The 207,687-nt window shown below is 44.9% G+C and overlaps 2 protein-coding genes and 1 long non-coding RNA gene across 6 annotated transcripts; 2 read left to right on the top strand and 1 right to left on the bottom strand.

Annotated features, from left to right (window-relative positions):
- Positions 1-4,657: 4,657 nt before the first annotated feature.
- On the top strand, positions 4,658-143,157 carry B4GALNT3 (beta-1,4-N-acetyl-galactosaminyltransferase 3). Of its 2 annotated transcripts, none has more exons than XM_027073995.2 (20): positions 4,658-5,173; positions 78,522-78,625; positions 79,622-79,699; positions 87,361-87,456; positions 87,961-88,051; positions 88,432-88,532; positions 89,077-89,144; positions 90,783-90,861; positions 90,988-91,054; positions 92,946-93,089; positions 93,894-94,003; positions 94,944-95,044; positions 95,334-95,395; positions 96,066-96,861; positions 98,809-99,128; positions 99,788-99,941; positions 100,201-100,273; positions 100,686-100,839; positions 101,443-101,569; positions 142,897-143,157. In XM_027073995.2, exons 1-20 carry the CDS (start codon positions 5,005-5,007, stop codon positions 143,129-143,131), a joined length of 3,129 nt encoding a protein of 1,042 aa, XP_026929796.1. In that variant the 5' UTR covers positions 4,658-5,004; the 3' UTR covers positions 143,132-143,157. The 2 variants fall into 2 exon arrangements, with proteins under 2 accessions (XP_026929796.1, XP_026929797.1); XM_027073996.2 differs by lacking the exon at positions 142,897-143,157 and adding an exon at positions 103,877-106,059 and having other exon boundaries at positions 4,659-5,173.
- Positions 5,180-46,174, top strand: LOC128316332 (uncharacterized). The gene is made up of 2 exons (XR_008300040.1): positions 5,180-10,080; positions 41,615-46,174. It is a non-coding gene; the product is annotated as an uncharacterized LOC128316332 (long non-coding RNA).
- On the bottom strand, positions 106,937-185,058 carry NINJ2 (ninjurin 2). 3 transcript variants are annotated; one of them, XM_027073997.2, is made up of 4 exons: positions 184,723-185,058; positions 108,554-108,785; positions 107,844-108,028; positions 106,937-107,327 (listed from the first exon to the last, which is right to left on the bottom strand). In XM_027073997.2, exons 1-3 carry the CDS (start codon positions 184,894-184,896, stop codon positions 107,862-107,864), a joined length of 573 nt encoding a protein of 190 aa, XP_026929798.1. In that variant the 5' UTR covers positions 184,897-185,058; the 3' UTR covers positions 106,937-107,327; positions 107,844-107,861. The 3 variants fall into 3 exon arrangements, with proteins under 3 accessions (XP_026929798.1, XP_026929799.1, XP_014916957.1); XM_027073998.2 differs by lacking the exon at positions 184,723-185,058 and adding an exon at positions 176,860-177,054; XM_015061471.3 differs by lacking the exon at positions 184,723-185,058 and adding an exon at positions 116,218-116,421.
- Positions 185,059-207,687: the final 22,629 nt, after the last annotated feature.

Below are 207,687 nucleotides of genomic sequence, written 5' to 3'. Positions count from 1 at the left end.
TCATAGCTCTCAGTATGTGAATCGCCTGGGATCTTTCCTGAAAGCCAAGGAGCTTTGTTCTGGTACTTCAGCATAACATCTCTGCCCTCTGTTCATCTTTTCTTTGACTCTCTTCATCTGGTTCATTTGACTCTCTATGATGCGATCTTGTACATATTCTTCTATAAAGATGGTATAAATGTTCATCTGTTTCCCAATCCAGTATGCAAAATTATTTAGGACCACAAATGTAGAGAAACTAAGGCTTGGGGCTTAGTTCATACAATTCTTTCTATCATCCAGAGAGAAGGGCCCAACTGCACTGGAAATCCAGAGGAATATCCAATAAGAAGCATTCAGTGAGGGTTTCCACTTTCTCCCGGGACTAGCCTCCAAAGCAGCAAACTGCAGAAGGTCTTGTAAAAGATGGGACTCATGGAAGGAAGAGAGAGGAAAAAGTGACTTCTTCTGTAAAGAGAAGAGCAGGAAGCATTGGTGAGGGTTGGGAAGGGGGAGAATGAGAAGAATTATCATGTGGCTCGGTGAGTTATGGATGTGCTGAGAGTGAGCTCAGAGTTTCCAGGGTGAATATATTGCTCCAGGGGAACTTCCAGGGAAATATGTGCAAAGGGGAAAAAAAAAAAAAAGGCATTGGCTCTGAAGTTAGAAAGCCTGAGTTTGAGTCCCATTTAAGACACAGGTCACCTACATCACCTTGAACCAGATATTAAACATCTCTGAGCCCATTTCCTTATCTGTAAAATGGAACTAGTGAAACCTATAAACACAGATGTTTTACATGAGTTGAAAGAAATAAATAAATGCTTGCCGAGAGGGCCATGGCACTGGGAGATAGATAGCTTCAGCACTGTTCTCTCTTAGGAATTCTCTCAAAGTGAAGGAACTCATTCCTCCCCACTTCACAGCCTAAGACATTGACTTAGTGATGGTCCAGAAACCCTCACTGATTTATCATCAGAATTTCCACTACCAAGATATCTCCATGAAATACTTTTGAATAGCAGAGAAGCTCCAGAAGTGAAAAACAAGAGTGAGGGTCTGTATGGGCAGAAGGAAGTATGGAAGGTCAGGCCAGAGAAGGAGTGCTCTGGATACAAGGGAGAGAGAACCAGAGGCTAACAATCTGGTTCTAGTTCTGATTCCATCACTTACTGTTTATGTGAACTTGGTGCAGATCACCTTGAAGAAACTGAGGCTTGTGCAGTTCATAAATAGAGGAAAATACTTTTCCTACTACTCTAATGTGGTTGTGAGAAATAAAACACATATGATAAAGACATAAAATTGTTCTCTAAGCTCAAGTTGCCACATTATCCTGTAGGTGTCAGGTTTGAGGAAATGGAAAGGGTGGCCCCAGGATCATGGGATTCACTCAGTATATGCTACCTCCCTATGACTAGAATAAGAATTGCTTCGGACACAAGAGTTCTGCCACCACACCTACTCGTCACTGCACACAATTCCCTTTTGAGTTCTCTACAAACCAGAATTTTCTGGTCCCTGTGCTAACCTTGGCCTATTTTAGAAAGTTTAGACTGACCTCTCTCACAAAGCTTCTGTAATTTGGGAGAAGAAATTTGGGGTTTGACCTGATGCTGACATCCTAGCCAAGCCGGAGACCAGAGCCCACCCCATCAGAGGGTGAGCATGATGGAAATGATTTTCCTTTTCAGGTGTGGTTTTGCAATGTGACCCTGGGGCATTCTAGACAGGTGCCAGGGCTGAAGTGAGAGAGCAAAAGGACAGTGAAAACCATCAGAAGAACGAGTGAGCATCCAGTTAAATTGACATGACAATGAACAGACATTGGCGGCAATATTGTGCCACTAAAATTATACCTCAACCTATATACTTAGCTCTGGACCTCAGGGAGAATGACAGCCAGCTCAATTGATCGAAAAAAGAATTTGGGTCTCAAAGTCTGGCTGCTGCCTTGCTGTGATATCATTAGGAGTCAAAAGGGATTTGGAGCAAGCAGTCTGAAAGCAGACTCTGGGGGTGAGGGATATCTCTGTGCCGGGGAGGTAACCACAGCAGGAAAGAGACAGAAGAGGGAGAGAGAGCCACAAGGTTTCCCACCCTCCTTATCCCTGCCTACCCCTGCACCTTCTCACCATAAGTAGAGAAAGAAATGATCTATTCATTTTTTTGTAAGTAATCTCTACACCCAATGTGGGTCTTGAACTCATGACCCCAAGATCAAGAGCTGCATGCTCTTCCAACTGAGCCAGCTAGATGCCCCAGAAATGATCTCTTTAAGGTATAAGAACATAGAGTGGGAAGAGGAGGGCAAAGAACTGAGGTACGCAAAGTGATCTCTTTCCTTTTCTGAATTTCTTTGGAATTCACTGTTTGGACCAGAAAATCAGCCTTTATGTTGTTAGATCTCTTTTTCTATGGAATATCTTTTCTCCTAGACTAAATGGCATGCTCTCTGTGTTATATCTCTCCCAGTTCCCACATAATAGATAGTTCAAGAGTTTGGTTGATGGAAATGGTTGTATGTGTTCTCCCAGGAGGGCTAGTCTTGAAGAGAAGATTGTGGCAGGGATGCCACCTGTTTCCATCACAAAGTCCTGAAAGTGACTCAGCCTAACAGCCAGTCTGGTTGCTCCCAATAAGAGAGAAAAAGAGAGAGAGAGAAACAGAGAAAGGCTCTATTTACCGACACCCTGATCACCTCCCACCTGCCTCAGCCAAGCTTGTCCACACTGGCTGCTCCTGTCTCTCAGTCTTTTGGAGAGAGAAAAGAGCACGGGAAATGTCACATCTATGGTTTGGAACTTTGCAGACATTTTCTTGGGGCTACTGTGAGAGAATTGTTCTTCAGATCCACCTTTTTTAAACGAAGTATACCGAAAGTTCTGAGGGATGTTTGCTCCTCAAACATTAATGAATGCTAAAATGGATTTTGTGGTCCATATTGAGAAGGCAAATTTCCCACTTTTGGAGCCTCACAGTGAGGTTGGGGAGTCTGTACATATCAGTGGGTGGGGCAGGCTGTCAGTTCTACTAAAGCTCCAAGCAGGATGGGGTTGTTCAAGACTGGGCTGGTCCAAGAAAACTTCATAGAGCCTGAAATAGACCTTGAAGCAAAGGCCAAACTTGAACAACTAAAAAACAAAATGTATTGGAGCGTGGTGAATGAATTCATTTTAGCTAAAGCATGTTTCATTGGTCATATAAAGTTGGAAAAGGTTTTGGAAAGCCTTGAATTCCAGATTTACAGTTTGCATTTTAATCAGTAAGCACTAAGAAGCCATTAAATATTTTTGAGCAACAGTATGAATATGTAAAAGAATTTTATAAAGACTATCTGGTGGTAGTGGAGAGTATGTTGGGGGTTTGGGGCTAATTGGGAAAAGTACAACAGTCCCTAAAGATTAGTGGACTATTGAGCGTCCAACTAAAATGTTAGCAGTGAGAAGATGAAACACAGTACTCAATTCTGTGAACTTCTGTCTTGGAACACTATTTGCATGTTGTCGGTCTGATTTAAAAATATCTGGGAAAAGGGGCACCTGGGTGGCTCTGTTGGTTAAGCATCTGACTCTTGAATTCAGCTCAGGTCATGATCTCATGGTCCGAGTCCCTCTCTCTACCCCATCCCACCTTCCTCCACCTCCTCTATCTCTCTCTCAAAATAAATAAATAAACAAACAAACAAACAAACAAACTTAAAAAATATCCGGGAATGCTTCTGATCCTTCATTTCTTTCATAGTCTCCTGACCATTTCCCCCAGGAGAGTGGAAAAGAAAACTGTTACCTGTTGACTGTCCTTAGGCAACTCTGCTCCCCTGGACCTCAATTATCTACCTTAAATCAGATAATAATTATTTTACCTGCTGGAAGGCAGAGAACTGGAACACAGAATATCTTGATGATCTTTTCAATTCTGAGTCCCTTTCTGTTTTATTTTTAATTCTTCTTTAGAACGCTCCATCTACTCTCCCCTAACAGCTACTTCATCCCAGTCTGGGAGAAACCATTTGGGGGTTCAGTCTGGGATACATACAACTTCCCCAGCATCTCTTGTTGATGTGGTTGAGTCTGGGACAGAAGGGTGTTCAGATCCAACCTGGAGGAAGAAACTGACGGAGTTCAGTGGTCATTGCCTTCCAACTAATATCATGCCTACTCTTGATACCTAAAGTAGGAAGTAGGGTCGTCACGGGCCACGAAAGGCCCTGGAGCCAAGCCTCAGGCGGTACCCCCAACTCTTCCCCAGCATGACCTCTCCCCCACTCCCCCACCCCGCTTCTACCCAGTTTCTACTTCACTTCGGCTTGGGGCGCACCACCACCAAATGCCTGGGCGGTACCTCAGTTGCCCTCGATCACACCAGTTTCGGATCAGAACTGGCCCCCTCCTGCACCCCAAACGTCCCGAGTTGGCGGTGGCGCCAATCTCTGGCCGCATCTCTCGCCACCCAGAGGGGCTCTCCCCTCTTCCTGGGGCTTCTCAGGGGCGGAGTCCACCTGTGCTCCGGGGGCGGGGCCTGGGCGGGGGCGGGACAGGTGGGAGTGCGGTCGCGCCCAGAGCTGGGAGAAAGAGCCGGAGCGGGAGGCGGCGGCGGAGGAGAGGCGGGCCGGCGCGCACCTAGGGGAAGCCTGCCTGTGGGCAGAGTGTGAGAGCCGGCGAGCGGGCGAGGAGGCGGGAGGGAGGGCGGACGGCTGCGAGCCTGCGACGAGGAGAGGAGAGGAGTGGAGAGGAGAGCCGGGCGCGGAGGACACTCGGGGGAGGAGGCGCCGGCTCGGCTCGCCGAGAGAGACCTGAGAGGCGGCGCGCGGCGCCCGCGCAGCCGGAGGGATTCCTCGCGCGCGGAGCATGAGCCGGCGCCCGGCTGGAGAGCGGCCGGGGGACACGGCCTCCGCGCAGCCCTGAGACGCTGGGCAGGGGCTGGGGCTGGGCCGCCGTGCGCCGGGGGCGCTGGGCCCGGCCGGGGGGCGGGGGCTGGGTGCGGAGCAGCCCGCGCTGGCGGCGGCCGCCGGGGCGCCGCGCCATGGGGAGCCCCCGGGCCGCGCTTCTCCTGCTGCTCCTGCGCCCGGTCAAGCTGCTGCGGAGGCGCTTCCGGCTGCTGCTGGCGCTCGCCCTGGTGTCCGTGGGGCTCTGGACTCTCTATCTGGAGCTGGTGGCGTCGGCCCAGGTCGGCGGGAACCCCCTGAATCGGAGTAAGTAGCGCCGGGGGGAACGGGGAGGGCGCGGAGGTGGGGGGAGACACGAACGTGGCCCCCGCTTTGGGGAGACCCGCCTCTCATGCTCAGACCTGGTTTCCAACTCATTTTCGTGTCCAGGTGCCCGGCGCCGCCCGGCTGCCTACTCCGGGAGAGAAGGGGGGCGTGGGGGGGGCCGGTCGCCGAGTTCCGAGCCCAGGCCTGCCCGCCGGGGACATCCTTGGGGCTGCTCGCTGCTCCCCTAGGAGGACGGCGGGGAGAGAGGCTCTCGCCCGCCCCGCGGGGATGCCGGCCGAGACGCCGGGCACCTCCATCCAGAGCGCTCGGCTTGCAGCCCCCCAGCGAGACAAACGCGCGGTCCACGCGCGGGCTGGGGATTTGTGCCCTGGGTGTCCTCGGCCGGTGTCCGCCGAGGCGGCGCGCTCCGGTTAGCGCGGCCCAAACTTTGCTCAGCGCCTTCTCTGTGGCTTGCTCCGTTTCCAGTCCTGCTGCGCTTTCTGGGGTTCTTTATTTTAACCATACCTCCAAGACCCCCCTCAGCTCCCCCTTCCCCTATGCCGCCCCCTCCCAGGCCCTTCCTCTTCCTTACTGAGCCGACCCCTCTCCTCGTTCTGGCAATCCCTCCAACTAGTTATGAGAAGCTCTCCTTGGAACGCTGCGGAACCTACTAAACTCACCAGACCCTGCTCTTGGAGACAATGCACGACACGGTGGACCAGGCAGTAGTTAGATTCCTACTCCTCTTTTTAACTTAGACAAAGCCAGTTAATTTTTCTGTGCCTCAGTTTCCTCCTAGGGAAATGGGAGGGAAAGACCTCTTCCTCGTTTTAATTCAACAGCCTGGCCATCCGAAGTTATTTTCAATGTACTGTTGATGGAGCTAACAAAGTAAAACTCTGAAAGTGTCAGGGACTGTAAAAGGACAGTAATGGCAGGAAAAAGGAGTGGAGAAACTCCCAGATGAGGCGGTTCCCTGCCCAAGCCTGAGGAGTTCTAGCACATTGTCTTCCATACCTTCACTTCCCACTTTCAGGAAGTTGTGAAGGTGTGGTGATGACATTGCGGTGAGAAGGTGCTTGGACAGGTCCTTGTGTCAACTGCTCTGCCAGAGTTGGGTGTGGTGCTTTGCCTCCTCCAGTGGCCAAAGAGAGGGAATTACTGAGGTCAGTAATTGAGCTGGTTCAGGGTAGAGACATATATTTACAGCAGAACCTCTCTGTTGAAGTAATTCTGGCTGTGAGTTAAGAGACTGGGGTTCCTGGTTCTGCCACTAGCTAGTTGGAGGATCATGGGGAAAATGACAGCTTCTCAGGTAGGAGAAAGTTGGACTAAATGATCTCCAGGGTCCCTTGGAGTCTGGATGCTTAGATTGTGTGATCTTTCCTGCTTGAGCCTTGTGCTTCAGCACATCATGAAGACAGCTCTGCTTAGCCTCAGCCCCACAGCTCCAAATTGGAGAGTTCTTCTGATGGCCAAAATTTGCTTTCCCATAGCTTGTTCTTCCCTCCCCTGAGCCTTGTTCTTTCCTCTGAAACACAGAGTGAGCCTACTCTTCTATACTGTGGCCACTCAGTCCCAAGTGGGCATGCCCAGTTGTAGTGTGTGCAGGTGGGAGGCCCTGGGAAAGGATCTCCCTTCTCTCCTTGGGACACCCCTTCTCAATGTGGCTACCATTTTGTTAATGTGGTAACCAGGGGGATCCTCTGCACAGATTAAAAACAGAGGAAAGCAGTTGCTTTGTGACCCTGAAGTTAATGATGTCCCTTCTTTCCTCCCACCCCCCAATACACTTTTCCCTTACCTCAAGTGTGCTTTCTCCTTGGAGACCAGAACTAGTTTGCCATCATGGTAATCTCACATGCTGGCTCCTGATTTCTAACTCCTGTTGTCTTTCTCATCCTTGGCTATCAATTCTTTGGGTCTGTTTGGTTTCCCTTCTAGATGAATCTTAACTCTCTGACTGAGTTTCCTTTTTTTTTTTTTTTTTTAAATTTTTTTTTAAGTAAGCTCTACACCCAGTGTGGGGCTCAAACTCACAACCCTGAAAGCAAGAATCATGTGCTCTACAGACTGAGCTAGCCAGGCACCCCCCCCCCCCAACTGGGTTTCCTTAATCTTTGTTTCCTTTCCCAAACTGACCCTTCCCCAGAAAAATGTTCCTAGCTTCCAATTCACCAATGTCTTTATTTCTCTAACCATCATTTAAAAATATATATATTTATTTATTTTTGGGAGCGCACAAGCAGGGGAAGGGCACAGACAGGGGGACAAAGGATCCGAAGCGGGCTCTGCACTGACAGTCTGACAGCAGTGAGCCCGATATGGGGCTCCAACTCACCACGAGATCATGACCTGAGCTGAAGTCAGACATTCAACCGACTGAGCCAACCAGGTACCACCCCAACTATCATTTTTAAAGAGAGCCCAAGCCTGGGTACTGATGGGTCATTTGTTTCCTCTTCTCAGCCTCTTAGAACCCCGAAACCTATCTGCTGTGCAGGGTGTTTTCATGCTGGGCTGTCCCATTGTATTCTACTTTTTCCTGAATTTCCTTTTGGAATGAGATTTAAACAGTGGCTGTGGTTTCTGGCTCCTTGTTTCCCATCCTTCTTTGTTTTAAAGAAGCCCAGACATCTTTCATCAAAGTCCTCTCTTGTCCTATAGGTCTTACTCCCAGCTCAGAACTCTTCCCCTGGAGGGACAGCAGGGGAGGAGGAATTTAAAAATAGAGGTAAGGAAAGTCTTGCTAGCATTCCCTCCTTTACACCCTGGCATACCAACAGCAACCAGGGCAATAAAACTTCCCTCCCAGGACTGCATCCGTGGCCTTGACCACAGCAACCAGAGTCCCATCTTGGCTCTGCTTCCCAACAAGCCACCCTGCCTCCTTTCTCTAGCAGTCCCTGCCAACTCACTCTACCATCAGCCTTCCTGTCATCTGTTAAGGCCAGCCTCCTTTACCAAGAACCTTTCATTTGCCTGTCCCCATGTGACGGGTACATTGATCTGATGCTGGAAGAAGTGTATGGAGAAATGGCAGTCACAAACTCCAGGGTGGCAAAGTAATGACAGGGGAGCATGCTTCCTGCTTCATCTTCATGGAATAACCCAGTAGTTTAAGATATGGATGATGTGCAATTTGGGCTCCATATGTAGAAAGAGATACAACCACAATTGGAGTAACTTTAGAGAAAAACAACCCAAATCTTTAACAGATAGAAAATGGGTCCCTTGGACAAAAGAATTAGAGCTGTTCACTCACTCATTTAAACAAATATTTATTTAGCACATACCTCGAGCAAGGCATTGTGCTAGGTCGCTTAGATATAATGATGACTAGATTATGGTTTCTGCCCTCTCAACAGCTGTCTCTCTAGGGAGAGTTCAGGTGCATATATAAAAATAATCGTAATATGAAACAATCATTAAGTTTTACAAATATAGAATCTAGATGTTACTGTGACACTTCTGGAAATGGGATGTGGCGCTTTCAGCTAATACTTCATGCAAGTGGTGACATTGCAGGAGATCTTGAGGAGTTGGTAAGATTTTAATGGATATGGAAAGAGAAGGCCATTCCAGGCAGAAAGCAGGGTAAACAAAGACCAAGGAAAAGTTAATGTTCGGGAATGTTGAGCATCTGGGTTTGATGAAGCAGAGAGTAGGAGGGAGAATATAGGATGGTGCTATATTATGAAAGACTTTGAATAACAACCTCAAAGACTGGTATTTTTTTCAGTAGATAAGAAAAAGCAGTTGAAAGTTTTAGAATAGGGTAGGTAGCATTATAGGATGGAACCGGCAAGGGTAAAACAGTGTTATGATACTTTAGTATGGATGATGCGTGAACAAACAGGGTACTGAAGGTCCCTTGCTGTGGCTGGCATTAACCCTTTAGCTGCTGAGTCATGAAGCTCTCCTGGGGACAGGTTAGGGTGGTAGTGGGACATTCAGAGGGCTTGGGGCACTCACTGTATACCAACATGTTCATAAGTATTTCTGAATTTTGGGGCACCTGGGTGGCTCAGTGGGTTGGGTGTCCGACGTCAGCTCAGGTCATGATCTCACCGCTCGTGGGTTTGAGCCCCGCGTCGGGGTCTGTGCTGATAGCTCGGAGCCTGGAGCCTGCTTCGGATTCCATGTCTCCCCCTCTCTCTGCCCGTCCCATGCTTATGCTCTGTCTCTCTCTGTCTCTCAATAAAGAATAAATGTTAAAAAAAAATTAAAAAAAAAGTATTTCTGAATTTTAATAACTGGTACAGCTGTACTGGTGTGTACCAGCTGAAAAGCAGCCCTGGGAACAGACTATTATTGGAAGTTAAAGACTCTCCATTCTGGCAGGTTTTAACAAGTTATACCCATTTGTTCAGATTGGATTAGCTAAATCCTGCCTGAGGGCAGAGGTCTGGACTAAAATGGTTTCTAGGTTCTTTGCTCTATAATTGACCTACTGCTGGGACTAACTTGTTGCTGGAGCCAAGAGATTGCATTTGGGCACAGAGCCAGGGCAGAATGATAGCATGCACCAGCCTCTTTCTAGATCTCACAAGGCTGGGTCTGGTATGTCTCCGTTTTAGTGCCAGGTTTACCTGCTGAACCCCAAAGTATTCTCAAGCCCAGGAATTAATCGGCTTTTGCTGCCTTAAATCTGCAACACATCTCTCTGGTTGGCCCTTGTGATTTCTGATTGACTTTGAATGGGCTGAAGCAGGCACACCCACAGATGTCAGCTCCTGGGGTCAGGGTTACCACAGCCATTCTGACCTGGAAAGGATACAGACCCTCTAGTAACTCAGGGCTGAACAGTAACCTGAGATGCAGGCAGACAGAGAAGGAGAAGCAAATGAGACCGATGTGTGGGCACAGCGGGGATGGTGTGGCTGAGGGTTGACACTCAGGCAGAGGTAAGTGTTGAAGGGAAGCACAACTGCTTCCTGTCCTCTGGGTGGCCTGGGACTGTGTTTCATGCTGTGCTGGCCGGACTGCCCTTCATTCCCATGGCACCTCTGATTCCTATTCCTGCGTCCTACTTATGTCTCTTTATGCTGCCATCCTGGCCACCTGGCTGTTGTGTGCATCTTGAAATCACTATCCAATTCTGGGCACACACTAGGCACTTGAATAAATACCTCCTGGTTATGGATGGTAAGCTCCGAATTTCCAAGCACCTGATATTTTCCACTGGCAGATACTTTGTTTATCAGTGACCAGTCCAAGAATAGAACCTAGGAATTCTTGTTCCTTGTACCATAATACATATAAACAACAATAGCCTTTCAACACATATGCAAAGGGTAAGAATTAAGCCATCGATGCTTTTTTACATAAGTGTGTTTTCTTTGGACCCAGTGCGGTCTGTACTTGGAACGCCATATGTGGCAGTAGGAGACCTTACCCAGACTTGGCCTCTCCTTTCCCTGGTCTCTTCCATTCTCCTTCTGACATGACCAGGCGAATTGCAGCAAAACACCTCGCCACCTCTCCTGCCCACGCCAGCCAGGGACCCTCAGTCCAAGTTGAAGCGCCATTCACCTGCTCAGGGGTGCTAAGGCTACTTACCACTCCCTGTCCTGGGAGTTGTTCAGATGCCCTGCATGGTTATAACTGCTTTGCAGCATGAGGTCTTCTGAAGCAACCACTTCTGTGCTGGTTTTAGGAGCTGCTGGTAGTTGCACTGCAGTAATTTTCCAGGCCACAGAGCCTGGTCTTGCCCTCTAGTGCTGAGCTTTATGAAGCAGAGCAGAGCAGCCGCCATAGCAGAGTTTGCTTTGGAAGGGGGCCTAGAGGCTGTTCTTGGAGTCTCGTTCTGTACCAAGTTCCACCAGTCTCAAAACCTACCCTTTTATTTTCCACGAACACTTTTACTTATATCCAAGGATGGTGAGGTCTAAACCAGGCCAACTGTATAGCTGAGCTTTCAGACCCCTTTAATCGTGTGATCCACAATTAATAGATTTATATGTTACCCAATATAAAAAAAATACTACTGGAAAAGGTGAGAACAGTTTGGATGTTGTATATAAAGGGCGTTGGGCTGAACATGTTATATATTCTGAGCAAACCATGATGGATAGCTCTTGAAATTTTTGCAGACTTTTAGGTTCTAACAAGTGCTGCTTTCAATGTTAGAAGTATCCATGAGACAAGCAAGAATGAATATTATTTTTATCCTTGTGATATTTTTGTATGTAATTTATTTTTTATGCTAAATTTTTAAAAATTTCTTAACTACTAACCAACTTAAAAAATTTTTTTTAAGTTTGAGAGAGAGAGCATGCATGTGAGCACGTGCGGGTGGGGCAGGAGCAGAGAGAGAGAGGGAGGGAGAGAATCCCAAGCAGGCTTTGTCCACACTGTCAGCACAGAGCCTGATTTGGGGCTCAATCTCATGAACAGCGAGATCACAACCTGAGCCGAAATCAAGAGTTGGACGCTTAACAGACTGAGCCACCCAGGTGCCCTTAAACCAATTTTTTTTAGACAATAAGGATACAAATCGTCCTTGTGGTCCCTGGCTCTGTGTGTGTGTGGGTGTGTGTATGTGTGTGTGTTTTGTTTTGTTTTGTTTGTAACTTTTCACTGAAGTATCTTATATGTTCAGGAAAGTGCACATATAAAGAAAGTACACATGTAAGTGTACAGCTTGAATTTTCACAAACTGAACATACCTGTGTAATGAGCACCCTGATGAAGAAATGGAATATTACCAGTACTTCAGAAGCACTCCTTGAATTCCCTTTCAGTCACTATCACAAGGACAGACTGATTAACTTAGCTTATTTTTATGCTTTGTGTAGAAAAATATGTGCTTTATTTTAAAGTTAATATTTATGATTACAAAAATAATGCATGTTCATCATACCAGATGACAGCTGTGTATCTAGAACACATTAACTCCTGTAAAATTACTTTCTTGTGCTGTAGGTACCCCAGTACAACTGATATAATAACTTAAGGAGTGGCCAATGAAGACCAAGAGCCTAAATGCTATGCGATCTAGCCCTATGAAACTGTCCATTAGGGGGCAGCCGGGTGGCTCAGTCAGTGGAGTATGTGACCCTTGATCTAGGGGTTGTGGGTTCGAGCCCCAGGTTGGGTGGAGAAATTACTTAAAAGTAAAAAATATACATTTTTAAGTTTATTTATTTATTTATTTTGAGAACGAGAGAAAGGGTGTCAGTGGGGGAGGGATATAGAGAGAGGGAGAGAGAGAGTATCCCAAGCAGGCTCTTTACTGTCAGTGTAGAGGCTGATGCAGGGCTTGAACTCACGAAACATGAGATTATGACCTGAGCTAAAGTCGGACGCTTAACTGACTGAGCACTCAGTCTCCCCAACTCTTTTTTTTTAAATGTTTATTTATCTTTGAGAGAGAGAGCGTGCATGCACTGGTAGGGCAGGGGCAGAGAGCAGAGACAGAGGGTCTGAAGCAGGCTCTGCCACTAACAATAGAGAGCCCCATGTGGGGCTCAAACTTGAGAACCGCGGCCAGATCATGACCTGAGCTGAAGTCAGGTGGGGAACTGACTGAGCCACCCAGATGCCCAAAAAATAAAATCTTAAAAAAAGAGAGAGAGAAATAGCTATGTTTCTTTTGAGCAATTTTTTTTATTGTCCATATAAATTGTATAACCGCCAGGTATTTTCCTTTGTGTTGGTTACTAGAAGACTTTAGAATTCAATTTTTAGTTCACCTGAAAAAAGTGTAAAAGGCTTTGTGACCTGCCTTTTAGTATCAATTTTATGCCTATACCTTTATTTTTTCTTTTCACCCCACAATGACTTCTAGTTTATGTCATCTTATATTCTATGATCCTTGTAAACCACTTTAACTTTTTCTGAAGCAAAGGCATAAAACAAATCAATATAAGTGCTGTGGTATATATAAAAACATGAAGAAGAAATTAAAAATCACCTGTAATCCCACTACTTTGATCTAGAGATTGTTGAAAAGAAAAAAATAAAGTATAATAAGCTGTGATAACCAGATGCTGGATTCTGGAATACCTTAAACAAGAATTCTAGATAAAAAAGCCAAAAAATAATTTTCCTGATCTTTTTTTATTTTTGTCTTTAGCTTATTTAGGTGCTGAAAAGTTGAATGACATTCAGAAATAAATTCTCACCTCTTTATGAGTGTCGTTAAAAGCTTAGAATATACTGACAGATGTTGGGGCCTTAGCCAGTGTCAGTGAAAAATAGTGACAGAAATACAAGGAAAATTCAATAAAGCTTGGGGCACCCTATCACTACTGTTAAAGCAACTGAGGAGACTGGTCAACAAGGCCAGGAACCTCAAGCTTGTATGCCCACCCTGCTGGACCAATGGTGAGACCATACACATGAAGACCTGTGGCCACTGCCCAGACAGGTGGCTTATGGATGCATAAAGTCACAACCATCAGAGATCCAGCCCCTTTACTAACAGATGAGAAAACACGCTCAGGGAAGAGATGTTATCTGCCTCCTCTACCAGTTTCATTCATTCATTCATTCATTCATTCATTCATTTATGTTTATTTTTGAGAAAGAGTGCGTGCATGCGTGAGCAGGGAAGGGGCAGAGAGAGAGGGAGACACAGAATTTGAAGCAGGCTCCAGGCTCTGTGCTGTTAGCGCAAAGCCTGACATGGGGTTCAAACACGAACTGTGAGATCATGACCTGAGCCAAAGTCGGATGCTCAACCAACTGAGCCACCCAGGTGCCCCTAATTTCTTCTTTTAAACTGTGTTCTTGTGGTGCTTAGCAGAGGCTATACATGCCTCCTACTCCATAGCAGGTTGAATTGTGCTTTGTGGTATCAAGACCTGGGAAGAGGGCCCAAGGAAGGGAAAAAGAGACAGAAAGGTGGGGTGGTTACAGAGAAATGACATTCCAAACAGACCAAGGATTTGATACGTAAATAACCAGAAATCGAGTGATGTGTATTTTTCAATTTTTTGTGTATTTTTCAATTTTTATTTATTTTCCCAATGTTGAATGGCTGCAGCGGTGATTCATTTTAAAACCTAAAATGTTTATGGAGCATTTACTTTCTTGTAGGGGACTGAGTGGGGAAGAAAGCATTGATAGTTCCTGGAAAAAATTATGGACTTTGAAGACGAGGCAGGGCTCAAATCCAAGCTCTGTTACTCACTAGTTGCAGGACTTTGCATAAGGTACTTAGTCCTTTTCAAGCCCCAGATGCTTCATCTGGGCAACGGGGGCAATAATGCCTTCCCTGTAGAGATTTTCTTATGACTAAATAAGATTTAGTGAGCCCAGCACATATTAGGTGCCCAGTTGGATTTAACATAAGCCTTGTACATATTAAGAGCTCAATGAATGTTTGGTCCCATCACTTCCCCTGAGTGTTTACAGTCAGGTAGGAATTAGAAAATGGCTGGGCAGGCAGGAATGGATAGATACATTCCTCAACTAGCCCTTTGCCAGTGTTTCTTCAGCATCTCAGTCCATGTCCCAGCTGTGCCCAGTCCTCATCAGTCCCCAGGCCATCCATGTTCAGCACCTGCCAGCAAATACATATTTTTTAGTCACCCTTATTTTTCTTCGGCACTGCCTCCATCTTTCTATCCCCATCCCTGGCAAAGATTTGCATTAGGGGGTGGGAGGGGTGGGCTAGAAGTCAAGGATTTTGCTGAGAATGAGAGATCTGTCGGGGATGGTCACGGCACACAAGCTCTGCAGTTGGCAGTAGTAGCCTGTCACTCTGCTGCATGCCCCTGAGTAGCACTCAGGATTTCTAGGACTGGAAGGCAGGAACATTGGGCAGTTATCATAGTTTAAATCCTGGCTCTGTAACTGACTTATCGAGGGTCCTTGGCCAAGTGCCTTTTCTTTTAGAGGGCTTCAGTTTCAAAGTCTTTGGAAGGAGATGCCTCTTTCAGGAGTAGGTTTGGAACCTCTCTGGTGTCACCAAGGGGTCAAAGGGACATTCTGACCCTGACCTTCCATGACTCAGTTGCCTGAACTAAGAGGTGGCAGCTATCCCAGTGCTACTGGCTACTTGGTCTCCAAGGTCATTTCTGACAACATGGTCTCCACACAAGCAGTTGCCTCAAAGATTAAAGGCCTCTCTGCTGAGATCTTCTTACAAATCCTCTGATCCACTCCTTTCCACCCTGCCTGCCAACCCTGGGTTCAAATGGATGCATGCAGGCATGTGCACATGCACACCCTCCCCTCACCAAACAGCTGGTCTCCTAACTCCACTCACCACCACCTCTGAGTCAAAGATTGGCAGGAAGAATGAGGACATTGAGGATTCCCTCATGAACCAGGGACAAAGTGTTAATGGAGCGTCTCAATTCTTGGTTGTCTTTTTTTGTTTTGGCTGAGTTGAGGGGCTGGAAAAAGGGAGAGGATGATGGGGAGATCTCAGGTGAACAACTTCCAGGGGAAGGCAGGGGAAACCGCACAGGCCCAATGAAGGGTAGAAAATTTGGAAGAGAAATCGAGAGGGAGGCATTACCCCATTTTCTCAGTTGATTCAATGACTATATTTTTCAAAGCTGTAAGTTTTATTTGGTTCTATTTCAAGTTCCTTTTAAAATGCTATTTAAATACTATATTCTTCCAGTTTTAATAACCTAAAACAAAATTGTTTTTAATGTTTATTTATTTTTGACAGAGAGAGAGAGAGAGATAGCAGAGCATGAGCGGGGGAGGGGCAGAGAGAGAGGGAGACACAGAATCGGAAGCAGGCTCCAGGCTCTGAGCTGTCAGCACAGAGCCCGACGCAGGGCTCGAACTCACAGACTGCGAGATCATGACCTGAGCCGAAGTCAGACACTCAACTGACTGAGCCACCCAGGCGCCCCAAAACAAATTTATTTTTTATAATCTATTATCTAAAGTTGTTGGTTGCCCCAAACTAAGAAGCTGCCAGAGTGTTAGTATCTGCTTGCTGCTCTGATGTTCAGTTCATTTTTTTTTTTTTTTTTTTTTTTTTTTTTTAAGTAAACTCTATGCCCAACGTGGGGCTTGAACTCACGACCCGAAGATCAAGAGTCAGATGCTCTACTGACCGGACCAGCCAGGCACCCCTCAGTTCTTCATTTTTTGGCCCCTGGAGATTTCTCTTACTTTATGGGATGCTTCACTATGTAAATAAAAAGAAGTTTGTCATATTTTGTCCACCATTTCTTAGTATTTCACTGTATTTCCCAAAGAGGAGTCCTTTGGCTTGAATTTTTAAGACCATTTCCAGCCCCAATGGCCTGTAATTATTGGGAGTTGTATGTACAAGAAAAGGTAATCCTGTAGCACAGAGGCTCACACGGTAAAAGGAGATGAGGTGGGTACAGTGGTTGTGACATGACTGGAGTCTCATGTGCCAGGCTGCTGAGTTTGGACTTGATGGGGAGCAACATAGATTTTTTTAATTTAATTTTTTTAATGTTTATTTTGAGAGACAGAGCATGAGTAGGGGAAGGGCAGAGAGAGAGAGAGAGATACAGAATCTGAAGCAGGCTCCAGGCTCTGAGCTGTCAGCACAGGGCACAACGCGGGGCTTGAACTCACAAACTGTGAGATCATGACCTGAGCCGAAGTCGGACGCTCAACTGACTGAACCACCCAAGCGCCCCTAGATTTTTTAAAGCAGGGATTTGATGTGATGAACACAGTGTTTTATTATTTTCATCCACTGATTTTACTTTGATCCTTCAGACATTTGTTGAATACCTTTTATGTCCTGGGAACTGTGATTATAGGTAGATTAAACTGTTGGAAGTTTGCAGGATGCCTTAGAAATAGAGGGACCACTCAGGTAGTTATCACAGCGACCTAAAGTATGGGCAGTGAGTGTCTAGTTGAGAAGGGTGACAGAGAATAGTTGAGACCTGTCAAAGAAGTGACGGAATTTGGTGGTAAAATTGATGTAGAAGGTGACAGAATGTTGGGTTGTAGGTTTCACATGAGGTTCTCTGGCTACACTGCCTTGATCATTTTAAGGGTGGCTCTGCACAATCAGCACCTCAAAAGATGTTCTCATGAGTAAAAAGTACTTTCGTTTCTCCGTACATTCTCCTCTCTGGGGCTATGATATTGTGCTGGTCCTGCAGGAGAATACAGTGGAACAGGAGACATTCATTCCACAGATATTTATTGCACCCTTCATATGTGCCAGACAATGTTCTAGATATTAGAATATCGAAGGGAACCAGAAATTCAAAGCCTTTGCTGTCATCGAGCTTACATTTCATGAAAAAAAGACAGATAATAAACACATAAATCAACAAAAGAATTTCAGATGGTGATTAGTTCTTGGAAGAAAATGAAACATGGTAATGGCACAACATTTCTGGGCACAGAGGTGAGAGAAAAGACGAGCTTGGAGAATGAGGGAGTGCTCTGAGAAATGACTTACCTAAAATAGACAACTAGGGGTAGAGGACATGCTTGAGCACAAAATGAGTGAGTACCTCAGGAATTTAGAGAATGGGAACTGGGTTAAAGAGGGAAAAATGTAGAAGGGAGTCATTGCTCATTCTCAGGTTGAGCATCTTCTTCCTACTGCCTCCCATTGTCCTGAAAACAATGTTCTTCTTTCACCTCCCTGGCAGGAATAGAGTCAGCCTTAGACTCAGTTTTCCACTGGGAGTACCTGAGAAAGAGGGGCTAGTCAAAGGCTCTGTCTGGGCCTGAGGAGAAGTAGTAGTGGTTGGTTTTCCTCAGGACAAACTTGGATCCCAAAACCAGGATCTGGGAGAGGATGTCCTATCCACAGTGCAATTGGAATCAACCTCTGTTCCCCTCCTGTTCCCCTTCCCTCATGGCTTTTTTTTTTTTTTTTTTTTAACCTCCATTAGTGCACTTATCAAAATCTGGCTTGCATCAGAGTTATTTATGTCTGTGTTTGTCTTCCCCCATGGGATAGTGAATTTCTAGAGTGCTGGACCTGGGCATTTTCCCCCGTTGTCTCCCTAGTGCAGAGTTTTTTAACCTTTTGTGGCTCGCATACCTTGTAGAATCTGATGAAGAAAGTGTGGATCCTCTCCCCAGAAATTTGCCTGCCCCCTCGTATGTTTTGCATGCTATTTTGGGGAGGTACACAGGCCCCTGACACCTATCCATAGGTCCCTAGCCAAGAATTCTGCTTGAGTGCTTTGTCCACTACCTGGTACATGGTAACTTCCCAGAGTTTGATTGATTTGGGGATGTCCTTCCAATTAAATCCCTTCACTGTAGTTACAGGGGACAGATGTTAGATGGGAGAAAGAGAGTCAGGAAGCAGTCCCACTGGTAAGAGATAGAGAACAGCGTGTATAAACTCTGGAAGTAACCGTCCAGAGAGCAATAGCTTCACTGTCACTTCTTGTCCTTGGAGAACCAGAGTTGGTGTCTCCTCCGTCTTGAGCTGGTCTTCTTCCAGACTCTTGAATGCTGCTGTCCAGTCTCATGATATTCCTTATGCTTGCTTTTTCAAAGCTCTACCCGTGCTTTTAACCCATCTATTCCCTGAAGGCTTTCTTACTTCCGTGCCAGTTGACCTTAACCATTTTTGGAACTTCTCTTGCACTTAAGTTGTCTGAAACTCAAAGTTGATATTTTCTTTGGTTCTTTTAAATATTTTCTTTTATTTCTACTTTATCTGGGTTGGTCTTATGTACTCCCACTAGGGTTGTTAGAGAAGCCAATGATGGCTCCAAAGAATCTGGTCATGGCCATCTGCTTCATCCTGCTCGCAAGCATTAGTGGAGTGCTTGGAAGAGGCAGGTAGCGAACTTGTATTGACTTGGCACAGGCTTCATTGTGCCCATGTTTCCTCCATATGGACACAGCCATCCTTTCTACCTTAACTTTTGAGGTTGCTGTTGTGTCTTCCATGCATCTGCCAGCGTCTTTATTCCTCCTTTTCTTCCTTCACCATAGCATAGTGGTGAAGAGCAACTCTCTGAAGTCAGTCTACTGGAATTTGAATCCTAGCTCCAATTCTCAGTAAACTGTGCTTTAGTAAACAGGTTACTGAGCCTCAATATGCCCCAGTTACTTATCTGTAAAATGGGAATATTAATTGTTCTACCTCATTGGGATTTTGTTGTGGCAGTTTAGTGAAATAATGCATAGAAAGTACTTAGAACAGTTCTGGATACATAATGTTTAATAAATGTTAGCTTCTAGTGGCACCTGGGTGGCTTACTCTGTTAAGCTTCCAACTCTTGATTTCTGCTCAGGTCGTGATCTCATGGTTCAAGGGTTTGAGCCCTGTGTTGGGCTCTGCGCTGACAGTGTGGAGCCTACATGGGATTCTCTGTGCTCCTCTCTCTCTGCCCCTCCCCAGCTCATGCTCTCTCTCTCTCTCTCTAAATACATACATAAATTTAAAATAATTTTTTATTGTCACTATTTTTTAAATTATTACTTTTAAATCATTTTTATTGTCATTATTTTTTAAATGACTATTTTTAAATCATTTTTTATTGTCATTTTTTAAATTACTATTTTTTAAAATCATTTTGTCAGTTTTATTTTTTTTTAACGTTTATTTATTTTTGGGACAGAGAGAGACAGAGCATGAATGGGGGAGGGGCAGAGAGAGAGGGAGACACAGAATCGGAAACAGGCTCCAGACTCTGAGCCATCAGCCCGGAGCCTGACGCGGGGCTCGAACTCACGGACCGCGAGACCGTAACCTGGCTGAAGTCGGACGCTTAACCGACTGTGCCACCCAGGTGCCCCTGATTTTGTCAGTTTTAAAGCCCCTTTGTTTCTCATTTGATTGGTTTTTAGGAGCTATCTTTCACATATCCTAGAGGATTCCAGGACAGGAATGGATCTTGGAGATTTTTAAATTCTGAGATGAAAAATACCTGCATTTCTTTCTTTCTTTCTTTTTTTTAATGTTTTTATTTATCTTTGAGACAGAGAGAGACAGAGCATGAGCAGGGGAGGGGCAGAGAGAGAGGGGACATAGAATCTGAAGCAGGCTCTGGGATCTGAACTGTCAGCACAGAGCCTGACGCGGGGCTTGAACTCACAGAGTGTGAGATCATGACCTGAGCTGACGTCAGACACTCAACCCACTGAGCCACCCAGGCGCCCCCTGCATTTCTTATTCCAGGCCAATGGCAGACATTTTGAAGAGAGCATGTAATTCTTCCACTGAGCCAAAATAAGGTCTCAAGATCTTTCTCAACACAGCTCAACAGACAGTCACTATAAAGTGATTTGAGTTGCCTCTTAAAGTGTAACCTGTTTGCCCGACCTCCTTATTTCACCGATGCAGAATTTAAGGCCTGGAGAGTTTTAAGCAACCTGCCTGGAGAGTAGTGCCGGGCCCAGAACCCCTGATGCCCGAGCAGTGCTCTTTACAGCACACACGCCATTACTCATTCCCTTTTTGTTTAAGGAAAGTGCTTTTTGTAATGTTTGAGTTTCATGAGGTCTTTTTTCCTACCTATCCAAGCGATCTGACAGTGTACAAAGCAGGCATATAACTCATTCTCAAGTCTGCTTTAGCTTTTCTTGCCAGTGAATGAGCTGAAGTTATTGTCACCTGGCTGGGGGTGGAGCATGTGCCCAACTCAGCTGCTGTTGGGGGTGACTTGTGGGCTTTCTGAAATTTCTCCAGTGACACCCTGTATCAAGATTGATACCTGAGCGAAGCCTGCAAAGAAGCTCTTGTTGGTGTTGAATTCTCATATTGCAAAGGGCAGGCCAAGATGCAGCATTTCTTAGTCCAGCAGGTTCCTTTGTTCCCCATACCCTCTCATCCTCAGATCAGCCCATTCTAGTAAAGAAGTGGAAAGCCTCTTTAAAAAAAAAAAAAAAAAAAGCAAGCAGGTGGAGGCACCTGGGTGGCTCAGTCGGTTAAGTGCCTGACTCTGGCTCAGGTCGTGATCTCATGGTTCCTGAGTTTGAGCCCCACATCAGCTCTTTGCTGTTGGTGCAGAACCCACTTCAAATCCTCTGTCCCCCTCTCTCTCTGCCCCTCTGTTGCTCACATGCTTTTTCTCAAAAGTAAATAAACATTAAAATAAATTTAAAAAAAGCAAGTGGAGTTATGATTTCCTATCTTACCCCCTGGAGTTGAGAAGGGATGGAGAATAGGAATAGATGAAGTTGATTTTAAATCAGAAGAGTCTTGAAACACATAAATCGTGAGATCTTTTGTTAGCAAAGTACATATTTTTTAAAAATGTCATCTCCTTTATTCTCATCTCTGGAGAAAGATACAAGCTGATGAGGGCTGATGTTTTCATAATCCTAGTTTTAGTTAGCAGATGGAAGTCCACTACTGCAATTCTATGTGGGGGTAAAAGATGAAATGGATGACAAATTGAAGAAAAATTGCAGAGGTAGTAATAAGTGGGTTCAGAACATGTTTGGAAGCCTACAGAGAGGAGGTGAAAAATTAATATTCAAGCTTGATTTAACATGTTGTTTAAGAATTCCATCTTTGCTCTGATGCCTGAAAGTTAGAAAAATATTTGCATAAGGGACATTCTACAATAGTGAAGCTTTAATTACATTTCTCAGGAAATACCACCTGTCTGTCATGGGAAAACACTTGTCAAAGTAAGAGGTATTAAGGTGGAAGTCGGTATTTACCACTTTGAGAGATAGAAATGAGCATAAAGTGCCTAAAGGGACTTGATACAAAAAATAGGGAGGTTCAATTTCTGGGAAATGGCAATATATTGTAATATTTTTAGGGAAACAATTATAAAAAATTGTAGTTCCCTTTACAAATCTGAAGTCGTTTTCTGTTAGTTTAATGAGATAAACATATATTGCCCATAACTTGGTTTGCTCAAAATGATTATGCTTGGTATATTTAGAAATTGGAAAGTCTGAGAGGCAGGAGAAAAAAACTCCAAAGTAGTTTCTTCTAAAACCAAAAAAAAAAAGTCCTCAAGAAAGGGTTGTTTTTTTCTATATTTTTCTGCCCCTTTATATCTCTAATAAGGTTTGGAAAGTTCCAGAGTAGTGAACACTTTCCCCAGCTGGCAGGGTTTTCGTGATCCAGTCATGTAAGGGAAGGAGCAGAAGGCGAAGGGAGAACAATAGTACCTTGTTTTCACAAGGAACTTTTCGCCTGAGAACTTGGAGAAACTTTGGTTGCAGCCACATTTTAGATCAGAGGTTGTTTGCTTCTCCTTGAAGGAAGATTGCTCTTTTTCCAAACTGTCTGGGAAGGTGTCCTCTGCCACAGCCTAAGGATGCATATGGAGTGACGGGGGTGGCAAACTGACACGCACCCAGCATGATGAGTCCTCGAGTTCACTCAGAACACAGAAGGTAGAGCCTGCTACCTACTTTGTATGGGGAGAAACAAAGGCAAGAGGTGGCAAGAAGTACACACAAACCTACTAAGTCCACTGAAGAAGGAAGCTCACTCAGGTGTGCGGGCTCTTGGTTCTAAGTCATGGCTTCGGGATGGCCCAGAAGCTCAGCAGGCCTCGGTATGCAGTCTAGAATCTCTCTTTTAGTAACTTAACTCTTGCAGGGGGTATTTTGTTTCATGGCTATGGCTTTGCCGGTGTCACTGTTCTACCTTGCCCAAGAGCCCTCCCCTGGACCAGCAAGCTGATGTTCCTTGCACTGCCAAAGCTGGGGTAGGGAGAGCAGCCCTGGGGATCTGTCATTAGCAGTGCAAGGAGAGGGGGACAGTTGGCTGCCTACAACTAGTGAGTGAGGGAGAGAAAATGAACAATTAGGGAAATGTGGAGGAGGGGCTCTTTCTTCTAAGGAGTCTTGATAAGGAAAAAGGTGAGCAAATGTGTCAGGTGTAGATAAAAGGTCCAGAAGAATGAAACCTGAGAGGAAACTAGCATGTTTGGCTAAGGAGCAGGGAGAGTCACTGGTGAGTTGCACGATCAGTTGAGATCTGTTATAACAGAAGGGGGAAAGTAGAAGCCAGGTTATAGAATCATAGAGTGTTTGGGCCAGAAGAGAACTTGGAGGTCTTTTTCTTTTAGGCATATGGTTAGGGCTAAGAGCCCTGGGCTGGGAGTCTGGGGATCTGGATTTCCATCTTGGTTCTGATATGAACTGGTTCTGTGACTTTGAACAAGTCAATTCTGCCCTCTGGGCCATGGTTTTCTCATTTGTAAATGAGAAGGCTTGGTCACTTTGTGCTTGAGGTCCCCTCCGGCTCCAACATTATTTCCAAAGAAAGGTATTTGCACCAGTACTGAGGATTCTGTGCTGGAAGTGGCTAGAGAAAGATTGGAAAAAAGAGATTCAGAGAGATGCCTGGATTTAAATCCTGGCTCCAGTCTCTTACTAGTTGTGGGACCTTGCCTTCTCATTCAAACAGGACTGGGAGTTGGGCCCTGGGCCCAGCTCTTATCCCAGAGACTGCTGCCCTCTGCCACTTTCCCCCTCCAGCATTCTCTCCTCCCCCACTCACTTGAGAAGGACAGGTTCCATCAATGGGGACAGTGAAGGACAGGTTGAGGTATGAGCCCTGAGTAATGATCATTCTGGGATAATGATCGTTAGGGTCTCAGGGACGGCTTTGATTGGAGAGGCTTAGTGACTTTGGGGGGCATTTCCACAGGCCCTATTGACCATGAACCAATTCCACAGGCCCTATTGACCTATCCTTCCCATAGCCCTCCTACCCACTCTTCCTGTGTACTTCTGAGCTGCTGACCCCCTGCCTCCCCACCTCAGCCCAGGGGTGGGAGGAACTTGTGCCCAGGAATTGGCCAAAGAGTTGGCTGCTTATTTTGGCAGCTCCAACCACAGGTTTCCTGACCAGACCATCAGAAGCTGAGGAACTACAGATGGGGGTCAGTGAGTCATGGGCTCAGGCTCTGCCTCAGGGAGGCAGCTCTCCCTGGAGGTGCCCCTCTAGGAAGCAGACTTCCCCTCTAAAAGAAGAGAGCTGATACTTCTAGATTCTTCCTCACAGGGTCACTGACTTAGGTCAACTAATTTGATGAGCATCCTTGTGTTCCATATAGTGGGAATAATGATCCTGACCTTACAAGGTTGTTGTGACAAATTGAAAACCTGACATATCTTAAACTCTCAGGAAGTTTGCTTTCCTTTCCTTGGTGCACCTTGAGTTAAGAGTGTACCCCTTAGGTCCAGACATGGAAGAAAAGCAGAAGCAAAGCAAAAAGTCAAGTCCCACATACACAGATGCCCTTGCTTCCCCCATTTTCCCAATTCTAGCCAGAGGCTGACCATGATGGGAAAGCGGGACTTTGCTCTGTGCTGCCTTCCCCTAACCCCTCGTTGTCCTGGGGCAGACAGGCTCCCAGTCATTACCTCACCGCAGGGCCTCGTCTGCCAGAGTGAGTGGTGGAACTGCCTGGGTGGAGAGCTGGAGGCTAATTTTAGACCTGGAGACTCCCTGCCAGCAGCTGTGGCTGGGCAGAGGCAGCTGGGCCTGGCCGCCTGCGGGGAGTTCTAAGTCTCCTTGCAGGGAGCCGTGGGCACAGCCCTCCAGGTCTGCTCCCGGGTACATTCCTGCCTCTGCCTCAGCTGCTGGGAAGGCCTAGGATGAGGCTTTCTCTGCACAGAGGGCGGGGCCTTGAGGCTGCCACTTTCTCCAAGGCCTGTTGTGTTAAGATATTTCTATCTTTTATCCCTTTCCAGATGGCTTTGTAGGCCAGAAACTACTGAGAAAGCACCAATCCAGTGGGTCTGTGGTGTCTGAAAGGGGGCAGCTGGGGGCAACAAGGAGAAGAGAGTATCCCCAACCTGTCCTGGGTTTAGGGACTAAGTCCAGCCTCCCACTCAACACCAAATGAGTAATTGGGTTTAGTGCTTCTCAACCTTTTTCCTATTGACACATGTAGAAAATGACAGGAAAAGATATTTGTATCCCATATGGGGATAGAGAGATAAAGGTATTTGTGGTTGAATGCAGCCAGCCCTGGAGTTCTATTGCCCCAGGAACCCAAGGGGTTGATACTCAGCACATCTGTTACCCATCTGAAGCCCACTAGTGGGCCATGGGACATCAGTTGAGAAGCTGACATTCTTCAGCACCGTGCTATAGAATGCCAAGTCCCAGTCCCAGGACACATCTCCTGGGTTAATCATAGACTTATACTGAAAGGAAACCCAGAAAGCATGGAATCTAACCCTCTTTTTGCAGATAAGGAAACTGAAATTCAGAGGTTCCCTACCCTGTTGCAGATTTTGTGGTGAATAATCTTTGCAGTCAAGTTTGAGCACTCACATCTTAGCCATTACATGCTATGATGCAGTGAGTTGACTTGCACAGAAAGCTGGCCTGTGGGGGTGGGGTAGGGGATGGAAAGGCAGGGAAGTTATGTAATCTCTCTAAACTGCTATTTCCCATCTTTAAAATGGAACTAATTTTACTGCTCCTTCTTGTGTAAATAGTTTGAATAAAAACACTATATCACCATAAAAACCGACATTTATTGAGAGTTAATCCTATGCCAGCTACTTTTCAGGTACTGCCTCTTCTCCTCTTCCCTTGGCCCCATCAAGACAACATGATTCCTGTTTTACAGGGCAGTCTGCCTCCTTGCTCTGAGCATTCATCTATTAACAAATTTCTCTTCTCCCTGCCTTCCCTAGGGTGCTGGCTTAACTTTGTCAGTGGCAGTCATTCCGGAGCTGAGATGCTAGAGATATGAAGCATCTGTCCTTACCCCACCCCTAGTGCAAGCAGTGCCACTGTTGGCACATGCTAAGTTCCATGGTTATCTCCGGGGGCCATCACCTTCATCTGAGAAGGTGGAGGCTTTGAAATCCTTAATCTGTCCTGGTGGTTCTCAGTCTGGCTGCACATTTGAATCGCCTGGGGAGCTTTAAGACCTAGTCATACCAAGACCTCACCTCAAGTCAATCAACTAGATATAAGAAGAGGGGGAACTAAGCATCAGCTTTTCAGGTGATTCTCATGGGTAGCCAAGGTAAAAACCCTTAGGTCTCCACTTTCTCTCCAGATGGGATGAGCTAAGAAATAAAGGATGATGAAAAGATAAGGGAGTACATAGCTAAGCAATGACCAGAATACCCTGGGCCCCAGGCTGGTCCAGGGTTAGGCCAGCAAAGACTGGAAATGAGACAAGTAACAGAGAAGGAAGGAGACAATGAAGTGGAAAGGAAAGAGGAGAAAATGGAGAAAAAAAAATGTGTGGTGTTGGAGGATGCTAAATTGCCCCCTATAATGACCCCATACCTTCCCAATGATACCTGTCTCATGAGTTTGGTTTCATCCAGTAAATATTTGATCATATGGTATATGTGAACTGCAGGAGATACTCAGAAGTGTGAACTCCCCCCAGTTGGTATTCCAAAAGCTATGGTGTTCTTGCAGAGATGGATGTGTATATCAGAAATAACTAATTCCCTTGACAGTGTTTTCCCCAACAACCAGAAGCCCTGTTACCTTGAGTGGAGCTTGTTACACTTGTTTAGAGTGTGTTATATAAGGGCAAGAAACATATCTGTTTTGTGTCTTAGTTACCACTCTATTGCCCAGAACCTAGCATTATGTCCACTTCAAAGAAAGCTATCAGCTGATTCCATATTTAAGTGAATTTGATTATTCAAAACAACTAAAGCAAGGTGAGCTCTGAGGGTATTGGGAGCATGACTATGTCCTCAAGTGCCTGGTAGAAGTAAGAGAAATAAAATCTAGCTAGGGGAGGAAGGCTTTGTGGTGGAGGTAGGATTTGAATTAGGACTTAAATGGTGCAAAGGGCCATTGGAGATAAGGGAGCTTGAAGACAGGTAACAAGCACGGATGTGCCAAGGGCATGATAAAGAGCCTGGCCTGATAGGAGAAGAGGCTACTACCTTCCTTACAGAGAGAGGAAAGAGGTCCTTACAGTCCAAGGGCAGCTAAAGTTGAGAGAAAGGGAGGAACCAGCTATGGGAAATGATACAGGCTGAATAGATATAGGAAGGATAGATAAATTACTTGATTAATTAAATAAAGTTTCTGTCTCCATTTTGAGCCCAATTTTATGACATGAGCAGTCAGCAAATTGAGACCCCTGTGGTAGAGTGGTGTTTACAGGTATTCCATTTAGGAACAAAAGATGTGAAGAAACTATGACACAGAAACAATGGAATAAACTAATTGAGGCAAGGGGTGCCTGGGTGGCTCAGTCAGTGAAGCGTCCAGCTCTTGATTTTGGCTCAGGTCATGATCTTGCGGTTGTGAGATTGAGCCCCGTGTCACACTCTGTGCTGAGCATGCAGCCTGCTTAAGATTCTCTCTCTCTCTCTCTCTGTCTCTCTCTCTCTCTCTCTCTCTCTCTCTCTCCCTCTTTCTCTCTCACTCTTTCAAAATAGCAAAACAAAACAAAACAATAATAACTGAGGCAAAATGGTGGAGGTTATACCAGTGTATATATTTGTCAACACTCATGGGACTGTTCACTTAAAATGGGTACATTATGTTGTATACGAATTACACTTAAGTATGGTTAATTTTAAAACAAAACATACTGGAGCAGAAACTTCCATAGGAACCAGTGCCAGCATAGGATAACCTAAACTGTAATTGAGGCTCAATGTGAACAAGTCTGAGACTTAAAAACTTCAGCGGGAGACATAATGCACGATGTAGTGATTATAGCTAACAATACTGTATTATAAACTTCAAAGTTGCTAAGGAGACTAGATCTTAATTGTTATCACCACACACACAAAAAATGATAATTATGTGACATAGTAGAGGTGTTAGCTAACTCTATGGTGGTAATCAGATTGCAGCATATAAATATATCAAATCGACAATATTGTAAGTCAATTGTATCTCAATAAAACAAAACAAAAACTTCAGGGGACTCACTTGTAAAGGAGCCCTCCCACATTTGTGTTTTACCTCTAGGAGCTCTACCAAGTCCTCACAGTGAATACTGGAGGAAAATCCCCTTGTGCTTTCATCGAGGGGAAGAGAAGGGAACCACTGTGAAAAATTCCAGAGCAGTCTATTCTTCTTAACAAGGCCTGCCCTAAGGAGAAACTATTTTACCAGGGCCTAACCTCCCTGGAGGAAGGAAGATACCCAACTCCAGCCAGCTCTAGTCATACTGTCCTACCTAAGGGCAGGGAATGGGAATTGAGAAGCACCAGTGAGGGTCATAGACCAGATAGACAAGCTCACCAAAAGATTGAGACCTAATCATAGGACTGTGGAATACTTCTCCCACACCTTACTGTCACATCCCCAAAGACCTATTTACTGCAGTCCCCTAACCCAGTATATTGTGTCTACCTTTCAATTAAAAATAACAAGGCATACTAAATGGCAAAAACACAGTTTGAAGAGATTAAACAAACATCAAAACCAGAGTCAGATATGTGGAGATGTCAAAAATATCAGATCAGGACTTTTAAAAATCTATGTTTGGGGTACCTGGGTGGCTGTCAGCACAGAGCCCGATGTGGGGCTTGACCCCACAAACCATGAGGTCATGACCTGAAGTTGGTTGCTTGACTGAGCAACCCAGGCACCTGAAAAGAAATTTTTTTTAAATAAATAAAAAATCTATAATTAATATGCTAAGGGCTTTAGTGGAAAAAGTAGACAACATGCAAAAACAGATGGATAATGTAGGCAAAGAAATGGAAATTCTAAGACAAAATGAAAAAGAAATTATAGAGCTCAAAAACACCATAGCAGAAATGAAGAGTGCCTTTGATGGGCCAATTAGTTGACTGGACATGGCCAAAGAAAGAATCTCTGAGCTTGTGGACATGACGAAAGAAACTTACAAAACTGAAAAGCAAACAAACAAAAAGAGTGAAAAAAAAATAGAACAGATTATCAAGAACTGAGACAACTATAGAAGGTGCAACATATGCATAATGTTCACCATATGTTCTTCATAACAAATGAGAGAAAGGAACAGAAGAGATATTTCAAATAATAATGAGTGATAATTTCCCCAAATTAATCAAACTACAGATGCAGGAAGCTCAGAGAATCATACTCAAATTTCAGAAAATCAAAGATAAAGAAAAAAAAAACAAAAACAAAAACACCATGAAAGAAGCGAGAGGAAAGAAGTTTCACCTATAGAGGAGCAAAGATAAAAATGATATTCGTCATCTTGGAAACCATGCAAGCAAGAAGAGAGTGAAGTATTTAAATTATTAAGGGAAAAAACCTACCAACCTAAAATTCTATACCCTGTGAAATCATCCTTCGAAAAGTGAAGGAGACATACTTTTTCAGACACACAAAAATTGAGGGAATTTATTGCCAGTAGACCTGCCTTGCAAGAAATGTTTTTAAAAAGTTCTCCAGACAGGGTCTCCTAGCTGGCTCAGTCGGTATAGCATGTGACTCTTGATCTTGGAGTTGTAGGTTTGAGCCCCACGTTGGGTGTAGAGATTATTTAAAAATAAAATCTTTTAAAAAAAAGTTCTCAAGAGAGAAGGAAAATGATATAGGTCAGAAACTCAGATTTATATAAAGAAAGGAAGAGCACTGAAGAATGAGTATGTGAAGGTAAAATTACTTTTATCTTATTTTTCATATTCATTAATTTAACAACAGTTCAAAATAATAGCAGCAATGTATTTGATTATGTATGCTTATCTATTTCTTATGTATGCTTTATGGTCTATGTATGTCAATGGTCTAAGTACATCAATTAGAAGACAGATTATCAGATGGACTGAAAAACAAGACCCAACTATATGTTGTCTATAGAAAACCCACTTTAAGTATAAAGATACATATAGATTAAAAGTAGGGGTGCCTGAGTAGCTCAGTCAGTTAAGCATCTGACTCTTGATTTTGCTTCAGGTCATGATCTCATGGTTGTGCTAGGCATGGAGCCTTCTTAAGATTCTCTCTCTCCCTCTCCTTCTGACCCACCTCCCACCCACTAGCCCACATACTCTCTCTCAAAAAAACAAAACAAAACAAAAGTAAAGGAATGGAGGACAATAGACCATGCTAACATTAATCAAAAGAAAGGAGGAGTAGCTCTGTTAATTTCAGACAGAGTGGATTTCAGAGCAAAGAAAGTTATCAGGGATAAAGAGGGGGCATTATGCACTGATAAAATACACTAAGAGGATATAACAATCCTTAATGTGTAATAGAGCATCAAATATTTGAGGCAAAAAATGATGGAATTGCAAGAAGAAATAGATGAATCCACTATGATAGTTGAAGACTATAATACCCCTCTATCAGAAATAGATCCAGCAGGCAGAAAATCAGTAAGGACATAGTTAAACTTAACAGCACCATTAATCAACTGGATGTAATTGACATTTATAGATTATTTCACCCAACAACAGCATATTACACATTCTTCTCAAGCTCACATGGAACATTCAGCAAGATAGAGCACATTCTCGGCCATAAAGCACCCTTTGGCTAATTTAAAAGAGTAGAAATCATACAGTGTCTGTTTTCAGAACACAATATAATTGAACTACAAATTAATGACAAAGATAGCTGGGAAAATCTCAAAATATGTGAGAGGTTAAACAACACACTTATAAATAACACACGAATCAAAGAAATTTCAAGAGAAATTTAAAAATGTTTTGAACTAAATGAAAATGAAAAAACAACTTACCAAAACTTGTGGGATGCAGTGAAAGCAGTCCTTAGAGGGAAATTTATTGCATTAATTGAGTGCATTTATTAGAAAAGAAGAGAGATATGAAATCATTAAGCTTCCACCTTAGTATACTAGAAAAAGAGCAAATTAAGTCCAAAGTAAGCAAGAAAAGAAATAATAAAAATTTCATTAGAAATCAATGCCATTGAATGGGGCACCTGGGTGGCTCAGTTGGTTAAGTGTCCGACTTCAGCTCAGGTCATAATGTCACGGTTCATGAGTTCAAGCCCAGCATTGGGCTCTGTGCTGACAGTTCAGAGCTTGGAGTCGCTTTGGATTCTGTGTCTCCCTCTCTCTCTGCCCTTTCCCTGCTCACACTGTCTCTCTCTCTCTCAAAATAAATAAACATTAAAAAAAATTTTTAAAAAGAAGAAATCAATGTCATTGAAAATAAGAAATCAGTAGAGAAAATGCAGTAAACCAAAAGCTAGTTGATCTTTGGAAAGATCAATAAAGTTGATAAGCCTCTAGTCAGACTAAGAAAAAAAAACAGAAGACACAAATTACTATTGTCAGAAATGTAAGGGAATATCATTATGAAATCACTAGATTTCATAGACATTAAGAAGATATTAAGGAACAGCATAATTCTGCCTGCAAATTTCATAATCTAGGTGAAATAAACCAATTCTTTGAGAGATACAATCCGATAGAATTTATATAAGAAGAAATGAACAATCTGAATAAGTCTACATCTATTAAAGAAATTGAATCAATAATTAATAACCTTCCAAAACAGAAAGCACCAGACCCAGATGGCTTTACTGGCAAATTCTACTAAATATTTAAGGACGAAAGCATACCAATTTTCAACAGTCTCTTTTAGAGGATAGAAGCAAGGAGACTACTTCTAATTCATTCTATAAGGCCAGCGTTACCCTAATACCAAAACCAGACAAAAAAAAATTTACAAGAAAACTGCAGATCATTGTCTCATGAACATAGGTACAAAAATCCTTAACAAAATATTAGCAAATCAAATCCAACAATGAATAAAAATAATTACATAACAGCCATTGGGATTTATTTCAAGTCTGCAAGGCTGGTTCAACATTAAAAAATCAATTAATTGGGGCGCCTGGGTGACTCAGTTGGTTAAGCATCTGACTTTGGCTCAGGTCATGATCTTGCAGTTTGTGAGTTCGAGCCCCATGTCGGGCTCTATGCTGACAGCCCAGAGCCTGGAGCCTGCTTCAGATTCTGTGTCTCCCTCTCTCTCTGCCCCTCCCTGCTCATGCTCTGTCTCTCCCTGTCTTTCAAAAATGAATAAACATTAAACAAAATTTTTTAAATCAATTAATTTAATCTACTGTGTCAACTGACTAATGAAGAAAAATCACATGATTATATCAATACATACAGGAAAAGCATTTCATAAAATCCAACATCTATTCATGATAAAAACTCAGCAAACTAGGAATAGTTGTGAACTTCCTCAACTTGATAAAGGACATCTACAAACACTTATAGCTAACATTTTTTTTTTTAGTCTATTTATTTTGAGAGAGAGAGAGAGAGAGGGAAGGAGGGAGGGGTAGAGAGAGGGAGAGAGAGAGAGAATTCCAAGTGCTCTGCACTGTCAGCACAAAGCCTGATGTGGAGCTCAAACCCATGAACCATGAGATCATGACCTGAGCCAAAGTCTGATGCTTAACCACTGCCCCATCTGTAGGTAACATTCTATTTAATGGTGAGAAGCTGAAAGGTTTTTTTTGCCAAGTTCAGGAAGAAGGCAAGGATGTCTCACCACTACTAAGTCCTAGCTAATGCAATAAGACAAGAAAGGGAAATAAAAGGTATACAGATTGTAAAGGAAAGAACATCTTTTTATATACTACACCAAAGACACAATCCATGAAAGAAACAATTGATAAAACAGACTCTATTACAATTAAAAACTTCTGCTCTGAAAAACTCAATGTCAAGACAATGGGAAGACAAGCCACAGACTGGAAGAAAATATTCCCAAGAGACACATCTGATACTGGATTGTTACCCAGAATATTCAAGAACTCTTAAATTCAACATGAAAAAGAATGGCCTGATTAAAAAATATACAAAAGTCATGAATAGATAACTCACTAAAGATATCCAGATGACAAGTAAGCATCTGAAAAACATTTTCAACATCATATGCTATTAGGGAATTGCAAGTTAAAACAGCAATGAGATATCATTGCACACTTGTAAGAATACCCCAAATCCAAAATGTGGAAAACACCAAGTGCTGACAAGGATATGGAGCAGCAGAAACTCATTCATTGCTGGTGGAAATGCAAAATGGTATAGTCACTTTGGAAGACAGTTTGGCTGTTCCTTTCAAACCTAGACATACTCTTACCATATGATCCAGCAATCATGCCCCTTGGTATTTAATCAAAAGAGTTTAAGAATTATGCCCCCACAAAAACCTGCACACAGATGTTTATAGCAGCTTTATTCATAGTTACCAACACTTGGAAGCAATCAAGATGTCCTTCCATAGGTGAATGGCTCAATAAACTGGTCCATTCAGACAATATACTAAAAAGAAATGAGCCATCAAGCTCTATAAAGACATGGAAAAACCTTAAATGCACATTACTAAGTGAAAGAAGCCAATCTGAAAAGGCCACATGTTGTATGATAACATTCTCGGGAAAAGAATGGAGACAGTAAAACTATGGAGACAGTAAAAAACTATGTAAAAAAAAAAAAGTGATTGCCAGGGGGTGGGGCTGCATGAATAGGCAGAGCAAAGAAGAGTTTTAGAGCAATAATACTATATTCTGTATGATACTACGGTGGATACATGTGATTAAATGTTTGTCAAAACTCATAGAATGTATAACTCCGAGAGTGACACTAGTAACGCTAACAAACTATGGGCTTTGGGTGACAGTGATGTGTCAATGTTAAGTTCATTGATTGCAACTAATGTACCGTTCTCATCAGAAGGTTGATAGTTGGGAAGTTGGTGGGTTTTTTGGACAGGGTGTATATAGGAACTCTGTACTTTTTGCTCAGTTTTGCTGTGAACCTAAAATTGCTCTTAAAAATTAAGTTTATTAATTTAAAAAACTGTGGGAGGGGTCTGTGGGGCATGTGCCCCTGAGTCTAGAGTTATGAGCAAACAACAAAAGGGGCGCCTGGGTGGCTCCGTTGGTTGAGCATCCAACTTCGGCTCAGGTCACGATCTCGCGGTTTGTGAGTTCAAGCCCCGAGTTGAGCTCTGTGCTGACAGCTCAGAGCCTGGAGCCTGCTTCAGATTCTGTGTCTCCTTCTCTCTCTGCCCCTTCCCCACTCGTGCTCTGTCTCTCTCTTTCTTTCTCTCTCAAAAATAAATAAACATTAAAAATTTTTTTTTAAATTTTTTTTTAACGTTTATTTATTTTTGAGAAAGAGAGAGACAGAGCGTGAACGGGGGAGGGTCAGAGAGAGGGAGACACAGAATCTGAAACAGGCTCCAGTCTCTGAGCTGTCAGCACAGAAGCCCCACGTGGGGCTTGAACTCACGGACTGCGAGATCATGACCTGAGCCGAAGTTGGACGCTTAACCAACTGAGCCACCCAGGCGCCCCCAAAAATTTTTTTTAAAAAGAAACAAAAAATTGATGCTTACCACTCCTCATCCTCCAGATACTTTGATTTATTTAGTCTGGGCAGGACCTGGGCATTGGCATTTTCCAAAAGTTTCCTGGATAATTGTTATCTGCAGACAGGGTTTCCACTTGTAGGTTAAAAATTTTGGAGCAGAAAGAATCTGAAAGATAATCTGGCCGAGTGTACTCATTTTACAAATGTGTAAATGAACTGGCAATGAAGCTTCCTCATGACCAGACCTAATGAGCCATTATCCTCAGCCTCCTTAACTTATTCTCTTATAGGTTTCCTAGGCTGCACCATACCTGAGTTCTCAGATTCTTAGACTAACCTCATCTAAATTCTATTCTCTAAATATGGTAGCTCTTTCTGAAAAAGAGAAGACAAATTCAGTGGTAAGGAATTCAGTCCCATCATGATTTGAAGATTCATGGTACCCTGATCTGATTTACGTATATCTTATGGCCTCATTTTCTTCACAAGGCCTCCACAAAGGTTGTGTGTGTGTTTGTATCTTGTGTTTCCAATAAATTCCTACCCATCAAAAGACCCATTTGTATTTGGTCTCTTGACTCTTCCTGTATATATTTTATGTTTTTTCTTTATTGAGGAATAATTTAAGTGCAGCAATGTGCATATAAATTGCATCTTAATTGCATGCACAGTTCAGTGTATATACCCATGCTACCATTACCCAAATCATAGAGTATTATCAGCCACCTCAGAATATTCCTCAAAATCCCTTTTTAATCAATTCCTTCCTGAGGCAACACTGTTCTGATTTTGTAATAGGTTTGCTTTGCCTGTTTTTGAACTTCATATATGAATAGAGTCATACAGTATGTACTTTTTCATCTAGGACTTTCACTAGAAGTGGTTTTGAGATTTATCTATGTTGTTGTTTATATCAGTAGTTCTTTTTTTTTAATTTTTTTTTTTTTTTACATTTATTTATTTTTGAGAGACAGAGAGAGACAGAGCTTAAGTAGGGGAGGGGCAGAGAGAGAAGGAGACACAGAATCTGAAGCAGGCTCCAGGCCCCGAGCTGACAGCACAGAGCCTGACGCGGGGCTCAAACTCATAGACCTTGAGATCATGACCTGAGCTGAAGTCGGATGCTTAACCGACTGAGCCACCCAGGAGCCCCTATTCTTTTTTTTTTTTTTTAATTGATGAATAGTACTCCATATTTTGGCTAAACCACAATTTGTTTATCCATTGTTCTCTTAATAGGAATTTGAGTTTTTTTTCCAGTATGGCTATTATGAATGAAACTGCTGTAAACTTTCTTATACAAGGTTTGTGTAGACATATGCTTTTTTTTTTTTTTTTTTAACATTTATTTATTTTTGAGACAGAGAGAGAGCATGAACAGGGGAGGGTCAGAGAAAGAGGGAGACACAGAATCTGAAACAGGCTCCAGGCTCTGAGCTGTCAGCACAGAGCCTGACGCGGGGCTCAAACCCACGGACCGTGAGATCATGACCTGAGCCGAAGTCAGACGCTTAACCCACTGAGCCACCCAGGCGCCCCAGACATATGTTTTTTAAAGTAGCCTGTATTAGGGGTGGCTGGCTGGCTCAGTTGGTGGAGCATGTGACTCTTGGTCTCAGGGTTGTGAGTTTGATCCCCACGTTGAGTGTGAAGATTACTTACAGAAAAATAGTCGGTTTTAATTTATTAAAATTTATCATGCATACAAAGAATTTATAAAATATGTACACTGTAAAGAACAATAATAAGATAATTACCAAAATATTCACCAACCAGGTTAAGAATTACATCAATATTAGACTTTAGAAGCTGTCTGTGGGCCACTTTTTTGATTGTATCTCGTCCCTTGACCCCACAGATAATCGGCATCATTAGTTGTGTCAATGATGCCCTTGTCTTTCTGTATTGTTATACTATTTATATGTGCATTCCTAAAAAATATATACAGCTTGGTTGTGCCTGATTTTGAATTTAATATAATGGAATATTGTACACTTTCTTTTTTGACTAAATACTGTGCTTTTGAGATTCATTTATGTTGATGCCTTTAGTTATGGTTTATTTTCAGTGCTCTGTGGTATATACTTGTATGAAGCTACCAGTTTATCCATTCTATTGTTTCCAGTTTTTAAAAATTATATAAAATGCTGCTATAAGCATATTTTTAACACGTCTCCTGTTGCATATGTGAAAGAGTTTCTCTATTAAACATAGGAAAGTGGAATTGTTGGAGCACATGGGTATGTGCTTGGTAAATTTTATAAATACTATAAACTGTACTCAGGAGTTGTGCCAATTTAAATCTTAACCAGCAGTGGATGACAGAGAACTTTGTACTATAACCTATCCAGTCTTTATTTTTTTAATTTATTTATTTTTAGTATTTGCTAGTAGACATATGCCTTTATTTCCCTTGGATATATGAGTAGAATTGCTGAGTCATAGGGTAGGTATATGTTTAATTTTTGTAAGAAACTGCCAAACTTTTTTTTTTTTTACAGTATTTATATTATTTTATACTCTCACTACCAAGGTATAAGCATTCCAGTTGGTCCACATCCTTGGCAACATTCGGCATCATCAGTCTTTTAAATTTAGTAATTCAGGGCACCTGGGTGGCTCAGTGGGTTAAGTGTCCAACTTCGGCTCAGATCATGATCTCGAGGTTCATGAGTTCGAGCCCTGTGTCGGAACAGCTCAGAGCCTAGAACCTGCTTCAAGTTTCTGTGTCTCCCTTTCTCTCTGCCCGTCCTTCACTCTCTTTGTCTCTCAAGAATAAATAAACGTTGGAAAATTAAAAAAATAAATAAACAAATGTTAGTAATTCAAGTGGGTGTGAAGTGGTATCTGGTATGGTTTTACTTCGCATTTCCTAAATGGCCAATAAGGTTGAGGACCTTGCCATTTGTTTGTTTGTTGGCCATTACTGTATCTTTCATGAAGTATTAAATCTTTAGTTCATGTCTTTTTATTGGATTGTCTTCTTATTGATTTGTAGGAGTTCTTTTTATATTCCGATATAACTCTTTCATCAGATATGTTTTATACATTTTCCCCACTTTGAAGCCTTTTCATTTTCTTTGTCTTTTAGTGAGCAGTTTTTAGTTTTGATGTGCTCCAATTACTTTTTTTGCTTTTATCATTAGTGCCTTTTATAGCCTGTCTAATATTCATTACCTATACCAAGATTACTAAGATATTCTTTTCCCGAAATATTTTCTTTGAGAAACATTATAGTTTTACCTTTTGTGTTTAGGTTTGTGATCTATTTTGAATTGAATTTTGTGTGGGGTGTGAGGTATGGATCAAGGTTAATTTTTTCCATACAAATATTGAGATGTTCCAACTCTGTTAGAAAGATTTTCCTATTTTTCTTTTTACATTTAATCGTATTGAAATTCTTTCTTTTTAATTTATTTTTTAAATTTACATCCAAGTTAGTTAGCATATAGTGCAACAATGATTTCAGGAGTAGATTCCTTAGTGCCCCTTACCCATTTAGCCCATCCCCCCCTCCCACAACCCCTCCAGTAACCCTCTGTTTGTTCTCCATATTTAAGAGTCTCTTATGTTTTGTCCCCCTCCCTGTTTTTATATTATTTTTGCTTCCCTTCCCTTATGGTCATCTGTGTTGTATCTTAAAGTCCTCATATGAGTGAAGTCCTATGATATTTGTCTTTCTCTGACTAATTTCGCTTAGCATAATACCCTGTAGTTCCATCCACGTAATTGCAAATGGCAAGATTTCATTCTTTTTGATTGCCAAGTAATACTCCATTGTGTATATGTATACCACATCTTCTTTATCCATTCATCCACCAATGGACATTTGGGCTCTTTCCGTACTTTGGCTATTGTTGATAGTACTACTATCAACATTGAGGTCCATGTGTGCCTTTGAAACAGCACACCTGTATCCCTTGGATAAATACCTAGTAGTGCAGTTGCTGGGTTGTAGGGTAGTTGTATTTTTAATTTTTTGAGGAACCTCCATACTGTTTTCCAGAGTGGCTGCACCATCTTGCATTGCCTCCAACAATGCAAAAGAGATCCTCTTTCTCTGCATCCTCGCCAACATTTGTTGTTGCCTGAGTTGTTAATGTTAGCCATTCTGATAGGTGTGAGGTGGTATCTCATTGTGGTTTTGATTTGTATTTCCCTGGTGATGAGTGATGTTGAGCATTTTTTCATGTGTCAGTTGGCCATCTGGATGTCTTCTTTGGAGAAGTGTCTATTCATGTCTTTTTCCCATTTCTTCACTGCGTTGTTTGTTTTTTGGGTGTTGTGTTTGATAAGTTCTTTATAGATTTTGGACACTAACCCTTTATCTGCTATGTTGTTTGCAAATATCTTCTCCCATTCCGTTGGTTGCCTCTTAGTTTTGCTGATTGTTTCCTTCGCTGTGCAGAAGCTTTTTATTTTGATGAGGTCCCAATAGTTCATTTCTGCTTTTGTTTCCCTTGCCTCTGGAGATGTGTTGAATAAGATGTTGCTGCGGCCAAGATCAAAGAGGTTTTTTCCTGTTTTCTTCTTGAGGATTTTGATGGCTTCCTGTCTTACATTTAGGTCTTTCATCCATTTTTAGTTTATTTTTGTGTATGGTGTAAGAAAGTGGCCCAGGTTCATTTTTCTGCATGTCGCTGTCCAGTTTTCCCAGCACCACTTACTGAAGAGACTGTCTTTATTCCACTGAATATTCTTTCCTGCTTTGTCAAAGATTAGTTGGCCATGTGTTTGTGGGTAATTATATTGAAATTCTTATTGAAAATCATTTGTGTGTGTGTGTGTGTGTGTGTATTTGGACTCTCTATTGGGCTATTGAAACAGTCCAGATTTGGCACCAGTATCACACTGTCTTAATTGCTATTGCTTAATTGTAAGTTATGAAATCTTGTAGTGTAAGTCTTCAAACTTTATTCTTTTTCTTTATGATTGTCAGGGTTATTTATGGACCTTTAGCTTTCCGTTACATTTTATAAGTTCTAGAAAAAGTCTGCTGGGATTTTGAATGGAATGAAATTGGGGGAGAATGAATATCTTAGTAAAACTGAGTCTTCCAATCCATAAAAATGGAATATTTCTCTACTTATGTAGGTTTTCTTTCTTTCTTTCTTTCTTTCTTTCTTTTTTCATGTTTATTTAGTTTTGAGAGAGAGAGAGACAGAGAGACAGAGCACGAGTTTGGGAGGGGCAGAGAGGGAGGGAGACACAGAATCCAAAGCAGACTCCAGGCTGTCAGCACAGAGCCCGATGTGGGACTCAAACTCACGAGATGTGAGACCATGACCTGAGCTGAAGTCAGATGTGCAACCCACTGAGCCACCCAGGTGCCTCATGTAGATTTTCTTTAATTTCTCTCAGCAGTAGTTTATAGTTTTCAATATCAAGGTTTTATACATCTTCCACTAAATGTATTCCAATATATTTAATGCTTTATGATACTACTATAAATTATATTATTTTAAATACATTTTCAGTTGTTTTTAGTAGCATATAAAAAATATAATTGAATTTTGTGTATTGATTCTGTATCTTGCAATCCTCCTAAGTAACTCATTAATTCAAATAGTTTCTCAATTTCTTTGGGTTTTCAAGGTACATAATCTTTAAATCAAGAATAAATGAGTTTTATTCTTTCTTTTCCAGTCATTGTGCCTTTTATTTTTCTTGTCTTATTGTGATGGCTAAGACCTTCAGTACAATGTTGAAACACTATATTGTTTGATCTTAAACAGGGAAAGCATTCAATAGTTCACCATTATTTCTAGTAAGACTTTAAAAGCTATTTCAGTATCTCAGCCACTTTCCTTAGCAGTTCCCGCCTTTACCCACTTGCTTTTTACTTAGTCTTGGGTATATTTTCCATCTGATTTAAACATGAATCATCAAATAATAGTTTAGAAAAATAATAGTTTAAAAAATAATACAAAGTAACAGTAATCATTGAGGGTGGTAGGTTGTCTGTATATCCTGGAACTGATGGCTCAACATCAGTTGAGTCCTCATAGGTCATAGGTCACTCATCTGGAGGCCTTTGAGTTTCCTCATTCTATCCTGAATTCTTGGGACTTTCTCTCTCCCCTTAGTCACTTTGACTTTCATTGTAAACCTTAATTAAGTTGATCAATGCACCCTTCCCCAGATACATTATCTGAAATAAGAAGCTAAAGAGTCACATAGACCTGAAAAATCTCATAGATGAGAAGTGATTACCTCCAAGATTGCTTCCTATTTTTAGCACTTGGGAGTACCTACTGTATCTCCAGGCCTGTGCTCAGGGCTATTGTGTACAGTTGTGCAGGTTGTATGCTGCATAGGTATTCCTCTACCAGGGTGTGAGTGGGGACCAAAATCTAGCATGAGCTGCACTTACGAAGCTGCATGCTTGGGGGAAAGACACAAAGGCACTAAACAGGCTAATGGTGGCGCTGGCTGTGCTAGAGTGGTTCAGAATTAAGTCTTGCCCTTGGATAGCTATCTTATCTTTACTTAGAATTTTATCCCCATGAAATAATGGAAGCAGGGGCCACTTGGTTTTTAAGAATTACAAGAATATCAATGTTCATGAATGATTTAAAATTTAAAAGTATGCATTTATTATTTAGCATCAGTAAAATGCTAATAGTATATATTTTGTGTTTGTATGTGTATCTATAAATGTAAAAGCAGTTTTACATCCTTGTCTCTCATATGTATTCCAATACCCTCTCTTGAGGGGTAGAGAAAAGGTTGGAATTTGTTGAGTTCTTGAGAGTTGGGAAGAACTCTAAATATGCACATCGATAGGTCATGCCATGTCACCTGTCAAGGATCATGGCAGGAAAAGGATTGAGAGCTGTGGAGCTAGAGAACAAATGGTAGTATCTCTGTCCCTTGCCCATCTCTGGTCCCTACTTTTCTATTTTTATATCTTTAAACCTTGTTCCCTAGAACTCCCTTGCTGCCTTCATTCATTCATTCATCCACTCATTTGTTCATTCATTTTTAAAAAATTTAGGTGAGGGTTGTCTGGGTGGCTTAGTTGGCTAAGCAGCTGACTCTTGGTTTTGGCTCAGATCATGATTTCACATTCATGGGATGGAGCTGTGCATCAGGCTCTGCACTAACAGCACAGAGCCTTCTTGGGATTCTCTGTCTCCCTTTCTCTGCCCCTGCCCCTGCCCCTCTCAAAAATAAATAAATAAACACTTAAAAATTGAGGTGGAAGTATACAACTCAGTGACATGTATTACATTGACAGTTTTGTGCAACCGTCACTTCTATTTATTTATTTATTTATTTATTTATTTTATTTATTTATTTATGTTTATTTATTATTTAGAGACAGAGGGAGACAGAGCATGAGCAGGGGAGGAAGACACAGAATGTGAAGCAGGCTCCAGGCTCCGAGCTGTCAGCACAGAGCCCGACTCAGGGCCAGAACTCACAAACCGCGATATCATGACCTGAGCCGAAGTCGGAGGCTCAACTGACTGAGGCACCCAGGCGCGCCCCCCCACCCCGCCCCCGCCATCACTTCTATTTAGTTCCAACACATTTTCATCATCCCCAAAGGAGACTCTGTACCCATGAAGCAGTCATTCTGCATTCCTTTATCCCCAGCCCCTGACAACCTCTAATCTGCTTTCTGTTTCTATGGATTTACTTATTCTGGATATTTTGTATAAATGAGTTCGTATAATATGTGACTTTTGTGTCTGGCTTCTTTCACTTAACATAATGTTTTCAAGATTCATCCATATCATAGCATGTTATTAGTACTTCATTCCTTTCTATGGATGAATAATATTCCATCGTTTGGGATATATCACATTTTGTTTATCCATCCATCTGTTGATGGACATCTGGGTTGTTTCCACCTTGGCTATTGCAAGTAGTGCTGCTATGAACATTGATGTGCAAATATTTGTTTGAATACCCATTTTCAAACATCTAGTCCAGATGATTAGATGATAAATCTATGTTTAGCTTTCTGAGGAACTGCCTTCATTCACTCTTGTTGCACGAACCAGGTAGTAGCTTCTTCCCTGTCATGCTTGTTCTCCCCCTCTCCATTCTTAAACCTCACCTCATCTTCAAGTCAGGATGTAGGCATTTTATTTTTCTTGTTTTTGTCACCAACAGCCCCAAACCCAGCGTTCCTAAGCTGTTCTTGCCATCTTCTTGTTGTGCCTCTTGTTCAGTAGCACAGCCATCTTCAGAGTGTTTTGATTTGCTACCCTAAGTGCTTCCTAGCTTGTTTCCAGCCACTGTGATCCTTCAATCCTTGCCTGGGTGCAATGCACAGTGGGTTTCTTAGTCTCTTCCCATCCTCACTCCTCCTCTTCCACACCCACCCTAGATTTCCTGTGCAGTGGCTAAACAATAAACAGACCTGTCTCTACTCTTCTAGCTTTATGCCCTCCTCACCCCCACTGTCCTGGCCATTTGCCAAGTCCTCTGTGCTTTCTCCTGGGCTTATTAATAAATACCTTAGCAATGCCCTACAGTTGACCTGAAGAGAGATTGTTTTTCCCTCTTCCTATTTGATGCTGCTTCTGATTGGGTATCATGAAGCCAGCCTTTATGTTTCTTAGAGCTGAGAAGTGGTTTTGAATGAGATGCTAAACTCCCCAGCTCTCACACCACAATTTCCACCCAGGTCCAACTGCCACCCGAAGAATAGACACTTCAGACTGCAGGTCACTACAAGGCTAACCTATGCTGGCTTTGGATGCTCCAAACCATTGCTTCCTACCACACATCAGAATGATGCTCTCTGACCCATGTTGAATTTGAATAGCTATATCCATGGCCCCATTTAATGTTGACTTCCTGATTTTATTTTGTTCTTTATATGTTCCTTGTATGTTTATATATACCCATGTAGTTAATTTCAGTTAGTTCTCAGGAAGCAAGGATTCTTACATGTATAAGATAATAGGCTTGGGGTAGGTGAGAGAAGCAGGTATGGAGGATGGTAGCTACAGAAAAAGAAAAATTTCAGATTGGAATAACAAGCCGAGGAAAGCAGATATGTGGGGCTAGGTTAGAAGACCCAGAACAGCAAAGTAGAGGAATTTATATTGATAAGGCAGCATTTATAACTTTGTCTTCGTGGATATTCTCAAGTCCATCCTTAAAGAGGCTTCCTCAGCAAGCTAGACAGCAAGCTTCCTAGCCAAGCTAGAGCATTGCCCTGCCCTGAAAAGAATCTTAGTGATGGTGTCACCTGGATAGTGGAATTAGAAAATCCAATGATAAATGGCAAGTTGGTGAACTAGGGGCACAGCAATGGAGCTTTGGTGTGAAGAGAAGACCCAAAATCTAGTAGCGGTCTGGGTCAGAGCCCAGAGCCCCCAACAATGTAAAACCTGAGGACAGGACTCTTTTAGGGGACTGGAGAGGCTTCTAGGGACTGATAGTCTCCCTTCAGGAAGCCTGAGCTGGTGCAGGGATAACATCATGAGAGTTGCCTTCCTGGCTTTGGCCATTTTGACCTTTGTATGTTTAGCTCAGAGGGGCAGGGGTCAAAAACTTAAGGTATAAGCAGATGACTTAAGTAAATGAAGCAGGCCATATGTAAGTATAAACACACACTTTGTGTGAATTATATGCACCATAGTGCAATGGAGAACCTATGCTCTCAATACCTAGAATAGGGCCTTGCCTGTGGCAGGCACTCAAAAATTCATTTGTTAAATGGATGAAAAAAGGGATGGCCACTTCTTGGCTCCAACCCTTTATTTCCATTTGGTTATGGGCCCTGTTTTGGCAGTTACCCTACTTTTCAAGAGAAACTAGAAATGTGGAGTTTTTGTGAAATCTCCCAAGTTTTAAGTGTTGACTCAAATTTATTTAAAGCACCCGAAGGAGTGAACCCGAAGGAGTTTGCAACTCCTAACTTACGGCTTTGATCTCTAGCAAATGCATAGGTTATAAGAAGTAAGTCTTTAAAATGTTATCTTGCACCTATCAAGCTGAATCAAGGTTCTTAGAGCAAGTTTCCATGAGGAGACTCATGGGAGGAGGCAAATCTAAGATTCTGACTAAGTTGTACTTGTGGCTTAATTCCTATCATGTCTAAAACTCCAATGGTAGGTGGAGGGGGACAGGATAACTGAACTGGGCAGAATGGTGTAGTGGAAGAAGCCTGGGATTTGGAGCCTGTCCAGCTGGTATACACCAATCCACTTGTGCTGAAATATTGAAATAATTCTGTATTGGGAGGTGAACACATGCTGCCCTGAATCTTCTGGGTGCCCCTCCCCCCCCAAACCCCCACTGCAACCCTCCAGACCTCCATACCATCTAGCAGTCAAAGAGGCAGTGCCTGGCCATTATTAAGTCCTCAGTACTGTGCTCTGTTGCCAGGGCTGACATCTATTCTCAGTAGTCAGTGCTGGTGCTGTAGCACTGGTCAAGTATTTTGAACTCACCCCTGGGTAAACCTGAGTTTGAATCCTAGCTCAACTTCTTACTTAGCTGAGTATTCCTTGACAAATTACTTAACCTCTTTCGGCTTAAACTTTCTTTATCCTTAAAATGGGGATACTACTACTACTACTGCCCTATTGGTAGGATTGTTGTAAAAATTAACAGAGATCAGGCTACTAATATTATTGTTTTCCATGTTCTAAGCAGGAAACATCATCCTTTCTAACCTTATCTTTACACACAACTTGGAGAAGAAGAGGTCAGAGACGGGCTGGGGTTTGCAAAGTGGAGTGACCAGTTGGGTCTCCAAAGTTGGTGATGCTAATGAATCACCAAGAGGTTGTTAAATATGGATCCCTCATGAAATTCTAATTCTGTAGGTATGGGCGGCAAAGTGGGGGGGGGGGTCCAGGAATCATTATTTTTATCAAGTATCCTTAGATCCTGATTGACAGCCAAATCCAGGAATTATCTTATTCTCTCATCTAGGTGAGGAACAGTGTCGTCTCCTGCCTCTCCATCTTCACACAGAACCCAGTGCATCACTCTACCTGCATCAGGTGCTCAGTGTACAGGATGGACTGATGAGCCAATGTGAACTGACTAGTGCTCCTTAACCAGTTGGGTTGCAGGCCTTTTCCCCACCCTTTGTTGCTGCGTCTGTCATAGACCTTGTCCCATCCCCCAGGTGTCCTTAGGTGTCCCCTAAGGCAAAGAACAAGGGGAGAAGAAGCCTAGGCATCTTGTTGGGCTTTAAGACTAACTAGACACACAGGGTGAGGATCGGATTTCCTTCCCAGGAGGGGAGATCCGGTCTAGGCAGATTAGCTTGTTTATGAGTGTTTTCTCCATCACATCCCCTTAGGGCATGGACCCAGTTGGCTGACCTTGGTCAAGCCACCTGTTAACAGGCTTCCTGTGCCCTGAACTGGGCCTCCAGCACCCTCCTGCCCCCTTGTCTTCGTCAGACACTCTGACTTGTAGCAGCTGTCATTGTTGAGTGCCTCTTCTGGCAGCTGCACTCAGTGCCTCATAATTATATCCCTGGGGGGCCTTCCTTGGAGGTAGAAGATTATAGCACCGCCTTGAGGGTTCTGCTCCCAGTGTTGTATTAGTTCCAAATGATAAGGACATGGAAAGCAGCATAGGGATAGAAGGCTGAGAGACAGATGCAATGAGATCAGAAGGAGAAACCAGAGACAGGAAAAAGAGGAAGTGACAGGGGGAAAAAATCTCAGGAAGAGAGGCCAAGAAAGACCTGAGGAAAGAGAGGTTAAAATCTGGGAAGCCAGGGGGCACCTGGGTGGCTCAGTCAGTTAAGTGTGGACTCTTGATTTCGGCTCAGGTCATGTTCTCACAGTTCCTGGGTTTGAGGCCCATATCGGGCTCTGTCACAGTGTAGAGCCTCTTTGGGATTTTCTCTCTCCTCTCTTTGTTCCTCCTCCACTTGTAATCTCTCTCTCTCTCTCAAAAAAAATCTGGGATTTGCAAAGTAGAGTGACCTGTTGGGTCTCCAAAGTTGGTAGTGCTAACCCTTCACCAGTGAAGAGGTGAGTGGTATTCTTAGCACACATGTGGAGAGTGTGAAAATCGTTGCCATTATTTCAGGAGGAGTGACATCCACAGGCACTATTTTCTTTTTGTTTAAACAAGTTCCTAAGTAGGAACACCTAGACAGATGCAGTGACAGCAGAGGCAATAGGTAGCATGTTTTGGGTTTGCAACCACTGACTAATGTTTCCCAGCATGAGATCCTGGCAATTGTAGGGAGTGTGTGCCGTGACTCATGTGACCACAGGGCCCCCCTGTTTTGGCCTTTGCTCTCTCACCTACACACCTACCACCACCGACTCAGCGGCCACACCCCTCTATCTCAGATGTCTTCGGCCATGCTTCCTCCACCAGCAGGGCCATGACTGCACTCACAACACGGTCCTCTTCCCTCCAACTGCCGTCTCCCACAAAGTCAGGAAACTCAGGGCACCTGGGTGGCTCACTGGGTCAAACAAGATCATGACCATGGCTCAGGTCATGATCTTAAGGTTCATGAGTTCAAGCCCCACATGGGGTAGGGGTTCTTCTGTCAGCACAGAGCTCGCCTCGGATCCTGTCCCCCTTTTTCCCCCTGCCCCGCTTGTGCGCTCACGCTCTCTCTCTCTCAAAAATAAACAAACATTAAAAAAAAAAAAGGCAAGAAACTTTGAGTTTCCTGGGAGCTATGACTTCTCTTCTATCAGCTGTCAAATCCTTTGCAGGCTCTTGCACCAGCATTCTTCCTGTCTGTGTCTCAGATTTCTGACCCGTGAAATGAGCCTCAGGCTCACTGCTAACTCCTCCTTGCGGTGTGGAGCAGTGACTTAATGTCTTTAAGGAGCTTGGAGCTTGTCTGATGAAAGATGCTACAGTCAGCTTCTACTCCTCTCCCTCCCCCACCCCATCTGCACCCCCTGACAACCAAATCCCGCTCTTCCCTTTCTTAGTGTTTACCATACAGGTGAGCTCTTGATTACCAAAGCAAGTCACCTGAGGTCTGTGAACCTTGGTAGACCCCAATTCTCCAACCTCATCCCACTCACCTCCACAGCACTTGACACTGTTGACCACCTACTTCCTTTTTTTAAGATTACAAAAATAGTGCATGCTCGTCATTTAAAAAAGAGAGAAAAAGAAAATCCAACCCTTACAGACTTGAATTTGAGTAAAATATAAAAACTCCTAGTCCTCTCACCTGCCCCATATTGTCATAAAATGTGTCTCCAATTCAGCCCCCTCTCTTCATGCCCTCCTTTTTTTATGTACTTTATTTTTTTAATTTAATTTTTTATTTTTTTAAATTTATGTCCAAATTAGTTATCATATAGTGCAACAACGATTTCAGGAGTAGATTCCTTAATGTCCCTTACCCATTTAGCCCATCCCCCCTCCCACAACCCCTCCAGTAACCCTCAGTTTGTTCTCCATATTTATGAGTCTCTTCCATTTTGTCCCCCTCCCTGTTTTTATATTATTCCCTTATGGTCATCTGTTTATATTCCCTTCCCTTATGGTCATCTGTTTTGTCTCTTAAAGTCCTCATATGAGTGAAGTCATATGATATTTGTCTTTCTCTGACTAATTTCACTTAGCATAATACCCTCCAGTTCCACCCACGTAGTTGCAAATGGCAAGATTTCATTCTTTTTGATTGCCGAGTAATACTCCATTGTATGTATATACCACATCTTCTTTATCCATTCATCCCTCGATGGACATTCGGGCTCTTTCCATACTTTGGCTATTGTTGATAGTGCTGCTATAAACATGGGGGTGCGTGTGTCCCTTCGAAACAGCACACCTGTATCCCGTGGATAAATGCCTAGTACTGCGATTGCTAGGTCGTAGGGTAGTTCTATTTTTAGTTTTTTGAGGAAACTCCAACTCTGAGTTTTCCAGAGTGGCTGCACCAGCTTGCATTCCCACCATCCTTTTTTTTTTAATGTTTATTTATTTTTGAGAGAGAGCGAGCGGGGGAGGGGCAAGTTGGGGACCGAAGATCAGAAGTGAGGTCTGTGTGCTGATAGCAGTAAGCTTGATGCAGGGCTTGAACTCATGAATCGGAACTATGATACCATAACCTGAGCTGAAATCAGATGCTGAACTGACTGAGCCACCCAGGTGCCCCCCTTCATCCCCCTTTTTAAGCATTTACCAAATTCACGTGTTAAATGCCTGTTACCTCTTACTTGAGGTCAGTGACTATTCATCGGTATGTCTTCATTGTTGGGCACAATGCCTCCCACATAGTAGGCATTCATTAAGTGTCTGTTGAAAGAATAAATGAAGGAATGAATGAGTTAATAAGAAGAAGATTGGACTAGCATTCAAATCTCTGCTGTTTCCTTGTTGGGTGGACCTCAGTTTCTTCACCCTTAAAACTGGAATAACCCCATGGTTCTTTTGAAATTAAATATGATGTCAGAAATAGCACCAGCACAGTGCCTGTTGAGTCAGATTCTGAAGGGCCCCAGTTGCCCTTCTCCCTGAGTGAAGCTGGGCCCACCCCCTGGCTATTGAACACTCCCACTGTGTCGAGCCTGTACTGCCAGCTATTGAGAAAGGATGAGAAGAGCCATGCCCCACCCAGTGGAACTGCGGTACAGCTGCGGAGCCAAAGGCCTAGTGTTTGGGGAGGGAAAGGGAGGAAGACACAGGAAGAGACCTTCTGGGAGTACGTGTGGGGATGGGAGCTGGGTCGTTAGTTGGAGAAGAATGGATGATTTATAAGGTTCAGACAGGTCACCGGCTACCTCTTGCCCGGATCTCTGCTGATCCTTCCATGTCAGGAACTCAAACTTTTTTACCATGATCCACCGAAAAAGTACACTTTACATTGCCAGTACAAACATACACACTTACACATTATAGTTATAACTGGAACAAAAATTTAATAATACTTACTCCAACTATGGGTGATACTGTGATATTTTTCATTTTTCATTTTATTTTTATTTATTTACTTTTTTAAAAGTAGGCTTCACGCCCAGCCATGGAGCCCAATGCAAGGCTTGAACTCATAATCCTGAGATCAAGACCTGAGCTGGGGATTGAGAGTCTGACACTTAACTGACTGAGCCACTCAGGTGCCCTGTGTTTTTCATTTTTTAAAGATACTGTTTGCGACCCAGTAAACTGATTTCGTGGACCACTGATGGGTTGTGATCTTCAATTAAAAAAAAAAAAAACTTTCTGGGGGCACCTGGATGGCTCACTCGGTTGAGTGTCCAACTTTGGCTCAGGTCATGATCTCGTGGTTCAGTTCGTGAGTTCGAACCCCGCATTCGGCTCCCTATTGTCAGCGTGAGCAGCTTCAGATTCTCTGTCCCCTTCTCTGTCTGCCCCTCCCCTGCTTGTGTGCTCACTCTCTCTCAAAAATAAATGAAATATCTAAAAAACTAGTGTCTGGTTCAATGATTCCACTTGAGGTTTTCTTTCAGTTCCATTCTGCTGTATCTTAACTCCAGTTTTCAGTTGAACAAACGAAAGCTTCTTGAGGTAAGAATCTGTCTGAGGATGTATACCTGTAAGTGGCAAAGCTGAGAGTCAAATGCAGATCTGTATGACTCTGAAGCCCATTCACTGAGTCCTGTCCCTTTCTCTGGCACTTTCCTGGAGGGTCTATCTGCCCATCACTGGGTCACTAATCAAGGATCGTTGAATGTGGCCCATTTCTTTGTACCCCAGGATTTTGGCCAAGGTGACCAAAGCTAAGCCTGCCTTGCATTATCAAGTGCTACTAGCCTAAAGCCAAGCAGGCAGCCCTTAGACAAGGAGATTTTATTGCCCTCCTACCAAGCTGCAGAGTTAGTCATATAGAAAAGATACAGTAAGATTAACTTGTTGCACAGTGGCTAAAGATAAGAAGACAAAACCATGTCTCTGCTGCTTACAGCACTGTCCTCTTCCCCCTCCTTCTCTCCTTTGGGCCTCTTTAGTCAGAAATTGGGGGAGTCTCTTATACCACCCCAGGGAAAGAAGGAAGCTGAGGAAAATCAGGAGTACAGACAGAAAAGGATTTCCAGAGAGGGCTGTTCCTACAGCCAAAGGACTCTAATATCTTTGAAATTCGAAAGCTGCCGGAAGGCAATAGGTTTTATGGGAAGGAGGCAATTAAAAGGTTTACCCAGACGCAGTTGTAAAATTATTGGCAACGATTGAGTGGGAGAGGGGAGGGTTTTCAGGTGTTCTGTTGAGATAAGGGAGAAGCTAGTTGAGACAGCAGAACTGGTGTCTTGCCAAGCTGGTCTTTCCCCATCTTTGTACCAAGTGGTAGGTCATTGGTAGTTCACTATTTTTGTTTTAAGTTTATTTATTTTGAGAGAGAGAGTGAGCACAAGCAGGAGAGATAGAATCCCAAGCAGGCTCTGCAACATAAGTGCAGAGCCCGATGTGGGGCTTGAACCCACAAACAGTGAGATCATGACCTGAGCTGAGATTAAGAGTTGGACGCTTAACCGACTGCACCACCCAGGTGCCCCGATAGATAATTACTGTATTTGCTGACGTGTGTATGCCGTATGCACAGGCTAGAGTGCAGCATAGGCTGCATAACACAGACCACCATTCAGTTTGGTTTGCTCTTGAAATCTCTTTTACTTTATATTGGAAACGAATAAGCAGAACTGGTTTGAATTGATCTTAGCACTTTCTTCCCTCCGTGGACCTCCGCACAAATTCTATGTAATAGTTTGGGGTTTTATGGTGGTTGTTGTCGGGTTTTTTTTGTTTTTTGTTTTTTTTGTTTGTTTCATTGATTCTTGTAGCCTCCTGGAAAGGGCAATAGTTGTTATTTTACAACATGAAACCAAAGCAGAAAATGGGCCACCACTCACCAGAGGTGGCAGCATGGGTGAGTGGCAGAACCAGGAAGAAAGTGTAGGTCTGATTTACAGACTCCAAGTTCTGTCTGCCTTGAATGCCAGAATTCCCATTGACCTCAGGGAGGACGCCTGTAAAAATTTACAACTTTCAAGTCGCCTCAAACTAACTCAGTTCAACACTAATCACTCCATTATTCCATGCATAACGTTTACTTACTAGTCTGCACTATATTAACTTATATTTGTTGGTGCTTTTGTAAAAAATTGGTTTCTTTTCCTTTTTAATAGTCTAATATTCTCAAATTTGAGGATAAACTCTTTAAAGTTAGGATAATTCCTAAATCTTCTATTTCTTTCTTTACACATCTGCCCACCCCACACCTCCTCTGCCACTTGCATATATGCACATCCCACTGGTCTTACGAAGACTTCGTCATAGGTTTGAACAGATATTCTATACTTTGTCACCAGTGAGTTCACTAGTCATTTGGTAGCTGTGCTTTGAGACAACGCACGGTTTGTTGTCTTTGTAGAATAAATTAATACCAAGTAAAAGAATAGAGGGACGGGTGACCACCATGCTGACTTCACCCAAAGAGACGGCAGCAGTGCCAATGGCTCTCACAATAGCTTTCTTCTCTGTTGATTCCCACGGTAGCCTCTAACCTTGGACTCCTAAGAGTCCAGTCAGGGAAAGGAGGGCACATCCACACTGCCCCCTGCACCCCCTTCCTTCTTGGATTGGAGAATTGCTTTGGATAAACCCCAAATCAGGAGTTGGCTCTTGCTGAAATTTGCCTGGGGGAGAAATTTGCCCCCATCCTTAGGTTTGGCTTTTGTGATTCCTGGCCTTTCTCATGCTTTCTCGTCCCGTTTTCAGAATGTTCCCACTGGATGAGATATTGTCTCCCTGGCACACTTCCTTGTCATGGGGGATGGTGTCCTGAAGACCCTTGTTTCACATCACCAGGTCCAGGATTGCTATCTTCAGAGAGAAAGGGGTCTGAATAGGTCTGCCTCTCACATTGTCCTGCATCTGGAGTGACAGGAGTTGGGGGAGGTGAATGGGGAGCTGGAAACAAAGCTCTGTGGAACCCGCCAAGGATTTTCAACCCTCTCCCATGATGAGCCCCAGATCGGTGACAAGTGGGAGCATTGCCATTTGCAACTCCATCCATCTTTTTTTGTCTTTCTTCATTTGCATAGATTCGAGCCAGTTAAGCATCAGCCAATACTCTTCTTAAAAATCAGTCTGTAACCCAATTTGTCTCTCTCATTTTTTTTAACTTCTGAAACTACAGCGTACCTACAGATATATCCCTGAACAATTCTATGTGGTTCAGATTTTTTTAGGGGCTGAAATGTTTTGAATGCATGAGGGGAGGCTTATTATTTAAAGGAGAAACCATGATGGCTCTGCTAGCAACTTGAGGCTCTTATTTGTGCTTATCATCAAATCACAGAAGGTAACATTTGGAGTGCCCCTGAATATCATCATTTTAGAGGTAAGAAAATGGAGGTTCTGAGAGGGTCACTGGGATCACAAAGCTAGCAGGAGAACGAGGACCCACATCCTGGGCTCCTGACACCTAGCCCAGTGCTCTTCCTGTCACAGGAACAATGGAGTAGGGCAGAATTTTCCAATTTTGATTCTCCTATATTTTCATTCCTATCTCTACTATTTAAATACATTTTTTAAAAATCCAAAAGCGTGTAATATAAACAGTGTCTTCCCAGAGGTAACCACCATAAAAAATTTAACATACCTTCCTCTAAGTTTCCTCTATGCCTATATGATACATGTACACATACAAACCCCTGTATTTGTAGGCATAAGTACATTTTTAAATAAACCTTTTATTTTAGAATAGCTTTATATTCACAAAAAGTTACAAAAATAGTACGGGGAGTTCTTATTTACCTTATACCCGGTTTCCTCTATTAAGGCCTTACATTAGTATGGTACATTTGTTACAATTAATAAACTACTATTGATGCATTATTATTAACAAATGTACATACTTTATTCTGATTCCCTTTCAGATGCCCTTTTCCTGTTCCAGGATCCACATCACCACATTATACTCACTGGTCATGTCTCCTTAAGCTCTTGGCTGTGGCAGTTTTAAAAACCTTTATTTTTTAGATCACTTCACTTTTGTAACATTATATAGCAACTTTTTCCCCCATAGCTATATTTTTGAACATGTTTCAGGGTGAGTGAGCGAGGCCCTGCCCACCTTTTAATATTGCCGTGGAATGGCTCCCCCGCATCGTTGTCCACTGCCCATGGCAGAGAACACCTGTCTGACAGTGTCACTGAGCCTAGGTGCTGTCTAGAGAATTAGACAGACCCTTCTGCTGTCTCTGAGTTCTGACACTATCAGAGGCAGAGACCTCAGGTGTAAATGGACTGACAGAGCTCGACAACAAACCATGTTACCTGCCCTGTGGTCCTGCTGGCACCCCTCCCCCCCCCCCACCTCTGCCTCTCCCTCCACACGTGTCTCTGCAGGTGTGAGAGCTGATGCTTCTGGTTGAAGCACTTTCCCACGAGGGTCTTGTTCTCGGAGGCCCTGCACAAAACAAGAATTTGGTTAACAGTGTGAACCAACAGTGGGGCAGAGCATTCCCTGTCACTAGCTATTTCTAGCAGTTTCTGCCTTTTCTCTCCCCCTGCAGTGCAGGCTGGACATCCCATTAATATTAGCTGATGAAGACAGAGCTTACAGATCCTTCACAGATTGTTTCTGTCACCTCAGAAGGGCTAATATGTATTTTGAAACAACTTTTTTTTATGTTAACATTTTGCCTCAGGTTTAGTTTTCTGCAGACACCCCTGCGAACATCATCCTCTGATCTGCCTTAAACCTTCCAACTCACAATTAAGCGTCAGACCTCGGCTCAGGTCACGATCTAGCGGTTTGTGTGCTCGAGCTCCACATCTGGCTCTGTGCTGCCCCCACAGAGCCCACTTTGGATCCTCTGTCTCCCTCTCTTTGCCCCTCTCCTGCTTCCTGTCTGTCTCTCTGTCTCTCTCAAAAAGCAAAACAAGAACAAAAGCAGAAAAGACCCCTCCGACTTAAACATTCATCCCTGCCCAGGCCCTGTGCTCTCCACCTCAGCCCTGGCCTCCTCCATTTTGACCCCTCATTTACAGGAGAGCTCCAGGGCTGCCCTGCCCTGCCCTGCCCCAGCCTTACAAATGCACTCCTAGGACTGGCCTTCTCTGACTTGAGACTTAAACCAGAGGAAGGGAAGAAACAGACACTCCCCTTTGTCTTGTTCCGCAAAGCCCCCCAGTGGGCTTCCCACACTGCAAAATAGAATAAATCCTTCCTCAGAAAGGAGCCTGGGAGCCGGAGTTCTTTCCTCCCATGCAGCCTGGGGAGGCCGACAGGAGAGTGTGTGACCCAAGCTTGGGCAGAGGTGCCAGGCTCTGAATGCCTCGTAAGGGAGTCATTCCACTTGGGAAAGTCGTTCCACACACACTCGGCTGGTTTTTCTCACCCAGCACAGAATCTCTGCCAGGTCCCAGCAGGTATTTGAGACACACTTCAAAGGCCCTGCTTTCTCCGTCGCTGCCTCCTTTCCAACATCTCAGAGATGATGGACAACTTGTCCTGAGGTCGATGGTCTGGGACACCTGCACCTGCAGACCTTCGGCTGTCCCTTCTTGCCCCCTCCTTAATGGAGCTCAGAGCCCATTTAGGAGTGGGTGGATGGGCTTGCTGAGCAAAAGGGCTGACAGCTGACAAGTACTTTGCAAAATGTAATTGCCTAATAATAAGTGAGCATTAGAAGGAGGCCTGGGGCCACAGTGTTTTTAGGAAACTCATCTGCACTTGGAGGACAGGAGACATGGAGGTTTCCAGGGCAGGAGAAACTCGGGAAGCCACGCTGGATGGGAGGACCGGGAGGCTTCTCGGGGGATTTGGATGATACTGAAACCCAGATATGGGATAGGAGAAAAAATAGCAACTTTGCTCTCAGGAGGGCGTCTTTACTCTCCCAAATGCTGATTTCATCGACCCAAATCAGGTCTCTGCTCCTGTTTGCTGGGACCTATTTTAAGAGAGTCTTATAAATATACAAAGGCGGAAATGCCTGGGTGGGGGGTGGCAAGAGGATGTGGTTCCACTCTGGGACAGGATCTGACTCAAATCACACCTCTTGCCTGGATTCCAGGCTGTCAGGAGGGAAGCCTCCGAAGTGGTGTTTTGGAAGGAGGTGTGAGAGCAGAACTGGATTGTTCTAACTGTGGCCTAGAGAAGCCCTTGACGGGCTGGATAGCTGGGGTGTCCCGCCAATGCCTGAGGGTGCAGGGCAGAGGGGGCGCTGGGGGTGGGGTGGTGAGAGCAGGGAGGAAAGGACACCAGGAAACCTTTCCTCCACACTCCTGGCGAGACTCATACTCGGCCCTATTTCATCCCTTGCTGCAGGATACCTGCAAAATGACTACTTATGTGTCAGTCCTCCCTTATCTGCTAGGTCCCCGAGTCTTCTCTGAAGATAAGACACCTTGTTGGAACATACCTTTGTTTCCCTCAGGGACCTAAAGAGTTAATCTGTTTGTTGGACTGAAAATTCACACATCTTAGAGCTTGGGGGAAATAGCTTAGGCCCTTACCCGGATTTTTCACCCAAGATGACTGAGGAGTCCAGGGTACTTCAGGCCCTTACCCTGACTTTTCACCCAAGATGACTGAGGGGTCCAGGGTACTTCAGGAGTTTGCTGTATGTCATCTCCAAGGCATTCAACGCAAGCAAGTTTGGGCAGGGATGGAGCACCCAAAGTGGGGCGCCACCGTTTGAGGCTGAGACGAGGCAGCAAAGGGCAGGGCTCCAGATACCCTCCTGGCAAGTCTCTGAAGAACCAGGAGCTCTGCAAACATTTGCCCAGATGCTGACCTGGTTGCCTGCTGGCCTTGTAAGCAATGGAAATGAGAGGACTATTGTGTCAGCTCTTTGAGAGCTTGGTGTGGCCTTTCTGGGGGCTGGGGGAGGTGAGAGATGGGGGGGTAGCAACCATCCCTGATCCTCCTCAGGTTTCTTCCAGCAGTCAGGAAAGCCGCCTGGTCCTAGGTGGTGGGCAGAGGGTGGGACAGGTAAAGAGAGATAAGCAGGCCCTTTCAAGTGCACGGCAGACTCTTTTGTGAGCCATTTATCCCGCCTCCTGCCCTAGGGTGCAACGTGAGTCATTTAATCTAATTGGTTTAATAAGTAAATGATCTGGGTACAAAGAACAGGGGGTTGGGTCTGCGAGGGAGGGGCAGTGCTAGCTACAAACCCTACCTAGGCAGCTTTGAAAAGAAACCTGTTGCCTGCTCTCTAGGGATCAAGATAATTAAACGGGGTGGAGATGCTTGGGGGGAAAAGGGAGACTAGAGAGACCCAGGTGTTGGGGTAGAAGGAGAAGTCTGAGGCCTTGAGGGTGTTATTCATTAAAGTATAAAACTCAGTGGTTTTTCAACTGTCCTCATCCTCTAATCTAGAACACTTTTATCATTCCCAAAAGGAACCCAGGACCCATTTAACAGTCACTCCCTATTTCCCTCACCCCCAGCATTGGCAATCTCTAATCTGCTCTGTGGATTTGCCTAGGGTGAACATTTCCTAGAAATAGGATCACACAATATGTGACCGTTTGTGTCTGGCTTCTTTTACTTAGCACAGTGCTTTCGAGGCTCACCCATGTATTGGAACTTCAGTTTTTAAAATCGCTGAATAGGATTCCATAGTGTGAATAGACTATGTTTTGTTTATCCATTCATCATCTGATGGATGTTTGGGTTGTTTTCACTTTTTGACTATTATGAATAATGCTGCTATGATATTTTCTTTTCTCTTATGCATATACCAAGGGGTAGAAATATGGTTAAGTCTTTGTTTAACATTCTGAGGAACTGCCAGACCGCTTTCCAAAGAGGTCACGCTATTTACATTCTCACCATCAGTGTAAGTGGGTTCCAGTTTCTTTCACATCCTTGCCACTTGTTATTGTCTGTCTTTTTGATGATAGCTCTCCTGGTGGGTATGAAGTGATTCTGTATTTGTTTTGAAATAATTTCTACCTTCTCTTGCCAATTCAGGAAGGTCAGCATTGTCATCCCCATTTCATTTAAAGATCAACTGTTCCAGGGAGGAAAGAAATGTGCTCCAGGTCACAGAGGTGAATTATAAGACGTAAACAGCATACTTTTAAAACTATTGAAGAGATGTCCATGATATTATTGTTGAGGGGAAAAAAGCAAGTTACAGGATAAGATGTGTAGTATAAGCCCATCTATGTTTTAAAAAGACAGGGGTGCCTGGGTGGCTCAGTCGGTTAAGGCTCCGACTTTGGCTCAGGTCATGATCTCATGGTTTGTGAGTTCCAGCCCCACGTCCGGCTCTGTGCTGACAGCTCAGAGCCTGGAACCTGCTTCTGATTCTGTGCCTCCCTCTCTCTCTGCCCCTCCCCTGCTCACGCTCTGTCTTTCTCTCAAAACTAAGTAAGCATAAAAAAATTATTTAAAAATGTACATGCCCATCAGATTGGCAAAAATTTTTAAAGATTAATTGTGTTGCTAATGAAGTTGCTTGGAAACAAAGTTTTAAATAATGTTGGTGACCATGTGAAATTGTTTTCAAACCTTTTTAGAAAGTAATACTCAATTACTGACATTTTAAAAATGCACATTACTGGGGCGCCTGGGTGGCTCAGTCGGTTAAGTGTCCAGCTTCAGCTCAGATCACGATCTCGCAGTTCATGGGTTAGAGCCCCACTTTGGGCCCTGTGCTGACAGCTCAGAGCTTGCAGCTTGCTTCAGATTTTCTCTCTCTCTCTCTCTCTCTCTCTTTCTCTGCCCCCCCCTCAAAAATAAATAAACGTTAAAAAATGTAAAAAAATGCACTTTACTTTGGCATCTCACTTTGGAACTTGATCTGTAGAAATCAGAGCAGCCATACATGCTTAAAACATTGTTTGGTAACAGTTGGATGTCTAGCAGGAGGAAACTAGTTTGCTAAATTATGCTATAGCCACACTGTGGAATACTTTTGCAGCTGTTTTAAAAAAAAAAATGAATTATGTTTTGACCCAGAGAAATGTCCATGGTACCAGTGAGAAGAGCAGTTCCAGAGTAATATGTATGTAACAAGAACCTATTTTTAATTTTTTTAATTTTTTTAATTTTTTAAAATTTTTCCAATATATGAAATTTATTGTCAAATTGGTTTCCATACAAGAACCTATTTTTTAAAACAAAAAACTAATAAATTCTATTAGTGTGTGAGCTAGTAGAGAGATATGGAAGTTTACTTAACTGTTAACATTAGTTATGGTGGGAAGGGGTAGAAGAAGATGAGATACTTTTTAAAAAATATGCTTCTATAGTTCATTTGTGTGAACACTTGGAATTTGTAGGAAACAAAAGGAACTCTGCAATAGAGTTTGTAATCAAAGCAGAATAGTGAATAGTAACGGACACTGGAACCAGAGACCTTGGGTTCAGATCCTGGCTCTGCCACTTTCAGCTATGTGTCCTTGGGCAAATTACTTAACCTCTCTGAATTTCAATTTCCTCAACTGTAAAAGGGAGATAAAAGATAAAAGGTACCTATCTCAAAGGGTTTTTATAAGAATTAAGAGAGATAATATTTGTAAAATGTTTAACATGTGCTAACACATAGTGTTATTTAGACACATAGTGCTAAATATATTCGCTCTTTGTATTGTTATCTCCAGTATTGATTAAGCGTTATTATCTCCAGTATTTATTAAGGAGATATGCTATTCTCCTTTGATCTTTAGAATAACCCCAATAAGGTAAATCCTACTAATATCACTGTTTTAGAGAAGGAAACCAAGGTTTAGAGATTAAGGTTACATAGCTAGATACCATTGCATCTGCCTGTAGAGGTCGTGCTTTTTAACCTTTGTGTGAAAGTATATGGATACTATTAACAGTGACAGCATTTATTCTATAAGTGTCTACCCTGTGCTCGGCATAATGGACAAAATACACGTGGGAAGAAGATAGATTTTATACATATGCAGGCATAATATGTCAAGTGGTAGTAAATGCTATTAAGAAAGATAATGCAGGGTAAGAGAGAAAGACTAATGGGCTTGCAGTACACAGCATCTGTTGTAGGTAGGATGATCAGGAAGGCCTGATATTTGAGCAGAGACTGGAGTGAAGAGAGCTAGCAGGCTATGTAAATACCTGAGGGAGTGTATTTCAGGTAGAGGAAGTGCAAAGACCCTGAGGTACAATGTACCTGGCATGTGGGACAAGCATTTGGAGCAGAATGGTGGTAAAGAGATAGATGAGACCAGGGCAAGGATTTAATCTGTAAGGCATCCTTAGCCAGGTGGCTGTGTCATTTGTTGTCCAAACTGGGACACTTTTGATAGGAAAAGTGGGTGCTGTTAAGAACACTGCAAGGACAACCAGTGTGAACTTGGTCTGTCCCCAGCAAACTTTACTCATAGGTGATCCAAAGGATCTTGGATTATAATGTGAGTTGGGAAGACACTGCAGGATTTTGAGCAGGGAATTGACATGGCCTGACTTAACATTTTAGTGGGGTCACTCCTGCTCTAGACTGTAGGGTATGAGGGTGTGAGCTCAGACACTAGACGAGACCCGATGGTAGGACAGGGGCAGTACAAGTAGAGGAGTCAGAAGTAGGCAGATTTGGGGTTGTTTTTGAAGGTTTGCTGTTTGATTGGGATACGGGGAGAGGAATTGAGAATGGTTCAGATTTCCGACCTGGGCAGTTGGAAGGCTGGAGATGCCATTCACTAAGATGAGAACGATAGGGAGGAGCAGGTTTGGCAGAAAAAGTCAAGACCTGTTAAATTTGAAATGCCTCTCAGATCTCCAAGTGGGGAACGGGAGGAAGTAAATCATATACACAAATGTAGAGTTCAGGGAGCTAAAGCTAAGGTGTGGTCCAGTTTAGATGGTATTCAAAAGGACCTGAGGAGATTAGCAAGGGTGGGAATGTAGACAGAAAAAAAGAAGTAGTCCACAGACTGAGCCCTGAGGTAAGTTCTGCCCTGTGTGGACGTAGGGCAAATGAGAATGCATCTAGCAAAAGGATGGAGGGGTGGCCTGTAGGGAGGGAAGTGGGGAGCACTGGGGGTCATAACTTTCTGCTCCATAAATGTCTGTACTGTGATATTGGGGGAGGGTGGTGTTCATATGCTACTTTTATTTCAGTATAAAGCTGCTGGGTTCCAGTCAGGGAACTGGGTGGGGCTTGGAGAGGGCAAATGGAGACAATCCAGGTTGCCCTGTAAAATCGAGGTCTCCTAGGGGCAATGACTTACTTCCATTCCCAGACCCAGCAACTCCACCTGCTTCCCAGAACACTTACTCTGGACCTGACCTCCAGGGTCCTCTTCTCTAAATTCTGGGAGCCTTATTTGGTGCTTCATTTTGGACCATGTCATGTTACCAAACCCACCCTGCATGTGTCAAGCAGAGTTGTGTCACAGAAAAGGTGCAGGAGGGATACAGGCCTGGGTGTGTGAAAGTCCTGCTCAGCCTGCATTAGCAGCGATGGCAGTGCTGTTGGCCGGGACTCCTTGCTCCTGACCTGGGTTCGCTCCTTTGTTTCCATTTCCTCACTGTAAATGGGTCTCCATAACATTCGTTTTTGTAGAGTTGCAGTGAGGATTAACTGGGACTAAGACTGTGGACTAAGGAACCAAAAAGAACCAATTTGAATCCCAGTCCAGCCATTTACAGAATCTTGAGCAAATCATGTAAACTATTAAATAAATTTTTTTAACGTTTTATTGATTTTTGAGAGAGAGAGAGTGCAAGTGGGGGAAGGGCAGAGGGGGGGGGGGGACAGAGGATCCTAAGTGGGCTCTGTGCTGACAGCAGTGAGCCCGATGTGAGGCTTGAACTCCCGAACCGTGAGATTATGACCTGAGCCGGAGTCAGACACTCAACCGACTGAGCCACCCAGGCGCCCCTCATGTACTCTTTAAACATCAGTTTTATTATTAGGAGAATGGGGAACGTAATACCTTACAGGATATTGTCCCTTGGAAATGAACCCATATAAAATGCCTGGCAGAGTCAGTAGTTAGTCCATCGATAACTACTGAGTACCACAAATACTAAAGTTGCCATCTGTTACCCCATCTACATGGAGCAAATGTTTAATTCATTCATGCACTGAAGTAATCTTTCTAACTGAATGATGGGGGGCAGGGAGATGAGACAACTGAACCTCTGAGAGATTAAGGAACTTGCCCAAGGTCACACAGATAGAAGGTGGCGGGGCTGGGATCCAGTTCTAGATCGTTCTGACTCTGAAAATGGTTATTTTTAATTTATTTAGAGAGGGCACAAGGGGTGGGTGGTGGTGCAGAGAGAGGGAGAGAATCTCAAGCAGGCTTTACACTGCCAGCTAAATCTCATGAACCACAGGATCATGACCTGAGCTGAAATCAAGAGTCAGATGCTTAACTGAGCCACCCAGGCACCCCAACTCTGAAAATGGTTATTAATGCAATACTCGATCACCCTCCCAGAGTCAGGCAAAGCAGCGATGTCAGCATACTAGCTGCTCAGTAAATCTAGTTAACTGACTTCTCATGCAGCTTCCTCTTTCATTTCCCAGGTCTCTCTTTAAAAAAAAAAAAAAAATTTTTTTTTAATCTTTATTTGTGTGTGAGAGAGAGAGAGATAGAGTGTGAGCAGGGGAGGAACAGAGAGAGAGGGAGACACAATCCAAAGCAGGCTGCACGCTGTGGGCTGTCAGCACAACAGCCCGTTGCGGGGCTGGAACTCGTGAACCAGGAGTTCGTGACCTGAGTCGAAGTCAGATGCTTAACTGACTGAGCCACCCAGGTGCCCCTCCCAGGTGTCTCTTTTAAAGCTTCCTTCCCAATATGAGCTATTTAGTGCACCCATCACAACTCTGATAAACTGATCCAAGAAGCCAATTCAAAATAAATAGCAGACTGTGCAGTCTTTGTGCAAAGCCTGTATCTGTTTTTGTGTGGTGGTGAACTCCAGGGAAACCTAGCTCTTGCCTCAGCCCACTCAAGGGAATATTTGCATCTTACTCTACAACAGACTCTTTGAAAGATGGAAAACATATTCCCCTAAGACCTGGGAATGCTAAACAGTTAATAGATTCCCAAGGGTTTTATGTATTACCGGGATACTGACTGCTATCACAGGTCATTAAATATCAAAGTTTATGCTTAGGAAGCCAAAAAATACTCTAAGTTCTCTGTGTCTCACGTGTCTTGGCCAGTACTCCAAGTAAGCGAAAGTTCCTGAAACCATTTGGTATCACACAGGTAAAATGAGAGTCACACAGATCCGAAAGGTTGAAATATTAAACTGTTAGCGGCACGCGGCTCAGTGGTAATAAGTCTCCTACTTGCTTTTCATCTTTGTAGCTTTCTTATAGCATTGGCTTCTTTTCCAAAGTGCTCTGTTACTTTCTCCTTTATTTGGTAAAGGATTGGAGTAGACTGTCCAATTCCTGGGCAGTTTTAATCAGCTGTCTCTTTAGCTATCCTTGAGTGCCTCTTTGGTTCCCACTAGACCTTGTTGATTTGTTTTTTCATCGAGGGACTTTGAGCCAAATCAGGCACACAAATTCAGGTTGAGTGACTGTTGCTTCTCAGCACAGTCTACTCAGCAAAAAGTGGGTAAGTTGAGCTGCTCACTCAACTTTCAGTAGTGCTCGTGATAATTCTAGGAATGTTTACCCTGTGAGTTTTCTTTGATTTGCCAGGGTGGTCACTTTCAAATTCTTGGCTTCCTCCCGCATCTCCATATGTCCTCTGGGGGGGGTGGGATTTCAAAATATTTGGCCTAGCAGTGATTCCGTCCCCACTTCTAGGTATGGTTTGGGCAGTCACTTCTGTCCAGACATGGTGGTAGGCCTGGATTGGCCTGCTGGCTCAGGCAATGAGTGGTGGAAGAAATTGTTGGGGTGTAGGGGCTGAAGGCAGGCAGGGCGTGAGACAGAGGTCCTTGGAATGAATTTTTATCCTCTGTGCATCTTTAGCCAGCCCTCTTGTTAATCTGGCTACAAATGGGCTAGATAGCATTGTATAGATTACTCATGTTTGGTCATTTCACTAGTGAATGTAGCAAAATTGGTGAGGTTAAGGACAATAGAGATCTGTGAAACTGATAATTTAGTGTCGAATAAACAATGTGACTATTTGGCCTGAGCTTCCAGGAAAGATTAACTGTTTCAAATATTCTGTTGCCTTGGTTACACCACATAGCCTGTTTGGGGGTTCAGGAAATTTGGTCACTGACACATCAAATAACCAGTCGACTTAATCAAGTGTTCACTTTCTTATTTATTACACTTTTACCTTTAGACATAGAGCTGGTGCTTTGATTGTGTGGGATATAAAAACCGTATACTGAATAGTTTAATCAGCCATCCTAAGACTCAATGTTTTCTTGCATTTGTGAAGTTACGAGCAGACTGGTAGAGATTGTATGGTATTGATGGTATGATCATATGGTGTTATGACCAATAGTGTCTAAGCTAAAGTATAAATTTTAGTAATTACACTGCAGTCCAGGGAGCAGATTCTTATTTTGAAGGTAGAAAACAAATATCAACTCAGCTATTGGTGCTCCTACTTAGCCTTTTTTTTTTTTTTTTACCAAGTCTAAATTTCTTTCTATTCCCAAATATACTTGTACTTGTCCATTTACTTTAATTTTTTAAGTTTATTTATTTTGAGAGAGAGAGGGAACGTGTGCAAGTGCACGTACACGAGTGGAGGAGGGGCAGAGAAAGCGGGAGAGAGACAATCCCAAGCAGGCTTCTTGCTGTCAGTGCACAGAGCCCAATGTGGGGCTCGATCTCATGAACCATGAGATCATGACTGGAACTGAAACCAAGTGTAGGACACTTAACTGACTGAGCCACCCAGGCTCCCGTTGTCCATTTATTTAAAAAAGTTTTTTTTTAATGTTTATTTACTTTGAGAGAGAGAGAGAGAGAGAGACAGAGTGTGAGTGGGTGAGGGGCAGAGAGAGGGAGACCTAGAATCCGAAGCAGGCTCCAGGCTCTGAGCTGTCAGCACAAATCCTGACGTGGGGCTCAAACTCACAAACTGCAATATCATAACCTGAGCCAGAGTCAGACACCCAACTGACTGAGCCATCTAGGCGCCCCTCCATTATTTTAAAAAGTAGTTGTTAATCTAGAGAAAAGAGCATTTTTTCCTTCTATGTAGAGTGTTAATAGATAGCATGGCAAAGTAGTAGTTAATGTGCTTGTGGATATATCTACATATTTAGGTTAAGTATTTTTCGTAATTAGAGAACAGAATATAATAAAAACAATAAAAAATATTTCATTAAGGGGCACCTGGGTGGCTCAGTTGGTTAAGCGTCCAACTTTAGCTCAGGTCATGATCTCATGGTCCATGAGTTTGAGCCCCACATCAGGCTCTGCACTGGTGGTGATAACCTGCTTGGGATTCTGTCTCTCTCTCTCTCCCTCTCTCTGTCTGTCCCTTCCCCACTTGTGTGCTCTCTCTCTCTCTCTCTCTCAAGGAAAAAAAAAAGATATTTCAATGAAATCCATTAGTCATTTATTGAACATCTTCCATGTTTAAGCCTGTGCCTACAGGACGGTCAAAGGTGTGACACAGCCTCTGCTTCCAAAGAGCTCAGAAAGCCTTCCTTTATACAATCAGATTCTAGATTTAGAACAGCCTGGACCCAAACTAAACTAGCAGGCTCTCAGATACTCAGAGAAACTTGTTCCCCAGGTTGTCTCTTTAGACCACAACCCTGTTTCCACAAGAGGGGCTATGCTCAGTCCTAGGATTCCAAATGACAAAATGCTACATTCCACCTCCTTCCCCCACCCAGTACTGCTTGTGTGTCCGTTCATCAGGTTCATAGCCTGGGGACAGTCTCACACTTTAGCAGGTTAGTTATGTGGTCTGAACTGAAGACTCCTGATCCAGAAGAGAGGAGACCTGGGTTCCAGTCCTGGTTCTGTCTCTAGCTTGGTTTGCGACCTCTGGCAGTGAACCCAGTCTTTCAAGCCTTCAATGCTCTAAAATGCAGAATGTTGGGACACCTGGGTGGCTCAGTAGGTTAAGTGTCCGATTCTTGATTTCAGCTCGGATCATGATCTCACAGTTTGTGGCTTTGAGCCCTTCATCAGGCTCTGTGCTGACAGTGCAGAGCCTGCTTGGGATTCTGTCTCTCCGTCTCTCTCTGCCCCTCTGTCTCTCTCTCTCTTTCCTCTCTCTGCTCCTCCCCCTCCCCTGCTCCTGCAAGCCCACACACTCTCTCTCTTTCTCTCAAAATAAATAAACTTAAAAAAATGTAGAATGTTGGGGCTCGCAGTGATGATTTCTAAGCTTTCCCACGCTATAACACTTCTTACATTCATTCTCTTTTTTTTTAAACTGAGGTTAAAATGAATTTGATGGAGTATTGCTTTCAAAGTCTCTGACGAATGATTGCTTTACCTCTCATTCCAAGAAATGTGTTTTCAACATTGTCTCTCTGTATGAGTCTGGAACTTTTCCTGAGGATATTCTAAATAATCAACTCTCCCATCTTTTACATATTCTGTAAAGTCTCTTAAGTATTGGAACTAACTCCATGTGTCTGTGTCTCTAATACTTTCAGCTATATCTGCATTTTATGTGCCCCTCCTTTAAAAATATAATGACTCTCAGACAAGTTCCATTTTTGTTTTAGGAATAACAGAGGCGTCTGGCTGGCTCCATCCATATAGAGCATGCGGCTCTTGATCTCAGGGTAGTGAGTTCAAGCCCCACGTTGGGCATGGAGCCAACTTAAAAAAAATTTTTTTTTAAAGGAATAATAGTCAATTGTTCAGAGTTCAGCTCTTTTCACATGGAAAGTTTGGAAAATCCCCATTATAAGTCTGCCCCCTTCGTCCCACCCTTCCACTACCACGACACCCCTGCCCAAGCTAAAACCACTCAGATTCTCTTTCCTGGGAATTTGAAATCTGAGCAGAGACACAGAGAACTATTTGGAGCAGTCATGGGTTGGTTACTGAGATTCCAATCACTACGCTGGTTCTTGGCCTTTCTGGGGGCTGGTGGTGTAGTTCTCTCTGATTCTGTGAGCTATTCTCCAGTCATTTCCAGAATTACTTTTGGCCTAAGTTAGGAAAGAAGAGAGGCAAGGAAGGAAGATAGGCAGGTCCATGATGCTAACTAGAACAAGGTATAGTGAAGGACCAGTTTTTCCAGTTTTTGTTTTTAGTTCCCAGTCTGTCACTGACTGACGTGGTCATACTACATATTGCCAGGATGCAGCATTCAGAACACCCAAAAATGATCTATACCATGTTCAGTGAGATGACTCCACTATCCTATATTGATGTTCCAGCAATGTCAGATTGCACTAAAAGGTTCTAACTGCTTACTCAAAGTTTCTGTACCTATGTCATCGAGGATTAGCATTGGTACTGAACTGGAGTTTCTAAGAGACCAGGGAACTTAACCTCTGTCTGAAGCCAGGAGGTGTTGAAATTGCCCATTTCCACATAGGCAAGTGAACTAGGACAGTTGCTGGGTAAAGCCCTACTGTGGGCCCACTCAGAAGTTCTGCTTTTGACCCTAACTTGTTGGCTGGGATTGCTCCAACCTGATTCCACCCACCCACCCACCCACCCACCCTTCCTCCTCCTTCCACTCACTGTCCGCAGACTTCTTGTATTCTCTGTCAAACAAGAAGTTTGCTACCATGTTTCTACTGAGAGGATAGCAGCCTGCCCCCCACCCCCTCCTTGGCCTGTCTCTGGAAGAATGGACAAAGGTTTTAGCAGTTTAAAAAAGAGTGCCCTGGAGTGCCTGGGTGGCTCAGTCAGTTAAACGTCTGACTTCAACTCAGGTCGTGATTCCACGGTCGGTGGGTTTGAGCCCTGCGTTAGGCTCTGTACTGACAGCTCAGCCCAGAGCTTGCTTCAGATTCTATGTCTCTCTCTCTCTCTCTCTCTCTCTGCCCCTCCCCCACTCACACTCTGTCTCTCAAAAATGAATAAATGTTAAAAAAAATAAAAAATAAATAAAAGAGAGTGCCATATGAAAAGAAAAGAAAAGAAAGCAGGGACTCAGATACGTGTACATCCATTTTCATTGCAGTATTAGTCACAATAGCCAAAAGGTGGAAACAACCCAAATGTCCATTGACAAATGAATGGAAAAACAAAATGTCTGTACATTCAATGGAATATGGTTCACCCATAAAAAGGCCGGAAATTCTGTCATGTGTTGCAACATGGATGAACCTTGAAAACATTATGCTAAGTAAGCCAGACACAAAAGGCCAAATATATGATTCACTTACATGAGGTATCTAGCATAGTCAAATTCACAGAGACAGAAAGTAGAATGATGGTTGCCAGAGACTTGGGGGAGAGAGGAATGGGGAGTTAGTGTTTAAGGGGTACAGCGTTTCAGCCTGGAAAGAGCAAAAAATTTTGGAGTTGATGGTAGTGGTGGTGGTGGTGGTTGCATAACAATGTGAATGCACTTAATGCCCCTAAGCTATACACTTGAACATGGTTAAGATGGTAAATTTTATGTTAATTATGTTTTACCATACACACATGGAGATTTGGAAATTACATTTTTGAAAGAGAGAAAGAGGGCCTAGGAGAGAGCTTTCTTAGAGGTAGCTTTGGGTTCTTGACACATACGACGTTGTGAGTGCCCACAGGTGTTGAGACAGCCTTCGGCTGGTTCGCTTCTTGGAACATCAGGGCCAGTGTCTGTCAGTTCATTCAAGCCCTAGTCCAGAGTTGTCGCCAGAAGACACCTAATTAGTTCTGTGATGATCAACAGGCCAGGCCCCTCCTGTAGCCCTCCTTGTCATTCATTCATTCATTCGTTCGTTCGTTCGTTCGTTCATTCCACAGGCATCAAGTGCCTGATCTCTACAATGGGAATATAAAATCAGGCCCAGGTAGTGTAACCCCTCTCTGAAGCTGGGAAACAGCTAATTTCAACTGATTTATACGGAGGGAGTATAATAATGAACAAGACCTAGTTCCTGCCAGCACAGTGCTAATTTTCAGCCCTTTCCTCAACTGGGCTCAGTCAGAGTGCTCCCTGTAGGCCACTGAATGCCAAGCAGCCACAGATGAGCACTGTGCTGTGATGCACAGCCTTGAACAAGAATCAGAGGCCTAGGCTCTAGCCTGGCCTTAGCACTGGCTTCTGTTTGACATTAAACAAATCTGTTAATCTGTCTGTGGTCTCTGTGGCCCCTCAGCAACATGGAGATGCCTCACGGGGTTGGGATAAAAGTAAGAACGAGACCAAGAGTGTGAAAGAGCTCTGATATATAACATTAGATGGGTTGGTTGGGGGTGGGGGATGGGGGGGGGAATGAATAGCTGACGCAGGGGTGGGGCAAACACACAACTCAGGCCTCTGCCGTTGGTCGGTCTAACCTGTGAGGTTCCTTGACAATGATGTTTTGTGGAAAGGAGGAAAGTAGGGTCCCCACATTCTTTTCTGGGAGAGCAGAGTTACCGTCACCCATGCCCTCTGTGTCCTATTCTTTGCCTCTTTTTCCCCCAAACAGGTTACAACCAACCTCAGCTTGGCTTTAGTAAGTCACCTTCATCAGCCCTCCCAAATCCAGCAGCTGGCAGCCCTTCAGATCAGATAATGTATCTGATGCATTTTCAGGCCTGGTGCAGAAAAGAGAAGGGGCTCAACAAGGTACATAAAAGAGTGTTGTTATTATTATTATTATTATTATTATTATTTTAGGTTTATTTATTTATTTGAGAAAGACAGAGACAGTGCAAATGGGGGAAGGGCAGAGAGAGAGGGAGACAGAGAATCCCAAGCAGGCTCCAAGCTGCCAGCACAGAGCCTGATGCGGGGCTCAAATTCACGAAAACTGTGATATCATGACCTGAGCCGAAACCAAGAGTCAGACGCTTAACCCACTGAGCCTCCTAACTGCCCACGGCCTCAACCTTCTTATCTGTAAAATGGGAATAATTAATACCTACCTCAAAGGATTGTTACGAAGGTGAAATAATGCATTTCAAGTGCTTAGCACACAGACTGGCCTGAACAAATGCATGGATGTTAGCTATTGTGGTTATCCTCTGTTAAATGCACAGGGTGTACTAACCTGTTCAGTGGGTTGAGTGGGTTAAGGCATGGAGGAGCGCTCTGTAAACAGTGTTATTCCCCTCCCAGCTCCCTTTTGGCATTTATGCAGCAATCTTCATAATTAATATCATTATTATCAAATATTCCCACTTCTCCCCTCTTGTCTCATTAGCTGGCTGGATGGGGCTTGCTCTTCTCTTTTTCAAAGCTCTTCTTCCCTCCCAGTCTTTCTTCCAGGCTTTGTTTTTTTCCTTCTGGTTTCTACTTTTTCTTTCTATAACACTTTCTGTGTGCCGGAAGGTCCTCCAAGACCTTTAACTACGGAAACCACCCCTCCCCTCAAGTAGGGATGGGGCCACCTCCACCCATTCAGGAAAGAGATCTTGGGATCTGGGATCTTAGGCCTCTACTGCTCCCCCCTCCCACCTGAAAAGAAGTAGAAGGAAGAGCTCGGCCTTTTGACTAGCTCCTGGGCTGTTGTTCTCACTGTTGGGGCTTCCATAGGCAATATCAGATCTTCAGGTGCGTCGTGGGGATATTTCTGCTGAAACTACTCCATTGTCTTTTTACAGAACTGGGGTTTTCCTATACCTGTTCTGCTTCTCTTGAACTATTTGGGACCCTGACGGCCATTTCCCTTATCCCAGAATAGTTTGCAGAGCGTTTCACCTAAGGTTTCTACAAGCCTGGAAAATCATCAAGCAACGTCATCTCATTCACATCCAGTTAGCCTAGCTGTCTAGTGTGGGTCTGTTTGCATAAAGCAAAACTGGCTTGTGCACGCCCTGCCTGTGCACACAGGTGTGAGCGCCAGGACACAGACATGTTGGTCCTCATGTCTCAGTTTGTACTTTTCTTTTTTTTTCCTCTCTTTTTTAAAAAAATATTTTATTTATTTTTTCCCCAGCCCCTAAAGATTTTATTAAAAAAAATTTTAAGTTTATTTATTTATTTAGAGAGAGAGCAGGGGAGGGGTAGAGAGAAAGAGAATCCAAAGCAGGTTTGTGTTGTCATTGTGGAGCTCAACACCGAGCTCAGTCTCACAAACTGAGATCACGACCTGAGCTGAAATCAAGAATCAGAGGCTTAACCCACTGAGCCACCCAGGTGCTCCTATAGATTTTATTTTTAAGTAATCTCTACACCCATCATAGGGCTGAAACTTACAACCCCAAGATCAAGAGTCACACGCTCCACCAACCAAGCCAGCCAGGTGCCCCTCAGTTTGTACCTCTCTATGTATTGCAGTAGTTAGCAGAGTTCTGAGTATATAACAAGTGCTCAATACATGCCTGGTGATTTGTTTGTTCACTGATTCATTTATTCACTCTTTCCCAGCCTGCTAATTGCTTACTCTTGAGCACTGCGAACTTCTGTGAAATGCAAGCTGGTGCAGCTACTCTGGAAAACAGTATGGAGGTTCCTCAAAAAACTAAAAATAGAACTACCCTATGACCCAGCAATTGTACTACTAGGCATTTATCCACGGGATACAGGTGTGCTGTTTCGAAGGAACACATGCACCCCCATGTTTATAGCAGCACTATCAACAATAGCCAAAATATGGAAAGAGCCCAAATATCCATCGATGAATGAATGGATAAAGAAGATGTGGTATATAGACATACAATGGAGTATTACTCGGCAATCAAAAAGAATGAAATCTTGCCATTTGCAATTGCGTGGATGGAACTGGAGGGTATTATGCTAAATGAAATTAGAGCAAGACAAAAATCATATGACTTCACTCATGTGAGGACTTTAAGAGACAAAACAGATGACCATAAGGGAAGGGAAACAAAAATAATATAAAAACAGGGAGGGGGACAAAACAGAAGAGACTCATAAATATGGAGAACAAACTGAGGGTTACGGGAGGGGTTGTGGGAGGGGGGATGGGCTAAATGGGTAAGGGGCACTAAGGAAATCATTGTTGCACTATATGCTAATTTAGATGTAAATTTTAAAAAATAAAAAATAAAATTAAAAAAACAAAGTACAGAATCAGAAAAAAAATTAAAAGTTAAAAAAACAAAAATATAACATCAAAATTTTAAAAAATAAATAAATTGAAAAGAAAGGTTAAAAAGAAAGAAAGAAAGAACAAAAGAAAGAAAGAAAGAAAAGAACCCAGGAAGGGAAAGGATTGTCCCACATTTTCCTCCACGTTCAGAAGCTTGTCTGTGTCCTCATCCAGAAAGACTGGAAATGACAAGCCTAGTAGCTTCTGTTGTGATCTGAGGGATCCTAAGACTACCTAAGTGGCCCTTGTGTAGGTACACCAGAGGGTGAAAACACCTCTTGAGTTGGCTTGGGCCAGTCTTAGAAGTCCTGGACCCTGTTACCTCTAGGTTTTCCTGAAACCATCCCATTTCATCAAGGGTCTTCAGTCAAAATTCCTCCTGGACAGAAATGTGTTTGTGGCTGTAATTGTCCTGTCGACACTGACTAGCAAATGGGGGCTTAAATGTTGTGGGGGTTTTTGTTTTTGTTTTGTAATAATGATGATGACGGTATCCTAGAGGTGCCTTGGGACCTGGCCAAACCTTCTGGGGCCTCTACTGATCAAACCCATAGCTTGGGGAACGGAAAGTTACGGGCTGGGCTGTGTACAGACAGACTCTACATTCCCAGAGCAGCAGCAGCATAATAGAAAGGGCATTTGCCCTCTCTATCTCCTCTCCTCATCTACCCCCTTAGAGTTTTATGCTTGAATCTGGATGTTTGAGTGAACAGGAAGTACTGGCAGCAGAGCTGAAATATACAAGTACATATTTGGCACAGCTCTGATGCCTTCTTTTGCCCCCCCCACTTTAGGTGGCACCCAACAGGGCAGTAGGTACAGTCCCTTGCATCTTGCTGGCAAGCCTCGACCTGCCAGCAGCCAAAACCATTACAGCAGCTCAGGTGCTAGCTTGGCTGGAAGCTTGGGAGCAGCTGGCTGTTCTGGTTCCTGAGCTCGGCTCTAAGCAGCAGCAGCTTGGCAGTGGGGGTACAGGGCAGTGGGGGAAGAGGCTCATCAGGCCCTACCTGTATCTATCTGCTCACCAAAGAGGAGCTAGGGAGACACTGGGACCCCACCTCTCTCCTCTCCTCATTACCTGCCCCTCCCCAGCCCCACCACACACCTGTGCTGTGAGGGAGACTGAGACAGACTGAGCAAACCACTTGTAATCTTCCTCTGGGCCAACCCCTGCTTGCCGACACAAAGCTGGATTGTTTTTCCTCATGTTGGGAAGGAAGAAGCTCAGAAAACAGGAAGAGGGGAGCAGGCTTATGTACAGATACATCTATGTCCAATTCTCAGGTGTTTGGGGATATTTGGGTCTCCACACTCCCTCTTGCTTTTCTTTGGCTTATATGGAGAGGTGTTAGTGGCCAGGTTAGAAAGAGAAAGGAAATAGTCTGGGGAGTGGGGCTTGGCAGGTGGGGGTGGTGAGGCAGAGATAATTAGGGAGGGGATAGTTTGGTGATTAAATGGGTGTCTGACACCAGGTGATAATGATGGTGGTGGAGGTGGATGGAAATTCTCAAGTGTATTCAATAGAGACTAGTGGAATTAAGGACACAGCCTTTTGTCCTCAGTTCAAATACTGGTCTCTTTCACTACCTCTGACTTTCAGCAAGATTTTTAACCTCTAAGCCTTGTTTTCCTGTAGGCTTGTATTAAATGCAATTTTCTATATTTCACTTAATATAAGTATATATATGTATATATGCCTCCCACACAAATGTTGACTGATAAGGTTACATTAATAAGAAGTTCTCTTGCATCATGGTGTCATGGGCTGGAAAGGAAAGATTAAGCCTCACAGCTCTGTCTCTGCCACTGGAGCTTTGTGTTGGCCTTAGAGACTCCCTCCCAGGTGACAGTCCCTGGTTTCATCCCTGATTGTGCTACTGCAAGTTTCTGGTAGGGTCCAAGCCCTGCTGGCTTCTAGCCATAGCAGCTTTGTTCTGCTGAGGACATGTGACTGGCTCTCAAGTGCACTCCAAGGTCAGAGCTACAGTCTTGCTTTTTTTGTCCTAGGACTCAGTGCTGGTTGCTGGCATTTATGGAACTGTGCCCTGGGTGTCATGACCTCTTATTCCCTTGGCAACCTCTTGTTCTCTGGATTTCATCACCTTTTCTCTGCACAGACGCTGGGCATGTAAGCAAAGTTGCTGCACTCACCCTGGACCTTTGGGTCCTTTACATCTGGTGGAGCCTGTGGGACCAGCCCTCCTGGCTCTTCCTTCAGTCCCACCTTCCCACTGGCCTAGAGGGGGGGTCAGTCTTCCCCTCTTAAAAAAGTGTTTTAGGGGCACCTGAGTGGCTCAGTCGGTTAAGCGTCGACTTCGCTCAGATCATGGTCTCACAGTTTGTGGATTCGAACCCCGCGTCGGGCTCTGTGCTGACAGCTCAGAGCCTGGAGCCTGCTTCGGATTCTGTGTCTCCCTCTCTCTCTACCCTCCTCCACTCACACTCTGTCTCTCTCTCTCAAAAATAAATAAACAAAAAAAAAGTGTTTTAGTTCAGCAAACATGCTAGCCCTTTTCGGCGGAGCCCTGCCCAAGGCTGGAAATGGAGCTTCAGAAATCCTATTTCCATTGGCCCTGCCTCTTTTAGACATTTACTCTCAGCTCCGCCTTTCCTGTTGACACCCAGCCTACGCTCTCCATCTTAGTAAACAGCAACTCCGGCCTTCTAACTGTCCAGGTCCAAAAGCTTCAAGTCATTCTTGATTCCTCACCTCATATCCAATCCATGAGCAAGGCCTGTCAGCTAGACTTTCAAAGTCTTTCCAAAATCTGCCTGAGCAGCGAGGGACTTCCTTTCTTCCTGGTGTAAATGTCCCTGTTGACCATATGACATATTGCCAAGAGAGGCCAGAGGTCAGGAGAAATGAATGCAAGTTTCAGATCTGCAACATCGTGATGGGTAGTAAAATAATAGGCTGCAACCTGTTCATTGCTTATTATGTTCCAAGTACTAAGTCCTTAAGGTGGATTATCTTATTCACTGTGTGACCATGGACTGATGACTTCACCTCTGTTTCTGTTGTTCCATCTCTAAAATGGAGAGGACAGCAGTCCATGGGGAGGCTGTGAGGATGCAGTGAAATAACATACGTGACAGTCTTTGAAAAAAGCAGCAAGGGATATATGTATCCCATATTTTTCTCAAAGAGCCAACATGATCATCTTCAGGCCTTTGAAGAGTTCACATTGCATAGAAGAGGGATGTTGGCAAAATTCCAGCTGATGGTGAATTTGATAGCCCAGCTTTGTGAGGGCAGAATGTGAGGCCCATGGTGGTGCTTTATCTGTCACCTGAGATCGGGGTGTCTGTCTCCTGGCACAAATGTGACACCTGCTGCAGGGGAAACAGGCCCTGGCAGCTGGCACTCTGGGAGGAGAGGTCTGGCCAGGAGCAGGAGGAGTTCACTTATCAGAAGGCAAGTGACAAGTGTCAATAGTTAAATCAGCACATTCTTTAGATCCAAGTTCCCCCCCAGGGGGCAAATCAATGCCTGGGTATCCACTAGCAGGGTTAATACAGAGGCAAAGGCACGGGAAAAGGGGTTGCCAAATGGCCAGCACACAGCCCAATGCCTGCTATGCCCTTGGTGGATATTAATGGAGGGAAGGATGGGCAGTGGGCGGGGAACAGAAGGTAATACCCAGGAAACAGATGCAGTATTATCCGTTGTTCCACTGCCACTGAGTTCCTGCTGGCCCACAGCCTGCTTGCTTCTCTTACAAAATTGTCCAGGGCCTTGAACTTGTATCTGACTTCCAGGTCCCAAACCCCAAACTCATTGAGGAAGGAATGCTTGTTGAGTACTTACAGTGTGTCAGATTACTTGCTCAAGCAGTCAGTCACCATTTATAAGCAGTAGATAGACAATTGGGTCTGACCCCGAAGACTTGCTTCTCTTTCTCCTATACTCTGAAGTCAGCAAAGGGAATTTTCTATTCCTGAGCTTACTAAAGCTTGGGCTGTTGACTGCCCCATCTCTAAGTATCTCAAAGCCATCCCAACACCTGTGACCAGGGGCAGGGCCTGGTTGGGTTTAACCTTACTGATCCATCCCCTTTCCCACAGTTGATTTGTCCTTGCTCACTCAGAGAACCACCTCTTACCTTCTTTTACAGAGACATAGAGCCAGACACTAAAGGTGATAAAGACAGATTTTATTCAGTACATCACGATATAGGAAAGAGACCTCAGGAGAGAACTGAACTCAATTCCCAATACAGCAAAGGCAGCGGGGGGTTTATAGCCAGCATGCAGAGTGAGGGCGGCAGGAGATGGAAAATTACTAAGGGGGAGACATCAGGGTAGGGGGGTTCTTGCTAAAGGCAGGCTGAGAACTTATATATCAGGGATCGGAGATGAGGAATTGATCAGTTATCAAGGATAATCAGATATCAAAGGTGGGGGAACTCCCGATAAAAAGACTTAATGGGATTCTTGGGGCGCCTGGGTGGCTCAGTCGGTTAAGCGTCTGACTCGATTTCGGCTCAGGTCATGATCTCACGGTCATGAGAGTGAGCCCCGAGTTCAGCTCTGAGCTGGGCATGGAGCCTGCTTGGGATTCTCTCTTTCTCTCTGCCCCTCCCCCGCTCTTGTGTACCCTCTCTTTCTCTCTCTCTCTCAAAAACAACAACAAAAGACTTCACAGGATTCTTCCTAAACACTGGACTGGGCCAGCAAGGACAGGGCCCAAGGAAGAGGCCTACTCAAAAGGAGGGCTCAGAGGAGCCTATCCAAAATTTGGTCAAGGAATCTTCATTGCTTCCCAGCAAATGCCAGGACAGGGCATTCTGAAGACCCACAATGATAGTTCACTGATTTCAGGTTAAGTTGTCTCACCTTTGGTGTGACTTCCAAGAGTCAGAGAATTTTTCTGGAACTGAAAACTAGTCTGAGAAAGGATGTGCATTTGAGACATACTGTAACTCACATCACTAGGGGAAGTACTGTTTTTATTAGTATTTCCTCACAACTTTGTCCAGAGGTAGATGGCTTTTCATTCTAAGAACAAAGTCAAGGAAGAGATGACCCAATCATTCAAAGGCAGAAGCAAGGACTGCCCACCCCTCCCCACAGTGTGACTCACTCCCTACCCAGGCACTGAAGCTCCCCAGCCACCAGCCAGCCACTCCTTGGGCTTGGCAAGGGATCGGGCTCTTAGATTAGTTGTGTCTGAGTTGGTATTAACAGATGAACAAACAGCTCTCTCCTGAGCTCATCCAGAAATCTAGGGTGTAGGTCTGGGAGCATTCTTTCTCTTCCTCCCTCCCATAGCCTCACCTCACTTCACTGGCCCCAGAATCCTGCTTCCTCAGAACATCCCCCTGCACTGAACTAGTCTGACCTGTTCCTGACTGCCAGCTGGCCAACCATGGAAACAGGAGAGACCTTGATGGCAGAGGGATAAACCTGCAGAAGTCCCCATAAACATAACATGAGCAGAGGTTTAACGTCTGTGCAGAAACCCCGAGACACAGATCCCCAGCTGAGGCCTCTGCCCCTGGGACTCTTTCAATGTCTGTGCCAAAAATGCCCACAGGAGAAAATGCTGGCTTTTGAGACAGGGAGGCTCTGTGTTCTGATCCTGGCTTCGAAACAACTCAGTCGGTTAAGCGTCTGACTTTAGTTAAGGTCATGTCATGATCTCATGGTTTTGTGGGTTTGAGCCCCGCATTAGGCTCTGCACTGACAGTACAAAGTCTGCTTGGGATTCTCTCTCTCTCTCTGCCGGTTCCCAACTCTCGGTGTCTGTCTTCTTCAAAATTAACTAATTAAAAACAAAAACTAACTCTGTGACTTTAAGCTCTGAGCTGCTCTTCCCCATCTGTAAAATGGAGGTAATCAGATCTGGCATATCTCACAAGATCCCAAAGGGCCGCACCAAACATAACTATAAGAAAAGCATCCCCCCACCCACCGCAATCTCCCTGCTAGAGTCAATTACATAAACACTTATGCAAAATGTTGATGTCCACCTTCTGCCGGCGCCACATTCATAGACTCTGCTCTTTTCTCTCTGTCTGGTTTGCTGTATCTCTACTGGTGCTCACATAGGGGTTCCTATGACACTTCTGCTTTGGGCCAGCTATTGGCTCCCAGTGGTCAGGGACCGTGAGTCTAACTTCTTTTGTGCAGCACCCACTGCAGTGTCTGGGAGCATCTTGATAGAGCTGTTCGAGAGAGAGTAGTAGCCCACTGGGAATCTGAACGCTTGAGTTCCAGGCTTAGCCTTGTTGCTATTTGGTGAGTGAGCCTAGAGAAGTCATTTGACCAGCTGGGGTCCCATTTTCCTCATCTGAAATGATGACCAGATGATCTTGAAAGCCTCTGCTAGCTCTTAATAGTCTATGATTTGGGTTCATGGCCAGCAGTGATTTGGTTTCACATATTCAGAGTCTGATAGTCATGCTCAAGTGGTCTCTGTGTCACATGGGGAGGCTCTGACCCCCCCAGTGCTGATCCATTGAACCCTGATTCTTCTACACCCTCTCCCTCAGCACAGCTCTTTGCTCCTTGACTCCTTGCTTGCACCCCCAAAAGTGTCCTGTTCCCCCTCATTCTCACCCAGTTTGGCTTTTAGCCTTCCCAGATGTGTGTTAGCCAACCCGTTGCAGATTCTTCGGGGTGTAGACATCAGCTTCCAGATAAACACAGGAGTAGTGAGGCCTCTAATCTTCTCTCTCCAGCATTTTATAAATTCGTTTGACATGTACCAAGTCCTGGCCCACCCTTTCCTGCCTTCCCACCTCTGGTTCCATCTAGCAGCTCATTGATAATGATGGGCCAGGGGGAGGGCCTCCCCACCAACTAGACAGCACTGCTGTCTCCCTGGCCTTAGAGGAAAGAAAGGGACTGAGCTAGAAAGGGAACCCATGCAGGAGCAAGCTTATTTCCACTACCTTTCACAACCATTTTCCCACAGCGGCCTTTGGGAGAAATCGGCCTCAAGAGGCAACTGGGGAAGAGGCAACCTGTAGCGCTGGACAAACTGCATGGACAAATGGACAGTGTTCCTTTTCACCTGGCCTGGCTCCTTCTCTGATTATGGAAGACAGCAAATTTTAATGCAGTAGGAGCTCATTTCCTCTCCCTCTGCCCTATTGACCTTAGCCAAGGTTGTAACTCTCTCCTGACCCCTGACCCCCATCCCCTGCCGCAGCCTCCACTTCATGCCCACCACATGAAGAAGTGTGAGGACCAGCAGAAGGGAAGAAGCTTACCTCTTTTATTCCCCCAAATCTTACATACCTATGAGGTCTTCAAGTTATGTTGACCTTGCTTCTCTTTTCTTTCCCTTCCATAGGATACGGCAGCTGGAGAGAACTGGCCAAGGCTCTGGCCAACAGGAACATTCCAGCTGTGGATCCAAATCTCCAGTTTTATCATCCCCAGAGGCTGGGCTTCAAGGTATGTGGTGGGGCAGCCCATTTTCCCCGCTAGTACATTAACATGAGTTCTCAGCTGTCCCTGCCCTTATAGCCTTAAGGGAAACCTCCACTTTTTGGTGATAAGAGGCCAAGGAGAGGAGTTCCTGGAATTGTAGTCTCACATCACAGGATCGTGTTAGCTGGGTGGGTAGAGATGTCCATCCTACCCTCCTCAGAGCCTTCCTCTCCCGGCTCAAGATACCCAGAATTGAACCGCTCCAGGCATGTGGCCTTTGTCTCCAATAGTGGCAGAGGGCTTAAGGCAGAACCAGCATGTCCTGCCACTCACTGGCATGAGGACTAGGCTGGGGCCTTAGTGACCTCCCAGACACTCACTGCTAAGAGTCAGAGATGGTGAGGTAGACATATACAGCTGCAAATGTCCAGGGGACAGATGTGTAATGGAGTATTTTTTCTATAGTGTTTCTCAGGGCAGTAATCCTTAGGGAGGCAGGAGTAGCTCTGGGTGGAATTAGGGAAACTGGGGTCTAATTCAGTCTGGAATTCTAAGGTTAGACCTCTGAGCCTAGAAAAGACATGGATCTCCAAGGCTGGACCAGTACCAGACTGAAACCGTGCACCTGCACAGTGGGTAGGGAAGGGCTGGGTTACCCCCAACAGACTTCTACTTGTTAGGACAAATGAGTGACAGACCTGGGCAGAGTCCTGGGGGTGTGGAGAGGAAGACAGAAGTAAGTTCCTGCCCTCAAGAGACTGATCTAGTTAGAAATTTTTTATTCCATATGGGAAGACAGAACATTCAAGAAAATAAAAGAACCTTAGGAGACCAAAGAAGTCTATTTCTGAGAGATATAGTGTGAATAATAAATGGGAGTGTCCCTTATGTTGATAAGCTTCCTAGGAACAGAGACTGTGTCTCCTGGCCCTCTGTTTCCCCCTACGCACTTTCAAGGGGCCCCAAATCCCGTTCTTGCCCTACTATTCCCACCAAATTCATTCTTCACTCTTCTGCCAGGACCAAGACTCTGAGCGAGGTGGGAGCGCTAACAGCAGCTACCTGAAGTGGAATAAGCCCGTCCCCTGGCTCTCAGAGGTAAGGGACTCTTTACTGTTCCTGCTCTTGGAGATGGTCAAAAAGTAGTTTTCAATAGGTAATTCCAGCAGAGACCATAGAAAATTTTCTTCTAGTGCTTATTATGAACAATTTTCCTCTAATTTGGACAAAAAAGGGGGAAGAAGCTCCAGTCTCTTTAGTGTTCTTCCTTTAGAGAAGAACATTTGCTTTGAGCCTACTACGTGCTGGTTTTTGCATATCATCGCACATCAGCTTTATAACCCTGTAAGTAGTATCACTATCCTCACTTTACAGGTGAGAAAAACAAGCCTCAGGAAAGCTACATGGCTTTCACACCCACATCAGTCTTAAAGATAGGCTCTCAAACTGTCTTTCTTAGACTAGTAAGTCCTATTAGATATTCCAGGAAGGAGGGAGTCCATTGTTATAAATAAGGCTCAAAAACTATATGCTACATCCACTTCTTGGAAATCACATTAGCACATGAAAGGTTCTGAGAAGTTCCCAGTGATCTGTTTAACTTGGTTTAGCTCTGCAGGTACCAAACTTATTTGTCTCCTGACTTGTTTTTTCCCATGAAGCATGTCTTAATATTCTATGAAACTAGTGTTCTAAGGATCATACTCTAGAAAACTCTGCTTCAGAAAACTTTTTTTTTTATTGAGAGAGAGAGAGAGAAAGCACGAGAGGGAGAGGGGCAGAGAGAGAATCTTAAGGAGGTAGGATTCAATCTCAACACTGAGATCATGAGCTGAGCTGAATCCAAGAGTTGGACGCTTAACCAACGGAGGCACCCAGGTGCCCCTAGAAAACTTCTAGCAAGCAGTTAAATGTGTAAATGAATTGTCAGGATAACTTACACTTATATAGGATCTGACAGGGTTGGTTTTTTTTTTTTTGTAAATAAACTGAGGCTTAGTGAAGTTAATTAACATGCTCAAGACTACCTTAAGAAAATGCTTATGCCAAGACTCCATGGTAACATGGTGCTTTGGGGCTTCGTATTTTGCAACTTGCCCATAACCCAGTACCTTTTAGTCCTGAGACCCACGGACATGGGTTACTTTTCTTAGCTGGGTGGTATTGGCCAGCCCATTGTCTTTATCCATACCTATCACAGATTGATCTCTTCAGTCTGGGTGATTTTATTTACAATCCACCTATTTGCTGTGGGGCAGGAGTGAAGGAGGCAGTATCATGCTAAATGTGATGTTAGGTTTTCCATGCCGTGAAATCACCTCTGTTTAAAGCCCTGAGAGAGGATGGATTACAAAACTGGCACACCTATACTGGGTGACGTCATCAGGTGATTATGCCCTGCCCCACTTGGAGATAGTACTTTGAAAAGAGAGGCCCTTAAAGAGCATTGATCCAATGATCCAGCCTTCAATCCTTTGAGGACAGTTAGGATCATTTTTCTTAATGAACCAATTATTTTTTTTTAATTTTCTAAAAGTGTTTATTTATTTTTTGAGAGAGAGAGAAAGAGAGAGCACGAGTGGGAGAGGAGCAGAGAGAGAAGACACAGAAACTGAAGCAGACTCCAGGCTCTGAGCTGTCAGCACAGAGCCTGACACGGGGCTCAAACTCATGAACCATGAGACCGTGACCTGAGCCAAAGTTGGACACTTAACTGACTGAGCCACCCAGGCACCCCAATGAACCAATTATTTTGAAAGATTATGACTATATAACATTCTGCATTTTGTTTTACATGTTTGTTTGTTTGTTTGTTTGTTTATTTGAGAGAGACAGAGCAGGCAAGTGGGGGGAGGGGCAGAGAGAGAGAACCCCAAGCAGGCTCCATGCTGTCAGTGCAGAGCATGACTCGGGTTTGATCCCACAAACCATGAGACCATGACGTGAGCCAAAATCAAGAGTCAGAGGCTTAACCAACGGAGCCACCCAAGCACCCCAACATAGATTCTGCATATTTTTTAATTTTCTTTTTTTTTTAAGCTTTTTTTTTTTTTTTTTTGAGAGCGACAAAAAAGCAGGGAGAGGTAGAGAGAGAGGTAGAGAGAACCCCAAGCAGGCTTCTTGCTGCCAACACAGCTCAACACAGGCTTGAACCCATGAAGCCATGAGATCATGATCTGCACTGAAACCAAGAGTTGGACACTTAACCAAGTGAGCCATCCAGGTGCCCCACATTCTGCATTTATGAATTATTAATGTCCCCAGTTTTTTTGGCCAATCAAGGATGGAGATATACATATATATGTGTGTATATATATATATATATATATATATATATATATATGTGAAATTAAAACAGTGAACAAATAGTAAATAGTGATTAAAATAGGATTAACTTTTTATTTAATTTTTAAAATTTATTTATTCTTATTTTATTTTATTTTATTTTTTTTAAATTTTTTTTTCAATGGTTTTTATTTATTTTTGGGACAGAGAGAGACAAAGCATGAACATGAACGGGGGAGGGGCAGAGAGAGAGGGAGACACAGAATCGGAAACAGGCTCCAGGCTCGGAGCCATCAGCCCAGAGCCTGACGCGGGGCTCGAACTCACGGACCACGAGATCGTGACCTGGCTGAAGTCGGACGCTCAACCGACTGTGCCACCCAGGCGCCCCTATTCTTATTTTATTTTTTCAACGTTTATTTTTATTTTTGGGACAGAGAGAGACAGTGAATCTCAAGCAGGCTCCACACTCAGTGCAGAGCCTGATGTGGGGCTTGATCCCATGACCCTGGGACCATGACCTGAGCCAAAATCAAAAGCTAGACGCCCAACTGACTAAGCCACCCAGGTGCCCCTAGGATTAACTTTTTAAAGAAACAGTGGATCTTTTACTAAGTGTATGGCCTTTTGGTGGTAAATGCCAGAGGTCCATGGACTTTTTTTTTTTTTTTTAATATTAAAAGTAGCTTTACCAAAACAAAAAATTACCTTGCAAAATCCTCATTACAGTTTTCATGAATTTTCAGGGAATCACTGATCCAATCATCTTATTTTACCAACGAGGAAAACAAGGCCTTTGTTAAAAGGTTAAACAACTAGGACGCCTGGGTAGCTCAGTTAGTTAAGCATCCAACTCTTGATTTGCACTTAGGCCATGATCTTACGGTTCATGGGTTCGAGCCCCACTTTGGGCTCTGTGCTGGCAGTGTGGAGCCTGCTGGGGATTCTCTCTCTCCCTCTCTCTCTGCCCCTCCCCCGCTCACACTCACATGTGTGCTTGTGTGTTCTCTCTCTCTGTCAAAATAAATAAACTTTAAAAAGAATCCTCAAAAAAAAAAAAAAGGGTTAAGTAACTGGGGCACCTGGGTAAATCAGTTGGTTAAGCCATCCAACTCTTGATTTCTGCTCAGGGCATGATCTCACAGTTGTGGGATCGAGCCCCACATCAGGTTCCATGCTGAGCTTGGAGCATGCTTAATATTCCCTCTCACTCTCCCTCTGCCCCTACCCCCAGCTCACACTTGCTCTTGCTTTCTCTCAAAAAAAGAAAAGGTTCAACAACTAACATCTGCAGTTAGTCACACAGCTGCACGGTGGTTCCAGCTCTTTTCCAGTTCACCACAGGGACTTCTTTGTTACCATCTCCTTTCCTGTCACCTGCCTTTTGACATACGGTTTCAGCAGGAAATGCTCAGGTTAATGATAATATATGTCATAGCTGTCATGAGCTGTCAGGTTGTACTATTATCCGCCTTTTGCAAGTAATGACTCAGAGAGGGGTTAACTCACTCACTTACTCAACGTGGCATCGCTAGGACACAGCCCTGCTCGGAAGGTGAGCAAGGACAGAGTGTAACAAGGCTGACGGTGGTCTCTTTGTCTCCCCACCCCAGTCTTTAGCCAGCAGCACAGGGTCTCTGAGGCCAGAAGTCACTTTTGAAAGCAAAGCAGCCTTAGACATTCTATTTGGTGTGTGTCAGAGAGAACGTCAGAGTGGCCGGTGTGGGGCTGGGCTTCACGGGGTAACTGCCCTCAAAAACTTATTCATGTCAACCTGAATCCTAAGACTAGTTAACAAACCCCGCTAATGAACAAACCTCAATGCCAATTTATTCATTTACATCAGTAGATAGTTCCATTGATCAAAACACTGTCTGATACTTAAGATGCTCCATCTGGTAAACCAAAATAGTTACAAGAAAGAAATTTGGTGAATACAAAATAAGATCAAAGGAAGTCAGTGTTTTTCCTGGGGTCATGCCATGCTGGCTTTGGTGAGGTGGTGTCTCTTGAGGAGAGGGCAGAGACCCAGAATCCTCTTCTCAGGCTTACTTTTTTTGTTTTTGTAAGTTTTATTGACATACAAATTAAATACCATGTAATTCACCCATTTGAAGTGTGTAATTCAATAGATTTTAGTATATTCATAGAGCGCATCACTATGCATCGTCCATCACTATCAATTTAGAGCATTTTCATTACCACAGAAAGAAACTCCATACCCATTAACCATCACCCCTCACCACCCTCACCCCATCCAGAACTAGGTGAACAAGAATTTACTTTCTGTCTCTCTCTACGTTTGCCTGTTCTGGACATTTCATATACATGGAATCATGTGATGTGACCATTTATGTCTGGCTTCTTTTACTTGGCGTGACATTTTCAAGCTCATCTGTGCTGTAGCATGTATCAGTACTTCATTTCTTTTTATTGCTGAATATTATTGCATTGTGTCTGTATCACATTTTATTTCTCCATTTCGAGTGTACATCCATGATCAGCTCCTGCCTCGCCTGGCGGTAGAGGTGACCACTCCTGCCTTCGTGCCATGTGCCTCTGACACCTCTGTAATAGCCCCTGACACAGGTGACACCATTTGTTAACACATCTCTCTCCTTGGAGGACCACATCTCTTTTCATCTCTAACTGCTGCAAAGCAGCCATTCACTGCTTACAGAATAAATGAGGGAGCATATGGTTCTGGGCTTAGCTTCTCCAACCAGTTGTTCATTCAAATAGTTAAGATGTTCTGGGAACACTCAGGAGGGAAGCTATTAACTCTGCCTCAAAAAGTCAGAGAAGGATGAGCCAGAGTTTGCCAGGTGGGGGAGATAGGAAAAGGCCTTCCAACCAGGAAATAGTATTTGTAAAGACATGGAGAGGTGAAGGGGCATGGCAGAGACGGGGATTTGGGTGTGGGTGGAAGTAGGTGTGTGACAGGGAGTGGCATGAGGTGAGGCTGGGAAGATAGGTCAGTGGGAAAGATCTCGCATGCCAGGGTGAGGTTCTGTTCTGGAGCCTTTTGGGAACCTTCTGAGGTTTGAAGCACTGGAGTGACATGATCAGATCTGTGCTCTAGAAAGACAGTCATGCAGGCAGTGTGCAGAATCAGAGGGAGAGAAGCTTCCATCCCATTAGGAGGCTCTGCTGCAGGCCTGGCAAGCCCAGTGAGGCCTGGCAGAGGCAGTGTTGTGGGAACAGAAGACAGCAGACGTGTCTGTGGGAGGGCCCAGCAGGCTGGCCTTACCCTCCTGCATCCATACCCCCAGACGCCCTCCCTGCTTCCACAGGGCTAATTGCTGTGTGTTTGGGGGGAGTCAGTTTACCTCGTGTGGCCTCAATATTCTCACCTCTAAAACAAGAAGGTTCCAACAAATATTTTCTTCAACTGCTTGTAACTGGAAGTTCTGAATCCGTCATTAGCTGTGGACACACTGTGGTGATCGAGGGTAACCAGTGTCCTTCCCTGGGCCTAAGCCCCTGCTGGAGAGTGGAGAGAGTGGGCAAAGGGCAGTGCTGATGAGCTGGAGTCCCTCATCCCTGCCAGATACAAAGTCTCCAAAACTCAGAGAGACACAAATCCTGGTGGGGTTGCCAGGCTGGGCCCGGGGAGAAAGATGGTGCCCACTGGTCCCTCAGAGGCCCCCACCTACAGCCTGAGAGTGGGTGAAGCAGGGCTTGAGGGCTGCCTTCATGCCGAGTGAGGGCCTAGACCTCAGGGAGAGGTCCAGTCCTCTTCCTACACCCCCACCTGCCCCACCTTCCATTGCCTGCAGCATCCCAGGCTACTTTGCTGTACTGCAAGCCAAGGCCCTGGGGGAGGGTGGCGGTGGCCAGCCCAAATCCTTCCTTTTCCCCTCCTTCCCTCCTTCCCCTGCCCAATCCTCCTGTGGCCTCTGGCCCCTGGCTGAGCACAACAGATTACTCTGGTGGCATGCCCTCCCTCTGCAGTTTGCTGTGGGTCTGAGCACGCTGCCCTGAAAGTCTCCCGGGGAGGGGCCGAGAGGTCATTGGTAGGAGACAACTGAGTCTTGTAAACTGGACTTAAGGAATTTCCCCAGAAGTAGCACAATGTCCTCATTCTTTCCTTCCAAGAAGCCTTAACCCGCCCCCCACCTACCCAGCCCACATTCTCTCTCCCACCCATCCCAGCCCCCCACTCCTATTCCCCGGAGTGATGGCTGCTTCCCAAGGCCCTGCACTCCTAGCTTTGACCAGGCCAGTGTGCCCAGGGAAGGGCCAGGCTGCTGACCGGACAGGGAGCTCTCTTGGGTCCCTTCTGGGTCTGGCTGTGGAGTAGCGTTTCCTCAGAGCCCGCACCTCAGATCTTTGGCATTGGCATGCAGGAGTTCCCCCCCCCACCATCCCTCCCTCCAGATCGCTTGCCGAAGACCATGTGCCACTTCCTTTTATCTGGCTTCCAGTCTGGGTGTCCCTTCCTCCTCTGTTTTCCTAAGGGCAGCTCAGATTTTGATATCTGATGGGCCACAGTGGGGAGGGAAGGGCAGGGCCTGTTTGTGTAGAGTAATTGAGGCCCCACCTCCCACAACCTGGAGATTAAGTTCTGGGGGAGGGGGAGGAGAAAATTGCTGAGATGAGGTAATCTGAAACTCTTTGTCAGGATAAATTGGGACATGATCCCCATGCTTCCCCTCCCCACTCAAACTCCCAGCCCTTCTTCCACCCACTCAGAGCACTGGCTCTAAGGCCCTCTCTTCTGAAGGGGGCCCTCTGCTGCTGGCCTCCAGGCCCAATCTCTACCCCTCCACCGATGCCACTGCCAAGGAGGAGAGAGCATACATCCTCTGCTCCTACCTTTCCAGGGCTGCCCAGGTCCGGGCACCCGGGTAGTTATGCCAGGAGAGGCTGGGCAGGGCGAGAGGCTTCCAGCTCCTGAGGGAGCAGTTGGAGGCAGAGGCGTCCTGCCGGATGGGGCCCCCAAAGACCTCCTGCAGCGTTTTCCCAGCTGCTTCCCCACAAGGGGAGCCAGAAGCGTGAAGACTACTGGGTAGATAAGGTTTCACCGGCAGACAGCTGTGGAGCTTACTATTAGGCAGAAGGGAAAGGGGAGGGGAGGAGAGCAAGTCTTTAGCTGAAACCCCAGCTTGGCGCCTCCTTCCAGTTCTTTCTGTCATCTATGCCTTTCTGTCATGGCTATTACTCCCCCTTGCCTGGGGAATGCAAACCAGCCCCCTTCCTGCATGGAAAGAGCTGAGACTGTGTGTGTGTGTGTGTGTGGCCACAAGCATGGCCAGAAAAACAGACCCAGGCCTCAGGGCTAGGCAATGGGGATGGAGGTTCGAGAAAGAAGCTGCAGGGTCGAGGATGGGATGGAACTGAAATGGACCGTGACCTTCAGTAGTGAGAGGAAAACAGGCTGGGGCTGTGGTGGCTAGTGCCTCCTCAAACTGCAGAGCCGGACGGGTTTGGGGGTGCTCACACTCACCCACTTGCTTCTCTGCCCCATACAGTTCCAGGGCCGCGCCAACCTGCATGTGTTTGAAGACTGGTGTGGCAGTTCTATTCAGCAGCTCAGGAGGAACCTTCACTTCCCACTGTACCCCCATGTGAGTGTTTGCTGGATGTGCCTCTTTTCCCTCCCTCCACACCCTTCTCCTCTCCCCTCCCTCTGCCCTGCTTCTGTCTCTCATCTCCCCCTACCTTCTGTCTCCATCTTTCCTGGCTTCTTTTCTGGTTCACTTTCTTTCCTTTATATCTTGGGTCCTCTTTTCTCCTGTCCAGTTATTACCCTTGCTCTCATCCCACGGATTCCTTTGATTTCTCTCTGCCCTCTTCTGCATCTTTTCAGCTTTAGGCTCTCGTTATGGCTGTGATGTGGTTTAGCCAGAGCTACCGCATACAGTTGGGCTGGTTGTGCACTGTACAAGGTCACATGCTCAAAGAAGCAAGTAGGAGTGGAAATCTTGCCTATACTCTACTCACCAAGTCACACTCCAGTACCTCCTGTCTCCTTCCCTTCTGGTCTTCCCACCAACCCTGAGTGGCCCGATTTCTTCAGTTTCCTCTTCTCTCATCTAAGTAACAGTCCCCCCCCCCCTTTCTTGGTATAGATTCGCACAACCCTGAGGAAGCTGGCTGTGTCCCCCAAATGGACCAACTATGGCCTTCGCATCTTTGGCTACCTGCACCCCTTCACCGATGGTGAGGCCAGCCCCAAAGTCCCCTCCTCCTGCTCCCTGCCCCAGGTTCTTTATGGTACCCAGAGAACATAAGTCTGTAGCTGAGAAGTAAGTCCACACTAGGCTGCCTGGACCCTGTTAGTCTATCACTGGGGAGAGGGGGGGAATTTAGTCCCCATGAGGTATCATCCAGTTGCCACTTGTCTCCCTAATTTGTAGAGTCTAGAATAGCTTGTCTCTCCCTGTGAGTCTTCTCCATCCTCATGGGGTCTCCTAGGATGAGGAACCCCCACTTCAAGTCCCCTGAAGAGAATGTAATCGCTAAGACATAAAATAGGCTTTCAGGCCTTTATGCCAATGCCCTTCTTGCTCTCATCTGGAACTCTCTCCCCCACTGCCCAGGGAAGATCCAGTTTGCCATTGCTGCAGATGACAACGCAGAGTTCTGGCTCAGCCGTGATGACCAGGTGTCAGGCCTTCAGCTGCTGGCCAGTGTGGGCAAGGTAGGGTCAGCCCAGCCCCAGAGCTCTCCCATTGGGCCCAGGAGCCAGGTCATGGAAGAGACACCTGCCTGCATCAGGAAACCCTCATTACCATTAGTCTTTCTGGTGTGACAGCCAGGGAAGAAGGTGTGGGAAGGAAGCCTCTTCCCTCTCACCACTGCCCCATTTTACAAAGGGATAAACTGAGGTGTAAACTGGAGAGGAGTAAGGAGTTAGTCTGGGGCCACAGAAAGTCCTCAGGAAGATTCATCTCTCGGCAGGGACTAGGCTACCCCCTGCTGGGTTCCAGCATCCTTAGCATGGTGACAAGGAGGCACACCTGGGGCCTGATTGCTCTGGACCCTCTAGGAAGGGTGGAGGTGCTTTTGCCCGTGTCATCTGTCACTTCCCTTACCTCTCCTGTTTTCTCTCCCCTCGCCCCCCTTCTTTCCTCTCCTGTCTACTTTCTCCCCATTCCTTCCTTGTCTCTTCACTCACTGCCTCCCTTTCTTCATATTTTTTGTCTTCTTCCTTCCTTCTCTTTCCACTCTCCCCACACCTCTAGACTGGAAAAGAGTGGACTGCCCCTGGAGAGTTTGGGAAATTTCGGAGTCAAATTTCCAAGCCAGTGAGGTGAGTAGGGAGTCTCATGACGTTCCTGTGAGCAGGAGAAAAAAAACCCAGCCTACCTCAAGCGCTGAGGCCAAATCAGAGTCAAGGAGCCCAGTCACCCCCTCCCACTATCCAGCCTTCCTTATTCCAGAGTTCAGTGTGCCCAGGCACTCCTGCATTCTGATAGATGAAGTCTTTGACTGAGAAGCCGTTTGGTCCATCCTTCCTCATTTTACAGATGGGGAAACTGAAGCTCTGAGAGGGGTGTCACTTAATGAAAGTCACACAGCTATCTAGTGACACTCAGGACTAGAAAACAAAATAGGTCTCTCTTCTCCCAGTCCTTGACCTTCCTTTTTGCTCCATCCCTGGGAATGTCCGCAGCGGTACAGCCTGGACACCAGCTGCTCTGCCTGTGCTGCAGAAAGTTCCTCGTCACAGTGATCCCTTGATAGACTGGAGGGAAACAAGGCCTTTCCCAGCTGTAGTGGCTGGAATTGCTTTAACATGCCGGCAGGGGGACTTAGCCCAACTTCACAGTGCCACCTGGTGGCCTGCCCACACAGGCGAGAACACGAATGGGCTTGACGGTGATAATAGCGAGGCTGATAACAGTAAGACAGTCTAGCTTGCCAAGAGCGCTTGCTATGTGCCAGTCTCTGTGGTGAGCACTTTACATGTAACTGAGTAAAGCAGCTAGCATCATGGACCCCAAAGCAAGGCTGCCTGGGTCCAAATCCCAGCTCCACCACTTACCACCTCAGTGACTTTTGGCAATTACCCAACATTTCTGTGCCTCAGTGTTCTCATCTGTAAACAAGAATTAAGCGAGTTAGTATACATGAAGCACTTAGAACATGTCTAGCACACAGTATCAACTCTATTATTACAGATGGCCAGACCTACGTTTGTTCAACTTTACGATGTTGCAGAAGTGATATGTGTTCAGTGGACACGGTACTACAGATTTTGAATTTGGGTCTTTATTCGGGCTAGTGATACAGGGCACAGCAGTGTCTTGTGATGCTGGGCAGTGGCTGTGAGCCTCAGCTCCCAGTCAGCCATGTGTTCGCAGGGTCAACAACAAATACACGCATAACCTGAACCCTTACAGCCATGCTGTTTTTTACTTCCATTCAGTAACTTACATGGGATATTCAGCACTTCATTATAAATAGGCTTTGTGTCAGATGATCTTGCCCAACTGTAGGCTAATGCAAGTGTTCTGAGTGCGTTCAAGGTGGGCTATATTGTTCGGTAGGTTAGGTGTATTAAATTCATTTTTGACTTCCAATATTTTCAACTTACAATGGGTTTATTAGGATGTAACCCTATCATAAGTTGAGGGAGATGTCTATGTCCTTTGATTCTCATGATTATCCTGTGAAGTATGTACTGTGTTTACCGCCATCTTAAAGAAGAGAAAAGTAAGGTCACACTGTGGGTAAGCAGTAGGGTGGGGACTCCAGGCCAGCATTAAAAGCAAAGCTCCTGGGATTCTGTGAACAAAGAGAAGACAAGGAGAAGATATGGGGGGGGGGGGGGGGCGGGGGCGGGAGCAAGGTGGGAGCTGGTGTTGGTACAGCAGAAGAGTGGGTCAGAGGGGTGACAACACGGCCCGAGAAGATAGCCTTTTGTTTCTCTGCTCTCTCCTGCCAGCCTGGCAGCCTCCCAGAGGTACTACTTCGAGGTGCTGCACAAGCAGAATGACGAGGGCACCGATCATGTGGAAGTTGCGGTGAGGGCTCCGCCGCTCCTGCCCTCCTAGCTCAGCTCTGAGCCACTCCTCGCCCCTTGTCCCTTGAACCCTTTCCGAAATCCAGCTACCTCCAGCCCTCTGCATCTGCCCTCTCTCCTCTTCCAGTGGCGACGGAATGACCCTGGAGCCAAGTTCAGCATTATTGACTCCCCTTCCCTGTCCCTCTTCACAAGTGAGTAGGCTCTGCTCCTCGCCTGGACACAGAGGCGAGCTGGCACCAACACGTGGGGCTCAGTCCACAGGGGGCTTCGGTCAGGGGAGGGGTGCAGACTAAAGCTCAAGATGCTTGGAATGTGGGTGTGAAGGGGGCTCAGAACAAGGAACAGAGCTTAAAGGGACCCTAAGGTCAGAGGTCCTTAACTCTCAGGGGTCAGGGAATCTGAGAACCTGCTGGAAGCTCTCTACGACCTCACCCCAGAAAAATGCCCTTACCCATCCATGCACAATATTTTGTGTATGATTTCAAGGGCATCCAGAGACCATGAGGCTCACTCCAGATGAGAAACCTCTGAGACAGTTTCCTATTTCACAGATGAGGGAACCATGGTTCTTTGCAAAGCCATGACCAGAGCTAAAGAAACTTTCTCACCTGCTTTAAATTCACAGTAAATGAACTCTTCAGTTGTACTGTGAATTGTTCATGATTTCCTCAGCAAGACTCCTATCTGCAGGCCCCACTGAGAAATCACTGGGCCTGGGTGTAGGAAGAGCAGGCAGGGCCAGAACCCTAAGGGGAGAAGGACAAGCCAAGTGCTGGGAGGAGACTGGGAAGGCAGTGGGAAGTGTGTGAGAGAGAAGGAGGGCAGGATGGGGACAGGCCGGGGAGGCCTGGGTTCCCAGACGGTGATGGGCGGGGGAGGGGAGGCAGTATGGAATGGGCAAGGCAGGTGGGAGGAGGTTGCTGGTGAGTAAAGCAGGAGGCCACAAGGTCAAGGTCAAGGCAGAGGGGCAGGTTGTGAGCTGCTGAATTGGTGCAAGAGGAAGAAGGGAGAGCTAGAATCCATAGATGCAATGTGAAATGAGAAGAAAGAGGCCCATACCAAAGTTTAGGGGAGAAACTAGTGAGATGAGCCAGAGGCACCCAGCCTTGGGTACAGAAGGAGAGCTCTACCTGGGGCTGTAGACAAATGAGTCCAGGAGGCAGGGAGCAAGGACAAGCAACCCGTCCCCAGGGCAGTGAGAAAAGGGAAGGAGTAAGCCTGGCCCACTTGGAGATGAGAATACCAGGAGGATGGACCGCCTGGGTGGCTCAGTCGTTTAAGCGTCTGACTCTTGGTTTCGGCTCAGGTCGTGATCTCATGGTTTTGTGAGTTCAAGCCCCTAGTCGGGCTCTGTGCTGACAGCATGGAACCTCCTTGGGATTGTCTCTCTCTCCCTCATTTTCTGCCCCTCCTGTGTGTATTCTCTGTCTGTCTCTTTCTCTCAAAATTAAAACAAAAGAGAGAAAATACCAGGAGATGATGAGCGAGTTGTGCAGAATGCCGGGGGCGGGGGTGGGGGGGCGCCCTGCCCGTGGGGGGCATGGCTGACCTGTCTGCGGCAGGGACGACATAGCCTAAGTTCAAATTCAGCTTTGCCACTTAATCAGTTGTGTGATCTCTGGCAAATGCTTTAGATTCTCTTTCCCAAAGTTCTTTGTCTATAAAATAGGAATAATTAAGAAGTACATAAGTCTTATGGTGCTTATAAAGATTGAATGGTTTGATATTTATAAGATGCTTAGAACAGTGCCTGTTTTGTTATTTAGTAAATGCTATAGATGATTTGTTAAATAAATGAGGCATACTTATAGTGACAAATTTCCAGCAGAAAGCTGTCTTTTTCCCATATACACTGTGGTATGTGCTAGCCATGGGGCTGGTGGGGTGGCTCTAAGGGAGATCAGTAGCTGAACCCACAACTTGTGAGGGAGCAGGGCTAACAAGGGAGAGGGATCGCGCACACCCCATACTATCCCTGGGGGATACAGAAGCCTGCACTCAGCCCCTCAGAGGGGCAGGGGCCTGGCTTTGGTTTGCCCCAGGACTCACAGCTGCTTTCTGTTCTTTTCTCCCTGGGCCCAGACGAGACAGTCCTAAGGATGGATGACGTGGGCCACATCCCTCAGACAGCAGCCAGCCATGTAGGGTCCCCAGACTCTCTTCCTAGAGATGAGCAGCCCCTTGCAGACATGCTGCGACCAGACCCTCGGGACACCCTCTATCGAGGTAAGGCCTCGGCCGCATTCTTGTTATCCAGTCTGGGGACGGTACTCTGCCAGGTTTAGTGGGAGGCAACTTGGGAGACTTGTCACTTCTAGCGCAGTGTCCCAAAAGTCAAAGAGTCATTTTTTCCCCTTATGTAGTGTAAAATATAACATGGGTACAGAGAAGCACAAAAAATATATATGTACAATTTTATAATTATACAAATCATTATAGAACCGACATTGTGTAACCACCTCCCAGGACAGGAAATAGAACCAGAGCCCAGAAATCCCCTGTGCATGCCTCCACAATTCCATACGTCATAGTTTCTTAGGGGATCACAGCTCTTTGAATCCAGTGAGAGAAATCTGTTCCCACTGAGGTGCTGGAGTTGTCAACTCTTGGGAGAATTTACATTTTTAAAGATGACCAAGTCCCATAACAACTGGGAGGAAATTCAGTTATTGGCACTACACTAGGGTGAGACTTTGTGGCCTCTTGGATGTTTCTAAACCTTTAGTGAGGTTAGCCCAGTATAGCAGTCCCAGTACTGTGCTGTACCTTGAACCAGGGACTGTGTCTGAATCCTTGGCCTCCAAGGTGTTCCTTGAATGCACCCACCCCAGAAAGTGGTGCCAGCCTTGGTTTGGCAACCTCAGCTGATGGACGTGGTCTCTGCCCACTGCTGCCACGAGCAAATACAAAAAGGTGTTTTCTCAGAGCAGAGGCCTTCGGCCCTCCTCAGCCGAGTGCCTTCCTGGCTCTAAGCCAGCCCATTCCAGGCTCCCGTCCCCACCCTCACCCCTCTTCCCTTACTGTCCTCAGTGCCTCTGATTCCCAAGGCTCATCTCCGCCATGTCCTGCCTGATTGTCCCTACAAACCCAGCTACCTGGTGGATGGGCTCCCCCTGCAGCGCTACCAGGGACTCCGCTTTGTAAGTCTTGGGGCTGGCCAGTGGGGGCAGGATCCAGAGGGCTTGCTGCCTGTGGCTGAGATGGAGGGGTGCCGGGGCTGACTCTTCCTCCTCCCTATGCCACATAGCAGCAGACGGGATGTCCTCACAGGTCCCTGGGCTGGGAGTGCTTGTGTTCCCGGTTGCCTCTCTCACCCACAGGACCACCCTGTAAGGCTCTGCCTTGGGAAGCCCCCACACCAACTCGGCAACAGTGATGATGACATGAGGTGGGGTGGCCCGATGCCTCCTATATTCTCTGCTCCTTGGGCCATACAGTCCTGCCCGGGTCTGACCTACTGGGTTATGAACCAGCAGTAGTTAATAAACTCATAGACAAGGCACTGGGGGAAAGTGAACTGTGGATGGGAGGTTAGCTCTAGAGAGCCTGTAGCCCTAGTAGAAACTGTAGAGGCAGAATGCACACTACTTATCCAGATCTAGAGATGATTAGAAGTCCTCCCCAAGGTCAGAGAATGAGTGGGGTTGAACTGAGATGTTTGTGGGTGACATTGCCTTAAGCTATTTAAGAGGGCTGAAAGCAATGGAATGAATGACAAAAAGGGGATGTTGCAGGTAAAGGTTAGAGGTTGTAGGAGAGGATAAGATGGCAGAAGGAGGAGAGGATGGTCCTGGCTATAGCTGGGGAGAAGGAGCTGAGATAGGAGATGAGGTATGTGTGCACCAGGAAGCTTGAATTGGGGCTTATGCTTGGTCCAGAGAGCCCAGGAGAGGAGGCCTAAAGAGTGGAATGGAATCCCGGTCTGCATAACAAATTCAGAGCTCAGAGCAGCCCGTCTTCCCCTCGCCAGTCCCTAGGAGCCCTAGGTGGTCCTGGCCAGGGGCAGGCTTAACCCTGGTTAGCTGATTTCTTACCAGGATCCTGGGCTCTTATTCCTGCTGCTTCTTTCTCTGCCTCCAGGTTCATCTGTCCTTCGTTTACCCCAATGACTACACCCGCTTGAGCCACATGGAGACCCACAATAAATGCTTCTACCAGGAAAACTCATACTACCAGGACAGGTGAGTGACACTGAATGGAGTAAGGAAATGACCTTATGGATGGGTTCTGCAAAAGCCAGTAGAGCTTCATGGACCAGAGGGGACACAAATGTTCTTCCAGGCCAAGGAGACTTGGCCCTTCCTGGGCGCGCCACACACTCACACACACACACACACTCTCTTGCCCAGCCTCCTTCCTGCACCCTAGTCCCCGGCATGACTCCATATTGCTGTGGGGGCTTCAGGCAGAGCCTCACTCATGAGCCTGCAGGGCACCGGGGGCCAGTCTACCTCTGCCTTCCTCCTACAGGTTCAGCTTTCAGGAGTACATCAAGATGGACCAGCCTGAGAAGCAGAAGCCGGAGCAGCCAGGTACAGAGTGACAGCTGAGGCTTCCAGGTCAGGTCGGGAGGGGTGACCATGGTCTGTTTCTAGGGGAAGTTCAGACCATGCCAGCCCTGCCCCTGAGGAGCTTAAAATCCAAACCACACAGCCCCTCCTCCAACCCAAAGGAGTAGAGAGTGGTACTCCTACCTTCTCCATACCGGTAGAAAATGACACTGTTTTTAACAGCATGCTGCAGTCAGCTGGAGGAGATTTAGAGCCCTGGAGGAGATTCCTTGGACTGCTTGAGGGCATCGCTGTCCCTGGCACCTCACTGGAGAAGTCTGCTATAGAAAAGCACTATCTCTCTGTGGCCCTCCTTCCTGAGGGATTAGGGCACATCCAGGGCCATTTGTTGGGTCCTACAAGTGTCAGGCACCTGCTAGGCACTTTGTGTATTTTATGTCACTCCATCTTCATAACAGCCCTATGGAAGATGGGCTATTATTCCCTTTACACGAAGGAAGAAATGAGTTAGTTGAGGTTAGTAACTCACCCCAGATCACACAATAAATAAGTGAGTGAATAGCAGAGCCCAGATGCCGTCCCCATCTGAAACTCCTTGGTGTGTTATACAGATGATCAATAGCTATCTTGTATATCTCGTTTGGGAAAGGTTAGCAACTCCAATGTGAGGAACGGTTGTTATTAACGACAGGTTTCAAGGAAGGCCTTCTAGAAGAATCCCAATATGGAGAAGCAGTGGAGGAGACCCTTGACTCCAATGACCAGAATGCCAGGATGCCAGAGGGAAAACCAGTGCCCACCTTTACCCCTGGGCAGGATGTCACTGACTACCGCCTCCGAAGCCTGCGGAAACTCCTGGCTCAGCCCTGGGAGGGTCCACTGACACCCTTTTCCAAGAGGAACTCCACAGCTCCCTTCCCTGTGAGGACCAGTGATGTCCCAGTCCAGCCCCCAGAGAAGCAGGGGAGAAGACCCAGCCCTGGGCCCAGCCAAGATCCCCCTCCCTCTGAGAAGTGGCCTCCGGGGCATCTGGCAGGGAACCTGCCTCAAGTCAAGGGGCCCAGGCCCACTGGTGACAGCCCCAGGAAGACGCTAGGGCAATCCCAGTGGCTGAATCAAGTTGAGACATACATTGCAGAGCAGAGAAGGGGGGACAGGATGGAGCTTCCAGCCCCCAGGAGGGATTGGCCCGGGGAGGGAGAGGTGGTGGTAGCTGCAGGCCAGGAAGGACAGGCGGAGGGAGAAGAAGAGGGGGAGGAAGAGGAAGAGGAAGAGGATGTGAGTGAGGTGTTCGAATACATGCCCATGTTTGACCCCGTGGTAAGCTGGGACCAGACCTTCAGTGCTCGGAACCTGGACTTCCAAGCCCTGCGGACTGACTGGATCGATCTGAACTGTAACACATCTGGCAACTTGCTGCTTCCAGAGCAGGAGGCTCTCGAGGTCACACGCGTCTTCCTGAAGAAGCTCAACCAGAGGAGCCGGGGGTAAGGTAAAGGGCTCTTCTGGGACCGGGGCTGGGGCTCGCGCAGCCAGCTGGCCTGGGGGCAGGGACCTGGGGGCTGTAGTATGGTCCCCTGCGGCAGGCTCCGTGGAAGATCAAGCACCTGGGACCCCCCGTCCCTGAGAATGAGGTGTACCCGTCAGGTCTTTGTCCCACCATCAGGCAAAACTGAGGCTAAAAGAGACAAGACCCCAGGTATGGGCTACAAGGGCTAGGGCAGCAAGCATGGCCTTACTTCTTTGTTTGTTCATTCGTTCATTTAACCAATCAGCATTCTTTTAACTGAGATAGAATTCACGTACTATTTAATGTACCGTTTTACAGTGTAGTTTTAGAGTGTACAATTTGGTGGTTTTTAGGTATGTTCATAATGCTATGCAACCATCACCACTATGATTCCTATCATTTTCATCTCTTGTAAAAGACACTCTGTACCTGTTAGCATGACTTCCGTTTCTCCCTCCTCTCAGTCCCTGGCAACCACTACTCGACTCTCTTCTGCTACAGATTTACCTATAATAGTCATTTCATGTAAATGGAACTGTGTAATATGTGGCCTTTTGTTTCTGGTTTCTTGCACTTAGCTTATTCATATTGTAGAATGTATCGAGTACTTCATTCTTTTGTACAGCTGCATAATATTCTGCTGCATGACTATGCCATGGATTGTGTGTCCATTTGTCAGTTGATTGACATTTGGGTTGCTTCCACTGTGGGACTATTATGAATACATTGGTGGGCAAATTTTTGTGTCAGCATGTTTTCAGTTCTCTTGGGGATATACCTAGGAGTAGAACTGCTCTCTTTTACAGTAACTCTGTTTAACATTTTGAGAAACTGCCAATCTCTTTTCCAAATCAGCTGCACCATTTTGCATTCCCATCAGTGGTTTCAATTTCTCTACATCTTTGTCAACGCTTGTTATCTTCCTTTCTTTAAAATAGCCATTGAGGTGGGGGGCGCCTGGGTAGCTCAGTCGGTTGAGTCACCGACTCTTGATCTTGGCTCATGTGTTGGTCTCACGGTTTGTGGGATTGAGCCACGCATTAGGCTTTGCCATTCTCTCTCTCTCTCTCTCTCTCTCTCTCTCTCTCTCTCCTTCTCTCTCTGTCCCTCCCCTGCTTGTGTGCTCTCTCTCTCTCAAAATAAATAAATAGGGGCGACTGTGTGGCTCAGTCGGTTAAGTATCCAACTTTGGCCCAGGTCATAATCTCACAGTTTGTGAGTTTGAACCCCGCCTCAGGCTCTATGCTGACAGCTCAGAGCCTGTAGCCTGATTTGGATTCTGCGTCTCCGTCTCTCTCTGCCCCTCCCCTGCTCACTCTCTGTCTCTCTCACTCTCTTTCAAAACTAAACATTTTAATTAAGAAATTAATTCATTAACAATCCTAAAGTGTGTGAAATGGTATCGCTTTATGGTTTGGATTTGCATTTCCCTAGTGACTAATGATATTGAGCCAACCAATCAACATTTATCTGATAATCCATGTGTCTTATGTACTCTGAGCAGAGTATTTTATTAATGAGGGTCAGTTTCTGAAGGACACACATTCACCTTACATACTTAGGATCTTAGAGGTATAATAGACTTTAGAGATCATCCAAGGTCAATTAGGTACATTTTTAAAGATGGAGGCAGTGAACACTAGAGATTAAGCATCTGGTGTAAGTTTGTTCTTTCTTTCTCTCTGTCCCTCTCTTTCTTTCTTTTCTTATTTCTTAAGTTCTACACCAAGCCTGGGCCTTGAACTCATGACCCTGAGATCAAGTTGCATGCTCTACTGGCACCCCCTGGTATAAGCATCTCAGCCAAAGGCATCGCCAGGACAAAAACCAGGGTCTCCTGACCTCCTTACAGGCTTCTACCACACCATGTTACCCCCACAGTAGGGGAAGGAATTACTCAAGCTGCCCGCCCTTTCTGCCACAGGAAGTACCAGCTGCAGCGAATTGTGAACGTGGAGAAGCGCCAGGACCAGCTACGTGGAGGTCGCTACCTCCTGGAGCTTGAGCTGCTGGAACAAGGCCAGCGCCCAGTGCGGCTCTCCGAGTATGTGTCTACACGAGGCTGGCAGGGCATCGATCCAGCTGGTGGGGAAGAGGTCGAGGCCCGGAACCTGCAGGGCCTGGTTTGGGGCTCACACAACCGCCGGAGACATGTCTTGAATGTCCGGGCCCCAGAGCCCAAGCTGTGTTGGCCCCAGGGCTTCTCCTGGAATCACCGAGCCGTGGTCCACTTCGTTGTGCCTGGTGAGCCTCAAGCTGAGCCCGGCCATTATCAGCAGAGTGGGGATCCTAAAAGTAACCGTGAGCCACCCAGGTCTCTGCTCACTGATTTGATCTCATAAGAACCTGTGGGAGAGGCCACCTTACAGTTGAGGACCCAAGATCACATGACTGAGTGTTGGCGTTGGAAAAGATGCTGACTCTCGGGCCAGTTGCTCTCCTATTATAACAGGTTTCGGGGTTGGGTGCAGTCATGGCCAGATTGTTGTACTGGGGGTGCAACTACTCTGGGGAATAAGACATAGAGGGGGTTACCTGGTTTTTATAGTGGAAAAGGGGAGCACGTAACAGACATGTGCAACTGTGGGCTAGGGTGATAATAGGATGGGCAGATAACAGTGAGACAGCATGATCGGGTGACTAGGAGAGCTGAGGACAAGCCCCGTCCAAGGCTTTCCCATGGGGCCCTGCCTGGAGGCTCTGTAGGCAGCAGGGTATAGAGCCCCCTTTCACCGGTGAGCTCTCCCTCCGCCTTCCGCCTCCCTGCAGCATTGCTGGTGGTTTCCATAGTTGTATTACCCCTAAGCGGAGGTCTGATAGGGTCCTGACTCATGTAGGAGTTGGCAGTGGGGATGCCTTTCTTTGCATTATCACTTCTTTCTCTCTGTTGCCCACCATGGCAGTAAAGAACCAGGCGCGCTGGGTACAGCAATTCATTGGAGACATGGAAAAGCTGTTCCAGGTCACCGGTGACCCACACTTCAATATCATCATCACGGACTATAGCAGTGAGGACATGGACGTCGAGATGGCCCTAAAGAGGTCCAAGCTGCGGAGGTGAGGAGGTTCCCTGGCCAGCACACGGCCTTAGCCACCTGCTTTCTGAAGTCTCAGGACTGCTGGGTCCTAGGCAGAGCCCAAAGTCCCACCTGGCTTTCCTGAGTCCCAGTCTCTGGCTTTCTCCAGAGGACTCACCTGCCCATAATCCCATCCCAGGAGCACGCATCATCCCTCCTCCATGCCTGCTGGCTTCCTCCAGGGACCATTGCTGCTGAGCCCTGATACTCTGCCCTTCCCTCCTCTCTTCTCCCTGCAGCTACCAGTACATGAAGCTAAGTGGAAACTTTGAGCGTTCAGCTGGGCTTCAGGCTGGCATAGACCTGGTGAAGGTAATAACCTGGGAGGGGCTCTGGAGACGTGGTTACAGATTGGTTAAGAGGAGGAGACATTTGGGATATGTGCGGTGGTCAGCTCCTCACAGCGGGAGGGAATGAGGACACGGACGTTCCACTCTGCTATGGGGCAGGGCCAGTGCCAGGGTGGGACTGAACAAATGACACTGGAGCATTTGTCCTGAGTCCTTGCAGTTCATACATTGTGTAGGGAAGGCATCAGAACTCATTCTCTGACTCTGAGAATTGCACTCTGGTGCCCAGTACTATGGAAATCTGCCCAACAGTTTGTATTATGGAAGTTTGTCCATTATTCAAATGGGAAGGACCTAAGGATCATTCTAGGGAGTGGCCTGACCTCTGAGCCCTGGTCCGCAGGGTCTACTGACCCTCCCCAATTTGTCCCCAGGACCCACACAGCATCATCTTCCTATGTGACCTCCACATCCACTTCCCAGCTGGAATCATCGATACCATCCGGAAGCACTGTGTAGAGGGCAAGATGGCCTTTGCCCCCATGGTGATGAGGCTGCACTGCGGGGCCACCCCCCAGTGGCCTGAGGGTGAGCTCTGCCCTGGGTTGGGGAGGGTAGGAAAGTCCTCTCTGGCCTTGGTTCTTCATCCCAGAGCTGGAAACAACCACGTCTGCCATGACAGCATCCCCACCCCCTGTCTGCTGCTTCTGCCCATTGGATGGTCCACCAGAGAGGTGCCTGAGGGCTGTGCTCATGGCCACAGCAGCGGCAACGATGAACATTTCCTCCCCATCTTCCTTTCTCCCTTCACCAGACGTTTACTGTGTGCCAGACTCTATGCCCTGTGCAGATGGAAAAAAAATGGAAAGACAGGCTCCCTGCCTCTGGAGAGGGAAACAAATAAGGAAGGTGCACTGGGCTGTGCCTCCAGTGACTGCTGCTGTCAGATCCTGTTGTAGAGCCCATGGTCCTTCCCTTTTAGGACCGCTGCTTCCATTGGCCCCTGAACGTTAGCGTCAGGGGGCTTCCCCCCAGAACAGGCAAGGGACTTGTTCAAACGAGACAGCTTTCAGCCTCAGGCACCCCATCCTCTGTCTTTCAGAGAAGGCTCTGGGAATGCAGCCCAGAAGCCTTCATTGCTTCCTCCTGGCCCCTGGCTCATCTCACCGGGGGATTCTCGTCTGTCCACAGGCTACTGGGAGGTGAATGGGTTTGGACTGCTCGGCATCTACAAGTCAGACCTGGACAGAATCGGGGGCATGAACACCAAGGAGTTCCGAGATCGCTGGGGTGGGGAAGACTGGGAGCTGCTGGACAGGTGACTGGGAAAGGAGGGCATCTGAGGGACGTGCTGGGATCTCATCCCATCAGGTGCTCTGGGGAGGGAACAGGGCTAGATGGATGGTGTCCCGGCTCCCTGGGCTGCAGACTCCTGATATGCAGGTAAAGAGCACTGTACTCAAAGGAAGCCCCACCACTTACTGGGGGTCACATTACCTGCCTGGCCGAGACTCAGTTCTGTATGTATTAGAAGGGGGATGATACCACCTCTGCCTGTGTCACAGGGTTGGCATGGAAATTAAAGCACATGGTATGCTGTCAGGGTAAAGCACAGCAAGGTGCTGTGGGAGAATATGGCTGCATTCTCCCGAATTGGAGCTCTCTTCCCCTCTGCCATTGCCTGGCTGGGAAGGCTGAGGCTGTGGGAATCGATAAGAGAGACAGGTGAAGGGGCAGGAAAGACTTGGGGGCTGACAAAAGAGGCAGTGTGGATCATTAAAGGGCAGCAAGATATCCAGGAGGTCCTGGTCCCTGGAAGCCCTGGGAGAAGGGAGTTTCAGGGAGGAGGAAAGAGTGGAAAGAAGGAGAAAGAAGAACCCCAGACAAGCTGCAGCCTTGGCAAGCAGGCGAGAAGAGGGTGCTGAAGCAGGAGCAGGCAGGCCGGGACCCCAAGTTGCAGGGGATCGTGGAGCGTGCTGGTGGTGAGGGAGTGGAGGCTGTATCAGTATGAGATTCCTCTGTCAAGAAATTTGCTTTAAAAAGAAAGAAAGAAAGAAAGAAAGAAAGAAAGAAAGAAAGAAAGAAAAATTTGTTGCCAAGAGAGGCTACTAGCCCAGTAGCTTAGTAGAGCATGCGGCTCTCGATCTCAGGGTTGTGAGTTCAGTCCCCATGTTGGGGGTAGAGATTATTTAATAAGTAAAAGTTTAAAAAGGAAAGAAAGAAATTTGTTGCCAAGGGAAGGGGAGGGAAAGAGGATGATACCTTGAGGTTTGGGCTGAAGGGGCAGGGGGCAGAGGAGGGAAAGGGGAGACAGCAAAGAAAGAAGGGACCAGTGTCTAGAGGATGTCACAGACAAAGTCAGGAGCCCTGGAAGGGTGGGGACACTTCTAAGAGACAGCCAGCCATCACTGGAGGCCTGTATTTGGCAGGTGATTTACATCAGTCCCTTGTTTGTTTGTCCCCAAACTTCTGTGAGGGGGTGTGGTTATCTCCATTTTCCAAACAAGAAAACAGCTTGAGGAGAAGTTAGTACCTGTCCTAAATCCCACAGCTAGGGAGTATCCGAGGCTTAAAACTGGGTCTGTGTATGTTTTTTTTCCCTCGAGGGAGAAAAGAAAAGGGAGATATGCTGTATATACAGAAGTTGCAAAGGAGGTAGTTTGAGGGAGCTCATATTAGATAACCCAGCTCTCACAAAACTAGGCCAAAGCAGATCCCAAAGTGGATGGAAGACTAGTCTAGCGGTTACCTCCACCCTTGATCTCCCTGCCGGGCTGGGCAGATGCAGACTTCAGTACAGCCTTGCTGGAAGGACAGTCTCTCTGTGAGAGGGACCCCATGGGCTAAGCATATAGAAAAGCAATGGGGGAATCTGCTCCCTCTGCCTCCATCACATACGTAATGTGTCCCCTGTAGGCTGAGCTCCTGGTGGTGGGCACAGGGTGTGTGCCAGGAGCTGTACTGAGCCCTTCTTCCCATCAGCTCTAGCCTTTACCACCAGCCTCCAATATATGTGTGTGTGTGTGTGTGTGTGTGTATGTGTGTATATATGTATTGTATTTATCACAAAAAAACTTGCACAATATGAAATTGTGTTGTTCAAGAGTTGAGTGTATATTCTCCTCTTTTTTTTTTCTCTAATGTTTATTAATTTATTTTTGAGAGAGAGAAAGAGCGCAAGCAGGGGAGGGGCAGAGAGAAAGAATGAGAGAGAGGGAGACAGAATCCAAAGCAGGCTCCAGGCTCTGAGTTGTCAGCTCAGAGCCCAACGTGGGGCTCGAACTCACAAACCATGAGATCATGACCTGAGCCGAGGTTGGAAGCTAACGGATTGAGCCACCTAGGTGCCTCATCATCCTCCTCTTTCTAGAGATTGGCAAACTGGGACTCTGGAAGGTGACGGGTTTTACGGGCTTTCCGTAGTAAGGAGCTGGAATTCAAACCCAGGCTGTCTAGCTCCAAAGCCCATGCTGTGTGCATGCCCTGTGGGGAGTAAACAGAGAGAGACAGAGACAGGGTCTGACATAGATGTATAGATGTGGGAGGGCGGGATCTTCAGGGGCCTGGGCCTCTCCCCAGCTGCCTCTTGCGCTTCTGTTGCTCACCCTGCCCCTCCCCTACTCAGGATCCTCCAAGCAGGCCTGGAAGTGGAACGTCTCTCCCTCAGGAATTTCTTCCATCACTTCCATTCCAAGCGAGGCATGTGGAACCGCCGCCAGATGAAGATGCCGTGATCCCGAAGGGTGGCCCACTGGACTGCCTGCTTCCTGCTCCTTGACTTGTGCTCGCTCCCCAATGCCCCTACTCACTGTTGAGAAGGAGAGGGAAGGGGAGCAGAAGCCATGGCCGGGCCCCAAGAGGCCTCAGAGCTAACACCCTCACTCCCCCGAGAGCTGTCGCCTCACACAGACAGCTGCTGAGGCCCGTCTCTCTACCCTCGGGGCCTCTGAAGGGAGGACCTTGAGAGAGGGACCAGGAGGGGCCGTGCACTCAGTTGACAGAGATGGACCGGCTCCCGGGGAAGGCAGCACAGTTAAGGAAGGAAAGACCTGTTGGAGCAATGCCAACCTATCTGTGAGGTGCATTCCAGCATCCACCCACACTCCTCCCAGGGAGTAGTGACCGTGCCCTGGAAACTCTTCTCTTGGACATACTTCATTGGGGTTTTTATTTTTCTAACAGAAAACCAAAACTAACTGTCCAGACCCAGCACTGACTGTGAGAGAGGGATGGAGTCGTGCATTTAGGGTACATTCCCCACTTGCATACCTCAGACCCACTCCTGTGTAGCGATGTGTCCCTTGGTCCTTGACCCGGCAGCTGATTTATAACCAGAGGAGTTCTCAGCTCTACCCCAGGCTCGTGCCTTCCAGAGACACGCACATCTCTCCCAGGTAGCCACTGAACAGCTGGCCACTGATTAGGGCATTAACCTTACCCCCCAGGCGGTGCTAACTTCAGACTGACAAGAACACAGAAGTGGCATCATCCTCGCGGTGCCCCAGTGGGGTTGGGATTCTGAGAACAGGTGGACAGCGGGCTCTCATTCCTCAGCATCTGCCATACAGGCCGTGCAGGACGGGCAAGGTGGGTGGAGAAGGCAGGAAGAGAAGCCCCTTTCCCGACCCGCCTGTAAGCATAAGCCTTGGGGAGACCATGAGCAGAGAGGAAAGAGGATGGGAATGTAAGCCGTGGACTCAGATGCGAAGAGGAGGTGGGCATCCAGCAGGATGGGAGGAAAAGGAAGTGGAAATCCTGAGTCCCCACAGCTCTGCTCCCCCACAGCCTTGCCCTCCTGCAGGGGGATCCCCAGCCCTGGCCTTGCTTGGAAGAAGAGGAAGGGGTGTGGGCAAGACAGAGGAACAGGGATCAGGGTAGTAAGGGGCAAGGCCACGGGTTGGGGGAGGTAAGGGCATCGCCCTGTGATCTCTTCCCCAGTTGGAGGGGAGTGGGGCCCAGAGGAACCGAAAAGTGAAGCGACCCTTTCTGGCACCTGATGATCACACACTTCTCTTGCACTAAAAATCCCCTGGGGCCTTTCGGGCTGGGTTTTTTTTTTTGCCGCCGCCGCTGCTGCCTCTGCCGCTGCTGCTGAATTGATGAACGGTGTGTGGGTGTGTCGGACACTTGCTGTGGAACTTCAGTGTCTGCTTAGGGAGGGGAACGCAGAGCTTGCCGCTGCTGGGAGGAAGCACTCCTAGCTGGTGCAACAGGGCCCAGGATGCCAGTCAGCGGAGCCCCACAGAGCTGTGCTGTGATAGAGTCCAAGTCACAGCATTTGGAGTTGCAGGGTCTACCCGGTGGGCCTTGCATTCACCAAGGGCACATGCTTGGCATCTAGGAGATTGGGGCCCGTTGAGAACCTTCTGGAGGTTGAAGAGAATTCCCTGCCCCTCTCTAAGAAATCAGGAAGAACAAAGAGTTTCCAATTAATAGGCTGTGGCTGTTGGATGCCATAGCTGCCCCCTGGGCTATGGGTTTTCTCAGAGCCCGCTCAGGCTTACTGCCTTTGGGAAAGGACTTCAGGGAGTCGGTGAGAGCTGTGGTTGGCTGGCTGGGGTGCCAGCTTTCTCTCTGGGGCCAGGGTCACCCTTGGGCATGGCACTGGAAGGCCTGAGCCAACCCAAAGAGCTCTCCAACTTCCATTCTTTTGATGACGGGAGCGAGCCTAGCCTCCTAGGCCCTGCTCGCACGCACACCTCTCTGACCCTGGCCAGTGCCTTGTGTTTGACTTTGTTACCTCCACACCATCTGCCTTAAGGGGGAGGGCCTGGTAGGCCCCTGCTCTGTAGGGAAATGTGTCGGGTGGGGGGAGGGAGTGGGATGGGGGGAAGGAAATTGTTAAATACAGCATCTTCTTAGAAAATGAAGTGGCTCGTGTGTTTTTCCCCTTGCCCATCAAGATGGGAGAGGGGTGGGCTAAGAGGCCCGGGGTTCACGTCTCTGTCCCTTAGTAGTCAGGCCTCTGATGGATGTGCCAAGGACCCTCCACACCACCCTCCATCCTTTACCATTAGTTGGGTGCCTGCTGTGTGGGGAACTGCATGGTTTACTCTGGAAGGGGCCGGCACTCTTCCTGCCTGCAGAGTTCACGGTCTGATAGCAGACTGGGCATTTTCTGCTCAGCAGATTTGTGGAGATTGTGGTTTCAGTGGGGAAACGCTGATGGACACCCTGGGTGAAGAAGGCTAGACATAGAGCCAGAATGGTTTGGTCAGCAGCAGAGAGAAGCCAAGATGTGACTTATTTTAAAGTAGCAGACAATCTAAAAATCATTTCTGTTTGAGCTACGGATGCCCTGTTGGCATTTTATGGGTGCAAATTTACCTTTCTAGTTCTGTTTTGCATAGGCAAAGATCAAAATGAGTTTGTATGCCTTAAGTACATGCCTAAGAGAAAGTGCTAATTTGAAAGCTATGATAGGTTTATAACAAGTTCCCAAAAAGGATTGCGCATACATGGATCAATCCAGAATTGACTAATCTGCCACTGATGTAGCAGGTGGTAATTAGCCCAAGGCAGGCGGGGCCAGGAAAGTTGACTCAGCAGAACCCAGAGAAGAGGGAGTGATTTAAAAGATTTTTCTCCCTCCGGACTTAGGTTTGCTCCTTCAAGCTCTTTCCAGTTGCTGGAGAGGGCATCCAGAGACCAGCCCAATGCATAAAGACTGACTCATAGTGGATTTGCAGAAAACTTTATAGATAGAAATCATTCCATTTTACAGAAAGGGAAAACTGAGGCCTGGAGCAGAGGAAATGGATGGGGCAGAGGGGAAGGAATGAGGTGGAGTAAGAACCAGAGTCCTGAAGCTGGGCGGGCTTGACCTTAGATAGACATGTCTTAGATTCTGGAGATGCTACTAGAAAGACTGGCAGTACCCCAGTCTGAGTTCAGGACTCCAGACCAAGATGGGATTCACTTAGACCAGTAAAATAGTACATCTTATTTCAGATGCTGTGGGTAGGGATCAAGGGCATCTACACAGCCCTTTTTGGAGCTCTCCCAGGGGCTGTGGAAAGTGCCCATCAGCCTAACAGATCAGGGAGGAAAGGTGGAAGCAGTTCCAGACCCAGGACCTGTAGGGGAAGCAGAGAAGAGGCAGTGAGGAGGGCAGGCCAGACCAATGGCCCTCAGACTTTAATGCACACACAATTCCCCTGGCAGCCTTTTGAAAATGTAGATGCCCATTCAGTAGATCTGGAGTGGGGCCGGACAGTCTACATTTCCTGCAAGCTTCGGTGTTTTTGCTGCTGGTCCAGGGACTACAGTTTGAGTAGCAAGGACTGCTGGGCAGCGCCAAGGAGGAATCCCTACTGCATCTTCCCTCTTGCCAGAGGGGCAGAGCCAAGCACTAACCACACTGGCTATAGAAAAACCCATCCCAGGCTATAGAAAAGCTCAAGCTTAATTGCCGAGGAAGAGTCACCTGTTTAACAGCACGTGGGGACTTTCTGGGCCCAGATGCAAGCTCTTCTCTAAGATCCCCTCCTTGCCTCAGATCTCTTTCCCCTTTTGCTTGCAAAGACGTCACTTTACCCCAAACGCCCAGAGCTGAGAAAAGGGTCATTTGGTGACCTTCCATCCTCCCTCACCTGGGTCCCAGGCTGTGTTCAGAGGGGATTCCTTGAGGTCCTGGCGGCCAGGAAGCCTGTCTTCTGTGCCCCGAAGGCTGTAATGAAGACGTTGATGATGACAGTGATGAAGACCAGGGTGGTGGCGGCGTTGTTGAGCTGGTTGAGCTGCCATTGCTTTTCTACTTCATTGAGGTTCAGCCGCGCTGTGGACAAGGGTGGGGGGAGTGGGAAGGGAGGGTCAGGGTGGGGCCACAGCCCCAAACTTCCCTCACCGCATCCACTAGAGGTCAGAGAAAGTCTGGCACCTCAGAGACCTGCGTGGCAGAAAGCAAGGGAGGTGGTAGTCATTGCATTAAGCTGCCTTCTCCCTCACTGCCCAGTGCATGGGGCATCCACACGGTACTTAATGGAATAGGGATTTGGGAAATTATCCTGGGTCATAAGAGTGGGGATGGGTGCTCACACAAAAGGCAGTAGGGACCTCTGCTACAAGGAAGTGAAGGTATTGTGGAGTGACCCCTATGTGTGATACCAGGAGGTAGGATAGGGAGCCTGCTCTCACTGTGGAGGAGTTGTTACTTGGGCGGTTGTCATGCGGAGGGCTACCACCAGGTTAGCATAAGGCTGAGAAACTGGCGCGTGCAAATGCGGTGGTGGCGCCGGAAGCCGGTGAGGCTTTTCTTTCCACTAGGGGGCGCCAAGGCCGAGTCCAGGCCTGGGCTCCTCACCGATGACCACAAGCAGGATGCCAATGACCACGAGCAGGAGCAGAGAGATGCTGATGAGGGTGACGAGGGTGGTGTAGTAGTGGGCGGACGGCCCCTGCTCCAGCACCGCTTTCAGCCGCGTGGCGTTGGACACGAAGAGGGCCACGTCCAGCATGCTCTCAGCCACGCTCTTCTTGGTGGCATAGTGGTTCAGGTTGATGGGCTGGCTGCCCCTGGGGTTGGGGTTCCCAGGCTGTAAGGGAGAAAGCACAGGCTTACCTTGAAGGCTCCCGAAAGGGAAGCAGTTGAGAGACTGGAAAGAGGTTTTAAAGCTCTCCTGTAACCTGGTGGTAAACCGAGAGCAAGCAGCACCCTTCTCAGTTTTATGGCCTGAAAGAATAAAGAGTTGGACTAGAAAGCCCTTACGGACCTTTGAACTTGGAAATGATGGAATGTTGTCATTTATGTTTCCCCAGGGTCACGTTCCCTCACACAGCAGGGGGAGGGGAGGGCCTCAGCCCCTTGTGAGATGCACCAACCTCATTTCATTCTCTGTGTTGCCTGGGCCCAGCCTGGCCTTGGGCCGCTCTCTTTTCCTCTGAAAGGAAAGCATCTCAGAACACAATAGGAGGAGCTCTGAGACTTGGAGGGAATAGGAAGGGCACCTCATCTCCCAGAATGATGTGGCCCTGAGGCGGGGTGCACAGCTTAGCAAATGTGTCAGGAGCCGTGTTTGGATCCCACTCAACAGAGTGGCCAAGAGCCCTGAGGCCACAGCCATGCACATCAGAATGCATGTCTGTATGCACACAGCGATGCATGCTAGTGTTTTGGGTTTTTTGGCTAGGATTTATTGACATATAATTTACATTTGATTTGCTTTTGAAATATAAAACAAAGCTCTTATTCTCAGGAAGTCACTAACTCCGAAAGACGGAGTGACAACATAGGGCTTAGGGAGCAGGCCTCTGGTTTGGGCCCAGAAATTCAGACTGGATGCTGCAGGCAGAGTCCGCAATCACTCAGGAGAACTTGGGTGTGTTTTAGGGAGATAAATTTAGGAGCAGTGTTTGGAATGCATGGGCTCAGGCGGGTCCAGAAGCAGGGAGATCCACTGAAAGACTATGGTCTGATTTAGGATCAGGGTGACAAGGAACTGTGGGAGAGTATGTGAGAAATGAGAGGAAGGCATAACTTTGAAAGATGTGACAGCCTGGAAGGAGGGTGGACCTAACCCTGCAGATGACCACAGAGGTTTTCTATTGAGTGGGTGGGTGGGCAGATGGAAGGATGGATGGGGCAGGTCTCAGAGGGCTCTGGATGCTCCTTCTGGATGTTGGGCTTATCCAGAGCCAGCTGGCCTGGTTGGTTGGGGCTAGGGATGCCAAGGCCAGTGCCCCACAAAGGCCTCAAAGCTACAGCCCATGGTTCTAGCCCATTTGGTAAAGGTTTGTCCTGGGTACAATGGACACTTATTAAATGACAGAGTCTATGGAGCAGCCCCCAGGCCTCTCCATGGTTGGAAGGGCTCTGACTAGGGAACAACTGTGAGCAGGGCTTCCCTGCCCATGGAGTTTCCTGTTGGTCATCCCCACTCCTCCTGTCCTTGTCCCTCCCTCCAGTTTCCCCCATAGCTTGACACTTTCTACTCCCTCCAAACCCAGCTCTCAGTTCAAGATCTGATAAACCCTGAAATTACTGTGAAAGCATCTAAGGAGACCCCTCTCTTAAAATTTGCATATTAACAGTGGACAAAACCTTAAACCCAAAGCTCTAGAGTTGTGTTCAGAGCATTGCCCAAATACTGTGTGAGGGGCTGGGGGACAGAAGGGGCTGTTTGCTTGGGGACACAAAGATCTTCCCAAGCTTTAACAAAAAATATTGCTATCTATAAGTTTTAATAGAGCCAGCTGGCTTCTGTTGTTCAATGGCTCTAAGAAAGCCATTGTTGGGGCACCTGGGTGGCTCAGCTGGTTAAGTGTTGGACTTTGTCTCAGGTCATAATCTCGAAGTTCGTGGGTTTGAGCCCCTACACTGGGCTCTGTAATGACAGCTCAGAGCCTGGAGCTTGCTTCAGATTCTGTGTCTCCTTCTCTCTCTGCCCTTCCCCTGCTCACGCTCTGTCTCTGTCTCTCTTTTTCTTTCTCAAAAATAAACATTAAAAGATATATATTTACAAAAAAAGGAAGAAAAAAACCATTGTTTCACAGAGGGTACAGTCCTATCTTTCCCTCTTTGATTTAGGGCCTGCCTCTATTTTGGTTTGTGCTGATTCAGGGCTACTTTCTAGCTAAGGATGTTTTTTCAGTGTCTGGTTTGGTGGCTGTGGGAATGTCTGCAGAGTGCCCCCTCTGAGCCCCAGAAGGCTCCAGATCTCCAGAATGTCCACATGGTGGCACACAAGGTCCAAAGAAATGACTGGGGCAGCCCGGCTGCACGGGCGCCAGGATGGTGTTTCTCCCCCGAGGGATCCATGGGCAGGACAGGATAGGACTGGCCTGAAACCTGGACCCCTCAGAGGCCCAGCACAGGGAGCCGGGTTCACAATCCAACCTAAAACCCACCAAACACGTGTCAAATGAGAGCCAAGAAAAAAACAATACTGACGGGGCCCAGGGTGGAGTGGGGAGAAAATAGAGGGAGGGGCCCTGGGAGAGGGGCCTCAGCCCAGCCTGCAGCCTGGGGGATGGTGTTAGAAGGGAGATGGTTTGAGACTCTGCAAGAAGTTGCTTTGAAAGGGGTCCCCTCACAGAAGCATCTTTAAAAAGCAGGGCAAAGGTTTTCTTAATCCTTCTTGGACAGTTTAGGTGCAGAGGCAGAGGGATGGATGAAACGACCTGAGAGCCCTCCCTTACAGCTTGAAGATTCAATCGGATGGACCCCTAAATCCTGCAGGATGCCACCCTTTTTACCCACAGCCCAGAGACTAGGAGCAACCCAAGGAAGGGCCAGGATTAAAGAGGAGGGTGGGGGTGGGGTGGAGCGGCCCACGCTCAGGCCCTAGGAGCTGGCCCTTTAAGGCCAGGCCCAGGCTGGCTGGGAACAAAGGCCCGGGAATGTGGGCTGGGCTGGCGTGCAGAGCCACCCAGCATGAGTCATTTATATTTCTTGGGACTTGGGAATCACTGGATCTGGTCGGCTCCCTCTGCTGGCCTTGGCGCTAGCCCCCTCCCAGGGCTGCCCCTGCCCCCTGCTGCAGCCTGCAAGGCCAGTCTGCCAGAGCCTCCCCTCTCCTCAAACCCACATGCTCTCACTCCAGCTCCTGGCCCCTTTCATCTGGCTCCTCAGAGCAGGGGCTGCAGGGTTAGGACTCTCAGCCTTTGGGCCCACCTCTGTCTCTGGGCTTGGCACTTTAGGCCTCAGTTTCCAAATCTATGAAAGAGAAGGAAAATCCCATCTCTGGAGGGGTGGAGGCTATGGAGAGACAGAATGAGACTTTGTTTCTCCCCAGAGAAAGAGAACTACTCCAAGCTCTTCTCCTGTTTCCCCTCAGTCAGATCTTTCAGTGACACTGTCTCCCAGTGGCATCTGTCTTATTCCATCCTACCCCCCTCAACCCCTCCACTTTTACTTGAAGAAAGCAGGAAGCCGAACCAGAGATTCCAGAATCCCTATTTAAAATGCATATACCCTGAGCTCCTGGGTGGCTCAGTTTGTTAAAATGCATATACCCATGGGAAAGGTAACCCGTCAAAATCATGCCAGCCAATGGCCCCTGAAACCCAGAAGGGGAATTTGACTGTTAGGAAGTTGGAGCAGGGGGGCATCAGGGCAGATGGGAATATATCCAGAGTCCCATTATGGGGTGTCATGGGGGTTCTGGACAACAAGAGGGGCATGATTGTGTTGGCTGGGGTGGGGTGATGCAGGGGGGTTGGAGATCCATTCCTTGTTTCCCCAGCTTGCCCCACTCCTGGGCCTGCCCCAGTACAATAATTTCCTCTCTCTTCCTTGTCCTTTCCCCTTGTTCCAACTCAGACTTCCCTGTCACCCTGTTTGTCTTGCCAGGTCCCAGCTCCCCAGGCTCTGTGGATTCCATCCCTGGAAGTCATGGATTGCTCCATTGTTCTGCCAGGCAATTATGTATCCCTTCATCCTTGTTGGCGTATATTTTTGTTTCTTTACAAAACTTGAGTTGGATAGGAAAGGAATGCCTCTTTTAACAGAAAAGTAAACACATTTTTACGTTGCTAATTGATATTATGGTCAGTGGGGACCACAAGGCTCCAAGAGATCATTCTGTCCTTTCATGGAAACCAGATTTCAAAGGGGTAAGTAACTGTCCTACCACAAAGCCATGGAATCTGCCACTCAGAATGTTTAGGACCTGGAGCCTGAGGCAGGGAGTGAGTACCCTGTGGAGAAGGAGCGGCTGAGGGGTAGGGGTTTGTGGCAGCCAGGACAGGATCACAGAAGGCACCCTGGACCTGGGTTCAAATCCTGGGTCTGCTACAAGCTCTAGAGGTATGAGCAAGACTGTAGCCACCACTGGGCTGCTTTTCTTATCTGTGAGATGAGGAGGGTTAGAAAAAATGATTTCTTGGGTCCCTCTGAACACAGAGTGATACAGGTGTGGGGAAGCCCCTGTGTCTAAATAGAGAGTCTCAGGGGTTGAGGACATTCGTCTGAGAGAAGCAGAGGTCAGGCAGCTGTGGAGCAAGGCCCAGAAGCAGATCCAGTGAGCCACTTTGCCCAAGACAGTTCAAGGGCATTGGTGACCCTGCAGTGAGTCATTACTGTCAGCCCTGAGAAAAGCCATATGGCAGTCTCCCCGTGTATAAACTCAGGCTCAAGGTTACAGACAAAATAGGCCCATGCCTTGTTGGCCTTTCTGTTGGTCTCAAAATGACTGACTATCCAGAAAATCCAGGCCTCTCCCAAAAAGAAAATGGGGATGAGCCAGGCTGTTGGGAGACTCCTTTGGGAAAAAGGGTGGATCCCAGCTCAGGAAGAATGATTTGCTCAAACATATGGATTTGGGTGACCTACTATGCCAATTTGCCCTTAATTAGGTGCCTGAGATCCCCAATCCTGTCAGAATTAAGTTTGAATGGATGCTTGGGTCTGACTTACTGTGCACAAACTCAGTACCCTGGGAATCATAGGTCCCACTTACAGAGTGCATACTTTGTGCCTGGCCCAGGGTTAAACATGGGACCTGAGTCATCTCAGTGAGTCTTCACAAGAACCCTGTGAAATTGGTAAGGGCATGATCATTGTAGTTGGAAAAGTGGAGGCTCAGAGAACCTAAGTAACTTGTACAAGCTCACACAGCACAGGTTTTTATCTTCTTTCTCTTTTTTATTAAAAAAATTTTTTTAACGTTTATTTATTATTGAGAGACAGAACATGAGCATGAGCATGGGAGGGGCAGAGCGAGGAGGAGACACAGAATCCGAAGCAGGATCCAGGCTCTGAGCTGTTAGCACAGAGCCTGATGCGGGGCTCAAACCCACAAATCGTGAGATCGTGACCTGAGCCGAAGTCGGACACTTAACCGACTGAGCCACCCAGGCGCCCCACCCAATTTTCTATATGCCTGAGCCTACAAGGTTAATCCCTACTCTACCACCTCCCAGAAATTGAAGGCATACTCCCTGCCTCCAAGGAGTTTAGGATGGAAAGATAAACGTATGTGGACTAAGATTAAAGAAGACAATTAGTCCCCAAGGATACATATGCATAACTGCTAAGAGGAGGTAAAACACCTGTAGCAGTGAAACTTGCCTCAGGCTTTCCTGAATCTACAGTGTCCCTGAGCCCCTGCACCAGGTGGCAGAAAGGGCACTAGTCCTAAAGTCAAAAGGCTTGGGTTCCAACTGGCAAGAGGTGACCCAGGCGGCTGTGAAGATAAGGTTGACAGAGACTTTTATCCATACCTTTTGAATTTTGAACCATTTGAATGTTTGAACTATCTAAATAATAATAATACTAAATTTAAAACAAAAGCAAACACTCACTATAACAAGGCCAATGGCTAAAACAAAGTAGAATATATAACTTCATCATACCCAGGCCTTAGCTTCTCCATCTGTGGAATGGGAGGAGTACCTGCCCCGGTTAGCACAAAACTGCTGTTAAACAGATCGATGAGATAAAGCAGGTGAATGGGCTTTGAAAACTATAAAGTATTCAAACAGATATGAGAGAAGCATCTCTCCCACTCAGGATTAGACTTGGCACCTGTGGGCCTAGGGCATGTTTTAAATAATATGCTGTGACTCAGGGCCTGTCCCAGCCCAGATTTCAAAGGCACCATTAGTCTTTCCAGCAAACCCTGTGGTCATCGAAATACTTCTCTGTCCATTTCGACAACACCTGTTCTCACCCCTGCGAGTCTCACCTTCCAGCTGCACCAGGCCCATCTGCCAGGAAGAGACATTCTTGGGGTACCTGGGTGGCTCTGTCAGCTCAGAGCCTGGGGCCTGCTTAGGATTCTGTGTCTCCCTCTCTCTCTGCCCCTCCTCCACTTGTGCGCACGCTCTCTTGCTCTCTCTCTCAAAAATAAATAAACATTAAAAAAAAAAAAAAAGAAGGGAAATTCTCAGACAAGCCCCCCTACACCGGGCCTGGGGTCTCTGCCAGGCCTCAGTGCTACAGGTGCTCAGCTGGCCTGCATGTACCCCTCTCTCTAGCCTGGTGCACTGCTCCTCCTTTCACCCCTGGGAGGGGGCAGAGAGCTAACCCTTACTTATTACCGCTCGGCCTGTGCCAGGCACAGTGATGCTCAGCAGCCCTGGGCCACACCAGATTACTCACTGTTCCCTGAACACACCCCGCCCTTCTCGGCCTGCTCCTGCTCAGCTCCAGGACTTAAGGCCTTTCTTTCGCATGCCCTCCCCACCCTCCCAAGCCTCTCATCCCTTCTAGAACCTGTCCCTAGGCACGCTCTGCCCAGACTCTGTGCAAAGGCTGCTGTGCTCCATACTGGCCTCAGGCTTTGCTTAGACCTCTCTAGACGGCTCCTCTGGCTGCCCGTTTTAAGGCAAGGATTGCATCTTCAGTATACCTGGGTCCCCTCGGTACCTGGGTCCCCTGGGTGCCTAGCTTGGTGACTTGCCCATGTTACATGTGCAATAAGCGATGATAACATTGAATTTTTTATTTGAGTTTTTTTCCAAAAAGGCAAAACAAAGCATCTTTGAGGGTGGGATTCATACACAATGACTTCTGGGTGAGGGGAGTAGTGTTTGGACAGTGAATCTGCCTTTAAAATAAAAGTCCCTGGGGACACCTGGGTGGCTCGGTCGGTTAAGGGTCCGACCCTTGATCTTGGCTCAGGTCATAATCTTGTGGTTTGTGAGATCGAGCCCTGTGTTGGGCTGATAGCACAGAGCCTGCTAGGGATTCTCTCTCCCTATCTCTCTGCGCACTGCCCCCCCTCATCCGGTTCAAAATAAATAAACTTTAAAAAAAAAAAAAGCCCCTTATCCAAGGATAGCCCTTTCCCCACTGGTATCCCGCCTCAGGGAGTGAATGACTCAGATTGGAAACTGCCACTGATATTCAGGCCAAAACTTGCAAAGGCCCAGACCCCTGAGGCCCGGTCTGGGGCTAGCTAGCACTCTGACTGCCTGCTTCCCGGTGCCAAGAGCAGTGGATCTCTTAAAAATCAACAGTCTCTAAACCACCTCGGGTGGGGTGTATTTTGCGTGCTATTCCGGTAATAGTAATACCCAACTGACCCAGAAATCTTCTCCAAGCCTTGGGCGCAGTCTTGCTGAGAAGCTCCAGCCCTTGGCCCAGGCTGCAGACCCGGGCTTTAGAGCTGGAACACTGGACACGTGGGGAGAAACCTCCCCCTGGGAAGGTCTGCAATGTCACTGTTCTCCACCAGGGGGCCGCTCCGGGAAACAGCAAGGCAAGCCCGCCTTAGCTCCACCTGCCACGGGTCAGGAACCCAAGTGGTTTTGATCCCATTGTGAGGCAGGAGGTGACAGGGTTGCTTTCTAACAAAAAGGGGCTATATAAAAAAGGAAGAGAGTGTGCAGGGAGGGACAGGAAGATATAGGGGTTGCAATAGGAACCCCATGGGGCCTGTTTGCTTTTTCTTAGGAAGCGTTTTCCACCTCCCCTGCAAGAGGTCACCTTGTCAATGGCTTTCAGGAAACACTGTCATCTCAGGTCCAAAGTTAATCATGGATTGGCTACATAGAAATTTCCAAAGAATTTTTCTGCTGTCTCCCAATACCCTAAGCAAGAGTACTTTCTAAATGAGCACTTTGCTCTGAGGCTCCCAGACCCATCTGGCATTTGCTCCATGCCCCACTTTGACCTTGGGGTTCTCAGCAGCATTCCCCAGGCTCATCCCACCCATCTCTACTCATTGTGATCCTCCTCATCTTGCAAAGGCCAACAGATTTGGCTAAAATCGGAACAATAACACTTAATGGTAATACTGTATGCCAGATACAACCCCCACGAAGTGGCTACCAACAGTCCCATTTTACAAGTGAAGTCATTGAGGCTCAAAGAGACCATCTGCCCAAAGTCACCTGATACCACGGGATGGTCTCAATGTCAGAATCCTAAACTATATTCTTCCTTCTATACTGGTGGTTCTTAAAAGGTGGTCCCTGAGGAAGCTGTAGCAGCAATAGAACTTGTTAGAAATGCAAGTTGTCAGAGTCCACCCCACACCTAATGAATCAGAAACTCAGGGTAGAAACCAGCGATCTTTGTTTTCAAGTGATTTTCATGCAAGCTCAAGTGTGAGGCCCATTGGTCTACACCGTGCTGCCGAATGGCAACGGCTAGTGTTTACTGTCTTCTAGGCTCAGGGCCTGACATTTTCATGTTGATTTTGTCGCTGAATTCTTTTAACAACACCTGTTTTATAGATGAGAACATTGGGATTCAGGACAATTCAGTAATTTTGCCCAGGACCACCCAGCTGTTAAATATCAGAGCTGGGATTTGAACCCAGGTAGGCTCTGGAGCCTGTGCACTTGACCACTACACCATACAATCCCTAGAAGCATAGGGCATTGCAACCCTCTCAAAAGTGGACACTAGTCTAAAGTATGTATAAGTAGCACGTTTAAATCTTTCCTCTGAATATGAATAAATCAAAATCTGTATTTCACACCAGCAGCCAGCATACTCCACCAGTTCCTTCCTGCCCAGTGTCCAGAGCTGCCTCGCACTACTGATCACGTGCCTGTTTACAGGGCTCTGATACATTTACCCTTAGATTCTCTTTATGGCTTGACTCAGGAACCTTTACTGAGCCTTTCTTGGTCTTGTAGAACCTTCGATTTTGTGGTGGAAACTAAATCCGGATAGGAGGCCTGCACACAGGTAGGTGAAAATGACTTTCAGAACAATTAATCATAAGGTAAAATATCAACATTCCACATGACGGTGCATATGAGTTTTGTATGTCCCCACTAGATCGCACGCTTCCAAAAGGCGGGGATGGTTTCCTTGGGATTTCAGGCAATTAGACTAAGAAGCAGTGAGAGCTGTGCCCACAGTGTCTGGCGACAGTCCAGGTGAAAAGACCTCATGAAGCAGATCATATCTGACAGTGAGGTGGGAAAAGGGAAGCTGGTGCATTTCCCACCCCACCCAGGCCTATGGAGGGAGCCTGCCAAGATTCCTACTTGATTCAGTTCAACAAACATGTTTTCAGCCCCTACCCTGTGCTAGGTATCTAGGATACAACAGAGATCCCTGCCTTCCCCATAGCCCTGTTCTCCGAATCCCCTGAAATGACAAGGTTTAGCAGAGAATACAGTGTATCAAGGGGGAAGCCAGGAGATAAAAAGACTTTTTCAATTCCACCCCAGCAGATAAACGTCATGGGAACAAGGACTTTATCTGTCTTGTTCACTGCTGTGTCCCAGAGCCTGGCACCTAGCCCGGCATGCTGAATGAGCTAATGATGCATTTGTCACCCTGTATTCATTTGGATGGGGCTTAAGAGGCAGAACCATGGTGAGCTGTGCTCCACAGGTCTCTTATATAGATAGAGCTCCTTACATGGGCATGTGACTTCTGACCCCCTCAATCCTCCCTACAGATTTAGTGTGCACGTGTGTGTGTGTGTGTGTGTGTGTACTGTCCCTGTGGTCGCAGTGTCTGGGTCCTGGCATACATGAAACAGGCTGCAGGTGAGGAAGCAATGCTCTTATGCTCACTGCAGCTCCAGAGGCATGTAGGATGGAGATAGAGAGGAGTTCCCGGAGCAGAGTCTCAGGGACCACAGCCAGGGTGGAAACTGCCATCAAGGGTCGGCCAGCCCTGAGTCCCTGCCCCAGTGGCTTCAGCCAATCCAAAGAGGTCTCAGTCTTCTGCCAGCCAGCCTGCCAGGATAGCTGCAAGCTGAGCCCTAAGAGTCCCTCTCTGCCCGGCAGTCCCCACCTGGCTTCTCACACCTGCTCTCTCTTCCTTCTTCAGGATTCAAATGTGGAAGTAAGGTGCACAATCACACATTCTCCCAGGCCAGCTCCTGCACTCTGAGCAACAGATCCGATGCCATGGCCAGGGTCTGGGGAGATGAAGGTTGAGTGAATGGTCGGCATTGTGCTGGGATCTGAACTGAGCCTGGCTGCCATTTCTTCTCTCGGGCAGGTGGTGCAAACTCACTGCTTCTCAGCTTCCTCCTTTGTAAAAGGAGAGGGTACCACCCCTCCCCCTCACAGTGGGGAACTAGTGTATGGTCCAGGCCACATACATGAAAGGGATGACCGTCTGCCAAACCCTGCCAAACCATTGGCAAAAATGTCCAGTGGGTGCAGGCCAGTTCTCACCCAGCCCCCAGGTTTTCTCTAGAACTAGATCCACCGTGGGTGCTGAACATGTTAAATAGCCCAAACTCTAAATTCTTCCACATGTACAGCTTCTCTTTTAGTAGCTGCATTTATTCAGAACTCGCCCTGTTCTGGGCACTCTTCTAAGTGTTTTCATGAATTTTCTCACTTCTTATAGATACCTTCCAGGAGAAGCACAGGTTCAGAGGGGTTAAGTAACACGTGTGACGTCACACAGCTAGAGATGGGCAAGTCAAAATTTGAACCCAGCTTTGTCTGAGGCCAGAGCTCAAACTCTTAACAACTGTGTTGTTCTGTAAGCCTCTGTTTAGCTTTTGAAGGCCAGATCTCTGAGGACATCTTTCTTCTAGTGCCTGACACAGTATCTGACCAGTAGTGTGTGCTCAGGAAAGAAAGAAGGAGAGAGGGAGGAGGGAGGGATTGGAGGAGGAAAGAAGGCAGGAAGGCCAGGTAGTCCTGCCCTGAGCCTGGCTGGAAGGACCCTTTCTACAGCTTGGGCCAATGCCCCAGGGCAGCGAGGCAGTTGCTGGGTCACTGCTGTGTCCTCACTCCCTTTCTAAAAACACAAAAAACGCAGCCCTTCAAGGCTACTCAACAGATATCTAGTTGCTCTCTGGGGTCAGTCGTATACAGCTCAATCCCGCCACCTGGCACAGGCTCCCTCTGGGCCCCCCTGCCCGACAGCCGACCCCTGGCATCCCTGTGACTGTTTACTGCAAGGCAAAGTCCAGTTTTACAGAGGTAGGAGCTCTGGAGCAGCAGCCAGGCCCAACCCAGCCTGGCCTCACCCATGTTGGACTATGGGGCACCCAGGAGAATTTTGGGGTCTTTTCCCCTAAGCCCAATCCGAGCAAACAATTCCTACCGCCATCAAATAGAAGCAACCAATCTCTCTGGCCCCTGAGGAGTTTAAGCAGCAGCCTGGTTCCAGATATAGACACTGGCCTAAGAGGACACCTGGAGTCAAGCTTTAGCACTACCCACTGTGACCTGGGACCTCTGTTAGCCACCTATTAAAAATGGGAATCACATGATTATGAAACAGTGCTGGAATTATCCTATTTTTTTTAAGTTTATTTATTTTTGAGACAGAGAGAGACAGAGTATGAACGGGGAGGGGCAGAGAAAGAGGGAGACACAGAATCGGAAGCAGGCTCCAGGCTTTGAGCCATCAGCCCAGAGCCCGACATGGGGTTCAAACTCACAGACCGCGAGATCGTGACCTGAGCTGAAGTCGGACGCCCAACCGACTGAGCCACCCAGGCACCCCTGGAATTATCTTATTTTAAAAAATATATGCTTATACGTGTAGATACATCTGAGGGGCTATGGACTAAAATATTAACGGTATCATCTCTAGGTACTAGAATCTGAGGTATTCTTTTCCTTTTTGCTCAATCTGTATTTTCTTATTTTTCCTCAATGAGCATAACACAGTAAAAGGAAAAATGTTAAAACAAATACATAATTGGTATTTAAGTATTTTTCCTGACTTACAGGACAGTTTGAGAATAATATGTGTAAAAGTGGCTTGCAAACTTTGAGGTGCTTTGCAAGTGTCAGGGGTTCTTAATATAATTGCACCTGAGGGCATTTGAAACTGCGGGGATGGTGGGTAAGGAGTAATTCCTTTCCACCTCCACGCCAGGAAACCCTGTAACTGAGCAGTACCATGCTGGACCTCGTTGGTTCTATGGTTGTACCCTCACGGAGTAGGAAAAGGAGACTGTGATCATCCATGTGACTCCTTAGCTGGGGCAAGGGAAGGCCCATATGGTGCAACTGCCTGGCCTGCTCCCTGAATGAGTCAGCAGCATTGATTGAACACCCACTGTGTGCACTGCCCTGTACTCTGAACTGAGAAGATAGTTCTATTTGCTTTCCAGTCAGTCAACAAACATTTATTGAGCATCTATCTATCTTGGGCAAGTCAAAGCACAGAGGGCATAGTGTGGAGATGAATCCTTCAGACAGGGAATTTGTGATGAATTATAGAAAGTGATGGATGCCATGTGATAAAGTGGGAAAATAAGAGAGCATCCATTGTGGAGGTCAGAGGAGACTTCATGGTTTCCGTGTCATCTCATCTGGACCTTGAAGGACAAGAAGAATCCTTCAGAATGTTCTTTCTCTGGTAATCACAGAGCCTGTCTTAGGAACCAGTACTCTAAGGGGACAGACTGCTAGAACACATGATAAAAGGTTTCCAAATGGGTATAATGTAACCTCCAGTAATTTGCAGGGCCCACCCAGTACAGAATGGATACGTGGAGTCCCCAGTTCAAAATTATTGAGAATTTCAAGATGGCGATAGCAGAGCATTAGACCAAGTGGAGACCCTCCATGGTGCTGGGTCCTCTGAGCAGGTCCTGTGAAGCCAGACCAATCTCCTAGTAAGCATAGGAGAAAAGGATGAGAGATTTCTTGTTGCCATGAGGACCACAGGCCTTGGGAAACCCAGTGACTTCTTCACCGTTTGCATCTTAGGTCAAGGTTGGCTCCTAGAAAGTGAGAGAACCTAGCCTGATCTGGTTCTGTTCTTACCTCTTCCCTTTGGTGGCCTCTTAAATAATGGTGCCAAAAAGGCCAAGAACTGTTGGCTCCTTTCCCAAGGGCCAGGACTGGGGAGCAGCAAAGAACACAAATTCAGATGCCTTCAGTGGTAGAAGTGGTGGGAGAGGCTTCTCACTGGGAAGTGCCAGCCCCACCTAAAGGCATTCACCTTCAAACCATGTACATGTCTGTCTGCCAACAGGACATCAGTTCAGCCCTATGGCCAGCCCTCTCATTTTACAAATGGGGAAACCGAGGACCGGAGCAGGCCAGGGATTTGTCCAAGGCCACACAACGAGACAGTGCTGAAAGCAGAACGCAGGTTTCTAAAACTCCCACCAAATGCTCTTTGCCTAACAGGTGCCTTTCAGTGCCCTGTGCACAGGACTGTAAGATTGTAGGGTGCTGCCCTCTGCAGTGGTCTTCAGACTTCCAGGACCCTGCTGTCTTGAGAGAACCACTACCACCCAGGGGAAGACACAGTTTCCAGTGGTTTCCAAATGGGCTCTAGTGGTGTGCAGAGGAGCTGAGGTCTGGCTGGAAGATGCTCACCTGCCCCATCTCTAAGCCATTAACTCTTACCCATGGGCAGATGGCAGAATTGCCAGAGATGGAGAGGGGCCTATACTCATGCCTGGGGAAAACAAGGCCAAAGGGACACAGTAGGTACCCAGGGGGCAAATTCTAATCCTGCTACAAACAACCTGTCAGGGGAGGAGGCTCAGACCTGCCTGTGGAGTATCTTTGCCAGGGTTAAAGGGCATTAGAGTAGAGTCCTGATCTGGGTCAACACAAAGACTAGGAGAGGCAGGAATCAAGACTCAGGAAAGCAGGGCAGGCTGTGAACATGGAGGTTGGGATCCAGCTGGAAGCTGTCCCCTCTGCAGGAAGCAGGCGCAAGAGCCCCAGGGAACACAGACAGGCTGAACCCACAGTGAAGCCCCTAAGGCAGGAACAACTCCCATTATTAATTAGCAGCACAAAGTACCCTGAGGGTGTCAAATATGTACACTGTACAGGACAAAATGTTTACACATGTGTGATCTTATAGAATTTCCATAGCTGCCTAAGGGCATAAGCTGAGGCTGTACATTAAGGACAAGGAAAATGAGCCCCAGAGGAGTAAAGCCACTTTCTTAAAGCTATCTGATTAGGAAAGTTCTAGAACTGGGACAGGAAGTCTTAGTCGGATGCTCTGTGATCCGGCCTCTGGCTACTCTCCATCTCGCCACCTCTTTCCAATGCTAGAGGATGTCCTCCCTGCCTCTGTGCCTTTGTACAGAGGTAGCAAGAGGATCTGATGCATTGGATATGGGAACATATTCGTAGAGCAGTGACTGAATGTCTTGTCCCCACTGTTTGGAATGTCCTCGGTTCCCCTCCTTGCTATCCACCCAGTAACATCCATCGGGGATGTTATTTCTACCAGGAGGCCTTTAATGACACCTTCCATCTGATGACTAGTCTGTTCTCTCATTGGACTGTGAACTCCTCCAGGGTAGGGACCTCAGCATGAAGCTGGCACTTCTGACAAGTGGAAGTTATTTAGTTTATGAAGGGGGCAGGGTATGACCTGCCAGGCCCACTCTTTAGACATAAAGCTGCAAGCTAACACAGTCTGTTCCCCAAACCAAGACACCATAAAGGCAACCTGACCTATTCATTGTACACACTCTATTTTATTGATTTTTTTAAAGTTTATTTATTTATTTTGAAATAGGGAGAGTGAGAGAGAGAGCAGGGTAGAGGAAAAAAGAGAGAAGGAGAAAGAATCCCAAGCAGGCTTCACACTGTCAGCACAGAGCCTGATGCGGGGCTCGAAATCACGAGTTGTGACATCATGACCTGAGCTGAAACCAAAAGTCAGACGTTTAACCAACGGAGCCACCCGGGTGCCCCTGCACACACTCTAAATGCAGTAGGTTTCCCCTTTAAAATAATTCCTGAGGGGCACCCGGGTGGCTCAGTCGGTTAAGTGTCCGACTTCAGCTCAGGTCACGATCTCGCCGTCCGTGAGTTCGAGCCCCGCATCAGGCTCTGTGCTGACAGCTCGGAGCCTGGAGCCTGCTTCCGATTCTGTGTCTCCCTCTCTCTCTGCCCCTCCCCTGTTCATGCTCTGTCTCTCTCTGTCTCGAAAATAAATAAACGTTAAAAAAAAAAATTAAAATAATTCCTGAGGAGTGACCTCACCAAGATGGCGATATAGGTTGTTACTGACTTCACTCCCCCTCACAAGAAAAACAACTAACAACTATTCAAGAACAAGACACCACTGAGAGAATTCTAGAACATGGGGTAAGACGGAAGCACCCTGCTATACCACAGAGACCAAGACAGACTGCATTCGTAGGATGGATGTTAGCTGACCCTATTGTGGTAATCGTCTCACAACGTACGTAAATCAAACCGTCATGCCGCACGCCTTGAACTTACACAGTGGTGTATGTCTCAGTAAAAGTGGTTTATTTCTCAATAAAACTGGGTGGGGGGGGGGTAGAAGGAAAAACAGGGGCTTAGACACACAGAGGGAGGATGACCATGCAAAGACAGAAGCAGAGACTGAACTTATGCCATCACAGACCAAAAATGCCAAAGACTGCTGGTGTCCACTAGACCGGTAGAAGAAATAAGGAAGGATTCTTCTCTAGAGCTTTTGGGCAGGAGCGGGCCCTGCTGACACCTTGATTTTGGACTTTTAGCCTCCAGAACTGTAAGAGAATAAATTTCTCTTATTTTAAGCAAACTTAAATTAAATTAAATTAAGTAATCTTCCTGGAAGAAAAAAATCCTGATATGCAAACAGCCAAATTATGGGGGAGAGGGGGTGGGGGATTCATATTAACATGGATTCCCACAGACCCCTTTCCATAACACCCTTGGTGAATATTTTTCCAGTCTTAGATGGAAGAATGCCTTTCTAAGCATGACAGGAAATCCAGAAGCCATAGATGATCAATAAATTTGTATAAAATTAAAACTATTTGAATGCATAATAATAATAATAATAATAGCATATACCCCATAGTGCTTATTTCATACAAGGACTACGCCGAGCATTTGATATGCCTCCACTCATTTCATTCCCATTACACTCTCCTGAGCTAAGCACTGTTCTGATTCCTCAGTTTACAGATGGGGAGCCAGAAGCTAAGTAATGAAACTATGGTTATTCAGGTGGTGAATTGGAGACAAAGCCAGAGTCTGCCTTCAAACCCTGTGCTCTCACCACACCATAAATGTCAGAAGAGGAAGACAAATGAGAAAAAAGATTGCAACACATAGGACAAAGGACTGATTTCTCTGATATACATGGAGGTCTTTGAAGTGAACCCAATAGAAAAATAGAGAATAAGAACAAACAAGACACTGAAGAAGCAAGGCTGTAGAGTGCGTGTGCGTCCCCTATTACACTGGCGCCAAAAATTTGATTGACTGATAATATCCAATGTTGGTGACAATGTGGATAAACAAGCATTTTCATACACTTGGTAGGAAAGTAAATGTAAGTTACTACCAAATGTACCAAAATCACTGCAATCTTTTCTGAAGGACAATTTGGCAATTATTTATTAAGAGTTAAAATATCGTCATCCGTTTACCTAATAAGTGCACTTCTGAGAATTTCTCTCACAGAAAATGTTCTCCAGAGTACATTTCATCCACACAATGAAATACTATGTATGTCTTGAAAAGGAATGAGTTAGATCTTTATGCACAGATATGGCAAGATTTAGTGGAGGAAAAAGTCATTATGAGTATGATTATGATCCTATGTTGATAAAAATTAAAAAATTCAGAGGTCTATTTTAGATTACTACACATTTGTATAAGCATAGGAAAAAATATGTGGAAGGAATTTATATCATGATAAGGACTTTTCCTTTCTAAGTTATCTATTTTCCCAATTTGAATTAAAAAAAATAAAACTTTTTTAAAGTAGTCTCTACACCTAACGTGAGGCTCAAACTCACAAGCCCAAGATCAAGGGTCAGATGCTCTACCGACCAAGCCAGCCAGGCAACCCCCTCAGTTTGGACTTTTGACAACCAAAATGTCATTTTTTTATAATAAAAAAACATAATTAAAGATAAAATTAAATATAGATAATATATTTAGATATATAGGGGCACCTGACTGGCTCAGTTGGTAGAGTGCACAACTCAGGGTTGTGAGTTCGAGCACCACGTTGGGTGTAGAGATTACTTAAAAATAAAATTTTACAAAAGTATTTAGATATAAAAAGATAAAATTAATTAAAGGAGGCATTCTCTGTTTTTGGTGGAGTAGCAACCCCTGTGCATTCATAGTGTGGAATATCTTGCTCTCAGTAGAGCTGCCCCAATAGGATTCAGTCTGAGGACAACTTTCCAGGAACCCAGCTCCTGTGTAAAGTGAGGGCACCATTGGCAATCTGCTACACGGATCTATTTGCCCATTACAACAGTCTACCGGGGCCACTGCAACAGGGCATTTGGAAGCCTGTCAGGGGCCACAGTCCTCTCTGACTGATGCTCACTGCTGAGCATAACCTGGGACAATACCTCTTCCAAGCAGGTGGCGAATAGTGCATTAGGATAAAGATTACAGGGAAGCGGTGAGAAAAAAAGGTCATCGTGAGTGATGCCTCTTTTCAAAATAGTGTGATGAGCTCCAGTCATTAGGGTCCCTCACCTTCCTGGGTTTTTGTGAACCAACAGTGAAGGCGGTTTCAGGTTCTGCAGGCTGGTGGAGCCCCAGCTCTCAGCAAGGCTCCAGCGGCACTGTGCCCAGCTCTCAACCCCAGCAGCGGCAGCGTGACCCCTCACCTCCTACCTGCTGACAGCACTGTCCTGGGGCAAAAATAGTCCTGTCACACTCACAGTGCCCAGCCCCGCACGCGTCAGCAGTCTGGGGCTGCTGACTCTGGGGAGGCAAGAACCTTTCTTGCTGTCAGTCATCACTGCTGAGGAAGACCCCCCTCCACACTTGGTCAGAAGGCTGGGGGCAATTCTGATTGCAGAAGGTTCTGGAAAGGCAGCATTATTGGAGCTCCATAGAGCTGGTCTTAAACCAGAGGCCTCTTGGCTGAGCCTGGAGTCCCTGGAGGGACGGTGTCTGCTGTGGACAGACGTCACCAAGGGAGCAGCTGGGTGTCACCAGGCTGGCTTCTTTCCCCAGTCCCTCGGGCGTCTTATCTTATCATCGAGCAGCAGGGCTGGGGGCGCTGCGGGGCTTTGTGAGAGCCGCCTCTGGAGGCCAAGGCTATTTCTCCAGAGGTATTTCTCTGGGATGAGAGCGCAGGGTCTGGGCCTCATGGTAACAGAAGAGCCTTCCAAAAGACTGAAATGGCCGGCGGCAGGTGTAGTATGTGACATAACTTGTCAATTTAGAGCAAAGAGACCCTCTTTCTTGTCAAGTCTTCCCCTTGCCCCTCCTGCTCTGCCATCGCTCCGACTGTTGCTTAAATCTAAAGGCCAGGCCATAGTCAAACATGTGTCTTGTCTACATTCTTGGTGAACTTTCCATTCATCTGCAACGGATACAAATGTGGACTTTGAAATCAGAGAGGGGTCAAATCTGGTTTTCGTACATGCTAGCCGGGGGACCTCGGACAAACTAAGTTCTCTGAGCCTTGGTTTCCTCAAGCACAGAATAGATAGTCCTTACCTCACTGTGTCACTGGGAAGATGAAAAGAGGTCATACATATGAAATAACGCAGTGCCTGTAAATAACACAAGGGGATACTATCACCCCTGGAGGTATTCAGAGGTGAGTTTTTAATGTTTCCCCCCTCCACATTTCTAGAAACCCTATCTTGTTATTTTGTTCATCTTTCAACTTTACTTTGATAGTCTCTGTTCCTTTTTCATTCTTTTGATCTTTTAAGCACATCAAGAATTCTAAGTCTTTGGAATTCAGAGTATATTTTACTCTTACTGCACATCTCAATTCATGTATTAAATTTTCAAAGGTTAAAGAGAAATGTAGTCTCCCCAATGCAATAAAGTCATGCTTGAAGGTAAACTATCTTACCTGCTTTAGTATTTAAAGATTTTTTAAGTTTATTTATTTATTTTGAGAGAGAGAGTATGGGAGGGGCAGAGAAAGACAGAGAGAGAGAATCCCAAGCAGGCTCTGCACCATCAGCACAGATCCTGATGTGGGGCTTGAAACACGAACTGTGAGATCATGACCTGAGCCGAAACCAAGTCAGACACTTAACCATCTGAGCTACCCAGGCGCTGCTACCTGCTTTAGTATTTAAACTTAAATTCATTAAAATCACGTAAAATTAGGGGCACCTGGGTGGCTTAGTCTGTTGAGCGTCCGATTTTGGCTCAGGTTATAATCTCACAGTATGTGAGTTCGAGTCCTGTGTCGTGTTCTGTGCTGACAGCTCAGAGCCTGGAGCCGGCTCCAGATTCTGTGTTGTCCTCTCTCTCTGCCCCTCCCCTGCTAGCGCTCTGTCTCTTTCTCAAAAATACAATAAAAACATTTAAAAAATTAAAAAATAAAAAAAATTATGTAAAATTGAAACAATCCACTGCCCATCAACTGGTAAATGGATAAATACAATGTGGTGTATCCCTTCAATGAAATACTACTCAAAAATAAAAAGGAGTGAAGTATTGACACACTACAGCATGAATGAACCTCAAAAACGTTATGTTAAGTGAAAGAAACCAGATACAAAAGACTGTAGGTTGTGTGATTCTATTTATATGAAATGTTCAGAATAGGCAAATCTATTAAGACAGAAAGATTGCCTGACATGGGTGGTAATGGAAATTGATTGCAATTGGGCATGAGGAAATTCTTGAGGGTGATGAAAATGTTAAATAAAATTTTAAAATTCAGTTCCTCAGTTACATTAGCCACATTGTGAGTTGCTTAACAGTCACATGTGGCTAGTGGTTACCATATTAGATAAGGCAGTTCTAAATATTATAATTCATAAGCCTAATGATTACATACTGAGCTCTGTACCTTATGAAACTCTTATCTTTATTTTTTAATCAAAGTGCAATAAAACTGAATTTTTTTAAATTTTATTTTATTTTTTTTTACTTTTGAGAGAGAGAGAGAGAGAGAGAGGAGAGAGGAAGACACAGAATCCAAAGCAGGCTCCAAGCTCTGACCTGTCAGCACAAAGGCCAGTGCAGGGCTCAAACCCATGGACTGTGAGATCATGACCTGAGCCAAAGTCAGATGCTTAACTGATTGAGCCAGCCAGGCACCCCTAAAACTGAATATTAAAGCTTAAAGGTCTAAAAACTTGAATGTTTAAAAATATACTTTCAATACACTTTTTTAAAAAAGAGAGAAAAAGAGAGAGAGGGCATGTGAGAGGGGGAGGGGCAGGGAGAAGAAAAGAGAGAATCCTAAGTAGGCTATGCACCACCAGCAAAGAGCCTGACACAAGGCTCAATCCCATGAACCATGAGATCATGACTTAGGCTGAAATCAAGAGTCAGACACCCTACTGACTGAGCCATCCAGGTACCCCCCCCAATACATTTTTATATTCCAAATAATAAATTAAAAATTCAAGTAGGGGTGCCTGGATGGCTCAGTTGGTTAAGCGTCCGACTTTGGCTCAGGTCATGATCTCACGGTTTGTGAGTTCAAGCCCCACGTCAGGCTCTGTGCTGACAGCGCAGAGTCTGGAACCTGCTTCAAATTCTGTGTCTCCTTCTCTCTCTGTCCCTCCCCTGCTTTTGTTCTGTCTCTTTCTGTCTCTCAAAAATAAATAAATGTAAAAAAATTTTTTTTAATTCAAGTATACAATAATCAAGATTGCATAGTACTTGCATAAGGATAGACAATTTTCTTCAATAGAAAAGTGTTGAGAATCCAGAAATAAATGCTCATATGTATGATCAATAGATTTTTAACAAGGATGCCAAGATAATTCAATGAGGAAAGAATAATCTTTTCAGCAAATAACACAGGGACAGCTGGATATTTATATGTAAAAGGATGAAGTTGGATCCTGATTTTACACCATATACAAAAATTAACTCAAAATGGGAAACAAAGGGGATCCTGGCTGGCTCAGTAGGTAGAGTGTGCAACACATTTTTTTTTTTTTTTAGAGTGTGCAACTCTTGATCTTGGGGTCATGAGTTTGAGTCTCACATTGGTATAGAGATTACTAAAATAAATAAAAACATAATAAATAAATGTTAAATAAATAAATAAATTTAAACAAAAACAAACAAACGCCTCAATATGTATCATACACCTAAACTAAGAAACTAAAACTGTAAAACACTTAGAAGAAAGTATAGGAGTAAATCTTCATGACCTTGGGTTAGGCAATGGATTTTTAGATACAACACCAAAAACATAAGTGATAAAAGAAAAAATAAATTAACTTCATCAACATTAAAAACTTTTGTGTTTCAGTATATCTGGGTGGTTCAGTCAGTTAAGCATCTGACTTTGTCTTAGGTCATGAACTTAAGTTCATGAGTTTGATCTTGAGTTCATGAGTTTGAGCCCCGTGTCAAGCTCTGTGACAACAGCTCAGAGCCTGGAGTCTGCTTTGGATTCTGTGTGCGTGTCTCTCTCTCTCTGCCCCTTCCTGCTTGTGCTCTGTCTCTCTCTCAAAAATAAACATTTAGAGGAAAAAAAAATTTTTGTGTTTCAAATAACACCATCAAGAAAGTGAGAAAAAAAAAACTCATAGAATGAGAGAACATGATTTGCAAATCATGTATCTCATAAGCAGTTAGTATCTACAACATATAAAGGACTCATACAAGTCAATAAGGCCAACTAATCCAATTAAAAATGGCCATTTTCTGAAAGAGCTACATGAATGGCCAAAGTACACATGAGAACACGCTCAACATAATCGTCATCATTAGTTATCATTGCAAATAAATGACATATGATTTCACATCTGCTAGAATGGCTACATCAAAAACAAATAAAAAAGCAACTATTGATGAGGATATGAAGAAACTAGAACTCTCATTGCTGGTGGGGATGTAAAATGGTGCAGCCACTTTAGAAAACAGCTTGGCCGTTCTTCAAAAGGTTACACATAGAGTTACCATATGATCTAACAATTCCATTCCCAAATACTACCCAAGAGAAAGGAAAACATATGTCCACACAAAAAGTTGTACATGAATGTTCATAGCAGCATTGTATTCATAATAACCATGGCAGAAATAACCCAAATGTCCATCAGTCAAGGAACATATAAATCAACTGTAGTATGTCCATACAATGGAATGTTATTCAGCCATTAAAAGGAATGGAGTACTGATACATGGGTAACATGGTGAACCTTGAAAACATTTGCTAAGTGGAAGAAGCCAGATACAAAAGGCCACCTATTATATAATTCCATTTATATGAAGTGTCTAGAATAAGTAAATCTATGGCAGTAGAAAGTTGAGTAGTAGTTGCCAGGGACTAGAAGAAGGGAGAAATGAGACGTATTGTTAATAGGTACAGGGTTTCTTTTTCTTTCTCTTTTTTTAAGTTTGTTTATTTAAGTAATGTCTACACCCAAGTGGGGCTGGAATCATGACCTTGAGATCAAGAGTCACATGCTCTTTCATTTGAGCCAATCAGTTGCCCCCAGGGTTTCTTCAAAAAGTGATGAAAATGTTCTGAAGTCAGATGGTGGTGATGCTTGTACAATTCTCTAAATATATTAAAATTTAACTGAACTGTACACTTTTTTCTTTCTCTCTCCCTTTCTCTCTCTTTCTCTCTCTCCCTTTCTCTCTCTCTTTCTTTCTTTCTTTTCTTCTTATAATGAATTCTGGTTTAATAAGTGGCTATTTTCAGAAAATTCCTAAGAACATAAAACAAGCATCCATAAGTATGAATATCTGGGGATTACAGAAGATCTTATTGATCTATACACATTAAACAGGTGAATATGATGGTAGGTATATATTCCAAAAAATCTGTTTTTTAAAAAATCATTTACAGACTTCATAGTTCATGATGGGAATCAAAACATATTATAGAAGGTAGTCAAAGCTGTGTTAAAGGTAAATGCTGTCACTATAAAACATGATGAAAATAAACAAACTCAGATTTATCTCAGAAAAGTTATGAAAAGAACAATAAAACACTTCTAAGGAAAATAGAAAGAACAAAATTAAGATGATTCCAGAAATTTGTGAGTCACAAAGCCAAATAGCAGTAGACTTAGTAAATAAGTCTCTGGGATTTTTTTTTTAATTTTTAAAATTTTAAAAAAATGTTTATTTATTTATTTTGAGAGAGATTGAGTTCAAAGAAGGGACTGGAAGAGAGAGAGGGAGAGAGAGAATCCCAAGCAGGTTCCATTCTGTAAGCACAGAGACTGACTCTGGGTTTGATCTCACGAACCATCATATCATGACCTGAGCCGAAATCAAGAATCAGGAGCCCCAATTTTTTTAAAAAAGGAAAGTATAATAAACCACTCTCTGTAAATGTAATCCAGAAAAAAACAAAAAGTAGCAGGGGAGGAGATTTTTAAAATGGAAAAAATTAGAAATCTGAACATCTTAAATATATCAACTCTTCTTGAATTTACTTGTTAGGTTAACCAACTTGATGCAATAATTCTATTGTTTATTTGACAAAATGTTAAGGCACGATTGCTAATAAAACAAGAACAAATTGGGAAGACTTACCCTACAAAACAACATCTATTAAATAAACAGATCAGTCAACTTTGAAACAGACCTTAGAACAATTAAGAATGTAATGTTAAGGAATATTAAGGAAATATCACAAATTTGTCAGGGAAAAGGAAACATTATTTATCAAATAAATTTCAAATAACATAAATAATTAAAGATAAAAAAGAAACAATAAAGCCAGAAGACAAGATAGTGATCCTGTAATGGGGAAGGATTTTCCAAACATAAAAACAGTGACAGAAATTACAAAGGAAAAGATTAACAGAAATCACAATGTTAAACTTCAGCCGTGTGAAAAACTTCTTAAAATTAAAAGGTACATCACAGAAATTACAAATTTATATCCTGAGCAAAGACACACACTTAACGCCTAGTAAGTATATTTATGACCTCAGTTTTCTAAAGTAAAACAAAATGCCTTTAAATACACATGGAAAAAACCAGAATGCTAAACACCAAAATGTTAGTGTTACAGGTTGTCAGCTTATGAATCCTGTTTGGTTCTACTCCTTGTGTGACTTTGGGCAAGTCAGTTAATCTCTCTGTGCCTCAAGTCCCTCACACATAAAATGAAAATAACAATAGTGTCTTCCTGACAGAGTTGTTGTGAGGACAGAATGAGTTGATACGTGCAAAGTGCATACGACAGGGACTGGCGTGCAGCCAGCACTCAATAAATATTAGTATTGCTCTTATTATCATATGCTTTCTTACATACAGTTGGGTTTTTGGAGCTTCCATTTTGTTGATCCAGGATGTTAAGGATTGTAACACATTGTCTGCCACTGACAGACTTAAAGGTTATAAGGAATGGACAAGTGAAAATAGGTCCAACAACTCAAAGAATAAAGATAATGCAGGGGCACCAGGGTGGCTTGGTTGGTTAAACGTCTGACTTCAGCTCAAGTCATAATCTCATGGTTCACAGGTTTGAGTCCCAAGTTGGGCTCTGTACTGACAGCTCAGAGCCTGGAGCCTTCTTCGGATTCTGTGTCTCCCTCTCTCTCTGCCCCTCCCCCACTCATACTTTGTCTCTCTCTCTCAAAAATAAATTAAAAATTTTTTTAAATAGAGATAATGCATATTATTCACATTACATAAAGCCAAGGAGATATTACACACATGTGATGAAGAAGTCGCAAAAAGAATGTACCTTGAGATAAAATAGGCCAAGTAAAATTCTTACTTCTCTTGCCATTGACCAAAAGATTTCATGGAGGAGATAGGATCTTAGCAGCCACAGAAGAGAATTTATTAGTTATAATTACCATTAACAGCATTAAGAAATGTCATGGGAACCTGTATCTCTAAAAGTAGAGCTAACTCTGAATGGAAGGTGTGGATGGGTTGGGGTGTCATCAGTTTGGGAGGAATGTTGGACTGTTAAGGGCCATAGTGCCCAAAGACCTTTGCTTTGTTATACCCCTCTAGTATACCGTTGAGCCTTTCTAGTATAAGGGACCTTCTGTTACCACCAATAGGGTTTTTCTTTCTAACTCTGAGCTCTTGTGTAGGTGAGAGGTCCCCTCCAGAGATAAATTATATATATATATATGTGTGTGCGTGTGTGTGTGTGTGTGTGTGTGTGTGTGTGTTTATGCATATAAAGACATTTCACAAACGTCTGCAGGTAAGCTTTCCGCAGAGAACTGAGCTTGTTAAAGGATGTGGAGATAGCTGCTGGCATATAGAATCTAGGCACTGACATTATGTATGAGCCCATAGCTGTTTGTTCCGGGTGTGTGTAGATATGTACCGGTAGTACATATGACCTGTTTCTAGAATGCCCAGGGATGATTCCAGACTTGGCTACATTACGGTGCTTTCACTCATTTTCCCCCAGGCATCCAGGGGGTGAGTGCCAGGACCTACATTTACAACTGCATTCTGGTGCCCCCTTCCTACTCTTCCTCTCCACGGAGAGGAAACCAGTAGTGGATTCCAGAGAGAAGCTGAGATGGCTGCCTGAGCTTGCCCGTGATAACCAGACAAGGCTGTACTGAGAGTGTGAATGGTGTAGACCTGGCCACAGGCCACCTTCAAAGAAGGAGCTCACTAATGACTCAGTCTGGGCTTGTAAGAAATGAAGGAAAAGGGAGGAAGATGTTTAAAATATGGTAATCTTAACAAATCTAAAAGGCAACTGACAGAATGGGAAAAGATATTTGCAAATGACATACCAGATAAAGGGTTAGTATCCAAAATCTATAAAGAACTTATCAAACTCAACACCCAAAAAACAAGTACTCCAGTGAAGAAATGGGCAGAAGACATGAACAGACACTTTTCAAAAGAAGACATCCTAATGGTGTTAACCATGAAAAGATGAAAAGATGCTTAACATCACTCATCAGCAGGGAAATACAAATTAAAAACCACAATGAGATACTATCTCATACCTGTCAGTATGGCTAAAATTAACAGATGTTGGTGAGGATCAGAGAAAGGAGAACACTTTTGCATTGATGGTGGGATGCAAAATGGTATAGCCACTCTGGAAAACAGTATGGAGGTTCCTCAAAAAATTAAAAATAGAACTACCCTATGACCTAGCAATTGCACTACTAAGAATTTATCCAAAGGATAAAAAAATGCTGATTTAAAGGGGCACATGCACCCCAATGTTTATAGCAGTGCTATTGACAATAGCCAAATTATGGCAAGAGCCCAAATGTCCATCAACTGATGAATGGATAAAGAAGATGTGGTTTACATACACAATGGAATACTACTTGGCAAGGTAAAAGAATGAAATCTTGCCATTTGCAGCAACATGGATGAAACTGGAGGGTATTATGCTAAGCGAAATAAGTAAGTCAGTCAGAAAAAGACAGATATCATAATTTCACTCACATGTGGAATTTGAGAAACTCAACAGATGAATGTAGGGAAAGGGAAAGAAAAATAAGATAAAAAAAGATAGGGAGGAAAACCATAAGAAACTCTTAAATACAGAGAACAAACTGAGGATTCCTGGAGGGGTATTGGGTGGGGGGATGGGCTTAATGGGTGATGGGCATTAGGACGGCAATTGCTGGGTGTTATATGTAAGTGATGAATCACTAAATTCTATTCCTGAAATCATTATTACACTGTATGCTAAGTAACTTGGATTTAAATAAAATTGGGAAAAAAATAAAAAATAAAATCTGGTAATCAACTAAATCTAAGTATCTAATTGGAGTCATTCAAGGTACTCCTAATGTACACCAAATTGTTATTAGCAATTATCTCTGGACAATAAAATTAAGGGAAATTTAAAAACTTTTTAAATATATATTTCTACAATGTTTGTTTTGACAAGAATGTATTCCTTTTATAAGTAGAAAAAGAGAAATATTAAAATAAATAGATAAAACCCAAATTTAAAAATTATTTCCTTTCTAGGTAATTTGTCAGCAGGTCTCAAAAACCTTAAAAATTTGCTTACTATTTGAAGTAGTGTTTCCATTTTAGAAATTTATTTTAGGAAAATAATCAGAAATGTGTGCAAAGATTTAGCTTTAATAATATTGATGGGGGTGAGGTGCCTGGGTGGCTCAGTCAATTAAGACACCAACTTTTGATTTCAGCTCAGGTCACAATCTCACAGTTTGTGAGTTTGAGCCCCTCATCAGGCTCTGTGCTGACACACACAGAGCCTGCTTGGGATTCTCTCTCTCCCTCTCTCTTTGCCCCTCCTCTACTCATGTACTCTCTCTCTCTCAAAGAAAATAAAAGCACTAAAAATAAAAGAATATTCATGGGGGCGCCTAGGTGGCTCAATTGATTAAGTGCCTGACTCTTGATTTGGGCTCAGTCATGATCTGTTTGTGGATCAAGCCCTGAATTGGACTCCATGCTGACAGCACAGAACCTATTTGGGATTCTGTCTCTCTCCTCTCTCTCTCTGCCCCTCCCCTGCTCACATGCGCATGCAAGCTCTCTTTCTCTCACTCTCAAAACAAATAAACTGAAAAAAAAAAAAGAATTGGCTTAAAAAATAGTATTCATGATGATATTCACTTGATAATTAAAAAATAAAAAAAAGAATATTCACGACGGTACTATTTATAATAGTGAGAACCAGATACAACTAACAATAGAGGGTTGGTTGAAGACTTATGGTATAATTATACTGTGGGATGTTATTTTAGTTTAGTTTAGTTTTAGTTTAATTAATTAATTAATTAATTTTTTAAATGTTTATTTATTTTTGAGAGAGAGAGAGAGAGAGAGAGCATGAGCAGTTGAGGAACAAACAGGGGAAAAGAGAGAATCCCAAGCAGGATCTACACCGTCAGTTCAAGAGCCTAACTCAGGGCTTGATCCCACAAGCCATGAGATCATGACCTGAACTGAAATCAAGAGTTGGATGTTTAATCGACTGAGCCACCTAGGTGCCCCTTATTTATTTGTTTTTAAGTAATCTCTACACCCAATGGGGCGCTCGAACTTAGGACCCCGAGATCAAGAGTCACATGCTCCCTCTGACTGAGCCAGCCAGGTACCCCAATATTTTAAATGCTAGGTACTTTACAAAAGATAAAAAATAAATAAATGCTAGTTACTTTAAGTGCTATTATAAAAGTGTTATGATGAAAGATACTTAGAGTAGAATACAAAGTAGGAACTAAATGTGTATATTCCATGATAACTACATACATAAAACAAAAGACTGGGAGACTCTACATGAAAATGTTAACTGTGGTTATTTATGAAGGGTCAGATTACAGGCTTATTTTGATTTTGTGTTGCCTTTATGATATGTTCAAAGATGCTATAATAAACATATATTACATTGTAGTCATATTGTTAAATAAAACTTTTTTTTTTAAGTTTATTTATTTTGAGAGAGAGAGAGGCAGAAAAAGAGAGAGATGTGGGGCTTGATCTTACGAATTGTGAGATCATGACCTGAGCTGAAATCAAGAGTTGCAAGTTTAACCAACTGAGCTGCCCGGGCACCTGGTAAAATAAACCTTTTAATATTTAAAAAATTCTGGCAGCTCTTCCTGCTCACAGGTCCTGTCCCCGTGCTGTAATAAGATCACCTTTTTTGCACACACACACACACACACACACACACTCACACACACACAATTCTATTCAGTGAGAGATGAGAATAACAAAGCTGAATCCTAGAAATTTAAGGGGGCTCATAGCCCACAAGAATAAGTAGGTGTCCCAGACATAATGGCAAACTATTCACTGAGAAGCAGGGCTAGGATTCTTGAGATCTCTAACCCTCACAAGGTTCAGTTCCACAAAGTGAGGATTATTAGCCCCATTTACAGATGAATAAACGGGCTCAGAGAGGTGAAGAGACACATCAAGATCCTACAGCATGTTCTTCACTTTGCTGGCATTTGGGCTGGACTTGCCTCAGCAGGGTTGGGCACTAGGAGTGCTCAGTACCCTCAGAGAGTGGAAACTCAGAGGCCCTCATGGCCCTGCCCGTGGGCTTGCCTGCTGCCTCTCGTCAGCGAGGTCAACAGGGTCAGACTTGCACCCCAGCACACCTGAGTGGGGACTCACATTCCTCCCTAGATGTCCCCCACTGACTTGCTGGTGACAGTGATCGCATTGCCGGTCTCTGAACACAGGATACCTCCAATGCCAAGGCTTGCACACCTCAGGCATTGGCCTCCCTCTTCTGCCCTGATGTTCAGCAGTCCTCTTCTGCCTGGCTTCTGAATCTGGGGGAATGTGCCCAGAAGCAAACTGGTCCTGAGATTTACATCCACTTCTTTGCTCCCCCAACCTCCTCAGCAGCTGGGAGGGGGGTGGGGATTTTGGCTGCCACCAAGCTCCAACACCTCAGGTCTGAATTTCTCAGAGTGAGTCTTGGGAGGTCCTTTTGAACTGGGTCCTCTAAGAGACATGCAATGGAGGTCGCCAAAGCTAGGGGGAAATGGAGCTAGAATCTTCAAAAATGGGTCAAGTGGAGAAATGGTTTGAAATTGGATCGATGCAGCAGCACTGTTGTTTGGCGTCTTTTCTTTTTTTCCCCCATTTCTGCTAGTGTTGTTCTACTATTTAAGTAATTCAAGAAACCCAACTGCGACTGCTCAAAGAAGAAAAAAGATAACGTAGACATTTCCCTGAATCCCTCAACAGTGAAACATCCCCAATTCCTCTGTCATTGGAGATTTAGGACGGACTACTTTGAGTCCACACTGACCTAAAGGCTTGTTTATTCAGCTCTCTCCTCTCTGCTATTTGTTCACCATTGATTGCATTTGCAGAATCTGGCAGAGTAGCACGTAGTGAGTACTCTGGAAATATTTGTTGAATAAATGAACCAACTGGGTTTATATCCTCATTCAGAACACATGCTGAGGCTTTCAAAAAGGGAGGAGCTTTTTGTATTATTTGCTGTTAATAAAAGGAGATAGCTTTTTAAAAATAAAAGAAACTTTTCTGTGGAGTAAGAGTGTCAAGTTAAGCACAGTTGATTAATTTGTCTGACTCAATAAACACCATTTTTAGGCACATCCCCTAAGGAAGCCAATAGCAAGCCCTTAAATCACCATTAGTTTGAGAACAAATGTGTCACCTCAGATTTGAGCTCATGTGTTAATAATTGAGGAGCACTGTACATAAGATAAGCTGAAGACCCTCCACATTCAAGAGTGGTGGCACTGGGACTTGCAGTTAGACCAGGTGGGTTGATCCCAGAAATTCCTTTATAACAGTTTTATTGAGAAATAACTCACATACCATACAATTCACCTATCTAAAGTGTCTAATTCAGAGGCTTTTAGTATATTCACAGAGTTGTGCAGCCATCACCATAATCAATTTTATTTTATTTTTTTAATGTTTATTTATTTGTTTTGAGACAGAGAGAGCACATGCGTGCATGCAAGCAGGGGAGGGGCAGAGAGAGAGAGGGAGAGAGAGAATCCAAAGCAGGCTCTGCACTGTCAGCACAGAGCCCAATGCAGGGCTTGATCTCATGAACCATGAGATCTCACGGACCATGGGATCGTGACCTGAGCTGAAATCAAGACTCATAGGCTTAACCAACTGAGCCACCCAGGTGTCCCATCACAATCAATTTTAGAATAGTTTTATCACCCTGAAAAAAACCTCCTTCCCCATTTCCTCCCTATCCCCTGGACTCCATCCTAGGCAACCACTGATCTATTTTCTCTCTGTGTAGATTTCCTTATTCTTGACATTTTATGTAAATGGAAGCATTTGTGACTTTGTGACGTTGTGACTTTTGCTAAGCATAACGTTTTCAAAATTCATTCATGTTGTAGCATGTATCAGTACTTCATTTATTTTTATCATTAAATAAAATTCCATTGTATGGATATACCACATTTTATTTATCCATCTTCAGCAGATGACCATTTGAATTGTTTCTGCTTTTTGACTATCATGAATGATGTTGCTTTTGAACATTCACTCATTATGTGAATATATACACCTAAGAGTGGAATTGCTGGATCATGTGGTCTATGTTTAACTTTTTTTTTAATTATTAAGAATTTTTGTTTTTTATTTTTGAGAGAGAGAGGTAATGCGAGCAGGGGAGGGAGGTGGAGAGAGAGAGATTGAGACAGAGAGAATCTCAAGCAGGCTCCATGTCCAGTTGCAAAGTCCCATGTAGGGTTCAATCCCTTTACCTCAAGATCACAACCTGAGCCAAAACAAACCTGATAACATGTTACTGTAGCTTGGCAGTAAGTTTTAAAATTGGGATATATAAGCCCTCTAAACTTGTTCTTTTTCAAGATTGTTTTGGCTATATGGGTGCCTTGAAATTCCATACTTTTTGAATCAATTCTGTGAAGAAGTCAGGATTTTGAAAGGGATTTTTTAAAGTATAAACTGCAAGGACAAAGAGAATGGGAGAAGAAAGTAGAATAAGGAGGGGTAAATGATTTGGCCAAGTAGTAGAAGCTGTGGCCTGATGCCTGCAGAAAGGAACCAATCATGGGACATGAGCAATTCAGGAAAGCACTGAGTTTGGAAACCCAGGGTACCAAGGAATGTGGGAATGAAGGGCAGAGCTGAGATGGGGAATGAGCTGAAAGTCTATTTGCAGAGCAGTCCAGCCCTCCAGATTTTCCCCAACACCTTCTCAAAGCCTAGTGACAGCTCCTCCTCAAGGCAAGAGATTAGACTGTTTTTTTCTAGAGCAGTGCTGTTAAATTTGGTTCATGAACTGGTTTAGGCCCATAAACTTTGTTACTGGCCCTAATATGATAAGTACAGAAAGTAAGAGTGTTTAGAATTTTTATAGAAATTTGAAATTGCCTCAACCTTCAAGTGTGTTCTCAGTGGATTCTTCTTTCTGAACAAGATGTAGACCAGTTTGGATGTTTGAACTCCTATTGTGAGTCATGTGTGGTAAGAGATATGTACTAGCCATGTGCGTTAGAACTACATGTGGGTCCCTGACAGATAAGAAATTTAAAAACTGGTCCTTCACCACAGACAGCTTGAGAAGCTTACTCCAGAGGCTGACAGACTCAGTTGTATGTATAGTTAGGAGAGGGTTGAGGTACCTGTTTAAAAAGCTACATTCTCAACAGTGGAATATCCGGCCTTCCTCCCACACTCATTCAACAAAATTGGCAGTTAGGCTTATACCCTCCCCCAACACCTATCCTCAGACAGGAGTCTCGAAGATTCTTATCAGAAAAGACTTAATGGCCCAGAGAGACTTTTAAACACTGACATTTAGAAGTCCCCTCAGAGAAAAAGCTGCTTGACACCTTATCTCAATATCTCTACAGTAAAATTCCTCAATGGACAAGCCATTCCTGTGCACATAAAGCTTAAAATAAATTCTAAAAGGTTTGTTTTGTTTTTTTTTTGAGCAGGCTTTATACTAATGTGGCTCAGAATTTAAAAGACTCAAAAGGTACAATGAAGAGGGCTTCATTAGTTTCTTCTTAGTTCCTCTTCCGGTAAGCTGTTTAGTGCCTCCCTCTTTAAAGTGTTTTTTGTTTTGTTTTTTTTTTGTTTTTTTTTGTTTTTTTGTTTTTTTTAGAGTGAGAGCATGAGCAGGGGAGAGAGGCAGAGGAAGAGAGAGAGAATCTCAAGCAGTCTCCATGCTCAGTGTGGAGCCTGACACAGGGCTCACTTCCATGACCCCGGGAACATGACCTGAGTTGAAATCAAGGGTCAACTGACTGAGCCATCCAGGCGCCCCTGCCTCACTCTTTAATAGAAACAGAAAGTCTACATGAAAGACAGAGACCAAAATAAAGAAATAAGAAAAGAGAAAGAAAAGAGAAAAGAATGTAGAGAGAAGAAAAGTTCAAAAAAGGACAAGAATAATGTTCCTGGAGACAGAAGAGAGGCTACTACACCCATGAAATAAGAATAGTAGCCTATTAGAAAAAGGAATATTCAGAGAACAGCAAAAGAGAACTCTGAGAAATTAAAAATAGAAATATTTAAAATTCAACTAGCAAAGTTAGAAAAAGTAGTTTATAAAATCTTACAGAAAGTAAAGCAAAGAGATAAAGAGATGGAAAATTAGATACAGAAGATAAGAAGATCAAGAGATCAGGTCAGAAGATTCAACATCCTAATAACAGGAGCTCCAGATGGACTGAACAAAAAAAGAGAGGGGAAGAAATAAGTGAATAACCAGAAGAATTTTTTTTTTTTTTCTACAACAGAAGGATGTAAGTTTCCAGGTCAAAAAGACTCATTAAGTGCCCAGTATAATGAATGAGGAAAGAACCATCCCAAGGCACATCACTGTGAACTTTCAGAATGCTAGGGGTCAGAGAGAAGAACCTAAAACCTTTCAGAATGAGGGGCTTCTGGGTGGCTCAGTCAGTTAAGCATCCGACTTCAGCTCAGGTCATGATCTCATGGCTTGTGGGTTCGAGCCCTGCCTCCGGCTAGTCAGCTCAGATCCTGCTTCGGATTCTGTGTGTCCCTCTCTCTCTGCCCTTCCCCCACTTGCACTCCATCTCTCTCTCTCTCTCTCTGTCTCTCTCTCTCTCTCAAAAATAAATGAACAAAAATCTATTTTTAATAAACAAAAATTTTTAACTTTCAGAATGAGATACAAAGGATAGAAAATTGAAATGGTATTGGATATTATAACAGCTACTCTGGAAGCTAGAATTCTATACTTTATACTATTGAGTATAGAGACATTTTCAGGTTTTTTTTTCTAATTTTTTAAAAAGTTTGTTTTTGAGAGAGAAGGAGAAAGTGACGGGCGGGGAGCGGCAGAGAGAGAGAGGGAGACACAGAATCTGAAGCAGGCTCCAGGCTCTGAGCTGTCAGCACAGAGTCCGACGCGGGGCTCAAAGTCACGAACCTTGAGATCATGACCTGAGCTGAAGTTGGACGCTGAGCCGACTGAGCCACCCAGGCTCCCCTCAGTTATGTTAGTAAGTAAAATTTTATTTCTGTTGCTCACTTTCATAGGAAGTTACTGGAAGATATGCTCCACCATACCAAAGCAGTAAATCAAGGAAGCAGAGGACATGGAATCCACAGGACTATGGGTAGAGTTACCTTGGTCCTAACCAGAATGGAGGAGAAAGGAAGGAAGGAAGGGTGGAGGAAGAATGGAGCAATGAAATGCATGCAAGGAGAAAGAAGAGTCAAGAACCCAAGAGGGTCCTCTTTGGCTCCCACTCCTCTTGGGGTGCGTTTTTAATCCTGTACTCGGCTTTGTGAGACACCAATATCCTTGTAATAAATTCCTCTTGCTTAACTAGTTCACATTGGATTTCAGTCACTTGCAACCAAAAGACTCTTCCTGATATCTTTGCCACTCAAGGAATTAGAACCAGCAGCATCAATATCGCATGGGAGCTTGTGAGAAATGCAGAATCTCAGGTATCTCCCAGACCTACTCGACAGAATCGCCTTTGAACAGGATTCCCTATGCACATTAAAGTCTGAGAAGCACTGTCCTTGTAGATCTACCTCACAAAGTTGAGTACTGGGTATATTAAAGGGAATATGTATAGTAGGTACTCTGGAAGGTACTGATTATGAAGAAGAGGGAGAAGGAGAAAAGGAAGAAGGAGGAACTAGGAACACTTGAAAATGGCAATCTGAGTTCCCGGGTCCATGGTAAATGGTGGTTCTGAACCAAATTACAAAAACAGGCACATAACAGAAAAGGCAAAGCACATTTATACCAGGAAACAGGTTTCAACTCTACCCCAGGAACCTGTCAGGTTCGTCAGTCCAGGTGTCGATGTGGGGAAACCATGAAGAAAAGCTCCTTCTCAGGTGTGGCCGTTGGCTGTGAGTGAGTGACAGACGACTCAGCATCTGGAGGCCGCGGCGGGGGGGAATGCTGAGCGGCGGCTGCCCTTTCTCAGCAGGGCAAGTGTTCTGCCTGAAGTAGGTCAGAAGGAAACATCCCCAGTGTACAGCGCTGAATTGCTTTTTCAGGCAGAAATCCGTGGCCCATAGGACTGGGGGTGGATGGGGAATGGGAAGGACAGGAGGTTGGGGGCCCACTGCGGGGGTAGGGGTAGGAAATCGCATCCCATTCTTGGCAGGAGCGAGATTGCCTCTCACACGGTTTTCCTGGCTCTGGTCCTTTGGCATTCAGCCACCGTCTTTGTGCTGGGGGTTCCAGTGACTTTCTAATGCTGAGCAAATCTGAATAAAGGTTGGGCTTTGGAAGATTTTAAGGGAAGGAGATGTGTTTGTAGAAAGCCAGTGTCCCATCTCAGCTGTCAATGTGCTGTGCATAGGAGATAATTATCCCAGGCTCAGACTGCCCCAGGAGTTATTGGTCATCGCTTTCCAATTGCCCACCAATTGTATGACACTGAACTCAGCCCTGGAGAGTCTTTACCAGAGAAGCACCTCAGCCCTCAAAGAACTTATACAGTAGAGTCTCCAGTCCTTTAAAACATCTATGGGAATCTTACCTATTCAGGAAGAAAAAAACTCCACCATCATCAAATGGCTGTCTTTGTGAAGGCTGATTGTAGCCACCACCATAACAGTAAAAGCCTAACTTACTTGAGAAGAGCAGTAAACAATAATGTACTTATTATGTGCCAGGCACTTTTCTAAGCTCTTCATGTATTTTTTTTAAGTCTACTTATTTATTTTGCGAGAGAGAGAGAGCGAGCATGCACGAGCAGGGGAGGGACAAAGAGAAAGGGAGAGAGAGAATCCTCTCTCCCCTCCTCTCCCCTCCTCTCACAGGAGCCTGTGTGCAGGCTCCACACTCAGCACAGATCCCAGCCCGAAGTGGGGCTTTATCTGAGCAGAAACGAAGAGTCAACCGCTTAACTGACTGAGCCACCCAGGCACCCTTCCTTACATATTTTAACTCATTTAATCCTCACAACAACCTTGGGAGGTGAAATGCAATTTCAGTCCCCTTTGTACAGATGAGAAAGCTGAGGGATAAAGAGATTAAATGAGATCACATAGTCAATGGCAGAATTGGGATTCAAACCCAGGCATCCTGGCTCCAGAGACCCTGTTTTTTAACCATTCGTTATATTTAAACTCCAGGCAGAGGGGGTCTGTAATAGCTCTCCTGTAAAGGAATCCCATCTCAGTCGTAAACAAGCTCTCTGATTTTAGCCAAATAACTCAGAGGCAATATGGTAGGGGGCAAGAGCAGAGGTGTCAGAGTTCAAAGATCTGGATTCTACTCCCAGTGCTGCCACTTCACAAGAAGGATACTTTGGTTGATTGAATGTACAACACAAGACGTAACTGGCGCCTTCCGTGTTTGCTCTTTCCATCACTGTCCCTCACTGCGTTTCCTTACATGTAAGGTGGAACAGGTGGTTTCAGTGACTCGGTCTAGACAATATTCACTGAAGAGTTACTACACGCACAAAGCGCTATGCCAGATGCTGAAAGGCACAGAGACAAATGAAGTAGAGACCTGGCCTTTGCAAGGCTCACAGTCCAATTCTCTTTCATTTAATAAATCCTTTGGAGTTGAGCAAGGCCATTACCCCTGTTTTTAAAATGGTGGAGGGGCACCTGGGTGGCTCAGTGGGTTAAACATCCGACTCTTGATCTCAGTTCAGGTCATGATCTCTTGGTTCATGGGATCGAGGCCCACGTGGGGCTCTGCACTGACAGCATGGAACCTGCTTGGGATTCTCTCTCTCCCTCTCTCTGCCCCTCCCCTGCTTACATGTGCATGCTCTCTCTCTCTCCAGATAAATAAATAAAATTAAAAAAAAAAATAAAATGGGGAAAGTCATATTTAAACACTCAGTTCAGTTGTAGACAGAATGTGACCCTAGGTTGATTTTTAGCTCGGGGCTCTTTCTGCTTCCAACCCTCCCACTCCATCTTGACATCACTGTGACTAAAAGCTACAAAGTCCACTTTGAGTTCCTAACTTCCCACAGTCATTTTTGCACCTCCCTCCTGCCTTCCCGTCCTGACAAGTGTACACACACACACACACACACACGCAGTGCTGGATCCTTGAAAAATGCAAGATCAATACTGTTGAGCAGCTAAAAATCAGCCCCCTCTGGCAGCCCTTCTTTCTCTTCTGGAGCCCAAAGTGCAGTGCTGAGAGGGTGAATGCACAGTCAGCAAAGCCACAGCTACCATATGCATCATGACTCATTAGCCTATCCGCTGACTTGGAACTGAAGCCTCTTGCCCCGTCAAGTAATTACGGGTGCACAGGAAGTCCTCAGCTAGAGATAAGGTCAGTCTGGTGGCTGAAAGGAAGGGGTCAGTGAGCACAACCTTCTGTTAGACACATTCTCTACTGCCATGGGCTCTTCTACAGCAGCCAGAACGGTGCCTTTCAAACAGTAGGTGCCCAACACAGCTTTCTTGGTGGATTAGCTGCTCTGAACTACTCCACCCAGCACAGCTGCAGGATGAGGTTGCTAGGCAGGAACATAATATGTGGGTCTAGTGCCTAAAGGAAATGATTTCAACTCCCTCTTGTTTAGCAGAGTTGAGTTATGCCCAGGAGAACCACAGCTCTGAAGATGTGTATTCTTTAAAGAACTCTGTGTTATACAATTCACTTCTGCAATCTGTCCCAAGAACTTCCTTTTCTATCCCCTAAGTTAGGATAGGGGAAGAGGCACATCATCCCCATGCTTTCTCGAAGTGGTGTAAGAGCGTAGAGAACTTTAGACATTACTTAGGCTAAACTTGTTCTGGTCGCATCTTCCTTAGCATTTCCACATCCATGTTTCCACGCTTGCCATATCATTTCTTTAACAATAACCTCTTCCCAAGGCTAGAGTCAGAGAGATGAAAACTTCTGTGAGCTTCCAGGAACCAATGTCCCTATTGACTGCTATAGGAGGTCATCCCCCAATAGCTATTTGACCTTCTTACAGAGTGGTAGGATTTTTTTTGTTTTATTTTTTTAATGTTTGTTTACTTTTGAGAGACAGAAAGAGAGACAGCACACACTGGGGAGGGGCAGAGAGAGAGGGAGACACAGAATCCAAAGCAGGCTCCAGGCTGTGAGCTGTCAGCACAGAGCCCAATGTGGGGCTTGAAGTCATGAACCATGAAACCGTGATCTGAGCCAAGTTGGACCTTTAATCAACTGAGCCACCCAGGCACCCTAGAGTGGTAGGGTTGTTTTTTTTTTTAAATGTTTGTTTGTTTGTTTGTTTGTTTATAGAGAGAGAGAGTGTGTGTGTGTGTCTGTGTGTGTGTGTGTGTGTGTGTGTGAGAGAGACAGAGAGAGAGACAGAGAGAGAGACAGAGACAGAGAGAAAGAGAGAGAGAGGGCAGGGGAGGGGCAGAGAGAGAGGGAGAGAGAGAATCCCAAGTAGGCTCTGTGCTCTCAGCACAGAGCCCCATGTGGGGCTCGATTCCATGAACCGTGAGATCATGATCTGGGCCAAAATCAAGAATTGGATGCTTAACTGACTGAGCCACCCAGGCACCCCCAGAGTGGTAGGATTTTTGACTGGGTACATGACCACCTAACTAAAGTCAATATTTCTCAGTCTCTCTTACAGTATGTCCACATGATCAAGTTCTGGATAATAAGAAGTTAGAAGGAATAATAATGCACTTAAAAGGAAGGCCCATGCCTTCCCTATTCTCTTTTTCCCTAGTTGGACTGTGGACGCTGCAGTGAGCCATCTTTAACCATGTGCATTGAACAAATATTCTAAGAGTATAGTAACAAGTTAGAGGGGCCTGGGCCTCTAATATTGAGGAGCCACCATAGTATGCCTGTACTGTATGCACTCAGACTGTTACCCAAAGGACAGAAATAAACTTCCCTCTTGTCTAAGCCCTTATTACTTTGGGTCTTGACAGAGCTACCAAACTTGTATTTTAACTAACACAACCCCCGTTGGGGTGCAACCCCTGTTGGGTGCTGAGATTCCCCAACTCTATTTACTTAGGAGTAGCCTAGCGAGTTTTATTTATGAGAGATTATCATGGTGGTCTATGAATGCGTGGCTCATCTGGCTGTGGCTGAGTGGACCAGGGGTAGGTATCCCATCCAAGCAGGGCCAATCAGATTCTCTCTCTCATAAATCTGCAAATGAGATTCACTATTGCTATCCAACCACCAATGATTACATGAACCAAGATACACAGGGAGAAAAAGAAATGAAAGGCCAGTCATCTCTGGAGAGGCAGAGCTGCCTGGATTGATATTGGTTTCCTGGTTTCTGATTCCAGGCCTTTGTAGGGACTCCCTGATTATTCTTCCCATGGTTCCTAGAAGAGTCCCTGGCATCTTATAATAAATTCTCCCTTTTTGTCTTAGATACTTTAGGCTGATTTCTGTTACCTCTAGCCAAAAGTATCTAAGTGTCTTCTGAATCTCGTAAAGACCTGTGTATCCTTGCAAGCCAGGGGGCCCATGCCTCTGGGCCCACCCCCTGGCACACTGGATCCTTTCATCATTACAATAGAACAATCTAAGGTGAAGTAAATGGATGGATAGACTGATTGGTTGACTGGCTAGCAGGTCAATCCATGGATTTTCCAAGAGATGCTATGTAGGCCTCATGGAATCACAGAATTAGGGGTAAAAGGGGCCAAAACCATCAAGCAAAGTGTGGCTACCTCCCAGGCCATCAGGCTGGTGTGATTTGGGGGGTGCTCTGACACACCAGGAATAGCTCCCACCTGCTGATGACCAAACTCCTCAGGACACCTATGTCAAACCTGTTGTTTCTGTGGCTCCTAAGAGGAAAAATGCGAAATCATCCTTTTCTCCTTTTTTCTGGGTCATTCATTCTAATTCTGAATCTCATTGTGGATTTTAAGGAATAAACCACTTTTCTTCCATGAAAGGAGTAACGAGTATACCTCTACCGTGTACCAGGTGGCACTTTCCAGCTGTTATTTCATTTAAACCCTACAAGAACCCATTTTCCAGGAGAGGAGAGTGAGGTTGAGAAAGAACAGTCAACTTGCCCATGACACACAGCTAGTAGGAATGGTAATGGGAAAGGAAGCTTGGCTGATCTGGCTTGAAACCCTGTGTCTTTTACGCAATATCATACTGCCTCCTGAAGTTCCATCTTTTTCTATCCTTTTGGCCGTAACTTTCCAGCTTTCTCCATGGGCACCTGCTCAGCAAGGCTTGATTTCAGTCAGTCGGTGCTGGGCTGTGAGCCCCAGGACCCAGTCGGGGAGGGGCGGTGTGCCAGGTGAGGCCCATGGGGGGCCATGGGAGGCTCTGCAGGTGGTACTGCTCTCACAGTGTGCTCTCTCATTTCCCTCTAGGGCCTGTCCTCCCTCATTTTTGGCCTCCATCTGTTTTCCACTTGCCTCAGGCTGTGTTTCCCTCCTTCATCCCCAGGCATCCTTCAGTGCCTGGGCACTGACATGATTCCAACCTCCCTCCTATTCTCAACAAAGGAGGTCTTGGTTACTCCTGCTTGCTATCTTCTTCAGAGAATTCATCTAGCTAGCTCATTTTTCCCTCAGAGAAGGAAACAAAGGCCTCACACCTTAGAGCTCAGCCTGCCTGCTTTTCAAGCTGTGTTTGCACCCAGAGCTGAGTATATAGCTCAGGTTCCCAGAGGCCTGAGGGCAGGACTATGTCTTCACATGCTGGGTTGCATGCATTGTCAGCACCCAATGAAAAACAAACAGCTGTCATGTAAAGACAAGGAAGCTGCCAGGCTTGTGGAGGCTGTGGAAGACGTAAGCCTAAGGTCTTGACCTCTTCCATTTAGCACACAAGCTCACGTCCCTGACACTACCCACAGAAGCCATGCAGGGACTCCAGGAAGATTCCACACTTCCATGATCTCTCTGAAGAATCAAGGGTGAGCAGTTATGTGAATGCATAAAAGGGTGTGTGTAGGGAACCCTACTCTAATTTACTGTGGGTTATAGAAACAATAGTCTATAGTTATCTGTCACTTCTGAGACATGTGTGATTCTCAAAGGAGAAGTGCAAGCCCCACTAGGAAGTTTCATCAGATTTCGGGGACCAGAGGAATAAATGGGAACATTTTATATTTATCCAAAGAAGCATGATGTTTTGAAAGGACAGACTCTGCCCATACAAAAGATGTACTGCTTCCCATTCTTTTCTCTACTTGGAGAAATTCTACTTACTCTTTTTTACATTTTTTAAATCTTCATTTATTTTTGAGAGAGACAGAGAGTGAGCAGGGGAGGGGCAGAGAGAGAGGGAGACAGAGAATCCCAAGCAGGTTCCACTCTCTCAGCGCAGAGCCTGACACAGGGCTTGAACCCATGAACGGTGAAATCATGACCAGAGCTATCAAGAATTGGAGGCTTAACTGACTGAGCCACCCAAGTGCCCCTCTACTTACTCTTTAAAGCTCAACTCAGCTGGGAAGTCTTGCTCATCCCCATGGTCTAAATTTATCCCTCTTTCTCAGTTCTCCCAAAGCATTTGGTTCATCCCTCTAGTACAGCATGTACCATGGGGTATTACAGAGGGCTACGTGAGAGACTGTCACCTCATGGCTGCCTGCTCCCAGAGCACAGGAAATGTGTCTCACATGACTTCCTGTATCCATTTCAGGGTCGACTGACAGGCAAAAGAAGATCCTGTTGATTGACAGAGAGGTGGTGTTGATGGAGGAAGTGTGTGGGAAGAAAGGACGGAAGTAAAAAGTGAGGAATAGTCCCCAGGAGATAGGATGTACATTACAGGGGATTTTATCTACTGTGAAGGGCTTCAGAAAGGAGTACTTTTAGTGAACTAATGGCCAGTTGGTTAGAAAAGCTAATAAGAATTTGCTGGGAGCAGAGGAGGTTCCCAGGAAGGACAGTTTCAAGGAAATTTCTGAGTGTGGAAAACCAGGACCTCGCTGCTATTCTGATTGGTTACCTGGCCTAGACTGAAGACAAAGTCTTACAGACAGAAAGATTGCAAGAGCAGACTGGCCTTCACCAGGAATGGAAGCGAAGAGGAAAGGAAACAAAGGAAATGTAATAACCTGGTCATTGGAATTAACTGTGTCAACATGCACTGAGTAATCAGCCTGTGTGCTTATAAGTTACTAATCTCTCTATGGTTTATACCTCAAGACTTTTAGCGTTGTGTTGGCCGGTTACTGATTGCATTAAGGAGAAAAAGAATGTATGTAGGCTCAGGGGCTTGATCTTGGGAGGACAAATGTCTGGATCCTTGGGTGATAGAAGCACAAAGTGTTCAAGGGATGGAATGCCAGAAAATCATCTGTGTGGTGCTCTTTTCATTATAGTGGAGAAAGTGACAGGGCAATGACAAGGACAGTGTTACAGGTGTCACCAAGAAACCCACCCCACCCCCTCTCCCAATAGGAAGGAGGCGAAGATGCCAAGAACAGGGATTTCTTGACTATGAAATGGGGCTATCTACCAACTTCTAAATTAGAAGCCAGACTTCTGAGTGGTATAAGGAAACTGCATAGTGATCTCATTTCTCATACCTTTCAGCTTTGCCCAAAATGGAGCACCCTTCCATACATCAGCCCTTATGTGACCTGATTCTGGGGCTAGAGTCCTTAGTTATGCCAGTAAAAGATTACAAATCCCTTACTTTACCTTCCAAAATAAATGCTGCAAGTCTCTGGCACATATGATGCTAAAATTGCCCGCATTTCGTTAAAAGAGTGGAGGAATGAAAGCCTAGGGGCACCTGGATGGCTCAGTTGGTTAAGCACCTACTCTCAGTTTCTGCTCAGATCGTGATCTCAAGGTTTCTTGAGTTTGAGCCCCACATCAGGCTGTGTGCTGATGGTGCAGAGCTTGCTTGGGATTCTCTCTCTCTCTCCCCCTCTCTCTCTGCTCATGCTGTCTCTGTCTCTCTCAAAATAGATAAATAAACCTAAAAAAAAAAAAAGAGTGGAGTCACCCACTGTTGTTGTCCTGGGTCCCCTGCCCTGACACAAGCAAGGTTGTTGTAGTGGAGGCTGGTACATACTAAGAGGACCTCAGCAGAAAGATACTGGGGAAGAGAACGTAGCAGTCAGAGCACAGTGTCCCAGAGCAGGCTTCTTCCCTCACAATTAAAGCCCTGGCCCTGTGTTGAGAAACACTCCTGCTAATGCCTACCTCTCTGTATCCTTCTCCCCAGCATTCTTTCTGCCTCCCAGACCTGTCTTCACAATAGCTGATGAGGCAAGTGTCCTGGCCAAAGCACAGTTTACCTACCTTTATTCCTGGGCTTGTAATTAAGGGGTATCTGTGAAGCTGTCAAGCTCCTTAGGATAAAAGGACCAGTCTGGCCCCTGTGCTTTTTCTCACGGTTCCCTGAGCTCTCCGAGGTGGTTATTGCCAGTGGAGGCTCACATAGCCAAGGGAGGCGGCTCCCATCAGGGCCCTCAGCCAGGCTTACAGGGTGCCCTTGCCTCTGGGCCCCAGGCCCCGTGGCAATAGCGTGTTTTCCGTTCTCTACTCGTTCCCCAGGATGTTCTGATTTCCTCACCTCAGCCCTCTTTGTTCAGCCACAGAGGTTAGGCAATGACTGTGGGGAAGCTGGGCCAGGGCCCAGCTTCCCGGGAAAAGGCTTCTCCTTCACAAGTTGATCTGGGGTCACCTGTTCTCCAGAGGCCTTGGTCACCCTGAAGCCTGGGCCTTCACTTCTCTGAGACTCTGGTCACTCTTTCTCACGAGACCTTGTTCAAAGGTCTCACGTACCTTCATCCACCTCTGGCTCCCGTATAAAGACAGTGTTGTGCTCTGGTCAGGAGTGCAGTCTCTGGGGTCACCCTCCCTGTCCATGAATCTGCTATCTGTGTGGCCACCTGCTAGCTGTGTGGCCTTGACCTTTATTTCCCCCCGAATGAGGTTCAGAATAGTTTCTCTCCTACAGAGACATTGTGAGGATCAAATGAGATAATTTGTTTAAACTGCCTTGGCTTTGGGACACCTGGGTGGCTCAGTTGGTGAAGCATCTGACTCCTGGTTTCAGCTCAGGTCATGATATCACAGTTTGTGGGTTTGAGCCCCGCGTCAGGCTCTGTGCTGATGGCACAGAGACTGCTTGGGATTCTCTCTCTCTCCCTCTCTCTCTGCCCCTCCCCTGCTCACTCTCTCTCAAAAGAAAGAAAGAAAGGGAGAAAGAAAGAAAGAAAGAAAGAAGGAAAGAAAGAAAGAAAGAAAGAAAGAAAAACATTTATAAAGTGCCTTGGCTTTGGTAAGTACAGACAGAATGGTTTCCTTTTCTAAGAAACATGTTGACTATGGTCTGGTATGGATTCTGGTCTGTAAGTCTTCCTTGAATAGCCAAAAATGAGTGGCTTTTCCTGCCTAACCCACTGCCTTTTCTGCCTCAGAGTAGCTGCATTTTCTGACCGGGACTAGGGGACAGTATATAAAGTTACAGAAGTGGTGCCTGAGGTTCACCTGACTGAACTATCCAGATAGGACCATGCTGTTGGTATGAACCTCTTCCTTCTCCTCCTCAAGGATTAGCTAGATTTCCTTTGCCCAGTGGAAGGGTGATTATACAGTTGGACTTGGGTACCATTTGCCAAGTGTCTTTCTTTCTAGAATGAAGAATTACACTCCGCCACTTTGTATGAGGAGCCTCAGACCATGGCAGTGCATGACCTACATGAATCAGAGACCTGGGACGTGTGGGAGAGATTACAGCCTGAGTCTTTCATAGCTGCCGTTCCCAAGCGGGAGGCCCTAAGGCTTCGTGAAGGAAGCTTGGGTCTCAAGAGGCTCTGAGCAAGAGCAGTGGTGTGAAAAGGGAAGGGAATGGGGCGAACCACAGGGAGCTCTTTTCTCCTTTCCCTACCTCCTTCTCCACCTGCTCTGGTTCCCACAAAAATTGTCAGGAGAAAGTACAAAGCAGGCTGGTAATAGCCCAATATCCTCTGCCCTCACACTCTGCTCTGTTTTCTCCGGCTCTGGCTTGTGGAAAGGAACCGAATGTGTGCTGTTGTGTTCTTTTGCAAAACACCAAGCAAGCTCTTAGTTCAAAAACTTCAGAGGCAGATTTACATATTATTTGCATATAATTTATACATTACAGAGAGCGCTCCTTCAAATGTTCACACTGAGTCCTATCACGGTAAGGTAAAATCCTTAAACAGATAAGCATTTGCTCCTGGCTTCTATGTCCCTGCAGTTTCTATTTAGGACACGGTACATTCATTCTCAGCTTTATCATTCTGGTTGGATAATTTACGCAAATCATTCCATTTACGTTGTCTGCAAAAAGGGAAGAATAATCCCTGCCTTTTGCATGGGGTTGTTATGAGGATTTAACAATGAGATTGTAGGGGGGCTCCTGGCTGGCTCAGTCCATGGAGCATGCAACTCTCGATCTCGGGGTTGGGAATTCAAGCCCTATGTTGGGTGTAAAGATTGCTTAAAAATAAAATCGTAAAAAAATGAGATTGTCGATGTAAAACCATTTCATAAACTGTAAAGAACAGGAACAAATTTCAGATACTATTATTGTTATTAAAGTCATTCAGTGAAAAAAAGGATCCTGGTATTCCAAAAGGGATAAAGCATTTCCAAGGGAAAGTAGGAGAAAATATGGTTTATTGATTTAATGTCAAACTGCATAAAAGACCCTTCTGTCCCCTTCTGCAGTTTTCCAGGGTGGTAGCACTCCTGTTTTGTCGATAAGACTATCCTAACCTATAGGATCTCCTAGCTGGACAGGCCGAGGTTCATCCCTGACCACAGTATGGATAAAATTCTGTGGGAAGTCAGTGGTGAGGTGGGGGTAGACGTGGTGAAAATGATGAGAAGCCCATGCTATTTTAGAACTCTTTAACATTAGTGCAGGAAAGAATTTAGTGATCAATGCCCAGCCCCTCCATTTTACAGATGAAAAAACTGAGGTTCAGAGAAGTGTATAGCTTGCTCAAGACTCCCAGCAGGCTTCAGTGAGCAGTCCTGGTTGACCCAGTGAAGGTCCACACCAGAGCACTGGGCTCCAGGGAGATGGTGGTGTTGGGTCAGGAGCTGAAGTGCCTCTAGCTCCAGACATTCTGTCTCAGTCTGCAGAGAGAAAGAGGCTCTCGGCCTCCTGGAATAGCAAAAGACAAACACACTTGGTTAAGAAGAACCCTTGAGTGAGAGACAAGAGTGGAGAAGAAAACTCACACACCTTTCTCCAAATCTTGCATTTAACCCACTGTCTGGAGTCAGGTGGTTTTAAAAGTGAAAGCTGCCAAAGCCTTGAATGGCGTCTCAGAGCTCTAGGAGAGCCCTGCTCAGGTGCAGAAAAATTGGTCTCAAGACTTCCAGGCAGAGCCATGTGGGCCCCACAGACAAAAGATTCTCAGAAAGGTCAGGCTTCTTTCTGACGAGGCAGCAAAAACAAATCCCAGCACTTTCAAGATCATGAACCTCAGGGAATTAGGTAGGGGGTGGGGGACCAATAATTTCTTTGGAGGAGAGCACTGGCTAGAATGAATGGTCCAAGAGGGAGGAGGACCTTGTTCTCAATTCAGTCCTGTAAGTACCACTTAGCAGTCTTTGGTGTGCTGGATGCATGGGCTAGGGGATGCAGAATACATTTGGCCTCTGCTTTCAAGAAGCTTGCTGGGCCAGGGCGCCTGGGTGGCTCAATTGGTTAAGCGTCCGACTTCAGCTCAGGTCATGATCTCCCAGTTTGTGAGTTCAAGCCCCGTGTGCTGACAGCTCGGAGCCTGGAGCCTGGTTCGGATTCTGTGTCTCCCTCTCTCTCTGTGCCTCCCTCTCTCTCTCTTGCTCACGTTCTGTCTCTCAAAAATAAATAAACGTTACAAAAAAATTGCTGGGGGAGTAAGGCTCTCACATGAGTCAAAACAGACAAAAGGCAGAAGCTGTGTTTAGGCCAGAGAGAAAATGATCCAGAAGAAAGGAAAAAATCAGTGTGGGTTTATATGGTTCTGAAGGACTTCCTGGAGTAGGGAAACCTTTGCATAAGCCTATATATTCTTTTGCTGCTGAGTGGACTGGGGAGGGAGCATTTTAGGATTGGAAGAGAGCGGGGGCAGACGTGGGAATGAGCATAGGAACAACCTCCTCTGAACATGAGCTCTGAACTAGAATCGGAATTGCAAAGAATAGGGGCACCTGGGTGGCTCAGTTGGTTAAGCCTCAGACTCTTGGTTTTGGCTTAGGTCATGATCTCACAGTTGCATGGATTCAAGCCCCACATCGGTCTCCACACTGTCAGTGCTTGAATTCTCCATCTCCCTCTCTCTCTGCCCCTCCCCTACTCGCACAGTCTCTATCTCTAAATAAATAAATAAATAAATAAATAAATAGCAAAAAATAACTGTCTCTGCCCTCATGGGATGCGTATTGTTTGTGGAGTCCATCTGCGTCCCTGAAAGATTTGGCAAAGAGGTTTCCAGTCTCTTGGAAGAGAAGGGCTTCCACATTACTGCTTAACTATGGCTGGGTTTAGAATGATTCCTTGAGTAAAGGAGTAACAAAATAATTCAGTCCCAAGGAGGACCCAAGAATCCGGAGCCCAGTCAGCCTCACATAACATAGTATTTCATCATGGTCGTCACTGCAGGCTCTGGATTCAGGCTTGGCTTCGAATCCCATCTCTGAAGCCTTTAATAACTCCGTGACATTGCCACTAACCTCTCTAAGCTTCAGTCTCCTCATCTGTAAAATGAAGATGAGAATAACACTACTTAACTCACAGGGGTTTTGTAAGGACTAAATGAGGCGGGGCTGAACCCAAGGCCAGCACCCTTAGCCCATGGCAGCCATTGGGTTCCAGTTTGTTACCAAGGCTGGGTGCCGCATAACCCACACCCTCGTCTGATTGTTTCCCAGGTCTGGTCATATGAAAGGGACAAAGTGTTTTCCAAAGGTAAGTGGGGGGAAATCTGATTTATTGATTTAAAACCAAACTGTATAAAAGGCCCCTCTGGCCCATTTTGCAGCTTTCTAGGGTGCTGGATGGCAGCACACTGTCCTGTCAAAGATCCAGAGTCCTTTCTCCCCTCGAGTACCCTTTGGAGACCTCTCAGTGAGGGGAGGGTGTGGCAGTGTGGCTGTTGAAGGGAGGCAGTTCCGGAGGCCAGTGGGAGATCAGATGCTCTAAGAGCATTCTATGGCTACACAGGCATCCTGCAAAGAAGCCAGAAGATAGTAGGGAGGCCTGGGTTCTGGAATGGGCTCCACACCACCTCGCTAGGAGATTGGTTTTACTAGACCGCAGTTTCCTCATCTATAGAGTGGAGAGCTTAAATTAGACAGTGATTCCCACTTTGTGGAAAGAGGAGAAGGTCCTCAGTTACAGTAAAGGGTCCTTGAATCAGTGGCACAACAGCCATTGCATATAGACACAATAAATAATTGATCTCACACGTAGGTGTGGAGCTGGTTTTGAAACACACAGGGATGTTGCTGTAATTTTTAAAAATGGGTATTTAAAGGATTAGTGAATACACGGTTGCTTTTTAAATTTTTTTTAACGTTTATTCATTTTTGAGACAGGGAGAGACAGAGCATGAATGGGGCAAGGTCAGAGAGAGAGGGAGACACAGAATCTGAAACAGGCTCCAGGCTCTGAGCTGTCAGCACAGAGCCCGATGCGGGGCTCGAACTCACAGACTGCGAGATCATGACCTGAGCCGAACTTGGACGCCCAACTGACTGAGCCACCCAGGCGCCCCACACGGTTGCTTTTTATCAGCATGGAGTTTTTCATTTATGGATACGAAAAATACAATTACAAATACTTGCAGTAATCCAAAAGTGTTTTAGAGGTTTTAAAGATGTACAAGGTCAAGAAGTTTGGCTCCTACTGGATCAGATGGACACACTGAACCTCTCCTGACTGTGGCTCTTCTTTCCAGCCTGACACATGAGACCTCCCCTACTAGCCTTAATCCCCTTCTGGAACAAATAGCAGGTACTAGAACAGGTGCTCCTGTGGCAGCGAAGACAAAAGGGAAGAAAGAGGGATAGGTAAGAAAGTCGTGTCACTTAAGAAGAGAAAGACAACCTTTATAAGAAAATCTGGGAAGTCCTCAGATTTTATTCTGTCGGTTCTATCAAATTCTATCGGTTTGAAGGTCTTTTTTAAAAAAACTGACCTGTCACTTCCCTGTATTTGTCATTGTTTCCCACTGCACATATGTTTGCAGCACATGGGAAGTGGGAGGAGTTGGAATGTCCTCCAAATTCCCCTGACACCCAGTTCCCACCTTTATCCTCTAGAAAAATGCGTTGTTTTGTTTTGTTTAACTTCAGGAGGTCACAGACCCTTTAAGAATCTGATAAAGGTTATGGACCCTCATTCCAGAAAAAAAATGTAGCCACACCTACACAAGCATATCTAATTTTTACACACAATTTCAGCAGGTTCACTACCCCCTGAATTCACCACAGACTGCCTTGGGGATTTATAGACTTCAGGTTAGGAAATCCTGCTCTTCTGTGGGTGGCTTTCAATAAGTTTAATTTTACCTTCTCTTAGTTTTCTATAGATCTAAGCTCTATGAGTCTCACAGGACTTTTAATGGGACCTCTCCATGTTCCCTTTCCCAGCTGCTATTACAGGTTCTCTTGGATTTGGGAAGACTGGCTCAGAAAAGGGCTGCATGCTCTAAGGCACATCACACAAGTAGACCTCATCTCAACGCTAGCTTCCCTAGGGATCTGGGATAAAGTGAATGGAACCACAAAAGGGGCTTAGGAACAGAGACCACCTAAGAGTCAAGAATCCCTCCTGACACTACCATTTTACAAGTTTCTATCCTAGGAACTCTGGACCCGCAGATCTGTAGTCCTGGAAACGGAAAGCTGCTCTCAACTCTGGGAAGGATTTCCCAGTTTCTTCTCCTCCTGCCCCACTCCCCACACCCGTGTGGCTCTCTTTCCACCTTCAAATTCTGTGTGCAGACACCTTGCCTGCCTCGTCTGAAGGCTCATCCTCCTGCTGAGGCAGCCTGCCCAGCCTGTGCAGTCCTGTGAGTCCCTAAACGAACAAGCCAAAATCAAGGAAGATTTTTCCACCCACGTAAAATGCCATTCTGATTCCGAAAGTCCAGTGGTTTTTAACCAATTTGAGTCCAAGCTCAGTTGGCCCAAGAACATCCATCCTTAGACTTCGTTTGCATCCATCACTTGCTCTGGGTTGACTGAGAGGGCAATAGGTCTGGAGGGCCTCAGGGGAAAAGCAACAGGTCCACCAGTGAGAGTCTAGGCTGGCAGGCTTGACTAGGATACCATAATTTGCACCAACCAAGGGAGGTAAATTTCCCAAATACCAGGATGTTGGGCAATATTTCAAAGAATGAAATTCATTGCTATTACAGCCCTTCCTCTACCCACCACCCTGAACTCTGTGTCCTGTCCTTTCCCTCTACAACGTACTATGCAAATGATCCATTGTTCCCTATAGTCTTACCCTGCTGGATTCAATTCAATCTCAGTGTTCTAGGACTATAGCTGTCTAAATGTCTTTACAGCTTGTATAAGTGTATGAGCACTTTGAAGGAAGATCAGCAGGGCAAGGCTCTACACATTCAAATCCCTCCACTTAATTATTTTACCCTTTGATTTAAAATATTAAGTTATCCAGTATTTATGGACCTCTAATTAGGTTAGGACATAAAGGATACTGGGGAACATAAAGATGTTCCATGTACATAAAGAAGTACTAGGATAGGGGCGCCTGGGTGGCTCATTTAAGCATCTGACTTTGGCTCGGGTCATGATTTCACGGTTCGTGGGTTTGAGCCCTGCATCAGGCTCTGTACTGACAGCTGGGAGCCTGGAGCCTGGAGCCTGCTTCAGATTCTGTGTCTCCCTCTCTCTTTGCCCCTCCCATGCTTGTGGTCTGTCTCTCAAAAATGGATAAATATTAAAAACAAAACAAAACTTCAGAGAATCTGTCCTCTTGTATGGGGATGGACACTTTTTTTGCCCCAAGCGCTCCTGCTCTTAGACATACGATTACTCTAACTCAGCAGATGTGGTAAGAAATCCTAAGGTATGCTGAAGGCTTGTAGGTTGGAAGATGAGAAGAGTCTGTTCTCAAGGCAGGACATTCTTAGTTTTAGGCAATGTGTGGGATTCCCTGGTCTTGGTAAGCACTAACCTTCTGGGCCTGTTCCTAATGGGCCTACACCCACACTGTAAAAGCTCTCCCAGGGGCGCCTGGGTGGCTCAGTCAGTTAAGTGTCTGACTTCAGCTCAGGTCATGATCTCGTGGCTTGTGAATTTAAACCCTGCATTGGGCTCTGTGCTGACAGCTCAGAGCCTGAGACCTGCTTCAGATTCTTTGTCTCCCCAGTCTCTCTGTCCCTCCCCGACTCGCACTCTGTCTCCCTCCCTCTCTCTCTCAAAAACAAATAAACATTAAAAAAAAAAAAAGGCCCTCCTAGTACCTAGCTGCATGCGTCCTTGGTAGCCTTGGTCCAGTCCTGGAGGCAGTGAAAGCAAAGAGTTAGTACATAACAGTATGTGGACCCTGGACTCCCCTTTCTTTTCCTGGCTCTCTTGCTCAGAAGTAAGAAACCTTGAGCAACCCCTTCTCCCCTCTGCAGTAGGACCTGTTAACCAAGGCATCCCTGAATCCCGACTGAGTACTCACTACCTGGGCACGTATGCTGCCTACCTACAAAGGCAACAATGCACTAAGTGTTGCAAGGGCTGTGAGTAAGGATGAGGCAGGTGCCTGGCTTCGAAGAGTCTCACTCTAGCTGAGCAGAAAAGGTAAAACACAGGAAAAATATGACACAGTAGTTAGGAGTATAATAATGGAGTCAGGCTGCCTGGTTGAAATACTGGCTTTCTTATCAGCTGACATGGGGCAATTACTTAACCTTTCTGCATCTTGGTTTCCTTGTCTGTAATGTAGGAATAACAATAGCATTTACCTTATAGGAGTACTATTAAGGCTCAGATGGTTTGTGTAAACTTCTTGGCACAGTATTGGCATATAGCAAGTATTCCCCAAATGGTTTATTATTATTATTATTATGTTAAATAATAATACCAGACCTGAAGAACAAGATGGCAATAGGGGATTTTCCAGGCCATTCTCTTAGAGTTTAAACTTCTTGGTATTTTTTTAAATTAAAAAAAATTTTTTTAAGAGAGAGAGGGCATGCATATGGGAGGGGCAGAGGGGGAAAGGCAGGGGGAAAGAGAGAAAGAGAGAGAGAGAGAGAGAGAGAGAGAGAGAGAATCCCAAGCAGGCTCCATGCCAAGTGCAGAGCACAAAGCAGGACTCCATCTTACGACCCTGGGATCATGACCTGAGCTGAAATCAAGAGTCAGATGCTCAACCAACTGAGCCACCCAGGCACCCTCAAGCTTCTTGATAGAAGGTCCTGTCCTTTACTTTTATAGATTCCCCCAATACCCACCCCAGTGCCTTGCACTCAAACATTTGGGGGGAATATAATTAACTACATGTCTACTCTCCAAATGGATGGAATAGGTAACGAGGAAACAGGACAGTGAGACTGCTGGTGCGAGCTGGGAGGTGAGGGAAGGCTTCATGGAGGAGGTGAGATTGAAGTGGACCTTCACAGATGGGGTGGGCTTTGGCTGGACAAAGCAGAGCAAAGATGACTCTGATTATAAAAGCCTAGAAAGGGCCGGGGGTTCAAGAGAGGCATGGGAAGACTTGGAGGGCATGGCCCTTAGCATGACATGCATGCTAAGAGTGGCACCGTGTGCCCAGAGCCTGGGCCCCGAGTGTGGGGCTAGGCCCTGAGGTGGAGCCAGAATCTGCTAGGGCAGACTTGGAGCCCGGTGGCTGCAGCTCGTCACTGCTCGAGGGATCCTGGCCAAAATCCAAGTCCTGTCTGCCCTCCCGGCGCCTCTTTCACACTCTGTGCCAGACAGGAGGACTCAGGGCGTGAAGATGTCTACAGAGACAGGCCAGTCACTAAGGGAGCTGCAGTCCAAAGATCGAGGCTGAGCGTGTCAGATGCCTGCACGATCCCTCCACAGCTTTCTTCCATCCCCAGGCTTAGCTAATAAACTGCTCTGTGTGGAGAAATGACCCAGGTCCCCGAGCCTCTGACAGGCTGAAGGCTGAAGGCATCTTCCACAAGGGAAAGCAGGGTACAGGTTTTTTCCCTTGTCACACATTCTCTGAGAAACCCACTGAGAAGTCTCTTCCCCTCCCAGAGCAGGTCTTTCCTTTCCTCTATGTCTCCTCATAACGACATTTACGGTGAGTGTTCACACACAGTGGACGTCTTCCTGTCCAGAAGGCAGAATGACCAACACAGCAGTTATGAGCATTTCCTCATTTTACAGCCAAGGAGAGGAAAAAACTCATAATCACAGTAATGCTTATTCGATGTATGCCAGTCCCTATCCTACACACTTCCCATGTAATCCTCACAATAATCCTGTGAGGGAAATAGTGTTATTGAGGAACTTGCCCAGGTTCACATAACGAGTAAACAGGTCACACAACTAGTAACGTGGGATTTGAACCTCATTGGCCACTATGCTGGATGGACGTAGGATAGGTCTGCTGAAGGGGAAGGGAGGAACACACCCCCAGAATCCTGTCTTCTAAATCCGTCCACCAACATCTAGGTGATGAAAACGGGAAACTTCAGTCTCTGCTGTCCTGAAAGCCTCACCTTGGTTCCTATCTTCAGGTAACTCTAAGATAGAGTGGAATTTTACCAAACTGCTGCCCACTCCTTCCTCTGGAGACTTGAGAATGCACTGGGGGCTACATGCCTGTAAGGCAACATTTTTTTTTCCATTTTACAGAAAACAGTAAACACCTATAAATCGAGCTTTTGAAAGAAAGTGACTCTTCAGTCATACTTATAGACAGAGCTGGCCACTGCTTTCTACAAGCAGGAAACTGCTTCTAAATATAGCCTGCAAAGTGACTCTTGCATTCGAGCCCCACAGTGGGGGTAGCGTTTACTTAAAAATAAAATTAAAAGCCTGTAAAATGCAGATCCCCAAGGGGCACAGCCCTCCTGCCCCATTCCCTTTCCTCACTCAAAGGCTGGTGTGTGCACCTTAGGCCACAGGCTCCCTTCTGAGAGGCCCCAGCTCACCCATATCCCCTCCCAGGGAAGACAGGACAACCATATCACTGACCCGAGTGAGTGAGAAGGAAGAGGGTCAGCTTTCTGCCAAATGTTCTGGAGGGGGAACAGCTTTTTCTTAAATATGTGCAAGGATCAGGGGTGTATTTGAAAACATTATAAAATGGGAGCACCTGGGTGGCTTAGTCAGTTAAGCATCCCATTCTTGATTTTGGCTCAGGTCGGGATCTCACAGTTCGTGAGTTCAAGCCCCAAGTCAGCCTCTGTGCTGACAGCCCCAAGCCTGCTTGAGGTTGCCTCTCTCCCTCTCTCTCTCTGCCCCTCCCCTATGCTCTCTCTCTCAAAATAAACATTTTTTTTTTAAAGAAAATATTGTAAAGTGCCTTCAACTGCTGAGTGAGGAAGAGGTTGTGCTCTTGGGATCTGGAGGGGAAGACAGAAAGGCAAATGGACAGAGGGCTGGTCAGAAAGAACTCAGCAACAACCCATCCTAGGGTTGGCACCAGCTCATTGGGTTGGTCTTGTAGCTCATTGTCTGTGTATAACCCAATGCCAGGCACTTGAGCATTGTTGTACTCAACCTAGCAATTTGGAGATGGCAGTGGGTATGTATGTAACAGAACAGGATGCTCTCTGGACAGAAGTTTTGAAAGAAAACCAAAACGGAAGACTAGCCCCCACTGGACAGTCTCTAATGACCCTTGAGGAATGTTCCGGACATGCATGGGCATCTGCAAATTTACTCACCTGAGAGTTGCCTCTACGTCCTGATCCCTGAGATTAGAAATGGGAAGTGCAAAGACGCTCCTTGGTTGTCCACATGTTTTGTTTTTTTAATCACACTGATTCACAATGCCTTCTCCTGCTCCTCACCCCATTTTCAGTTAGGGGAAAAAAGAAGGTGAGAAACAAAACACCAAAGGTTTTGAGAGATCCTGTATTGAAACTCCTGGAAGGCTGGAATTATGTATGAATAGGGTAGAACTCCAGATTTCTTCATCAGCCCTTAGGGGGCTGAGCTTACTATGAAGACTTTAAGATGAGGGGAGATTTTTCACCACTTGGAAATACCAGCAAGACGTGCAGCTGAGATAGATTGTGAGATAGCCCAAAATATTTGGTGAGGGGTGCTCCAGTTTGAGGAAGTTCAGCTGAAATTAGCAATTTGTGGGTGGAATATTGGCTGAGAATTTGCTGCAGAATTACTCAGATTGAAGGGACACTGGGGGTGAGGAAGACGAAGTTTGTATTCAGGCTCAGGATGTGGAAGAGGGGTCAGCAAAGCTAGGAGTCCTGTGTGCTCAGGGTTTAAAGCCCTAAACAGCCCCAGGGGTGTCCAAGGCACGACCAGTAAGTAGAATCAGAGATTCCATTGAGCAAAAGCTGACGGGAAAACAAATCTCCCCCTTTTCTTTTTTTTTTTTTTTTTGTTTGTCCTGGTTGAAAACCAAACACGGTAGCCATCTGAAGAAATTCCAGTGTCGGGAGTGTTCAGGCAGAGAAGGGAGGGTAAAAACGCAGCCAACCTCCAACCACAGGGGAAATCAGCCTAATGGTTCTGCACATGCCATTGTCTAGCACTGAGCTCTGGAATGTTCATGGGGTGTCCTTGCATATTCCCTGATTCAAGCCCACGAAACACTTCCTGCTTATCCTCTCTTTCCCTGTGACCCCCAAAATGTCAACTGGCAAGGTTCGACATCCCTGTCTGGCACTGAGCAGCTTGAATGGCTTGTGTGCATCCTAGGCAATGTTCAGCTGTTTTGGGAGAGCACTGAGTGAAGAGAAAGTGCTAGGTCCTGATGAGGCTGAGCATCTAGGGGAATGGAGGTGGGGAGGGTGCAGGGAGAAATGGGGAGAAAGCTCTGAAGGTCAGCTGCAATGACCCCCTGAAGGTCAGCTGCAAGAATTTTGTGCACTTTCTCAACACAAATTCAAGTTGATCCACCAATTTAGAAAACTTGACCTTTTGTAAAAATGAGGAAACTAAACTTGCAGCCCTGCCTGTAGCTTGGTAGCTTTGGAAGCTCGGCACCACAGTGAGGCAATCTGGGGAGAGTGCCAAACCAAGCCAGAACCAAGAGTGGAAATTTTATGCCATTAACACAAAAGATTAGTGGATCTGGTTGAATTTGGGCAAGATCTTATAAGATTTTAGATCCAGTGCATTTTTCTAACAGTGGGTTTCGATTAGCAAGGGTTCTGAAACATACCTCAATCTGACCTTGGACTTGGGGCAAAGACCTACTACTTTTCTTTTCAGGGAAGTCCTCTGATAACTGAATCAATTCCTCTTCTCTGAAAGCCTATCCCATATCCCCTCCTGGAACAAATCTACCTAAACCAGTACCACCATCCTTTATTTACCATGCCATTTAAGAACTTTTAAGGGTATCCTACTGTCCTACTAAATCAAGTGCACACCCCTCTGCCTGGTTATTTAAAAATCCTACATAATTTAGCCCCACCCCACCTATCCACTAGGGTTCTCCCCCACGCACTGTTCCATCTATTCAGGCTGGCCTTCTCACTGTCCCCAGATAGCTTATTCATTCCTGCCTTTGTTTTAATACCCACTATTCTTCCCCTTCAACCCTGAATCCGAGTTTATTCTTCCTCTTTAGCAATCCCCAAAAGACCCCACATCTGGAGATTTTGCCAACTATTTCAATTCTCATTTCTCCCTTCTCTAGGCAATTATCCATTTATATATACACTTTGTCTCCCCAATTACAGTGGAAGCCACCATGAATATAAATTTTATGTTACAGCGCCGCACATAAAGCATGGTCAGTAAATAACTGTTGATTAATAGCAATTCTTCTTCCATGAGTTAAAGGCTAAACACACACAGGAATCAGTCTCATTTCCATCATGTGGGATTTCAAGACAGCATAACTTGCAAGCACATTTGGGTCCTCTAAGTTTGGTAACACAGGGAAAAACGTGTAAAGAATGGTTGTGCCTAAGATAGTAAGGGGATTCAAAATAGAATAAAGTGCTTGCTCACCACTGACAATTTGAATGCTAGTCTGAAAATTGGGCACCTCCAGAATGTTGCATTCTCCCTAGCATTCAAATCCAGGGCACCATAACATTAATTAATTAATTCTTTTGCATTTAAGACTTTTCCTCCTTATTCCCTCCTTCAGGGAGTGGGTGCAAGGATGAGAAAGAGTTTGGAAGAAATCATATACTTCTTAAAATGGAATAGAACAGATATACAGACCAATGGACTAGAAAGCCAGAAATAATAAGCCAGAAATAACTGATTTTTGACAAGGGTACCAAGACTATTCAATGGGAAATGCCCAGTCTTTTCAACAAATGGTGCTAGAAAAATAGGATATTACCACATGCAAAAGAATGAAATTGGACTGTTATCTACATCATATACAAAAATTAACTCAGAAAAAGGGCGCCTGGGTGGCTTAGTTGATTGGGTGACCGAGTCCAGCTCAGGTCATGGTCTCATGGTTGGTGAGTTCTAGCCCTGCATTGGGCTCTGTGCTGACAGCTTGGGGCCTGGAGCCTACTTCAGATTCTGTGTCTCCCCCTCTCTCTGCCCCTCCCCTGCTCATGCTCTGTGTCTCTCTGTCTCTCAATAATAAATAAACATTAAAAAAATTTTTTTTAATTAACTCAGAATGGATCAAAGACCCAAACTTAAGAGCTAAAACTATTTACATCTTAGAAGAAAACATAAGGGAAAATCTTCATGACATTGAACTTGGCAGTGACTTCTAGGATATGACACACAAAACACAGACAATAAAAGAAAAATATGCAATTTGGACATCATCAAAATTAAAATTCTGTGCAAAGGACACTATCAAGAGAGTGAAAAAACAGCCCACAGACTGGGAGAAACTATTTGCAAATCATACATCTAATAAGAAATTAATGTCCAAAATATGAAAAGAACTTCTGTAACTTAAAGAAGAAGAAGAACAACAACAAAAAATTCAAAAGTGTACATTTTTTTTAAAGTGGGGGGCGCCTGGGTGGTTCAGTTGGTTAAGTATCAGGCTCTTGATTTCAGCTCAGGCGATGACCTCACATTCATGAGCTCCATCCACACCTCGGGCTCCTGCTTACGATTCTCTCTTTCTCTCTCTCTCTCTCTCTCTCTCTCTGCCCTGACCCTGCTGGTGTGTGTGCACACATGCATGGGCCCGCACTTACTCTCTCTCTCAAAACAAATGAATAAACTTAAAAAAAAAACAACAAACCAAAAGCATGCAAAAAAAAAAAACAAAAAACAAAAAACAAAAACCAAAAGTGGACAACTTGAATAGACATTTCTCCAAATAAGATATACAAATGGCCAAGAAGCACATAAATACTCAACATTATTAGTCATTAACAAAATGCAAATCAAAATCACATTGAGATACTACTTCTCACCCATTAGGATGACTATTATTAAAAAAAAAAAGAAAAAAAACATTGGTGAGGATGTGGAGAGACTGAAGAGAACTGTGAAAACTGGAGGCTTGTAAGAACATACAATGATGCAACCACTATAGAAAACAGTATGGTGGTTCTTCAAAAAGTTAAAAATAGAGTCACCATATGATCTGGCATATAGGTATATACCCAAAATAATGTTTTTTAATGTTTATTTATTTTTGAGAGAGAGAGAGAGAGAGAGAGAGAGTGTGCGTGAGCAAGTGGGGGAGGGGCAGAGAGAGAGCGCAGGACAGAGCATCTGAAGCGAGCTCCATGCTGACAGCAGCCAGCCCAATGTGGGGCTCAAACTCACCAACCTGAGCTGAAGTCAGATGCTAAACTAACTGAGCCACTCAGGCATCCCTATACCCAAAATAATTGAAAGCAGGGACTTGAAAAGATAACTGTACACCAATGTTCATAGCAACCATATTCATGATAACCAAAGGTTAGAGACAACCCATGTGTCTGTCAACGGATGAATGGATAAACAAAATGTGGTATACCCATACAAAGGAATATCATACAGCCCTAATAAGGAAGGAAATTCTGACACATGCTACAAAATGGATGAACTTGAAGACATTAAGTGAAATAAGACAGTGGCCAAAGGAGAAATGTTGTATGATTCTACTTACATAAGGTACCTAGAATAGGGAAATTCATAGAGACAGGAAGTAGAATGATGATTGCCAGGAGCCGGGGGTAGGGGAGATGGGGAGTTATTGTTTAATGGGTATGGAATTTCTGTTTGGGATGACGAAAACATTCTGGAAACAGCAGTGATGGTTGTACAATATTATGAATGTACACAATGCCACTGGATTGTACACTTAAACATGGTTAGCATGGTAACTTTCGTGGTACAGATATTTTACCACAATAATCTTTAAAAAGAAATAACAGCTGAATTCAACCATGAGGGAATAATCAGGCGAATCCAAATCATGGGTCATTCTCCAGAACAAGTCAGCTGCACTCCTCAAAAATGTCAAGATGATGAGAGGCCAAAAAAAAAGGGAATAGGGTTACAGATTAAAGGAGATTTAGGAGACAAGACACCCAATGCAATGACTAATCCGTGATTATATTATATAAGAGCTATGGAGGGCATTGTTGTATGGCAATTGGGAAAAGTGAATATAAACTGTATATGAATGATAATTATATTGTGGTTAGGTAGGAGAGTACCCTTCTTGGAAGATATATGCTGAAGTCTTCACGGATGATGTCTGGCACTTTCTTTCTTTCTTTTTTTTTTTTTAAATTTTTTTTTAACGTTTATTTATTTATTTTTTTAATTTATTTTTTAATTTTTTTTCAACGTTTATTTATTTTTAAGACAGAGAGAGACAGAGCATGAACGGGGGAGGGGCAGAGAGAGAGGGAGACACAGAATCCGAAGCAGCTCCAGGCTCTGAGCCGTCAGCCCAGAGCCCGACGCGGGGCTCGAACTCACAGACCGCGAGATCGTGACCGGAGTTGAAGTCGGAAGCTTAACCGACTGAACCACCCAGGTGCCCCTGGCACTTTCTTTCTAAGGGGGGAGGGGATGCATTCTATAGAAAGAGATAAAGTAAATATAGCAAAATTGATGAATGTAGGGAAGAGTTTACAAATATTCATTGTTGCGGTCTTTCTACTTTTCTTTATTGGAAAATAAAATGTTCCAGGAAAAATACAGTCTAGTCATTTTGGTTCCCAAATGATCAGGGAAACACTGACTTTCTGTGAATCTGTGAGCAAAATGTTGGTCTATTTGCCACATTGATCATCCTGTTTTACTGAACTCACTCCCCAGGGCTGCCAGAAGAGGCTGACATGGAGTATTTGGGAGGTGAGAATAGATGCTCCTTACAACAGTCGCCCTTTACAGGGACTCCATTCCCTTCTAGGGGCACTTCTCTGCTCTCCCACAGCACATATGGTCTATGCTGTCTACCTTGACCGTTTCAGGATCTAACGTGTTGTGTTCTTATGTCTGTCAGGGTTTTAAGCCCCCCAAAGCAGGGCTATGTCTCATTTTTCTTATAACCCTCCCTCTGCCAGTATCCCCAACCCCATGCTTTGTACAGAGCTAAATATATAGTGAGTGCCTAATAATATTTTTCTTTTCATTGACTATTGACTCTCCCATCAATACAAATAGAAAGGCATACCTGAAAATACATGCGGTCAAGGATAGAATCGAAAGGTTTATCCTAACCCAGGTATTAGAACGATGCTGGGTAGGGCCTTGCAGAAGGAATACCAAGTGTGGGCTTTGACACAATCTAATTCTTTGGCAACCAGGTGTTACTGATTTAGGTAGCGATTAGTACATAAGGGTGGGGTAAAAGAAATCTGGTCTTGGCAGAAATTTATGAATACCTAAGCACAGAATGTCCCTAACTGGGCCCTATGGGGTAACTGCTCTCACAACCCTGCGAATTCTTCCCAAGGAAGCAGAACCAAACAAAGGACCGGAGATCTCAAGAAAGGGAGTTCTCATTTGGGGTCCTTGAGCAGATTCGCTGTGCCTTTTAAAGGACTTATCTGTGCCACTTGGGATTCAAGGAGAACAACACAAACCTCTGTCAGAGGCTGGAGGTGAGAACAAATCCCTGCACTGCTTTAGGAAGGTCCTGCCCATGTGCCCAACAAGTTGCAAGAGAACACGTAGGCTTGCTGCATTCCACCTCTACGTGAGACACCAGTGTGCTGCTGTGTTGTAGCTTGTTAAGGGAGTGTAGACTTGTCTTTCTTGTCTTGAGTAATTTTTCAGTGAGGCTGGAAGAACTAATGGGTAAATTTCCTCTCTAGCCCAGCCAGAGCTTCTAGGAGGCAGGCCTTTGGCTCCATGGTTTTACACAATGTATTGCTATTTCCTATTAAATCACAAACACTGACACTTAGTTTTGAATTCCATTTAATATTTTATTACATACCTTCTTGCCGTCTATGATTATTTCATTTAAGTCCCAAATTTCCCCACCAGCTTCTTGGAGAACCATGTTCTACGCTACTTTACCAGCTATGCGTCCTCCCCACATCTTGTACTGTACACAGTAAACATTAGATACACAATAAATATAAGAGAATGTGCCAATAATCTATTATATTTCCATATTACGTAATACTATACGGCAGTTAAAAACAATGGTGTGGATCTACATATTCTGACATGGAGAGATTTCCAATTCATATTAATGCGTCAAAAAAAAAGCTATCAGGTACAGTATGAAATCCTTTATGCTAGAAGAGACTAGTAGAAGAAACAAGGGTTTGATCCACATATCTGTTTATTTCCTTCCTGATATATACCCCTGGTCACAGACATTATTATAACTAGCGTAGCAGAACTCAGTAATTTCCTTTTCAAAAAAATTGTTAAGTAATAAGGCAGTTAACATAGGACTTGCTGCAGTAATGTCATATTTATGTGGCACTCATATGGAGCAGGCATTGTTCTTAGTGTTCTACACAAATTAATAGTCCTATAAGAAACTGAGGCACAAAGAGGTTAAGTAATTTGTCCTACGTTAGACAGCACACCAAGGAAATGGAAGACCCAGGATTCAAACCCAAGTAGTCCAGCTTCAGAGCCTGTATTCTTAACCACTATGCTAACCACTATTTAATAAATGTGCCCCTTTCTCCATCCCTTTCCTACCTTCTTGGTGTTTCTACATCTTTTTGTATGCCTCAACGATTGCACTCGTAACACTGTGTGAGAATTAAGTGGAAAGAAAAAAAAAAATCCCGTTCCCCACCTTAACCTATGGCCAAATCCATGGATTTGAAGTTTTGAGGTACCTATAAGGAGCTACTGATGCCTTCTGGAAACTATGTGTGGGTTGTTACTGCGAGACCATGGCCATTTGCCTTGACTGTATTTAGTCACCCGATATACATAGATTTCCCCCTGAGGGCAGTGGTAACCTCAACTATGGATCATATCAAGTGGAACCTCAGCTTAATAGGCAAGGCTGACGATGGTCCAGGTGTACTGACTCTCACCTGATGGAAGGTGGGGCATGGACTGGATGACTTTTTGAGGATTGTAGGTAGGCATGTTTTACCTTCTCAAAGCCCTGAGGCATTACGACTGATGCCACCTGAAAGCAAATTAGGAGGCTTTGCCCCAGGCCCAGGTCCCCAACGGTGTGTTGGAGTTTAGTGCTGTTTCAGATTAAATCAGCATGTTTCAAATTTGCCAGACTTGTTATCACGGCAATATGTATCCCCAGTTCACACATGGAATGTTTGCTCTCTGGCAGCCAAATGCACTTGGAACTGGCAGTGATGATCTCATAAAGCAGGAAAGCTGAGCAGTTAGTCAGATGATTAACCTGTTACGGAGATGGAGGAGTTGAGCATCACTTAATGAAAATATCTGGGTATTGCATAAGTAGGAGTTTCCAGACTTGGGGGGCAGCTTGGGAACCCTCACATCCAAAGTCCTAATTTTACAAATGTGGAAACTAAAGCTTTATAAAAGGGTAGATATCAGGGCTTCTGGCCCGAGAAAAGTTAGAGTGTATTTCTAATACATGACACCCCAGAGGAAACAGCACTGCTGGCTGCTCAGACCTCCCTTTTAAGGGCTCCAGGACCTTCTGTGGTCAGCTTCAGTGTTTAACTCATCCTCCCCTTTTAAAGGTATTTCTTATTTTTAAATGACCTGTTGGTATTATGTTTACTCATATGTAAAAAAAAGGAATCATCCTCACCCATCCCCCTGTGATTCCAATGCTGCAGACTTGTTCTAATTTCAGTACCAGAGAAATGGAAGGCTGTAGGTTGGAAATGGGGGTAAGAAATGATCTTCATAAATTGTTTTCATGCCCTTTGTCTGGGCATCTTCAGGTATAGGCCCTCCAGGTGGTTTTCAGGCTTCTGTCTTATGTAATTATGTTTACGAGGTGGAATCATTTGACAATTTGCTTGTACTATTTATTTTTATTATTTATTATTATTTTTAAATGTTTTACTTATTTTTGAGACAGAGAGAGAGAGAGAAAGAGAGAGAGAAAAATGTATGAGTGGGGGAGGGGTGCAGAGAGAGAGGGAGACACAGGAAGCAGGCTCCAGCTTCGAGCTACCAGCACAGAGCCTGAAGCTTGGGCTCTTAACTCCTGAACCTGGAGATCATGACCTTAGCTGAAGTCTGATGCTTAATTGACTGAGCCACCCAGGCACCCCTGCTTGTACTATCTTAGAATAATAAACACCAGCCGCTGCTTTACTGATGTCTCATCAGAAGAAAAATCCTGTCTTCTATGTATAATGCTTTCTGGTTTTCACAGCTACCTCCTCCACCTTCTCAAACAGTCCTACCCTCTCACTGAGAAGAGGTCATAGGATATGTCTATTCTGCGGGGACAAGTAGGATAGGACCTGGGAGATTGTCCTTCTCAAGCACTCTGAGCACCAGAAAATGATCCAATTGAGTTGTCCCATCCCCCCACCCCCACCCCAGTGCCTCAGTGCCTCACTTTCCCCTTCTCAAGACTGGTTTTGTTTATGCTTGATTTACAGGCCTAGTTCAAATTGGAGAGGTTTCGGACAAATGCAATAGTTTGTTCTTTCTTGGGAGGATGAAGGGCAGAGGAAGGGGTATGCGCAAGGGAGGAGGAATGTGCCTCAAGCCAGGATGCCTCTCAAGGAAGTCATGAAAGAATTCCAGATACTAGCTTTGATTAGCTCTCTGTGCCAAACAAACAGGTTCTAGGGGAATCTTTTCTAATATTGCCCCAGAGCTAGGTTATTTCCTAGTCTGGCCCCCAAAAAGTCTTAACGACAGTGTGGCTTTAGGGTAAAATTTAGCTGACAATCATCAGTCTTCAACATGGCCCTGGCAAAGGCCTCACCGGGAAAGCATGGCAGGGGGGAGAGTGCACAGCATTGGAGTCAGACAGCCTAGGATGTGAATCCCCATTGAACTACTTGCTAGCTGTGACATTCAGCAAATTAACTCCCCTGAGCTTCACGTGTTTTCATCTATAAGCTGGGGTTGATATCTACACAGTTGCTCTGAAATATAAAAATAAAAATATGTCAAGTGCCTCCTTGATATAAAGTAAGTGCTCAGAAAAATGGTAGCTATTATTATTAATAACCTAAGGGAAGCCTAGGGGAAACTCAGCAGGAAACCAAGCACTCCAGGCCAAGAAGGAACCGAAATAGCCCCGACCCGGCTCCACCCACCGCGATCAGGATCAGCCAGAGCGTGTTGTGCCAGAGCTGGAGAAGCAAAAAGGGGCCACCCTGCCCTCCCCGGACCCGAAGCCAGTGGGACTGTCAGTACCAGAGCCGGAGACTGGGCCGAGCTGAGGTGGGGAGGGGGTTGTTTTGCTTCAGCAAAGGGTGAGGACTGCCCTCGGCCTTCAGCAGGGGAAGGGACAGCCACGTAACAAAAGCTCAAGGCCAACCCCCAGTAGGCCCCGGGGCCGGACGGGGAAGTGAGCCCTTCGGCCGGCTCCGCGGGAGTCAGCTGACCTGCGGTCGCGGCCGCGCGCCCTCCCCGCCCCGGCCCGGCCGACCCCCCACCCCTGCGACCCCGCGCGCAGCTTGCCCGGGGCTGGGGGTGTGAGGGTCTGCGCGGCACGAGCCTCCCCCGCAGCCAATCAGCGGCCTCTTCCGCTCGGCCTCCCCCGGAGGGTTTGGGCAGCGGGGCCGCGAGCTCTCCCGAGGCGGCCTTCGCGCACGCGGTGTGCCCCTTGTGAAAGGAATATTCACATTTCCAGCGCGGCCTCTGCCAGGGAGCGCACCTCTTAAAGACAGGCCGGCTGCCCGAGGCTCGCCGTGGCCACACTGTGCCGGCTCTGTTCTGGAGTTTTCAGAGCATCCACCAAGGCTGCCCCGGGCGCCGGAAAAACAGTGCGCCTTTTCTTCCCTCCAAAACCAGCCCACCTGCGACCCTAGGCGACCTCGTCCCCTCCAGCTGCTCGCGGACTGCACACACCCGCCCCGTACTTCAGCGTCCCGGCCCAGGTGGGAGGAGGGGAAGGGAAGGCGGTATTTGCAAGTACTCAGAAGTGTTTACAGTTTCCGAAGCTCTGGCCCTCGGGCCTAAATCCACCCAGTTCCTTTTCACAGAAAAGGAACATTGATCCCGCCCCTACTAGGTGCCTGGAACCTGACTTGTCCTGTCCCTTAAGCCTCGCGATCCGACCCCCTGTAGAGGGAGTATCGTTATCCTGGTTCTGGAAACAAGGAAACCAAGTTTCTGAGAGATTGAGAATTGTAAAACTACCGAAGGCCCAGTTTGCAACGAGGCCAAAATTTTTTTCTAAGTGACTGGGCTTCATACCAGGACACCAGTTTGTGTCTAGACTCACGCCCCCTTGGGTTCCCTTGTTTGCTTGGGAGAGCAAACAGCAAGGGCCGTAGAGCAAAGCCTTAACAGGCCCTTTTACCCTGTAGGAGCAGTCAGTCCGCTGTAGAGACAACCTGCCAACTCCCCTTTCAGGTCTTAGATTGGAGAGCACCTTCCTCGACCCCACAAGCCTGGGTCAGCTGCCACTTCTAGCACCTCTCTATCCCTCTTTTGGTGGTCCTTATGACCACCTGTTGCAATTTCCTCAGCTAGCTCCCTCCGTAGATGGAGGGAAGCTACCTGAGTGTCTTGACTGTAAGCCCAGCATTTAGCTGGAATTGCCATGCATGGTCCAGCTCCCAGGATGCAAGTGTGCTGCGGGAACAACATTTGAAAAGCACTGAACTAGGGGCGCCTGGGTGGCTCAGTCGGTTAAGCGTCAGTCTTGGGCTCCCGTCCTGATCTCACAGTTTGTGAGTCCGAGCCCCGCATCTGGCCTTGTGCTGACAGCTCAGAGATTAGAGCCTGCTTTGGATTCTGTGTCTCCCTCTCTCTCTCTGTCCCTTCCCTGCTCTCACTGTGTCTCTCTCTGTCTCTCTCTCTCTCTCTCTCTCTCAAAAATAAGTAAACATTAAAAAAAGAGGAAGAAGAAAAGCACTGGAGTTCAGAAGTTATAAGGTAAGAAGGGAAACTGGAGACAACTATAAAAAATTGGCTTTTAGTAATCACAACAATAACAATAGCGATGACTATCATTTACTACTACAATGTAGCAGACATTGTTCTGGGTGCTGTAGTGCAGGACTCCTCAAAACTCAAATGTGATTTCTGGGGATCTTGTTAACTGGGAGATTCTGATCAGTCATCTGGGGTGGGGCCTGAAACTCTGCATTTCTAACAAGCTCCCCTGTGATGGTGCATGAATCATACTTTGTATAGAAATGCTTTGGTATATCAACTTATTTTATCCTCTCTAAAGCGTTATGAAGTAGGTATCACTATTTCTGTTTTACACACAAGGAAGCTGAGAGGCTAAGCACCTATGAAGGTCAAAGAAAGAAACTGCAGGGCAATGAGGGAGGGGGGAATGGTACGAGCAGGTGCACTTACAGAAGAAACAGAATTCTAGGCCCAGGAAACTGTATTTACAAAAGCCTGGCATGCAGGGAACGTGGACGGGGGCTGCAGCAACAGCTGTGTCACCCATTAGGCACCGTGTGTGTGCATAGTACTTAGGAGCTTTCCAAAGGCCCCAAATGTTTGAGACCCGCAAAAACCATATTGGCACCTACATACGAAAACTGAATGCTTAAATTAATCATTTCAACATTCAAATCATTAAAAAGCCTTTCAAAATTTTTACATTAAAAAAAAGTCATGTTTAGTGAAGGATACGGGTGTATTTTAATACATTTGATAAAAATGGAGTAGGGCCTCCCAAGCCTGGGGCCTGCTAGGGACAAGATGAGCGCTGGCCACATTGGGTTTGGATGTAATGCTGAGGGCAGCTGGGAACCACTCTGATAGAAGGAGGAAAATGTTCTCTGTGGCTACAGTGAAGAGAATGGATTGGAGGGAGGCCAGACTGGAGGCCCAGTGGCTGGAGACCAGATAGGCGTTTATAGACTTCCAGTCTGCAAGACAATCTCTCCTCAGTGCCAAGATTAGCGTAAAATGATAGCATTATACAACCCAATTATTGTTTGATTTCTCCAGCCCCTATCTGACTCAGCATTCCAGATTTACTTAAGACGTGGGGACAAGGGTTTTGCCAAATCCTTTCTCATTAAGGCTGGTGATGTTATAGTCTAGGGGAGGTATGTTTAAGAGCACACACTCGAGTCAGACAGCTGTGAGTGGGAACCTCAGCCCTGCTACTTGCTAGCTGTGTGACTTTGCATAAGTGATTTAACTTCTCAGAGCCTCAGATTCCTTATTGGGCATAATTCATTCCTCATGGAATTTAAACTACATGTACAGTGCCTCCCACAGGATAGGTACTTATAAACAAATGGTAGCTGTTATCACATATGTGCCATTATTCTGAGACCTCGCTGGGTTTTCTTCAGGACGGAACAGAGGGTGGGGTAAATAACTTAATCTTTTCATCCATTTTCTGAGGTAGAATTTATTATTCCCATTTTGCAGATAAGGCAACAGGGGCTCAGAGATTAGATAGCTCAGTGAACTAGGGGCAGAAAGTGGGAAAGTGGAAGAGCTGGAATGTTGTTTGATTTTTACCTCGTTTCGTGCAGTCTCTCCAGCAGTCAACATCTGCTGCTTCCACCGCCCTTTGACCGGTCCAGAACCTGTTTCCCTTAGTCATGGCATGAATCTGTCATGCTGGCCAAAGCCACACCACTGAACACTCTTCTCGGGCTCCACCAACCTCCATTTCCCTTCTTCCCCAACCTTACCTAACCTCCTTACTACCTCCCCCTACCCCCTCGTACCACCCCACCCCCAATTTTACAGCTTCTGGATTTCCCTTATTAAAGAGACAGCTTGTCTCTCTGAGAATCACAGACAGAACCGCCCTAGACTGGGATGCCTTCCAGAGTACCTCCCTTTAAAGGGAGTAGATAAGTAGGTCACATCAGGATGGTAGGGGAGGAGGCGTACTTCTAATGGGAAGGAGGAAAAATACTGCAGATCACATGGAGAATGGAAAACAAAATAACAGGGCTCCTCTGTCTCTCTGATTCTATCTCACAATCTCAGTGGCAGCCCCCTGCTGGCCGCTATTACTGTGAAAAGCATGTGGAGACCCCGCAGGCCATACTGAACTCTTGGGGTTTGGGAGGCCACTGGAAATTGCAGTGAGCAGAAGGCGGTCTCCCCTTGGTTCCTCTCCATCCCACCCTGCCTCCTCTTGAAGCTACCCCACAACCACCGGGGTATGGAGAGGAGATGGCTCAGCTTTGACAGAGGATTTGGAACTTCTGCCCAATTCCGGCTCCTCAAGGGCCTGAAAGCACAGAGCTCTGCAGCTTGGAGGTTCCGCGGGACTGGGATGGCACTGGCTTTGCCGTGGTTGCTGGGAGTAGCCCAGGATCTGGTTCACAGAGATTCTGCTGCAACCAGGACAAGTCACAGGCCTTGCGAGATTTCTGCTCCCCACTCCCAACCCAAACTCTGTCAGAGGCAGTTCGCAACAAGGGAGGTGGATGAACATTAAATGACATAGATTGCTGTGAAAACCAGAGAGAGAGAGACAGGGCGAGGCATTAAAGGTCCAACACTGCCAGCCCCACCCTGCCCAGCTATCCCTGGGGACTGAGCCATGCTTGAATCCTAACACTGGGCGGTCACATTTCTAGGAAACTGCGGGTGAAGGTGGGGGGTGTGGCAGGGAAAGTCCCGGCTGCATGAATGACACCGGCCCCACTGTGTACAGATACGGACTGAAAATGTGTTTTCAGGCAGAAGATGGGTCCCTGGACTCTGTGCCTAGGGCACAAGGCAAGCACACAAAACCAAAGAGCAAAGCCTGATTCTTGGACCTGGGGGTAAACAGCCCCAGTTCCCTGGATGGGGCTTTGGAAACAGAATTCACCTCTGGAGAGGCCGAGGGTTTTCCATTCTCTTGGCGTGGAGCCTGGTGGACTTCCAGCTCCGAGGCTCACTGCTTTAGGACACTGGTTAGGCTTTGTGTAGACATGCTCTGGATTGCAGGATGCAACTCCCACCTGGCTGGTGCGCCCTGCCCTCCTTACTCCCATCCCTAAGGTCCCGGACAGACTATTCGGGAGTGCTATATTCCTGTGCTCTTTTCCCTCCACCCCTATAGACACAGAGTACCTCCCTCCCCCCACTCCAGGTATCTGTGCCCTGTGGGAAAGTCCCACCCTTGCCTACGATTGCTCTTCTCGTGAAACAGGGCTGGGTGACAGGATGGAGACATCCATCTTCACCTGTGCCCTTCATTATGCTTAACCTCCCTAGGCTTGTCTAACACCCTCTTTCCCAGGCTGGGGTAATCCCAAACCATCTCTCATCAGAGTGGGTATAAATCCCTACAGGTATGTGGCAGGCAAGTAGCAGCAGTGACAGTGTGGTTGGTGGTGCCCGTACTGAAACAGGAAGTTTGGACTTGTGAGACTTAGGTTCTTTGTGCTCTCACAAAGTGACTGGCAGCTCCTCATCCCCGACATCTGATCCAGCTGGGGTCTCTTGCTTTGCCAGAATTCCTGCCTTACTCCAGGTCCAGCTTGAGTGCTACTCCTTGGCTTCTCTAGGATCATGTGGGAGAAAGGAGGTCAGGCTTGGAGCCTCCATACCAACCCCCCACGTCAGTCAGCAATGTACCTGGGCAGTGGGCAGTGGTTTTGAAACTTCAGAGTACATCAAAATTATCAAGGGACTGGTTAAAATACAGATGGCTGGGCCCCTCCCCAGGGTTTCTGATTTAGTATGTCTGGAGTAGGAACTGAGAATTTGCATTTCTAAAAGGTTCCCAAGTGACGGGATACTGTTGCTCCAGCGGCCACATTTGAAAACCACTGAGCTAGAGTATAGCAAAAAGAAAACCTACGTCTGAGTCCTAGCCCTGCCACTTTCGTGCTCTGTGATGGTGTACTTGACCTTTCTGAGCTTCATTTCCTTTTCCAATGAAGGTGGAGTAAGGACCACAGCATGGTTGGGAGGATTAGAACATTTGGAAGGGCCTTTCACTGTGATGGCAAATTGAATTATGAATTAGTCAACAAATACATTTTGAGTATTGTGTTGTCCATTGGATACTCTGCCCAATATCATGGCTGACTTTGGGCAGATCATACGTGAGGATTCTAAGACCTACTTAAACATCACACAACTCTGTGACTCCGTTTTCTCTTCTATGAAACAAGGCCTGTGGTCTGCTAGACTAAAGGCCCCTCCAAGTCCCATTTGGAAGTTCAGCTCTGGGAGGGGCCTTAGGTCTTGGGAGGCACAGCCACGTTTCTTTTCCTTGCTCACCCCTTTCCAGGACATCCACTTGAGAGCTCAGGTGCTTCTGCAAAGAACATCGATCACTAGAGTTACTGGTCAGTTCCTCTTCGAGGGGAATAACGTGGTCTTCACTGTCCATCATGATCTGGTTCCAACTCACTTTTATAATCATATTCCCCACTGTTATTCTTCTATTCACTTTATAGCCTAGACAAATTGGACTACTCATCCTTCCCCAGATACGCCCTGTGATGTCCTGCTTGCAGCTTCTGTTCACACTAGAATATCCTCCACTTGTCAGAGTCCTATTCCTTCTTCAAAGTTTACCCAATGACTACCTCCTCCAACAAGTTGTCCCAAATCCTTCCACCATCTGTCTGTCTGTCTCTTTAGCTATCATCTATATATCTGTCTCTCTACTTAATACAAATGATTTTATATTTTTCTTTAGGTGATAGAGGACAAGTTACTGAAGTTGTCAGGTACAAGATCTGACTAAATCAGGATGCAACCACCTCACCCCTTCCTACTTGCCTCTGATGTTTTTCCTCGGAAGGGGCTGTGTAGAAACTCGGAGGTCTGTGGGTGTGTCCTTGGATTTCACATTCCTGAAGTCTGTTCTTGGAGCATACTGAGATATAAAAAACCAGAGTTGCTACTATGTAGAACTTTTAAAAAGTGGAACGGCCACTTAAAAGGAGATGCCTACTTACACAAAGATAAGTCAGCTGTTTATTTTCTATGGCAATCAGAGTCGGGAATAAATATATATGTGTGTATAAATCTGCTGTGGTTCATATTCACAGATCTACTCATTTGCATATAGCCACATCTGCTTCTCTAATTTTCTTTTTTAAACTACAGGGTTTTTTTTTTCTATTCTAAATATAATATATGCGTCGGTAAAAATGCTTAAAGGAAATAAAAAGTAAAAATAAAGTAAAAGAAGAAAGTAAGTCATTCATAACCCATAAATAACCGGTATTAACATTTTGATGTATTTCTTGGGAATGGTTTTCTTGCACATATTTACTCTATATGATTTTTAAAGGAAGTTGGGATAAAATGTTTATACTCTTCTGTATCCTACTTTTTTGATTTATATGATTAGCATTTTGGTATTCCTTTAAATATTCTTCCCTAACATTGAAAAAAATTATTTCATGATATCCACTAACAGATGTACCAAAATTTATTTAACCATTCTTTCATTGTTGGATACTCCTTTTTGCTATAAACAGTATTTCAGTGAACATCCTTACATATCTGATTATTTTCTTAGGCTGATTCTAGAAGTGGGATTACTGGGTCATTTTTTTTTTTTTTAAGATTTTATTTTTTTAAGTAATCTCTACACCCAACATGGGGCTCGAACTCACAACCTGGAAATCGAGAGCCACACACTCCACCCACTGAGCCAGCCAGGTGCCCCATACTGGGTCATTTTTAAGTCTCTTGATATATACTACCAAACTGTTGTCTGGAATTTAAATTTGAAAATACTCCAGAATACTTTACCTATAGTCCCCCCCTTCTATTCATAAGTAATTTTTACCTCCACTCCCAGTGCATTCTATCCCTTGTTGTACTTAACCCTTACTACACTGAATTTGCATTCAGTGTGTACCAGTCTTCATTCCCTTACAAAGAGACCATCTTTGACCATTTTTGACCATCTTTGTATCTCCCTCAACATCCCGCACAGGTGGAAGAAAGAGGCCAGAGGACTGAATCTCCTTAGGTGAATCTATAAGCAGAAGAAGAGCTCCATTTTAGGAAGGAGCAAGGAGAGTGGCTTGAACTCCATACTCAGCGGTGGGTTGCAACACTGGTTGAAGGAGAAGAAAAGGGATTGTCTTCCACCCTTTATTCATCCAGATCTCAGAGGAGGGGGTAAAAGATGGGAAATTAGTCCAGTCTAGAGCCTGGAAAAGGAGTCACCTTAGCTGTCTGGCAGGGCTGCTACTAAGGGCTGGGAGAAGGGCAGAAGCTTGGAGGCCACAGCTTCAGGTTGTGGAAGGAGAGGCACCAGTACCAGCCATCCCACTCTCAAGGTGTTGACCTTGGGGACACACCTGCAACACTGATGATAGAGGCTTAATGTTTTTTAGATTGGAGTTTCCCAAATTTCAGTTGTACCTTGTTTGCTATCTCAATCTTTTAGTGACAAGAAAGAAGCAATATACACAGACACACACACACTTGTGTTTCATTTCATCCAGAGCAGCCACACTTCTGAACAGTGAAGACAGGTACAATTATTAAAATATTCAGGGTGTGCCCATGACACTTATAAAGTCTGAATAAGAACTTAAAACGTATCATGCCACTTACTTTAGCCTCATCCTGAGCAATAAAAATTTAGAAATCACAGATTTGATGGATTAGTTACCCTTTTTTTGTAATACTATAACTATAAAGATAGCCATTACAATAAAAAACTGTTAGCCATTGGTATTCCCTTTACTAACCATTGGTGGTAACTGTACCACATTTTGGGGACATACTATTTTAATTGAACATTTTCTTTATATTATAGTCATCTGTTTTTCTTCCACTTAAGCTTTCTAAGGCCAGGTATCATGTTTTTGTTTTTGTTTTTGGTGCTTCATACAGTGTTGAAGCTCAATAAATATTTGTTCTTCCTTTGGTTTGTTTTGGTAATGGGATAGTGATGAATAGGAATTAATTTATATACTTAGCACAAATGAAGTCTCCAAGATCAGGATTATAAAGGGGAGATCAATATTTATATGGTAAAGAGAGTTGTCCTGGTTTGAATACTGTGGCATTATTATTTGGACTTGGGCTTTAACGTGTTCAGGGTAGAACACAGTACATCATACACATACTATCTAGCTGTCTTTCCAGGGGTAAATAATACATTTGCAAGTTTAAGAATTAGTCTTGGAGCTATAAAACAGAATAACTCTATTTAGCTCATGCAGGAATTCAACCCACTATAATAACCTCATGAAATAAGAAACCTTTCCCATACCTAGCAAGCACAGAGTGAAATATATAGTTATTGATTAGTAAATATTTGTTAAATGAAGAGATGAAATGTCTTAGCTATAGTCAATATGTCTTTACCACCCCTGGAAAACCATTCTCAGAAACAGAGGAACTAATAGTATTCAGTACATAATATTCTAGGGTCTTTATATATGTCTTTCCTCTGGATTTCATGTGGCAACACCATGTGAGGAGAGGGTAAAATCATGCTACTAGGGGACAGACATTTCCACCTGTCATGAACCAAGACTTGCCTTCTCAGAAGACCACAGTGACTATTTCCTCATTGGATCCAGAGGGCTAGACAGGAAGATGTAGAAACTCAATGGATGACCTTCTGGCCAACCAAATAAATAAACTACCAAGGGAAAGTGTGAATAAGATGCCAGAATAAAAGACTATATTGGGAGAGAGAGAGAATAACTCTAATAAAGAAGAGAAGGGTACTCTAACACTTTAGTCCATAGTTCTGCCTACCTCTTTCTTTCTGAACCTTTCTTCCAAATGTAGTGTCCTTAGCCTATAACTCAGGCTTATTTAACTCATCAGCACATAAGAAACTTGTTCTTCAGGGACTGGAAATGAGCAGTACCATTTCCTTAGCTACTAAATATCCAATGGAGGCAAGAACTAGAGGAAGAAAAAAGAAAATACACTGTAGGGTCAGAAGACCTGGGTTGTCCAGAAGTCCTGACTCTGCCATGGTCTGGTAGAGTGACCCTCTGCCTATTAGTGATCCCCTTTAATTCATGGCTCCCTTAAGTTATTCACTTACAACTATTTTCCATGCAATTACTGTTTATCAAGCACCGCCCTGGGCACTAGGGATAGAGCAATGAAAGAAACAGACTCTAATGGAGTTTATGTTCTAATGAGATTGATTAGATTGGATAAGTAATCAAATGAACAATGTAACTTCAAATAGTGAGCAGTGCTATGGAAGAAAGAAAACAAATGATGAAGACAAAATGAAAGGAGGGTTCCTCTACAGAGGGCAAAGATCTCCCTGAGTCAGTAACATTTGAGCTGAGATCTGAATGTACTAGAAGGAGCCAGCCCAGGGAAAGAATATTCCAGGCAGAAGGACCATCAAGCCCTGAGTTGGGACCATGTTTGGGGCTGTATGACAATCAAGGAAAACGACACTATTTTGCAGTTCTAGTAGACCAATGGTTTTGACACACTACCCCAAGTGATTCTACAACTTCCTTGGTTGTGTCTCAGGGGTGGAGGGACAGAGGGCAGAAGTTCTGCCAAGCCCCCATCATGCTGCCCAACACACATAGCAGCTCCTTTTTCATCTGAAGCATACACTGGGGTGTTGAAGATTTGCTTGAAGAACAGATACCATGATCAAAAATCCTTGGTCTCAAAAGTCCTTCTCCACCCTGTAATTGTCCAGCTCTAGGAAAATTTATCATGCAACCTCTGTGATCCCTACAGAAAGGCTGGCTTTATTCAATAAAGTTGGAGAGTGCCAGTTCCAGCGACCTGGCTCTCCTCTTACCAGAACATCCCATTCCCTTTCCCTGCAATGGTGGATTAGAGCCTCTGGTGCCCTCCAAGCCTGTCCCAGGTAGGGAGGGACACCAGTCTCTGCCTCCTGCTAGCAGATTTTACTGGCTTCCTTTTCTTGCCCTGTCCGAATAAGACACTCTGTCCTCCACAGGAGAGCTTTGTGGAGAAAGCCACGGAGTGGCTCCAGTTTTTTCCAACCTGTAAAATGCAAAGTTGGCCAGCTGCCTCTCTTCTTAACTCTAAAACCCATATCTTTCCTTGCCTCCAGAGAACTGCCAGCAGCTCTCAAATAAGTCTCTACTGTCCTGGGGTTTGGAGGAAAGCGCTGTGCAGAATGTGAAATCATCTTCTGGTAACGCGAATCTAATTAGCTCTTTGACTGACAAGAGGAAGCACAGGCCAAGAGGGATTTAAACAATCCCTTTCTCACATATTTCAAAACAAGCAAAGAACCAGACAGGGAAACAGAAAGAGAAAAAAAGAGATAAAGCCTAGGGAACATTTGGAGAAGGGGGTAAGAGAGAAAGGGGGGTGAGAGGGAGAATATCAAGTGACCAGAATATTAATCCTTCCTTCCCCCAGCTTTACCTCTGCTCCCCCCATCTCCACCCTCCTTCCTCTCTCCCGGAGAGAACTTACTTGGAGGTCGATGATTTCTCTCTCTGATTCCATCTTGCTGCCCTCAAGTGCCTTCACACACTCTGGTGCTGGTAACAGACTGCGTGGGCAACTCCAGGCTTTGCTGTCTGAGTCTCTACTGCTTTCTTTGGGTGGGAGAGAGCACACAGCTGGCAGGACAGACCTGCTATTCATCCATCTGATGTGGGATGCTTGTCCTGGGCTCAGCCCCTGGGGGAAGTGTACACATGCATACACTTGCGTGCGTGCGTGTGTGCGTGCACACGCATGTGCACTTCAGGGGGTGGCATGTGACACATTGATAGGTGGCCTTTTGGGTTAGTAGTGACAGCATCATTTTCTTTCGTGGCGCCAGTGCCCCTCCAGCCCCAGAGGGGCCATCCGAGGTCAAACTCAGCCTGCTTTGAGTTAGTAGCTTTTCTACCGGCATAGAAACCCTGTGGATTTATCAAGGAAATGGAAAAACAGCCTCAGCATGCTGTCTGACTTCACATTGGTGGAGCTGAATAGGGTCCTCAGTCATCAAGGGTGGGTGGACTCTAGCATATTCCTAAGACTGAGGCTTAGAGACTTCTTTCTCTTGTTCCCTGTAGCGCTAAAAGTTTAAAAAAAAAAAAATGTAGTTTACTTAATAGGCCCCGAAGCATAAGCCTTACTCTATAAAGTGATTAACAATAAGCTTTTATTGACAGGTTGTTTGATGTCCTCATTTTCTCCCTTGATTAGACAGAAAGAGAGCAGGAAAAAGTTATACCTTCAAATTCTGTTTACGCAAGTAGTTGCTTTTTCCCTACTTTTAAAATAAAGCTACCAGGAGTGAGTCTTTTTTTGGAAAAGCTTTCTTTCTCTTGTTTACCTTAGAGCCTAAAACTCTTCTGGTTTGTTCCTGAAGCTAGTTTTAGACACCAGCTTGTGTATGTGTGGGTGTGGGTATGTCTGTGAGTGTGCATGGTAGGGGCAGTGTTAAATTGGAGTAATCCAGTTCAAGTTTAAAGGGAGTGAGGAGAGTAGCAGAGTCAGAAATTTACTCTCACCACACTTAAATGTGCTGCCAAAGGGGTGGAAGGGGGCAATTCTTTATTTCTATTTTTTTTTTAATGTTTACTTATTTTTGAGACAGAGAGAGACAGAGCATGAATGGGGGAGGGGCGGAAAAAGAGGGAGACAGAGTCCGAAGCAGGCTCCAGGCTCTGAGCTGTCAGCACAGAGCCCAACGCGGGGCTCAAACTCACAGACTGTGAGATCATGACCTGAGCTGAAGTCGGGCGCTCAACCTACTGAGCCACCCAGGCGCCCGTCTTTATTTCTATTAATGATGTAATGTCTTTATAAGTCCCCATCCTGCTAGACATGAGGTGAGTGGTCAATGGAATGAGGATCATATATCCATCTAATCTGATAAGTGCAGTGGGATTTAATTTAAATGGTAAATGGTCCAGTTTAGATAGAATGTTTAGCCTTTCCAATTTCCACCCATCCCCCAGAGATGACATCTAGGTGCGTGGGAGAGGGGCATGGTTTATTATTTATTTATTTAATTTTATAAGATGTCTTATTTATTTCTGAGAGAGTGCAAGCAGGGGAGGGGAAGAGAGAGAGGGAGACAGAGGTCCCAAGTGGGCTCTGCGCTGATAGCAGTGAGCCCAATGTGGGGCTCGAACTCACAAACTGCGAGATCATGACCTGAGCCGAAGTCAGACACTCACGACTGAGCCATCCAGGCGCCCTGGGGCACAGTTTATAAATACTTGGAAGTAGAAGAGTGATGGTTCTTCGACGTACCCTGGAGCCTCTGCTACTTTCTGCTATGGTGGGGCTGGGCTGCCCTCTGAGTTGGTGACTACAGAAGAGGGACGGCCTATTTCTGGGCCTCCTGCTGGTGTTGGTGGCTAATGTCTGTGACGAGGATAACTCATGGTCCATCCTCTCTCTGCTCTTAAAGACCCAGTGGGCTCCCTTGTTGACTTTGCCCTCTCTCAGCTCTCGTGGTGACGTGGACCATCCTGAGACCTGCCATGACTCACATGTGCTCCCGTCCCAGTGGTACCAGCTCAGTGGTCCACCCCTCCAAGATGATCTCCCAACGCTCCTCCTACCAGACACTTGGCTACCACTCCACTTCTCCCTTGGGTACATGGGAACTGAGAGCTGCTGTCTGTCACTGGAGAGAGGCAAGCTCAGCCCCTTTCTGGTAAAGACTTTGTTTTGATGTGGCTGCTCCAGCTGGTGCCGGAATAGCTTTTAAGGTAATCTCTTTCTAGACTCCAAACCAGGAGTGAGAGATGGAGCCAACTCCTCAGCATTCCTTCAAAGATCTGCTGTGATATCCATCACTCCCATCCCCCATAAGTACACAGTGTGACCACTGCTATTCCGAGCACTTTAACACATCCTCACTTACTTACTTCCAATAACAATTCCGCAAGGTTGAGTTGTAACACATTATCCGTGTGTCACAGGTGAGGAAACAGAAGCACAAAGAATTTGCCCAAGGTTGAACCAAGATTCAACCCCGAGACTCAAATCCTAATTAGCGTTCCGAGTCCGTGTTTTTATCTGTGATTTTGGCTCAGGGAAGAGAAATTGAAACATGTCCGAGTACCTGCTTTCTCTTTCTCTGCTTCAGTTCTTCCCACAATTCCCATAATCTAGGATCCAAAAAGGTTGGCTTTGTCCTCTTTCTCTTTCTGTTTGGTTGGGATGTGCCTTATGTGGAACTCAATGATAATAATTCTAAGAGGAAATAAAGAAATTGAGAAAATTCCCATTCTCAGCAAAACCCAACAAAATTCTCATTCTCAACAAAACACAACAAAATGATCATCTTGCTGGAAAACCTTATTTTGGATGTCAAAATCAAAATATCAACTATTTCTCTTTGCATTCCTGTGTGACGATTCTAATCATCCTTTACATAATATGGATACATCTGGCTAAATAGAGAAAATAATCAGAATGAGAAAATGCCAAACAGAAAAGCACCTGAATATATTCCTACTCCCCACCCCCCAATTTCCTGTTGATTTTAAAAGGAAACAGCTATAGTTAGCTATAATAACGCTTTTGGTTTGGTAAGACCTTTCCAAATTTGGACAACCTCATAAGCATCATTTGGAAGTATATTTGGATTTGGAAAGTGGTTTATCTACTGTGACTCTGGACCAGGGGTGAGTAAACTTTTTCTGTAACGGGCCAGAGAGCAAATATATTTTAGCCTTGGAGGCCAAATGGTTTCTGTTGCAATTACTCCACTCTGGTATTGTAGCATGAGAGCAGCCATAGACACTGTCTATAAACAAATGAGTATGGCTGTGTTCCAATAAAACTTTATTTACAAAAACAGATAGTGGAGCAGATTTGGCCCCACAGGTCATAGTCTGCTGACTTCTGTTCTAGAATATAAATAGAAAGAGAATCGGGTGTTCTAATTACCACAACCATGTCCAGTCTTCCAGACCACGTCTTTTAAACATAATTCCCACTTGAGAGGTAACAGCTAGACTGATGCTGTAAGAATAATACGTTAAACTCTATGGGGATATAAAATCACAAAACACATGCCCTTGCGAGACACAGGGATGGAAAGTTAAGCTTTAGTGAAGTGTGCTCTGACATTTGGCTCTGATACTGAAACTATACCTACATGGAGGCTATCCAATCTAGATGGGAAAGGTTTCTATTTCTCTTTACCTCTAGGGTGACTTTTGCAGTGTGAAGCCCAAGGGGCATTTTTAGGGAAATTGCCTCTTGGGAAGTAGATTTTTTAGAATATGCTTGAACTTACAGATACATAAACACTCAGAGCGACTCAGAAAGTGCACATGGAATGGGTGGCTGACAATGAGATCCTAGGGATGTCTTGCTAGGTAGGAGAAACAAAGAGTTGTGCCAGCCAAAGAAGATCCCTTAATGGTTAATCGTAAGGAAAAGCCTAGAGTGAAAACCAGGTGACCTAGGTTTCTCTGTGTGTGCTGAGTCACTGTGTGTTCTTAGGCAAGTCACTTAACTTCTCTGGGTCTTATATTCTCCTTTGTGAAAAGTGAAGCGTCATAAAAGAAGATTTCTAAGATGACTTCAGCTCTTAAAGTCTGTTTGGTCATGTGTGTTTATATTAAATACTTCATGTGTATAACAGAATAACATCTCAGAATCAGGTCTGAATTTTAGTATGTAAAAGCTAAGGATCCCTGATGGAGTATTTATGTAATTAGAAAATTTTTAGGAAAAATCATCCCTATGTGTTACCTCTGCTTGTGAGACTGGGAAGGGCAGACACAAAACAAACAGGATACACAAGTGAGAATGAAGGCACACTTCAGAACAGGCTTACCAACTCATTTATGCTCATTTACACATCCATTTACGCACTTCTAGACTCACTGCTCCAGGAATCCTAAGGCCAGGATGGATGGAAAGGGAAATTTTTGGAGCGTCTATGGAGGGACCTATCTGGGGACTGATGAGGGGCCCAAGTTGGCCAAATGGTAATTAAGAATTAGATCAGGTGACTTTAGCCTTGTCTACTAGAACTTTCTGCAATGATGGAAGTGTTAAAGAACATTTTCATTTTCACTGTTCAGCATAGCAGTGCTTAACCGTTTGTAGGTCTGTAGCACATAAAATGTGGTAGTGTGACTGAAGATCTAAATTTTAACTTTCATTTAGGGGTGCCTGGGGTGGCTCAGTTGGTTAAGCGTCTGACTCGGTTTCGGCTCAGGTCATGATGTTGTGGTTTCATGGGTTTGAGCCCCGCACTGGGCTCTGTGCTGGCAGTGCAAAGACTGCTTGGGATTCTCGCGCGCTCTCTCTCTCTCTCTCTCTCTCTCTCTCACTGCCCCTCCCCCACTCATGCTGACTCTGTCTCTCTCAAAATAAATAAACTTAAAAATAAATAAATTTTAATTTTCATTTGATTTTAGTAGATTTACATTTAAATAGCTAGCAGCTACCGTATTGGACAATGGAGCTCTAGACCAAAATTCAGTACATTTAGAACATTGCTTAGCAATGGCTATCACATTTTAACATTCCCATTCTGGCCACTCATCTCTTGCTAGCTGTTCATTAGGTAAAAGCTTAATTTGACATAAATAGGAACTCGGGGCACATAGCTCTCGTGGGAATGCCCCCATGAGGCCTGGGGATGCTCTTGGTTGTGGTGAGTAAAATTCCCCTTCGTTCTTTTGCATTCAGGGTAGGGGGATTTTAACTGTGACTCACTGAATGATTAATAACAGAGCTTCTTCATGTTGATCTGAACACTTGCCACCTCTCACCTCTGCGATGAAGTTAAAAGGTGCCTGGCACTCTCTCGGTGGCTTGAGGGAGGGTACCAGCTGATCTCTTCTTAGTAGTAGGAGACAGACATCAGTGGTTTTCAAACTTTTTAAAGCAAAGGAACCCCTTTTTAAAATAAACTCTTATGCAGAAGTTCATATAAAGCAGGTTAAAGTGAAGCTGCTTGGATCCTGGAGTCCTATCCACTTCTGTCCCACCTGCTGTTCCTCAAGTTATCCCTTAAGGGACCTCTTGGGAACCACCAGTATTCTGGGGCGTGTGGCATAGTTTATAAGCCTCTAAAGGCGTTTGGGTGTGTTAGGGCTAGGCGATCACAAGCCACACGAAATTGCGTGGAGATTTTCAAGTCTTGAAATGACGTGTTAAAAAAAATAAAAGAATAGGAGGTCAAAGATTTAAAAAAACACAGTCAAAATCATAGCCACTTATCCCACTGGCAGATGGGATGCTGGCCACAGGGCCTTTTCAGTGGACAAAGTTTCCTCAGTGACGTCTGAGAGTCACTGCTGCACCATTTCCCAAACGGCACAAAGGACTTTGGGGTAGGGTGGGTGGGGAGGATGAAAGCTGGAAGGTGCCATAGGGGACGGGGCATGAGGACAACACACATCTCTTTTAAGACTAGGAGAGGGGGTGGGGGCAGGAGGCTCTGACAGCACAGTGGTGGGTTCTGAGTAGTGTGAAAATCAGAGCTCAGAGAGGGAACAAACGCTCTGAGATGGTATCAGTCAAACCACTTCAGCTTACAGATGACAGAAGCAGCTTAGGTGAAACTAGAGAAATAGAAACTGAGTTTCCTGGTCACCCCTTTAATCACAACAGTGGGTACGTGTGAGTATGTGCATGTGTGTGTGACAACTAATATAGGAATAGTTGCTTATAATTTCAAAGTACTCCGTACATATTTTATTTCATTTAACCCTCACAATGACCCAGTTGCAATTTACAGTTGAGGAAACTAAAACCAAAGTGACTTGCCCAAGATCATGCAGGTGATGGAGCTAAGACTCAAATCAAGATTTCTTCTTGCCAATTCTTTCTTTTTCCTCCTCATGCTACTTCTTAACATACACCGCAACCCCTGCCACACACACAGACACATCAGTGCAATCTACAATAGATGTCACACACACACACGCTTTTATTTATTTTTGAAATAAATTTTTAATGTTTATTTTTGAGAGAGAGAGAGAGAGAAGGAGAGCGCAAGTGGGGGAGGGGCAGAGAGAGAAGGGGACAGAGGATCTGAAGCAGGCTCTGTGCTGAGAGCAGCAAGCCTGATGTGGGGCTTGAACTCATGAGATCGTAACTTAAGCTGAAATCTGACGCTTAACGGACTTGAGTCACCCAGGCGCCCCTCACACACACCTTATCTTTATTGCTGCCAGTGCAATAGAGCCGAATAGGTGGTTGATGACAGTAACTCACCATCACCCAAGTAGAGAGACCTGGATTTCACCCCTAGCCCTGCTATACTAGTTGTGTATGTTTTAAAATACAGACTTTATTTTATGGAGGAGTTTGAGGTTCATAGCAAAATTGAGCACACTATACAGAGAGTTCCCATATACCCCAGGCCCGACACATGCACAGCTTCCCCCACTATCAACCTGAAGCCCCAGAACGATACATTTGTTACAGTCAATGAATCCACATTGATACATCATGATCAGCAGTATCATTACTGCTGTAATACACTGTAGTATACATTAGAATTCACCCTTGGTGTTGTACATTCTATGGGTTTTGATGAGCTGTGTTTTTGAGCAAGTCACTTGGCTTCCTTTTCCCCTGTAAAAATGGGGATCATAGTATCTAATTTATAAAGACCATTATAAGGATTAAACTAAACCAGATTACAGATGTAAAGCAAATTGCCTGCCTGGCAGAGTGAGAAGATTTCATTAAATTAAACTAATGTTGGAGTGCCTGGCTGGCTCCGTCAGTAGAGCATGTAACTGTTCGTCTTGGAGTTGTGAGTTCGAGCCCTATGTTGGATGTAGAGATTACTTAAAAATAAAAATCTTTTGAAAATGGAGATAATAGGGGCGCCTGGGTGGCTCAGTCGGTTGAGCGTCCGACTTCGCTCAGGTCACGATCTCATGGTCCGTGAGTTCGAGCCCCGCATCAGGCTCTGTGCTGACAGCTCAGAGCCTGGAGCCTGCTTCAGATTCTGTGTCTCCCTCTCTCTCTGGCCCTCCCCCCATTCATGCTCTGTCTCTCTCTGTCTCAAAAATAAATAAATGTTAAAAAAAAAATTAAAAAAAAAAGAAAATGGAGATAATATTAAATTTCATTTGAATATCATTAAAAGCCTGGATGTATAGACTTTTTAAGTCTTTCTCTTGTGCTTTCAGCTCAGAGCCTCTAGTCTGGGCCTTCATAATTCCGCCAGAGATAAGTTCTAGACGTTGGTAAAAGGTATTCATCTGTGAAGATTTTCTGTGCCACTGAGAGGAACTCAAATTATAAGTATGGTTCTTAGAGGAGGAAGGGTTAGGTGAAACAGGGATAAAATGCATGGATATTCACAGAAAGCTCAAGGTGGGCCACAGAACAAAAAGGTTCTGATTTGGAGAAACAATAGAGGAAGAGAAAGTGCAGAAGGGAAAAATCAAAGTGTAAGGCAAGCTGTCGCTTGAGCTACTGTGAATATGATATAAAGAAACCTTTTCAGTGGGAGTTTGTCAAAGAGACCTTTAATACTGTGAACTCTGAAATATGCAAACTGAATTATCCTGTGCATTTAAGTCCTTTTCTTCACACTGCTTACCTTTGGATGCCTCCACAGAGGGTAACAGGGGGCAATTAAAAGGAGCAGAACTCCAGCATCCCTCATTGTTTCTTTGTACACAAACGGCCCTACTGAAAAGATCTGGGGCTAAATGCTCTCAGTTGCTCCTCTGACAACCAGTTCCTACCCCCTCCCACTGCTTACATTTGGAGTCTGCACAACAGTATTGGTATCACTATTTCATATACAACTAGTCTGCAAGCCCTTTGAGAACACGGATGGTGCCTTGTACTTCTGAACCTCCCATAGCTGTCAGCCCATGCAGGTGAGCACAGAGTGCATGACCCCAGGCTTCTGAGGGGGCCCTTTCTGCATAGTGTAGTGCTGGGTTCCCCAAACCAAGTCAGATGCCCGAAGAGATTCTTGTTAGAAAAACAGTGGGTAACTCAGACTCAAGGTAGTGGGGCGCACAACTGGAAGTGCAATTTCCTGGGCACTTGTCATAATGCGACATCGACTGTTTTGTGATCTTCAGTGACTCATTTCCTATCTGTAAGCTTGGTTTCCCTCATCTGTAAAATGGGGAGAACAATTTTTGTAAAGGAACATGTATTCATTTTTTCTCATTGAAGAAATAATGTATGTTCACTATGAAACATGTAGAATATACAGAAGAATAAGGGATAAAATAAAAAGAACCCGTAAAACCACCCAAAGATAAAACACTTGTTACCATTTTGCTGATTGATTTTCAATCCCTTGTGTGTGTGTGTGTGTGTGTGTGTGTGTTCTCAGAACCAGCTACGTAATTTGCAGGGCCCGTTGCAAAATGAAAATGTAGATCCTTTCGTTCAAAAATTATTACAAATTTTAAGGTGGCAACAGCAGAGCATTAAACCAAGTACAGAGCCCTTCCAAGGCTCTGTGTGACTACACAGTCATAGCCATGAAGCTGGCTCTTTATACTCCCTCCTCAAAATAGTAATTAAGTCATTTATGGAGTGCTTTCTATCTATCAGGTATTTTACTTGAATTACTTCTAATTTAATTCAGCTTGCCTAAAATAAATGTAATTCTTTCTCCACCCTCTCCATTTTGTAGGTAAGACAACCGGGGATCAGAGAGTTGAGTAACTTCCTGAGTTTATACAGCTAGTAAGTAGCAGAGACCATACCCACACCTTAGTCTTTTTGATCACAAGCCCATGCTTTCTCCAACTACAGTGCGTGGCTCTCATACTAACTTATAAATTCATAAAAGAAATTTAATACAATTGAGATTATAATATATATACAATCTTATACTGCATTATTTTCCATTTTATGTCATGAGTGCTTTTTTCCCTACATGTTAGTCTATTTGGGCTGCTATAAGAAAAAACCACAGACTGGGTAGCTTATGAATAACAGAAATTTATTGCTCACAGTTCTAGAGGCAGGAAGTCTGAGATCAGGATGCCATCAGGGTTGGGTGATGGCCTTTCTTCTGGGTCACAGACTTCTCTTTGTATCCTCACATGGCAGAAGGGGCTAGGGGCCTTTGTGCTTTTATAAGAGCACTAATGCCATTCATAAGGGCTCCGTCCTCATGAACCAGTCACCTCCCAAAGTCTCCATCTACTAATACCATCACTTTTGCGGGTTAGGATTTCAACATATGAATTTGGTGGGGGACATAAACATGCAAATCATAGACTGTGTTATTAAATATAGAAGAAAAATAGTGGTTATTTGTGAGAAATAGTGAAGTTCCAGATGACAAAGCGCTGAGAATAATTCCATTGCAAGATTATATTAAATATAAAGCACTAGTGAGCCAAAGCAGGAACATGTGGCCATACTTAACCTATATCTTCCATCTGATAAATAGACTATAAACCCCTCACTGTCTCTGCTCTGACTGTCCTCCACTTTAAAGAAGATATCTTTGCATATCCCCAACAGCCAAGAAGATTGTTGTCAAATTTTACTTTCTACAATTTGCCAAATGAAAACAATAGAGTTTGTTTTCCAAGCACAAATAATATTATTATATAGAATATAATTTCAGCCTTCTCCTTAGACACATACAACCTCACACACACACACACACACACACACACACACACACTCAAATATCCCTATAGGGAGTGTGCATTCACCCTCTCCCCCTTGACAATCACTGAGCTACACGTAAAAAGAGCCAGTTCTGAACTTAATCTTAACAACCTTACTTATATACCACTCCATATTCTGGGAAATTTACTTAATCTCACTAAGCCTCAGTCACCACATCTGTAACATGGAGCTCAAGAGCTACTTCAAACAGTGTAATGAGGAAAGGGCCTAATAGGTAGGTTTTTCTCAGAGCCAGGAATTTCTAAGCCAAGAGCCAACTTCAGCTCACTGCAAATTAGATTTCTTTGGAGGCCTTGATTCCTCAATGAAAACTTCAAAGGTGTGTGGTCCCTGGGATCAAGAACTGGGGAAGGAGTAAGGGCTATCACTGTCCACACTTCCTCCTACATGTCACTTTTTTTTTCAGGTGAACTGTGGTTAAGAGGAAGACCATGTGCAGCCGCCCCCCTGAACTTGTCTGAGCCACCATTTTCCTTCCTCACTCCATTCCATTCCCCACTCCATCACCAGTACTATTTCTCTACATTTCTCAGCCAAAGTATTTGGCCACTTCCTCCCCCATCCTAGGTAAGCCTGCAGTTTTCTAGCACTTTCAAATTTACTCTGAAAACCTTGCAAATAGGAAAGACCCTTATACTTTTCTGCCTTTGATTTCTCCCCCTATTTGAGGTGAACGCCTACTTGAGAAACTGAGAATCCTTGTAATCACAGTGGGTTACATTTCAGTTTTGGTTCTCAATATGATTTTTGAATTATTAACACAGTATAATTTTATTGTAGAGTATTTAGAAACTAGAGACAATGAAGGAAATACCATCAATAACTTCATGATCTTAACACATTCCTGCATGTAGGCTATTTTAACAATGATGATGTTTTAGGACATCTTTGAGTTTCCATTTACTCGTATAAATACTACACTCTTTTTGCACTTAGAATGTCTTTTAAGCTAATGTTCCCTTTTCAGGACACTACTGCTAATTCATGAGCACAGAGTACCATTGACTGCTCTGCCATAGTCTGTCAGAGAGTAACCTCAAATCAGTTTCATTGAAAGAACTGGCCTGCTTATTTTAAACAGTTCTGTTGCCCACTAGGTCCAAGAAGGCCTCTATGAGGAAACTATTTGGACTGGCTGATCTTTGGATAACAATAACTGTGCTTACCCAAATACAGCCTTTCCAGATCTCACCTTTCAAAAGTTCTTTGCAATTTAGGCAAATTCAGAATTATGTCGTTTGTTCAGGGAGGAGGTTACTTAGGGATAAATACATAAAATGCATCTATATATTTAGTAGAACTCTTTGTAGCTTGGTTTAAAATTTCCTGGGCTTGGATATATATTTATATTTGTGTTGAGTCATGACATGGATATGTAAAATGTTAGAGACAGAAATGACTTTAGTGGTGGGGAGGGGGATATGTAGGTGGAAGTTATATCAGAATCGCCTGGAGATAGGCTACATGTGTAACACACAGATCATTAGGTTCAAAATGTATAAAGAACTACTATAAATCAACAGGAAGAACACAAACAACCCAGAAAGTAAATGGGCAAAGAATTTCAACAGATGACGCATAGAAAAAAGAAAGTCAGTTGCTATCTATGGGAAAAACAGTCCACTTCGTGATAATCAGGACCATGCAACTGAAAACAAAAATGAGATACTATTTCACACACACTGGATTGGCCAAAAGTAAAATGTTTGGCAATAGCAAGTGCTAGTAAAAGATGTAGGAAAAAGAGAACTCTCATACACACCTGATGGAAATTACAAGGTATGTTTTGGAAAATAATTTGGCAATATCTAGAAAAGTTGAAAAGTTGAAAATGTGGACATTTTAAAACCTTGCATTCTACTTCTAGGTTACACTCCAACCATCCTTTCTTAAACGAGAGCCTTCATCTGAACCACAGAACACAGATAATTACTTGAGTAACAATTTTATCAACTCTCCCAAGAACGGTAGGTAGTATCATTCTGGATGCAAGGAGAGAAGTAAATAGTTACATGCAGTGGTTGCAGTATGACATCGGAATTTGCCTTGTTAAATCCAACTGAGAAAGATTGCCAGGGAATCTCTCAGACATATTTACAATACCACACTACCAGTAATAATAAAAGATTGGAAATGGCTTGTTCATGTGTAAAGGGATGGTAAATAAATAACAGCATACTTACCAGTATGGAGCTCTATGCAGCAGTTCAGATAAATGAACCAGGTGTATATAGTTCGCATAGATAAATCTTGGAAACAAAAATTTAAAAAAATTGTAGGACATTATAGGGGCGCCTGGGTGGCTGAGTTGGTTGAGTGTCTGACTCATGATTTTGGCTCAGGTCATGATCCCAGGGTTGTGGGACCAAGCCTCACATTGAGCCCTACATCTGGCTCCACACTCAGCATGGAGCTTCCTTAAGATTCTCTCTCCCTCCCTCTGCCCCTCTCCCCCACTCACACTCTTTCTCCTCTCTCTCTCTCTCTCTAAAAAATGTATATTATAAACGTATAATTTCATTAACAAATATTTTATAAAATAAACAAATATTATATATAATATATATTATTTATAAGTGCTATTTTGTAGCAAAAATACAAAGTAGGCTCCAGGTATGTACCAAATTCCTGATAGTGGCCACCTCTAAGTAGAGAGGAAATAAGTCTGCGGAGAGAAACATAGGGGACTACAATAGTCATTGTGTCTATTCATGAATGTTCTGGCTTTCCTACTATGCACGTGGTAGAATGTACTTCCTTACATGCTTTGAAGTTAGGCATAGCCTATAATAGATTGTGAATAGAGTGTTACTTGTAGGTGGAAGATTTAAGAACCAAATGTAGAATTTGCTTTGTTCTTTTTCCTTTTGCAATAGTGATCAGCGACGTTTCAGATTTCGTTGTTTCAGGCTACTTCATCGGCCTGGGTCCTGGAGTGAGGACAATGCGTAAGGGTTCCCAAACAACCCACAGTGAACATGAGGCATGATTGAGAAATAGAGGTTGGTTGTTTTCACCCACTGAAAGTGTGGGATTGTATGTTACTGTGTATAGTTTAGCCCACCCTGACTGGTATAGGGACTTCATCTTTATCTGTAATGTTTTATTCCTTCTTTTTACTTAAAAATTTTTTTTTTAGCAGTGATTGATTTTTGACAGGCAGAGAAAGACAGAGTGTGAACAGGGGAAAGGCAGAGAGAGAGAGGGAGACACAGAATCCGAAGCAGGCTCCAGGCTCTGAGCTGCCAGCACAGAGCCCGACATGGGGCTTGAACTCACAAACTGTGAGATCATGACCTGGGCTGAAGTCGGACGCTTTACCAACTGAGCCATCCAGGCGCCCCTCTTCTTTTTACTTTTAAGGTCTAAAGAACATATAACTGTTAATAGTTATTAGTTTTGAGTGGAGAGTTTGAGTGTTAATGTTACTCTCATTATTTTTTGGTATTTAAAAGAAAAGTCATCTGGAATGATTTTTCACAAAACATTTGACATGCTGCGGGTAGGGATAATGTAGCAGGAATGTGTATTTTGGTAAACTCCCCAGATGAATTTGATAATGCTTCCCTACCTCTTCTCTGATCCAAAAGGCAATCCCTTCCTTTTATAGGAGGAGAAACCGTGGCCTAGAAATAACAAGTATCTTGCTCTCCACAGCATTATCAATAATAACCAAGTTATGGAAGGAGCCCAAGTGTTCATTGACTGATGAATGGATATATGTGGTATATATACACGATGGAATATTACTCAGCTATAAAAAAAGAATGAAATCTTGCTATTTTCAATAACATAGATGGAGCTATAATGCATTATGCTAAGCAAAATAAGTCAGAGAAAGATAAATACCACATGATGTCACTCATATGTGGAATTTAAGAAACAAAGAGATGAATATGGGGCGGGGGGAAGAGAGGCAAATGAGAAAACAGACTCTTAACTACAGAGAACAAACTGATGGTTACCAGAAGGGAGGCGGATGGGGGCATTGTTTAAACGAGTGTTGGGAATTAAGAAGGGCACTGTGATGAGCACTGGGTGTTGTATGTAAGTGTTGAATCACTAAATCCTACCCCTGAAACTAATATTACACTGTATATTAAGTAACTGGAATTTGAATAAAAACTTGAAATAACAAAAAAAGACCAATCTAATGCCATAGCCATTAGGTCTTGCTATAATGATCTTGAATCCAATCCAAGCTTGTTACAGGAAATAGTCCTATGAAGATTTTCTGCATTTGTTATAAAGCTACTATCTGGGACATTGCTCATTACATTACACAACAGCCACTATGTGAGAAAAACAAATTTTTTAAAATTGAGTTCCAGGAAAATCTTTTTCTATTGTGGATAATTGGTAGGCATCCACCTTTCTTTTTAACTTGTTTCCCTTTTCTTTATGGTTACCAGGAAGCTCAGAGGCAAACATGTCCTCACTATGTATGGTAGCCTTCCTGATTTGCTTCCTCTTACTTTAAATAATCATGATACTAACTTTATTGTGTGGACATCCTTTGTTTAAACTACCTCAAACTTCCTCAGAAAACAAAAAGGAATACAGCGTGAATCTCTCTATTGACTGTGCTTTATTTCTCCTACAGCGAAGGAACCTCAATCGCAGGAGAAATCTGCTTATCAATCCTTAGCACAACTACGATGCTAAGTAAAAGCCCAATATAATCACGAAGAGTCTCTAACCTGGGATTAGTTCTGATCTCCCACACTGGTATAAAAAGGGGGTTCTCTCTGTGGAGATATATTTTTGGGTGTACTTCATATTTCTAAAGCAGTTTCTACAACTATCTCTTCCTTTCCTTCCCCCACAGTATTTTATACTAAACATCCAAATGGGAAACACAGAGTCAAGATAATTCAAAAGGCTCAGCAATACACCTAACTGGTAAATGCAAGCAAAGGAATCACAGAAGTAGTGAAAAAACAGCCTCGTGCCAGTAGACAGGATACTTCAATTCTATTTCTAGGGGTGCCATCGCCTTGCTCTGTGACTTGGCTGCAGTAGGATTTTGTTTCATTTCTGTATAATTCGAACTTTTTGTCTCAGTATTTTTTTTTAATGAGAAATAATTACTTTCTTATATTAAGTTTTCAAAATAAAAAAAATGTTACAAATTTTTTAAAAAACCAAAGAACCAAATAAAGAGTTAAAATATCACACATTAGGAAGCATGTGATCAAAGACACGCTGTGGAGGAAATCAGTTCCTCAGGCATGTAATGGCTTGTGATACAGGAATGAAATCTTAGTCTCCAGGGTGGGACAAGGGTGATGTGGGGCAAAATAATTTAAGACGTGATTATTTTTCAGCATTCTAAGAGCAGCTTGATTTTATAATGGAAAGGAATGAGAGGAGTAGAATTCATGCCAACATGATCAACTAAGGCCTGTTCCCAAACTAGTACTCTGAGGAAATCTATCCTCAGAATTGCTAAGTAGGGGGGCATCTGGGTGGCTGAGCTGGTTAAGGGTCCAACTTAAGCATCCCACTTCGGCTCAGGTCATGATGTCATGGTTCATGGGTTTGAGCCCCGTGTCAGCCTCTGTGCTGACAGCTCGGAGCCTGGCACCTGCTTCGGATTCTGTGTCTCCCTCTCTCTGCCCCTCCCATGTTTGCACTCTGTCTCTCTTTTTCTCAAAAAAAAAAAAAAATTGCTAAGTAGGTATACTTAGTGGTCAATTTGGCAATGTGAGTATTCTCTGTATCTCTGCTGGAGAATCATAATGCACATTAGGGCAGTGAAGGTTGAGAAGTCCTGCAGAAAAGAAACCTGCTTTGACTTTGTTAAACACTGGATGCTTTGTACAAATCTTATTTGAGCATGGAACACTTTGTCCACTCACCTCTTTTAATGTCGTCCACGTCAGCATGAGGAATGTGAATTAAGGCACGATCTTGGCCTCTGAATCAGGAATCTTGGACTCACTTGTGTGGTTCTGTCACAGTGTTACTGAGTACTGGGTCAGAACTGTTAGGGTCTTGATTCCTCCACCTGAAAACTGAGGAAGATACCACTTTGTCCACATTTAATAGGGAAAAGTTAGACAATGTCCAAGAGGGCTTTGAACACCCTGGAAACCAGGTTCCACGGAAACAGTGTCATTATCTCTGCCACATCAGCACAATAGGATAATAAGTCACATCATTAGATACAAATCTGGACCTAGAGATGCTCCATCCACACTTAGCTTCCTAGCCAGGTCTCTGAAGGGATTTGTATAAACTCCATACACTTCAGGAAGCAAACCCATTTCATGGTGGTGCCTGTTTCAAACATATACTGAGAAGAGAAGAAGGCAGAAATAAAGAGGGCAGACAAAGTGAAGAATTAGAGGGTGCAGCAGCAGCAATAATAATAGTTAACATCTATTGAGTACTTACCATGCACGAGGTATTGTGTTAAGTAGTTGAAACCGACTATATTTAAACTAATCCCATTTATTTAAAAAGAACTTTTTTTAGCATTTCTTTATTTTTGAGAGAGAGAGAGTGAGTGGAGGAAGGGCAGACAGAAGGAGACAGGATCTGAAGCAGGCTTTGCCCTGTGAGCACAGAGCCGGATGTGAGGCTCAAACTCATGACCCGTGAGATCATGACCTGAGCTGACATCATGAGTCGGCCGGGCCACTTAACCAACTGAGCCACCCAAACACCCCTAAACTAACCCCATTTAATGTTTACCAAAATCCTGATAAAGACATGTTCATTATGACAAAATTGAAGTTTAGACAGAAAGTTTAGTGACTTGCCCAAGGTCATACAGGTATTAAGTGACAGAGCTAAGACCTGAACCGGGCCTGTCTAACTCCAGAGCTCATGCTACACTAATGTTTCCTAAAGGGGTGCACATGGGATGATCTTAGGTGCTAAAAAATATTTTTTATTGTAATAATTTTGCATCTTGATGTATATTAGAAAAATATAATATGCATAGCAAACCCATGGTATCATTAATGAATATTATAGGTGAGGATAAACAAAAAATTTAAAAAGTATATTTTTTTAAATATTAAGAAAATTATAGGTGGTATGTGGAAACGTCAAAAATCATAAAGGTAGTTGTTCTACTGACTGAAGTTGGAGAATCTCTGCAATATACCCTTCCACTCCCAACAGAGAGATTAGAGGCAAAAAGCCAAAGGCCAGTTGGATTCACTGTAACAAGGATTGGAGATTGTTTCTGTCTCCACCCCAAAAAAGTGTCCCCTAGGTTCTTTAGAAGGAAGTGGGAGGAAATGAAGTTCTGTGAATGCTGAAGGGTGGCAGCGGTTGCTGTGTTTACCTGGATGGGGGTGGGGGTGGGGACGAGGAAAATATCTATGATTGTGAGATCTGAATCACAGAAAATCACACACTGACAAGTACTGCCTCCTACAGAGAAGGAAACAATGCCTTCGAATCTTTGGCAACCCTCTCCCTGACCTCCCAACTATGTGCAGGTGCCTGGCAGACCTCCCAACTATGTGCTGTTGCCTCTGTGAAGAAGCCTTAGTTAAGACTTCTTGGTTGCAAAAGAAACCCACTCAACTAGTTCAGGCCAACAGGAAAAAGAGGAAGAAGTATAAGCAGAGGGAGTTTGGTAGATTTACTGGGTTTCTTATAGACCACAAAGTGGAACCAGAAGTACAGATCAGGACCCAAGACTGATGTCTGTTTCTTTGAGTGTCTCATCTTTGCTTCTCTGAGAATCTGCTTCATCTTCTCTCTTTCATAGCATCATCAGCCATGACCATCTGGGCTCTAGCTTTACATCACTTCACAATTCTGGCTCCCAAAGGACAAGTACCAGTGTTTTTAGGCCTTAATTCTAGATTGCCACAAGAGAATCAGTTTGGCTCAGCTTGAGTCAGGAATTCATTGCTGTCCATTGTATTATAGCCAAGGTATAACAGACTCTTCTGAAATCCAGCATCTCCACACTAGTTGGTATTGGGTCCTGTGAATTCTAATAGACAAGACTTGGGTCAACTTCCATGAAATTATGTTTCCTGTGGTCCCCATCTTTGTTGCTCTTTCAGTTCAGCAAGTTCTATTTTGATATTTGATGTTTCCAATAAATGAGTGGATTTCCTGCATCAGTAGCAATGTTTCTTTCATGGTACCAACTCTGGTTTCCTTGAGGCTTGAAGGTGATGGACACTCACAGGGTGATAAAACTGTAATCATCTGAGATATAAAGGAAAAGAGGTAAGGAGCTGGGCCATCAGTAATGAGTATAGAACACCCACTAGCACTGTGCAAAGAGTTCTGAGGAAATGCTGAGCGATGATGTTGATTATGATTATGATGATAGTAATGGTGACAAAAGAAATTAGAAGCATGAATGTCATGAGAAAACATGAGAATATGGATAGACAAAAGAAGCAAATAGATATTACTGTGTAGTAAAAAAGAATTTTGAATTAAGGACTCAAAGACTTGGCTTTGTTTTTTAACTAGCTTTGTAATCTCAAACTAATGACTTAGCTAATTTGGGTCCTTATCTATAAAAATTGGGATGGTCCTCTAAGTCAGAAATTTCTATGGCTGTACAGTCTATAATTCTATAGCTGGAGAAGAAAAAAGATCTTGGAGTAAATGGGGTGATTAGAGCCAGATGAAGACCAGAAAGGTCTAGTTTCTTAGAGAAGATAAATTTTCAGAGATATTTGAAAAGTTTGAACTCAAGTTTTGGTAGAAAGGAAAAAGCAAGGTTTGGGGTAATAAGGAAGGCCTAAGATAATGGCTAATGAGTAGGAATGGGACATGTAATGCTGGAGAAAGAGCCCTGGACCAAAATGTGATCTGGATAAATCATTTCTCTTTTCTGGGTCTCAGCTTCCTCCAGTTCTGTTTTTCAGAGAAGAAAATTACACAGGGAAGAAATTGGTGATTAGGTTTGTCTAGCTGAAGCAGAGTCTGAGTGGAGTATCAAAAAAATTGAGGTGGGTTGAAGAGAGGAAGGCTGGTGAGGTATCTTGAAACCCGTATTAAGGAATTTCCCTGACTCAGAACAGGGCAATTGGTTTTTACCATTAAATTCTCCTTGGTTTTTCCCATTAAAATTCCAAGATTGGTACCCTCTCTTCCTCATTGTAAATATTGATTAATCCTATAGAACATTAGCAACATTTAGGGGAAAGAAATCAAGATTGGGACAAACTATTTTATGCATTGGCAACAACAGCAGGTCTACAAGATGACTCCAACAGACCTTAAATACAGGAAGATAATGTCACTGATGGCAGCTAAAGAAGATGAATTCCAATTCTAGAGAGGAAACAAAATAGGCAATTTCCAAGAAAAAATTCTTCCAATATGTAGAATTACAATCTCCGAACACAACAGTTTGCTGGGCTCTGTTTTGATTTTAATGACTGCGTGACTCAAGATGAGAGGCAGCAAGTTGAAACATGAGTAGCTATATCTGGGGGGAAGTCGGTGGCTGGGTGGTTGGCAGGAGCTCATACTCACGCATTTTTCAAAGAAAGTCCTTAAGGGATCCTAGCAAGTCAACTGAAAGGAAACCTTAGTGTCTTAGGCTAAAAGAAGAGTAGAACAAAAAGTCACTGGGTGGAGGTAGAAGATAGAAGGGAAATAGGAAGTATGTAATGGGTCCAGAAGACTTACTTTATTTTTAATTTTTTGTTTTTAATTTTAGAGAGAGAGCACTCGGGGAAGAGGGGCAGAGAGAGAGAGAGAGAGAGAGAGAGAATCTTAAGCAAGCTCCATGCTCAGCCTGGAGCCTGACAGCAGGGCTTGATCTCACAATCTTGGGATCATGACCTGAACCAAAATCAAGAGTAGGATGCTCAACTGACAGAGCCACCTAGGCGCCCCGAGGACTTACTTTTTTTTTTTTAATGTTTATTTATTTTTGAGAGAGAGAGAGAGACATAGAGAGAGACAGAGCATGAGTGGGGGAGGGGCAGAGAGAGAGGGAGACACAGATTCCGAAGCAGGCTACAAGCTCGGAGCTCTAGCACAGAGCCGGACGCAGGGCTCAAACTCACAAACCGTGAGATCATGACCTGAGCCAAAGTCGGGTGCTTAACTGACTGAGCCACCCAGATGCCCCGCCAAGGACTTACTTTTTAATTGTATATTAAGGTACAGGAATTCAATGAAATAGCCTGAGTTCTCTCTGAAGGACTTTAATGTGTTTTCCCCCCTGTAGCTACACTTAGACCAGAGTACCAGCTTTCCTTACAGAAGGAGAGAGAAGAGAGGAGAGGAGGGAGGAGAGAGAATGATGAAAATGATCACTGCTTTCTCTGAGATAAAACCCCAAGCTCTATTCTATTCTGAAGAAAGAAAACTATCTCTCTGGGATGTTTTTTCTTCACCCATCGCGTCTTATTCAGGAATGAATAACAAAGGGAGTGAAATGAAAGAATGCTAACATTTACTGAGGGCCTTTTGTGTGCTAAGCACTTTCTCATCTACTTCTGTTTCTTTAAATCTTCACATTTTTACAGATGAGGAAATTGGAGGGTCAGAGTATTTAAGTAACTTAAAGTTTCCCCACAGTAAAAGGCAGAAGTGGTATTTGACCCCAGTTCTTCTGACTTAAGCCCTGACTCTTTCTACCCCAAAGGACAGTGAAGGCCTCTACTGTAGGCCATTAGCCACCAGGGGGACCAGATAAATTGCATGACTTAGAGTAGGGCTCTCAAGCTTGAGAATGTAGCTGAGTCTCCTGGAGGGCTTTTTAAAACCTTGATTGCCAGACCTCTTCCCCAGAGATTCTGATTCTTTAGATCTGGAGTGGGGCCTAAGAATTTTCATTTCTAACAAATTCCCAGGGGATGCTGATGTTGCCAGTCTATCCAGGGCAGTACTTGAGAATCACTGGCTTAGAGCTAATAGATGTCGAATAGTGGAAAAGCATCTCCCAGTGTCTGTTCTAGTGACAGCGGAGTTAGGGAATGTGCCAGTGTCATTCTTGAATAGGAAGGTTGGCACATCTCAAAGTGTCCTTAGAATAGAATTCTCCATGTTCTGAAAGCTTATGGAACCATGTTTTCCTGATTTCTAATGCCATGGCAAGATCTCACCAAGAAAACATTCCCATTCACTTATGTGTACTGTTATGGGATTGTACCCTTGTGAATTTGTCTAGCTGTTAAAATTTACTTCTGGTGATGCTTTTTTTTTTTTTTTTTTTTTTTTTTTTAAGTAGGCTCCACACCCAGCCTGGTGCTTAAACTCACGACCTTGAGATCAAGAGCTGCATACTCTACTGACTGAGTCAGCCAGGTGCCTCTCTAGAAATGCTTTTGAGTTTATATGTACACATATGTAGAGCTGTGAAAAATGCGAGTTGCCCAAAGCACAAGTATGTTTCCAGCTGAGGTCAAATGATGTGATGTTCTGCCTTCTTGTTTCAGCTCTCATTCTGTAAATAAGTGTCCTATTCAAGGTCTATTTAGTGCCATGTTTTTCACAGTTCTGTACTTTTTGTTGGTGATTTTGCTGTTTTAAAAGGCCTCCAAGTATCGTGCTGAAGTGCTGTCTAGTGTTCTTAAGTGCAAGAAGAATATGACTTGCCTTACAAAGAAAGTATGTGTTAAATGAGCTTTATTCAGGCATGAGTTATAGTGGCTGTTGGCTGTAAGCTCAATGGTAATGAATCAATAATATATATTAAATAAGATGTCTTTAAACAGAAACACACATAAACGATGTTAGCGACAATGTTGTGACTAGAGACTCATAGGAACCTAACCCTGTAATTTCCCTAGGAACAATGTTTCAGGATTCACTAACTCAGTGTTCACAGTGACTTCACAGAACAGAACTAGCATGAAAAATGAGAATTGAGTGTATATTGTAAGGAATCTGAGGCGGTAAGGTGCAGGAAGGAACCATACAAATCAAGACAAGAAATGAGGTACCTGGGTGGCTCAGTCAGTTAAGTGTCTGACTCCAGCTCAGGTCATGATCTTGTGGGTTCATGAGTTCGAGCTCTGTGTTGAGCTCTGTATTGGGCTTTGTGCTGACAGCTTGGAGCCTGGAGCTTTGGATTCTGTGTCTCCCTGTCTCTCTGCCCCTCCCCTGCCTGCTCTCTGTCTCTCTCTGCCTCAAAAATACACATTAAAAATTAAAAAAAAAAAATTAAGACAAGAAAAAAAGGAGAAAAACTTGAAAATTGACCCAAAGACTATGTAAGGCTTGGCAAATGCAAATATATGTACATAAATTATAGGCAGGTCTAGTTATTTCTCTAGTTATCTCGTGTGCAGAATATAGGAAAATATTAGTGATAACAGTTATTGTAACACCTCAGCCTTCTGCTACTCTCTCCTTGCAGATAATACATGGTGTTTAAAGAGTGAATCTTATGCCCCCATTTTCATCAACTCTGTCTTTCAAGAACTGTCAGAACTCTTTGTACTAATGCCAGGCTTCTCACATTTAGTACCCAGGCCTGGAGGAGGAAGGGCAGGGGCCTCACAGCTGCTGTTTATCTCACTCCTGTTGTAACCAGAGAACAATGGATCCTGCTGATGGAGGGATGAGAATAATACTTCCATTGTTGGCAAAGCAGCTAAAGATGGAGCTCTGAACTTGGAGATCAGTTCCTGCTCATCTCCTTTGGTTCTGAGTTTTTGCAGGAGTTTAGCTGCTTTTCAAAGATGTGCTGTTATTCTGGGAAGCGGGGAGAGAAATCAAGTATACAATACAACACAGAATCATATACACACTAAACATGCAAATAATTGGCTTAAAACTCAGACCATACTTAATAAAGAGGACTCCTTTCTCGGAGGTTTGGGTGGGGTTTGCTCTGTGAAATCCCACGTCCTCTGCGTAAGC

Source organism: Acinonyx jubatus, chromosome B4 (genome assembly GCF_027475565.1).
Source record: "Acinonyx jubatus isolate Ajub_Pintada_27869175 chromosome B4, VMU_Ajub_asm_v1.0, whole genome shotgun sequence".
Classification (NCBI taxonomy): Eukaryota; Metazoa; Chordata; class Mammalia; order Carnivora; family Felidae; genus Acinonyx; species Acinonyx jubatus.
This window is presented reverse-complemented; position numbering and strand designations above follow the sequence as displayed.

What these genes read in the sequence shown, in the direction of transcription:
- NINJ2 (XM_027073997.2), bottom strand. Translation starts at nt 184,896, where the DNA reads ATGAATAGCAGGTCTGTCCTGCCAGCTGTGTGCTCTCTCCCACCCAAA. An exon ending in GAGAAATCATCGACCTCCAA is followed by an intron (nt 108,786 to 184,722) that starts GTAAGTTCTCTC and finishes TCTCCCTTACAG; the next exon opens with CCTGGGAACCCCAACCCCAG. An exon ending in CATCCTGCTTGTGGTCATCG is followed by an intron (nt 108,029 to 108,553) that starts GTGAGGAGCCCA and finishes CCTTGTCCACAG; the next exon opens with CGCGGCTGAACCTCAATGAA.
- B4GALNT3 (XM_027073995.2), top strand. Translation starts at nt 5,005, where the DNA reads ATGGGGAGCCCCCGGGCCGCGCTTCTCCTGCTGCTCCTGCGCCCGGTC. An exon ending in CGGGAACCCCCTGAATCGGA is followed by an intron (nt 5,174 to 78,521) that starts GTAAGTAGCGCC and finishes TCCCTTCCATAG; the next exon opens with GATACGGCAGCTGGAGAGAA. An exon ending in CAAATTTCCAAGCCAGTGAG is followed by an intron (nt 89,145 to 90,782) that starts GTGAGTAGGGAG and finishes CTCTCCTGCCAG; the next exon opens with CCTGGCAGCCTCCCAGAGGT.